Here is a 243,059-nt window from a genome sequence, read left to right as displayed (position 1 = left end):
CTAATTTGCATATTTGATGAATTTTTGTAATTAGGATTATATGTCTAGAAATACTGTAGCAAATTTGATGAAACTTAGTACAGATCTTTGGCACACCGTCTCATATCAGTTTACAAAGACACTTAGCAATGTCATGCGAATTAATTGCTAATTTGCATATTTAGTGAACTTTCCTAATTAGTGGGCTATCTCCAGAACCACTGAATCAAACTTGATGAAACATGGTACAGATTTTGATCTCTCAGTACTGTAATACTGTGTGAAGACATTGAGCAGTATCATTGCTAATTTATTTGATGAATTTTTGTAATTAGTCTAATATGTCTAGAAATGCAGAATGAAATTTGATGAAACGTGGCACAAATGTTCATCTTTTTTTGGTGATGAAGTAGTATCATGTCAATTATCTGCTGTTTTGCATATTTAATGGATTTCGTAATTAGGCTGATATGTCAAGAAATTATTCATCAAATTTTATGAAACTTGGTGCAGATTTTGAGCACACATTGCTTTAACATTTGAATGGAAACATTTATCAGTGTCGTTCAAATTAATTTCTACATTGCATATTTAATGAACTTTCCTAATTAGTGGACTATGTCCAGAAATACTGCACCAAATTGGATGAAACTTAAAATAGATGTTGATCTCTTAGTACTGTAATACTTTGCAAAAACATTATGTAGTATCATTTGAGTTGATTGCTAATTTGTATATTTGACGAACTTTCATAATTAGTACGCTATGTCTAGAAATGATGTATCAAATTTGATGAAACTAGGTACAGATGTTGATCTTCCAGTAGTGATATGGCATGCAAAGATATGTAGTTGTATCATGTCATTTAACTGCTGATTTTCACATTTAATGAATGTTCGTAATTAGGCTGATATGGTAAGAAATGGTTCATCAAATTTCCTGAAACTTGGTACATATGTTGAACTCACATTGCTTTAACATTGAACAGGGCGTGAAATTAACGTTTTCCTTGGTAGTCCACTTGGGCTACCATTTTCTGTAGTTGGTAGCCCAGTAACAATGGCTGGTAGCCCATGCATAGTTTTGTTTAGGGTTATTGTTTTTCATTAACCAGACAAGATAAAAACAAGTTTTTCAAGATTCTGCCCATGAAGTGAATTTTCTAATCATTTGATGAGAATACTTGCACACCTAATCCAAAGGAAACAGGTACAAAGCACACCCCCCCCCCCCAAAAAAAATGTCTCGGGTCCGTGACATGCAGCAAAAGTGATGCGGTGACGCGGGTTTCTTTTACTTTTTCTTTTTCTGTTTTTCAATTCCTAACTATGCTGGTTTGGCACTATTGATGCAACGGTTTTTGTCTTTTATCACTGGCTGCATAATACTTCCGTTTTTCTTTTTAGCATTTTTGGACATGCAAACAGGGATATCAAGGATAGCTGTACTGATGAGCATGTAACCCAAAAAGCCATGACGCGCAGGTTCTGACACTGCATGAAAACCCGATAATTCAGATAAATTCACATTAATGAGTTGCCTGTATTATTGTATAATACACGTGAATTCACATGAATCCACATGAATACAGGCTTGCTGAATACAAAAAATGGATTCTTGACTGTATTCATCTGTATATGCACTCTTTAGTTAAAATACAGGCAATAATCCATGTTAATACAGTAAGTATTATAGGGTTTTTATGCAGTGTGAAATGACATACGCGATGACCAGAAACGATTTTTTTTGCCTAATTGACAACACACTCAAAAGTTGGTTACCTATTGACAACTCGTTTCACTCAGAGTTGTACGCAAATTTTGACAGTCGTCATGACAACGACCACGACCTTCTCCAGCACGACTGGACATACTGTAGCAGGGCTTACAGTAACCCATTGGCTTTCTGTAGGGAGGAGACATATTCAAGTTGTCTGTGATTGATACATTATGATGTGCGTTTTCATTGGCCATTATTTCCTGTGCCTGTCATCAAAGTACATCAGTTGAGATACTGAAACTTGGTTGCAAAGTTTCACTGCACTGTTGTCTTTGTAATGTGTATAGCAAAGTCAAAGTCTGGCCGTACTCATGTTACTGTGTCAAACTCGGTTCGACTGCAATAGGTCGTTCCAAAGTGACGGACCCGACATGGCACGCCATGCACTGACTTAATTTTATCCCGGTCTTTGGTAGTCCGTGTGGGCAACCATTTCATGGATTTTGGTAGCCCTAGGCAAAAGTTGGTAGTCTGTGGACGCGGGACTACCGCTAATTTCAAGCCCTATTGAATAAAGACACTGTGCAGTGCCATGTTAATTCATTTTTTATTTATATTATGTAATGAACTTCCTAATTAGAGTGATATGTCCAGAAACACCTCATCAAATTTGATGAAACTTTGTATAGATGTTGATCTCACGGTGCTGTAATACAATTCATTGACTCTTGGCGGTATAGTTTATGTAATGTGGAACATTTGATAATCCGTCAGTGTTATGATAAAATGCAAAAATGTTTGGTAATATTCTGTTGATTAATTACTAATTGACTTACCTTTTGTAATTAGGATGGCAGCCCACATTGGTTTTACGTTTTCGCTGACTTGTTGTGTATGTATTCTTAACAATACATGCACAACAGAGAATATGTTTTTCCGAACAATGTATTTTTACGACTTATTATTCAAGAGACAACCGACATATTTCATATCAATCAGAGACGATCTAGTTTAGAGTCCCCTTTCAAGTCCCCAAGTCCTTTGAAATTCACCTCCCAACATATCCTTAATGTTTACATATCCCCCCGTCAACTCTCCCGCGCCTCATCCCTTCCAGGGGTGTTTGTGAATACAGCTCCATGTTATTATTGATCGGCTGCTTTCAGATACTACGAGGGGATGGGCAGGGGAAATCATGGATGGTCCATCATTTAATATGACCATTCTCATTTCCAATTTGTAAAATATAACCCTCCCTCCCCTATCAAAAATTGAACTTAAAATGTGTATGTGACCTCCCAACGCCTATGTTAATCCAATGACTACATCCCTTCGTTGTTCTTTGGACTTTCACTTTGTTTTCATATTTATGATACACATGTTTACCTCTCAACCAAAATGGTACCACGGTTTAATTAACCCGTATGAAAGACACGCTACCGGTTTGTTTATATGTGTGTGGATTTCCAGTGTTTCGCAAAGGGGTGGTGTTGAACAAATTCCAATATCACATTTGTTATTCCTTTACATTAATTTCGAATCTGCCTACTCGAGTACAAATATCGTTTGGAAAACTGTCAATAGTTTAACCAACTTACTAGGGAATGACAGTTTTTGGTGAAATTCCATTTCAAATTTGTTGAACACATATGCACTTCTACCCAACCTAATCTAATCAAGTAAATTTATATCAATAATCAAGTATATAAAACTGGACAGATATTGTACGCTTTTACACGACTGGCTCGATGAGCCTAGCTGAAAGACGTATCATATATCTATTATACCGGAACGAGAGAAACAATAGAGATATGTCAGACCGTTGAGGACTCAGGTTTTTAAAATGTGAACTTTCCCAAGGGTAGATTTGTAAAAAAATTACTTTGTCCGAAATCTCCCTCATCATAACTGAGAGCTCGGTTATTCAAATATAATCCTTGATTATCGTTCAAACAAACACTACACAATTGAAATGCCAATGCCTGGATTAGTCTTATCTACATTTCTGCAGATGATTGATCCAGACGTCTTTACATTTACAGTTTTAAAAAAGGATTGATCAACTCGTCGAGAATATCGTTTGCTTCAACTTCTCTGGTCTCTGCCAGAATGCCTGAATAATATTACAGAGGCACGTATCTTGATTACATCTGAATGATTTTTCATATTATATATGTAGCACCGATTTTTTTTCATCGAAGGCCATCACAGCGAGGTTCGGTACTGACATACGTAGGAGTTGTTGAGTTTGCGAAAAATGTTTCTGTAAATAATTTCATGACTGCTTCTACAGTACTAATATGACGTCATGATAACGATCCAAAAATGCAAAATATTCATCAGTACCTTCATAGGCAAGGTCTTTATTATTACCTTTTCATAACAATTATACAAATGTTGAGTGGCCATAAAGGTGACAACGTACGTTTATTTGCCCAAGCACCTTCAAGCCCCCCTAAAAACAGTGTGTAGTAAGCAGATTGTTTTGGGCGACTCTCAGGCTAAATATGTGTTTTGCAACACAGTTCATCTGACATTCTCAGTAAAAAATCGATAAATTCCTTAGCTATGATTTATCTCGATCGCAGGCGAAACCTCTTTGACCACTTGACAATCCAGCGCTTGCTGAACCCCTTGCCAACTATTTGTCCTAGTCTGAGCTTTATATTGGATATGCATAGTCCAGTGTTTTGTTTCATTAAAACTTGCAGAAACTCTTTTGCACTGAACCTTGACCTTCACTACCAGAAAGCAGCCACAGAGTCTGAATTAGATTTTTAATGTATATCAGACGCCCTTCCATTTCAAAGACTCTCCATGAAGTGTGTCTTCTAACTTTAAAACTTAGCCCCCCCCCCCAAAAAAAAAAAAAAATAAATTGTGCTGTTCCGATAACACGGTTTTCAAAAATAAGGTAGGTAGGTCAGCAGGTTTTTTTACAAAATATCTTTATTTTTGAATATGCACTTTTCAGGGTTCAGGGCGATCAAACACTGGCCACAACATTTCCAGAAAAGCATATCATACATACAAAAAGAATAACAGCATAAAAGACGTCCTCGTTCAAGCAAAAATGAAATACCAGGTAAAAAACATGTGATTTTACGGTTTTTCTTTCTTTTTTTACTTCCGTGTTTACGTAGCTCTAAAACGTTTTGGGTCGGCAGGCAAATGATAGGGTAGGTCGTGTTATCGGAACAGCACAATTTTTTTCTCTTTGGCCTTAGCGTTCTGGGATTTTCCCATTATATTGGAAAGCTCTAGATATCTTTCTCCTGATCCGAGTGCTCTGGAATTATTTACCCTAATACACACACATGTACTGCTTGGACTCGTAAGCAATGAATTAACGATAACGAGTTTTGTTATTAAAGATTTATACGTATACTTGCAGTATTTATCGATTTTCAGATCTACATACAGAGCATAATGTCAACGAATATGGCGATATATTTCGTAATGTAGGAATGACACTAAAATGTATACTTTTGAGAGTTCACAGCCTTACTTAGGAAGTCAATCCATGGATAATATTTCCTCAAATTTTTCAAGTCCCCCCCCCCCCGTCCAATTGTACTATCATCAGACGTTTTTTTTGTTGTGGCGGGACAGTTGATACATGGCACTGGGTCAGTAGATTTTTTTCATCGTGTTCCTGCTTGCATACTTACGTTGTCATGAAAGGGGATGGTTGACAAATATACCGCTTGTAGTTCCGTAATGATCTATTTATGTTTTGCAACACTAAGTGTGTATCGACTGATAGCTGTCTGGTGATGACATTTAATCATTAGTAAGAAAATATTAACATAGACCCTGAGGGACCATGGTTTGCTCTCTGTGATCTTATGAAAAGTTGGCCAGTGTATATGCTAGCCTATACACATGAGAACTTGGTAACTTAACGGTTGCATACATTAAAGGCTTGCCTGTACACGCAATTTAGTATTCAATAGATGTTAAATCTCCTAATGAATATTTATCAGAAATGTGGTATTTCTCACTTCAACACTCATGCTTCCAGACACATACATAATCTTGTCTTGCTCTTGCTTGTTCACACAAATCAGGTGACATAGATTGCACGGGGTTCAAGACTAGCCAACAGCATTTCTTCAAATAAATGTTCTGGCACCGATTTGTTATTTCAAGTTAACCTGTGACACTGGTGTGTATAATTGTGCAACATAATTCACTTTGATAGTGCTTGATAAATCACCGCCACTTGGAAATTGCAGTGCAGCCCGCGAGGGGCGAAGTGAAGTACAATTGGCTTGCTTTACTGACGATAGGACCAGGACGTATATCCAGTGGATGCGTAGACATAATAATTGCTACATTCAATATTGTTTCCTGATTAATGCAAATAACATGAAAAATATTTAAATTTATGTAGATTACTAAAATCCTAGCTAATCTAGTATCTGCCGCCCCACCCCCTGGCAATTTGGTCAGGCATAGCTATTAATCACGGGTCCAATTGACTAGAAAGCTTCAAAAAGACGTCACTGAGTTAAATTGTAATTATTAATACTTGCTTAGCAACTATATAAAAGATACAAATACATATATTTGTGTACAGTAAACGAATCATTATTTTGATTCTTGAGGGTCTAATTGTGCCCAGTACTGCCATCCTGCTTCTTAATTCGTATGTGCACGGTTAGTATTATATGACGCCCACGACTGTTTGAGCAGATACTCTCTTTGTAGGTAAGTCTTGAACTTGACATCATTCATGCGCATCGATGATTTCATTACCATGGCAAATGCGAGATTTTACGATCCTAAAATCGGATTAGCTATTTTGTAAATAATTCCAAACTCATTTGCTGAGCACAATATATCGAATCTTTGTCTGAATTTAACAGAGCTAGGGGCAACATCAACTGTCTTTATCGCAGAGTGTTAGGAACTCCGTTCGTTTTGACTATGCAAAATACCGAATTTCCTCAAATAGTAACGTTTTCCAAATTATGACATTGGTTAACATCCAGAAAACACGTTTAACGCCTGCTACTGCCTTTGCTGGAGTATATTCATGTTATCTTAAATTGTGCATAACCTCCATATTTGACTGGTTTTTGCTTAAAAATCTTAATAACGAAGCAAGATCATCAATCTAAGATATATAAAAAAGTTCTGACGAAGAACCCGCAAAATATTACATTTATGTTTTACTTTATTGATAATCTACCCAATTGATCATTTGGTAAATTTTCACATGAAATGATGCCATAAAACGTGTCATGAGCGCAAAAATTGCGCCAATAGCGATTTTGATGCGCATTTACTTTTAAAGATTGTCAACGTCAAGATAATACACCTGTCCTAATTATTCTGCAGAAAGGTTGTAACGTTAAACAGGAAGATGTTTTGTTTGGACTACTGGTGCCAAAAACATGTTATTCTTCTCTCCTTTGGTATGAAGAATGCTTAAACCTCACTGTTATACGGGCGGTTCTTCTTAAAATTCGCACCGATGCCGTGCATAGAGTCGGGGGCTCCCACAGCGTATCCACTGAGAACTCGTTGGCTTGGTTAAGGTATCCTCCCGTCGTCAAGATGATATTTACAGCCTGTCAGCCTCTACAATGACTTTAATCAGCGAAGATTAATAGCCTTCCGTAAACCAGTAATACTATACCCAGTTCTAAAATAATAATCTGTGTGACCCAGTCTTCTCCCATAACGTCGAAGAGTGAGGACGTATTGTTTGATGGTTTTAAGTCTCATGAAAGATATCTAGGTTTTACAAGGTTGTCGAAGTCGTTACGGTATTTTGGTATACATTGCCCAGACGAGGTTTGCTTAAATGGTAGATGAGGAGCCTATTTTGAACCTTACCAGACAAAAGTTATGATAATTCCCATGATAATGCATTAATTGTGCTTGTTAGACCCCATGGACACCGTCCGGGGGACTTATAGCTATGGTTATGTCCGTCCGTCCATCCGTCCGTCCGTTCACGCAGACATCTCAGAGATGCAAGGAGTGATTTCATTCAAACTTGGTACAAGGAGTACTTCATATGTCATACAGATGCACGTCGATTTGTTTTGTGATACAATCCAAAATGGCCGCCAGGCAGCCATTTTATTACGATTTTTTCAAGTACAGAGCCATAACTCAGACATGTTTCAACCGATTTTATTCAAAGTTGGTACAAGGACATTGACCTATGTCATAGATATGCACGTTGATTTGTTTTGTGATACAATCCAATATGGCCGCCAGGCGGCCATTTTATTTCATTTTTTATGTACAGAGCCATAACTCAGACAGGTTTCAACCGATTTTATTCAAAGTTGGTACAAGGACATTGACCGATGTCATAGATATGCACGTCGATTTTTTTTTTGTGATACGATCCAATATGGCCGCCAGGCGGCCATTTTATTACAATTTTTTCATGTACAGAGCCATAACTCAGGCATATCTCAACCGATTTTATTCAAAGTTGGTACAAGGACATTGACCTATTTCATACATATGTACGTCGATTTGTTTTGTGATACGATCCAATATGGCCGCCAGGCAGCCATTTTATTACGATGTTTTCATGTACAGAGCCATAATACTCAGACATGTATCAAGCGAATTTATTCAAAGTTGGTACAAGGAGATTGACCTATATCATACATATGCTCGTCAATTTGTTTCACGTCATGTAGCAGTAACATGTCAATTATTGAAGTTTCGTAAGTAGGCTGATATGTCAAGAAATACTGCATCAAATTCATGAAACTTTGTACAGATGTTAAGCTCACATTGCTTTAACATTGAAAAAGACGTTTATCAGTGTCATTTTAATTAATTTGTAATTGCATAAGTAATGAACTTTCCTATGATATAGCCACAAATTAATACAACGTCAAATTTGATGAAACTCGATACAGATGTTGATCTCATAGAGTTGTAAATACTGCATCAAACTTTATGAAATATGGTACCAGTGATAGTCTGTTAAGTGTTAGGTTTGTATGCAAAAATGTTTTGCAACATTCTATTGATTAATTCCTAGTTGACTTATTTTATGAACTTTAGGATGGTGGCCAACATTGGTTTTTATGTTTTCATCACCATGGAACTCATTCTTGGCCATTGAGCGCCATCTGTATCAAGGCATTTTTATCACAGACCTAATAATGAAGAGGACTCTATCCTCTCCGAGGACATGTAATCAAAGTACCCATTAATAAGTGGGGACTGTGTCATCAACGATGACTTTTTCGATGTATTTCAGGCAAACAGAATATTCTACGTTGCTGCTGTTCATCAAAAATAGCAGAGACGTCGTGCTGTGACTCCTTGCCAGACACTTGGCATATCTAAGGTCGAGTATACACCATTCTGATTCAGTTTATAAGAGGTATTTACACACAGACGACTACTTGTGGCAGCCTTTTGGGATTTACAGCAGTTTCTGCACACTTCTGTAAACTTGGTGAGTTCTTATAACCTTTGTGTACACGCACATACACGAGCGGTCTTAGTCCAAGATAGCCATATTTTTCTGAGTTTAGATTTAACATTGCATTCGTTTGTAATCTATGTGTTGGTTTGTTCGCAACTTGTAAAAACTTAACTTTCATTAATTTTTGATGGACAAATAAATTGATTGTTAAGCGTAGGCCTCAGAATGCATAATGTTATTTTCGATGGACTATATTAATTTGTCAAAGTGTGCGCTAACGACGATTTGTCTTTCAGTGTACGTGGGTTGCTCATATTCTTGTACGTGCAGTTCTCTATGAAGTTCTTTATGAGAGATAATACTAAAAATATATTTTCTTGGTTACATGCAATCCTTGATAAATCTTACAACACCTAAATGTCTTTCTTAATCAGACCAACCAACGTATGTTGGATTTTTGTTTGAAGTTTTACAAGAGTCCCTATCTCACGATATTCCGATACCCAATGAAGAATGCATGTGCGGTCATGATTTTTGACGACAGATACGGTTATAAGCGTCATTTCTCTTTCTTTGAAATCTTGAGGAAGTTGTTCGGCCATGGTTTGCTGACGTTAAAATTTAGTGCAAACATATAGACGTAAGATGTACCGCCTTTTTATTTGTCTTGAATTGTGGCACAGTCAGTTTGCGACCGTACTACTTCAATGTTGCCCTATTTTGCAAAACATTTACAAATACTGCGTGATCACTTTGCTGTTAAAGGGGAATTTATCAAAGTTTGATAGTTGCATGTACGTTATTTAGACCTCAAACTTGACCCGGTGTTTTCAATTGAACTAGATTTCCACGCATTCTGATGAAATTTTTATTGTTTTCATATCTTGCTATTAAGTTGTAGAACTTCATGGCGTCCTCACTGCTGATCTGTTGTTCGAGCCCTTTGCGACAAATGCATGTGGTCATATTTTCAATGTAACTTTGGGGTATGGGGTAAGTTTTGGTCATATTTCATGTAAACTATGCAAGATATTGCATGTTACAATGCATTTCAACGATTAGTAAATTATCTTTCTAATGATACCTAACAATAGAGGTTATATTCAAAAACAAGCTCAGCAGATGACTTGAGGAAGACAGGTTTAATAAATATGCATGCAAATCTGCAACGCTGTGATTTTGCGGTACCATTCAAAATATGACTGTTACAGCTGTAGAGTCCCAGTATTTTTTCTGTTAAAAGTCTATTTCATATTTCTGACATGTCCCTGTACCAAATTAAACAGATTTAATAGCAAAAATTGGTAGAATTTGGTTTTAGCTATGACTGCAATTTTCAATGTAAACTTAGGGGTATGGGGTAAGTTTTTGTCATATATCATGTAAACTATGCATGATATTGCATATTACAATAGGTCATTTTAAAGATTAGTTTATTATCCTTCTAATGATACCTAACAAATAAGGTTATATTCAAAAACAAGCTCAGCAGATGATTTATAGGAAGACAGGTTTAACAAAAATGTATGCAAATCTGCAAAACTGTGATTTTGCGGTACCCTAAAAAATTTCTATTTTAGCTGTAGAGTCCCGGTATTTTTTCTGTTAAACGTCTATTTCACATTTATGACATTCCCTGTATCAAATAAAACAGATGTTATACAAAGCATTGCACTTTTTATTATGCCTAGCTAAAAAATTGGTAGAATTTGAGATTTGCTGTAATTTGCAATGTTAAATTTTGGGGTATGGGGTAAGTTTTGGTCATATTTCACCAAAACTGTAGAATATATTGCATAGTACAATATGTCATCTAAAAGAAGAGAATAAATTCCCTTTCGAATGATACCAAACAAGTGAGGTTACGTTACAAAACGTTCAGCACATGACTTACACAAAGACAGATTTGACGAAAATGCATTTGGGTTTGAAAATCGTGATTTGCGGTACCCTTCGAAACATGACCATAACAGCTATTGCGTCCCTATATTTTTTCTGTTAAAATTCCATTTCGTATTCTAGGGACTCCAAGGCTTCTGAAAAATACAGGTTTGTTATCCTGTAGGGGGTGCACGTAGACCCCCTCTAGCCCACGGCCTACTTTTATCATCTTTTTCAATTCCAGCATCGTTTTATCTTCCAAAACCAGCCCGTACGGCAAGTCGATTTTTTTCACTGGCGTAGGGGATTCAATGCTTTCATCATTAGATCGCCGGTCATTTGCAGTTCCAGCTCAGGTGTAGTTAATCTTGTACGGTAATTATATTCAGCCATATTCATAGTCTGTGAGCTGATTAAGCTGCTGTATTTCTTCTTTTTTATTGATATGTTTATTATACTATATCTGTTTTAATGCGGATCAAAAAATTAACATACATATTTTAACGTACGATGTATGAAATTGAATATTCAAAGAACAAGTCACGTTAAACCAAATATTTGCGCTTCAGCTCACAATAAAAGTTAATTTCTTATCACTACTGTGGATGCAAATGAATACTTTAAATTGCGAGTAGTGTATTTATGTATCTTTAATTTTCAATTAAAAATAATTAAATGTAATATTAATTTACCCACTTTCATTTACAATAATTTAAAAATTCAGTGTTAATTTGAAACTCGGTATTTTATCATATTTTTATCACACACTTTACATGAATCGCACCAAGGAGAATTTAGATTAATTTGGCACTCTACCCATCATAAATATACAATGAAAAGAATGCAACTTTGTTTCTTGAGTGATTTATTAGCCAGTATCGAAAACTTGATTTCATCAAAATTACAACCACATTCCATTCCCAAAACTGAAATGGCCCTTGTTAAATATTTTGGTGAAAACGTTTTCCTTCAAAATATCATCATCAGTAACTTTTGTTTTCACATTATCTGAACACCGTTATCAAAAACAGTCATATTTCTTCTAGCCGACTTCAGATTAATTTGGATTACCTGTCTTTTATGTTTTAGAGAAGATTATTAAGGACTTTATGATAATAGCGAAAACAGTAATCTCGGCAAATATATCAATCCCCACTAAGCCCCATAGCTGTGCGTACAGTGGCACATTTGCAGCAAGGGAGCTTTCATTATTTATCGCCTGGGAGGCGGATGAATGGCCTTGAAAAGCCAAATCGACCGGACCTCTGGTATATTGATCATACTTAGTTATAGTTACTTGATTGGTGTTATGAACATGGGATTCTTATCAATTCAGTTTTATATCTCTATCTGTCTATCTGTCTCCGTCGTCTGTCTCTGTCTCTGTCTCTGTCTGTCTGTCTGTCTGTCTGTCTGTCTCTCTCTCTCTCTCTCTCTCTCTCTCTCTCTCTCTCTCTCTCTCTCTCTCTCTCTCTCTCTCTCTCTCTCTCTCTCTCTCTCTCACCAGATCAAGTGACAATGGGGGAATGCAACAGCAAAGCAGCAGAGAAATGGAAAAAGCAACACGATGAGTACAAACTATACAAGCTGGTAAAGATCGAAGGTGGAGGAGAGTGTTGTTAGATGCTTATCAAGAAGGGGGCAAGTGTCTGAGTGAGGAAGTTGTCAAAGAAAAATTGAAAGAATATCTTTACTCACCTAGAGATGGAAAAGCAGAAGAAATAGAGGTACTCGTAAATTATATGAATCATTTTATATTGTGTACCGGATCATTAAAACTAATTTTACATGCAGCTGCTTTGATAACACAGTTTCTGCTATGCCTTTGACTTCTGATGGTGTATTAGGCCTGTGGGGAGGAATACAAAGAAAAGCGTATCTAGTTCTTGATGACAAAATGCAGCCAGTAATGAGACCAAGGGAAAATGGCCTTATTGGAAGCAATGTTTCTGTACTTCGTGGCAGCCATTAGTCTTATCATATTATTAGGGGAACAGAAAGGTGGGTAAGTAGTTAAGGTGCAGTATGGATTACTTTTTTTGCTTGGGCTTATCACTCTGCTGGGGCTTGTATTGATTACTCTGTGCAAGGGCTTGTATAATCCACAAGTCAAGTAGGTCATGACCCCTATAATAGCCCCTGACTCAATTAAAATAGATATATCGAGGTTATTCAGCCCTCTAATGTTCCCTTTACATATCACATGGGATATTTTGATAGCAATGTGCTTTTTCTGATCGGTCAGTTGGTTAATAAAGGCAAAATTGATAGTAATATAAGTTGTAAGAGGGTAATCTGAGGGGCCATTTTGCTCAGGAAGTCACCAGCACAACAATATCTCAATGATGCACAACTATGCCTACTCCAGCACTGTCACCACTGCTATGCAGTGAAGGCCTTATTAATGCTGAATGGCCTTACTGTTTCAACATAAAGACAAACACCAAAGTCTGGACATTGCCATCACTCTGTGGAGACAAAGAAGGGAGAGTGGAGCTTGCTGATATTCCAGGAAGGAAGAGCCCGGACTTGCTAGAGCTTTTTAGAAAGTGGCCTTGCCTGTTCATGAATATGTTTAACTGCCCCTCCCTCCCAGCCTCCTGGGTGAAAAACAGACATAATCGTGAAAATGTTAGATTATATAATCTTGGTTTAACAACTTCATTTGTACACCAACATCAAGGCTAACGCAATAAGAAGTTATAGCTTGTAATGAATCTCACTACTAATTCAACGTGTCAAAAGTCAATATCATGAATGTCCAAATCAACAACTGTCAGTTTTTTTTATGAAACCGTTGACAAAAAAGTCAATAAAAGTCAAGTCCTCGGTAAACTACTTCATAATGTTTGACATGACCTATCCCTACGGTGCAACAGATAGTAGAGGACATATTGTCCACACACTGATGACAGGGGTCCCAGAAGTCTTTGTCTGTTGCAGATCCAGTCTTGTTCAGGAATGCCTTGACATGTGACCTGCCGGGTAGACGTTTGTACGAATCGAAGTATTCACCCTGGTTGCTACCAGCAAAGTAGAAACCACCCTGTGTTTCCCTGTTGGGTACTATGGTTCACATTGGCCACAAAGGCAGTAAGTCATTTTTGCTGTTGTTGTCCCGTTTGAACAGAGTTCCATTCTGCAACACTTTTGCAGTTTTTGTAGTTTATTTCTGTCATTATAGCATATCGCGTTATAGCACATCGATATTATTGATGCAGACGACACTTCTCACCAGTTGAAGGTGATGGGATATGTTGACGGCCCCGGGACATCATCCCCACTTATTTCCTGTCCCAACAGGCATACACACGTGAATGACGTTGATATAAACATTCTCATCAGGGTATTTTTTCATAGGACTGCGCCACCCTTTCAATTTCACCCGACATTCTGTTAACTGTTATTTCTTGACAACAGGTAAAAGGGGAGAGGGAACCGATCTGATATGTTGGATACGCTCAAGGGGTGAACTTTGTGTGACAGTGGCAATATTAGGCTAATGATTATTTGAAAGGCGAGCTACCATTTTGTATTAAATTCTTTGGTATTTATGGGGACGAGAGAATTTGACGAACATTGGGTTTATTAAACATTTGAGGGGAAATGAGGAATATTTGAGTTCAGCGGACCTGTTAATGCATTGAAATCTTGAGTGATAACATTATCATCACCTCATGCAATATGGCTATCACCACTATTAAAACTCTAAATATCATTATTATGATAAATATCACCACTACTATTATGACTATGGAAGCAGTGGCCGACTGGTTTTGTGTGAGGCCTATCAGCTAGGCGATGTTGCCGTGAGTGTGTGGAGGTTCGAATCCCGTTTGGGTTATAGTAAAAAAATTATAATCAGTATTATGAGAACTGTAGCTAAAACTATTATGAGTACTATGACTGTCACATCTGTATGATTTCTATCCTTCTACTGGTACCCCTTTAGAGGGCCGAGCATTTTAAGTAATATACGGTTGAACACGTCTGTTTGACCATTCCCTGAGGTGGTATGGTTTCGTTCTTGACTTCTGAACTTCTGTTATTTTCAAAGTTGGTGGATGACCTTAAACTCAAAGTTTGTTCCTTGGTCTGGACGTAACTGGGCTTGAAACCCAAAATACGCTATGAAGCTGTTGAACAGATGTTTCCGTGTTGTCTGTGCAGTCTAGTTCTGAGTTTGAATTGCAAGAGCGTAGCATGTAAAATGATCATGGGTCACTAGGATGTTAGAGATCCCTCCTTTTAATTAATCTAGTGTAAGATAGTCCATGCATACTAACTATCGACTGACTGATCTGTATGTTTACAGCAGGGGCAACTGATCTTGCACCTTGGGCATCTTTCTCTTGACAGATCTTTCACATGTGCCACGTAAGGCCAGAAGAAGTGAGATCTCGCCAAATTAGGTGTTATGTACTAACCAAGGTGATAGTTCATCATTGTCAGGGGAGTACTACTTAATACACAACATGTTGCCATCGCCTGTCACACAACTTCTGTACGAAATACCACTCTTGACAACAGAGTCACTGCCATTCATGGATTATATATTATTGCCTGAATACATGGGTTTATGTGCCCAAGGGCAGGTGACAATTTGCCCGACTACAGGAGTAAAAATAAACCCATGTATCCAGGCAATAATATTTTATTACATGCCTCGTCACAGTTAATGCTATATGCATGTACATGCAGGGCATTTTCAAACAATTTTACCATTATCGATCAGTATCAAACAAATTTTAACGCGAGTCAAAATAGCTGTGCGCGTATTGATTTACATCTAGCATTAAGCGTCTATTTTGACGTCGAAAACGTCGAAGGGTTTCACTGAACCGGGTACCCATGGAAACAGGTCAGTACATCGTTCACCGGCCCGCTAACTTCCCAGATGTTCCCATTTAAATCAATGAACTGATTTGCACTCACATCGAGGCATGTAATAAATATCGCTGAACCTCTGCACTCTGAGTCTTCCATTTAACTCTGGTAGGAAGTTTTCCACTCTCCTTAAGTGTCCCTTTGCTGTGCAGCCTTCCATTCATCATTTGTCAGTGTTGGTAAAAATTCACTCCCTGTCAGCATTGGGGGCTATCTATGGTATCTGGCACTACTGTATTTGAACAACCAACCATCTCTACCAAAGAGGTGCTGCAGTAAAATAAGACTGACACAAAGCCTCTACAGATTCACTACAGATCCGAGGATTTTTTTCAAAAAAAGTGTCTAAACTTGGCCCACAAGTGTTCCATTTTATGATCTTTGTACAAATTACAATTTACGTATTAGTTTAAAAGCTACGATGTTTACTATTATTCATATTCAGGAGCACATAAACGCACCATTATTGCATATTTGTGGTCGGTCACATGGTTCAGGTCGACCAATTAAAATACAACGGACAGGGCATGGTAATATAAAACAGGTTAAGGGGCTTTTGTCAGTGACTACCTTAAGAGCGTTTCCATACAGGTAATCATGGAATTTGTCAGTTACTGCCCACTTAAAGCTAGAAACCCAAGCTTGAGAGCTCGGTAAATTCTTTCATTTGGGGACAAATCTCTGCTTACATTTTCGACAACTCTTTTCGTTCTATACTGTTCCTGGTATTAAGCAGCACCTAACCCTTTCAGAATATAGCATCTGTGTTGAGTTCAAATGAATACCATAGTCAGCATGATGAACTAATGGTGGGTTAGATAGCTTTTGAATGGTGTCATTGAAAGCTGCCTCGATTGGTTTTTCCACGCAAATTCAGGCAGAGATGAAGATTTGTTTTTCTTCGGCCTTAACGCTTATTTGAGAGGCCAGCAGTCAAATAATTTAATGGCTTACTTATGTTTGATGAGAATCTGTGGTAGTAACCGCCAAAAACCAAAACGGACTTGACCTGGTGGATATTCCTATAAACAGGCCTGGCATTTTGAGCACTTCAATCTTGTCTGGGACAGTCTATACACAACACGATTGAACTAATTTAGGATAATTGGATTTTCATATTTTGCAAATTTCTCAAAAGTGTTAGGTGCCATATAGCTGAATGTTGCAATATCGCAAATTACTCATAAAAACAAATGTGTAATATAAAAAGAAAAGCAGATGAGATAAAATTTGTAGATTAAATCGACATTACTTCACCATCCAATTATCCCAAATTAGTTCCAATCATGTTACACCATTTCCTGATACTACGTGCCCAAGTTGGCACTAGGATGCTTTCACCTTCAGCCCATACTCTTGGAGACGATTAAAGACTGCCTAAAGCCGCTGAAGGTGTTCTTCAAAATGGGATGAGAATGCGATGACATCGTCCAGATACACAAGGTATATCTTCAAGTTATAATTTCCCGTGCACCTTTCCATAAGCCTCTGAAACGTACTTTGGACATTCTGGTCAACCAAAAGGGCATATGGTTACACTCATAGAATCTGAAAGGCGATGTAAAGGCTGTCTTTGGTCTATATAATCCTCATCCGCGATGCCAATTTGCCTATAGGCTCTTTTTGAATCGATTGTAACAAACCACTTTGCCCCTCTCTCAGGTGAGGCTAAAAATTGTGCGTTCCGATAATTTGGTTTTCAAAAATAGGGTAGGTATGTCGGCAAGAATTTTTTTTCCAAAATATTTTTATTTTTAAATATGTGTTTTTTAGGGGTTCAGGGCGGTCAAACACCGGCCAAAACATTTCCAGAAAATAAATATATATAGGGATATGTTGTTGGTTAACATGGTATCCAGCTCGAAATTTTTCAAAGACATATCATTCCATAGTGTTTACTTTCACTAAGTAATGGGTCTTTTGAGGACCACCATCAAGAAGACTTACTTATGCTGTACATGCCCTTGCACAGAGTGATCTATACGAGCACCAGCACGGAGATGTCTGTGGCTGTATAAGCCCAAGCACAAATTGGTCTATATAAGCCCTAAGACAGAGTGGTCTATATAAGCCCAAGCACAGAGTGATCTCTATAAGCCCAAGCAAAAGTGATCCATACTATCCCTGCACTACTAGGATATTAACATTGTTATCAGCATGCAGGGAAATTTCGTTCACTTATTGAGTGCACACTAGATCACCATTTGTATGCGCCATATGATAAGTTTGTTTATTTCATTTGAAGAGTTGTTCGATGTGGTGCCCTGTTAATGAAAAACAGCGTGCGGTAATGGCGTACTGTTATTTCGACATTGGGACCAGTCTGCGATTTTGTTGTACGCAGGGCCGACGTGTTATCATAAGATTAAGCACTGCGTATGATTCAAGTCAAACACATTCAATAGACACTTACAAACCTCTTGTATTGTGTAATAAAATAAATAAAGATACAAATACATCCCTTATAAACCAAAAGGGTGTGAACTTAATACATTATCATATTAGTGGAGAAATAGGCACATTAGACGACCTAAGATGCAATGATGCTAAAATCTGATCAGTTATGGCCATTTCCAAATGAATATAATATATTTGAATTCGACCATAAGACAAATGTATGGAGAGATACTGATAAGTAGACAGACACTTCCACAGACAGGGGTAGGACACTGGCAGCCGTGTCACAACACTTGATATTTAAGTGAAAAACTGAGGGAAAATATCGAATTATCACTGGGCCATTGCTGAGTAGCAAATTAAAGTATCTTGCCACACAATAATTCATGGGAGGTGAACATTTTAGATCGTATCAGAAATTGGAGATCAGGTGACAGGCCACAGAATCAGACTGCAGTCAATATCCTCATGCACAAACTAGCAATACGTATTTTTCTCTACATAGCCCTACAAGAACTGTAAAGACTTTGTTAAGGAAAATGAAAAGCACAAAGCATGCTGGAATATAAAAAGGGATATGCGTGGTGGAGTTGGAGAAACTATTTTACATATCTGTTATCTTAAAAACACAGATGAACACAAAGAGATTGCTAAACGTATATTAGAATATTATCCAAATCTGGTTTGGATATCTATGAAGAGGAGGAGTACTATGGTAAGAGAGATAACATTTCTTCGAGTGTAGCCTGTATAGGATACCCTGAAGATATACGGCTCCTAGTATACAACCCTGAATTCACTTAAGATCCCCTACAGCCAGGGATAGCCAGTTTCAGATAAAAAACTGCCATATTGCCCTTCTCTATTTAAATTTGCAATTTGGTACCTAGAGCTTCGTACATTGTGGGGTAGATTGTAAAGATGATTGATACATACCGACGAAAATCTTTGCGTCTGAGAGAAGTTGATCTTCCTCCAAAACTATGGAGTAACATTATTCCTGTATATGTATGTGACTAAATGTAAAAAAAAATAGAATATCCGATTAAGGAAACATCCTTAAAGATAGTATGCTCAAAAGTGAAAGACTTAAACTTTTTCTCAAACATTCCACGATGATGCCTTTAACAGTTCTCTCACCAAACCAAGCATAAAAATAAGGGGTCGCAGTGCAAAGTTTTGTACCAGAGAAACAAATTTGCCAAATTTACCGATCTTTGGAATTCAAATGACCGTTATCCCTGCGTTAACCCTATAGGGAAAATAGAACTTACGATTTTCGAAAAACCAAGCCGGTGAATCTCTTTCTTACTCCAAGAGCTCTAAAATTTGTCCAAACAAGAGGTATAGATCAGGAAAGAATTGTAAAAATGTGAGAGTAGGAATATCTGCCCCCGAAGCGCATTCTACCTTAAATGTTAAGTAATCACTTGATATGTTTACAGGGATGTTATAAAGTCCCGAACATTCGTTATAAGTAAACTCACATCTTTTGTTGTCGCAGGTGAAAGCTGTTTGCACTTGGCAATCGTGAACAATGATCTTGAGTCTGTAAAAATGCTTGTTGAGAAAAAGGCGCTCCTTAACCAGAGAGCAAGAGGTAGATTTTTCAAACGCGAAATTCGAAGGGGCAGATTGTTTGCAAAACATGCAGGTTACATTGGCCATGCTTATTATGGTGAATACCCTCTTCATTTTGCTGCTTCGGTCGGCAACATTGAAATCTACGACTACCTTGTCGATCTCGATCCTGATGGAAGTGAACAAGGATATGTTAATCAAATGACCAAGATTCTTACGGTAATACCGCCCTTCACATGGCAGTCATTCATGACAAATTGGTGAGTGTAATAACTGTAGATGGCTGAGATATGATTGCTTGTTGCAACCCTCTATATCATGTCTGATGATACTCCGTGATTCTTACTTAATCTAACGGCTTTATAACATCTGCATCTCATACCTTATGAAAAAAGTGTTTTCTCAACAGATTGACATAGCAATTCATCTTCATCGACATCGGAGAAAGTCATACGGGTGGTGAAACAGATCCAAAGACTTTCTGACTTGGGTAGTTTTGTCTTTGAAAAAAGTTTTGATCAGTGTTTGAGTGTGGTGTGTAGTTAGGGGTTTTCATACAGAAGAATAGGCGCAACAATACTATTACATCTTTAATGATTTTCTGTAGGACATGTATAAGAATATTACCCGTCACAAAACTGTAATTTCCGATCGACTTACCGAAAACTATGATGGCCTGACCGTAATGGGACTTGCCGGTGAAGAGGGGCGCAGTAAAATCTTCGAAGTCATGCTAGACGATAGCAGTGACACGGCGTGGGAGTTTGGTCCAGTGAAGTGTGTTACTTACCCCCTGAAAGGAGTAGACAGCATTCAAGAAGATGGAAGACTTGGTAAGCATATCCTCTACATTCAAGTTCATATCACAATCGGTCGCGATATTTGCGACTGGCGGTTTACCGCGGATAACCATAATCTTATGATGCAAGATGTCAAGTCAAAAGATGTAATATATTTAAAGCCGCAATTTTCAATGCAGGTTCTCGCATTAGTGGAGTCCTCCTCCCAGTCAAACATTTGGCCAGTACGATGTTTAAACTGATCTCAACCTTTCAGGGCCTTTTGTTAAGTCTGCAAACAGAGTTTATATAAGCGTTTGGTTGACGGTCGGTTCAAATCGCCAACGGTCATTGATCCCCACCACCAACGCTCGAATTTCCTGAAAAATCATCTTCCAGTCGCGTTAGAATTTGAATATAACCACAGAGTTGGATCGGCAGCAGCTTTGCGCTGACCGCTTGGCAGTCTGTCTGCATTTTTGCGGCCGAAAAACTAAAAGGTGGCATTTCCTGGAGTGTGTGCCCGCGTGTTGCCTGTTTGGTTTCCACTTACATAGTGAACGCCGCCATAGCCTCGTACCCTTTTAAAGGGAGGCTCCGCCTTTAAAGTTATACAACTGTTTTGAATCAGTAGCCTGTAGATTGGATTGTATTAAAGGGGTATGGACTTGTGTTGGTTCGATTTTTACCTTAATCGCTGGTATTTTAGATATTATTGAGGTTTTATGTAAACATTCTGATACTATTGTAGTCTTTTGATGTTTTAATACCCACTTCTATCGGGACAGATTTTAACTCAGCCTTGTGGAGGACTGTCTTTGGTGGCGAAGATGGACATCTAGATTTATTGGAGAATGGTGTGATCTATCTGTTGCTAAAGGAGAAGTGGAAAGAATATGCTAAGGTACATGTGGATAAACAATTAACGACTTAGACAGAGTGCTTATGAACTTCATCGATTTATATCGACATGGTCGACCTATAATGTTTTCGTTACGAATTTGATGTCATTTAGCTGAATGAATAGATACGTGTTTAGTCAGTCAACGTACCATCACTCGCGATCTAAAGGGCATGCGCCTCAGCATTGGGGGACGTATGCGCCTCGGCAGGGGAGAGATATTCGGACTCTCAAACTTTGCACGGTAGCCCTCGATTTTTATTCTTGATTTTGAAAGGGAAAGGTTGAAAGATTACCTGTGGAAAATTTGAGCAAAACTTTAGGTCTTTCACTTTCTAGGCACATACCGTGGGATTCATTTTAAAGCACTTGGTGTGAAAAAAATATTCACCGTCTTACTTTTTCGAAAATCAAAAGTTTTATTTTTCTCCATAGATTAACACGGGTAAACCCTTGGTAATTTGCTACTCTAGTACCAAAATTTGCACGGTAGCCCTCGATTTTTATTCTTGATTTTGAAAGGGAAAGGTTGAAAGATTACCTGTGGAAAATTTGAGCAAAACTTTAAGTCTTTCACTTTCTAGGCGCATAGTACCATAAATTTAAATTAGTCCCAAGTTTTCGTTATGGAACTTGAAATATTTCCTTTTCAAAGGAGAGAATAAATATTCGGGTCACCGTGCAGATTTGGTAAAGATTTGAGGGTCCAAACTTCTTCCCGGAGACGCATTTTACTTTGATAAGGGAGGGCTTGATTACAGAAGGCTGTCTTTAAGTTATGCACTGCAATTGCGAGTAAATCGTTATCAAGTAACAATTAAAATTGCGTTCGTTTATGTTCAATTACAGCAAAAATTAAGAAACCATTTCATCCTGGCACTTTTCTATCTCACTATGTTAAGTATAGCGGTGTATCTACGACCCGAGGGAGACCTATTGAGTGGGACTACTGTTACAGACATAGTAGGTGATATATTTAGTTCGCAAAAACTTGCTCCATAAAAAGAAATTGCTAAACAGAATTACTAACGACCGAACGGGGAGCTCTTGTTATAAAGGCGACGTTACTTCACTTTTACTTTTAGTACCGATGCTATCATTGATTAATTTCAAGAATGCTTGCAGTGCATGTTGTCCTTGCATCTGTGATGTCAAGTTTATGAACACATTCATGTACCACACAGGTCCGATATATTGCCGAAGTGATCGTGCTTATCTTCTCGACGTTATACTTGGTGTTTGAATGCATCAATATCGCGGCCTTGAAATGCAGATACTTGAGATTGCAGGTTCGTAGTTGTAATTGATTTCGCCATTTTAACAGCAATACCAATAGTGAAATATATAATTACACTTAATATCCGCAGACAGTATGACTCAATCATTTCAGAGGTTCTTCACTCATAAAGTGTGTTTCTCCAATTATAAAACAATGGTAGCTTGTTCATGTTTCTGGCGAGTAACGAAGACTGCTTGTGAAACTTCATTGACATTCATCAAAATGTTTAAAATGAATCCCACTTAGATGATTCAGCAGACACCCGAAGGAGACCTGTTGAGTGGTACTACTGTTACAGACATGCGGGGTGATAATTTAGTTTGCAAAATCGATTGAAAGCATTTAGAATTGGTAACAATCAAATGGGAGATCCCCTTTATTTATCGGCTTGTCACTTCATTACTCGCACAAAATAAAGTATAGTCAGCTTTCGTAACACAGGATGTTAAACACAAAGTTTAGCAAAGAATGTTTTCATTTTTTTAGCAATGAACCTTAATTTGTATATTGCAGCTATACATACCCGCAAAATCAAATTCTGGTATCCTGTATGCTTTTACTCCTCTGTTTGCCGTTCAGACTTGTATCACTGCGTTCTGCGGAGGATATTTTGACTACACTAGCTGTCCCCATGGCTTGGAGCTATTTGTTGTTTTTCTTCAGGTGAGTCGTCGTGCAAGTTGCTTGTTTGACACGTCACATAATTTATAGAATCTTTCTTATTTAAAATGTAAGTATTTCAGAAAGACATTTCCTGGCATTTTAGTGTAGGAATGTGGATGACAAGAGAACATTTCGGACTTAATGAATATATGTACGCGTAAGCAATTATCCGGGTACTTTAAGTACACGAAAATATTTAAAAACTGCTGTAAGGCATTGGACACCAAATTATCGGTTTAACACCATCTCAGAGAGCAGAAAGTTATGAAGATGATGGTAGCCTCCGTGTTATCTGAATAATTAATCCAGAAACATGACATCACCATGGTTTACATTCACCTTTCACAATATACCTTGAACTTTTCGTACATTACAGTTTCACCATTTATTTCATCGACATTATTCTGCGTGATTCATGGCACTGGAACATAGGTATTAGTTTTATTTGCATTACAGTGGAATGGAAGAACTCGGGCATTTGTCACCATTATCTACAAGATGACTCTTGGCGATCTCCTTCCATTTAGTTTAATATGGATCGTATTAATCTCTATCCTCTGTTCTGGTATGTACCTGTCACTTCGTCTTCATTGACATTTAGGGCTAACTAATTCTTTGAAGTTTCCTATGCATGTTATCCCTGTGTTACAATTATGTTATGGCAATTCAAACACAGCTGACCGTGAGTGCAAAGGTTCCGAAGCAAGTAAATGACAGTAATAACATTCTTCGAACAAGTTTACATTATCTTTGAAATCTCATGGATAGCAAATCTTCGGTACGTATATGTTTCATACTTCAGAAATATACAAACGATGTTCTTCTTTCTTATATGTAGTGTTCTATTACCCGTACAAGAACATGGAGGGGATTGAATCATTTGGTACAGTGTACGGCAGCTGGATGTATCTTTTCCACATGACCTTCGATGAATTTGAAGTAAGTATGCCTTTTGTCAAAACATTGAATATTTGGAATGCAGTGCTTCTTTTCACGCGAAATCAGCAATCGATCGCTGATTTCCGTAACCATACACAGTGACATCGTGCCTGGTAATCCATATTGCAACTGGTGTTCTATACCATCATGAAGGAAAAGTCCCGAAAATTTCCACTTCCTCGACCAATATCGATCTCTGTCCCAAAAATCTCCCAAAAGGGCCATAGTCTTTTTCCAGATGTCATGGCAAGTGCTAATTCCCATCTGGTATTCAGATCTGTATTTTTAAACTAAGAAAATGTGAAGAGACAATATATGTTAAATGTTATTTTCTGCACAAAAATATCCTGCAAAAAATCTAAAGCTATCCGGAAAGAATGTCACGAAAAATGAACGCGTTTGCTCTGCCCCAATTAAAATTGAAAATGAGATTTCACTTTTTTCCTTCCACTGTTAAGATTTTGCCTCTGTTAATCGCGAAATAATTTTACGTGCCTAAGACAAGGACGCTTCTATTTACAGATTTTGTCTCGGTTAACCGCGAACTAATTTTAATTGTCCAAGACGAGGACTTTTTTACATACATTGACATGAGAAGCTGTTTTTAGCTATAGGATTTCCCTAATTAGCACAAATATACGTTGTAGATTGTATTTGTAGATGTTCTTTAAGAAGGATTACTCTATATAGTATGAAGCCCATGATATCTCATAAACTTGAAGACGTCTCTAAAAATGCATTAATTCTCCATTCAGCCCTAAAAATTCAGAAGAAGTGTCCAGCTGCATGTATTCTCATTGGTCTCTATGTTCAACAATTACTTTCCTTCCTTTTTTATCTCAGATCCTGATCAGTGGAGAGGTGAGTATCGACTCTGTTTGACTCCAGTGGTAAGCATTTTGCCAGTATGGCGCAGCATGCAGCAACTTCCTGTGTTAATAAACTATTTGACACGGAAGCAAGCAATGAGACCGACGCTGCTGAAAAATAATTTCCTGAAAAGCGTTTGACAACATTTGAGACAACCGGAAGTAAAAATCAAAAGTGGGTGTTGTTCATGTAGAAAATGGGAAAGTACAGTGTCAAGACCAATGACAATGTAAGGTCATAAACAATACAAAGTCTGTTCGCAAACTTTATCCTTTATTGAACCATTAGTCAGCTTGTCTGGATTTTTTTATGAAATTTATAGGATGACGAGATAGAATTGAGCAGATTACCAGTTTTGACCAAGATTCTCTTTGTTATCTTCATGGTGTTGATTCCGATTTTACTCATGAATATGTTAATTGGTAAGTTAGAACTATATAAGTCTGTAAATTAGAGACACGTCTACTGGTTTCATTGGCCACTATTTCAATAATTTGTCTTAATCTGCTACATGTAGCTCATAAATGTATTTATTATTTTAATCGGAAACATATACATTGTTTAGTTTAAAACGTTCATTGGTACGGTTCGTAAGAAATTTGGAAGTACTGGCATTACGCAAACTAGAGATATCAATTGTCTAAATTGAAAGGCTGCCAACACTGTCAGGTGTAATTATCAGCTATTAAAGCAGTATTTCCAGTCGATCACAGAGAAATCAACTCTGCAAAAGTTGAAACACTGTCTTGCAGAAGGTCAAATGTAGTTAAAATTACTACACCTGAACGCAAGTGATAGTCTTGAGCAGTTTGCAAGCTGTGCGTTCTTGGTGGTGTTGTTTTAACTGTGTCTGACCTTCTGTTAGACAATATGTTATGTCTGACCTTCAACTTTTGCAGAATTGATTCCTTTGTAGTCGACTCACATTACCGCTTAGCTGATAGTTACGCCTGACACAGGCGACATGGACGTGAATAGTCTAAAAATATCATATTATCTTCGTAATTATTAAAAATAAGAAGATATCACATTTTCAGACTATTCACGTCCATTTCACCTGTGCGCCTGACAGTGTTGACAAACACTTCAATTTAGACAATATTGCCAATGGGTCAACGCGCAACACTGTAAGTTTTAATTTAAATTGCTATGTCGGCTGTGTGATAATTAAGTTTGGCGTTGGAGACTTGTGGGTATGAACAACAGGCATAAGATAAGTGTTGTGCCAGGAACTTTGTAGTCGACTCACCAGATTTCAAACAACTCGATTGGTCAGCCAGAAATGTCCTATTGTCATTAAATGCTTGGAAATAAATAGCAGGTCAAAATAGTTTGGTAAATCAATAGGGAAATAATATGTCGTATCGCCTTATGATTAAATCACTGCACTTTCTATTTATGGATTTATGTATTCTGAACATTGAGTAAAGCCTGTTGCATTAAAAATAATAACTGGGCATTAAAAGCAATTGGATTTAACAACTACTGCAATGGAGCAGGTGTAAATGAAATATCCTTAGTTAAGGTGAGTGCATCTCGGTGGCAGCTATTCGGATTCTTAAATTTTCACAGTGCTGTTGCAATCGACCACTTCTGTGGGTTTTCTTTGTAGCTCTTTGACGAATTAAAGTATACATCCTCTTCTTTTCATGTAAAATCGAAGTGTTCGTCTCCATAGAGTTAACACTGTAATCGAATTTCAAATATAAGTAATTCAGAACAATGTGAACAAGCCATAAGCTCCATCATAGTCACAAGTTCTAAAGTGACATGTGGATGTAACAAAACACAGACAGCACAGCACAGGTAGACAAAAAATTAGGGTAAATTTAAGGTATTTGTTCCATAGTATTAACATTCGTCCTCCTAACAAGTACGCATTTATTTGTTTATATGAACACAGCTAAGATGGCACAAACTTACCAAACCATCGAACACAGGGCCTGGAGGGAATGGCTTCGACAGGTGAGTGAAATAGACAGAACTTGGTACCATGGGCAAAAACTACAAATCAGAGTACATTCTCTGTAACGTTACTTCTCTGAATTTTGTCGGTTTTCTACACATTTTTGCCAAGATATTCTTTGAGGGTCCTCCAGCGTATAGAAAAATGTCAAGCATGACCGAGTTTCCCATTTTGCGGATAATTACCGATCTGAAAAAGGTCGAAATAGTAGAACAAAAGAATGAAGAATATGAATATCTTATCTTCCCAGAAAATCGTGTATTCTCCTTGCCTTATGATGTATTTGTTCAAAGATAAGTCTCTAAACATATTTCACTTTGCATCGTGGCATACAAGGTGACAGATGACTCCCTAAAGTGATGGTGCTGAGAATGATGTGTGTTGTCGAAATTTGCATCGAAACATTTGAAAATGTCAGAGCAGTGTTACCACATAGTGTAGAAAATCGACGTATTTCGGTGTGATAATTACCTTGTAAGTTCAACCGACGTTGAATGATGCATAGCCCAAATTACATAATGCATTTACATCTTAACAGTGGGCGCGAATAATAATGGTTCTGGAGCATTCCACTAGCAAAGCGGACCTGCAGAAATATCGTAAGGCCTATGCCGTACCAGGAGTCAAACCAAACTACTGGCCCAAAGGGACCAGGTAAAAACGAATTCACGAACTGAACATCTAATTACGGCTTATATATATATATATAATATATATATATATATAATATATATATATATATATATATATATATATATATATATATATATATATATATATATATATATATATATATATATATATATATATATATACTCATACATACAATGGTGTGCGTTCACCCATTGGCAATAGACAAACTAGCTAAATATATTGTCTAAATATACAGATGTCTAAATATGTTTCAACACTGTCAGGCATAACTATCAGCTAAGTGGCAACGTGAGTCGATCATTAAGGAATCAAATCTGCAAAATTTGAAACATTATATATATATATATATAATATAATATATATATAATATATTATATATATATATATATATATGTAATAAACAAATTACTTCAAGTACAAGGTAATGAAATCTAGTTACTTAAGTTTCATGCATCCTGCAATCCTCAGACATAAGTGAAATAAGCCAAGAATCATTTCACTACTATCTGAGGATTGCAGGTTGCATGAAACTTCAGTAACACATTTCATTCCTTTGAACTTGAAGTAATTTGTGTATATATATATATATATATATATATATATATATATATATATATATATATATATATATATATATATATATATAATATTATCGTTTCAGCATGACGTCAAGGACATTAAATACGAACCAACCTTCAGTCGATAACACCTCAGACACCCATGCTAAGGTTAGCGAATACTGCGACTCCTGATGATTTTAAAACCAAATTTTAGGGTACAGACACAGAGGCTGCTGGGCGACTCGTCCAGACGAACTAGACTCTCCCTTCAAAACTGGATGTAGGTATTTTTCACAAATGTTCTAGTCGCTTGTGACTTGCTCATCGATCTAATGATGAATAATTAAGAGGAATAATTGCAATAATTTCAATGCAATTAGTGAAACTCTGACTCTGTATACGAAAGCAATATTTGGCAGTGCTCCTTATTTCGAATGATCGCAAGTGCCCTCTTTCATGTGGATCTTTCTATATTGATGCCGTATACAAAATTTTTTAAAGCCATTTAGGGGAAACATTTACGAAAGCCTTGGAGCCATATGATACGTTGATTTTATAATCCAGTGTTGTTTAATTCAGGTGCAATTATCTGTGTTCTCATTCAGCTTTGACACCGACTAGGCTTCATGTCAACTCTATTAAACTTCCTACAGTATGAACTATAGTATCAAGTATTGTCTTCAATTTGTATTGTAAATGCATCTATCGGAAAGCATGTCGACTTGTTCATGTCGTATGAATACAAGAATATTTTACCTTGTCATAACAGGTGGTACCGAAAGCCACCAAAAACAACTGATAGAGCAGAAAAGACAACGTGCCGGGAGTGAAAAGGAAACTGTGGTAAAGTGGCGTCACTATTTGCCGGGATCTGCTTTACCGCATACAGCGAACACAAAGAATTCAGAGGAGCAACAAAGTAATGAAGCCAAAGCATCCTAACTCCAAACAGTACGTCTTCTTTAGTCATCCTGACACCTATGTCGAAGGAACAGTTCATTTAATACAGGGAGAGAAAGTGTTGTCGCATTATTTGCACAGTTTAATACTCAAAAGTGCAAACGGGCAGTGTCACTATGACTGCATACCGGCGGTGACAGAGATAGCTCTGACCCTTAAGAGTTTGGGTCATATGACTCTCATGACAGTGACGCATACTCACATGCTTTTATTTGATTGAATGTTTCAACCTTCCAGTCAATTTGCAAAACTGTTTCATATATGTCTTGTACTTTTGAAAACTAAAAAAATTTATAGGTCGCTGTAGCCATGAATTCACAATTTGCAGACTCTCTCGTGATCGCCGTTTAGTGTGCTTTTAAGCAGGTATCATTCACCTGGCTAAAAATGGATACACTCAAGTCGCTTAGACTGATAAATCCAAACAGTTTACTGATCCATTTAAAAATGAATTAGCTTAAGAATTTGCCTAGCAATATGACTCTTCAAACTGATGATAACACGTAATATCGAACATTCGCGAGCAGAACTGCGCAATATATAATATTTTTCCGTGTGTTCATCCCTAATAAATATGTGGCTATATGATAAGTTTTGGAGACTGGACAAGGAAATTTTTTGATCATACATATAGGGGACTTGAAATTTTTTAGGGTATTGAGGGGATCTGGGAAATAAAGATTTCGATCACGATTCCTCCAGCCCTTCCCCTGACCATTATTTTTGAAAGCATCCTTAGGATTTTAAAATTCTCGACAGTGCCCAGATGCATGTCTGTTTTAATGATATCTCTTTTAAATGTAATATAGAAATGGAGAAATAAAGTCACAGGTTTAATCAGGGCAGCTAAACGTGATTTTTACAATGGTATGTTGAATAATTGCTCAAACGATTTTGGAAAGTTTTCAAACATCTCGTTCCACGCTCACAATCACAGAATCCTACATTTCTTATCAGAGAAGGTAATGAAATTTCTGACAATAAAGACATTGCTGACACTTTTAACAACTTTTTCACAAATGTAGCTTCAGAATACATAAAACAAGCAAACAACAACGATGACTTTCTCAACAAATTGACAAATTTTATAACAAAACACCTTCCGGATGATGCAAAATTCAATATACCATTGCTAAAAGACTCAGACATTTTGAAATATCTTATGAATTTAAATTGTAACAAATCCACTGGTTTAGACGGCATCAGTTCAAGATTTTTGAAAATTGCCGCAGGTCAAATCACACCGAGTCTCACAGCTCTTTTTAATTATGTAATCACAACAAGTACTTTTCCAAGTCAATGGAAGTCCGCTAAAGTAATCCTCTGTTCAAAAAGGGTATCAAAGATAACATCTCAAACTACAGACCTATTTCAGTCCTTCCTGTTCTGTCAAAATTGTTAGAAGACATGTACATAGTCATTTTTACAATTTTCTTTCATTTCACAATTTACTGTCGGAAAAACAATCCGTTTTCGTACGTTTCACTCTTGTCAAACAGCTTTGACTAACATTACCAACTCATGGTACCAGGCAATCGATAGTGGAAATCTAATTGGTGTTTTACTCGTTGATTTTAGAAAGCCTTTGACCTAGTTCACCATGGTACTTTACTTAAGAAACTCAGACTTTATGGTTGTTCAGAGCAGACAATGGGCTTTTTCACTTCATACCTCGCAAACAGAACTCAGTCGGTGTCCTTTAAGGTAATATGCACCTCGAAAGTGAAAGACTTAAACTTTTGCTCTAACTTTCCTCAAGGAAGCTTTCAATCATTCTCTTTCAAAATCAAGAATAAAAATAGGGGGTCACCGTGCAAATTTTTGGTACTAGAGAAACAAATAACCCAAGATTTACCGATATTGGAATTCAAAATGGCCGCCATCCCTGTGTTAACTCTATGGCGAAAAATAAAAATTTTCGAATTTCAAAAAACTTAGCCGGTGAAGTTTTCTTTCACCAAGTACATGTGGTATATCAGAAGAGAACTCTAAAAGTTTGAGAGTCCGAATGTCTGTCCCCGAGGTGCGTTCTACCTTAATGGAACCCTGAGTGATTCTCTTCCCGTCAGTACAGGTGTACCGCAGGGATCTATTTTAGGGCCCCTGTTGTTCCTACTTTTTATAAATGACCTCCCTCTGGCTTCTGAAAATTCTGATATGTATATGTATGCTGATGACACAGCAGCTCAGGTGATCAGTCCCAAAATTAACGAAATTGAAACCAAGCTGAGCAGAGATATGAATCTGATCACACGCTGGTGCGATCAAAATAGCATGTGTGTTAATTCACAGAAAACTAAGGTTATTGTCATCGGTACAACGCAGAAAAAAGCCAGAACGAAAAATCACATCAATGTTATGTGTGGCAATGATCAGCTCGATGTGTAACCCATGAAAAATTGTTGGGTGTAACCATTGACGACACCCTAAATGGGGAAAAGCAAGTAAATTCAGTTTGTAGTAAGGTAGCCTTTAAATTGCTGCATCTAAAACGTATTCGTCCCTTTTTAACTCAGAGAGCTAAGATGATATTTTACAATTGTTTTATATTACCCCATTTTGACTATTGTTCTAACATATGGGGTCATTGTTCCCTTTTACTTCGTGTTGAAAGACTACAGAAAGCTGTAGCCAGAGTACTTTTAGACTCAGATTTTAGCACTCCTAGTCGTAATTTATTCGACGTTTTAAACTGGTTACCATTTAGAGAAAGGATTGTTTTTAATAAATCAGTCTTGATGTACAAAGTCCAAAATAATTTGCTCCTAATTATTTGAATGTTTTTAGAAGTGTCCAGAACGTCCACAGTCGTAGTACAAGATCTGTAGACAGAAATGAATTATATATTCCAAGACACAGAACTCAAATTTTTAAGAGGAGTTTTACGTATAGCGGTGTCAAAATATGGAATAGTTTACCAGCAGATGTCAAATTTTGCTCTACTCTTCTCTCTTTAAAACGAAATGTAAGTCTCATCTTTTGGCAAAATGTAGTTTTAAGCCATTTTTGGCGTTTTTTATATTTTGTCGTCTGTTTCTTGCTGTCTTAATGTTTTGTTTTTCTCTGTTCCGTTTTTTATATTCTTTAATGTACATATTGTATATTTCTTGCGTCTCGACACTGTGTGAGAAGAGCCTTCGGCTCGACAGTCTATCGAGTTTAAATAAAGTCTAATAATAATAATAATATTTTTCTACGCTGTGTAGTTTTAAAACTATTTTATCCAGTCATTTAACAGTTCTGCTTTTAAATACGTGTATGTTTTTTTTCAATTTAATGTATCGTGCTACTTTTATGGTTGTCTTGTATATTTGTCTTGTGTTTGTGTGACTTTTTGTTTCGCAGATCTGTTAGTGGGTGCCTGTTGATCTGTGTATCAAATAAAATAAAATAAAATAAAAAAAATAAAACTTGAATTGGCTAAACAAAAGGGGTAAGGAGGTTTTGTAAAATACTCATTAGTAACATTACAATGATACCAACTATGATTCGTTGGGTATACATCATGACAAACTACATCCAATGGCAAGCAATCACATTTACATGATGAGAAATTGTTTTGTGCTGAAATTTTTCTAATGCCTCTAAATCCTATTGAGCAATGGTACTCTAAATTTGGAGGTACATGTAAACCCGAAGGTGGCACTCACAGAGAAGGCTGTGTACCCGTACTTGTTCCACAAAATTTCTCAACACCCCTTATCTGGAATTTTCCGACAAAAAAGACACCTTTTTGATGAAAAAATATTGGAGCAAAATAAAATCTGGGAGTGGGTGAGATAATTGCAAATACAGTAACAACCACGTTGATGTTGTACAGAGCAACGAGCTTGCCGTGACATATCAATGTAATCTATTATTATTGTTGTCTCAACAACCTACCCATATTACAATCTGGTGCAACATGATAATTTTGGGGAAAGATGACGTCCTTATTTTATTTCTTAATTTCATGTAGCTTTGACATGGAAAAAGAGGTATTTTATAATGCTTTCACGGATCATCTTTTGCAAAAAATACCGTCAATGACAATTGCTCACATTGGATTAGACGAATCAGGCCAAGTGAATTGATCTAAATGTACGTATGATATTCAATAGCTTCTACGGGCCTTATCTTGTAATAGTCATAATGTGAAGTGCATTTGAACAGATTTGATGCAGTCCATAAAGTAATAAAGTATTAACGGATAGTGAGTAATGGTTGACAAATATATATATAAATATATATATATATACCGGTATATATATATATATATATATATATATATATATATATATATATATACATATATATATATTGAGTAATGGTTGACAAATATATATATATATATATATATATATATATATATATATATATATATATATATATATATAATACCATGATTTTGGGAACATGCATTTCCCTGAGAGTATTACCAGCACGATCAAATACTATAAATTCATTTTCATGTCAACTGCATGTTCCTGCTTTCATACATAATAAACAGAGACGAATATTATGAAATAATGAAAATGATAAACCTGGAGGTCTAGGCCCCTTTCTAAATTTTGTTTAGTATAATCATAATATTCTATTGTATATTCTAAATTGTGAATTTCTGAATTACAGTAAGTAGATATTTAAGCAAAAAAGCACATCCAGCGATGGTATACCACGAGATTTTGACCAGTTCACGACATATATGCACGAGTGATAGCAAGTGCATATATGAAGTGAACTGGTCAAAATCGAGTGGTATACCGTCACTGGGTGTGATTTATTGCTATTATATCATAACAGTATATTGAAATTCTGGCGTGGAACATCATAAAAGGATTTTGCTCAAGCTGAGAGCTCGCGTGTATGCTAGCCGTGGTATATCACCAATATACCACGGTTCTTTTCGCGTCTCAACCAATCAGATCACTGCATTTGCGCCATCAATATACCGATATGATAAAATACTTGTTTGAGAATATTAGGAAATATATTCATGTATTACGTCACTATAAGTGCAGTGTCTTACTATAGATACTCAGATAGCATTCCTTCTAAGCTTTCAGCTTTGAGGCACCACTTCCTATCACTGTTTATTTTACCAACCAGAGATTCAATCTGCTGAGACAATGTGTTAAAGTCATCATGTGCCTTTCTCCTGATTTGTGGACCTTTCCTGCCAAAACTGCTTTCTTTACAGAAAAACTGCCCCTTCCCGAATCAGAGACTTTTCCACCCTCAACAATGACACTTCACATCACTGGACTCTATGCACTATCTCTCATCCAAGTGTTATGCTTCACTGAATGTAGATACTATTAGCTTAGTAATAAAGTAGTCATCTATACTATTAGGCGACTGTGTCTTCTGACGGCTTCTCAGACCTGGCCACAAACATAGTGAACTCTACAATGTCAAAGAAAGGTATTCAAGGGTATGTTTATATTTGTATGTCTGTGACATAATTTCATATGGTATCACATCAATTGATATCAGTTGAATTCTCTTTTTATTAGATTTCTATTGTCTAATTACATGACGGCTGTTCCTAGTATCAATATGTATCTATGATCCGTATGGGTTCTTCCTATACAATATATACTTTATAGGCCAAAAGCTTTTAAATGGACCTTTACAAAGATAGCAAACAAACAAACTACATTTCAGAAGGTAAATGAAACTTTCGACTGTATATGCATTTTAACACCTGTGCCACCTCTAAACTAAGACTAAGCATGATGTGTAGAAACATGTTGATTCATGAGACTTGTGTTACCAGCAACTACTGCATAAAGCAGAACATACTCACACAAAGTGTTTTTGAACATATTTAATCTTGACAGAATACAATTCATAAATAGCCCTAGGCTTGTAATTGCCTGTTCTGGAATGTCACATCACATAGACTTCGGAAAATGTCATCAAAATGTAGATACCAGCAACTTTTCACATTTGTAACTCTCAATCTTCAAAACTTTAAGATATTTTTATAAACATAGCAAAGACATGTAATATAAGATCATGAAGTACCTTGCTTTATTCCCCTTTTATAATTTTGTTTATTTTTGTGTCACACAATACATTTAAATCACAGCGAAGCTGTTCATAGACGGTGGAAGTCCACTGCATTGTCTACAAGCTGGTCAGGGAAGGTTGTGACCATCAAATCTTGGGAGAGGCCATGATCTCAACTTGAAATTACTAATGAGAAGTTGTGAATTGTCCTTCCTGCTTTAATGAAAATCATATGACTTGAAACTGTAAATAATGAGGACCTCTGGCAAAACGTTTGTACATTCCACCAACTTTGGAAAAAATATGCAAATTCTTGTCATTTGAATGATGTGCATGTTATCATTCTGAGCACTAGGCCCACATCCCAAGACCTTGTGGTGGTAGTGAATTAAATGAATCTTGATGAGTACTGATTACTCATATGGATGGAGTGTTCAGACTCCCTGACTGAAAATATAAATAGATTGACATTTATAAAATAGTTTTCTGTATAATATGTTCAGACAGTTATCCCAGTGATCCAAGGAGATTGCTGAAAATCATATACTGGATGGAACTGTAATTCTTTATTCAACTTTATTTTACAGTAACAATGGCATATCACAGTACTTATTGACAATCAGCAAAACAAATGTATTTTAAAAAAACATTTAGAAAAAATAATCTTATATTTCATTGAATGGGACAGGTTTTAAGTTAAAACACAATTATGTAATATATTCTTCATCATTAAAATCATGCATCTTGAAAATTTAATTTAGTATTTTCTTCTTCCATCCTGAAAATCACATATCTGGATTACTGGACTAAGTAGACGCTGGGTACAACATTGTTCTCACTGGGCTTTGCTTTTTCTCATCCCTGCATCGTACTTGGCCTGGGCAGCACTGAGGTTGTTGGCAGCTTGGACAATCATGCAGAAGGGTATGATGATCCAGAATCCATTGAGGCAAACGAAGTAGAACCAGAAGTAGAGGGGATGCCACTTTTCGTTGTGGATAAAACCATCAAAATATTCTGTGTAAAAGTATAATGTGCATCCTAAGGGAGAGAGATGGGGAAAAAAGAAATAAACTGTATTAGACATTATTGTATGCTTAGCTGGAATCTAGCAATCTGATTGGCTGGAGCCGGGGTTTATATTCTCAACAAGAAGACCTGTGCGCTGCGTAACATTTTTGAGCTTACACAAATTTCTAACTCCAGCTTGAGAGCTAAATGTGCTACGATCAATATTAAACAAGTCTACATCTAGAGAATGATTTTGATTGTTAAATTTTAGTCTGGTGTAGCTCAATGAACCCACAAATGAAGAGTTTATATAAGCAGCGACAGTGATGTAACAACAATATAATTTTTTAAAGTTCTTTTCAAGGTATTTTTTCTAGTAAAATTCTTCCAGTTTGATGTGTAATTGCGATATCAATGTGTTGCGTTACTGTGTTGTATGGAATAAACTGTGCATGCGCACACTTCTGACATGTCCTATTTAGAGTTTGTATTGAGGCTGGGATCCTGAATCCTCATTCCAACTTTGGTCCTAAATAATGACATTGTCCACCTGTATTTAACTTTAGCATACTATAATGAGGTTATGAACGGTGGACTCTGGTATTTGGTTGCGGATAAGACCTCTGGGTGAAAATTAGCATATTTTGGTGGAATAATCACCTTGCTCAGTGAGGTGACCATGCTCAGTGATTATTTCAGCCAAATATGCTAATTTTAACCCCAGAGGTCTTATATCTGCAACCAAATACCCTCACTTGCTGTTTATAACCTCTAAATACAAAGACAATTGCATGTGTTGATATTGTCTATCTTTGATACAAGAAGCGCCCTGTGAACCACTGATACTGTTATATACACTTTATGAGAAATAGTGTATGTTAATATGGTGTATGCATGTATGGTTATATTCAAAACATTTTGCATTACCTACAAAAGTCATCCATATGCTTAAAGAAGTGTACAGTTCCAGGATAAGCACTGGGGCCTTCCGGAAATACAAATTCTCTGCAAGCGACTGAGCTTGCAACTGGTTTTAAAATAATGCACAGTGAACCTGTATATTAAGGACACCTTCAGGAATGGAAAAAGTGTCCTTAATATAGAGGTGTCCTTGATAGACAGGTGAAATTCTATTTAAAGTGTAACTTTTGGTTTGATAAATCTGTATTTAATAAAGAGGTGTCCTTAATAGACAGGTGAAATTCTATTCAAAGTGTAACTTTTGGTTTGATAAATCTGTCCTTAATAAAGAGGTGTCCTGATTTTAGAGGTGTCCGTAAGAACAGGTTTCACTGTACATATTTTCTGAAAGCCTTGGTAATCATTATAATACTGTGTGAGTTCATCATGGAAGCATCAACATTGAAGTAGCAATGTGACATGTGAATTAGCAAATAGACATTTACAAATTTGTCAGATCAAGTGTTGACACTGATGAAGGACAAGTGATTTGCTCAAAACATGTCGGTTTGTGTTTGCTAATTCACAGTGGAAGAAGAGAACTTTTCTGTGCTTTTGGTAATCACTGTTTACATAAGAATGTGACAGTCCCTTCATTAAACGATTGGAAAACGCTATTATTGAAAGGAGTGAATAGCCTATACTGCTGTTGCGATGCTCATTATAGGACGCTCGCTTGTTGATGATGTCACAGGCATCAGCACTTCCTGCTAAAATCAAGTGTAAGAATTTTGTTTATGGGCAGATTTGAGTTTAATATCTCTGATCAGATCCTCTGCATACTTCTAATTCTAAGCTTATTCACTTTAAAGTAAACTGGAGCCTTCCTGGTAGAAATTTGCACCAACAATTGACAACAAAATGAACTTGAAAAGTGTGTCTTATATCTCTTTATGGTGTTAGACTAGGGATCCATCACCTGGCAGAAAACTGTCACATCATGGAAAATGTTCTTGAGCCTCATGCAAAAAATGCAGACACGCTTTGCAAGATTGATACAAAAGCTTCTGATTGTCCAAATTTCAACTGGAAAGACTGTAGCATCTTTATGTAGCTGGAAGTAAAAACCAAATTTGAGAGGTAATTTTAGTGAACGCAAAGACTTACCATAGAGCTGACCTGTTGACACTAACATCTGTACAATATACCTATAGGGTTTCTTGTACAGGAATGCATATACAACCAGAAAACAGCCTGGACCTTCCAATACTGCTGTTATAGTTTCCATGCACACAGTAAAGTTATCAGAACTGTTGACAAAGTGACACAACGGTTATTGTCATATATCAAGGAGGTTCACATTCATCTCTATTGGAAGTGTGTAGAGGGATGCATATCCTATTCACATTAATATCATAACAGTATGTATGGACATGCCATGCTAACACTAGATGCTACAGCTTATGTTTTTCTACACTGGATCAAATAGATCCAAAGATCAAAAAAAGAAATATACATTAAATATTGAGAGTGTCTTCATTTTGCATTTGTTCATAAAAATGCAAAACAGCTAAATCTGTAAATGTTGGTTGAATGTCTAGAATCAGGGATCTCCCCACCCCCAGAGCAGTGCCGGACGATATGAATATTCATGACTAATTAATATTCATAAGTTAATAAATATTCATGAAACCTCTGAACTTTTCCTGTCTTTACTCATCCATACAGACAACATTCAAACAACACACATAAACCATAATTGAATACAATAACACTTTATTTAAGCAAGTTACTTCTATTTTTATTATAAATTCACTGCTGAAGATATGATTGTTGGAATGACAGAAGTTGGAAATGTACATTTTACAGGAATTTATACATGAAAAGTAAATTACATGTTTGTGTGGTGATATAAAATATGGGGAAAAAAGAGTTGCAAAAGACTTTTACAAGTAAGAAATTCATTAAAAAATCCAGATGAAGATCACTAGAAGTTTCAAATTATAAATATAGAAATTCAGTTGCCTGTCTACCTGTTATCTGTTGTCCAGCTTACAATGACCTTGACTGACTGACCTGAGATACTATGGATTCTATAAATAGGAAATGTTACAGTTTTTTCGCTTTGAGTGGACGGCATCAAATTACAAAGTCGCGTGTAAAAAACAACAACTGTCTATCAAACGGCACTAATCTGAGTGTATTTCGATTTTCTCTCCGGCGTGGGGAGATCCCTGTAGAATATCATAAAATTATATTTGTGATTGCAAAATTCACTTCTCATCTATAGAAATAGAACTGACGTGTGATAGAGGTATGATATCTAGAACTTGAGTTAAGTTGAAGTGATACAATTACTAATACTATTGTCTGATGCAAGATTCCTGTGATAAAATGCCCTGATAAACAAGTCATCGTTGATGACACAGTCCCCACTTGTTAATGGGAACTTTGATTACAAATCCTCAGAGAGGATAGAGTCCTCTTCATTAATTAGGTCTGTGATAAAAATACTTTGATACAGATGGCGCTCAATGGCCAAGAATGAGTTCCATGGTGATGAAAACATAAAACCAATGTAGGCCACCATCCTAAAGTTCATTAAATGAGTCAACTAGGAATTAATCATCAGGATGTTGCAAAACATTTTTGCATCCTATCATAACACTGATAGATTATCACTGGTACCATATTTTATAAAGTTTGATGCAGTGCTTCTGGACATTCACCCTAAAACAAAAGTTCATCATGTAAATGCAAATTGGCAATTAATTTGATTTATTGGATCGTATCACAAAACAAATGGACTTGCATATGTATGACATATGTCAATGTCCTTGTACCAACTTTGAATAAAATTGGTTGAGATATGCCTGAGTTATGCCTTCGTACATAAAAAATCGTAACAAAATGGCCGCACGGCAGCCATATTGGATCGTATCACAAAAGCAATTGACGTGCATATCTATGACATTGGTCAATGTCCTTGTACCAACTTTGAATGAAATCGGTTGAAACATGTCTGAGTAAGGTCTCTGTACATGAAAAAATCGTAATAAAATGGCCGCCTGGCAGCCATATTGGATCGTATCAGAAAACAAATCGACGTGCATATGTATGACATAGGTCGATGTCCTTGTACCAACTTTGTATAAAATCAGTTGAGATATGCCCGAGTTACGGCTTTGTACATGAAAAAATCGTAACAAAATGGCCGCACGGCAGCCATATTGGATAGTATCACAAAACAAATTGACGTGCATATCTATGACATTGGTCAATGTCCTTGTACCAACTTTGAATAAAATCGGTTGAAACATGTCTGAGTTTAATGGCTCCGTACATGAAAAAATCGTAATAAAATGGCCGCCTGGCGGCCATATTGGATCGTATCACAAAACAAATCAACGTGCATATGTATGACATAGGTCAATGTCCTTGTACCAACTTTGAATAAAATGGGTTGAAACATGTCTGAGTTATGGCTCTGTACATAAAAAAATCGCGTCAATGACACTGTAGCTCCCATCCTGGACTATTTAGTGTTTGTTCTCTGGTCAGATATTTGAACATGTGTGAAAGGGATAAAGTGCATGAAGTGAAAATACTTACAGTACATTTACCAATGATTTTGACGATGAGATACAGCTGGATATTGATACACTACCTAATTAGGTTTGTCAGTTTGCTCGCGAATTTACCCTTTTAGTGGTCAACTTTTACAACTTTGCGCCAACATCAGACAGACTTAAACAGCAGGTGACGCAGCAAGATGTCTGTAAACTAATTTACTATGTAGTATGTTTATATCTTTACAGCAGCTATCAGTTTCAATGGTGACACACACAGAGACTGGTTGCCAAGTTTTACAAGCAGTTCAAATCACGGAGAGGTGGTAAAAGAACGACGTTACTGCAAATTTAGACTCAGAGGACAGTGTTCTTTGTAGTTGAATATCAATAAAGTTCATGACTTCAAACAAAATCTAAAACTAACAACACAAATCGATCTGAAAGAATCAGAACATTTGAGTAGCGATAGCAATGTCTGGAAGTCAGGGCTTTGAGTCAGCAACTTTCTAGTCTAATAAAACTCAGACAACGAGATGTTCTGGTATTGCCAGCCATGGTGGGGCTTTGTATACATACGCTGACACGTAATTAGCAGCTATCAGTTTCACTGGCGTAATGATCTGTACATTTGTACAAACAGACGTTGAACCAGACAAAAAACGCATCACATCACACATCACTCTATTATTTTTGAAGTCGTGAACTTTATTGATATTCAACTACAAAGAACACTGTCCTCTGAGTCTAAATTTGCAGTAACATCATTCTTTTACCACCTCTCCGTGAATTTGAACTGCTTGTAAAACTTGGCAACCAGTCTCTGTGTGTCACCATTGAAACTGATAGCTGCTGTAAAGATATAAACATACTACATAGTAAATTAGTTTACAGACATCTTGCTGCGTCACCTGCTGTTTTAGTCTGTCTGATGTTGGCGCAAAGCTGTAAAAGTTGACCACTAAAAGGGTAAATTCGCGAGCAAACTGACAAACCTAATTAGGTAGTGTATCAATATCCAGCTGTATCTATCGTCAAAATCATTGGTAAATGTACTGTAAATGTAATGTACTGGAGACAGTGAAATATGTTTAATGTATTTATTCAGAATATAAAATGGAAAAAATACAGAATTAGATATATCGAATACTGTGATACAACCATTAACTCAACAAGTCATTTACAATGACATAGTCGCCACTTGTAATAGGAGTATTAGTCTTGATGGGCAGGAAAATGTGGTCATTAAGAAGTATCACTGGAGTGTATATGTTGAGATCTATGGGCACATAGGTCTATGTCGTTGTTCCCAATTTGAAATACATGAGGCATGTCTAAGTTATGGTTCTAAATCGGGAAAAAAGATCAGACCTCTGGCAGTATTGGCCAGCCAAGAAATACATATGCGCATTATAAATGAGGTACAAGATGTGACATCTTAAGGTCTAATATCCTATCAAAATTGGAGGTATAGAACTTGCGGTTACTGAGATATGCATATACATGTATAATCAAGGTCAAAGGTCATCGAGGTCACATGACATTTTGAAAAATATTATATTGCTAATTAATCCCTATATGCAAAAAAATCAGATCTCTAACTCTATTAGCTGCCCAGAATTAGTGTACATAATTAATGAGGTAAAGCCTGTGTTGTCATAAGGTCTCCCATCCTACTAAATACAAAGGACATAGCACTTGTGGTTACTTATTTATTGACATAAACATATATTTTAGGTAAAAGGTCATCGAGGTCACATGACATTTGGTCAAAAAATTTCTCTCCTATAGTTATCCCTATATACCAAAAATCAAACATCCAGCTCTATTGGCTTGCTCAGAATGAGATATGTGCATAATTATTGAGGTACAGTATGTGGTGTCATAAGGTGTCCAACCATACCAAATATGAAGGGTGTAGCACTTGTGGTTACTGAGTTATGGAAAAATATGTATATTTGAGGTCAAAGGTCACCGAGGTCACGTGACATTTTGTCAAAAAATTTGTATTGCTAAGTTATCCCTATATACCAAAAATCAGACCTCTAGCTCTATTGGCTCGCTCAAAATTAGATATGCACATAATTAATGAGGTACAATATGTGGCGTCATAAGGTGTCCCATCATACCATACATGAAGGCTGTAGCACTTGTAGTTACTGAGTTATAGACAAATACGTATATTTGAGGTCAAAGGTCATCAAGGTCACATTTTGTCAAAATATTCGAGATATCTACGTGAACGGATGGACTCACGGATGGACGACCCAATCTATAAGCCCACTGGACTTCATCCATGGGGACTAAAAATTGTGTCACTGCATCCTTTTTGCAATATGAATACGATGAGAAACTAAATTTTTATTTTTCGTGGCCTTATACATGGAAGTCTATGGAGATCTGCACATTTTGTCAAAATATCCGAGATATCTGCGTGAACGGATGGACTCACGGATGGATGACCCAATCTATAAGCCCACTGGACTTCATCCATGGGGACTAAAAATTGTGTCACTGCATCCTTTTTGCAATATGAATACGATGAGAAACTAAATTTTTATTTTTCGTGGCCTTAAACATGGAAGTCTATGGAGATCTGCCTTATACATGTGAGTCTATGGACGTGTAAACTAAAAATATGCAAATTTCACCACGATTTGCCCAAATTTGGGAAAGGTCACTCCTATGCACTTCCATACCAAGTTTCAAATCAATCGGACTTGTGGTTTCAGAGAAGAAGATTTTTTGACCAAAAATGGGAGAAAATTACAAAAAAATTCATGAAAAATAGCAAGTCCAAGATACTGACCCAAGATGTGCACAATCATTTCATGTCAGCCCAAAGTACTTACATGCTAATTTTTCATGTAATCTGCTCAGTGGTTATTGAGTTTTTCCAATTTTGACTGTTTTTACATTTTTTCACTTAATTTGCATATTTTTGGCAATGACAACTTCATTTGAACAAAATCTCATCTACAGCCCATCATCCATGTACACACCAAATATCAAGATGAAATGTCCAGCGGTTTTGGAGTTTTTGATGTTGACGGACAGACATACAGACATACATACATACAGACATTTCCCTAGCCTATAAGAATAGCTTCCATTGCCATATATACATATGGCTATGGGAGCTAAAAAACAAGGAACAAAGTGTAAATAAAAGCTGCAAGCAGAGTTGGCAGAGCCAAGCATTTTGTAAAAACTAATATGGGTGCCAGGGATTTGAGTGAAATTTTAGCACAATCAATTTTTTTTGTTCTGGAATTTAAGATTTTTAAGAGATTAAATTGCTATTATTGGAAAATCAAATTTTGAAGTCATGTGTGCTGTATAAAACTTTCACACTGCCCAGACCTGTAAGTCATTGGGAGAAGCCCTGTTGGGTTTTGTGAAAAGTAAATCTGGTAACTTGTTAAATATCAAGAATTTGGTTCACCATCTCTCATCGCCTCTAAACACTCTGCTACGTTTTAGATGTGGGCTGGCAAACAATAGAAAGAAGAATAAGATTTTTGATTTTTCAAATAAACGTTCATTACTAAAAATAGTCTCCTGTACAGACAAGTACATATCAAAACAATTCAAATTTTGAGACAAAAAGCAAAAATGAAATCTGACAAATGTTTTATAGCAAATGATGGTCAATTACTGAAAACACTAAACAAAATTGGACTGTAAAAAATCAGCAAAAACTGCAAAATGGCTATGATACTGATGCTGGAGCGAGACGGAGAGAACTGGTGAAAAGGCAAACAGGTAGCTATATCACTTGCAACATGGGGAAGGAAACCAATTAAATCTGAAAAAAAGCACAATTTTGTTAATGACAAAAGGCAAGATGCGAGGTGCATGAAAAATCTCCACTGAATAGGAGAAAGCGAAACAAAACATCCGAAACAAGAAAAAGTGACAGAAAATTGCGAGGAAATAGGACAGGAACACCTTACATCTTGCAGGAAAAAAAAAAAAAAAAAAAAAAAAAAAAAAAAAAGCCACCTAACCGCCAATGAGAAGGGTTATATTGAGAAAACTTTTCGTTGGCATGTACATGCTTACGAAGAATCCTCCCAACTGACCACCCCTTCCATTCCGTGAGGAGTACGGTGCCCAGGACGAGATAGGATATGGCAAAAGGGAAAGTGTGCTTAGAGGTGAAAGCATTTTCTTTACAACAAAATTGAATCAATAGTAAAAGTTCCATCAATGTCTACAGAAGCAATGACGTTATTAATACACCAAATGTTTTTGAAAGCACTTATGTTTGAATTGAGCGTGAAGTAATTATAATCTTCTAAAATGCGAGCACAAACTCGCCTTTTAAAACAGAAACAAGCATATTACTGATTGAGGGATCATGACCATTAATTGCATTTCGTCTTGTTACATGAATTGCAATTTTAGCTGTCGTAAAAAGGAAATTTAAAAGCGCAAAAGTATTCTTGTCCATGTATGATTTATCAAAGGGTGGGCCTAAAACAAACCACCAGAATAAAATCTTGCATTCCTGACCAAGAAAAAGGTGACAGAGTTTACGAAGGAGAATGAACAAGGGAGAAAGACGAGGGCATTCTAAAAATATGTGTAAAAGGTCATCTCTGGCACTACAGAAAATACAATCTGAGGATGAGCTATAGCCAGAATGGAACATAAACGAGCCAGTTGCGTACGCACCGTGGAGAAGACGCCATTGAAGATCTCCTTCTTTTTTGGGAATTGGACTGAGATAACAAGAAGTGAAAAAAGGTTTGATATTTTCCGTAAGTGAAAGCAGATCTCTCCAAACTGTATCTTGACGTTTATTGTTCCTATGAAAATTTGTCATAATCAAGAATTTATATATGCTACCCTTTTCAAATTTATACAAGGGACAATTCAAAATAATATGGTCATCAGTGCCTTTACAAATAAGTTCGAAAGAGTACGAAGGACGATGACAAGAATGAACGTCATCCAAATCAACTTCCTCTTCAAAATAACTGTGGATTTTGTTTTTCCAATCACAGGGAATAGAGTCGACCAACGTCTTGACAGTATTTGTTAAAATTCTATCCGAATGAATAGAAACAATGTTTTTTAAATGGCTTGGGGAGCGCCAAGATTTTTGGAAAGGGTCAAAAAGATCTCCAACTTTTGTAATGCCAGCATTGATAAAGTGATTAACAAGAGTACTATCAAGAGGGTTTGTAAAACTAACACAATCGTTGAAAAAAAGGGCTTCATGGAAGATATCTTTGATTGAAAGGGGTCCACCTTTTCTCAGGAAAATACATGACTTCCAGACTCTCAAAAGTTCAAGATAAAAATTAGGAAGATAATCTGGAACAGACTGATAATTCACTGTAAAAAGTTGAGAGGTGTACTTGAGATTACCAACATTCCGAAAATAAAAATCAGCAAACAAAAATGAAGGATGATCCAGACCTGAATACAAGTATCTTTGAAGATAATTTAATCTGAAAGCTTTCACACGTGAAGAGAGATCGATGAGATTTTGCCCTCCTAACTTCAATGGAGCAAAAATTGTACGACTTGGCAACCAATGTTTTCCTTGCCAGAAGAAATCAAGAAATTTGTGCTGAATTTCATCAATGATAAAAGCAGGAGGACAGAGGCAAATTAAACGGTGAAAGAGTTTAGTAGCAGCAAGTTGATTAATAACGATAACACGGCCTTGGAATGACATAGCAGGAGCATATCTATTCCACCAAGATAACTTATTGTCAATCTTTGTAACACACTCACTCCAGTTTTTTGAAAAATACTCGTTACTGTTACCTAAATAAGTACCAAGGACTTTGAGACCTATACTATTCCAAAGAATTTCAAGCGGATGATCAGCACGCCCACGCCATGAGCCAACCCAAAGACCTTGGGACTTACGATAGTTAATTTTTGCATTACTGGCATGCTCATAGACAGAAAACCAATATTTAAACCTCAAAAAATCAGTATCACAAGTTACAAGAGTATTACGTCATCAGCATAAGCTGAAAGTTTACATTTACGATCACTTGAATTTGGAATCATAACACCTTGAATACTGTCGTCTTGTCTTATTCTGTGTAAAAGAGGTTGAATTACAATTGCAGAAAACTGAAAAGATAAGGCTCGAACAAAGTTGCCTTATACCATGTGAAAACTGAACTGGAGCAGTAAGGGAACTGTTAACACGAACAAGACTATCAGTTTGAGTATACAGAAGTTTAATAAAATTGATGAAATTTTCACCAAACCCGAACGCATGCAGAGTTTGAAAAAGATAATGATGACTGACACGATCAAAAGCTTTTTCCTGATCTAAAGAAAGAATACCAAGAGGAAGATTCATGTCATTATGAAAATGAATGCAATCCCTAATTAAATGAATATTGTCAAAAATCTGTCTGCCTGGAACAGTATAACTTTGATCTACATGAATGATATCTTGCAAAACCTGCTTTAAGCGAAGCGATAAAGCTTTAGTGAAAATTTTATAATCAGAGCAAAGCAAACTGATAGGTCTCCAGTTCTTAAGAAGGGAGTTATCACCTTGTTTAGGAAGGAGTGTGATAACAGCTCTACGACAGGACGTTGGAAGAAGGCCATTGGAAATTGACTTTTGAAAAACCTGGTGAAAATCTTTCCCCAGAAGAGACCAGAATTTTTTATAAAATTCACAAGGAATGCCATCAACACCAGGTGTTTTACCATTCGCAATGTTCTTGAGTGCAAAGGTGTACTCGTCAAGACTAATGGGTTCATCAAGTTGAGTAACTTTGTCAGCAGGTAATTGAGGGAGATCATGAAGCAAAGTATTTTGTGCTTCGGGCGAAACAGGCTCAGCAGTAAACAGGTTTTGATAAAACTGACGAGTAAGTTGACGAATTTCTCTCTGATTTTCAGTTATTGTATGATCTTCACGTTGGAGATGAGTAATTGATTTACGACAGCCTTTGTATTTTTCAAGAGAAAAGAAAAACTGTGAATTAGTATCAGAATCATTGAGCTGTTGAAAACGAGAACGAATAACTGCACCTCTGGTGTCAAGTTTCTGAAAACTGTCTAACAGGTCTTTTTGCTGATGATATCTTGTTTCCAGAGAAGGCTGAGTATGAATCAATGTTTCCAAAGTACGAATTTCCTCAATAAGCTTTTGTTTTGAACGTTTAAAGTGATGAACTCGTTCAGCGCTGTACTGCTGACTCAATTCTTTAATCTTTTGTTTTCCTATATCCCACCAAGACTGAAGAGAAGAAAACCTATCTTTCTCATTACGCCAACGTTCCCATAATTCCTAAATTAAAGTACAGTATACTGGTATTGAGACACCAAACTGGATTTTTGTTGACACTCGAATTCATAGTTAAAACAAGAGAAACAAGAGAGTGATCAGATAAATCAGTAGGAGCTAGAATCAATAGACACGGATTTTATTTTCGAAGTCAATCTCTTGTTGATGAAAGAAAGTATCAATGCGACATTTTTGCTCTCCTCTCTGCCACGTAAAATTTGAGCCTGCTTATGAAAATAACGCCAGGCATCAGAAAGCTTACAGCGATGAACAAGAGAAGAAAAAAAACTGCGAAGACTTTAAATGTGGTTCAATATGAGACGACCTATCTAAATCAGGAACAAGAGTACAATTAAAGTCGCCCCCTATGACAATATTTTCATTATCAAGATCAAAATCAAGGAGAAATTTACGAAGACTTTCAAAGAAAATACAACGATCATCTCCACTTGAAGGAGCATAAATATTAAGCAAATGAAAGGAAGTGTCATCCATTTTAATATGCAAATGAAGTAGACGACCCTGGACGACACTTTTTACAGAAACAACATCAATATTTTTGTTTCGTGGAAACAGCACTGCAACCCCAGCAGAATTACTAGTACCATGTGAGAAATAAATAGGCGCGCGCCAAACTACTTGCCACTGCGCCTGATTAGCCACTGTAGAATGGGTTTCTTGTAAAAAATAAAAATCAGCAAAATGATTGGACTTCAACGAAGACAAAATGTTATACCGTTTCAAAGAATCACGGCAACCATTTACGTTCCAAGAAATGAAACTTGCCATCACTAGACAAGCAAAAACAAGAACGATTTTACTTCCCATGTTTCGTAATAGCCAAGCTTTTACATTGTCTAACATGTTGTTGTAACTTTGCCACAAGTTTATGGATACGAACTTTTTGTTGACTAGTGACAATATCTGACCTGCGTAAGTTAGCAAATGACTTTATGAGAACCTTAAAATCTGAGCAGTAATCTTTACATTTTTCTATCATATTTTTAGAGCCTTTAATGTCTTCTAAAAACTCAAGCAAATTAGACGGCTTGATTTGTAGCTTTTCTTGAAATTCTGATAAGTCAGACATTTCAGACGCAACAGACTCATTGTCATGATCAGACATTTCGCTGAGAACATCAAAGGAGTTTGATGTTTTCACTCCTGACCAAATAAGCTGATTTTGAGAAGCTTTTCTTGGAGACTGTGACTGAGAAATAAACAAATCCTGAGACTCATTAACATTGATATCTGAAAAAGGAGTCTCGGGAAACTCAAGTGATTGAGACTCAATAAGTGAAGATGATGACGAAGAAGGGGGGTCGAATGATAAAACGGGAGTAGAGGGGAGCGGAGAATACGAAGGCAAAGCAGGGGTTCGTACCCTGTCTTCATCGGCATGGACGTTAACATTTTTGTCTTTCTTTTGAGCGTCAGTGGGTTGACTGTTTTTACTGGTGAGAGGTCTTTGATCAACAGAATTTTCATCAACAGATGTGACTTTGTGAGCGGACTCTGATTGTGCCTCATTGTTTTCGACAAAGCGAGTTGACGTTGAGGCGTTACTTGAAGTTGAGGTGTTAATTTCTGTAGTATTGATATGCTGATTGACACCTTCATTTGCATTTGCTTCACTTTCGACAACATCCATTAAACCTGAGTTTTCATCCACACCATTATTGTCTTTTTGAACATTTTCAGTGTCATTATCGTTGTTTTCTGAAGATCTATAGTTTGGACAACGTTTACGGATATGACCTTTTAGTCCACAATGAAAACAACGCAGTTCATCAATAGAAACGTAAACGGAATAAAAACGATCATCATATTTGATTTGAATTACACCACTGATGTTCTCATTGTGTAACAAAACATGAACTTGTCGTCTAAACGACTTCACATGCTTCAGCGAAGCATTTTTACAACCAAGAGGGATTGTTCTTTTGTGTCCAACAACTCTACCAAGTTTCCATAAATATTACCCCAAAACTTCATCAGGAATGAAAGGCGGAATATTTGACAGAATTAATTTTGAGGCCAGTTTAACCATGTGTTCCACATCGACTAATTCATCAAACAAAGCAAACTTGGACTCAACAATACTTTCAACATTACCGAGTGTTGCTAAGAACACAACCACGGACTTATTCATTCTAGATGCAGCAATAACATTTTCACTTCCGACTTTCTTTGCAATCTCTTCAACATAGCTTTCAACAGGGACACCTTCAATATTAGTACACCTGACAGCATGCTTGCGTGTCAGATTCTGAAATGGCTTGTCCTCCTGGGCGGCCATATTGCCGACCACGGGTTAACAAATGACAAAAAAATAAAATCGAAGGAAATCCACCTAATCGAAGATGAAACCGGACCGGAGACAAGACCCAAAAGAACTAAACACTACTCACAACATAAACTGATGACAATTGACGAAGGATGGCACTTCTCACAGGTAGAAAAACAAAACAAGTAGGAGCCCTTCTTCTGTACGTCTATCCAATATGGCGGAAGAAGAAGAATAAGAAAGAAAGAAAGAATAAGACTTTCTCAAAACTAATAGGGGGCTAGCGTATGGGCTTTGATGTGTAACTATTGAAAGTACAATAATACTCACTGTAAGGATATGTATGCACTATTATATAAAATAAATGAACTTGTCTTCAAATGCATCAACAATGATTGTAATAGTGACTATTTGAATTTGAATTGGTGTTTGTGTCTTATAGAAAATATTTGAATGTTTTCATGCTTATGTAGATTCTATGCTCTTAATGGTAATGATGGTATTGGTGGTGTTAGCCTTGAAATTAATTTCTCGGCCATCACAAAATGCTGCTACTTCTTGTTGTAGTTGGGATTCGGTGTTATTGAAAGGGTCGATTTTGAGTTTTCTTAATAGGATCTTTGCTTGTTTGGGTATATCTTGTAGGTGGTTGAGGACATGTCATTCTCCAGTGAGAGATTAAGAATTACACCTTTTCGTGATGATGGGCCTTGCCGCTGTTTGCAAAATGTGCATCTGAAATGAGAAGAGATATTAAAAACAGTTAGTTAAAGTTACAATTACATGTGGATGTTGGGTGGACTTAATTATCAAATATGAAGTGGGTGTGGGTAAATATTCAGAGTAATTTAGCAGGAAATGTATGGTGGGATATGTTTGTTATACCAAAACAACCAAAATGCAGGTTTGATAAAGGTAAATTATGGTCACACACGTTTTATAATTCAAAGTGCAGGTTTCCTCCAGTATGAATTACAACTAAAAATGTGGCTATAAACTATTTGCTGATTGACATTTTTTCATTACTAGTACACACTTAGGGAAAATACTATACTTTGTCAGAACAAGAACAACCATCTTTTCACAAAAAGTTTGGAGAATGAAACACGGTCCCTCGGGGACCGTAAATGAAACAATAAACTAAACTTGTTCACACCAAACTTGACAATGAAAGAATTTACCAACAACAGCTACGTAACCCCCCCCCAAAAAAAACACCCACAAATATGAGCTAAAAACGAATTTCGAACCCTCCATTACATTATTACAGACCCACAAGTCATGTACCTTTCATTGCATGAACTGATGCCACAAACTGGTGCTACAATACCCGGGTACCGGGTACAATACACGTACCGGTACGTGCGAGCTAGGTGGTACCGATCGACTACACACGACTGACTTGTGCCGATATTCAACGACGCGACATCGACACATAAACACTTCGTCCTAATCATATGCACTCTATTTATATAGCGCAGACGCGAGCATCGAAACTTGAAAACCGAAGTGGCGAAAGAGTACCTTGATTAATCGCAATAAAGGCAACAATATTTTTTTATCTAGACAAAGTAGAAAAACAAGAGAAAAACACTGGTTCGTTTTAGTCGTTCGCCGACCGGTAGCTCATTGACCCGCTAAAACTACATGTACTTCCGGATTTACTGCAGCTATTCTCGCGAGAGTTTTGACGTCACACGTGTACATAAGCACATGTATAAATGCATTTTACACAGGCTAGGCAGTCTTGATCTCTCAAGAATTATAACTGACTTTGCTTTCATCAGGACAATGCCGACCGCCCGTCGCAGCAGCGAAATTGAATCGTCGTGTTCTTAGTTGCTGGTCTCGGCCAGTATACTCAATCGAAAATTGAAAAGTTTAGGAGGATTCAAGCTGCGAAACATCAGTTAAAAAATCTACTAAAATATAATCGAGATATTCGTGATACCAGGCTGATTGTAGAGGTAATGTTGCGCGGATGACAGCACCGTGCGTAAACACTGTAAACCTTACGCAGAAAATGAAAATCACACCGGCCCTTTCAAAAGCGACTTTACTGATGACAATCACACAGAATCAGTCAGACATCAAAATGAAAATGGTCGACATGCGGATTGGACGTAATCTCAAAATAACCTCACAACAAGTAATCCGCCCCGTCATTTCGGGACATTTACTGATGAAAATCACGCTACTTCAAAAGCGAGTTTAGGGACTGGACATAAATTACAGGGGGGGGGGGGTGGGCCGGTGTTTTTCGAAAAACCGCTGCGTAAAAAATAGTGACCCTTCAAAAGTTCATGCACAAAAATTAGTGACCCTTCCCCTTATCCGTGCATGAAAATAAGTGACCCTCCCCTGTTACTCAATACCCCCCAAAAAAACCCGCAATGTGTTAAAGACCCCCGCAATGTGTTAAAGACCCCCTTCTGACTTGCTATACTTTTTAAGTCGCCCTCCCGAAAGGAAGGCAAAATGTGGCCGATATAACGCGTTGTCCAAAGAAATATCAAATCATATGTGTGTGATAATTCATGTAAATGTACTTTGCTTGAAGTGGCAGGTAAAAAGTGCATGCCTGTACAAAAAATGTAATTTTTAGATTTTATCGATAATGTTGATTCACTATACATGTAGTCGACTATAAGAAAACTACGAACGTGTATTTTCCAGTATAAAACTAGCTATATCTGTTCATATACAGATGTTTAATAACTGATATAGATATACTTGATTAGCATGGGTTGTTTACAAGTGCACATGTGAACAAGATATTTGATTTTGGAATTTCTGTCAAAATGTTGATCCACTATACATGGGAGTCTATGACAAAACTATACATGGGAGTCTATGACAACACTGTCAAAAAATTTTCAGAATTAAAAATTTGCACTATTTGTGCATATATGGACCCTCAATAATTGACATAATTGTGCTTGATTAGAAGAGGGTGGTAAAATGTGCATCTGTGTACAATAACTTTGTTTTTGGAATTTCACATAAAATGTTGATCCACTATACATGGGAGTCTATGACAAAACTGTAAAAAAAAATTTTCAGAATTAAAAATATGCACTATTTGTGTATATATGACCCTGAATAATTGACATAATTGTGCTTGATTAGAAGAGGGTGGTAACACGTGCATCTGTGTACAATAACTTTGTTTTTGGAATTTCACATGAAATGTGGATCCGTTATACATTGTAGTCTATGAAGAAACTATGAATAATTTTTTTAAATACAAAACTTGGCAAATCTGTGTATTTATGTATGCTTGATTATTGATATTTATGTTCTTGATTAGACTAAAGTGGTTACAAGTCCATGTGTGTGTTAGAAATTTGATTTTGGAATTTCACCGAAATGTTGATTCACTATACATGGCAGTCTACGGTGAAACCCTATGAATAATTTTTTTCCAAGACAAAAATAGGTAAATCTGTGCATTTATGTACACTGAATTATTGGTACTAATGTTCATGATAGACTAGAGTGGTTTCAAGTCAATGGTTGTGCAAGAAATTGATTTTGGCATATCACTTAAATGTCGATTCACTATACATGGCAGTCTATGATGAAACTATGAATAATTTTTTTCCAATACAAAAATAGGTAAATCTGTGTATTTATGTACACTTGATTATTGGTATTAATGTTCATGATTAGACTAGAGTAGTTTCAAGTGAATGGGTGGCAAGAAATTTGATTTGGAATTTCACTGAAATGTCGATTCACTATACATGGCAGTCTATGATGAAACTATGAATAATTTTTTTCCAATACAAAACTTGGTAAACCTGTGCATTTATGTACACCTAATTATTAGTATTAATGTTCATGATTAGACTAGAGTAGTTTCAAGTCAATGGGTGTGCAAGAAATTTGATTTTGGAATTTCACTGAAATGTCGATTCACTATACATGGCAGTCTATGATGAAACTATGAATAATTTTTTTCCAATACAAAACTTGGTAAACCTGTGCATTTACGTACACCTAATTATTAGTATTAACATTCATGATTAGACTAGAGTGGTTTCAAGTCAATGGTTGTGCAAGAAATTTGATTTTGGAATTTCACCAAAATGTTGATTCACTATACATTGTAGGCTATGAGGAAACTACAAATAACTCATAGGTTATCTGATCCTAAATTGTTATTCAAAAGTTGTTCGACCTGAAGCTTCCAGTTGTTATTGATGACACTATGCACTATTCTGAACAGTTTGTATTCTGTCAATGTCCTCAAAAAATTAAAAAATGTACATACAGCGACATGAACGTTTGACACCGACCTATACCCAATGTATTGTCAATGGAGAATGATGTCAAATAAGTAATCTCCCAAATTGTTATTGAAAGAGTTATTATAGGGGACAGTTATGCACAATAGTGTTGAATAAGTAGAAATCATAACAACTTAAATCAATGTGGCTGCTTGGATCATCAATACATTATTATTATACCTGAAATTTGCGCCCGAAGGGCGCGCCGAAAATGGTAATGGCAGAAAATGAAAGTGCCAGGAGGTATTTTTTCTTTTTTCAGTATTCCATAACGTGCACATGCAATTTCAGCTTTGATGCATGAAAAAAGGTGACCCTCCCCCATAGGCTTGCACAAAATTTTATGACCCTTCAAAAATGTTGCGCGAAAAATGGCGACCACCCCCAAAAAAACACCGGCCCAACCCCCCTGTAATTTGTGTCCAGTCCCTTACAGACGATAGACGTATAGTACCACAAACGCCTCCCAACTGAACAGACAGACATTCAAGCTACTCGCTAGGGCTTATAACAGACGTCAGTCTGACATCAATAATCGACATGCCGTTTTGACTTAAATCAAATTCAAATTCACATCAAAATACATGCTACACAGTTCACTAGATGTAACCTCACAACAAATACATCTGAAAACAGCTATTAATAGACATACAGATTAGCTTACCTCCTCAATCGTAAAGTATGCGCCAGCGGCAGGAAAAAATCCGGATTCCTCACAGTCGACTTTAACACTCGTCTCGTCGTCGTTCACTTTGTTTTAGACAATGGTGCATACGCTGGCAAATTGGCTATTACATTAATTGTTACTATCCCCTCCTTACATGTATCGTTTCACCATGCAACAATAGGGTCCTACACTATCATCGTAACAGCAATTACGCAATAGAACATAGGCTGAACTTGCATAAGCAACAATGACGCAGTTAAAAATAAATTGATCAAGAAAATTGACTTTCAAAATTTAAACTTTACCCACAAATAGTTAACAAAGAGCAATCCCACTGGCAAAAGAGGTATAACAATTCTAAACCTTTTATTATTCAACATGTATTTTTGAAGAGCACAGTTGTTCAACCACAAATGAAAAAAATCTTAAAAATACAAAAATTAAAGATATCCCTGTAAAACTTCACATTTTTGTAAACGATTGGTGCTACCTACCTATGCACAAAATATCAACACATTCTGCCTGCTGGTTCCTGAGTTGCAGCAGCTCAATGGATTTTCACATTTTTGTACCTCATTTGCATATTTTTGATCCAAACATTTTGATTTGAACAAATTCACATCTCCAACCTAGGATGCCCCTTTGTACCAAATATGAAGACGGTAGGTATTGCGGTTTTCGTGTTTTTGATAAGGACGGACATACATACATACATACATACGTACATACATACATACATACAGACAACCATTTTCCCACCTTATACGAATAGCTCCCATTTGCATATATGCTAATATGGGAGCTAAAAATCATAACAAAATTGCCGCATAGCAGCCATATTGGATCGTATCACGAAACAAATCAATGTGCATATGTATGACATAGGTCAATGTCCTTGTACCAACTTTGAATAAAATCGGTTGAAACATTTCTGAGTTATGGCTCTGTACATGAAAAAATCGTAATAAAATGGCCGCCTGGCGGCCATATTGGATCGTATCACAAATCAAATTGATGTGCATATGTATGACATATGAAGTAATCCTTGTACCAAGTTTGAATGAAATCACTCCACGCATCTCTGAGATATCTGCGTGAACGGACGGACGGACAGACGGACAGACAGCACACACGGACATGACCAAACCTAGAAGTCCCCCCGGACGGTGTCCGTGGGGACTAATAACAGACAGACAAACTGATGTGCATTCGAAGGATCACATGTAATGAATGCAATCAAATATTCACAATTTGAGACTTACATGATGTAGCGGGAGTCTCCATTCCCATATTCTTTCCCTGTTGATGTAAAGTAAAAGTGTTGTTCTTTATTCAAAGAACTAAGTTAGAAAATTAGTGTGAACTGAGAAACGTTCGAACTGCAATTAATTCTTACTACAAAAGTGGCAAAAGCCAATGTGCTCTTACCACAGAGAGTGTCACTAGCATCCTTGCTACTGAGTACTGTATCTTTGGGTTACATCAGTTTATGATATTGAATGCATAACTGAGAAGACCTATAGGCTATGACAGTCAACAAGCGTGCTATTGATACCGGCATGGTCCTCTAACCGGCTATTGTAACCCTATTCGGGATCTCTATGGCACTATGACTGGGGGAATGAGTAAGCGGTGTGACCTTTATACTTTTCCATAAGAAGCGCAAAACTTCATGCCACTTGTCTCAATAGCATGGCTTGCGATTCTTGCGAAATACTAAAGTAAACGTGCTGTATTCGATAAGACCCCTTCCCTCATGCGGAAAATAATTTTCAATTTCAAATACGACCGCCAGCGTTAATCGAAATATCATGTAGCAGCATGGAAAAGGTTAGTGATGGGGCAGAAGGAAATCTATCCTAGATTAACAAGTGACTGAATGAAAAATACTCACAAAGTTGGGATAAAAGGTGTTGATCACCGGCTAGAACACTGTGGTATGCCCCAAAGTAACCCTCGATGATAATATGAATGAATCCACACAAGGTGAACCAGCATAAATGAATACGTTGAGGGACCGACCGCTTTGGCTTGGTTCCTCTCCCACTGAGTAGCCAGGTTACCACGAGAATTACTGCAAACGACCCAAAGACACTTACGAGCAACTGTGCCTGGGTTTTAGTGTTGGCAACATAGTGGGGGATGTCTAAGTTTCGAGGGTAGTATGGGTGCGATACGCTGCCGTTGTCCACCATGATGATAAATCGCTCGTGCTATGCTGTCGAACTCTGTAACTTTCTTTGTCGTGCACAAACGTTGGAAGATAAAGACTTGGCGGCGGGATCGACATCGACCGGTACACAAAATATTGCACTTACGTCCGGGAGAAAGTCAAAAGGTCTTTGCTCTGTTGCTGTCAGCAGACTACGGATTTGGGTCGGAGGTCAATAGTCTGCCCGCATACGGCACGGTGATTGGCTGATTCGACTCGAACCAGAGCAAGGCAAGGAATAAATATGAGGGATGGCTCAACGTTCGATTCTCATTCACTGAACTTTTTAATACAATTAGTTAAGAATTAGATCGGGCTGTCTATCGGATATTGTGTCCACAATATAACTAAAATTATAAATTCCTGTTATCTCGAAGTGTGCGCGTATTTTAGAAGATTTTAGTATAAAGCTTGATTTGCAGACGTGCACACAACAAATTCTCCGAACAGTACCTCCCCGGCCCTCGGTGGTATGCTCTGACAAAGACAGTGACACTTGGTGACCTCAAGTATCCCATAGTTCCGTGTCCAAAATGGTCGGCGGTGTACAGGGAGAAAAGGAGAAAAGATGACTTCATCGTAATAAATGAGAAGTAATCTCACCCCCTTTCAACTCAAAGGTGACGGGATAGATCATTTTCACAATGAATCGAGGCTGGCTTGAATTGGAAAGTGACCCAGGTAAGGAAACACATACACGCTTTGGATCAACATGCATCGCATTTGTTGTATGGTAACTCTCCGTGGCCGGCGTCCAGCAAATAGTATGCCGACCGTCTGCTTCGAATGTTCTGCAGTCTCCGCTCAGAGATTGTAGCGCCACGTTTGAATTATCCACGACGCACTGCTGGTACACCGCGCTTCAAACTCTGTGTGAAGATTGGCTGGTGTTGTCAGATATCCGCTACGAATGGTCCTCGCGTTTCAAGTTCAACTGGTACATTATAATAAGAGATCTTCCTACCTCCATGCTCGAACACAAATAAATGCTGTACAGAGAGCCAGGTTTGACGGCATTGGACTCTTTGCACCTAAACAACCTCGTACCAAAACCTCTTCGCCCAAAGAGTCATGTCACCCCAAAACCATTTCACCCCTAAAACAACGCCATTTCGCCCCAAAGTATCGCCTACCGGTAAAACAGTATGTTTAACCTCTTGACTTTTATTCTTTCTCAGGGTTATTCACTCTGCTGGTTGAAAACTTTGGTAAGTACAGAGCCTCCATTTGAAAATGCAGATTAAAGCCCCACTAGCTGTCACTCTTGAAATTTGTTGACCTCAAAATATCTTCCTATTCTTTCCTGGTTTTCTCTGAATTCTACCCTCTGAAGGGATATGGTCTTTAACTGCGTTAGGAAACCATTCCTTTGTGAAACATTCGACAAGTAAATTTAAATTTTAATGGGCGTTTTTATCCCACCATTTTAAAAAATTGGTAATATTACAAAGGAAACAGAACATACAATGTCACAGTTGAAAGCATTCACCCCTATGCATTACATTTGACTACTCTATGCAGTTTATGTGAAGATTTCAGTGCAGATATGCTTTTATGCATGGGACTGCGACTCAATGTTTAGGCAAACATTTAATCGCAGTGTAATTATCGACTTGTTACTGTGTGATGCTACATGTAACTGTAATTTCAGTATCATCAAGAGTGACTTTTTCAGAAAATCTGTGAAGAAGCAAAATTGCATATTATACAGTCCAAGCAGGTAGTTAATAATAGTGTATACACTCACCAAACTTAGTACATTCTCACAAACTTCTTTCAGCTTGACAGTAAAATCATAAAAATAATGCTAAAAGATACAGCTAGTGTGGCTTTATTGCCAGCACTGATTATCTACAGCTATAAAATTTGTCCAAGAACTGTCAAAAATAGTTTGCCATTGTTTGCTGAATGCACTCGGCATCCATATCATGAGGCAGTGCTGGTCTGTGCATGCATACATCATTTGACGAATGCACGTTGGCCATCCGATATTGGTGAACTAAAAGCTGTTTGTATGCGAATTCATACTCAAGATTGCACATTGGTATATGTGACAAATTCCTTTAACCTACTTTGTTACAATAATCACTTATTCAAGATTGCACATTGGTATATGTGACAAATTCCTTGAACCTACTTTGTTACAATACTCACTCATAAGACTTGTTCGGGGCATGAAATATTCCAAAATAATCCATTTTAAATCTTGCTGCTTATTGTGGACATGTGTTTTACATATATATATAATTTCAGTACACTTTATTTTGACCCAAAGATGACAATAATTAGAGTTGTTTGTACAGGTTGTAGCTGTTGTCATTAACAGAGTATGAATTCTTTGTCACCTGGCCAAAATATAATATGTTATAACATGTGTATTATGGAGTACAAAATTTCATACATGAGTGGCATTTTCCCCCTTTTTTAAATATTGATTAATATTATCAGGATCAATATTTATTTATGGTTTATGATCATCAGGTGTAAAGGGAGTGCAGGTGGAAGAGGTTTATGATCTGCAGAAACCAATTGAGGGCCCAGTGTATGGCTTCATATTTCTCTTTAAATGGATTGAAGAGAGACGCTCCAGACGGAAAGTACAGCCTTTGACAGATGAAACATTTGTGGATGATGAGTCTGTGGTTAATGATATGTTTTTTGCTCAGCAGGTAGAGTGTACTACAATGTTGTACAATTTTTTGAATTGCATATAATATTTCTAATCGAAGAGTATATAAAAGGAAATGCTCAGATCATTTCAGTGATGTCCGCTCTGTAACCATCAAATTAAGAATTCTTATTGAAAAAATTGGGTCAGATGTATTGTCAGCTGAACAAAGAGACTAAATTTTTTCAATGTTAATTTTAGTTGGTAAGGATATTTGAATTCTCAAAATACTTGATTGGATACACGGTGTTCTCCACAGCTTGAAAATACAGAAGGGTGGCCACAATGTACAGTAAAACCTGTATAATGAACCATTCAGGGACTAAGAAAATTGTTAGTTGTAGAGAGGTGTTTGGTTTATAGAGGTCCTTTTAACATAGAGTTCAATAGGAATGGAACTGGGAAAAAGGTTCAGTTTAGACAGGTTTCCAGTTGAGGCAGGGTTCTGTTTTGACAGGTTTCACATACATCACAGTCCCTCTATCCACCGGTCTGGAAACGCCTATTGTAAAAGGTGTCAATCACCTAGACTGCACAGCCGAACCGCGATACGAGGGCCAGTCACGTGATAATGCGTAGCTTGGGTTTGTCCTGCATGCCACAGTCCCCGATCGTGTGTACGCTTTTCTCGAATTTTTGCTGTTTTTGGCTCTATATTAAGTGTTCTCTGCGTCTATCTACGACACGAAGACAGAAATTATCATATCCTGAAACCGATGTGTGTTTTTCGTGATCCTTATCCCATCGTAAATTATGATAGTGTGCGATAATTTTCTGGGGTTGACCGCTGCGAGTGTGTTGACGTACGTAGCACAAGCAACGGCTGGAATCACACCGGAAAATTTGTGGTCCCTTTCTCTTGCAATGCTAGTAGTCAGTGTCTCCAAATATTATCTAAATATGTTTTCTGTGTAATATTCTGTGAAATCATGTCTGTTAACTGAACAGAATAGGTAAGACAACTGCAGAAATGCATGTAGATTTTAGTTGTGTGGTCGCACATTTTCCCATGCAGAGTCAGTCAATATGGCGAACTCTCGATACGTACGCCCGCTCAGGCACAGCTGGAAACACACCGGAAAATTTGTCGTCCCTTTCTCTTGCAATGCTATAGTCAGTGCCTCCAAATATGATCTTAATATGTTTTAGGTGTAATATTCTGTGAAATTATGTCTGTTAACTGAGCAGAATAGGAACGACAACTGCTGAGAAATGCACGTAGATTTTATTCGCATATTTTCCCATGTAGCGTCAATATGGCGAACTCTCGATACGTACGCTCGCGCTCAGGCACAGTAAATACCTTTTACAAAATACTATCATGTCAACACAATAACAAGTTTGGTAATGAACTACTCAGCTGTCGATGTTAATATTCAGCTGATTTTGCCTGTCTTCTTGATTTCGGGCAATTGTCCATGACACTTGCGAACAGTGCGTGGCCATTTTGTTTTTCGATCGTGATCATAATGCAACCATAATGTGTGGTCCCTTTCAAGCTTTATCTAGAGGGGCAACGTTACCCATTTAATGAAAAAATAAATTGTTTAGTGTTTCTAAAGGGAACAAGTTGTAATGTTTTGTGATATTCTGAAAACAACAACCCACAAACGTCATGTTTTTGAACGATCACATTGCGGCTGTCATAGGATCGTGGGGTAGCGACATCGATATAACGGCCAGTTGAACATTGTCAGTGTCCTTTGTTTAAGGTGTGAATCGTGTGTTTGTTCATATCATGGAGTGTCACCACAGGCCACCCAATAAGTATTACCATGGAGGTAGTAGTGAGTTTTCTCTGTCATTTTCTCTTCTTTCTTTATGCTCTGAATGATCGGAATAAATAAAATAAATGGTTTATATAACCTAACCTAGCCTAACCTAACCTGTGACTCTTTATTTATTTTACACTCCATTACAAGGACGTATATCTCTCATACACACATGCTGTAATTAATTAGTCAACACAACTAATTATGCTAATCCGTGGACTTATCAGAGGTTGGTCAACATCGGAAAGATACCATTCCTATCTTTCGCGATGTTGACCAACCCGTAAAATCCCTGATAAGTCCACGGATTAGCATAATTAGTTGTGTTGACTAATTAATTACAGCATGTGTGTATGAGAGATATATATCCTTGTAATGGAGTGTAAAATAAATAAAGAGTCACAGAGGCTAGGTTAGGTTATATAAACCATTTATTTTTTTTATTCCGATCATTCATAGCATGAAGAAAGAAGAGAAAATGACAGAGAAAACTCAGTAATACTTATTGGGTGGCCTGTGGTGTCACAAAGAAACCAGCCACGTTCCAGACCGGTGGATAGAGGGACTGTGCATACATGTACATGTATTCTTTTGTTGTGAAAATGCAGTTTTCTATATTGGTATTACATGTAACATACTCTTTATAAATAGAATACTCAAAATACAGAGGTTTGCAGTGTTTCCGCTGCCGTTCGCCAATTAGGCAATTGGCGAATGGAATGTCCATTTGGCGAATTTTTTTGAAGGCCAGTTCGCCAGCCTGGCGAATCCAAATTCCTAATGCGGAAGTGTAGAGTCATTGCCACTGTTTTCCCTCTTGGCCTAAGGGGTTTAAAAATGGGTGGCATTGCGCACGCTCTGTTGACTTTTAAACAATAGTCTAGGGGGTTTAAGCTGAACGTAGCTAAAACGTTTTTAATGACCGGCCATGATTGATTTGAATAGCACGCATGGTGCATTGACGGCTCGCTTACATAATGACCTCTTACGGACAGAAAAGCAGCCGACACTGATCAAACTTCAATAGGGCCAGCTGAATGCAACCCGATAGCCAGAGACCCTGAATTGCTACCAGTAAACTCTCAGTCACTGGCGAGCTCCACTGCCTGTACAAGTGAGAGCGGCAAGAAACACTAGAAAACGTGACCAAGGGCAGTGTTGAGAAGAAACGTAAATTACAGGAGGAATGGTTTGTCGAATTCCCTTGGTTGATTTTTGAGAAAGACAAACAAATGTTTTTCTGTAAAGTGTGCCAATCAGCAGGGCAGAACAATATTTTGACATCTGGTGGGTCATATGAAGTTTTTAAAAAAGACAACTTCACCAAACATGAACGCACTGCAGGGCACAGACTGGCGAGTAAACTGTAAAGCCCCCAAGCAAAAAATGTCGACAGATTAATGAGGATTGCAATTGTAGGCCCTGATATTAAGGTAGAGCAATTTGACTTTCAAAACAGAGCTTTCACTGTTTGGTCAAATATGAAAGACAGAAGAATATTTTGTTCTGGTGTACTTTGTAAACTAAATGAACATGAATCATCAAGTATACCTTTCAGAGAAGGCTGAATGCTTTTAGAGAGATCATGGATTGTGAAAGTGAATCACTGGCTCTAGATCTGTCCAAGAAGAAGAAAGTATCTTGATCTGTCAGTGTGGGGACAGTGTTCAACTATGTGTTGATACAGTATCTTGACGAACGAGAAATAAAACGTTGTTCACATGACTGTGTTAAAAATATGTGTGTGTGTACAATGTGTATGTCGTTTTCTTTGAAATATACCACTGTGTTCTCCCAGAGCATTAAAAACATTAAAAACTCATTACCATAACAATTACATGTATTGTTATGCAAATTAGCCACTTTATGATTTTTCCCTGGGGAAAACTCAATTGGTCACGCTCATACTGAAACATTTTGGTTGCAAAATGGTGGCTAATCAGTTTTGATGCTAATTAGCCAGTATGGCTAACAGAAAAAATTAGCCAGAGGAAACACTGGGGTTGGCCCAACCCTTAAATCACCTTGTGGAGAACCCTGATATGCTAATTAATTGAAAGTATTTTTACTTGTTACCAGTGTTGATGATATGATAATATACACACCTTTCATCATGAAGAAAATAACTTGTGTACTCTAAGGAAACTGTAATTGTATTCACAACTTGACCTCTCTTGATTTTCCAATATTCCTATTTTTTTTTCTATGGTTACAGAGGGAATACAGTGACAGACTTTGTTTGAAGATGATATTTGCTACAAAAAGCTAGATTTTCTCAACAGGTTATCAGTGTTTCACATGCTAAATGGCAAATGTTTCTATCTTTCATCAGCTGATACCCAATTCATGTGCCACTCATGCCCTGCTCAGTATCCTCCTGAACTGTCCAAGTATTGCACTGGGGTCAACTCTGACTAAACTGAAAAATTTCACCAAGAACTTCAGCCCAGAGGTAAGCTACCTTTACTCCATCCTTGAGGAAATAAGATAGCTGCTATGCTAGTCCAGACAAGCTTTCACATGTACAATATATACTACTGCTGCTCTCACATGTAACTGATTTTAGTACTAACTGCTAAAGGCTTGATACTTTAAGGATAATAAAAAAGGATTGATAGCACAAAAGAAAAGGTTTTTGAAGCACACAATGTCATGCATATTCTAGGTATTCCAATGTAGTCCAAGACATCAGCATTGTATTTCATAAATCACATTTCCCTAATTTTTGTTCAACATCATGGTTAAACTCATGGCATCCCAATACATGTATATGAGCAGATCAAGTTCAAAACTATTGTTAGTTATTTTAAAATTTTTCAAATATAAACATCCATACTCTCATTGTTTTGACTCATTGAATGACTGAGCTCCATAATCAAATTGAACTCCAACAGAACTTATTAAAATAGGTTTTTCAGTATTGGGCATACTATCAGCTGAGTTCAGTCTGATAATGTTAACTTTTAACCCATCTAGACAAAAAGAGAGAATTTTTCCCTCTTTTTCATATAGTAGTTCCCATCATTTAAATGTTCTCTGCACTAGATCACAGAAAGCAAAGTTTTAGAACTGTTATTAGTTCCAGAGACCAGCTCTGGAACTGTTAGTTTTTGCTCACTTTCCTTCTTTCTTTCTTTCTTTCTTTCTTTCTTTCTTTCTTTCTCTATTTCCGGTATTACTATCATAGAACATGCTACACACAAATTTTACCTTAATTACCCAGAATGCATTGCGACACGCCTATGACGTCATCGCTCAGCTCGGACGGGTTTTACGGGCATTTCTTGTGTGTTTATTTACTAGTTCCAGAGACCAGCTCTGGAACTGTTAGTTTTTGCTCACTTTCCTTCTTTCTTCTTTCTTTCTTTCTTGCTTTCTTTCTTTCTTTCTTTCTCTATTTCCGGTATTACTATCATAGAACATGCTATACACAAATTTTACCCCAATTACCCAGAATGCATTGCGACACGCTTATGACGTCATCGCTCAACTCGGACGGTTTTACGGGCATTTCTTGTGTGTTTATTTATTTATTTTTTATTCTGCATTGCTCGACTATCATATTGCGTTCAGCTATTATAATTCTAGCTTTTTTTCGCTTTGTTTTTTGTTGCTTTTTGATTTTATTTTTCTCTAAATACTCGCCGTACGTGGCGCTATACTGTTTCGCCCGAATGTAACAATGGCGGCGCTATACTGTTTCGCCCGAATGTAACAATGGCGGCACATAAGATGGCTTCGCTCGCATAGAGAGAGATAATTAAGCTTTCCCTAAATTTACAAGCGCGGCTGGGTACATTGTGTACCTAGGCGAGGTGGGTGTGCTCGAAAACGAAGGTCAATGCAAAATTTGGATTCAAAATCGGCTGTTTTGGCGGAGAAACTGCCCGCCGTATTTCTGAGGAGCCACCAGCGGTTTTTCCCCGGTTTTTCCTATATCAGTCTGCGAGGCCGTTAACCTGTTAACACACAGGCCGGTAACACACAGCCGTCACCGCACCGGCGCCGGCATGCGTTGGCTGCACGTTAAAGCAGCTCAACTTTCCAAGATCAAACGGTCAGTATCTCGTGAAAACAGCGACATTGCAATGAAAATTGTTTTAGTCTGTGCTTTTAATCAAATGAAAATGCATGTGGCCTCGGTTTTCAATTTCAACGGCCTAGGTCCGATGTTTCCTCTCGTCTGATCATCGTCGTAAACCACGCACCTCTTTACGGCAACAACTCAGCGCTACCCGTCAAGCGATTGATTTTTGCGTAGATCAGCGGAGCGAAAATTATTGCTCTGGCTCGCGAGAATGTCGTCTGATATACATTTCCGTGCGTTGTCGCCCCCGTATGTATCTGTTTCGTTTTTACCGTGCATGTAGGCATTTGTAATCTGTGGACTGCCTTGCTTTCAGTTGTATATCATTGTGTTTACTGCTAGCAGCCCTATAGGTACGTGCTTGAATATTAAAATCCAAAGCACTCTTTCATTCTGCACCTATCTTTGTCACACATTCTCTTGTTTCTTCCGCTGCTCTGGTCTCTGGAACTTCGCTTTTGCTTGCAAATGCTTTCTAGTTGTCTTTTATTTTGTCCCTAAATGAAACTAACAAAAATTTTAGAAAATATTACAACACGCATTATCACTATCTTGATAATTTTTTTTTCCCAATGTACAATTATACTTTTCCAATAAATTATACAATCATCTAATATCTGGTAGCAGTTCTTGAGAAATGATGTCATTCCCTTCTGTTCCCCTCAACTTCTTTTTTTTTTTTGAAATTCCAGAATAAAGGTTATGCAATAGGTAGTTTGGCAGAGTTGGCAAGGGCTCACAACAGCCATGCCAAACCAGAACCAAGGCACATCCAGGAGAAACAAATGGGAATATCAACAGTGAGAACAATGGAAACTTTCCACTTTGTCAGCTATGTGCCAATCAATGGAAGACTGTTTGAGTTAGATGGACTGAAACCCTACCCAATAGATCATGGTGAGTGCATTTGCTTTCAGCTATCCACAAATAATAGATGGCGTACAGAGTCTTTGGTAACAATTTCAAATCATTGTTATAGGCCTAGGCAATTTAGTCTCAAATGCCAACGTGATTTAAGAAAAATAAAAAATGTAAATACCTTTATCATAGCAGACATGATAGTAAACGTATTGTCAAATTTTTGCACAGTTGTCACAGAAGGGTCCAAGAAAAAAGTAAGCACAGTACAGAGGTATTTCTGTAGAGGAGTTTTTGTAGTACATGTAATACGGTATGGCAAGGTGTTTATTAATAGTAAATATAGGAAAAGATCTCTCAGTGACACAGAAACACACATGCATGCATACATGTGAAACCAGGAGGAAAAAATTCTTCTGATACCTTGTTATCCTGGAAGTTCTATACAAGATATATTGAAATAGTGATAGAGAACATTTCTTCAGCTCTCCTGAAAAAAAAAAGGCTACCAGACAACACCATAGTGGTCACAATAATTCCACTGTCAACGACAGATTAGATTAGCTGGTTCCACAAATGCTGGTTCCATAAAATGTAAACTTCAGATTATATAGTACAGTGTTCATGATTGATTATGCAAAGATATTTCATAACATAGAAAAGTAAAGGAAACTACTACTTTGTTGCAAACAATCTTGAAATGGCCCATTCCATTTCCAGTGCTTCACTCGATGTTAAAATACAAGTAGTACTGGTAGTTGACTTCATTGAGGTCTCCTGGTTCAAAAGTCACGAGAACAAAAGGTGAATCATTTTATTGCCGTAATGCTGTGAAAGCAGCAATCACATAATGCATGCTGTTATGTTTTTTCATCTGCCGATATGTATAGGTCCCTGGGGAGAACAGGAAGAATGGACTGACAAATTTCGGAGGGTAATCAGAGAGAGGCTAGATATGGGAGGGTAAGGACCCAGTTTTGAAGTATTATCATCCATTTCATGCCTGTTTGTGAAACCATATGAATCAGTGCTCCTCTGTAATATAATTGTGTGCAACTATCAGTGAAGGTTCTTCAAACTTATACTGTTTTAAAGCTTGCTGCATTTCAGTACAATGCAATTGACAACCATTATCTAAAGATATTTCCATGAAATAAGAAATAGAATTCAAAAATTGTGATTGTTGTTGTATTTGTACGGTGTGATATATATACCAAAATAATTTAGCATCTGCAGAAACAAGAAATACACCGCGGGAAATTCTATCAGTGTCTGTATACTTCTAGAAAGTTCTTTAAATGTCCTTGTTAATAAAATTGAGTCATGGAATGTTGTGGAAAATTGATAAGCTATTTTGCAAATTACCAAGTGATCTGTCATGATATCATTACAATGATATGTAAAATATGACTTGAAAAATTGTATTTTGGAACACTTTAAGTCCTTAAAAATTGTTGGAATGTCCTGTAAATCTTGAAAAGAGGTTGAATGTGTTAAAACAGACAATCTCAATTGGTTGTAAAACCACTTGAGCATGAATTTCACTTTTTGTTGGTATGTACTTTTTACAACGACCTTAGAAAAAAGTATATTCCCCAATTCTACCACTGCCACCCAAACATGGAGAAATTTGTACAATTGTTGAACACAAACAAGACAGAAATTACCCGGAATATCTGTAAATTTCTATTTTATGCTTTCAAATCACGTAATGATGCTCAACTCTGTAACATAACACACCTTTGACTGTAAATGTATTTTTGTTCTGACTTAAGGCACATAGGGCCGGTGGCCTATAGTGCAAAATAAAGATTATTATGATTATTGTTATTAAAAAAAGACAATCTATGTTTTTTTTTGTAACAGTTGTGACATAAGATTTAATCTGATGGCTGTAGTAGCTGACAGAAGACAAGGCTATGAGCAAAAACTCAAAATATTGAAGTCCAATGAACACATACTTATGGAAGCACTACAGCAGGTAGGTTGTATGAAGTGAGTGGTTTTGAAAGTGATAATTTCCAAACATGTACAGACCATACACTTTATTGTAACTGTATTGGTTATGTTCTATTTGTGTATTTAAACACCATTTCAACAACAGTGTTATATCCTGCAAATTATTGGATTTCATCGCATACCAATAAAATGCCAGTATAGCAAAACTTGCAAGTTTAGTGACAAGAGACAATACTGCATGGTAAATACCCAAATTTGACATTTATTTTCTTCTTCAGAACATTTCAATTAGTAAATAAAATCCATGAATCTGTTTGATTTGCTTCATTGGAAGGAAACCATAATTATCGTATTTTCTTCCAGTTAACAATACTGAATTGCCAAAAAAAATTGATTTAAAGTCATCCAATTCTATGACCATCATATTTTTTTACTAAAACTTAAACATTTTAGAAAGACCAGTATCTGAGCTTTCTAAAACTATAAGGTATATGGCATTTCAAGCCAGTTTACTTCATCAAGGAAAGAAAGTTGTACCCTGTACCCCTAGCTTTTGCATACTCCATATGATACATACAATTCAATATTGACTCCAGAGAAGTAGTGTATTGTTAAATATCTAATGTTAAAACTTATTTTCTTGTTCAATATGTAGGAATGAGCCAGCCAGCCCAGAGAGGTAGTGCATCCCAAAATATCCAATGTTAACATCTATTTTCTTGTTCAGCAGATCCTAAAGAACAAAAAAATACCCATGTAGTAGGTTTATGGGGGTGCGTGGTGGGCCCCTCCAGCTCGCGGACTGGAATATCTGTCCTCTTCATCCCCATTCCCTTTTAGACAGGTCCACTTCACCACTTTGTGTCTGTCACATTTTATGAAGTGCACCCTCAGCTGTCTGATTAATGAAATCTTTCGTTTTTCATGTTTTAATCTGTAGCTTGTCAAGTACACCAAGCCATCCCTTCCCCTGGTTCAGAAACCCCCGGTAGCAACTAGAGAACCTGTTGTCACCCGATCAAAGTTCCAGGCCACAGCCAAGGTTTCCAGGCCTGTTAAGAAGGAGAGAGAATTTATACCGAAAGTCAGAAACGGAGCGAACAAGTTTGGAAATAATAAGACCAACAGTAAAATAATCTCCAGCTATAGGTATACGATTTTGTTTTCAATCGATGAGTTTGGTACAGGTTTCTCAGTCATGTCAATGAATTTGAAAGGGGAGAAGTTTAAGAGATAAGTCACGTGAAGATGCAAATTGCCGTGATTAATATACATACAATTGTACATCAGAAATAGCTTAAATTAAATGTGATTACTAGAAGAAACATTTTGAATGCAGTGTACCTGGCATGTAAGGATTTCTTATTATACTGATAAATTATGAATCTGGTCAAACTGCATAAAATATACAAACAGTTCTCCAAAGGAGCGTGCTTGCAAGACTTATATTATGCTAATTTTACACTACTACATGCAACTTTACATGTCCTTTGCAATAACAAATATAGAATTGATATCACTTTTTTTAACAAATTCACTACAGACCTCCACCTGCACTTGACACCCACAACTATGCCAAGTCACCACTGTCAGAACATGATGAGACTTCAACAGAGGACAGTACACTCTCTGATGAAGAAAATGAGGAGGTGGAAGAAGATGAGGATGACAGCGAGACAGACACTGATGAAGAGGTTGAAGACAACCAGCAACTGTCTGAGATCCAGCCACCTGCTCCTCAGTTCAATCAGCATGCGTCAGTTCAACTTACCACGGCAGAGATTGCCAGACACTTGAGACTGTCACAAATGGCAAGCGAAACTCTCATTCAGGTTAGTGTGGATGTTGCATCAGCAGAGCCAGGCTTGCTCAAGGAGGACTTCTCAAATCTGGACTATTTCCTCTCCAGAGGCCACCTCCTGCCGGAAATCAAACTCATACCAAACTCTGGGAGTAGCAGCAGTTGGTCGCCTTTGACGGTGCAGACTGTGTTTGCCAATAAGTGCTCGTCACTACCTTCACCGAGTGGTGAAAGCACAGACACTGCCTCTGAAGCAGGCAGTGCCTTTAATTCGCCAGCCAGGTCGACTTCTCCAGGACCAAATAGTCCCAGTCAGATTGTCGCTCAGTTCAGAGAGTGGAAAACCCTCCTATCAGCCGAGACAGATGAATCCGGCTGGAACAAGGAACTGGAAGTTAGCAGTCAAGAGGTTGTTGAGGTCCCGGAAGAGAAAGAGCAAGAAACAGAACAAGTAGTTGAATCTTTAACAGAAACAAATGAAAATAAAGATAATGTTAGCAAAAATACAGAAGAGACTGAAAGTAGCGTAGATGTGGAAGATAACAAACCATCTGCCCAGGTGGCAGACACAGCACCAAGTCAGCAAAGCGACTGTCCAAACAGGCAGTTAGTGTTTGAAGATGGCCCGACAGATATGTTCTCACTTAGCACCATACCTGAGATGGATGAAACAGAGTCCAAGGACAATGAAGACAGTGTGGAGGATATGGATTGTGAGAGTGAAGAACAATCGCCTAACTGCCAGCGAACATTTCACCCAAAGGTAATCTACATGTATATATCTCAACTACATTTTGCATTTCTGTGACTTGGTGGTTAGCTTCTTATGATTCTATCAGGGATATCCTGTGATATAGCAGAATTATTGCTGAGAAAATTTTAATCTGAAATGGCATAGACATCTACTGAAGAGGTACGTACATGTACAGAGACAGAAAGAGGGCAGACTCTACAGTGCTTTTATGTAAAACATGCTAATCCAAGAATCAAGTGTTCTGATGTAATCAAGGTACATTTCCATTCAGAGTTTAGACATGATGTGATGTGTTATGATATCATCAGGATATTGACCCAAAGTGGTCTGTTGAGTGCTCATCTTCCAACGATAACCCTACAACTCCACTTCTTTTTACTATCAGTGTGAATTTCTTCACTATGGTGCAAAAATTACATGGTAGATCTTCAGCCTCTCTTGTCACTTTCCTGATAGAGCATTATTGAACATGACAATAGGAACGTCTACCAACACATATTACCCTCTAAATATAACTTAAATTTGGAGCAGTTTTGTTGTGGCACATACTATAATCTTGTCATAGAAATCGCTGTTTTCCAGAAATGCACTGATGGTTCAGCAAGAGTGTTTGTTCTACCATCAGCCATCAAGACATTCTTCTTTGACATCTAGACATCTGTTTGTTTTGTTTTTGTTTTATGTCATGTCTATTAGAACAGTAATGCTGAGTATTAGTAGAGTGCCGGTGTCATTGGTCTTCATTTTCCAATCAGATTTCTAATGATTTACTGTGCCACTAGAATTCCAGTAAAACTAGATTTTCACTGAAGGCTTATCATAATTCTTTTGGTCTACATCATTATGAACCTACTGATCACGTCTCATCAGTGCTGTACCTACTGCTGTATCTACCTGTATTTCATTTGAAATATGAAGTTCTTTTTGTGAAACTGCTTTTATCATTCAACAGAAGGGTTGGTTCTGTGGGACTGTTTGTATAAACTTAACATTGTTATGCAAATGCAAATGAATACAAAGTGGATCCTGATGGAGTATGATTGATGTGATGAGACAATATCAAATGTAATTCACAGTGCATACACACAAGTTGTTATACTCACATCCTTGGCTCCAAAAGCATGCCTGAACAGAAATATGTAATCAAATCCTATTTCTATGTCATGGAAGTGTTTTACTTTAATTTTTACAATCATGCATTCCATGATTAAAGACTGTAGTACATATGTCACATTATCTGTTGTCTTTTACAGGACGTAGTTGTCCTCCTCAAGAACCTTCAGAGTGAAATACAAGTTTGTGAGCAAAGATTATGTGATGAGACTGAAAAAAGAAAGAAATATCATGTAAGTATTGAGGGCGCTGTTCTGAAGTTGAAATGTCTGGCTTTACGGTGTTGAGCTTCTCAGAAGGCGTTTTCTGTTTCCAAAGCAATCTGTTGTATTTCTTATCACTCTATGTTGCTACATCATCCTTAAATAGTGAAAAGTTCTCATGTCAACCACAAAAACTTATGATAAGGATGATGTGTACATTATATGGAAGCTTGCATTTTCAGAAGCAGTTTTAGTCTAATAGTGAATCAAAATATGTATGTGTTATATGCCAATGAGCTTTTAGGAAAACTTGTGTGTAATAACATAATCATAACAATAAGATAAATGATGAAAATGCCAAAACATTACAATTGACATTTGCAACCATTTGACCTTCGAAATTTTCCTGGCTGCATCACCTAATCATTTTCCTCCCCTGTTGTATTCCAGGTGGATGACTGCCGTAGAACTCACAATTATGATCCTTTCATCTCAACATTTCTGTCAATACTCGCTGAACAAGATCTGCTTGCTGGTCTTGTCGATCAACACATGGTGATAAGACGTAGACAGGGCTACAGTCTCGGCAGACTGCTCAAAACTTCCAAACCAGACAAAAGGAGGCGATCTCGACCATCTCTGAAAAAGAAGACAAAAAAGTGATTTGCCGTAACCAGTATCCTGAAATACATGGCTTCATTTTTTATAGAGGCTAGGGTTTAGAATTGTGGAAAATGGAAAAGTGAACTATTTTTCAAACCAGTCATTTGATCCACTTAGTATCTCATAGGGTGAATGAGACCAAGTCTAATCACCATTGAACAACATGACTCAGCTGAATTTCAGTGTTCCTGTTACACTATGTAAAGTGCTTCAGAAATTGTGAGATGGCATTTACAAATAGAAATCTGTAAGGACTAGTATGGACTGAAGTATGTCACAAGACTTTCTATAATGTCATCTTTGATTTTTCTGAGGTGTGTATAAAGGGGCCAGTTCTGCTGTATTTCTTTATGGAATTATGGACAAGAGTATCTCTTCAAATGTCTATGGTGGAATTTATGTGTAATTGAGTTAGTAAAGCTGCAGGTTTGATAAGCAAATAAAACATAACTTAACACTGCGAAAATGTTAAGTAATTCATCATCATAGAGTCTTATTACACAAAGAAACATCAATTCAGGTTAAAGAGATGCACACAATGAGTATTATAAGTTGATGTCTCAGTACGGATTGGAAAGTCTTCTGTTAAAACTGTTGTGTTGTGCATTCCATGCATTTGCTGCTTGTATACCTGGATTGTCCCTTTTGAAGTGAAGAGATGCAAATGTACACCAGGTCCTGTGTTTTGTCTATATGATTATAAACTCTTCTCGCAAGAAATTTGAACAAGCACTGAAATGAAAATGCTGACTCCGCACATTATCTGCATTTGTGTGTATAATTTGTTTATTCAATGGTCATTTAAGCCATGTTAAGCCATTTATCCATGCTCTGTACAAAGCTTTAAAAAAACCCCGAAACTTCAAAGTAGGTAAAAGCCACTGAGTATGAATATAGCAAAAGTACAAGCAAGTAAGATAACAGACCCTAATAAAAGGATCTATGGTAAAATAGAACATGCCTATGAAGAATAATATACTTTACACATTTTGGAAACAATATCATCATCGTTTTTTCGTCATATTTTAAAACTTACAACATGATAAAATCCAAAGCCTGCAGAGAACAATGGCAATATGGAGCTAGGAGTATAGCTATGTGACAGTCAAGCCCCAGCTAGGTTTGACTTGATCTACCTCTGCCAATAAGGGCAGAGGTAGGTCAAAATTTAGAATCTATTGTAGAAAGAAACTTTGCACTTGTTGAAAATCTTGGACTATTTATATTCCTGCTACCTCTCACAGAAAATCCACATGTAGTTGTTGTGTACAATGTAGGTGTCTGCTCGGCACTTTGAATCATTACTCTGAAAGTACAGTGCGTTTCACCAAGGACTGCAACTCAGCGTATGAGACGGACACATTTCACATACAAAACAAATGATTGGCTTGGGTATCACAACACATTTCAAAGCTACCAACCCATTGATTTAATTACAGTAAACCAGCATGGGGCAGCCCCTCTGTCTGGAGTGAGAGATACACTTGATCTACAATGTAACTGTTTTTACGATTTCAACTAAGAGTTGAAGAGCTGAAGGTTTTCTCAACAGAAACGTCTGCTTTCAAAATAAAACGTTAATATGAAACTTTAACTTGCAAAGAATGAAGTAAACTTCGTTTCTTGTGTTGACAACGTACATTTGAGGTTCATGTCAGATCTCAAATCGACATTGTTTTCAGGCCGCATTTCATTTCAGGCCCTGTGTATTTCGTTTCATTTCCAAGATGTATGTTACTGGTTAATCTGTAGGAACCCATGTCTAGGTACTAGACTATCAAACATGGATGTGAGGAGATTAGTGTCATTATCAAAATAGTTAATCGTGAATGAATATTCAAATGATAGCAGTATCACAACCAAAGTTTGTGACAGCTACCTTGAAAACCTTTCAAAATTGTACAGTGGTGGAGCTGAGATGCTTGTAATGGTTCAGCAATTTGCAGGTACTTCATTCAGTTACAGACTCAGTTTTATGTGTCTGGATCGCAGTCTTGTCGCATTTTCACAGTGTTATCTATGATCAAGATTGGTAACATTCATCATTAGAGTCAGAAATCTATCACATCCTGGCATAATATATGTTGCACCAGTTTCACTGCAATGGAAGGTAAACGTGAGACTGTAACAGCAATATTAGTAATAAACATGTACAATACGGATGTGCATGTACAAACTTTGAATTTTAACACACATGTATCAGTGGTATTCTGTTCATTGGTTTCCAACAACAACAAATCTTCATAACCATGTTGGAAATCTTATAATATGTCAGTTCAGAGGTCAAAAGCCACACCCTCAAAAGTTTCATGGTGTTTCATGTATTTCATGAAGTAACATGAAATCCCTGATATTACATAAAAAATGATGATTTGCATGTAGCTCCAGAAAATCAGAGTATTTCAGCTACGTACAATGATCAGACATGTTTTTACTGAATTTCTGCAGTCATTCGGCAGTTGTTCAGGGAAGGATAATTCAGTTTCATCACAGAAAGTTGCACAATTTTTCCCCCGGATAATAGTTTGTCATTTTATGATAATAAAACTTAAGTTTATATAATTTGTTGGTGTACTTGCATTTTAATTTTCAAAATACTGGTACTTTATAGAACCAAGGTCGGACACAAATAAAATCATGCTAGAGGCAGAAACTTTGCATATATGGTTACAGTACATCATTGTTCATAACCTTTTCACCGTACTACCATCATAAGACTTTGGTATAATATTCAATCCTTTACCTTCAACAGGGTAGATGGTACATGACAGTTTTTTTCCCACAAATTTGAACACTTCACAAAGTTTTTTATGCCTTTATCAAAGCAAGTACCATGATTTTTTAAAGGGAAAAAATGGTAAACAATCATGCAGCCATATGTTGTTATAGATGCTTTGCAGAGCAATTATAGTGACCAATAAAGACTTCACTTGAAGACACGTGCACACTGGTGATAGAATTGAATATAAACATTGGGTGAATGCAAGCAACGATGAAGTAGCTCGAAACAACTGTTATGTGTTACTTAGCGATAATGGCATTTTTTACAGTGCTATGCAGGAACCAAGGCCTGGGTCTGACCTCTGACCCCTACAAAGGCACTTATTACCATAGGAAACAATACTAGTGTTGTTTTATAAATCAATGCTCAATGTAATTTGACATGTATTTCTTCATACTATACAATAGGATAAGATTTGATGGGTACCACATGTTGTGTCTCATTTCGCTCAAAGCTTTTTGTATCTGTGCAGTCTTTTCCTGGTCATGGCAGACAACACTGTGCTGCAAAATCATTCAGTAGGCATGATAGCATGATTTCCACATGATCAATTGGGCATAGATATAACAAGAAAAATAATTTATTATATCTGTAACCAGAGCAAGCTGTGTCTTTTTGTCAGTCTCTTTAGTGTACATGATTAGATGGTTTTTAGGATTGTCATGAAAGTGCATAATAGCACTGATCGCAAATGACGTCACGTTCTCTCATCAATATGCATAAATAAATATTGTCTGCATTTTCCGCATGAACGACGAAAATAAAACCTGCTAGCGTTACAATGGTTACTAAAAGTCACGCTAGTTCATGGTATTTTATGGCTCAGACTACCGGTACAAGCTGCAACAACAGCCGCGCATGCAACAACAAAGTTTTTCCGAATTTTAGGCAGCGTTGTCCGAAAGTCGTGCGCGTGCAGCTAGCTATATTAGTAACTAGCCCTGCGTACAGGTCTGTGTGTTACCGGCGTGATACGGCCTCCACCACAGCCCTGCAATTGCTATCGAGATGACTGGCGACAATGCGGTCCAGATCTGGACCGCAACGAAAAGCTGTCTTATTAGTAACAAACCTGAAATCGCGATCAACGCTATTCTATGGATTTTTGAATCTCGGAGTTTGAGTTAAAAACATGTGAAAATTCTTGCCATCATTGTCAGTTTTATATAGTTTGAAGACTATCTAGTATCTAGTGTCTTGAAAATCCACAAAACTTTGCGCTAGACTACTGGTCTGTATGACTGAAGAAATGTATGTTTGTTGTAGAACTGTGAAGCCTCTCTAAATTAAATTGAACTTTGCTTCTCTTATAAATCTAATTCTGAGAGATTAATAACTGTAGTAAGGGATTATATATGACTCCCACCCTGAGTACACAGGTAGCAATTACAAACTGTAGTTATGTGAGAATTTCAAAACAGGAAAAGGACATTTGATTTATTTTGTGGTACATATTTCCATCCGAAAAAAACCCCAGAGTACTTTAGAAAAAAACTTATGGTTTATATTTGATGTGCTGATACCGTGATACATCTTAAATATGTCTGAAAATATAGCATGTAAAATGAAAATGTTCGGTTGCAAACTGCAAGCTTAAAACTTTAAATCAAACGCTCAAGGCGCTGAAAATGATGGAGACAATGATTGCAAGTAAGTGAACAGTGAAAACGATGCAAACACCCCCTCATTGGTGTGCGGTTGATCCCTCTGTAGTGGCGTGATCGACCCTGTTCGCACCGTATACAATGTAAATGAAATAAGAATAAAATAGAATAGAATAGAATGACATTTGTTTCATATTTAAGTGTTTTCAACTTTAATTATATTTTACAGAAGCGAAACGTGTTTACTTTGTCCTCTGCACCATATACCCCGTTTATTGAAATGGTCTGTCCCCAGCGTCCTTAGATACGCATTATGCGTATTGACCCGTCCCAGATCGTCTTCCAGAACGAGGTTAGGTTACTAACGATTAGCGGCGCATGCTCAAAAACTCATCATACCAGCTTCAAATGTTTTCATCGACTGATTGTGTGTGACATTGAATAGCGGTGAGCCGAAGGCAGTAGCAATGGGCAACGGGGTAACTTCGTAATTATTTACCGTTTTATGTACAACGAGGTAAGTGACTGTTTTCCTCGCTATCGTCATAATAGGTGTGATGTTAACCGCGATCTCTGTATTTCTGTTGAATGTGATATATAGGCGATCGTACGAGTAAAATTCGTCGTTTCCTCCCCACGTTATCCAATCCAGTGCCAGTGGTGGCGATGGTCCTCGGTGTTCATGGTTTCACCGTCCGGAGGAATGCTATAGAGCTTGATCTTGGATCGATACACGGGTTGTAATCAGGGATCGGCCCTAGTAATCGACGACAATATTTTAAATATCTGGATTCGTGCAAGTGAAAGGTTTTCAGGGGATCTGTACTCTTACTAACCCTCTAAAGTACCTCTTCATGGGCCCCCGTTGTCTGGCTGTACCTGCAATGCCAAACAAATGAACAAAACTTTGGTTAGCTTTAAAAATGCATGGACCACTCTTTCTGTTTACAAGTATTGCCCGTTCCGTCCAGGTGGCACGGATCGATGTCTTCCCAGTTTTATTCCTGTCACGGTATGAACAGCAGTATGAAATATCGGATCAAACCCTTGGTCACACCACGAATGTCCATAATCACACTGTCGCCCTTATAACTAAAATGACTGAACAAATATTTATTGTCCGAAATGGAAATCTTCTTGTAATTCTTTGTCTTTTGGTCCCCTAGTCAGACCAGTACTCCAGACAAGATGATCAAGCTCGATGACTTCTACCATGTGGGTGGCAGTGACAAGATCAAGAGTATGGAGGAGGAGCTCTCCAAGGAGTTATCAGACCTGAAATTAGACATTGAGGAAAATGAAATGCTGGCAGGGGCTCCAAGAGTTGCAAGGTATAATGTCATCTATTACTGATTCCAACTGGGACGTTCAAGTGTTTTCTGTCTTGTTTTCTTCCTATTACTTGTGCATATGGTTAAGTTTTATTGAGCATATCTCTGCTTCATCACTTATTGTTTTTATCCTTTGTTTATTCTCAAAATACCATGATACAGCCATTTTGTTTGTTCTACAGTTTGTCTTGATAATGTGTGTTTAGTGTATAAACATGTAAACATATGTCTGAGTGGTGAAGTATAACTTCTGCACTACTGATTTTCTGGCTTCCTTTTGTCATATCTATAATAACACGATTGGAACTAATTTGGTATAATTGGATCTTCATATTTTTAAAATTTCTCAAAAATGTTAGGTGCCTTACAGTTGAAAGTTGCAATATTACAAATTACTTATAAAAGCAAGTGTGTAACGTAAAAAGAAAAGCAGATGAGGTTACGTTTGTAGATGAAATTGACATTACTTCACCATCCAATTATCCCAAATTAGTTCCAATCCTGTTTAATAAAGATCTATGGCAAAAAGCATGAACTTAACTCTATTTGAAATCACATGTATAGTTCTGGAATTGATCAGATATAGGAAGAAATGTACAAATGCGGATCATCAACATAGATCATTAGATGTTGTTACATGAATATAAATAACAATTATTTTAAGTCAAATAGTTACATAGATTTAATATTCTGTGTAAATGTAAAATGGTACAAACTCAATTGAATGTGTGACTAATTCTAAAGTATTATTGTCACCAGCTCACTCTCACTGCCAAGGGATATTGAGCATTTCAGACAAGAAAGAAAACATGTAATCGAACGAGGATTTCAGGTGAGGATTCACATCTCTCTTTTTTTCTAATATTTAGTTCTACGTACCAGTATAATAAGAGCAGTTGAAATGTAAAAAAGCCAGCTTTCAATAAGGCTTTACCTTGGTGATTGGCACCAGTTGGAAATGTGTTAAAATGTGTATTAATAATACCATATATGATGATTAAAGTTTTATTTTGAAAAGTGTTTAAACCAAAGCTCTGTAACATACAACACTGGTCATTTTCTTCCTTAATTATTAAGGAAGAAAATGACCAGTGTTGTATACCAAGTAGCACCATTGAATTTGTTTATCAGTGATCAGATATGAAAGGTCACAAGGTTGTTGCCATTAGGGAGCCTCTAGTCAGAGATTACAAAGTACGTGTGTCTGTAGACAAGGAGTGTGATTGTGGATCATTAGTGTTGCTTTAATCCAGATTCAAGTAGAACTCATCTGGTATCCAGACAATGAATGCCAGTGATAACATCCCAGGATTGGGAATGCCGTATAGCCTTATGTCCATGTCACATGCATCCAATTTGAGGCACAGAGTCATGTTCACACCTTTGCCATCGTCAGGTGTATGAAGCCCATCCCATTGTCATACAAGCAGACGTTCTCACAGAGGAAGCAGAAAATTGCATGAAAGAAGAGTACACTGAGAAGAGCCTGCCTCTGATACTGCACCAGGTAAATATAATGATGCAATTGATGATATTATTGTTTACATCACAGAGAGATTAGCATCAACATATTGTCTGTATGTGTACAGTATATGTGCATTGTGAACTACATGTACATTGAAGGCTTCGCACAGCTTTAGTGGTCATATTGAAATTTGACTGACATAGCAGTCAGAAAATTGTTATAACTATATTAGTTTAAAATGAACATGCTGCTGCATGTTTAACAGTGTCGTAAACAACTTGAGAGTCCACAATCTTGTCTGATCACATAGTTGTGTACTCTGCTGCTTAATCAACTGTTTACAGTAAGCAAAAGACACAAGGTGAAACAGATTCTTGGTGGTCACAAGGAATGTACTCTGCCTGACAAAAATTTGAATTGAGTTTGATGGAAAAATTACAGAAACCACTTTAAAGTCTAAAGTTACATTGCCTGCGTGTTTATCACCATAAACATGTGAAAGTAAACAATATTGCCAATATTTTTTTCTGCCTGTTATTCCAGTTTTTCTGTGATCGTATCCAGCAACTTGTACAATGTAAACACATGCACATGTTACGATGGAAACGGTTTTGTTCACACACCAGCACTCTGGAAGCTGTCTATCCCATGTATCAGAAACGATTAGCGTAAGTTGTTTTTAAATCGCAATCTACATCTTTCTTGCTATTGTGTAAATTTCGGAAAATATTCCTGTCACGTCCAAAGCAAATATTGATGTTGTCCTGTGGCATGCATTACTGATTATGTAATGGCTAGTGAGAGTGGTGTATAGCATTTATAGTAATGTTACCAGGAGTGAATTGTTATTTACTCTTAGGCCGAACAAAAAAATTGTGCTGTTCCGATAACCCGACCTACCCTATTTTTTACCTGCCGACCCTAAACTTTTTAGAGCTACGTAAACACGGAAGTAAAGAAAAAAAAAGAAAAAACCCATAAAATCATGCATTTGTTACTTGGAATTTCACTTTTACTTGAACGAGGATGTCTTGTATGTTTTCCCTTTTATATGTGTGATACATTTTTCTAGAAATGTTTTGGCCAGTGTTTGACCACCCTGAACACCTGATGCATATTTAAACATAAAAATATTTGGAAAAAAAAAATTTCAGTCGACCTACCTACCCTATTTTTGAAAACCATGTTATCGGAACAGCACAATTTATCTTTTTTAGCCGTAGTTGATTACTTGAATGAAAGTGGTGGATTTGTGTCTCATTTAAATACTATTACATATAAGGATAAAGCGAACGATTAGTTGCCTCCTAGGCAACATCATCTACTTGTAAGATATGACACTTTGACAGTCAAATAAAACTGAGACAAGTTTTATAACTCATACATGAGGAAATGTATTGAACAGAAAACTGCTAGATTTTAAAAGAATTTGAATTTGTTTATCCCATACACTGGCAGTGTTTCATAGAAAATTGTCATGTTTACTAGTAGTGTCAACTTTTTTACCAAGAACCAGTCTTGTTTACCACTAAACTGCTTACATTTTATCAAAGAAGCCATTTGTGTATAGTAAACTTGTCATTGTTGAAAAGAACATGTCTTCATTTCTGGTGTGACATGGAATTTGAAAAGTAAATGTAAACCGGATAGTGCAATGCAATGATGAAAAGACAGAGAAGCTAGCATAGCGAAGTTCAACTGTAATAGTTTCAATCTTTTGAAATGGTCAGCTCTTATACAGTTGATTAGACTGTGGTACAAGTCTGTGAATAAAACTATTTTTTGAAGTTACAGTAATTTTGAGTCTTGATGTAGTATAGTCATCATGACTATTTTTGTGAATGGGATGTAGTAAAGTTACAGGGATGTAGTGGAGTTACATGTATCATAAGGTGATGCCAACCGAAAGTTACCTAAATATCGTGTTCACCCCAAACATGCACAGATGTTACACTTTTGTACAATTCAGTGAAGACTGCCTACTGTACAATCATATTGCAGTCTTCCAGGTCAAAGTGATTCACATAAAAAGTAACAGTAATGTATAATTAATCAATTATTTTATTTTCAAATTTGCAACTTCAAATCATCAACTTCAACCAAATCTGAATCTCGATTGAAAGTTATTATTGCTATACAAGAAAAATACGTCTGTTGTGTTTTGTTTGTTTAAATGTCTCGGAAAGTTGATATGTTACATTGTTAATCTAGGCTTTTTAGGTTAGCACTACTATTAATATCTACAAATTATACTTTTCCAAATTTAGAAACCACTTATTCTGATTTTTGAAAATAAAAATGCTTGAGAAATTTAAGGAGGACAGATGGTCTCCTGCCTCAAGGGTATATAGTCCTTTGTTTGGGCTATTGGTTACATTGCCTGTCTCACGTAGTTTTAACTCTAAATTTTGGGGTTTACGTACAAATGACCTTGTAGGCAAATATCTGTTGAAAAAATAGAACAATTTTTATCATCGAATGGCACATTGATATACATGTACTTGAATCACTGTTATGTGGTTTATTGAATTTTCATACGTAATATTGTAAAAACAATATTTCCCATTAAAACATGTAATTTGATCATTTTTAAATCCCAAAGTTGTCAAGTTGAAAATAGTTCTGGTTCACTTTCAATCAAATGATGACTATGCGGCCCGCAACATCATTGACAAGTTACCATTGAATCCTATGGAGTGGGCAATGTTCATTATGTCCGACATAAAACATATAGTACAAGCATGTTTTTGTATACTCTACACACATATAAATATGTTTGTTAATCTATCTATTTCAATTTTCAGCTTAATAATGTCAGAGTACAATGATGCCATTGCAAGAGCCAAGCGTCTTGCTGTTGCCAAAGACGATCTGTACTCCTCAAAACAGGCCATTGCTGCAGGTTTGGTTACCTTAGCAGATATACAAATTTACACCAGGTGGCTCACGTGCCACCTTCACTCCATCAAAAAAATCCATTCTTACCTCAAGGTGAGTTCTTGAAAGCTCTGGATTGTTCTGTGCTAATGCTATTCTCATAAAATAAAATTTAAAGGTTACAGTCCATCCATTGTCTGGCAGATTAAAAGCCAAGAAAGTAATTCCACTGATTATAGATTGCAATAGTGCGGTTGGTTAATTTACTATTAACTGTATTTCTGAAATGAGTTTTACTGAACAATGCAGGTACATAATAATGGCTTCAAATTCCCATTGTTCTTAATCGGATCATTTAGAAAACCATCCTCTTTTAATTGGTGTCTTTGCTGTGAGATTTTGTGAGATTGACCTTAATGCACTGTGCTTGTATGGATTAATGTTTTACATGCAACTTGACTTGCAGTTTTAAATCCATATAAGGAGGCAGGGGTGTGTGTTTTCTTTGCTCAATAATCTCATTGCCTGCCAATATTCATCAAACTGTCAAGTTTGATTTCATTTTCCACGACAGACTTTAGAGTTATTCAAAATATCTGAATAGCAATTTACTGGGCTATTGTTGGCTTTTCTCATTCATGACAAAGCATGATTCACGTGTGCCCATGATGCATGTGTCTATAGACACAATTAAACCATAAAAGAGGTCCTTCCTTAGTGAATACAGTTCGCACGTTCATGCTATACTGAATGCTTCAATAGTCATTTTGTACAACAGATAGAGTACAGAACCACTGCTGCAGAGCATTCATGTCTTATATTTAATTAATTCCAGAAATCTGAAGCTTCCCAGAGAACACTCCTGTCACACAGTTTATAGCAATTAGAGCTCACCTAGCTACTTTCATAGCTAAATCAAAATAAATACGTGGTATTATACTATTGTGACACTAGGGTCAAAGCAACTTTGGTAGAATTTTAGTTAATTTGAAGCAATGCTAACTATGGCACTCAGATATTCATATAATCATTCAGAAGATGGTTTGAAATCTGATCATATTTTGTACTAAATTCCAAAGTAACATGCCATTTTAGAATATTGTTTGGTTTTGATGGCTTACTACATTTTATATCAATAGTAGTGTCAGCAGAGGTTACCCTATACTCATATTCCCATCGATAAATTTCAAAACACTTTGAGTTCTAGATTATGAATATTCTGAAAAATTTGCTTGTACTGGCATGTATCTGTAAATCTTCACAGTCTGTGAATAGTGTATACCAAATATTGCATGACAATAAATACTTTAGCTCCATCTTTAAAGAATGGCAACAATTTTGCATTGTCTCAAAGTCAAAAACTTGTTCTTGTTACCTACCCATATTTCACATAATGCATAGTTTTACAGTAAATGTTGTAACTATCTAATTGTATTCATATTTGTAAGTGTGTTTGAACTACATGTCTACCAAAACTTAAAATTTCCTAGACTCATCATTTTTAATTACTAAGGTCATTTTGACACAGATTAATTTTGAAACAAATCATTCATGTACCAAAAAACACTTGAACACTCATTTTTTTAATCACTGAAGGTCCTGGAGTGGGTATCAGTGAGTCACAAACATGAAATTGTGCCAACTCCAACAAGCCAAATCACTGAAGAAGTCAGCAAAGCTGAAATGCCCGACTCCAGCCGAAGTGCTTACACAGCCAGGAGTGAACACAGGAAATCAAGTCTGGGGGATGCTTTCTTCAGGAGAACCAGTTTGGCCTCCCGTCCTGGGTCAGCAGCATCAGGGCCGACAGCACCGCTTTCTGCATCTGTCAATCTTATCAGCACACACACGGTGCCTGCTAATGTCAGTGGCAGTATACTGGCAGCCTCAGGTAAAGTTCAGAATCAGCTTTCACTTGGAATCCAACCACATTCTGAACTATGCATAGGCACTGTGCCCAGGCTATCATTTCCAGCCAAACATTTATACATGTAGTTTCTGTCTAGAATTCAGATAGGGATCATGCTGCATGGCCAAGCATAGGCAACTGTACACATTCTTTTTGAAGGAACATTGATGACTTTCGCACACCTCTGTGTATTGCGTCTACAAATTATCTGGGTTAAAAAAAACCAGAACTTGAACTTGTAATACTGCTTATGTTTATACAGCTTATGTTTATAATGCTTTTTGGGACAATACTGAGTACACATTTGTGTCATCAGCTATGTTCCGGCAGCTTCAGCATTCTAAATTACGTCTTCACCTACTCACTACTCATAATATATGATACATGTACTTGCCTTTTCCCCTTGCTTCATGTATATATAGGTATATTTCAACGTCCATACACATACCATGTCACTCCAGCCGATGTTATTCTTGAGTTTTCTACTCAGCAGATCAAGTCATCAGAAAACTCCAAGCTTACAAAGAAAATGCTTTCTCTGTATACTTTCAGGTGGTGGACTGGTCTCAAATGAAGCTACCCAGGGAATCCCTACCCATGTCACAGATTTAGAGAGTTTAAAACCCGTGCTAGAGTTTCTTATGGCTTGCTATGGAATTCAAATGGTAAGTTTCTTGCTCAGCAATGTGCAGTGCACCGGTGCATTTTCGCATTTTGCAACAAGTTCAAGTGAACCATCATTCACACTAGTAAATAATGCAAACTTAAAATAAAGATTATTACTGCTAATGATTTGTCAAACTGTTTCAAAAATCAACAGCCTTGCAGAAAAAGAAAGTTTTCTCTCACTAAATGAATATCAGAGCTTGTGTTTTTGTTATGGTTATATCAAACAACAGCAACTCTGCAGAAAAAGAAAATTTTGATTCACATTTGTATTGTTAATGTAGGTTTTTAACCAGAAAGTCTCCTTTTTGTTTCAATTTAGGATATCAATCAAATCTCTACTTCTGCCAATGAAATGGAACTGGTCGCCAATGTGAATAGGAAATTCAGGGCAGCCTTTGCTAAGCAGGAACAGCAGAGAACATTTCCAACCTATGACAAAATTGAGGTAACTTATTACAGTGACGTTGTATCATGCAACATTTTAATCTGGATTGTCATTTTCAGTCATTCTCTCCATTACACTGTTGTGCAAATTCCCCTGCAGAGATCTGGCTTTGTCAATGAAAGAAAAGTGTTCTCTCAAAATTCAGGGGTCAAAAGTTCTAAAAGAACAATCACCTTCAAGTTGTTTTTTCGTGTCCTTTGGTCTTGTGTTGTTGTTCAAAACAAAGTGATTATTCAATACTTTATTATTGTATGGATTCAGTTGATGTGTTCTTCCAGGAATGCAGATATTTTGTTCCCACAATTGATGAACTGAATTCTTATGTGGTATCACAGAAAGCTATGCTACTCAGCTTTGCATTGATGCAACAGATACTTTGGCAAGTGTAGTGTGCAATATTTTATCATATACCTCAGGTGTACTTGTCATTGTTCCACAGAGTACGGTACTTCTGAAAGGGGTAGTCTTTGATCCCTGGTTCTTGCATTAGTCCCTGTTGACATTGAGTGTTTACATGGTGTTAACCCTTTGTTTTCCATTGAAATTTTTATCGAGGTGGTCAATTTGGTTGTAGATAAGCCAATATCATCTACCCCTTTCAATATGTCATTTCCCTGCCATTCAAGTTACTTCTACTTGGCTTACCTGGCAGATTACAGCAACTTTTTAAGCGAGGGGAATTCTAATGTGGAACAGTGCATCACCAGTTTGTTATCAAATGAATTGCACAGATATGATAATGGTATAAATGTGTACCGTATGATTTCAGCTTGGTATGGAGACCTGGGGAGCTGACAGTCCTGCACAAGCTCTGAAAAAGGAATCCAACTGGCTGCCATTCATCAAAGTCAAGTAAGTTTACAATGACTTGTCTCTTTCACTATCAGGTATTTTCTCAATATTCTAATATCAGCTGAAGCCTGTGATGAATATTAAATCATGGTAACTTTAATTAGTTCATCCACAGTGTAGTGTGCGTCGGTCCAGTCCCATGGTTGAATACATGTTAAATGGTGTTTGAACCAAATAGAATGACTTAATGGATTTTAATCAGAATTGTAATGATTAAAAGGGCTGCAGTCAATGTTACATAATTTAGAGTCATCTGATTCAATTTGGAAAGAGAGTAATTTCACTGAGATCCTGATCTTTGCTTTTTTGAAGCATTCGACTATGTAGAAACAAGTTTGATATCATGAATTCAGACCAGCCTCTGAATAGTTTACAATATTACACCATTTATGGACAATTTGATGGCATATACATGTATGGTTAAAGAAATAAAAATATGCCCTTTGATCCACTGCAGACCAGAAGCAGATCCACATCAGGTGAAGATGTTAACTAACCTCAGACAGAGGGGAAACATAGATGAACTTCTGAAAGCCCAGTCAAGATTTCTCACAGTCACCGACTCAAGTGTGAGTATCAGCTTCAACTTCACTTTACCCACAATTCAGACAAGGAATTCAGGTCATAAGATAAGACGCTTGAGTCTTCTTCTCTCTGAAATTGACTGACATTCAGTTACAACTTTCAGTCAAGATTGCCTTCCGATATGGCATGACGCAGTGAAATACTATAAAAATGTTTTTATTGACTTTCCTTTGGAGAGAAGTCAGTGTCAGCTCTCAAAAAACACATATTTTCTTTCTCCTTGTACTTGCACATGAATGTACACCATCCCTGAAAGCATGGAAAGGTGCATGGAAAGGTGCAGAATGACTCCATTCATTTGTATCCAACAGATGTACCGTATACTGATAGCCCTGTTTATGATACTTTGATTTACAGAAGGTACAGGATGCGTTGAAGGACCATGCAGTGGCAGTCCGAGATCCTCCTGTTGCACAGCCTATTTCAGTGACATCATATAGGTCATCATCAAATACCAATGCCATCTGGCGGAAGATTTACTTAAACAGTAACCTGTATAGTGGGTAGGTATAGACCATGTGTGAAATTTAATGTGTTAAAGGTAGAATGGGCCTTGGGAACATGTATTCAAACTCTCAAACTTTCACAATACTGTTTTGGTCTATCACTTTATATATATTGGTGTTCAATTTGAAGCTCATGGAGAAAATAAAGTTTTCGGTAGCTTCTTTCTGAAAAATCAACTTAATTTTACCCCATTGAGTTAATGCAGGGGTAGCAGCCATTTTGAATTTCAAGTATTGGAAATATTGTCAATGAGTAATTTGTTTCTCCGGTAGCAAATTTTGCATGGTAACCCTTGAATTTTATTCATGATTTCAAACAGGAATGAGTGAAAGTTTCCTTATATCTTATACAAAAGGTTTTAGGAACAGTATAATTCTTTCATTTTCAAGCTCTGTACTGCCACCGTTGCTTTACAAACTTTACAGGAGTGCACACAGCTAGTACATTGATTGGGAAAAAACATTACTATCTGAGTTGTGAACTGTTTGAAAGACACTTCAATCAATACGTCAGTTTTGAAGACATTTACAGGCATAGTGCATATGCCGTACGTAGTACTTGCACTGTGAAAAGAAGACTTATAAACATGTTCAACTGCTAGCATTGTTTTCTAACAACACTTTCAACAACCTTATCATCAGAACATATTGCAGCAAATCAAGCTTACTGTACTCTCCCCAAAGAGTCAGCGTGAGCAAATGAAGTAAAGCTCTGTGATTGAATAAACTCAACAATAGTTAGATTTTACACGTATGTGTGTGCAGGTGCAGTGTGTAAATTGCTGTGTTGTTACAGGTTAATGTACACATTGTTTTGTTGTATAAGTATTGTGTCTCCTCCCCTGGTATCATAGATATGCAATTGAAATGACAATGTCACATTGTAAAAACAAACCCAGTGATGTAATTTCAGGTACATGTAACTTATTTTAGCTGTCAGGAGTTGCTTTGTATCAATATTTTAAAATTTAATGTTCTTCCTCATCCATTACTTTCCACTTCAGGACAACAAAAGAGGAAGACATGACCATTGTTGAATTTGACGAAAAAGACGTGGACAGTGTCAACTACTCTGGACGCTTGGGCAGTGCAGGAGGACGGAAGAGACGCGACAGTGATGAGTACAACTATTTCAATGCCATGCAGATGTTAGGTCTTGATGACGACGACGAGGGACATCAAGACCCAACCATGATACAGGGTGGATACCTGTCATTTCTCAATCTCAGGCATCTCAGGATACGAGATCTACAGAGAACGGTGAGTGTACATGTACAGCAGACTGAGATCAATCACACCATTGCATCTTTCTCTCCATTTCTGTAATAAAGCAGGTGTTAACACATCTGTGTTTGTTAAAGAATAGTAGGATTATGCACAGAATCAATAATTGGTGCAGGGACGTACTTCTCATTGAAGCTTATTGTATACTCACCATCTTTGATATGATGTAAAACAGGAGTGGCAATGCTTTTGGTTTTATTGCTTTGCAGGAAATCCAACTTCATTATTAAAGAAACTTGTATGTTTTCCTGTCGGTATTTTCCATAATCTTTTCATAAAGACAGTTGCACCAAATAACTATGAAAGATGTGTAACTGTTAGCCTTCAATTAGTCATTAAATTTGAAACAACGAAAGAACAACAGTTCCCTATATGTATGCTCAATCAAATTATTTTCAACAGTTTGATACAGAAAGTTTGATGACTTGTATTTCCTCTGTTCTTTCTGTATTCATAGAAGAATCAGTAGTAAGTTTCTGTCAATGCTTTTGATATTTTTGCCATTCTTAAAAAGTCCGTGTTTGAAATTTCACAATAGTGCACGTGCACTCAGACAACATAAACAGTATTGACAGTGTGTTTTACCTGAAAGTCTAGTTCACTTATGAAATTTGGCCATTTTTATTTTTGTTATAACAACAACTGATGAACTCAAGTGTCTTTGCTTGCTTGGAATATATTTGTCGATTTCATCGGTTGTTGTTTCTTTTCACCTTTTTTGTCTCCAGTGTCTGAGTATTCTAAATTACTTCCGATCAGTTGAAAGAACCCTGACTATCAATGATGGTGGATTGTCTCTGGAAAATGGACACCAGAAGAAGACAAGGTGCGACTGACACAGGAATTTAAGCTTAAATCTTAGCATCTCACACACATTCTTTCCAGGATAACTCATGGCAGGGACTTCCAGGATATGAACTCTATAACAGAGCAACAATTTATCATTGATACTAAAGTTCATTTCGTGAAACTAATTTTGTGTACTGGACAAGCTGGAGTGTATCACAAACAATACTGAGACAAACTACCGGTAGAATTTGTTGTTGTAAATGCGGCCTTTTCAAGAACTACCTAGATATACAATCTAATATTCATCAACATTTACGTCCACAAGGTACATGTAATATCATCAGTCCAATTATTAAATTTCACAAATTCCAACCGTTCAACTTTACCTACATAGATTCAACTAGAAAAGTGTGATCATTATTGTCTGTAAATTGTCTTTTTTGCAATCTACAGTCAGAACCATCGAGTCGGTGTCCGTGAAGGTGGTCAGGACGGCGGTGGTGGTCTGGGATCCCATCATTATCTTCATTACACACCGGCTGATTACAAGTAAGTCATGTAATCCCTGCCTTCAAATGAACAAGATACATGTGTGTGCATGAGGCAAATGTGGTTATGAAGAGTTGGCTCTCCTTGTGTGTCCTTACAGTCTGTCTGGATATTTCAGCAGGTATTCATATATTGGGTCAGTGTGCTTCATAAGATGTCTGTCTTATTTTACAAATCCAACTGTTGAAATGTGTATTTGCAGTACCATGCTTACACCTTGCCTCTCTTTCTTTCTTTCTTTCTTTCTCACAGAATCAGTGAGGCAGAATTCATGGAATTTTCAGAAGTTGAAAACCATGATGATTTCTACACACTTGAAGATGGCAGGGTTCATGTCCAAGATCAGAGAGGATATTACATCATCTATGATGCTGCAATGAAAGACCTTGAGTGAGTGACACAGTCGTGACCGAACAGTGGTTAAGAATTTTTAATGCACACAAACATGTAACATCATTCATTCATATACCTTCCACTGAGATGAGAAGCAGCCATCATCTTTTATCATTGATATTGAGGTCAATCTGTATCATTTGTCAGTATAAGAATTATAAAATAATATAAAATCAGGATTTTGCATTGAAGAAATTTCTTTTATGAAAGGGCGTGTATTGTTGCCTGCACACGCAACCTCTGTGAAACATAATGTCTATCCATACATACAAGGTGTGTAAAACATACATTTCCTGTGTGTTAATTTCTTCAATTCATCTTGTTCTTTGAAAACTTCTGTTGGCTGCTAAAACATACAAAACTGCTGTGTGCTGCATTTTGAATTTCTTATATTGTAAATTTCAGAGAGAACTCATAGTCAGCGCTTGTGGAATGTGCATATTATATAAAACTTTCATTTGACATGATCATTCCATACGTGACATTTTTTTCTTGCAGGAATTTGGAGAAAGATCTATTGCTCATTGCCACACATTTCATCGAGAAAGACAAAGACCACAGATCGGTCGGGTCAGCTAGTACCAGACGCTCAGACTCTGCCAGAAAGAGACAGGTGTGTGTTCATATAGAGAATAAATTAGATCATCAGAACTAGCTGCTCTGTTAATCATAGCTTTGCTGCTATTGTTAGTGCCAATTTTTCAAGGGTGAATGATTGTAAACATGTACTCACACCTTGAAGCCCTTTCATGCCAACACTTTTCAAATAAGGTTTCTTATAATGATGATGAAAATCTGAATAATTGATACCAATGTCTGTCATATAAATATTAGATTTCCTTGATCGAGAAAACCCCAACTTAATGTACAAAGGGAAGGGGTACCTGACATCGTCATTCAATTGTACACAGCATCACTTATGAATAATTGATAATCAAAAGAACAAATTAATCTCTTTGTTATTGATGTGTTTGGAGAGCGAGTCATAACTGATGACTGTTTGCACTTGTAAAGTATGCACATGTCAAATTAATGATCCATATAACGTATTGCAATGATCTGTGGAGCATTACAATGTGGTCCAGTTCATGATAACAGCTGAGTTCCCACTGTTTAAGTTACGGATGGCCTCCCACCCGAATGAAATGAATTCAAGAAAAGGCAGTACTTTCTTCTGATGTACATGTACAGCTGAAGGAATCATAGTTACAAAATGTCCAAGATATTCATTTGAATATACCTGAAATTGAAACTTATCAGTGAAATATCCTGGGGTTTTTTGTCATTTTGACAGAGTCAAGCAGCAGGAGATGTTGACATGCCAGTCTATGGTCACCAGCAAGTAGACAGGTTTGCTGTGTTGATGGACCTGTGGACCAGTGAAGCTGATTACCTGGAGAACAAACGACAGGTGAGTGGGGTGGCTCAAGTGAGCTGTATCTGTCAACCTGTATCCATAGAAACCTGAGAATTAAATTAGATTTTAATAATTCATGACGTGTCAATGAGAGGGTGAAATTACATTCCTCTGTGTTGTAAAAATTACTGCAGCATACACATTTTAGTTTTATGATGATAGACTAGCATGCTTAATTATGCTTCTATAATAGCTAGGCCATAAAGTCAGAACAAAGTAATATTCTTTTTTCTTAGTCAAAGATAGGTCAATTCAAAGAAAAAGCCAGAAACCTTTAGACTTGAGCTCTATTTGCATATGTTTAATTGTTCTAAAATCACTAGTTTAATTGCACATATTGAGTGTGTGCTTTGTATATGAATTCACTTTCTTCAGTATATGTATAAAAATAATCCTTTATTCTTCCAAAAAAACATGACACATGAGAAAATGTTCTCACTTCTTATTTTTATAATTTTTCTATGAAAACATGCAACAAAAATCTTCATGTTCATAGTTGCATGTTCACGAAAGGTAACTGCCACTACACCTGATTCTACAGTATGAACCAGGTGCAGTGTTATTGACATGCATATTACATGACATTTTTTGGCCTTGACAGTTGCTGGATTGTTACCTGGAGGCCTATCACAATGTATTTGACATGCAAGAGAAAAGACAACTAGCCCAGGTCATTACCAACACCATGTACCAAAGGCCACGGTTTGACTTTGATGCCAGCTATTTTGTGAAGACCTACCGTGCAGAGTGTATCTGTCTGCGACTCCACAGCAGCCTCATCAAGTCCATACTTGACAAACAGGTGTGCATTTTCTCTTATTGTTTTTTTGTGTTTTTTAGATTCTTTGAATAATCCTCTGCACTACATATCTCTCTCTCTCTCTCTCTCTCTCTCTCTCTCTCTCTCTCTCTCTCTCTCTCTCTATATATATATATATATACATATATATATATACACTATATATGTGAACTGAAAAACTTGTTGACAATTAAAATACTATCCATCATTGGTGGTACACATGCCTGAGCAGCAATATTGTGTTGCACACTGTATTTCAGTATAAAGCAGTAGTAATGAACATGGCATACTTTATGACAGGTTTGTTGGTGCATAAAGCTGCTCATTTCTAAAACAAATAACCAGTTCTTTCAAAATCTTCTTTCTTCAATTGTCTATTTGTTGGGCAGCCCTCAGATTATTATTTTACCATTTCCAAAAACTTACAGTATGTTGTGGTTGTGCTGAGTGTGGTATTATTTTCACACATAGCGATTCTACTTCCACCTCCCATTCTTGTAATTTATGTTTGCCTGGGTTATCTGTTGTTGTTATAGGACACATTGAAATGAAGTCTGTAGCTTTGCACACATGTCACACAAACAATAAATTTTGCATCCTTCTAGTGGTGGAGACATCAGTGAAAGAGATAGACATCTCATCATACTTTTCTCACTTCCACTTTCAATTTGTGGTTCAGTGTTGTTTTGTCATGAAATGGCTATAGCATTCCTCTCCTTATATTTTGCCTTTTACCTCATCTTCTGTCAGCTACATATTTTACATCAGTATTTCTCCCTGTTGCAGATTGCTGAGCAGAGGGAATACATACAGAAAATGACAAGGGAGGGGGACAGTGACTTTGGTCTTCCACATGAGATTGTTCCAAAACAATTAGTGGCTTTGAACCTCAGCAGGTAAGTGTGAAATTTGAAGTGTTCATGATGGAAAATATCACTCCCAGTTATTTTGCATCCTCTTCTGTAAGCTTTCAAATTTTGATCAAGAAGGTGTGCATTGTGTTCAAAGGCATGTTAAAAGCACTTTCCCTACAAACCAAGTGCGTGCTGTGAATGAATTGATAATTAGACACCATCCATGGTCCTCGGAACTTAGTTCTCCCACAATTCGCACAAACAAGTTACTCTGCATGTTACAACTGAAATTTGTGTTTTCCCAATTTTTTTCCTGCCTGCATTGGTATGTTTTGTTTGTTTATTTGTTTGTTTACAACAGGCCAGCTTTGAAGCATGTTTACATGTTGGAATTTCACCCGTCTCTAGCAATGGGAAGTAGGCTGCCAGTGTGTCTAAAGAGGGCCTATTTTGTAAGTCAAACAATATTGATATATACAGATGCTAATGAGTGTTGGATCCATCTCAGATTGAAGTAACAAATTACTCAATAGGCCTTCAGTCCAGCTTACATGTATGTCCACAGATGACCTTGCACATGTAATCATAAACGTTCTGCATTTTTGTGCATGAAAGAATTTGTGTGATCCTTTTAGAAGTAAAAAGCACTTTCCAAGTCTATATGCCCTTACTTTCTTGTAACTTTACGATGTTTAATTCTTGAAATTTTGATGGATTTTGAGGAATGTTCTGACTTCTGACAGTTTTGATGTGAAAAAATGTTGGTTTTTTTGTTTGATAGGGCAACTGGGCAATCTAAGCATACATTCATTAAAGATTGAAAAATTTAGATCATTTTGCCAAAGTACTGTGATGTTTATGAGATTTATGATCTGGTGTAACTTTCAGAAAGAAAAAATTGCAAATCTTTACATTGCTACATGTACAGTGACTACAGTGAGGATACACAATTGTAACTTTCCTTTTGAATAGAGGACATACTCATAATGTATCTTTGTTTTGTTGCTTTTTTCGTCGCAGGACCTGGTGCATACACACCAGCCAAGGTCAGTCACAGAAGCTGTTAGCATGGAGAAGAAATTATTGGAAGTGTCTTTGTCACAGTGGGAGAAGTTAGATCGTCCCGGGAATAGCTACTCATCACAGGTGCAAAAAGATGTAAGTCATCACTTGTACAGTTCTTCTTGTAAGATGCAAGTACCAGTCCTTGCAAATCTGAACTCATTCATCTGTGCATTACAGCATTTTGAGTTTCTTGGCTGACGTATAATTTCACAGCAACATATTTCTGTGTTTAGAAACTATAAACATTTGTTGTATGCTGTACTATGCATAGTTTAGCTGTTTGACTTGAAGGGCAGTACCTCAAGGGCAGTCCTCAAGTAACAGATTTTCTGGTCCAGCTTTTAGATGTTACAAATTTCTCATTTGATTTAAAAGCAAAAGAAATATTAAGGTTATTTTGTGCCTGTCAAGGTTTCCATCATCAGTCAGCAAATATTCATGGTTTCACTTTTTATCGTAGATGGGTTATGTTTCAGGAAGCATGATAACAATTCTATGATAAAATTTTTCAATGTCACAGCATAGAATCTATTGTATTGATTATAACATACGGTATGCACATACATGTAGATATTATCCTTTAACTATTACATGTATGTAATACAGTGAGCCCCATGTTTCATACATAATCTCCTCTCACAAATCATTAACAAATCTTTTTAAAATAAAATTTCCTCTGTTGCAACAGGTCTTTCAAGATGTCTTTGCAGAAGATCCATTGTTCATATGTGAGATTGGTTCATCTCTTTTCAAAACCAAAGACATGGCGGCTGGCAAGCGCAGCAAGAAGGAAAAACAAGCTGACCTTCTGGCCATTTGGACGCGCCTCCTGGAGACCATCACTATACGACACAGACTCATAGACGCAGCATGGGAAACTGAGATACTTTCAAAGCTCTACAAGAAACATGCCTTTGAGATGGGCTTTGACGAGTATCATCTATTTCTACGCTATGTCCAGTTTGAGTTTGCCTCGTTTAAGGATAAAGCTGACCAGCCTCCACCAGTCTTCATCACAGCACTGCTGGAAGATGATAGCAGTGTGGATAGGTAGGATTGAAAGTAACACTCATTTTTCTTAACCCTTTCATCCGTGCTTTTGTGTACATGGGTCAGGCCACTCCATTGAAAACAACATGATTGTACCAAAAGCGTGGTAATGAAAGGGTTAAGTGTTGTCTTTGCTTTAATAAGGTAGACTTAAACAACATGTAATATTTAAAAAGCTGTTTTTTCCAAACCAATATAGGCATCATTAAAGTTTTGACTCCCGGCGCTCCCCTCCTTGCATAGCCAAAAGAAATTGAAATTCTGCAATTACGCTAGTACTAGATTGTCGTGAACAACTTTCCTCTACTGTGGTAGTATAGTGGGATTAGGATTGGATTGGATGGAGTGTGATTTGATTTTATCAAATAACATACCGATATATCTCACATCATTTCCAAGACAATCGGAATAACATCAAGAGATACATAGAATGGGCTCCACACCAGGCATTGGATTAATGACATGCATGATCTGTTAACTTTGAAGTTATTTTGATCCAATCTGAGGGATGAGATATTTTTAGGTTTTATTACACCTTTTGAATTTTTTCTATGTCTTTATTTTCCATTGAAACTATCACAATTTGCAAATGTTACAAACTGTAGGGATTTTGGCATTCCTTTCATGTCTAATGCACCCTGTTTCAGGTATGTTCCATCAACATTATTGTTAGCCATTCAAGAAATTGATGAAAAGCATGTGGGCATGTTCACATTCAGAAACAGAGATGGCTTTGTCAAGGTAAGAACTAAAGCAAGACTGATAACTTGCTACTCAGTGTGTTTATATACGCGTACTATGAGAAAGTAAAGGACAAGCAGCCCCTGAGGGAAGCACATCGACCAATGTCATTTGTTTGTGGAAATTCATCATTTGTTGTCCATTTGGCTCATTTAATACTCTGTGTAAACAAATCTATTTTGCTTTTGATTGCATTGCTCATTGGTTCAATTATGTCAAATTACAACAACTGTAAACCAATGCATGGTACAATATGATGTACACCTTTCTCCATCTTGCCCACTGGATGTAAATGTATTTATAGAGATATGAAAACGACTGAAATATTTGACTGTCTGTTTTACTTCATGATTAAATATTAACGATCCCTAATTTTGTTGAATTAATTTGACCAGTACATGTAGTAAACGCTATATTCTTAAGGTAGAACGTACTTTGGGAACAGATATTTGGATGCTCAAATTTTTCCAATACTTTTCTAGTCTACCACTTGTTAGGGCTCATTTGAAAAGTCTTGGAATAAGTTTCACCATCTTATATTTTTGAAAATTTAAAAATTTTTGTCTTCTCCATGGAGTTGATACTGGGATGGCAACAATCTTGAATATCAAATATCGGTAAATCCTTGGTACTTTGTTTCTGTAGTACCAAAATTTGTGCCATGATACCCATTTTTATTCTTGATTTTTTGAAGTGAATGGTTGGAAGTTTCCTTGAATGTTTGAGAAAAGTTACAAGTCTTTCACTTTTGAGATGCATACATGTGGTACCTTAAAAGGGTATCAGTCCTATGTTTAATCTACCTGTCTGTAAAAGACAGCAAAACAACAATCTTTGAAATATTAGTTACACAAATTTAAACGAACACTATCATATGTTTGCTTGCAGATGATTGAGGGTTCAGGATTAGAAAATTTACGCATTGCACTACAGTGTCAAGTTGTTCATAAAAATGCCTTGTTGAGTGCTGTACAGCAAGCCAGTGTGTGTTCATATTTCCAAGAAGTGTCTCCTGCTGTTGACAATGGAATGAGGTCAGTGTCTATCAAGTGTCGTACATCTAGACATCATGAGGATAAATAAGTGCATATGTGTGTAGCTGTGGTTTCTCATGTGAAAGATACATGTACAATTGAAAGTAGTGTCTGATGTTCAATTCAACTAAGACCATGCCATTGAACATCCAGTTTGCCAAATTAACAAGTGCCACACTATTGTGTGGTCTTTTATCCGTTACCAGTTTCTTGTGTCTAAAGGCATTCTGTTCACACACACTCAACATCACTGTACAACCAAATCTGTAAATTAATTGTTTACTGTCCATATATGATTTTTGCATGAACAACATGTAGGTCATTATCGTTCTCAATTTTTGTACATAACAGCGGTCGCAAGTCCCCATCAGATGCCCGCAGTGAGAAGAGCTCCATGACAGCTTTGACAACCACTGGGCCACAAACTACCAACATTCAAAGCATGGCATCATCAGTGGTGTTTGCATCCAAGCTGAAAACAGGCATGGAAAGGCAGAAGAGGTCACCAGAGTCTTTTGTATCTCTGCAACTGGAAAAGGTACCGTCAGCATGCATTGTACTATTAGTTCAGCAGGATGCAATGTAACCTGAGAACTTTGATGTCTATACTGTACATGTACCTCGCCAATATGTGCCCACACTTTTACACCTGTTCATGTATAGTTGGTCAAGATCACTTCTTGTCATGTGAGTGACTAGCGTGATGTCTAATTCATTGATCTATCAGATTAAACTACAGCACGTACATCAGCAAATTGTACATGCAGTATCTGTATCTGGCCTTCAATGTGACATGGTTGTACAGTTTTTAAGTGTAGGAACAAGGATACCGTACTTCTAAAAACTATCTAATTTTACTTTTTTTTTCCTTTTTCATTACTTTTATATTTTCATAGGTTCCTTCAAGAGATATCATATTAAATGAATTTCTTAAGAAAAAACAGTCCATGGGTACTCTGATGAAGAGCATTGAAGAAGTTGAAAAGCTCAAAAGGTATTGATTGATGTGTTGGTCACTTATATGTCCTCACTTGCTTGTTATTCACATGCTATCATCAAAGCAAATCAATTTCCCTTTATTTTGTATTCTATATCAATACAGTATTTCAGCTATCTTATCTTGTATGATGAGAGGTTATGAACACCAGATGACAAGATACTCAGACTCAAAACTACATGTAGTTGCATGAGAAGAACCTTTCATGGTGCACTATATTTTTACAATCATTACCGATCAAAACTTTCTTCTGCTTTAAATCTCCCTCAAGCCTCAAGTTCAGTTGTGCTTGGTTGTCGTAAGGAGTGGAGAGACGCAGCCATTTTGTTTCTTTACACTGAGAGTTGCCATGTCAACCATTGTCGCATGCACAACATCACTGCCATGCCACACGTTCATTACCTTAGGAGGTGTGCACCATGCTGTGTGAACAGTAGAATGTTTGCTAGAGCTTGTCCAAAAAAATTAGAAGAACTTGAATGAAATAACCATGGGATGACACGACAAGATTCAACATTACGGTATTATTCCTTGTTCCTCAAAAGTCTTCAAATTTTTATGCCGGCAACATCGCATCATAGTCAGAGAGTGGCAGCCATTTTTGGTAGTTTACTTGGTTTACAATCAAAATGAAAATGAAGTTTGGGAACTCTCAAAATTGATGTTTATTGCTCATATCTCAACGTTTACTGTAAAATATCACGACTGATATTTTATGGTAAATGTCACCAGTGATATTGGTATGGGTATATAATAATGATCTTTTTTTGTTATTATTTGTTCACAGGTCTTTGATAGACAAATTTTGTCATCATTACCAGCGACGCATGTCCCAGTATTCCCTGCGAGGGCAGATCATTGCCTATCTGAACAGCACCATGGCATTACTGGAGGAATTTCCAACAACCAAACAGACACATTTCATCATTGGAAGGCCCGGTGAAAAGAAAACAGAAGAGGATGACAAGAAGGGATTACTCACCGATCCAAGGTATAAATTTGACTGACTAGAATTGGCAAATCAACTATCTTGTAACAGTGAAAGAATCATCACATCGAAAGTCACTTATGACACGACAAATCACTTAAGGGTATGTCTTTGTGTTTATTACCACATGAATCGTTTCAATATAATGATGAAAATTGTTGTTGTGTTTTTATTTAGAATTCTTCATAAAAGACCAAGGCGGATACTCTCACAAGACGGCTCCATGTTGTTGAATCTTTGGTTTCTACCGCACCACTCTGAGGTGTTGATCATGTTCAAGACACTGGACAACGATACGTGCATCCGAGCATTGAGATTGACGTTACAGCTGGTTGCGGCTCTGCATGACATATTACATTACCTCTGTTCATATTCCAGACTTGGAAGTTCCAATGCAAGGTGTGTGTCGTCTGTAAATTTTTTGCTTGAAATTCGTTTTCAAATGCAATGTTGGCAATAAGTGACCAGAATCCATACTGAAATGTCAGTGTTGATTTCCTTCGACAATATCAAGCAAAGTCTGTTTTCCAAAATGAATGGCAAGTGATAATATTGGTCTGGAATATGTCTTTTGGTTGTCAGTTCCTGATGATTCAAAAAGCCCAGCCAGAATTCTCAGAGCCTTCCATCATGTAGCATGCAATTTATGGTTACCAATGTGATTGTGTGCCATACATGTTCCCCAAAACATACCTATATGACCGCATGACAATGAACGCAGATAATTGTTGCCATTTACAAAGTGACTGATGGTAATTAACTACTATGTTCTTAACTACAGTATCAGTAACCCAGAGAGATAGTTGCATTTTATGATTGATTGTCACCAGTCGTATGGAGAAGGGAACAATTTATTATAAAATGTCTTTCCCTATTGGAGAGACTAAAACCTTAATGATGGAGACCAGAAATGAAGAGAAAAGATTTCACGACTATCTTTCAAGCAGATGTCAAACAAAAAGGCAAATAAAAACTTAAGTAAAGGTATGTGCAGTCCAAACAGACAAACAGTACCGGTACTCACTTGATGCTTCCTTAAATGTTTATTTTTCTCTGAATTGTCAGGCTTGGATCAAAGAGAATGGAGACAGCAGACTGGGGTGGTACTGAAGGTATCTCAGCTGAGCTTAGAGGAATACAAAAACAAATTGACAATTTAGACAATCCAACAAATCCACAGGAGGTGAGTTGAACAGTTCGGTCATTCAAATCATTTTCAATGTCATTGCGTTGGTCTTTCTGTGAAATTATCAATTACGGCATTACCATTCCCCGTGATTTACTGTGCACAGAGCCAACAAGGTCATATGAACCATGATAAATTATAACCACTAATATTGTCACGGACAGTTCAGTACAGTATTATACCTCCATGCAGGTGACACGATAACCAGTGTCTCATTGCCCTACTCATGCCCTGTTCAACTATCAGCAGCTTTTGGCAGCATTATGGGCTGTACCGGTACATCCATATATTCATGTAAATGCAAACAGTCATTTTGGCATAATATTCAACACATACACATATACAAGCATGTTGGTAAGTTCTAATTGCTTGAAATACCATTAACACTGTCAGGAACATGAGGTTTGTTGAAAGCAGGTTGGTGTGTATTGAGCAGGTGCCAAAGACTGAGAAGGAATAACTTTACATGAATGAGGGCGCTCTACCAGTTAGGAAAGATAGTGAATATGTATCATGTTGATGAGAGCCAGTCACAGTCACTTGGTTGACAGAGGAAAGATAGAGCCACATGTACAGTGTACATTTAGGTACCAGTGACTGAGTCAGTACTAGAATATTAGTTTGCTGCATAACCAGATGGCCAGGAAAGCTTGGTAACTGCAGCTCTTAGCTAGTGAAGAAAAAAGGTAAACTGTAGTTAAAAAGACAAAAGTTTTAGTTATATTCAGCAATGCACAAAAATATCCGTTGAGAACCTTTATTAGCCATTATATTACCATGCCCTGTCTGTCGCATTTTGATTGGTCGAGCTGAACCACGTGACTTACCACAAATACACAGTAATGGTTTGTTTACAGGCCCGTGAATATGAATAATAAGATTAACAACTCAAAGTATCGTAACTTTACAGCTCAAAAGTAAATCATTATCAATCACAAAATAAAATGGAGAATTTGTAGGTCAAGTTGAGATACTTTTTTTCTGAAAACATCTCCGGATTTGCCAATTTTTTACAGCGCGCGTGATAGTGCGTCGCGTATTGCTCAGTTTCGGGGCCCAGTTGTCCTTCGCTCCCGAAATTTTCGGAAATTTTCACGGTTTTCTTGTGTTCGCTGATAATATAATGGAAATAACAGACTCCGCTCTGACCATTAACGTTACGTTAATGGTCAGCGCGTCACCCGTTATTTCTATAGTAACCTTTAAATCCTGGATAAGTCCATATTTGATTTTATTTTATTTTATACTCCCAATTCGACAAACATCTAATGCTGAATTTTATACTTATATCTGTTAGTGCAAAAGTGTATGTAATAAACGTTATTTGAGTATGAAAATTTACTGATAATGAATCATTATCAGTGGCGAACTCTCATTAGCCTATAGACACACACTTTTGACAGCGTAACATAGTTTAGAAATGTCTTTGATATGATTGGACTAATCATCAACTTTTGATGATTTAAAATTGTTTAATATGTCTATTGGAAGTTCACATTTGTTTCCCTGATGCTTACATGTAATTTTCTTCTCTTCTCATTTAATAACAACTTTGTCTCTGCAACATCTTCATAGGTTGCTGATTTCCTAACACTGCGACGTGACGTCATGTTTCTGGAATTCGACACATCTGTCCGCCATGCCATGTGTGACACGTTCCTTTCAACCAATAATGTGTCAGCTTTCAGAAGCATCACAGACAACATGCACACTGCCCTCACCAGTCTCAGCAATGCCCAAGTACCATCAGTATATGCAATCTCTATGCCCATACCTGAACCTTTTGAAGCAAGAGATTTCCCAGCTCAGCAGCTCACACCATGGAGGGCATTCATCAGCAGGTGAGTATTGGTTTGTATGTAAATGAGACGTTTACAGGGAGTGGCACTGCCTGCATGAAAGCTTGGAGAAAAATAATTATAAGGTTACATATTACTTGAAGTAACATAATGTTATTAATTTACTAATGTACAGTTATGTGAATGTATGCAAATCCAATGACATATTATCAATTGGAAAATTGACAGATCTTGCAGCATTTACTCTATAGGACCATCCAAATCCTGTGCAATTCACTTGGAACTTGCACAGAGATGCAATTGTTTTGGTTAAGTTTATAATTGCTGTAATAATGACATATTGGCTTGAGAATCCATTTAATTTTGGCTGGAGTATCCATCCCTCTGCCCTTGTACTTTGGTCAACAGTAAGTGAGGCTACCCACAATTCCCCTTGATTTGTTCACTCAGACATTTTTTGCTAAGGGCTTTTTCAATTTTATCAGTTTCTTAATAATTTTAACTTATAATTTAAGTTCAGGATTATTTGTTAAAACTATGTTCCAAAATTATTGATTATGTTTAAAATTCAAGAGTAAATTGAATGAAAAGTCGATGTTTGGAGGTGCTAAAAATTGCACACTTGTCAAGGTAAAGTTATCAGCAACTAAGATGGTCTTATCATACCACCTGTCAGACATGCAAATTTCCTTTGTTACGAACATTAAAAAACATCAATACCCTTTCTTTTGCCAACACAGATGCAACTTATTCCCTTAGTTTCCTTGAAAATATTGTGTATGACTGTCAAAAATCGATGTCTACAAAATTACAAAATTGCTATCTCCTCCGCGGAAAAGGGATTTATCTTCTCATTATTCACAGTGAGAAATCAGAAAATTATGATTATCAGAACTATATTGCCAGAATTTTGAAATATTGACCGAGTTGTTCTGTGTACAGAAGAAATTTGCTTCAGTTCAGTGAGTGATCTCCGTGTGTACAGATGATGGAGAATTGTGGGTAGCCTCACTTACTGTGTGGTCCAGCTGCTCTATGGAAGAGCATACAGTAAACCAAAGCATGTCTCAGTGAAAAAAGGTTGATGTTATGGTCAAAATTTGTGTCTACAGGAGAGGTCCATTCCCCACTCAATTCTGGGACTTCCGTCAGATAGAATACAACATGCAGCTGTGTCTGGCTGGTCTCCGAGACGTCGATCGACACGTTGCCAATGGTGAAATCCTTGGTGTGTCACTTCAGATGGAGGACGTACTGCAGACGTGCCAGCCTGATGAACTGTATACCAACATGGATGTGGAAAGTGATGATGAAAACGGTGAGAAGGGTACTGCCAAGGGAGGCACAACACCCAGAGCAGAAGAACAGCAACCAGTTGAGGAAAAGGAAAAAGAAGTCAGTCATCAACGTAAGTGACACTTTGGAAAACTGAATCATTTTCACTCGCGTTTGTTTGTGTTTTATTGTAGTCTACTATGCGGTATTCCCATCAGTAAATAAATTGCAGATATAATTTCAGTATTGATGCAACTACAATCAGATAAAGTTCAGCTTGTAAATTTTTTGTGAGTGTCACTGTCCAGTGAAAATGTCATCAGCATCCATGCCATTGTGTTTTGATTAATACAGATACATGTACAAATAAATCTATTCATCTGCAATGTAGAGAGTCAGGGTCAGTTATTGTGAGACAAAACCATATCTACATATACACATGATGATGAACATATCTTTTTTTGTTTCTTTCATACATGTCCTTTTTAAGAGTTTCTGTATGAGAAAGCGTACAAATGATGATCAGTGTACCCTGTTTTGCCACCTTCCTGATGTGCTCAGCATGAGGCCATGTAGTTGAAACCAGTGGCTGGCAGAAGTGATCAAATCAAACCCATAATATATGATATTTACTGTCTGTCTAAAATTCGCCAATATAATTGTTTGTACAAGGCTGATGTGATAGTAATGTCAGTTTGAACCATGACAACAACTAATGATGTGTGTACAATGTCTGGTCAGAAAATCAGTAGCTTAGTATGTGATTGTATTACACTGAAACTTAATCAGAAAAGTCTCACTGAGTTATTTGACTTTTCTGATGGTCTTACTGTGCAGCTGCAACAAAGAAGCCAATATCTAGGAGTAAAGAACCCATCAAGGCTTACGGACTCCTCAAGAAGTTCCTTATCTTGTGGAAGATCCTTGAAGTATTCAAAAAGGAGTGGGCAAGAAGGAAGATCCAGGATGAAGATGTATCAACAGCGTCGGCTTTCAGGAAGTACTGGTAAGACGACCAAATGATTGGGATATGTCCTAACTGTGATGATGTCAGTGTCTCAGCTTGTTTGACAAAAGCTTTGATTTCAAGTTTCACAGACAAACATGTTTTTGTTTCCACGTTTAATATTTCAACACTTTCACGTTCCCAGTATGTTATGGAATTTTCAAAGCAGAAATCAGTGACACCTACTTTAGCTTGTACTTCCACACACAGTGTGTTCTGTTCTCAGTGACTTGCCATCAGTACCAGTGGAAGCTTCTAAGATTGATTATTGAACAGTACTTTGGAATTTAAATATCATTCGTTCAAATTACATGTATGTATTGATCTGTGATAGTGTCACTTATTCATATTCTCTGAGTCCATCAACATAAAATTTGACAATGAACAAACCATCATACTTGTTTGGCCATTTGAAAACATTTGTGCAGATAAATTTACAGATAACTTTTCTTCATGTTCAATACGATTGTGCCAAAATCTTTGAACCAGAGTATCAGACTTTAAAAACAATTACAGTATTTCAGTCTTAACATGTATATGTTTGTACAGTGCATCTTATAGAGTGTGCATCTTTTCCCTCACAGCAAAGTGTACAAAACTGAGATACTTTATCCAGTGGTGAAGAGCATAGCAAGGAAATATGGCCAGGTAATGATGTGGAGATTTTTTTTGATATCAGAGAAGTACCACCATCTTTCAATAATGTACATGTATTCGTCAAAGTGATAATTTGTCATTGGTGACTTAAGCTCTAATTACTAGTAAACCTGTGTTTATAGAATAAATATGACGGATACATTTGAAAGAAAAGACATTTTGTGATAATGTGAATGCAAAAGCAGGTTGAATTTTTATCTCTCTTTCAATATTTATCATGATGTTAATGTGAAGAGAAAATAAACCTTGTAAAGCTGTGATGATTTGTCTCCCCCATCCCCCAAACTCCCACCCCACTTTTTCATATAATCCCCATAATCTCCAATGAGCTTGAATCTATTGAAATTCAAACTGAAAGCAAGACTTGTGTCAGGTGTTGAGAATCTAATGGGAGATGAGAATATATACCAGTTTGATAGTATTTTTAAACCCCACTCCTTGTTTGATGTTGACACCATGCAGGGTGAGATTTATGAAGGCATGATCCGTGAAGATGAGCCAGTGCCAGCTCCAAAAGGAGCATCAGAAATGGAGATTCGTGCCAAGCAGCTTATCAGACTGTTAGACCATCTGGAAGCATTCATGATCCTGGAATTACGCAAGAAGATTGCCAAGGAGCACACATTGGTTGTTTCAGAGAGAGGTAGAGAGGAAGGCAATCTACCAACTGATCTGTGGAAGAAACCAGTGAGTTGCGGAGTCATGTCCTTGCACCATCAAATTTCAGTCAAATAAAGACAGTCAAAGAAATTAAATAATTGCTGGTTTTTATTTTGCTTTTAAGTAGTAGTACACTGCTACTAAGCAAATGAGAATTGACAATCATGAATGTAAGAGAATCACTCTCAATATGTAATGCACCCGAAGTTTGTGTCAGAAATTCCTATCAAAACTTTGAGGGATTAAAAGATAGCAATGTTAGAGCAATTTTGTTGATCAAATAGATTTTAGACCATTGAACATATCAATAAATATTCATCAGATGTTCCAGTCCATGTTTCAAAGGTAAACAACGAATAATTGTGATTAATTGTAATAAAACCAGGGTATCTGACATGTTATGTTTTTTTAATTTTACAGGTTATAAATGAGAGAATGACCATTGCTAAACCTCACATAGCGGAAGACTTCAGTCGAATGTTGATGTCAGAAGCCACACAGAGTGGCGATGATATCATTATCAAGAGGGTGAGTAAAAATGCCCGGAAATGAGTTTGTCACTGAAATAGTCAACTGTTTGCATTAACTGTAGCAGAGAAATGTCATATATGATACTGTGCCATCCATAGTGAGACAAATGAGCAATACACAATCTCATTAATCAGGTTTGAGAAGTCAACTGCAATACCACTGAGAGCAAAGAATGAGCAATTATACCATTTCATTACAAAAACCAAAAGACACTATTCTATGTGATTGAGAGACAAAGAAAGTTTCAGAGATGAACAAACATTCACACTTTTTGATGGTCAAAAATGCTTCTTAATACTGTCTTTATGAAACATGAACTCATGGAATACTTCATCACAAGTTACATAGCAAGTGGGTTATTTTACTGACCTTTTTGGAAATGCACAGAAAGGTTCAAATTATTGCTTTCTGTAATCAATAGAAAGTAGACTTGCTTTAGCCCCACATCATTCAGTACTTCAAATTGAGCCAATGTTCAACTCAATTCCTTTTTGCACCCACAAATTGTAACTCCTGAGGAAGAAATTAACAAATCTTAAGGTACCAGCTATTGCCTAATACAAAAAATTATGCATGTACTGTCTACATGTATGTGATAGATATATCCTATGGCTGTCTGTTACCTTAACCCTTTGAGCACCAAAGTCAATTTTTGTCACCCTTATAAAATATACATGTACCTTAGTCAATTTTTGTCACAATTTTGCCAAAATTTTGCTAAAAAACTATGGCCAATGAAATGTTGATTTCATTTGGTCCAAAATAATTCCAAAAATTACAGAAAAGTTCATAAAAAATGGGTAAAATGTTGCACTAAAATTTTGGTGGGAAAAAATACAGCTCTCAAGGGTTAATAAAAGTACTTTATCCACTATAGTGATTTCGGAATACTAAAAGAAGTTTATTCTGTCTACCTCCCATCACAGGAAGCACTGAACAAATCTTTGTCCATGCTGGCAAACTTGGTGATGCAGAGAGAGAGGAGCAACTACGAATCATACTCCATGTATTACGAAAATCTTTTACGACATCATCACCAGTTACTCTATCAGAGGGAGCAGGTTGGTGATTGCTAAGCTGTGCTATCTCTACAGTCTGTAGCTTTTTGTACTTTTAATTCTTGCTATGTTGAAGCAAGCAAGATTCACTAACAAATCTAACTGTTTACCAAAATGACTATGGTACATACATATGTTTTCAGTGCATCATCAGTACCCAGAGATTTCAGGGGATTTATATGTTTAGAGAGATTCATAGATCAACTATAAAGTGTTACAGAAAAATTTTAAAAGTTTGCTATCCAAGAAATGTCCCACATTACCTCACTTTTGCCACAAGTAGAATGAATACTGGTGACCTTCATCCTCATTCTAGACATGTTATATTCACCTGTTTTTGTTTTTTTTTTTGTTTTTAGCTACTATAGACTTTAGTCTATAGAAGCTATTGGGATGGGTATCCGTCCGGCGTCCGTCGTCAGTCTGTATGTATGTATGTATGTATGTATGTATGTATGTATGTCCGTTTGTGAGGCGTCCGTCCACTCAAATATCTTGAGAACCGCAGTACTTACTGATTTGATATTTATTGTGTAGATGAAAAATATGATTTTGAGAAACTAGTTTTTTTAATTTTTTGATATAATTGAAAATAGGCAAATTAATGCCAAAAAAGGCGTTTTTGGTAAAAAATCTTTTTCATAACCGCTGGTCAGACAGCTTTGTTATTTGGTATACAGGTCCCTAGGGGTAACCCAACTTAGATTTGTTCAAGTTGTGATGAAATATGCAAATCTGTATTTTTAAGGAATTTTTTTGTCATTTTTGGTCAAAATTTGACTTACATTGTATGTAATTCTTGTACTGTATAAACCCTATCAATTCACCCAGAAAAAAATAATTAATATGATTTTGAATAATTGAATTAATTAGGGAATCATCAAAGCCAAAATAATTTTATTGTAGAATTATCAGAAAGTTCAACTTTTTTTGACAGTTCATAGTGAAATGCTTACCATCGTGGAGGATTAAAACATGTGAAGGCAACTTTCCTGAATCCCAACTTTGACATATTCTGAACTGTCATTTATTTTGCCCTGTATGTTTAATATCTAAAAGAAATTGCTCAAAATAGTCAATAGAGATAGAGATAGAGAAAGTTCTAATTTCTATTTATGGTTGACTTTGTAAGGATAAAATAAAATAAAATTACTCTTTGAGGAAAAAAATAGAGTGGTCAATTAAAAGAGTGGTCAAAGTGATAGGGTTTTTATGGTAAAGCTAGGCTGTAAGATTACTCATGTGCTATTTATAGCACTTATGCAATCTGTGTAAACAGTGCAATTAAAGTTACATGATTCCTTATAATGCTTTTGATGACCTTGAACTTCTTAAGTTTCAAACATTTGTCTCTTCAGTGTACTTTCTCTGAGTATGTACAGTCTCAACTTATTCAACAAAACTTACTTACAATGTTAATTTGAAAGTTAAAATGTGCTTGGTTAATAGGATGAAAATACTGATACTTAATTTTGTATCCATGTCTATAGTAGCTTCAGGGACTTTGGCCCTATGTTTGTTTTTGTTTTTTTTCGGGGGGGGGGGGGGGGGGGGGGGGGGGGGGGAGGTTGCATAAACAGCAGTTACAGGATGACCCAGCAACTGATGCACCTTTCAAACGCCCTCTAGTGTGACAAGTGTACAACATAATTAAATGCAAAATGATCAGTTTATCACAAGAAATAACCTTGATTTGCAGTTGATAGTTTTCACAACTTGATAAAGGAGGCTTTCTTGTCCTGGTATGATCTGAGATAAGCATGTTCATGCAGAAAATGATCAGGCAGTTAGCCTGAAACCGACTCTCATACTATCATAGTGCAGTGGTGAATAAGCCTCCATCATCAACCATGCTTCCATGTTCTATGCATACATGGCATTCAATCCCACTCAATCAAGTCAATAATCTATTAACCGATTTGAAAAGCAAGAGTCACAAAGTTGCCGCATTGAACATTCTTGAAATAAAACTTCTGTAATCAGTGTGATAAAGAGTAGAGGCATGTAATTCATTTGCTATGAAAAAGTCAAGGGAAACTCTTCCTTTCATGCATATTTGGTATAAGGTCTGATGTCATTATGAATTATTTATAGCAACCCAAACCCCACACTGTTCACAACACTAGGTCATTGCATTCACCCCCACTATCTACACAACACTCTGCTAGGGTATGTTGCTCCAATTAACTGTTTTTATACTTACCGTATATGCCCACAGACTTGGGTCAAGTCTTCCCTTATTCCAAGTTGCTGTCACGGCCATTTAATTTAAAATTGCTTCAAGTTGTATATTCATTGACTGTCATATTAATACTGTCACTCTGAGATCCCATAGATAATAAAGTCCTTTTTCATCAATTCTAATTCAACATTCCCAACAGGAAATCAAGAAATTACAAGATACCAGTAAAGATACTGGTGCATCAGGACTTGTGGAGGTGCAATGCCAGCTGGCTGACCGAAGCCACGAACTCATCCTCGGTGAGTGGTTCATTCTATTTGGATAAATTTATGGATGAAAATTCTTGCCATTATTCTTTGGTGTTCCAAGGCTGTATTGCCAACCTGTATGCATATTAATGATAAATAAATATTGAAAAAGGATATTCTTGATGAGATTTCAGAGAAGGCAAATTGTTGCTGCAGATTTTAGAAAGTCAATACAGACGTTCAACATAGACTGTCAAAGTGACTTCTCTCAGTGCTCATTGAGAATGATAGGTGTATTGCATCAAAATGTATGCACCTTCTACTAGAGAGCTAAAATATGTTGTTTTAGAAGTCAGGAGAAGTAAGGGTGAATTTCATTGTGAGAAGAAGATTTGACATACTGATATGTATGTACGTGTATGTATGTATGTACCGGTATGTATGTATGTATGTAAGTATGTACAGGTATGTATGTATGTATGTACACATGAAATCTACTAGGGTTTTTTGTTTGGTTGTTTTGTAAATTTATTTTGCTAACATGTATATATTTACAAGGAAACATACACTGGATAATTCATTCATTTAACAAGTAAGACTCTGAAAGATACTTTTGATATGCTACTCACAAAAACATCGCATTTACTTACTGTTTTTTTATATCAATCCCCGCATACAGAGATCACAGCATTGCGAGCCAAGATAGCTGAAATGAGAGAGCTAGCACTCACCATGGAAACTGATATTAGAGAGAGAGTCAAAGAGGAATACAGGGACCTTGTTCAGAATCTTTTCTCAGCTGCATTTACATTAAAAACAAGATTTGATGAATTCAGGTAAGAGGTGTTGAACTTTGGAACTCATAACATGGTGTAAATAGTTATAACATTCTGACCTTTAAAATCTTCAGCAAAACAGTTATTTAGTCTTTTAAAGTAAACCATATGCAAATACATTAATCATGTGATACCATGACAGCGAAAATCCCCCTTGAGTTGGTTGTTGAATCAGCCATTTTGATAGCTGTATTGAACAGTTGACCTGAAATCAGTTTGCAAGATTTATTACTCAACTTGTCTCTCTTTTTCATAAATTAACCCATTAAATTACAGTTCAAATTTTTACGCAAGTATCCAAAAATACATTTTCAACAGCATGAGGACAAATGAATTACATGTACACATTTCTTATACCAATAAATGTAGAAGTCACAGCAACACCTATCATCTTGACACAGTGACAAAAGTCAATAGTGCCAAACTTCATATGTTCATGTCGTGTCTTTTTTTGTTTTTTAATAATAAGTTTATTCAGATACTATAGGCCAACGGCCTCAAAGTATTCCATATCAGGTATCAAACAAATGTACAGGACGCTCTCTCAGGAAATGGCGAGAGAGAAAAAAAATAAAGTAACAATAGCTATACAAAAGCAGCTGTTATTACATCGTTGCTGGTGTCTCAGAACGCTTCTTCATACCGAAGAAGACAAATTTCGCTAGACTGCGTAAAACAGTTGTACTCTGAGTCTGCATGAGCAAACTAAATTTTTTGTCTGACGGATTTAAGTAGAAATATTTTGGAATGTATTTTGTTCTTAAATCTTGATAAAGAGGACAAATTATACAGAAGTGGAATTCATCTTCAATTGATTTTAAAATACAGTAAGCACAGGTTCTTTCTGCACGTTCGTTACGTAAATTCCTATCTTCCTCAATGCGTAAGGAATGCATAGATACTCGAAAGCCACACTAGGCCTCTCTGTACCGGTCATTTTCAATACAAGATAAATACATCTCTTCCTTAAAAGAATATTTGAAAGTACGGTAGCAGTCCAGTTTGGGTAAAAGATGTTAATTTGAGCTCAAATTCTGAGAGTCAATATCTCGTCGTGTCTTTTTGATCGCCAGTCCAGTATTGCTACTGGCAAAATCTCTAACTACACATCGTGTTTGTCTCTTCTAGGAACCAGCTGTATGATGATATGTTCAACAGTATTGGTGACGTTAGAAGGGAGGCAGTCATGACTATGAGCAAACTCAAATCAAAACAAGGAGGGATGGAAGGTTGGTCAATTAATAACATCCTCAGTGTTTCTGTTCCCGGTGAAACTTTGCCATCTGAAACTGTTAAAACAGACTACAGTCCATTCAAGTCATGAGATTCTCTCATTTGTCTGCACTTCCTTCTTTTGGCTTCAAAATAATGTTGTGTTTTCCAATAATGTCAAAAGGTCAATTTAATCGTCAAATATATAATATGTTGAACTCTGATATCACCCTAGTGAGCATAATGAAGTCATTAATTCACAGTGGATGCAGAACTTGGGAAAAACTTTTTCAACATCTTCTAACTTTTTATCTTAAATTTATTGGTTATTCCATCTAGCATTTCAGATCTGTTCCTGGTGAAACTTTACCACCTGACACTGTAAAAACAGACTACAGTCCATTCAAGTCATGAGATTCTCTCGTTTTTCTGCGCTTCCTTCTTTTGGCTTCAAAATAATGTTGTTTTTTTCCAATAATGTCAAAAGGTCAATTTGATTGTCAAATATATAGGTTGATCCTTCATCTTACTCTAGTGAGCATACTTAAGTCATTAATTCAGAATGGAATGTAGAACCTGGGAAGAACTTATTCAACAGTTACTAACTTTTTATCTAAAATTTATTGCTTATTCCATCAAAACTCTCATATTTTTTTGATATTTTTTGTTTGACGATGTTTTTGTTACAGACAGAACCCTGGTTAAATTTACTGGTGTTACCCAGTCATATTAGCTAGCAGGGTACCTCTCAGTACATCAACGCAATCATATTAAGAAAGAAATGGTGCCTTGGTTAATAAAGCATTTTAACATGTGTTCCTGGACCTTTCAAGCTTAACACTGTTTTATTGCTAGGTGTCAGTGAACATTTACCACATTTTCCCTGTATATGGATCAAACTACATTACTAGAAATGATCCAGCACACCCGTGCACACATCCTCCCATAGAGTTCCAACTGTGATGTAGAAAACAGTAATGCAACAGCATTTTTGTGAAGATTCTAAAGCAACCTGCGATTGCAAAAATGCTAACAAGAAAGTCATAGGTTTTCCAGAGCTATTTACACTGTGAAGGAAATAGTGATTCATGATACCAAGAACATCAAATGCAAGCACCTACAGTCCTACATTAATTTTGTTGCGTGTAATTTTTTTTCATTGCAGAAGAAGATGCCTTACAGAGGAATCTTAGGAAGAATGAAGAACTTAGTAGAATTACTCATGACAACAACCAACTCAACAGACTGGTGTTGAAAATGAAAATGATGAACAATTGGAAACGTACACACCTTCGAGAGTTTTATGAGTCAGAGGTGAGTCTGTAAAAGACCAACAAATGAACTTTGACATTTGACCGCTGGTGCTATTGTGTCCACAAAATAAAAATGCACACCACGACTGAGGATTGATTGCTTTCTTTTGTGCCCCATGATGCCACTAAGTTGAATGTACTTTGGGGACAGATATCCAGACTCTCAAACTTTCACAATGCTACTTTTGGTCTACCATTTGAAGGGGTTCATTTTGAAGCTCATTGAGTAGGTTAAGCTTTCAACGGCTTATTTTTGTGAAAATCGAAATTTTTTTATTTTCCCAAAGACATGGCGGCCATTTTGAATGTCAGTAAATCTTAGGTAATTTGTCTCTCTAGTGCCAATGTTGCACAGTGACCCCTGATTTTTATTCTTGATATGAAATAGAATGGTCAAAAGTTTCTCTGAGACAAGTTTGAGTTTTGTCTTTCAGTTTTGAGGCACATACTACCTTAAGACCAGACTTGGCAAGCTATGTCATTCAAAATTACAAAAATTCTCTGCAGCTCAACCATGCACTTTTCATGAACAAAATCTACTCATATCTTAATTTCAATGTATATTAAAAATTATTTATAGCTCCACCCAGATGTTTCCCAGTGTAAGCTTCTCATCACTTACATATATGCTTGGAACCTACTAGCTGGTATAACATCACCCACATTCACCCCAGAAAATCCAAGTTCCATTCTCGGTCTGTTCAAAAGTAGCCATAGGGTAACTGACCTTAATTGTACCCAACTACTGTTACCTTTACTCAATGAGACATTACATACATGTCTTTCATCTCTGCTATACTTAGTTTAAGGGGCAGGGGAAGGTCATCAACTCCTCACAAATCTTAACTGCAATCAAAGACCTTGAAAAGACATATTACGGTACATGCACTTTTCTAAAAGCTCAAATGACCTGTGTTTTCATTGCTTAAATAATCTTTAGCAAAAGACATTATGAAAATATTTCAACATGATTATGTTAACTTTTCGTTTTTCTTTTTCATGATAGGTTTTCAGGCTTCAACAAGAGGCAGACAGATGTAAAAAAGAGAGCCTGGAAATCCAGATGATGGCCGAGGAGGATGTCATCTTACTTCGGCAGGAGCTGTTGGCCATGAAGAAAGCCCTCGCAAATTCAGAGAAGGCAAGGGAATTAATCCAGAAGCAACAAGAGAAAGAGGTAAGATCAGTGAGGTAGTTGATTGAAAAAAAATCAAATTTGGATGTGTCTTCGTAGAAAGTCAATATACCGGCAGAAGACATGTATTAAGTGAACAGAATATCAGTGAAGATTTAAATGTCACGCACAGAATTAGACCATGCATATTCTCCTGTTAAAATGAGTCTTAAAACACATTATACACTTTACAGAATGAGTATATTCATTTAGAAAACAGATAGGCAATTAAGATTACGGCTTCCCACAGTGCTTTATTTCAGTCAGGACGATACACAGGTTAAAAGATGTGCCAGGGTTTCCAAGCTATTTAGCACAGGACTTCACTGTTGTAAATTGGGGAACCGCCAACATTTTATTTATGATACCTAAAAACTAAGTATATGTACCTTAGTTGCCTTATCCTGACAGAACCACTGAGCACATGCATTTGTTGTACATTGGTATTTTTCAGTCACGACAGAAGAAAGAACTAGAGCACAAAGTTGAGCAGGCTGCTCGTAGTGCTAAGCAGTTAGAACATGCAAGGGCTTCTAATCTAGAAAAACTGGTGAGTATAAAATTTAGTTGTCTATATTGGGTCTCTTAGCTGTGCAGTGATGACATTTGTTGTTCGGGATCCTGATTTTTATGTTTTCTGTTGCAACATTAAAGGGACAAAATCGCTTTCCTTTGCCAAAGTTTTTGTCAATTTTTTTAATTTCAGAAGGGTTTCCATTTCAATATGTAGAATCTTTTGTTTGTTATACATGTTACCCTGACTACACACAAAATAACTAGTGCACTACAATTCAGTTTCAAGTTTACAGAAGAGCTGCTGTGTGAACCAGTCAGATTCACCACAATTTTCACTTGCAGATGGAACGACTTGAAGACAAGGATGTCCGTCTCAAGACGCTGAGCAGCGAACAAGAGAAGAACATGAAGATGAACCAGATCATGCAGAATAAAGTCAGGAAGGACATGGGACAGATGAAAAAACAACTGTCCCATGAAAGGTCCATGAAATTGGATGCTTTCCAGCGAATCGATGAGCTACAGACACAAGTGTACGACTATGAAGTTGACTACCAGCTACCATCCAGACCCCATACAGCTGGCAGTAAGTAAAGCCTTATCTTTCAACTAAACTAAGTCTGTGACAAACATTCTCAACACTCTATCATGCACACCCCTACTTTTGCGTCATCAAGTTTGACAATGGCACAGTAAAAGTTTGTTTCAAAATGTTGTGTTTGAACAGTTATATTTAAATGGCTGTGCGAAGACAATCAAAATTTTTCATTTCTTTTTTGTCGATCAACCTATCTGACAACTCATTCACACATATTTGAGAATAGGTGGATGTGTGTGAGCTTGGCAGCATGTTTTTGGGGAAAGAAATTTACATGCAATTACTTTTGTGCTACAATCAGAGACAGTATTACCTGCCTGGTATATTTGATGTGAATCAAAATATATCTTGCATTTCTCATTGCTGTGTCATACATTCACACATCAATGGTCCAGCTTAGCATTGATTTCAACAGGATTGCCCTGATGAGATGACCACAATCCACCCTGCATTTATCCTACATGTGTTTGAATGTAGCCCTCATGTTCATATTTCATAATTCTCATCTGTCCGGATTTTTCCCTGAATGCCATCCCAGTCAACTTTTTTAGTGTTAGATTTCCACGTAAGTATGCCGAGAGAGGATAACCAAACATATTTTTTTTCTTTCTTTTGTTTTAATTTTTCTTATCATTTTTATTTCTTTTTTGTTTTGAAACAACTCTCTACATGAAGTGTTTTATCTGCCTTTTTGGTTTTCTCACAGATCCTAACTACATTCACCCATATACTGATCTCTACTGTATTTCTTTGTCCACACATTGAGTGATTTTGGTTTGTAGCTACACTGTAAGAGTGCAGTGACATTAATTTCCTAAATCAGATTTTCTAACAACAATATACAAAAAAGAGAACCGAGTTTAACCCTCTCACTCCAGTATCCATCGAAATAGTCACAACCCCATTATGGTACATAACTGGCTTCACGTAAATCGTAGGTAACGTGTGACATCATGCTAATTTTCTCATGGTACATGTATGCCTTGTCGATGATGTTAAGCTATTAATGCTGATTTCCACGTACATTCATACCTCCTCCCCCATTGTAGCAGTGCAAAGGTCATGGGCCTACTTTGAAATGTACATGTACCTCATTACAATTACTTTTCTCCTCAGCTGTGAGAACTACCAGGACAACAAAGTCCAGCCGTCCAAGTACAGGGTTTTGGCCACCAGCCATTGGTTTCCCACCGAATTATAATCGATCTTTGACCCCTGACCCATGGCCTAAAGAAGGAGACAGTGACAGGGTAACCCAGAGACCAAAAACTGTAAGTGGAATAATTAAATTTTTTTATGGTTCACCTGTGAGGGCAGCCATCACATCCATAGTGTGATTGATTGTTATTATTTTGGATTAAGTTGTATATACATTTTTAGATGAAGCCACTCAGTTACTTATGTATACATTTATTGTTTGCAAGATTTACTTAACAAGTGTTATTAATCTTACCTTAGTAACTGTCATGCCTTATTAAGTCACATGGACTTTTCAATTCTTTTCTGTATGTACAGTTCAAATAGATGTATACATGGTAAAATATATACTGTAATACATTTGGAGGTAAAAATCTATAAATTGATATTTACAGTGCGTTTCACCTAGGTACCACAACTCAGCGTATGAGACAGACACATTTCACCTACAACACAAACAATTAGTTTGGGTATCACGACACATTTCAAAGTCACCGACTCCTTGATTAATTACAGTAAACCAGCATGTGGCAGCCGCAGTCTAGACTGAGAGATACACTTGATCTACAATGTAACTGTTTTTACAATTTCAGCTAAGAGTTGAAGAGCTGAAACTTTAACCTTGAAAGAAATGAAATACACAGGGCCCGAACAAGATGTCGACTTCGAGATCTGACATGAACCTCAAATGTCAGTTGTCAATACAAGAAACGAAGTTTATTTCATTCATTTCAAGTTAAAGTTTCATATTAACATTTTATTTCGAGAGCAGATGTTTCTGTTGAGAAAACCTTCAGTTCTTCGACTCTTAGCTGAATTCATAAAAACAGTTAGATTGTAGATCAAGTGTATCTCTCAGTCTAGACAGAGGGGCTGCTCCATGCTGGTTTACTGTAATTAATCAATGAGTTGGTAGCTTTGAAATATGTTGTGATACCCGAGCTAATCATTTGTTTTGTACATGAAATGTGTCCGTCTCATACACTGAGTTGCATTACCTAAGGTGAAACGCACTGTATATTCTTATGAAAGCCTCGGTGACAATTTCAAATGATTGCATTGCTTCGGCATTTTTAGCTCCCATAGCCATATGTATATATGGCAATGGAAGCTATTCTTTTAGGCTAGGGAAATGTCTGTATGTATGTATGTCTGTATGTCTGTATGTCTGTCCTTCAACATCAAAAACTCCAAAACCGCTGTACATTTCATCTTGATATTTGGTGTGTACATGGCTGATGGGCTGTAGATGAGATTTTGTTCAAATGAAGTTGTCATTGCCAAAAATATGCAAATTAAGTGAAAAAATGTAAAAACAGTCAAAATTGAAAAAACTCAATAACCACTGAGCAGATTACATGAAATATTAGCATGTAAGTACTTTGGGCTGACATGAAATGATTGTGCACATCTTGGGTCAGTATCTTGGACTTGCTATTTTTCATGAATTTTTTTGTAATTTTCTCCCATTTTTGGTCAAAAAATCTTCTTCTCTGAAACCACAAGTCTGATTGATTTGAAACTTGGTATGGAAGTGCATAGGAGTGACCTTTCCCAAATTTGGGCAAATCGTGGTGAAATTTGCATATTTTTAGTTTACACGTCCATAGACTGCCATGTATAAGGCAGATCTCCATAGACTCCCATGTATAAGGCCACGAAAAATAAAAATTTAGTTTCTCATCGTATTCATATTGCAAAAAGGATGCAGTGACACAATTTTTAGTCCCCACGGATGAAGTCCAATGGGCTTATAGATTGGGTCATGTCCGTCTGTTTGTCCATCCGTGAGTCCATCCGTTCACGCAGATATCTCGGATATTTTGACAAAATGTCATGTGACCTTGATGACCTTTGATCTCAAATATACATATTTGTCCATAACTCAGTAACCACAAGTGCTACCACCCTTCATATATGGTATGATGGGACACCTTATGACGCCACATATTGTACCTCATTAATTATGCGCATATCTAATTTTGAGCGAGCCAATAGAGCTAGAGGTCTGATTTTTGGTATATAGGGATAACTTAGCAAAACAATTTTTTTGACAAAATGTTACGTGACCTCGGTGACCTTTGACCTCAAATATACATATTTGTCCATAACTCAGTAACCACAAGTGCTACAGCCTTCATGTATGGTATGATGGGACACCTTATGACGCCACATATTGTACCTCATTAATTATGCGCATATCTAATTTTGAGCGAGCCAATAGAGCTAGAGGTCTGATTTTTGGTATATAGGGATAACTTAGCAAAACAATTTTTTTGACAAAATGTTACGTGATCTCGGTGACCTTTGACCTCAAATATACATATTTGTCCATAACTCAGTAACCACAAGTGCTACAGCCTTCATGTATGGTATGATGGGACACCTTATGACGCCACATATTGTACCTCATTAATTATGCGCATATCTAATTTTGAGCGAGCCAATAGAGCTAGAGGTCTGATTTTTGGTATATAGGGATAACTTAGCAATACCATTTTTTTGACAAAATGTCACGTGACCTCGGTGACCTTTGACCTCAAATATACATATTTGTCCATAACTCAGTAACCACAAGTGCTACACCCTTCATGTATGGTATGATGGGACACCTTATGACGCCACATATTGTACCTCATTAATTATGTGCATATCTAATTTTGAGCGAGCCAATAGAGCTAGAGGTCTGATTTTTGGTATATAGGGATAACTTAGGAATACAATTTTTTGACAAAATGTCACGTGACCTCGGTGACCTTTGACCTCATAAATACATATTTGTCTATAACTCAGTAACCACAAGGCTACAACCTTCATATATGGTATGATGGGACACCTTATGACGCCACATATTGTACCTCATTAATTATGTGCATATCTAATTTTGAGCGAGCCAATAGAGCTAGAGGTCTGATTTTTGGTATATGGGGATAACTTAGCAATACAATTTTTTTGACAAAATGTCACGTGACCTCGGTGACCTTTGACCTCAAATATACATATTTGTCCATAACTCAGTAACCACAAGTGCTACAACCTTCATGTTTGGTATGATTGGACACCTTATGACACCACATACTGTACCTCAATAATTATGCACATTTCTCATTCTGAGCAAGCCAATAGAGCTGGATGTCTGATTTTTGGTATATAGGGATGAGTATAGGAGAGAAATTTTTTGACCAAATGTCACGTGACCTCGATGACCTTTTACCTAAAATATATGTTTATGTCAATAAATAAGTAACCACAAGTGCTATGTCCTTTGTATTTAGTAGGATGGGAGACCTTATGACAACACACGCTTTACCTCATTAATTATGTACACATCTAATTCTGGGCAAGCGAATAGAGCTAGAGATCTGATTTTTGGCATATAGGGATTAATTAGCAATATAATTTTTTTTTTTCAAAATGTCATGTGACCTCGATGACCTTTGACCTTGATTATACATATATATGCATATCTCAGTAACCACAAGTTCTATACCCTCCAATTTTGATAGGATACAAGACCTTAAGATGTCACATCTTGTTCCTCATTTATAATGCGCATATGTATTTCTTGGCTGGCCAATACTGCTAGAGGTCTGATCTTTTTTCCCGATTTAGAACCATAACTTAGACATGCCTCATGTGTTTCAAATTGGGAAAAACAACATAGACCTATGTGCCCATAGATCTCAACATATTCACTCCAGTGATACTTCTTAATGACCACATTTTCCTGCCCCCACCAAGACTAATACTCCTATTACAAGTGGGGACTATGTCATTGTAAATGACTTGTTGAGTTAATGGTTGTATCACAGTATTCGATATATCTAATTCTGTATTTTTTCCATTTTATATTCTGAATAAAAACATTAAACATATTTCACTGTCTCCAGTACATTACATTTAAGTATTTTCACTTCATGCACTTTATCCCTTTCACACATTTTCAAATATCTGACCAGAGAACAAACACTAAATAGTCCAGGATGGGAGCTACAGTGTCATTGACGCTATTTTTCTCTTGGGGCTTTCCGCAGGTGAATGGCCGCCTTAGGAGTCAAATCACAGAACAGCTAGTCCATGACATGGAACCACACCAACACGAGACCATAATGCAACTACTGGCTCTAGAGAAGACCAAGACACAAAAAGTGGGACAGAAATAAAATTTTCGTCTCACTTAAAGACAATCCTATCTCCAGAGAGCAGAGAGTGCCTTCAACAAATATTGCCAAAATATCATCCGCTCTCTATAATTTATCAATAACAATGATTATCCTTTGAGTGCTGTAATTTTTCCGCCAAAATTTTAATTCAACATTTTGCTAGTTTCTATGAAGTTTTCTGTGTTTTTTTGTAATTTCTGACCAAATGGGCACCACATTTCATTTGCTACAGTTTTATATCAAAATTTGGCAATAATCTGAAAAAAAAATGACATGGGTATATTTTATGAAGGCGACTTAAACTGACTTTTGTGCTCAAAGGGTTGATATGAGGAAAAATACGTAGAGAATACCTTGCGTAATATTGTCTGCAGTGCTCAGCCAAATATTCATAGACTTCAAGCAGATATACTCACAAAGCAACATCAAGTGAAATTTCATCACCCTTTTGGAATGATCTTGTCATTACCATACACATCTCAATATTCATACAGCACTTTGTCTGCAGGCAATGCTGTCTGTGTGACAGATTAATTCAGCCATAAGTCCTCTAACCAGATGATCGGAATTCAGGCAGTGTAAACCACATAACTTTTGATGTCTTCAGGAACAGAATTTAGTCTTGTGAAGTCAGCAATAATCATAGTTTCTGAATGTATGAACATCTTAGCTCTGTGTTTGCTACCTATTATATTTTAGTCAGTTAAAACAACAAGAAGCAATTACTATTTTCATTTTGTAACAGTTTTGAGATGAGTTTTATTTGAGGTGAGCATTTTGAAGGAAAATACCAATATAGTCAACAGTTTCTGCTCAAAGAGAGGAGTAAAGGATATGATTTCTGAAATTCTAGCCGAGTACCAGACGTTTTTATTTTTTTTTAAGTCAAGGTTTTGCATCATTGATATGATGCCAGCCACAAATACACCTTTTTTCATGTTGGTAAGTCTTACAAATACAAATCTCTTGCCAAAGCCTATCAATATTATTTCTCTTCAGTCCAATTTTTCTGTCCTTTGTTCTTTCAGTGATTGCTGATTTCCTTGCTCTCATGTTTCACACTGACAGGCTACACATCTGAATTGTTCCGCTATCTGACATGTCATAAAGTATTCAAAAAAGCAACAATCATGACGCTTTTAAAGTTTTTGATGTTATTGAAATGAGGAATTAAGAAGTGCAAGAATGAAAAGATATTGATCATAACTATAAAAATTGTCTAGTAAGCAGTTATTTTTTGCAATGAGCAGATCTTCCTATCGATGATGGTACAAAAGAATATGAAGTCAGTGTGCCTATTGGTTAATTGATGAATGTATATATAGATTGTAAAGTGTGATAGAACTAATGTATTTATTTTTTGGTTTTGAAAAGTGATACTCTGGAGGCCATAGGCTGTATGAAATACAAGTTTGTCATCAGAGAATTCTACATTGTGAAAATTGAATACCATAGGGCTTTGCATGTATCGAAAAAAAGATTCCTGTGTAAAATTAAAAAATGTTTTATCAGTTTTTATTACATTTCATAAAACGCCCATCCTGACATCAACTTAGTACTATTTATAAAAAGTTCCTCAACACAACAAGGTGTGTGTAGTTTCGTGATAAGAAAAATTTGCCAAAAGTTTCTTGAGGAGAAAAACACATCTTTTAAAAGAGTGTCTTGAAATGCAAAGTTTCAGGATTGACTTTCATTTTACCAATTTGTTTTCACAAGTTTCACAAAGGTCATGGGAATCGTGAGAAAACAAGCAACTTCACACATTTTTTGTCAATTTGTCAATACAGGTAGCTAGTTGCAAAGTTGTCAAATAACCTGAAATTGTGAACGCCGAAGTGCAAAACTTAATTATGTGCAAAATTATGCTAACAAATGTATATTTCATGAATATGTACATGTATGTAATTAGTGAACTTTGGTAAAATGAGCTAATTTTTCAGTAAATAGGCTACTTAATATAAGGTATAAACTTTAAAGAATTTTTAAGAAATGTATCTTCTTAGGCTTTATATAAATTTCAGTTTGGAACATTTGACAGAGCTTCTTTTCTTTTAAAAAAATGCAGTTTTGCAGAAATTGTGAGATGCTAAACTTGTCAGTGTGCAGTTTTTAGAACAAACTGTAGGGATCTAGATCAACAGTGATCAGATGACACGCAAAATATATTCAGTCTTTCCAGATGAAAAAGTAGTCGTTGAGCATTGTGTAAATATTTCAAAGGGGTTTGTTTACCTCTAATTGAATTAAATTTATCACGATATAGACTATGTCTCACAAAAACCAGTGTACATGTAATTCTAAGTTTGCCAAACAAAGTAGTCAGTTCACAACATTACATTGTGGGCTTTTAAAAAACTAGCATAAATTAAATAGCACTTGAACCATGGAATTCACAATGTGGCTTCCAAAGATAGAGATAGATCTTGTAATGTTAAAAAGAAAACTCAATACTGACAAACAGTTTCATGTACGCAGAATAAATTCTGTCATTTTGTTACCCTGATACTGAAATTAGACTCAGGCTTATCAACATTTGATTTCAAAAGATTTGGCTGCACATGAAACTCCATCCATTCACCATTTCTCACACAGCAAAATCATCTGAAGTAAAGCAGTTTTGTGAATTGGCTTTAAAATGTAGAAAGTTCTCATAATTTTAACAAGGACTTTTTCTTTCAAACCACAGGCTTTAATTTGAATTTCTCTCAAATATATATTTCTCCGATGCTAAATGTTCATCCTTACAAGAATTTGCATAGATATGTAGGCAAGATTCCCTTGTTATTGCTTTTCAAAATTATGTCAGTCGGTAAATCTGTATTTTTGTATTTCAAGAAACCATTGCCTTGTACATATATAAATTAAAAAAATACCAACTTTAAAAAGTATTAACCACTCTCTTGTTTCAGTTTATTTTCAGTCATAAAATCGTGTCATTGTGAGGCTATTGAGTATTACAAATGTGCCACAAAGAGCATTGGTACAGCTTTATGCCCACTCGTCCTGCTGTATCTTACTTTCATGACTGGAGCATTGGATGGATCAAGTTGTGGCTATTTTCATACAATGTAAATACAGTTTATCCTCGTTATTTCCAGTGTCAGTATGGAGTACGATCTAGGACACTCTGACAACCTGTACAACTAAACGTACAGAGCGTGACAGAAATTCTTGCTGTCATCTAGTGGGTCCCTAGCCCCGTAACGTCCAAAAATGAAAACTCAGAGGTACCCAGGATGCTGTGGTTTGGGTACTCGGATATGGCCAATGCAACGGAATTGACATTCTGAACTAATATGGTGTCCAACCCATGCCAAAATTACTACTTTCTATTTTACCCTACTTTTGAATTCCATTTTACAACTCAACATTCTATATATTAGAATAGTACTACAGAAAGTCGCAAGAAATGTTTAGTTGTAAAGTTGAATTCAGAATAGAAAGTTGAGTTAACTCGATTGGAACTAATTTGGGATAATTGGATGGTTAAGTAGTGTCGATTTAATCTGCAAATGTAATCTCATCTGCTTTTCTTTTTAAGTTACACACTTGTTTTAATAAGTAATTTGCAATATTGCAACATTCAGCTTATAGGGCACCTAACACTTGAGAAATGTGGAAAATTTGAAAATCCAATTATCCCAAATTAGTTCCAACCGTGTTAGTTGTAAAATTGAATTCAAAATAATGTTGAGTTGTAGAATCGAAATCCGAATAGAATGTTGAGTTGTAAAATTGAATTCAGAATGGAATGTTGAGTTATAAAATTGAATTCAGAACAGTAAAATTGGAAGTAGTAATTTTGGCGTTGATGGACACCACAAAACATGTTTCCTGGTCATGAAGGCTATTAGCCTGAGGGGCCATGCGTTACCAGATACCGTTTCTGATAACACAAGGCAATGAAGGATAATAAATGGGTGCTACTGCCCAAATAGAGATCAGATTATAGGTGGTATAGAACCTCAGGGGGTACTCCCATAGGAAAGGTGTACGGGTATGTGCCGCCCGAATGGGTCACTTTTTCAAGAAAAAATGGCTAAACACCGTCAATTTTCCATCTGAAAATCCCTAAACATGGGTCAATAACAAAGCAAATGTCAGTTAATGTCCCTTGCTTCAGGAAAACCTTCATATGCAACAGAATGAAGGTGGAAATTCCCCAAATTTGTCGAGCAAATCCCTAACAAATGGTCACATTTTTGGGGCAGATGCTTTCAACTCGAGGGGGGCTCACACATGACCCCCCCCCCATATGAAAATATCAAGAGTATCCCCCCCCCCCTTCCCGCATTAAGAACACACGACATGCTCATATTGTTCTATGTGTTTGTCTTACAGTAAATGTGCTTTGATGTAAAGCCTATAAGCACTGAAACAAAACATTATGAGAAGTTTGCTGGGCGATGCTCCTTAGCATACCGTATAAAGTCCTGTTTGCACTTTGAATCTTTGTTGTCAATGAGTTCAAGTTCCTATACGCTGTTGAAATAGAGAATCTTGCTGTTTTAGTCGTAGGCTCGTCTCTCATCCCTGGCGCTCATCTTGATCTAGCCACAAACTATTGTTTCGGAGCAGCAGACGACACTAAGCATATGGTCACGTGACCAGGCACTTTTCCCCAGGGAAAATAGTCTTTGCAAAAATACCCTCTGACGTCACTTTTTCGAAGCAGTAGGAACTAGTTGTTTTTTTTTCGTCACGTGAAGTGTTCTGGCTTTGATCGCCATTACAGATTTGTTACTAAATATAGCTGCACGCGCGCGACATCGGACAACGCCACCTTAAATTCGGACAATTTTGTTGTCGGATGCGCGGCTGTTGTTATAGAAATAACGGGCGACGCGCTGACCATTAACGTTTATTTGTGGGCAAGGGCGAGAGGAAAGCCAAAAATTAACGGGCGAGGCTTGCCGAGCCTGTTAATTTGGCTTTCCTCGAGCCCGCGCCCACAAATAAACGTTAATGGTCAGAGCGGAGTCTGTTATTTCCATTATATTATCAGCGAACCCAAGAAAACTATCAAAATTTCCGAAAATTTCAGGAGCGAACAACAACTGGGCCCCAGAAACTGAGCAATACGCGACGCACTGTCACGCGCGCTGTAAAAAATTGGCAAATCCGGAGATGTTTTCGGAAAAAAGTATCTCACTGAACCATAAATTCATACGAATTAGTGTGACTTTTGGTAGCTATTGTAACACTAGCAGGTTATATTTTCAACGTTTATGCGGAAAATGCGGACAAATATTTATTAATGCATATTATTGATAGAGAAAAATGACGTCATTTGTGATCATCGCTCGGAATGAGCATGTGGCGTGTCAGTGCACGCACCGCGCAGCTCTTCAGTCCATAAAGAAACCCAATTGATCTCAACGGTAGCTGTATATTATATAGTATATACAAATGATATCACACTGAACAGTATACCTGTGATGACACCACTGTAATGTTTCATGGTTTAGATGGTATAACTCGTTGAATAACAGATTGATGATGTGAGTAATATTGACTTTGAGGTGTCACAGTTTGCAAAAGATGTACAAACTTCCACAAAACTTCACAATGCAATTTTACCATTATCCCATAAGTCCGTTGATGTCAGTGTTTCCGGTGGTTTACCTGGGTCTTTTCCTGTGTGAAGTGGTGCTTTTTATGATTCATGTACATTTTTGTCAATGAACAAAAACATTTTCACGTGGTCACCTGGTACTTATTTCAAAATTGTAATTAAGTGAAAACAAAGTGAACGCCTATTGCCTATATGCAAGTCCTCGAGAAAACCATAGACCCTCAACCTTTATCCTTACAAAAGTACAGGAACGGCAAAATACTTTCCTCTTGTAAAAATGTCATTTTATTTTCTTGAATGAGTGAATTAATGAATGAATGAATGAATGAATGAATGAATGAATGGAATAAAAATTACAATTCTTTATTCAGAAGCAGATTTTGTAGAGAACTTATGTCCTTGTATATAGCCTAGCGGATCTTTAATCGTTTCATTTATATATAAGTTAATATAACAATTTTGATATCTGCTTTTTTTAATAAAACTTACAAAATTGAAAGATGTGTAATTTATGGCTTTAGTAGAATCTACATTGTGCTTGTAACGTTGAGGTATTGTGGCTTGTGAAAAGGAACGGCATTGCATAGGTATGGTGAATAACATTCCCTGAAAGATCTTTACTGTTGATTTATACGTGCAATTTCCAGGTGTGTTTCGATTGACACGATTGGAACCAATTTGGGATAATTGGATTTTCATATTTTTCAAATTTCTCAAAAGTATTAGGTGCCGTATAGCTGATTGTTGCAATATTGCAAATTACTCATAAAAACAATTGTGTAATGTAAAAAGAAAAGTAGATGAGATTACATTTGTAGATGAAATCGACATTACTTCACCATCCAATTATCCCAAAATAGTTCCAATCACGTTGATTGGAAAATTCGGTTTAGATTTTAATAATAAGCGGAATTACACTTTACACGTGGGGCAGAAAAAATATGTGAATCTCCAATAAAAAGTCTACTATATTGGACAACTACTTTATAAAGAGCATGGTATAGCATAGGTGGTTTGCATAGTTTTCATCACTGCATTCTGATTGAAAGGCAAGAAAGTGGCAATTCCAAAATGTCACCCACTGTTCAAAATTTTGAGAAAAGGAAGCGGTACCCCCGTTGCATGCTGTATGTACATGCATACCGGAGATAATTCGTACAAATGAACTGACTGAACACTTTAACTAAATCTCAGAGGAGGAATGTGATTATTGTCCTAAGACTTACTCAGATTTGGATACTCGATGCACTGAAATTTAAATCAAAGGCGCAAGGACGATGAGATATATCTCTGTGTATAAGGAGTTGATTTGATAATTCTACCCATGGAAATAGCCACTTTACAACAATGTGACATGGGTGACAGTTTTGACAAGAACATTTACAGTGGGTTTCACTTTGGTGCCACAACTCTCTGTGTGTGAGATAGTAACAGTGTATGTACAATATAAACGATTAGCTTTGGTGTTATGACACATTTTAAGGTAAATGACTCCTTGATTAGTTACAGTAAATTAGCTTAGGGCAACTCTGTTTGGATCGATAGCTGAGCATTTGATTGCACTTGTTCTTCATGAATGTAGCTGCCTTTTAGTGACAATTACAGTTGAAAGCTAGGAGATATTTTCTCAGCTAAAGCTGTCTCACAAACAGAGTTGTGGCACCTACTTGCAACTCATCGTGACAGTTTTAACTTCATTAAAATATTATACATTCTCAACAAAGATAACAGAGCTCGAGATTGCGACACTCAAATGGGAAAGTTCAATGCTACAAGAACCTGTTCCAGCGGATGTCAAGACGTTGTTTCTGAGAGTATACCAACGTGTATATGCAACGTGTCTGCCGGGTTTTGCGTATTTCTGTAGAGGCTGCCATTTTGAGTGGCGCACCTTTTGATTACTTTAGTTATCTTATTCAAATTGATCAAATTGTTCGATAAAGATAGTTTGAAATCAAAAAAAAGGTTATGTAAAAATGCTGACCGAAGTTTGACTACAGAACATTTTTTCTAATATTGGCAACGAAGGTACAACTAAATAGTTTTCGACTGGCAAATCAAATATGGCCGCCATGAACAGGTAGGTACACAAAAGTGAGAAAAGATTGAAATAATCACATTTTCAAAGACAATATGGCTCAACAATTGAATAAAACATCTATTGTAGTTGTTTTGGTGTGCAAAACGATACACCTAAAGGGGTTTTAAGGCTAATAAATAAATAAACAAAACGTATATTTCCTACGGTTAAAATTGGTAAGGGGTTTTGCTTACTTTCAGACTGAACTCTCTCATTATGAACGCTAAGGCTGGCTTTTTTTTTTCGGAAAGATGAATTAGCTTTTGATCGTTGCAAACCATTTAGTTTTGAAGGCGTTGAAGGCGAACATTTTGGATTATAAGAAGTGCACACATTTTTGTCAAATCTGATATGCAGGTCTTTTGTCCATGTAAAAGGTCACCTTGCTTTGATGTCTTCTTTTTAATTGTTTCCGAATTCACAGTCATATTTATTGCGTTTTTTGTCATTACTTCACTTAATAATTGAGAGAATATAATCGATCATTACATTGCCAACAGTAATGAACAAAGGTACACGATACAGTGAATGTCCATCATGGAAGCAGTGGACGATTCAAATGAGTAAGTTTTCTTCTTCCACTTTGAATTGAGAAACAGATGTCATCTTCCACTTTGAATTAAGAAACAGATATCAAATCAAACCAAAATGAAGTACGATTGATACTTATTTAAACATTCCTCTGGGTCATAACCAGCAACAGAGGGTAGCAAGCAACTACAAGTTGATATCCTACATCAAAGGCACCAGCTAAAGAAACAGAGGTACATACACTCAGTGAGAAAGAAAAGCAACAACACAACTAACAATATATTGGTCCGAGTAAACAAACATGGAAAGCAACAGACCCTTTAAAGAACTTTTGAGAGCACAACCACACAAAGACCAATCAGCTATCTTGTTACACTTGGCAGAAAGCGAACATTGAATATCGGGACTGACTTCCAGGTCAGTTAACATCATCAACATGGAATAACAATAATTTGAAAACATGGCCACATACCACCAACCTACAATAATGTGATGAAAGAGAGCGAACAGTTATTAGTAAATATTCATATGTAACACTTTCTCGGAGAAAAAGTTTATAGTGAATTTTAATTTGTCATTTTTCACAACTCTAGTTATTTAACACCACATCTCCAGTTATGTATATTCCTATACAGTTGGGTTTCTCTATCAGATCAGGTATGGACATCAAAGATGAATAAGTGATTTGCTCGAAGTATGTCTGTTATCTAAATTTCAAACAGAAGAAGAGAATATGCGCATTGGGATTAGTCTATAAGAATGTATAACCACAGGAAAGACATCGTAATAGGATTTTCCTGCATTATAATTCGTTTCGCATTATCTTGGTTCAGGCGATGAATAAGTTTCAAAATGTAAGTAGGACTGATTTTCTTCTATATCTTACTATCTCCATTCACCAGCGATGAAAACATGCTGTCGTCAATTTGAAGTAAATTGGTCGGTGTGTCGTATTCCATGATTTTACCATCACTCAATACCATCACCATATCGGAGTCCAAAATAGTTGATATACGGTGCTAAGAGTAACAGATAGAAGAGTAAAACAAGTCGGTGAAGGTGTCGGATGACAGTTCTGTGTCCTTTATGATAGAGAACTTTGAAATACAGGTCGTGTGGACCTAAAATGGGGCCATCTTAACAAGAATCCCGGTTATTATTTTATGGTAAATGAGAAATTTTGCGGAGTGTAAGATCTGAATGACAAGCTAAAGGGAAGCGTTAGGAGAGCAGTAATCATTCTCTTATTGTGCAAATTAAAGGTATCGAACTAAGTTTAGGCACTGCTTCGTTTGTGCTGTCGAAATTACAACACGGAAGGTGGGCAAATCCAATGTGAGTGGTAAAGAAACCAATTGTTTGCTGTAGAAATATACCTTTGTTAAAAACTGCAAAAACTGTGAAAAATATACATTGAGAGGTGAAGCTTTCTTAGAGATGCTAGTAGTTTGGATTCGTAAAGAGACTTACAGCTATTGTTATGACGGTTCTATCTTCGAATGCCGTAGCAACCACATTCTGCAACACGGCGTCCTGTTCATGATGCAAGATAAAATGAAAACAAATCGGTTACTTTTGAGACACGTCGGATGATACTTCAGTCATAGTAATGTAATCAAATATATAGTAATTATGCATTTGCATTACCAGAACGGAAAGGATGAGTGAAAAATTGTTTGTAAATACAGAAGTCAAAAGTCGTTCCGTTTGTTTGTTCCCCGCAATGCGAATGTAGCATGATCGCGAATTGATCTGGCAGTATCACGTACTGGGTCAGATTCATTCAAAAATATAATATCCGTATTCTATGGAATTCCTTTCCTGCTGTGCGTACTGAATCACTGTAACAACCATTCCAATCGCAAACAAGAACGACAGTGTCAGGTACTCATCGATAGACAAGAATACTTTAGCTCGGCTATATCAAGAAGACACCTCTACAACTGTGATAATTGACAGTGGGGCAGGATACGTTTGATATGTCAGGTACACTCGAAGGCTTGCAGATGTTATTAGGTGCATAAAGATACTGCATACACTACATACCGTTTGTATATCAATAGATGCTGTTGCCTCGTCCATGAGCAAGATTCGTGCTTTTCTCAAGAAGGCTCTCGCTAGACAAAACAGCTGTCTCTGGCCAACGCTGAAGTTTTCCCCGCCTTCTGTTACCACCGAATCTGTGCAGAAATCAATGAAGAGTTAATGACGAGACAAAGAAACTTATTGATGCAGGATGGGAGTCTTGAAAAGCGTCATTAGGGTAGAATGCGCCTCAGACAGATATTCGAGCTCCGATACTATCAAAATAAGGTTTTGGTCTACCACTTGGGGGAGGGGGTCATTTTAAAGCTCTTTGATTCTTGACGTATTAACCAGACAAAATGGTGTGCACATTATCAAACCCCATACATTAACTTTAACCACTTTATGCAGACGTTAGTTAGAGCCTTACCTAACTTCATGTCAAGCTCCGAGACCAGTGTTTTTAATTGAGCAATCTCTAACGCTTCCCACAATTCTTCGTCGCTTCGTGTAGTTTCCGGATCCAAGTTAAACCTTGGAGTAATATATATTTATTTGTTACATGACAATATTAAAGAAGAATACTTAACGACATCTCCACTTACATTACCTAATAATATTCTTCTCTTCGCTTAGGCATTCAAAGGCAATTTTTTCCATATTGTGCACTGTCGAAGATATCAAACATTTTGTGTGTATATATTTCCAACGTGGAACTTGAAGTGCCTTATTTTAAAACCGCGCGTCTACTTCAAACTGTATATTCAAAGTGTCTGTTTCACTCGCAGTGTAGATTTGCATCTCCAGAGTGTATATTACCCTCGTTAAAATCTTTCTTTTTTCATTAATTTATTTCTCTTTCGCCTGAGAGTCATAACTGTCTTTCGTCAAGTGAGCCATTGTCTGTTCAATCTTAGCTGTAACCGTATGTCAATTCCATGGTCTATTTTAAAATGGTTCCTCAACGTATCTTTCTCTCCTGTCATTTTCCTTCAACAGTTAATTCTATTAGGCCAACTCACCAACAATACCACTGAACCAGGTTCTTGGAGGAGACGTACATTAGCAAGATTGTAAATTGTGATGTGAAATTTAGGCTAATATTTTGCCAGCTCTTCTCAGATTGAATTACCAATAAAGTAAGCTGCCTTGCCGTAACGGTTGCCATCGTAAGACAGTACACAGGATGGCATGATGCCTACGATTCTTACCTGATGGTCCCTTGAAATAGTACCGGGTCTTGCGGTATGATAGCAAGCCGACTACGAAGAGTAAGTAGGCCAACGTGTGATATATCAACGTCGTCGATGACAATACGTCCTTTCAGTTAAGAGAAAATGGCCATTAATATTTGAACCACCAATATCACTTTTTTATCGTTTGGAGTAAAAGTGTCATGGTATAAAAGGTAAACCACATTGCATGATGTTATGCGCTGGGAAGGAACCAATATACCCTGCTTGTAAGGATAACAAGTAGCCTACAATCACCTGTTATCTAACCGGACGTATCACCGAAGATCAGATGCCCACGTAAGGTGTACTTCAGAAAGCTGTCAGACACGGCCTATCAATCAGAAAAATGATATTTACATAATTCATTTCATTTAAACGTAGACATCATTCTATTCTCGCGATAAATACTATACCTGCCTTGTTTCGTCAGTAGATATTCCAATCGTAAATCACGCGAGATGTTATTCCAGGCAGAAAAATTTAAAAATATCGTTGAATTGAACTATTACCTTTAAAGGTATCAATCATTCGAAACAACGCTAATGTGAGCGAGGATTTTCCACTACCGGTGCGTCCACAAATGCCAATCTGTAAAGATAGATTAAAAGTATAGATTGGAAGCTAGTCGAGCGATGGTATTTTAAAAATATCTGAAAATATTACCATGCTTTGCGACAAAACTGCGTATGGACATTCTTTAGAATTTCTTACCAAAACATTTGTTCACCCTTAATTTTTTCATCAGAATTAATAACTGTCAAAAAAGGCGACCACATCGATTTCAAAACATTGGTAAAGTTATCAAAAAGATTAAAAGGAAAAATACTCAAAAAGTTGAAAAATCGAGGAATAAAGAGATCGTTGAACTCTGCAAATTTTCAACCATAGGTGTATTCACAAACTCAAGTAACTTCAGTTCATTTAAAAAAAAACGGCCTAAAGTTGAGCCAGGATTTGTGTAACAAGAGGTGCATTTTCAAGGAGAACATACGTTTACGATGACTACCGCATATTGAATTGCAATTGATATTTACAAGGACGGGACATTTCACCTATTAACAAATTCGTGGTGAAAAAACATGGTTAGACATGGGTTAAAAGACGTTCACACATAACTTCAAGTTGAATTTGGAGTCATATCTTGCAAAGTGGACTTTGAGGGTTGTATGTGAGAAAAGATTTGAGTTACGAAAATGAAGATGGCAAGTGGTATAAACAAAAGCTGCATCGTGACGTTGACCGTTCCGATACTATTCTTGAGCATTATCAGTTATATTTTGTCTCCTCAAATATTCCATACGTAATATGTACACCAATCATAAAAGCATATCAAATGACTGTAACTTTCCCTGTCTGAAAACTAAATTTGCCAAACTAACCTTCTGTCCTGATTTGAAGTGAAGCGTCACATCTTGTAGAACTGAGTCCAGTCCTTGGGCGTAGCGTACATACACGCCTTCAAATTGAATATCGCCTTGATTAGGCCAGTCAGTGGACGGGTCATATATGCCTTAAACAAAGTCAAATGATATACACTATCACTTTCACATACCTTGCTGTCTCATATATATATATATATATATATATATATATATATATATATATATATATATATATATATATATATATATATATATATATATATATATATATATATATATATAATTATACAGATGTCCTCTTGGGAAATTACACTGCTCGATGCTAAAGCAGAGCGTTATAAATAATAACACGAAATTACTTCAATTACAAAGTAATGATATCTGTTAAATGAGTTTCGCGCATCCTGCAATCTTCAGACGGAAGAAGTGAATATATACATAAGAAACAAACTATATACACTTAAGATCACTTCGGGCTTTGGGTGTCAAAGTTCGATCCGACACTATGATTATAATATATACAATATTTAAATTTGATCAAGTCATTTCATTGTTCTAAGATCATGCTGTTAATGTGAAGTGTTTGCGCAAGTAGCACATTTATCTCGGAAAGAACAAAGTTCTCAATTACCTCGGTACTCTTCGATGGGAATGTGTGTGTAATGCATTACTCGCTCCAGAGCATTCATCTGCAGTTCACAATCGGTAGTCTGTCTCACCATCCAGTTCATGTATGAAGCCATCTGCAATGCAATTACATAAATCCACAATTCTGTGCCTTACAATTCAACGATGCAGGTATAAGTATTGAATTAAAGGAACCGAAATTTTCGCTCTCGTCCTGTCTCAAAACAAAAATCACCTAGTGGTATGTTGCAACCAGTTGATCAAGGAAGAAATTCTCTGTACAAGAAGTAGTTTTTGTCTGGGTTATTTATACCTTTGATGCCTAAACCTGTATTATGAAGGGGTAATTTCGTATTCGTTAGCAGAAAGCCAGGCCTGAAGAGGAAAATGACAACGTACCATCGGCAGTTAAGGTCAACGTTGAGATAGGATGTGCCTAACTTATGGCAAAGCTATGTTTCTATAAGACCATTTGAATACATGATGAGATGTTAACATGACCATATGGTGTCGATTGTTAACCGTCATTTAATCATTCCTCGCACTGCTAATTTTGTTCTCATGCACACAGAATTTCTACTGGCTTCAGTGCTCAAGATTGAGTGTGTCAATGCCAAGGGAGTTTGTAAACGGTTATCATCTAAACAACATTGGTTTTGTTTGATACAGACAGACTACAGACATGAATTCTGTTGTCAGAGACTTGGCTTAATTTTCTGTTCGTGGCAATGGGAGCATTTTGTCACAACACATTTGACGAATGGTATATCACACCAATATAATTATACAACATGACTATTGTTCGTTTCTGTGACGTCAATAATGAGTGCCAATGATAAGTTTCATTTCGTCATAATAGTAATTGAGTTACTTCCTTACGTTAAGTGCGTATGTCAATGACAATCCGACGTAACTTGGCTGTAAAGAGCCGACGGCCACGGTAATGAGGCAGGCTAAACCGACGAACAATACAATCAAGGCACCGATAAAGTCCTGAGGAGACAAAAACATAACATGCAATCAATTAACAATATCTACAATGAATAGAAAGGTATACAAAGTGATGTGTGGTTAATTGCACCATAGACTGTTCTATTCACTGTAAAACTGTTTCTAGTTCTCTGCACCAAATTTATCACAATTGTACTTGAGTCTATGTCAGAGACAAACAAACATAGCCGTAAAGACAGACTCTTAAAAAAAAAAACCATTATTTGGTCACATCGACAGCTTGTAACAAAATCAAGTTTTGTGTGCCGTGTAATACGTAATCAGTACCTACCAATCGCACTCCTAACCACCTGTTCATCGTTTCTAAATACAGATACGCTGCATTATTAGTACTGATTGTTTCTTTTATTCGCCGACGAAACGGATTCTCTACCCTGAAACGAGGAAAGTAATATTGTTCTCATATATAATTTGCATTGATTTGCTGCGGCTTGTAAGTCCATACAAAATAAACTACTCAGCACTCAGTCTGGTAATATATAATGATCGGTTTCTCAACACAGTAACTCATTTTGAATTCATCCGTTGTTTAAATTGACACGAAAGAGTGTGTTTTATTCGCAAAAAGAATAATGGAACGGTGGGCCCTGGCCCATTCGCGTTTAGCAATGACCTGATGAAAGTGCTTGACAAGGCAACTATGCTAAGAGTGACTGTGATAGAGTCATATAATCGCAATCATACCAATCCATAATCCAAAGACAGTAGGTCGGAATTCGCAAGACAATAGTTGTAAACATAGACACAAAACAGCACAGAACAGACAGTAAATAGACGGTACACAAACAAAGTCATAATCATGAAAGAAAGATATATGGACCTCTGGCCAGAAGACCAAGAAGTGATGTCAGGTGTTTCGAAAATAGTAAGCGCATCCTGCCCTGGCACCCGCCATATATCAATTTATATGTCAGATGGGTAGTGGTCATTTAAGTAAACAGAAGATTCACAGGCATCTTGTTTATTCACTATCTCTGCTCAATTGTGAAGCAAAAAACAAGAATTATATTAATAATTATGTCATGTATTCTAGCCAATGCGTCGCCAGCCACGGTAAAATAGTAAAATAGTACCAGTGCTACAACGGTCTCTTAAACAGACAAAGAAGGTTGATGCCGCAACAAAGAGAAATTAGACATATTTCTATATACACGGAGATAATTCAACAGATATCCTAAACCTGTTAAAATTTTGTTTTTAGAACTGTCTGTTAAGAGAACTTGATTCAAGCTTCGCTATAGAGTTACTAAGTTTTCCTTTCTCTCTGCCTAATGAGTCGTACATCATGCTCGGTCGCGGGCGCTCTAGTTTCTGTACATGTTGGATAGCTGGAGGTCGCTCAATTTTCAAAATCATCTTTGCCTTTTTTCGTGCTCCCATTGCGTACCTCGCCAGAACAAGTATGTTTGTACAATGCAACATCAATATCCCATCCGCAAGCGGGAATACACTCGATTTTGGTAAAAGTGCTCCAACCAAGTCTATATAGTATGGCAATCGCCTTGCGTCCTGCGCTGTATTTAACCCAAGTTCTTGAACACAAGCCTTTGGACACCTGGATTATTGGCTTATTTGCAGATTATTCTTCGATTATTCCTAATGTATATTTGCTATACATCAATCCTTAGAGACTGTCTGAGCTTTCACAACCAGAACAACAGATAAATCCTTTTATCTGTAATGTGTTACCACCCCCCCCCCCCCCGGAGAGAGGGGAAAGGGTACTCTAACATTTCCATACGGGAATGTGCCATTTCCGTGGAAAACATGTATCAAATGTATATTCCAAAAACGGCCAATTGTTAGAAATTTCCTTGACAAATTTTAAAATTTTAGCGTTATTCTGTTGCGTGTGAAGATGTTCCTTTTAGCATATGGTTAATTTCTATGCTATCGACGTATTCAATTATATTTCAGATGGACTATGCTTAAGGATCTTTCTGTGGGAGTACCCTTCCCCAGGATGTTATTGACAGGGAAAGTGTATCACAACGCTATTATACTAGTACAGCGATTTCTCTCTTACCTGTAAGCTCTTACAGTTGACAGCCCTCCCAGTGTTTCCGAAAAATGGGCGAATATTGGTGATTTTGAGATGCTATTCAACCTCTGCAACTCTCTGAAACAAAAGGGACAGGTTTTCTTACTTTCATCATCGGGACCGGAAAATTTTCCTAAGATCTTAGAAATACTTTTCTTACGGAAATCAAAAAAAAAGGTTTCAAAAAAATATCACAAAGGCGTTCGTACAGTTTTACCCATTATCGGCTATTACACAATCTATTATTCATTTTGTAAGGGAAAGTATACATTATACGCTTAGGCTGGCGTAACATATACACTGTACATATCCTATGGGTTTATCTTTACTGTTTTATTTAAAACGAACTTACTTTGGCATCTCTATTACAAATATTACCAGGGTGAATATCGTATGTGTTGAGTCCACTGACTGGCAGATGTATAATGTTTCCATGTGTTCTACGTTCGGTTGAGATATAGTTGTGTGACTGCTATGAAACTGTGGTAAACCAAAAACTGAATATCTCTTACCTCGATGTTGTGATGAAGTATCTTTGTATGAAATAATACCCCAGGATGATGGGTATTATGACGACTATGTATATGGGTGTTACGATTGTGTTGACCACGATAGCAGCTATGACTTGAATGTACGACTCAATGACGAGGTATACGGCTTGCCATAATTTCTGTGATTGGTGAGGAAAAAACACAAGTCCATGTAAGTTGGTGTGAGAAAGGTGGCAGGCTATCAGTGGGTAGTGGATTAGGAGTGTCAGCTTATTATAGTAACATGAATGTAGAAAATGCAAGGAAAACGCTGTCGTCACAAGCCATTTTCTTGAAACTGTCACAATAGACTAGGAAGTCACTACGGTTGATTTCAAGATAGAATGGACTCAGACCATTAAATGGCTAACGACCAAAGAACAGCGGCATGTTAATTTTTCTTATTGCATATAATGCAGATTGAGGTGTAAAGACATAATAAACAAACAAAACATCCGGAAATATGATGTTTCAAACGTAATCTTTAAGCTATATCGGTCACAAATTCAAAAGCATGATTATACTACTCAGATTTTACTACCTTATCACCACAAATTTCAACCTCCATGTAAATGGTTAATTGGCGCCGATTACTAAATTGTTCCCTTAATTTGGCTTTCAAATGTACGAATATAAAAGTGGGATACTGAGCAAGTATACTCAAGATAAAATTACCAAAATCCCTAGTCTGTCTACAGCGTTATGCAAGTTGGACAGCAATGTGCAACAGTCTTTAGGTACAAGAGTAAGTATCGTTGAAATCTACAATCTTGAAACGAAAGTCAAGTAAATGTTTGCTGTAGTTCATACCTGATCAATAATTTGCGTGTCACTCGCCAGTCTGTTGAGAATTCGACCAATCGGCGTTGTGTCAAAGAATCTCATTGGCGCGTGAATGATGTGACGTATCAAAGCTAAGTGTATACGCTTGGCGGCCTTGATGGCGAAGGTGATATAGCATGTTGCAACTGTCCCTAGTAAGATCATTGTTGTGCAAGACAATATAGCATAGACTGACAAGTAGTACTTAGTGTCTTCATCTATTTCTTCCTGCGAGAGAACAATATCCGAAACTTACAAAAAGGATAAAGACATTACCAGCATGTTCCATGTTCCATGGATGACAGAGGAGTCAACAGCAAATCATTTAACAAACAACCTTTGCAGAGTACAGATAAGTAACTATGAGTTATCAGTAAGCATACTTCAATTTTTGGTGACTTCTTTCAAGTGAACCATTTTATCAAAATGACAATAAATCCTAACAGTATCGCCTTCAGACAGGTGGTTGGATCGTGGTAATGTTCATTTACATTTTTTCCTAAAGTAAACGACTGTGTTCGGAAAGCTTCATATTTGATGACAGAGATGTGCATCTATAAAGTCAGATACAACGGTGAAGGATCGAATTATGCACAAGAATTGACTACTAGATCATACCTCGGTCATACCCGTAATGTTAGCGCCAGCCTCGGACCATTGTGACAGCCAAAAATTAGTGACAGCCATGCAGGTAACACCAAGGGCCAACAGTAACACCGAGAGGAAAAACAACGGCACCTTGATGGCGTTCACAAAGGAGTAGTAAACTCGCAACGAAATCGAACCCCGCTCTCGCTCTTCTTCCTCAATGATGGTAACTCCCGCTGAAACGACACCGCCCGCATGACATGAAAAAAGGAGACATTAACGGAAATGGCGGAAATTCAAAGTTAATTTATGAAGAAAGATGAGACACTAGTGCCAATACACTACAGTATGAAGTCTTGTACTTTCTGTACTGAAGTATAGAATGCGTTGTAAATCACCTCTACGACATTATGACTAGCGCAGTTCATCCTAGTTGAGGTTGAATCATGTTCCTTCTCTCTTTATTTATCTTCTTATTGTTGTTTATTTATTTATTTATTTATTTATTTTGTATTAGTTTTGAAAAACTTTTGGGTTTGATTCTTACACAAAATTATATCATGCATGCGTTATTCCTGTTCTTGACTACTGTTCATCAGTCTGGGGCTTTGGAAAGCATGATTAATGTGATGTAGTCCAAAACCGTGCCTTGAGATTTTATTTGGGAGTTCATAGGTTTACACCAACTCATGCAATTACAGGTGATACTGATTGGAACTCGTGTAGAAATCGCAGACTTGTTAATATGGTTCGTTATTGGAATAGACTTCTTGCCATGGATAAACAAAGACTTACAAGAAGGGTCTTCTTGTGGGACTTTACCCTAAATGATTACAATAATTGGTCAAATGAGATATGTAAGATTTTTGATATTTTAAATTTAAATTTAGATGTGGAAAACCTATTGTACATTGACATTTCCATGGTTACGAGAAAGTTGGTGTCAATTTTTGAATCTGATTGGCTAGAAAATGCTAGTCAAAACAGGCTAAGTTACGTACCTATATTTTATTTAAATCTCATTATGGAGCAGAAAGCTTTGTTACATTGAATCTGTCACGTCGACAGCGGTCGTTGACGGCACAAATTCGTGCCGGTGTATTGCCTCTTAGGATCGAAAGTGGAAGATTTCGTCACGAGAGTGTAGATAGAAGGCTTTGTGAATTTTGTCAGAGTAATTCTATTGAAAACGAGACTCACTTTCTATTGTATTGTGCATTTTATGATGATTTAAGGTCAACTTATATGAAATGTCTTACAGAAGTTCAAGTTAGTTATATTTCAGACACAGAAAAGTTAAAGCTAATATTTCAACAATATAATGTTAGAAACACAGCAAAATATATTGAAAAAGTATTTCTTCGAAGAAAAGAAAGTTTGTATAGGCTCACTTAGTGTAATTTTTACCTTTGCTATTGTGTATTGTACACCCTTTTTCCCTCTGTTTTTGTTTTCAAAGTGACATATAAGTCCATTTGGCTGGGAGGTTTCCTTATTCACATTGCTACGTTTGTTGTAAAGAATATGTAATTTTGACCTCATGTCAATATAATAAACTAACTAACTTACTATTTATTTATTTATTTATTTACTAATAAACAAACAATTTACCCGAATGACAGGTATAAAGGTATAATTTAATTAATAAGAAAAACAAATATAAAACCTATCACAAATATAAAAAATGTAAAATCCGATTACGACATTTACAAATCAAACAAATGTTGACATTGTTAAGATATCATAAGTGTACTCGTTGAAAGTATCAACAATTTTGTGACTTGATGGTAGCAAAAATTATAAAATGTATGATTGTGCAAATTTTGGTTTTAAGAACTGTGCAAAGCTAAACAATTAGGGAATATGAAAAGATTAATCTGACGAAGTACATCAGTTTGACAAGATATCTGACATGTGCTTTGATATATGTGGTCCGCAAAGAAATGTCGTAACCATGACATTGGTGTACCATGATTTCACATTACCTTCATTCCGTTTCTCACCGCCTTCCCCAACGACTGAGATCTGTTTCTTCAGATTCTCTCGCTCTTGTTCAGCTGTTTCAGCTTCCCCATCACTGCCCTCTGATTCGCTGATCAGGTTCGCGGTTTCTTTCCATTCTCGGTAGAGATCCGGATCTAGTTTGGCTATCTCGCCTATGTCTCCCTGTCTGTAGACTTTACCGTTGTCCATGACAATGATCTTAGGAAATGAAGTGTGGCATTGTTAACTGTGGATTTGCGCATTGGTAGACGTTTGTGTCAGCATTTATCGACTGTTTTAATTCCCTTTAATATTTCCATTTCAGACTTTATTGCAGTATGGCTTGTTTTATTTTATCTCATTATTATTGTCACTGAATAAAATCCATTTACATTTGCACGAACCTAAAATGCACGGGCAGACCAAACAAGCCTGTGCCAAATCACATTCATTCATTCACTAACATACCTTTTCAGCTTCCTGAAGATACTGCAATTGATGCGTGACCAAGATAACTGTACGCTGATTTTCAAGCAGGAAATTCTGTATTCCTTCTTCAAAGACCTGCTTGCCAACGTGCACGTCAAGTGCCGACAAAGGGTCGTCCTAACAATGACAAAACACGAGCAACAAAGCGAGTTAGTAAATGTAGACACAAATTAAAGTGCGCCAGATAAAATCCTAAGGAAGTGAACAGACGGGGTCAAAACAGAGTATCAAAAAGTTCTACAGGATGACATACATCATTAGGAACCACATCATCTAAGACTTGACACGTGACACAGCAATATACATTTGTGCACACTATATTAAGTTGTATTGTCTGTAATCAGCTAATCTATCAATCATGACGCACCATCAACGGTCTAAATTAATATGAATGTGCAGTCTTTGGAGATACACTATAAGTAAGTAGCGGCATGTTTTTAGAAATTTGTATACAGTAAAATAAAACTTACCAAAATAACTATGTCAGTTTGACTGTACATTGCCCTAGCTACACTCACTCGTTGTTTCTGTCCTCCACTCAAATTGATACCTTTTTCACCTATCTCAGTCATATCGCCCCCTGGTAAGATTTCAATATCTGGTTCCAAAGCACAGGCGGACAAAACACGCTGATATCTGAAATTTAGAGGTTTTAGTTAAACTAACATGACTGTATCAAATGAGGTTTAATTATGTGCTTCACTAGCCGAACTCATTACCGGATTCTCTAACTTTGATTTTGAGAAAATCTAGTCATATTAAGTAAGAAGTATCTTGCTTTTCTATTAGGTAAAACAAAAGATTAAAAACTTAAATTTTGTCGTTGGAAATATTTACACAGATAGATCTGTTCGGCATGGCATTTCGTTTGCACGATTCGAAACTGTTATGAAAATAAAGATTGCTTAAAGATTATGTTATGTTTGTGCACATGTCATGCATTACCTTTTTGGGTCATACATTTCGCCAAAGACGATGTTGTCTCGCAAAGTTGCATTCCGCAGCCACGCTTTCTGGGCACAGTAGGATATTCTACCGTGGTCGCTAAAAGAAAGAGAGAGAGAGAGAGAGAGAGAGAGAGAGAGAGAGAGAGAGAGAGAGAGAGAGAGAGAGAGAACATCGTCACATGTCTACGTAATATCGCTGTCAAACAGTTCCATCAATTCAATTGATATGACAGTGTTGACAACACCTCGATTTAGACAATATGTCTAGTTGGTCTTATTATGCCAACGGGTCAACGCAAACCACTTTAAAGGAGAGCCAAAGTGTGGTTTCGGCCACGAAAATGGTAGTGTGTTAGAATTCAAAATTTACATCAGACGATATTGATGAATTCCAGACTAACTTTTTCTGTTTGGTTGTGTTTTGCTTGATATCCGTCTGTATTTTGTCAATAGTTTTTCTCTTATGAAGAAAATTGTTACTCATAGTTTTACGTACTTTATGTTAGACATACCTATTGTAATTAACCGAACCAGAAATGTTCGTCATTTCGCCGAGCATCGCAGAGACCAGAGAAGACTTACCACTGCCGACAAGACCGACGATCATCGTCAACTTTCCTGTCGTAAGTGAACATGTAAATATCGACCAAGTAACTTTAGGTAAACAGCCGCAATGTCGCATTATATGAATAAATTTAAGATATCGAATGAAACACCAACTGTATCAAAATATTCTAAAATTTCTGAAATCACGAAACCTTTTACAATGTAGCATTTACTGCAGTATATACATATTTGTTCATGCAATCCTAGTTTATAATACCTGTGCGTCACTACGAGAGGTAGGCATTTTACGGGTAAATATTCAATGGTACCTTTGTTACGAATATTGTACCATGAAATCACTGCCTATAGAATAATGTGATTCTCTTCGAGAGATTACCTTTTGGCATGCGCAGATTAATGTCACTAATGGTCGGTTTTGTACTTTCAGGGTCCCATGTGAAGTTCCCTTCGTGTACCTTAATGCACAAATAAGGAGGAAAAATAGTTTAACAAGGCGCAATTCTGCCAATCGTGGTCTCCTACTATAATTCTACTCCACGGCCGTATCAGACCATGCCCCTTGGCTGCCTACCGATCATTTACCGATTGCTGCAAAGTCGGGAGATTTGAAGTCATACAAAAACGAGAAGGTAAAGACACCAGCATTTTCAAGTAACTAGCACTTTTCTATTACAAAATGAATTCAAATCAATGCAATTGATATTTCAATAATCGAAAACACACCATGACAATGCTCAAAAGAAGACGCAGCACGAAGTATGCCCTTAGGCCAAGAAAAATAAAAAAGTTTGTTTCTCATCCTCAAGCGCGTCAATTTAGACCCGCCTCGTCAATCTTTTCTCTGCTCGTGAGGAAATAATATGAAAAAAAATCGCAAAAATACGCGACGATAGTGCATAATACAGTGCTCTTTAACACAGAACTGTAAACAAAATAATTGACACTAACACTCCATTCAGAACTGTACACATATGTCACTGTTATATTAAGCAGTCAAAACTGTGCATTGCTAAAAGTCAAACCACAGAACTGTTGCTATATAAAAATAAAAATAAAAGCAACACTGTTGTGCATTTATCTCTGCGTAAATTTTTATGTTGTTTTCATGTTTTTTGCACGTTCTTGTTGATTGAAGAATAACAAAATTTTGTGAAGAAAAAACCCGCGTCACCACATCATTTTCGCAATATGTCTTGGATGAGAAACAATATTTTTTATTTTTCTTGGTCTTATCGTGGTTATTGGTGATTTTTATTGCTGTGAATGATACGCATGATACGATACACACATTTTCATCTACGGTTTGAAACACAATATTTGTGGTCAAGAAAAGTCATTTCATAACGATAAGTTCCGTTTAATTGTTAAACGAGCACAGCCTTATAAAAAAGGCCGTGTCCGTTAAAAGCTTAAAATTTTATGACAAAAACATTCATGAGTCTCATTGCTCACCTCGATAGCGTTGTTGTCATCGTCAACTGTTTGAATTTTGGCCTCGTCAACGTTGGTTTCCTCGTCAAAGGTACCGTACATATTGGACCCGCTGGTTAACAACCGTGTAGTGTCTTTTCCTTCGCTGGTTAGTAGAGACTGCTTCAGGGTCATATATCCAGATGGTAACCTGCTAGGTTTTGACTTCACATAAACTTCTGGTATCTAAAAAAGATTTTTGAGGTAAGGTAGTACACGCCTCGATATTGAAAGAATTCAACTTTTGCTCCAAACTTCCTCAAGGAAAGATTCCACGATTTTCTTGACAAAAGCAAGAATACAAATGTGGGTCACAGTGCAAATTTTGGTGCTAAGGAAACGAAATAATCTATGGTTTTCCCGACACTTAAAATTGAAAATGAACGCCATTCCTGTATTAACTCTATAGCAGGAAAGATTAATTTTCGATATCGAAAATAAGCGGATGCAAACTATTAAGTTACTCCTTGAGTTTCAAAATGAGTCACAAAAAGCTGTTAAGCAATAAAGCATTGTGAACTTGACAGTCTGACCATCTTTGCCAGGAGCATGCTTCTTACAGAAGTTTACGATTTTTCAAGCTATAAGCGTCAATGTCATACCTGTATGCTCAATCAAATTGCAATTTACCTGGTGCAAGTCGAGGGACTCGCTGCCATGACCGTTGTCTTCATTCTCCGTTGTTAGACGGTCCCCTTGGATTTCTTTCCTTTCGATTTCGCGCGCACAGAAGAATTTGCGAAGCCTTTGGGTACTGACGTATCCGTTGACTGTGTGACTCACAACCACCGGCACCATGAACAGGGGTATCACTAATGTGTTGAAGAGAGCCAAAGAGGCGAAGGCCACTTCCGGCGTCAGTGGCGTTGGGCTGATTACCGAGTACACTGCGAATGACTGCGAATAGGAAGGAACTAATTTGCATGTGGAATTACAGTGATGTGTCTGGCTCCAGAAATTCACTTTTTTATCGGCCATGCAAGAACGGCTAGGTCAACCAGCTGGTAATGCTTAAATACTATGTGCACAATATTCGAGTTCTATCCTCAAGTGAAGGAATCAGAGAGGGGTCCTGAGCATGATCTTCAAACTGCACACAGAACAATACCTTTTATCCGAGAAAATCTGCATACGGTTACGTATTTTTAGGTAGATATAAAAAAAATCAAGTATCTGGTCTCGAAAATTATTAACTTTAAATACCGACGTGGCGGTAACACACGACTTGTATAACATCTCAAAGATGCTGATGTACTTACAACTAGAGTTACAGTAACCGGTGCCGCATCAGTCAAGAACCCTAGGTCGGAAAACAAATTAAAGTATGAAAACACTTTATACGTGAAGATTGTGATAAGTCACATGAGTATTTCATTTGGTTAGTCTGGCTTGATAGAAAATGAAATCGCCGAGTTCAAAAGGTTGTGTACAGTTGGTTAAGAGTTCAATTGCTAACACATGCAGTCAATATAAATTTGAAATTTTGTCTCTTTTTCATATTCCCCCATACATTTCCCAGTGATGGCTTCTCGCTAAGTCTAACAACAATTGCGCTGTACCAAAAAACTGATGTCAAGAGGACCAGGCAAAGTTATTGAACTTCTTCTTTATTCAAGTTTCAGATGCTTACCGTTCTTTTAACGATTTCCTGACAGCAGATTTTGTTTAGTGTACATACGACAACTGTAAGATTTACTGTATGCGTACGGTAAAAATATTCCCCATCTCAATCACTCAGCAAGAATAGCAAGAAACTCTAGTGCGTGACCGTGGTTTGCGACAGGGGTTAAAACGTCAAGCTACGTACATGTCGCTGCAAGATAAAGACCATTTTTCATAAGTTTCGTGACTTCTTGACTTCGGACGACTTCGATGGCAGAACAGAAAAGCTCTTCCCATCCATACAGCTTCAACAGCTTTATACCCTGTAGTAATTCGTTGGATTTCTTCAGCCTTTCGTCAGTCAATAACTGTACACATAATAAAAAAAAACAGCATGTATTTATTTATCTTCTTTGCATCGACTTGATTGATGCTTTCAACAATAAGACGCTTTAATTTGCCTGACTCATCGACTAGCCTTTAATGTATAATTATCGGCCTTTAAATTCATTTAGATCGGAGATTATCTTATCTATATCTGTATAATTATATCTTCTTGCAATGATTTCGTCGGGCGAAGGAGACTCATTTTTTCAAGAAAACTTCAATAAATCATCATGTGTAAACTATCTTACAGTGCGTATGATTAGTTTCATAGCTGAATACAAATGAAACGTCATCATTTTGTAAAATCACATCAAAACACCCGGATGGAGTTTTGCGGTTCAAGGCTGCAAACGGAGTAGGAAACATGGAGTAACACTACTGTATCTTGTATTTTTACCATGACATTCTTCTGTACTTTGGACATCGCAGCGCCGACTCTGAATTGTATTGGTGTCATAATGAGAAGGACGGCGGCTCCACACAATGCAGCTACACCGAGCTCAACGTACAACAGAATGAGAATCAACAATGCCTGCAAAGACAATAGTATTGACAAAAATGTTATCAGCAGTTTCAGAAGATTTTCAATCCAACTTCCCAAGTTATTCCGTTTGAATATGATTATATATAATAGCATTATTGGACGGGCATCCTATTACAATGTATTGTGTTTGTCTTTAGTCTGTACGTGAGCTATGCTGACGGCTATGTTTAGATAAAGCCTCGAGAGAACTCGGATACAGTTCAGCTTTGCTCAAAGCATGTTACCGACCCTTTTACAATCAAAATCTTTCAAGCTGCAGAACCTCATTAGCCAAGGAGTCGTTTATAAACACTTTACGAACATTTTTTCTTTAACTTTATCATACAAGCTATATCGTTAATACAACGATTTAACAGTTCAGCCATAAAAAACATCCGTCAGTGTGAAAGACTTTCATTCTGCTAAATTATTTACAATGACCGAACATAACACGTTATAGTAGAGGGATATATCCTTCTCATGGATAGTTGATCACGTGTCTGCCACGTGACTCGCATAAATTATTAATGGCCCATTGAGCCTGCCTTACATTTTTATCCTAGGCTGCTTCTACAGTTATTTACACAGTTGCAGTGTAAGAAAGTGGTGATTTTGGTCAAGTTTATCATCACCTACACAATCAAAAGTAAACTCTCTCACCATTACAACAATTCTTTGCCATACATAGACCTTGGCCGTGACATGAGATCTTACAGACTCGGGATAGCTCAAAAGTTAGTAAGGCAAGGATTCTCAGAAAGTAGATTAGTGAAATCATTTAAGAAGTTGTATGGTCGATACGGAGATGTTGTATCAAAATATGACCTGTCTATTTCTCGAATGATGAGTGACAGCATACCAAATTTTGACTCACAAAAGTAATTTGGTGAATTCACCAAATAACAATGGATTTGTCGCTTTGGGTCAATCTTGACGGGTGCAGCTAGCTGGCAGGGTACGCTTGCCCATTCCGGACACCTAGTACCACCACTATTTCGTGGTTCAAGATGACTAATATTGCCTTTGTCATTTTCGATATATTCGTTTGACCTGGTAAATTTCATAGTTTTCTTGAATGATAATGATTATTTGACCTGATTTGACCTGATTTGATGTCTATTAATATCATTATTATCTGAAGGTTATGAGTTGGAGACTATAGTCTTGTCTGCATATATATATTATATATATATAATATATATATATATATATTAATATGTATATATTATACCATTGTATGTAGTATGTACGTATATAAGTATGTTTGTGTGTGTGTATGTGTGTACAATATTTTCATAGCCGTTGAAATTCTAGTGCACGGTAACGTCAAAAAGTAGTGTAGAATTTATTTCGTTTACAAAACCTGTATGGGCGCAGTCCATACAAAATGTATGAACTGAAACATCCACATGACAGAGAAAGCGTCCGTTGACATATGGTTTGTGATCTGTCCCATCGTCATTTCTCCTCCAGAAATGGTGAACATCGGTAAACGCAAAGATTTCTCATAAACGTAAGCCTGGAAAAGGATCCAAAACAGAGTGTTGTTGAGCCACCATGCGAGTCGTTGCCTGCTATAACAACGTAAAATAATTGCTCGGAATTTGCAACAATCTCGGGTATGTTGTGGAGACATGTAGTAACCTTGTTCTGTGGTTCTGCGATCTGAAACATTCTTTTACACTTTACATCAAGCGTTAATCTAAAACCAGCTTATTTTCAAGAGAAAAATTCCAAATTGCTGAGTTTCAACTAATTGTAAGGATAACTTTACAAGTAAAGACGACGGCGTTGACAATCTCAAGTTTGAATTCACGATTTCCAACTTTTTAAAAAAATGCGAAAGCGATATTACTTTGAAGACCAAAAATACTCCAGTTGTAAAAATAAAAACCTTACTGGTATAGTACTTCCTGTGATGAAGATATTATCGGAGAGATTAGTGGTGGTTATTTTTAAACTTCTGTGGCATGTACTCGTACGATGTACGGTTTCTCAACTGTTGGTAGCCGTGCACGATGTCGCTGTAGCATTGGCAACAACAGTTCTGGTCAAGAACATGGGAATCGTTTTTTGTTGACCCTGCTGTTGCCATCTGTCAATTAGAATCTACATCTGAATTCTCTGTTGTGCTAAACATAAGTAATGTGGCAACGATATCAAGATTACCTGGATTGCGGTTCTAACGTGGATGCTTTCGACGACTGTCTTGTAAAAATGATACTGGTAGGTCAGTACAAACATGGCAGTTGTTACAAACATCAGGAAGACCAATACAAAGCCGTTGCTTATGAACTCGCTGAACGTGATGTAAGGAGTTGTCTGCCGGTATAAGAAAGTTTGAAAATATGTTAATAAGAGGACTTGTCTGTTTCCTCTTTTTTGACACTTGTTTGTTCGTTTTGATTTATTAATGGTCCCTCAATCGAGCACGAAAGGATCTTGATTCGCAATGACGATATATGTCTCCTGTTATTCACTTGCTTTATGTCCGTCTTTGCTTAACATAGTTGCCAAATTTCTTGCTTCATTCCTATCGTAGGATGAGATCTTTTGAAACATCTTCTTGCTGTATATTTCATTTTTGATTTGTTGCTTCCGAATACATTCGTTTGGCACAGGCCGATATTCGGTAACTGTGGCAAAAGTGTCGCAAACTACAATTCATTCACGGTTACGCCAGAATAAAAAAATAAATTGTTCCCTGGAATCGCTTCTACTTAGGGACAGTCTCAAATTGTAGTATAAGTTCAAGAAACGATATTCCTTCGTTTAGAAGAAAACCCCTCCCCCAAAACGAAAGTTCAAAAGTGCGAAATGTTGATGTCTGCCTGAGAGTACAATGTAGCATTTTGCTATAGCTACTGAAGAATATGTATCCCCTGACCACTTTACATCGTCAAGTAATATAATCGACGATAGCATGACACGAACGAGTTGGAAACAGTTACAGCAAAATTTGTTGTTACGACAGTGAAGTTCTTGACAAGTATATTTTTACGCACAATGTAAAGGAAACTTAGGATCAAAAAATAAAAGAGCGAAAGTGAAGTGAACGAATTGAATGTAGATCAACGCCCCCCCCCCCCGTAAACGAACGAATTTCGCTTTTTGAACTTATGAGACAATCTGAGACGGTTCCTTAGCCGATTCTGAATTTTTTCAGAGCGTATTACAGTATTGTAGACCATACATTGCATAAAACGTGTCGGGACAGTGGTGAAGAGGTCAAAACAAGAGAGCAAAGTAAAATTAAAAGCCAAAATGTTGATGCCACCTTGAGGACGTTAATAAGACAACACTTCTATTCTTTTACTTTTAGAACCATTTTGTTGTACATATTTTTACAGTTTTTTTTCTTCTGAGAGCATGTGGAAATGCTCATAATTTGTTCTGTAAATACTATCTGTACATGTAATGCCTTTATTACTATGGATACAGTTTGTAAAATCTATACTTGACGTCATCAGTAACAATCCAACCAGTGATAGAATTTGTTGCTTCGTAAACAAATTAAAAAAATTAATTGCTCAACGCCTCTGGAGCTTTGCCAAACAAATCCTAGGAACAATATCTTTATGTCTGGCCTAAGCGTCGCATTTTACTTATATTGAAGCGTTCTTGGAAGTCAGAATGTGCACCAAACTCGTATTTATGGCATTTCTCCAGCTATGGCATACATGATCAAGGGTTGAATCATTCTGAACGTAATTTCATTTGTACCTCCCTCTCTTTCTCTCTCTCTCTCTCTCTCTCTCTCTCTCTCTCTCTCTCTCTCTCTCTCTCTCTCTCTCTCTCTCTCTCTCTCTCTCTCTCTCTCTCTCTCTGAATAAAGTGACTTACGAAAACTGGCTTCGCTAAAGTAGTGTCACTGTAGTAGAAGTTTGAGGCATAGGCAACTACTCCGCCAACAGCGATAGGGGGAACCAGTTGAAATAGGTCCGATATAAACTTCAACAAGCCCGCAATGGCCATCTGCTTGCCGTATGCACGACCATACGTTCTCCATAGCGAGGGTGTAGCGTTCTTTTTCTTGGCTCTAACCTGCGAATGATATTTAAAAACTTCGACGCATTAGAAGTCTGAAAGGGATAGTTTACAAAGCAATAGAAATATATCATACGCACTTGGAACGATTTCGTGCGCACGAGAGTCTATTTTATTGGAATAGAAAAGTATTATGCTTACAAAATACTTTCTCTTGCCAACGAGACACATTTTACCATTTCCTTATCAAAATGTCACTTACGGGATTTCACACTAAAAGTCAGTGGTGAGAAGTGTTTATTAAAGTACGACTTGAGAACTGAGAAATAAAAATATAACATTTATTCTAGCATGATACCGACTATAAGTCGGAGAGATGGCAATAGCCTGCATGAAAGAAATACATCACATTGACAAGTATCTTGCAAATAATTTCTTGAACAAGCTAATAAACTAGATTAAGATGATATCGTCTATAATAAATACGCAAAACAGATGAAAGGCGCAATGTAAAATTGCGAACGTTCTCAAGTTAAGCAAAGGCTTACCATGCACTATTGTTACAGGCTTTCTATTAACTTTAAATACATTTTAAATATCATAGCATTAAAAACCTGAACGAAGCATGAACCCGTCAACAAATTTAAACCATGATATTTATACGCCCCAAGCTCATCGGATGGCATTTATGTAATATGGTAGTGTTTCGTGTTTGATAAGCTGAATAATCTATATAATATATATGTGTATATATATATATATATATATATATATATATATATATATATATATATATATATATTCATACACGCTAAATAAGTGCGTTATAAATAATAACAAAAATTACTTCAAATACAAACTAATAATATATTTAACTTAAGTTTCATACATCTTTCAATCATCAGATGCAGGATGCATGAAACTCAAGTAACAGATATCATATATATATATATATATATATATATATATATATATATATATATATATATATATATATATATATATATATATATATATATATATATACATGTAAGCTACAACATACGCATTCTTCCTCATAAGCGTTTTTAAATTCCTGGTACTGAAAGTCAACCGCGTGTTCTTCGGGAAGGGCGCCAATGTCTTCCATCTCCAGCGGCTGTTTGTAGCAAGTCGTGGTAACCATGACAACCAGATGAACAAGACACGCGAGAGTAGATTGACGTAACGATGGTGATATACCATGTTCTTCCTTCGTAAATCAAAGGGATAGTCCGGTTCCTCATACTTGAAACCGAACAGCTAAAAGAGAAAAAAATGATCTTTTCGCCTTTTTTCATAATTACATATATCTTCGTTGATAATAATGCCTTTTGATAAATTACTTGTTAGTTACCAATGTCTCAATTGGTAATTTTTCTTAATGTAAGTAATCGGAACACAGTTACAACAGAGTGATGAAGCTGAAGAGCGTTTTTGTTTTGCTTCTTAAATGATTGTAAAACAGGAAACTGCAATCGGTGCTTTTGTTAACATACGTTATCGCGACTTTTAACCTCGTTGTACCGTATCCAAAACGTACAGAATCGTCATTCAGATGACCCTCACTTGACCTTGCACAGCCATACGATTGGAGCACATGCATCATATTCAGTGAAAAGCTGCGACCGTTACAAATCGAAGTTAAAGCTGAGGTTTCAAGTTTCACTTCAGATTTATAGTCCGTAAATTACTGCGAAATCATATTAGACTGTTGTGATTTAGAACAAAAATCTGACATTTAAAAAAATACTGGATATAGATTCACAGGAGATAAAGATTCCGATATTGTGTCTCCGTAGCCTTGACTTTATCATTTACTACAACTCGAGTACACAAGAAATAGCTTACTGAGGACCTCTAGTGACTTTTATCCCGGAAGCTACACTGATTTTATGAAGGTTAAATGTCCTTGACATATTGCCACCCGAAGGTCGTCGGCTTTTTAAAAGTACGATGTGTCAGAAAGCAAGACGTGATGCTAAGCCTCTATATACGTCCGATAAATGGATAAATAAACACGGACTCCTATGCCCGATAAAGCAGCCGGTGTTTCTACGGTAAGAAAAAGAGGGCCTTGACCTTTGTTGGCAAACAAATGATGACGTATGTGCATGCTCACTGATGGTGGCAGGCTGTACAAAGTTTGTCTACTTTTTAGAGAACATCGACGGAATGCAAATGAACTTAATTTATGGCACCTTGGTTCAAACACAAGAAGGTTTCATACTCATTCGGCCCCGGGGTCAAACGTAAAATATTTATGGCGCACCAAAATGACTTTTGACTTGTCGGGTCAGATACAATCAAAGTGGTTTAAACGGACCAAATTACATTGCCCTCGATGACCGAAATATCAATGCATATTGTAATGAATTGAGTGACTGAACTTGTGCAATATTGAAGACCTTTAGTAGATTTGGCGACTGATTGATTGGAATACCTGTGAGCAGCGATCTTAATTGCCCGATGATTATGGACGATCGGGGCATTGAAATTGTACACCTACCTTACAACGGATAAGATTGAGTTCAATGATGCTGTAAACAAGGTACATGATGAGACATGCGACGGTCGTGTACCATCGGAAAACATCGGCTGCCAGCTGTTGGTGGGCTAGGTTGACTAGGACTAAAATTTGCACTAAACTTGCAAAGATCCAGTAAAGCAGTAGCAGCCAGGCTAAACGAGGTCGATTCCAGTACTCTAAATAGTGGTAGTAAACCAGAAATACTAGCCCATTGACGAAGGCCAGGGACGGTGGAACGTAAAGGTGTGGTTGAGTCATGTCGTTCCGGCTAACGTCCGACAATATACCTTCACCAAGGGAGCAGAGCAGGACAAACAGCAGGGGGAAGGCTAAAATCCATCGAGCGTTGTGTCCCGGGAAGGGGATAAGAGTCTTGCAGTGATAGCGCCGCAATCTGGCACAGCACAAGCCCCAAATTATTAGGCCGGCGATGAACAGTATGAGAAAGACCCATTGCACTATGGCGTTGACGAAATCAACGTAGCAGGGATTGTACAAAGTGTACTGCAAGCTCCATTCGAAATCCTCGAAATCCGTAGTATTCTTGCCACACCACCACTGAAACGAGGACCGTTGTGCCATGGCACAACCCGAAGAACGAAGACGCCGCCTTCATACAGTATCGACATATGATTTTTATGACACCAATAATTGTAAGATTGATTTAAAATTTAACTCGGTGCGTCAGTGAACCAATGATGCGAGGGTCACCGCACACACCGCGATAACCTTTCAACTAGGACAGTGAGACAATTCACACCCTAACATTATGTGACGATGGAAACGCAAAATGACCCCGTCCCATTTTACAGCATCTAGAATGACCAGATTTCCGTTGAAACAGAAACGGTAAACTTTCACTGTTCTTAATGATTTCAATGCTGTTCGAAATTCAAAGTACCCCCTCAAGTGAAAATTTGTTGCCCCATAACGTTCGTTTTGTCGTCCTTTTAAGATACAAAATGTGTACCTTTTTATGCCAAGGTAATAATAAAATATTGCCCTGATTGTGATCATGAGTTTTGAGGCCTTCTTTCAGACATGTAAATATGTCCCGACTAGGTCCCATTCCAGTGCCTGTAAAGATTTAAAAAGTAGGCTACGTGGTTATTGGAAAGTGCTCAGTTCGAGATTCAAACATCCAGTTGCACCCTTGGGAACATCGCAGGCTTAGCTGGGTAACGGGTATTTGGGTATTCTTACACCCTTATCCAACTTTCATCACATTGCGAATGCTGTGCCTAAAGTTGTTCGATATTGAAAAGATGTAATTCAATTAACATCTAATATTGGGAGAATGCGGGAAGCTCTTTATGCACAACATATACTTTTGTTGACAAGTCATGATAAGTTTGGCACATCATTGTAAAGAACAACATGGGCACAGGATATCCAATGCACTCAGGCTATGTTGACAATCTGAATTGTGTATTCAATATATTTTCAGGCGTAAGGATGAGAAACTGTAGTATAAGCAAAACAAATGAATAATGCTACTTAATGTTTCAAATTGAAACAAAGATGGGGATTAAAATGTGAATCAAATCGAGCATTCATAAAATGAAATATATTGAATTCAGATTTTATGAAAATTTCGTGACCAATGGGTGCTCAAAAAATGAAAGATGTTATGAAAATAAGCCCAAAGGGCGCGCTGACATTGAAAGATATTTAAAAAATGGTGTGCCCGAAAGGCAGCCCGAAAAGTAACGACATTGCATGCCCGTGGGGAGCGCTGCAAATTTTAAGTAAAGACTTAAAGTAGCTGTCCGTGCATTGTTTTCCATCTCATATCCGCGGGCAAACATTTTTCATTTTTTTTGACGTCCTTGGCTGGATTTTGTAAAAGACTACCTCTCGTACTCTTTTTTCACCGAAGTCTTCCAAGCCCGCCAGAATATCAAATAGTCCACAATGAATGTACTATACAGTCATATCATGTTAGTGAAAAGTTAAGAAATAAAGATCTCTAACATGTCTCTTACTTTAGACTTATGATGTTTTGGTCGATACACACAGAAAAGGATATATAAATGTGTACAACAGTTACAAAGGTTGTGTCTCCTTCACAGGGGGACGTGCGAGTTACATGTCATTTATGTAGCATAATTGCTTGCAACTAAAAATGCTGTGTCATCAACTGCTTGGCTAAACAACACCTAAATGGACAATGGAAAATCTCGACTGTCCACTTCTGTAGTAATTTAGTAGATGTCAGAACGTATTGAGCACAAGCCTACAGTCGATAGATCATTCTCAGGATTCTATAGAATTGGAAAAATAAACTGACCGAGACGACCTGTGAAATTTGATCATAGGCAGTATAGGCTTCTACTCGCTGTGATTTTAATAACATCGAATTATTTATTAAAGGTTGTGAAGAATGAAATGCACTGGTAACTTGCGTAAAACAAAGACTTTTTAAATCTCAATATAGCTCACATAAATAGCGCTCATTTTACACATACCTAACGTGCTTCTGTACCAAGTAATACAAAGGTACGATCAAGCCCGTTTATTTTCTGCTGTTCCCTATTTCACAACCCGGTGAGGTGTTTTTTCGACCACTAGCTAATAATTTAAAGCGAGTCAAATAACGAAGTTATTTATAAATGGCTGAGCAGAGTTCAATCGCAGCATTTATATAGGGCTTACAAGCAGCAGCATTAAGCAATATCTCAAAAACTATGTCTCTGATAAAATCGAAGATTTACGATTTATATCGTCGTTGCCCAGGTCTGGGCTTGTCACAGTACATGTGTACTGAGATATAACCTGAATTACGACACTTAAGAAACAGTGTCCACAACGGCGGGACTTTGCCAAGCACACATTTGGTCCAAAGTCTACATTGTCTCATTACCGTAGAATGCCACCTCAGTTCATTCGAGAAAATATCGCCAGAAAGTCACTTTTCACTGAAAATTTCTGAAGGCCAGTTGGATCTTTAATCTGGTTTCGTGTTTGAAGACACATAAGGTGCTCTACTTGTACAAGAAAATTCGACCATTATAACAAGGTTATCAAGGTCAGATACAAATTGACACTTGTCGGGGGCTGCCGAAGCTCCCTCTATGGCCGTTCTTTGTATGTTAAAGTTTTCAAGTGCGAAAATTAACGTAGAAAGAAATAATAGTGACTTACGAAATTTCTTGAATAACTATAAACAGGGTTTGTTTTTGATCACCGTTACTGTACGGGATGGTTATTTGAATAGATTCTAGAATTGGAGAACTCACTAATGGGATTAAATGACTCTAGTTAGGCCGCGTTCAAAAAAAGTGGTGAGGGGGGGGGGCTGGAGGAATTCAGGGGGGATTCGAAAATTTTTGGGGTAGTCGAGGGGGGACTTGAAAGTTTTGCTCTGCCTATAGGGGGACCTGAAAATATTTTGACTCCCAACATTTTGATGTCGTCCAATGGTTCTAATGTTAGTAATAATTAAACAAAATCTAGAACTGTTTTGTCATATTTTACGTCTTTAGTCTCGAAAAATGTATGAATGCCATTAAATTTTCATAGAACAAGTTGGCCTTGTAATGGGGTAGGAGCTACAACTGTTGATAATTTGTTCAATATTTCTATGCAATGTATCAAACACAGTTTCTTGGTGTCTTTCTGCAGCATGCTGCTGAAAAACACAATATTCAGTTGGTCAACAAAGCCCGTTTGTCTAAATATTGGTGATAATTGAATGATGCAAATGCACGGTACACGTAGGCTGTGTTGGCAAGATGAATACTGGATAGCTCAACATTCTGTAGGGAGTAGAAACAGAACACAATTGTATAAACTGAACAAAAATATTGTCAAAATGAAAAGTTAATACAACTACTGCCCTGCTAATACATACAGTACATGGCAGTAACAGTGATACTTGTAGCTCTGACTCTGATGTAGTTTAAGAAGAGTTTCGGTCATAGGACACTCAACAGTGAAACATACATCTTATACTTGTACACAAGATCCAGCCAGACAGCAACACATAGAAGACTAGGGGACTAACAGTTACCATGAATTTTTGAATTCTGGCATATGAGAACAATCAAATATTAGAAAAAAAAGATTGGGTCACCATACTTGATCTTATACAAATGTACGATGAAAAGCCAGTTTTTCTAAAATCACTTAAAATCAATATATAAAACCATTCATTTCAAGTTCATGCAGTGAATGAAATTTTCACATCTCGTTGTACCAATAACACAAAAGTAAAACTCTGAACAGTAAAGACTGTAATTTAAATGGAAAAATGTGTGATTAAATGGAATGTCTTATTTGTTATCAAATTTGCCATTATTACACCCAAAATTTCTGAGATTAAAACATTAATTTCATGGAATATTTTAACCTTCCAGTATTGTCAATTTTGTAAAACATTTTATAAGTGGCATCTAAGTTGTATATGCCTTGTACTTTTGAAAAAAAAATTCGGTAGGTCACTGTGCTCATTTTTTCACAATTTGGTTAAACGTAGCTAGGAATACACAATTTTCATACTCTCTCATGATTGTCATTTTGTGTGCTTTTCAGCTGGTGCCATTGAACTGGCCAGAGTTGGATAAACTCAAATCGGCTTGGACTGAGAAATCCAAAAAGTTCACTGATGCATTTAAAAATGAATCAATTTAAGAACTTGCCCTAGGTATATGGCTCTACAACCTGCTGATAAGAGGTAGTGTTGAACATTTGCGTGCAGAACGACACATTAAATGGTTTTTTTTTACTCTGCGTGCATTCCTAATAAATATGCGGCTATATGGTAATTTGAGGGGGACTTGAAAATTTTTGAGGGTATTGAGGGGGGGACTTGAAAATTTTTGAGGGTATTGAGGGGGGATCTGAAAAAAAATAAGATTTCAATCGCGATTCCTCCAGCCGCCCCTCCCTCACCATTTTTTTTTGAACGCGGCCTTAGAGTCCGACCGCCCTTAAGCATGCCGCACACGAGAGAAATTAGCTGAGCAAAATTTCATCCAAGGCTGTTTGCTCAGCTTGAAGGCCGCTGTACGCATTAGAAAGATAGGCCAATCTGGGCGGTCATTTTGGACTGTCTTGTGATCTCCACGCGCGCGCTTGCGTCAAAAAGATGTGAGGAAAATGACTTTGTCCGGCGCACACGGTGAGGAATTTGCCTCGCGAGGCAAAAAATATCAAACACGTTGGATATTTTGCTCAACGCCTCGCGAGGACTAAAACTCACGAAAAATCGACAGCACACGAGGGTAAACTAGCTGAGCAAACAGCCTCGAATGAAATTTTGCTCAGCTAATTTCTCTCGTGTGCGGTAGGCTTTTGTTATTTTTTGCCTCGCGAGGCAAATTCCACACAGTGCGCGCCGGAGAAAGTGATTTTGCTCACGTCCTTTTCACTAAAGTCCATAGCATTGAAAATGCAGTCGCTCGCGGTTCTATACACACGGCGAATGCCGGCAAAATACATCACAAAAGACATATATTGGCCTATCTTTCTATAAAAGTGTACAGTAGTACACTAGTAATTTCTCTCGTGTGCGACAGGCTTTATAGTGAAAAATTCTAATATCTTAAGACAACAATGCCGAAAAAATGTGAGAAGAAGTAACCAGCTTTGTTTGGAATGGTAAACATTACATAATGGACGTGATTGGTCAATACGGAAGCGTATAATTGGCGTGGAATGATGAAAGTTGATTGGCTCATTTACTCAAGTGTCTGAATCCGCACAGCATGTCCAAGTGTTTGCATACGCGTAGGTATGCGTGACAATCGGACACAATGCAGACAGACAGGCAGAAATTATTACATGTGTCGCGTAAGCGTAGTCAAAATACAAAATGCATCATTACATTTACTGAAATTCACTTCTTCATCATAAACGATCGATTGGTAGATTGGTAATTTATGACATTGTTGAAGGAGCGTCAATGGTGTCACGTGAGACACGCTACACAATAATAACTGATATGGTCACCCTTTCACCATACTGTAATATAGGCCTGTGTCTGATCCCATGTGTCCTGTAGCAATAATCAAAAATGAAATACACAGCCTCAACATGATAAGATTCCGTCTTACGATAGTAGAATTGAAGCTTAACTCGTTAGAAATTTGGCGACCAGGTTAAACACAGACACTCATAAAACAAGTGAATAATAGGAGATATAAAAAGTCATTTTGAACCAAGACATCAATAATCAAAACGAACAAACAGATTTTAAACAGAGAAAGCAGACAAATCTTTACATATTTTCAACCTTTCTTACGTCGATAGACAACTCCCTACATCACGTCCAGCGGGTTCATAAGCCACGGCATTGTATTGGTTTTCCTGATGCTTGTACGTACTTTTATGTTTGTACTGACCTACCCAGCATCGATGTCAAGATTACCTGTACATCGATGCTACACCTCTTATTTTAAAACAACAGAGAATTCGGATGATGCAGGTTCTAATTGACAGATAGCTATAGCAGTGTCAACATAAGTACGATTGCAATGCCGTTGATAGGAACTGTTGTTGCCACCGCGACAACGACACTATGCACTGTTACAAAATGCCACAGAAGTTCGAGAGTAAACAACACATAGTCCGTGGGCTAGAGGGAGTCTACGTGCACCCCCCACAGGATAACAAATCTGTATTTTTCAGAAGCCTTGGGATCCCTAGAATACGAAATGGAATTTTAACAGAAAAAAATATAGGGATGGAATAGCTGTTATGGTCATGTTTTGAAGGGTACCGCAAAATCACGATTTTCCAAGCCAAATGCATTTTCGTCAAATCTGTCTTCTTGTAAGTCATGTGCTGAGCTCATTTTGTAACATAACCTCACTTGTTTGGTATCATTAGAAAGGGAATTTATTCTTCTTTAAGATGACATATTGTACTAAGCAATATCTTCTACAGTTTTTGACCAAAACTTACCCCATACCCCAAAATTTAACATTGCAAATTACAGTAAATCTCAAATTCTACCAATTCTTTAGCTTGGCATAATAAAAAATGCAATGCTTTGTCTGAAATCTGTTTTATTTGATACAGGAACATGTCAGAAATATGAATTGGTTTTTAACAGAAAAAATATTGGGAATCTACAGCTGTAACAGTCATATTTTGAAGGGTACCGCAAAATCACAGTGTTGCAGATTTGCATACATTTTTGTTAAATTTGTCTTCTTATAAGTTATCTGCTGAGCTTGTTTTTGAATATAACCTGTTTTGTTAGGTATCAATAGTAAGATAATTCACTAATCTTTGAAATGACATATTGTAACATGCAACATCTTCTATAGTTTTCATGATATATAACCAAAACTTACCCCATACCCCAAAGTTTACATTGAAAATTTCAGTCAAAGCTAAAATCAAATTCTACAATTTTTTTAACTTGACACAAAAACTCTGGCCGTTTCTGCTATTAAATTTGTTTTATTTGGTACAGGAACATGTCAGAAATATGAAATAGACTTTTAACAGAAAAAATATTGGGAATCTACAGCTGTAACAGTCATATTTTGAAGGGTACCGCAAAATAACAGTGTTGCAGATTTGCATGCATTTTTTTAAAATCTGTCTCTTTTTAAGTCATCTGTTGAGCTTGTTTTTGAATATAACCTGGCTTGTTAGATATCATTAGCAAGATAATTTACTAATCTTCATAATGACATATTGTAACATGTAATATCTTGCATAGTTTTCAAGAAATATGACCAAAACTTACCCCATACCCCAAAATTTACATTGAAAATTTCAGTCATAGCTAAAATCAAATTCTACCATTTTCTTTACCCAGACACATAAAATCAGGCATTTATTTGTATGAAATCTATTTCATTCGGTAATGGCTCATGTCAAAAATATAAAATAGACTTTTAACAGAAAAAAGATTGGAATTCTGTAGTTGTAACAGTCAGATTTTGAAGGGTACAGCAAAATCTCAGTATTCCTGACTTGCGTGCATTTTTGTTGAATGTATCGTCTTGTAAGTCATCTGCTGAGCTTCTTATAGAATATAATGTAAGTTGTTAGGTATCATTAGTAAGATTATATACTAGTCTTTAAAATGACATATTGTAACAAGCAATATCTTGTACAGATTTTTATGAAATATGACCAAAACTTACCCAATACCCCAAAATTTACATTGAAAACTACTGTCATAGCTAATGTCAAATTTAAGCAATTTTTTTACGCAGATATATAAAATTAGGCAATTTTTTGTACGAAATCTGTTTTATTTTGTACTTGGCCATATCATAAATATGAAATGAACTTTTAACAGAAAAAATATTGGGATTCTATAGCTGTCAGCTGTATTTTTAAGGGTACAGCAAAATCTCAGTATTCCTGATTCGCATCCGTTTTTGATAAATCTGTCATCTTATAAGTAGTCTACTAAGCTTGTTATTGATTATAACCGGGTTTGTTTAGTATCATTGGAAAGGTAATTAACTGGTATTTACAATGAAATATTGTAACAGGCAATATCTTGTATAGTTTTCATGGAAATGACCAAAACGTACCCCATACCCCAAGGTTTATATTGAAAGTACTGTCATACATAACGTGATCAATTTCCGTGAATCTTTAGCTAGACATGATAAAAATAGCTCTGTTTCGGTATTAAATCTGTTGTATATGGTACTGGGTCATGTCAGAAATGTGAAATAGACTTTTAACAGAAAAAAATATTTGGACTGTATAGTTGTAACAGCCATATTTTGAAGGGAAATGCAAAATCGCAGAACCGCAAACTGGCACCTTTTTTGTTAAATTCTTCTTCTTGTAAGTAATCTGCTGAACTTATTTTGTGACACAACCTGGCTTGTGAGGTATCATTAGTAGGGCAATTTATTCTTCTTTAAGATGACATATTGTAATATACAATGTCATTCATAGTTTTCCTGGAATATGGTCAAACTTTACCCCATACCCAAAAAGTTCAAATCGCAAATTACGGCTCATCTTAAATTCTACCATTTTTTGCTGCACATAATACAAAAGGCAATTCTTATTTAAAATCTGATTTATTTGTTACAAAAGTATGTTACAAGTATAAAATTAACTTTTAACGGGAAGATGATAAAATTTAGTGGCCACTTGGATCATTTTTGGAGGGGGAACCCATATATTGCAAATGTATGTGTTTCGGCAAATTTGCCCTGATACCTGGGTACCCTTCCAAATATGATCCAAAAGGCTACAAAATCATATTATGTTCCTGTTAAAAGTTAATTTCCTGTTAAAAGTTAATTTCCTTTTTGTAACATACTTTTTTAACAAAACACAGATTTCATAGATTGCATACAAGCATTGCCTTTTGTATACTAAGTTAATAAATTGTAAAAAATGATAGAGTTTCAGATTTGCAGTAAGTTGCTGTGTAAACCTTGGGGTATGGGGTAAGATTTGGTCCTATTTCATGAAACCTAAACAAGACATTGCATATTTAAAATATGTCATTTTAAAGACTAGTGAATTACCTTTCTATTGATACCTAACAAGCCAGGTTATGTCAAAAATCAAGCTCATCAGATGACTTATAAGACGACAGATTTAACAAAACAGCAAGCGAGTTTTCATTACTGTGATTTTGCGAGACCCTTCAAAATATGACTGTTACAGCTGTAGAGTCCCAATATATTTTCTGTTAAAAGTCTATTTCATATTTCTGACATTCCCCAGTACCAAATAAAGAAATTTTATATAAAGTATTGGCTTATTTGTTATGTCTAGCGAGAAAATTGGTAGAATTTGACGATAGCTACGAAAGTAATTTTCGATATAAACTTTGTCGTATTGGGTAAGTTTTCGTCATATTCCATGAAAACTATATAAGATGTGGCATATAACAATATGTCATTTTAAAAAATAGTAAATTAGCTTTTCAATGGTATAAAATAAACATGGTTATATTATATAGAAGCGCAGCAGATGACCTACAATGGGACAAAGTTAACAAAAACACATATGAGTCCGCACTGCTGTGGTTTTGCAGTACTCCACAGAATATGCCTGTTACAGCCATAGAATCCAAATATTCTTTCTGTAACAAGTCTATTTCATAATTCTGACATGACCCTGTACCTTATAAAACAGAATTAATAGCAAAAATGGGCAGCTTTTATATGTCTACATAAAAAAATGGTAGAATTTGGTTTTAGCTATGACTGAAATTTTCAATGTAAACTTTGGGGTATGGGGTAAGTTTTGGTTATATATCATGAAAACTATAGAAGATATTGCATGTTACAATATGTCATTCTAAAGATTAGTGAATTATCTTTCTAATGATATCTAACAAGCCAGGTTATATTCAAAAACAAGCTCAGCAGATAACTTATAAGAAGACAAATTTAACAAAAATGCATGCAAATCTGCAACACTGTTATTTTGCGGTACCCTTCAAAATATGACTGTTACAGCTGTAGATTCCCAATATTTTTTCTGTTAAAAGTCTATTTCATATTTCTGACATGTCCTTGTACCAGATAAAACAGATTTAATAGCAAAACCAGGCAGATTTTATGTCTACGTAAAAAAATTGTAGAATTTGGTTTTAGCTATGACTGAAATTTCCAATGTAAACTTTGGGGTATGGGGTAAGTTTTGGTTATATATCATGAAAACTATAGAAGATATTGCATGTTACAATATGTCATTTCAAAGATTAGATAACTTATAAGAAGACAAATTTAACAAAAATGCATGCAAATCTGCAACACTGTGATTTTGCGGTACCCTTCAAAATATGACTGTTACAGCTGTAGATTCCCAATATTTTTTCTGTTAAAAACCAATTCATATTTCTGACATGTTCCTGTATCAAATAAAACAGATTTCAGACAAAGCATTGCATTTTTTATTATGCCTAGCTAAAAAATTGGTAGAATTTGAGATTTACTGTAATTTGCAATGTTAAATTTTGGGGTAAGGGATAAGTTTTGGTTATATTTGACAAAAACTGTAGAAGATATTGCTTAGTACAATATGTCATCTTAAAGAAGAATAAATTCCCTTTCTAATGATACCAAACAAGTGAGGTTATGTTACAAAATGAGCTCAGCACATGACTTACAAGAAGACAGATTTGACGAAAATGCATTTGGCTTGGAAAATCGTGATTTTGCGGTACCCTTCAAAACATGACCATAACAGCTATTCCATCCCTATATTTTTTCTGTTAAAATTCCATTTCGTATTCTAGGGATCCCAAGGCTTCTGAAAAATACAGGTTTGTTATCCTGTGGGGGGGGGGTGCACGTAGACCCCCTCTAGCCCACGGACTAACATAGTTAACATCACAACTCAGTTGCCGACAATGTTAAACTCATTCCTTCAATAATCTCTATTCCTGTGGAGGAAATTGTATTTCTTCAAATCTGCCTTTAAATTTGTTTTGTCCTCACTCACCGTAGCATGGGGTGTCGTTGTGATGTTTTTATTTTCGATCGTTGTCAGTTTGGCAGTCGATGCCCGACATACAAGGGGTTTTAGATGATATGACGCCAAATCAATACAGTGATAAGATTTTGTTCACTGGTGTCGTTGCCTTCAGGCATCAAGTTATTTAGCCATTTTCTTAAGTATACCGAGGAAGTATCGTCCACCAACAACTGTTTTCTCGTCTACTGTCATCGTCATGTTTTGCTGGAAATATCTGGCTGCCTCCTATCAGAAACACCAACTATATTCAAGCTTGAGAACCGATCTGATGATTTATTGTGTCTATTGAAATGAGTCAAAATGCTGTTAAGTAGAACATTGGGTTACATTTTGCAGGTTGCAGTGATCAGAAAAGAACTAGCAGCACTCCTGACCTGTGTAAAGTACAGTGTAGATGCATCCAATATAAGATGTAATGCAGGCAATCTTCGCCAGACAACGACTTTGTTAACCATGTTACTCCTCCGAAGACAGTCGGTTTTATTTGTGTTTAGAATGGACGAAGATTTATATTTACTGTGCTTTGCCTATATAAGTCTCATTTCGCATGTTTATTTTATGTTTTGATACAAATGTGCATTCACATGAACCAAGAAGCCATTATCTTCAAGAATAAAGTCAGTCAATTTGTTTTACAATTGTTAGTCGTATACATTCAGTAATTACATTTACGTCACTGTCTCTTTTACGTAGCACCATGAATTCGGTAGAAGTGCGCCCCCAGCGCCTGTTTTTGCTCTGTCATTTGACTCAATTGAGTCATACGATCGAATTTCAAGCGTTGGTGGAGAGACCGCTAAATCTACTGGGTTACTCGGTGAATTCCTCCTGGTATTTTACAACAGGTCACTGAATGGTTTGATTTTTCGTCTCGTTTCCAATTTCAATAACTTGATGTATTTAAGCATGCATGGCACCATTGTCTATGTTCGTCAAAATCCATCAATCCAAATTATAAAAGCTGATAAGTAATAGAGTGCAACAAAGAGTTTATACCCCTGAAGCCTGGAATCTTGTAAATTCAAATCTGCAGTCCTTGCTAAGATGAAATGCAGCGCAGTCTTTCCGTAATCGGGCGTCAAGTTTCTGGACAATCACCTTTGGTCTGGCTGTAGTTATCTGTCGCTGAGCCAATGCGTCGTGTTTTAAAGTTACAACACGTCTACTTCAGCATACCGTATATGTCTAAAGCGGTCATTCATTGACTTGACCTTGTTTGAGTGTGATGACCGAGTATGCAGTTGCCTCGCTTTACATGGCTGGTTTTCTCATGCATGATGGGAGATATGTTTTTGTTTTGTTTTGTTTGTTTTGTTTTGTTTTTTTACTTCACATCAGAGAAAACAAAGTCTTGGAATAAGTACAACTGTATGAGCATTCCTAGGATGAACATTGAAGAACAACTTGATTGCTGTCATCACGCATATTTTAAAAACAAATTGTTCAGTAGGACCGTAACTTCTGTAAGATAAGTCAGAGGGTAACGACAATGACAGGAGCGCTGCTATTGCCTTTAGGCTTACTGGTCAGGCTTGCACTGAACACCCGGGTCTTTGAAAACTCTGTACGTTTTAAACAAAATTAAATATCTTATTACGATGATTAGTACATACAATTGAGTTTTTGTATTTTAATTATATATTCCGTGCACAAAGATGTGTTACTTTTTAAAGATCTAAGAAATGGGATGTTCTGTTCAAGGTTTCACAGATGTCTAATGCCATCCTTTCTCATCGCTTGTGGAATTTTTTTGTATCGTATTTTGTTTTTCTTCTAGAGTGATGAGACATGGGAAACCTCTTAAACGTATTGTTTCATGTTAAGATAATGATTTTGTCGTCACCTTATCCAAATTAAGATCAAATGAGCTTTTTGCTACACGCCAATCTTCAGGATCTCTTTCCTTATCAAATGTGACTCTAGTGTCACTTCTTAATACTTTGTATGGATGAAAATTTTACAGATGTAAACTTTAACAAAGTTTCTCAACGGAAAACTATTTATTCTTTCAGTAATTCTAGGTCAGAAAATGAGATATGTCAATCAAAGAGATACCAAGCACCTCTACAGGCGACGATAATATCTGTACATGATAAGTAAACGCACCAGACGGCGTGTTCCCATTCATGATAATTTGAGTCAAACGTAGTCTATTGAAGGGACAATAGCTGTTTTTATAACGGTTTCATAATTTTGTTTCAAAAAAACTAGCCCATTTTATGAGTCTCGTGAAAGTATGTTTCGTTACAAAGATTTACCATGCAAACATGAACGATGTCCAATATCACTGTGACAAAGGATTGAATTTGATCAGAATTAACCTAACCACACACCTAACAGACCAGTGAGTGCAAACAATAACATATAGAACATCCTGAGAACATTGAACAGGAGGCATTTTGACGTGATTTTTTGAGTAGAAAAAGAAAGTAACCATCTTTTTTCAAAAGTACCGAAAAATACATTAGACGTTTTATCTAGCGGAGCTTTATAAAGCTGAGCGAGGTGTGGTTGCCCATGGAGTGACAAACAGACATTTTGAGACAGATATATCGAAGGACAGAATGTGACAAAGGCTGACCAGATTGCTGAAGAATGGAACTCGACATAGTGTCACGTTAAGTTTGAATTTCCCAAATATGTTTTATAGATGTATAATGTCGCAACGTTGTAAGAGACTAACATACTGGCTGGCCAAAAAGACATCGAGGGGGCGAAATCGGAATATCTGTCTGCGAGTAACACGGTAACATCGGATCAAATACTAACGGGATGTTTTATTCTTAACTAGAAACTTCTAGGCTTTATTGACGTCATCCAGCAGAAATTGTTGAGAACGAAATACTTAACTGAAGCCATTTCCCTTCGATCACAAGTTTCCTTATCAACCGAATACTTCTAGCTATCAAAGAATTTATCTATACATGTATGCAGGTCACAGTACGGAGACAGGCTATTGTGAAATTCGCCTCGTATGAAATGTTAGGTTAAATTGAGATCCTGCTTGGGTCGTTCTAACCTCTGTGCACACGACGAGACTCGAAGCGGAGAGAGGGCAATCAATTAGCTTACGTGTCATGAATACCGAGTGCATTACAAAGTCTTAAAATTAGTGTGAACCATTTAACATCTGGCAGGAACCTTTGGAAGAGGGCTTATAAACGGTGAAGTGTTTTGGGAGGGACATATATGATGGTGATATTCCGATATATCTTTAATTCAGGGGAAAACATTTTCCATCATTTAGTTTTTTTCCCAAATATTCCCAAAGCTATCACAATTTTGAGGAAAGACTTTGAAGGAAACGATCACTCGACATAAAACCACAGCAAGTTTAGCAAACATTGAAGAAGTTGAAGTAATTTTAACTTTGGCAGTAGTTTGATAAAATCGAAATTGTGTATTCTCGTGAAATTATATCCTCTTTCTTTGTTTTTGCATGGAATTATTTTTACACTCTTTCTGTTGCCTCATCGCGTCGGTAAAGGCAGCTTTTCGGAAAAATAACCAATTCTGCTGTCTTTAGACGTTGATATGGAGAAAGCTTGTCAAAGCGACAACAAACATCACTTATTTACACAGCTGAAACAGATGACATCTTTTCTCTCACCTCGCATTTTTAGTTACTATGTCACGGTGACCTGAGAGAAGCATAGTTGTGATCACTAAAGCTACCAGAAACACAAACGGTGAAGAGGGCGAGCGCATTCGTGAAAATTTGTTTCCATGATCGCTGTCAGCAACAATCACTCCTATTTGAAGGTTTCGATGTAGCAAGAAACATACCTTTATGATTACCGCTATACTGAACTTCAAAGTGTGACCGACCAGAAGCTAGATATTTTGAAAATTTCAAAGGGTACGAGTTGTGTGCATTTCAAAGTCGGAAATCAAAGAAGTTGTTTCCATCCTCTTTCGGATGAGGCTGAGCGAACTTGAAAATTGCACAAATTTAGTGGAATAATGACTTTTAGGGAAGCTTACCCTGTCTTTAGATCGGTAAGCCACTATATCAAAGCCATATCTGCTGTTAAAAGGTATACTATCACCTGTTCCAATTTTGCCACAGTTACCATAGAAAGAGAAAATCTAACCAATCACAAGTGTTAAGGGAGTGGCCGCTTTTTAAAAAACAGCGCCCTCACATGGGCATTTTGAATACCAAGGAACGCTCCTTTGACCATGTATGGGCATATTTAGATCAGGTGACTGTATACCTTTAAATATCGTTCGATTTAGCAATAACACGTCAGCAATGAATCACAACCTTATCTGATAATACCAATTTACATATAAAGGTGACTATCGGAGACTCACGTTCTCTCTAAAGTACAAATTGAATTGTCGGTTCTTTCGGTAGTCACAGCTGCTCATTCTACCGTTTACCATGTTGAGAGTTGTCGTCTTATCACTGTCTCTGCTCTCCTGCGTGGCAGCAACTGACTACGAAGGGTAAGTAAATGCGATGGTCATATGCTGTCACCTAACATAAGAATGTTACTCTCTTTAAATATCGTGACGGGGCCACGTTTAAACTTTATATAAGCCTTCCATACATTTGAGGAACAAAATTGGCAGTGGATGGGTAAAACATGTTTTGTGGAATGACTTAAGAAAAAGCTAAATTTGTATTCCTGTACAGAGGAAGCCAGAGAGATAATATTGGCATTGCCTGATTGGACTTATAAACCATCGGCGCTCCATGGTCAGGAACTTGATGTGTATGATATCCAAAGATGGAAACATCCTTGTTCCTTCTTGTAGAGATCATAAAGAAAGGAATTCAACTTATCACTAACGTTTACCGAAGTGTTTTTAACGGGTCACTGCCTTCACAACAAAGAGATCAAATTTTATGGAAACAAAACATCCGCGAAAACTGTTTAAGGTAGAATACTAATTGGGGACAGGAGTTTTTACAATCCCTTGTGGGGGCTCATTTTAAAGTACCTGAAGTAAGAAAAAATTCACCCGTGTAGTTTTTCAAAATTCGAAAACTGTATTTGTTCCAATAAAGTTAACAAGGGGGTGATGACCATTTTGAATTTCAGGTAAGTCGTTTCACTGGCTGGTAAGAGTATATATGGTTGAAAGGTTTCATTGAGGAAATTTTGAACAGAAGTTTAAGTCTTTCACTTTCAAGGCGCACACTACAACACTGTTTTTTTGAGAGTAACTTATTTTCATGTACGAGCGAGACGGTCATCTCACTGTTGTCGCGTAGAACACCTTGAAGTTATTATACGTTATACATGGCACAGTTTTATGTACACTCACTTTCAGATACCAAGTCCTTCGTATGACTTTACTAAGCGAGGAACAGGAGGAAGCTCTGTTACCCTTACTTGAAGATGAAGAGGTGAGTTGTCGTCTAATTCAGAAAACACCACAATGACGACGCTGCTTATCAAAGTATTTGGAATAATGTTACATGAGCTCAAGTGGTATTAAAGACAACGATTGCGTACAGATAAAAATGTAGATATCTTTCAGGTGACTACCACACTGACGCAATTAAAGTTCGGAGGGCCGCAAAGTGCCATTCTCACAACAGTGTATACTTATTTTCTGTATTTCAAATCTTAGGTCAAAGATTTTAAATCAAAGTTGGCCTAACAGTTAATAATCAAGATGATGAAACCATTCGAAAAGTGAAAATTGGACCTCTTACCGTTTTCTTTTTTGGAGATGCAAATTGGTTTATTTGTTGGCCGAAATGTGCCACGGATTACCCATGCATGCTTCCATGCATGCATGAAAAGTATATGGCTAATGTTTTATTCCGTTTCTAGTGTTATTCTTCATTCTTCTTAACTCTCGTCAATATAAACTACTTTAACTACCCTACATCCTGCAGCTCGATTTCTGGAAGTTCCCAACGGATTTAATGGTGCCCCCGAATCGAGTGAAATCCATCAAAGAATATCTGTACGCCTCCAAAATCCCCCACAACATTTGGATTGCAGATGTGCAGTCGAGGATAGATGCACAGTTCAGCGGCAAACCACGAACTGATGAATTTGACTACAGCGTCTACCATACTGTCGATGAGGTGAGAAAAATAAACAAACAAATGTTTGTGTGTATGCATGAGTGTTGGTGTATTATCTGTTTTGTATGAAAAATGTTCGATGAAACGACGTAGGCTTGAATCCAGCATATCGAATTTTGTGGAAAGTCTTATATACATTCTAAGGTAATTTTCACCTCGAAAGTGAAAGACTTATATGCTTTGCTCAAACATCCCTTATTTAATCTTTCAGCCATTCTCTTTCCAAATTAACAATCAAAATTAGGGATCACTGTGCAAAGATTGGTAAGAGAGAAACAAGTTACCTAAAATTTACCGATTTTTGAAATTCACGATGCCAAAATCACCTTGTTAACTCTATGGGTAATTTTCGATTCTCGAAAACAATAAGAAAATTTTCCTTACTCCAAATCTTTAAAATTAGTCTCCACAAGTAACAGAGCAAAACTATTTTTAAAAAATGAAAGTCCGCATATCTGTCCCCAGGCGCATTCTGTCACGAAGTAGAGTCACGCAGAGTTATCAAATGAAGGAAAACGTGCGGATATCTCCATGGTGCAGAGTTGAATAATATGTTTATTTCATCACTCTGTGACCTAGCGGCCGTGACGCGCAACTCAGTACCAGCTATGGAGTGAAAGTAAAAGTAGCAGTTAAAATTGATGGTTATTTTTAAACAGTGAAATATCCACGATACTTGGCTTTGTTGGGACGGATTCCGCTAGGTTACAATAGCGCGACTTTGAACATGCCACATCACTCAACATTATCCCTGTGAGGTGTGCGACAAATTCTATTGTTTCAGACTCTTACACAGTTACAATATAATTTGGCCTATCACTTGCGTGGGGGAAGCTTATTTTGAAGCTTATGAGCTTAAAAATTTTTCATCGGCATGAGTTTTATGAACATAGATAACCTTATTCCCCCGCCGGTACTGATAAAACAGGGATGGCGGCCATTTTGAATTTCAAATATTGGTTAATATTGAGTAATTTGTTTCTCTAGTACCAAAATTTGCACGGTGACTACCGATTTTTATTTTTGACTTTCAAAGAGAATGGTTGAAAGTTTGCTTGAGGAAATTTTATTCAAAAGATTATATCTTTTATTATCGAGGCGCAAATTAAACAGTAAACTTTCAGGGACAAATTTGACGGTTATGCTATCGGAAAATATGTCTGGAATTGAATTATTGTCAACGCTAGTAAGATAATCGTGGAATCCAACCTGCACTATCTTGCGTCGTGTTTATCTGAAAGAATCTAAAAGGATGTTAAAATAAATTCAGGCAGGAAATGTTAAAGTTACATGAATACATTTAATTAGTGGACATAGCGTGCATCTTTAATACAGCTCCTGTTCTCAGACTCAAGACTAGCCGATATATTGTATGACCTCACTTGCACATATAAACTCAATGCAAATATCTTCCTTTGCCTCAACCCTGTTCCCGACGTCATATCTTATGCAAATTGATAGCTGTCCAAGTCCTGCAACAGAGGACAGTCCCTTGTGTCAGTGTATGCTTTTGCTTGCGACCCCCCCCCCCCTTACACCAATGAGAGACAGAAAAGGCACAAGGGACGATAGTCTGGCAAAAAAATGGCAGGAGCAATTTCATTTGATTTTTGCTAGCCTGTATTAATGTAAGAGAGTACTTGTTTTCAAGACGTGCACAACATAAAAGAGCGAAAATGTTTTTAAACTTTAGTTTTGGGTCGCTTTTGGTTCAATATTGGTTCATTATGATATTCCATTCAGCAGCAATATTTTTTGCAAGTCCCCCTCCCGTTTAGTTTCAGAGTATTTCCAAGTATTTCCAAATATACTCTCAAGTTTTCCAACTTACCATTAAAATCTCTTTTCTTCTGAGGTATTTTTAAGTCAGCTTAACGATTTTGTGAGAAGTATGCTTGTGCAATTAATATAACTACTGTGGCTTTCAGATCTACGAGTGGGTTGATTCGATGGTTGCCACCTACCCCACACTTGCTTCTTCGGAGTCAATCGGTATGTCTTATGAAGACAATGACTTAGTCGTTTTGAAGGTGAAGTAAACCCTCTCCTTAAAAGAACTTAAACCACACGTCACATCCAAAACACGCTTATCTGTTGAAAAGTAAGCAGTCGACATTTTTACACTAATTGCTAAAACCAGTCACAATCCATTGATTGCGTTTCGATGACTGACTGTTCATTCTAGTGTTTGTTCACTGTGTATGGTAGGGTTTTGCATGTGCTCAAAAGTTGAGCAAAATCTCAATGCAGGCAAAAGGTGATAATTCGACAATTACTACCACTATATGTTTGACATCTTTAAGTAAATCGTTTTCCTCGTTTGCGTTCATATGCCAAAGGCAGTATTCTGCCACAACCTTGCTGACAGATGTAACACATTAAATCTTTGTTTACCTTCGTTCATTTCTAACGCGATGTAGAAGTTATGCTAATGATTTACATTTGTGATAGCGACGAAAACCAGAGGACAAAATTATAGCAGACAAATTCTGTGCTCATCAGAATTTTGACGGCAGAATGTAATACTTTGAAAAGGTAGCAACACTTAAATGTAAAATTATAGTCATTTCCATGCAATCATGTGTCAAGGAAAATTCCTTGTTATGATTTATATTGATTATATTGATCTTGTCAAAGATGGTTTGATAACACCAAAGATGAAGAAGAGGAATGTAATAATGATGATGATGATTTGACGATTCACAGCAATGTTTCGTAACATTTGAACTTCCAGTTCATCAAAAAATAAAATCGCGGGTTACATTTAATGAAAGATACTGAACTAAAGCTGTCGTTATCTTTGCCTCTTTGCTTGTTTGTTCTTTTTTGTTTGTCACAATCTCTTTATTAACTCTTCACAGATGGGTGTAAACACTGGTAAGCCGAAGAGAAATGTCTGGTTCAAATCTTTGCTCCACGCTCGTGAGTGGGTATCAGGCGCTGCGTGTATGTACATAGCAAATCGGGTATGTGTGTGTTCTTCCTTCAACCTCTTTCACGCAGAGAGGTCACTTCTTCACTTCCTGGTGCTTACACTATATGACTGATAGTTTGAGTAAAGATGGAACCAAAAGAATGATGATATAACTTCATTATAAAATTAGCACTAATGTTATTAAGTTGGACGACAACAACAACAACAACAACAACAACAACAACAACAACAACAACAATAATAATAATAATAATAATAATAATAATAATAATAATAATAATAATAATATTTTTTCTGTAGCTTATGTCGGAGTACTCTTCAAATGAGAATATTCAATTTCTTTTGGAGACTTACGATTTCTATTACATGCCAGTCGTGAATCCAGATGGTTATAATGCCTCTTGGCACGGCGTAAGTATTTATTATTTTTATCTGGCTGTATTCCGCAATTTTCACTGTGGTGAATGAATTAGAATTATGAACATACTGATGACGTAATCCGGATAATTTTCGGCCAGGACCGACAAATTAAGCAAGAGGTTTCAAATAGGTGATAGGCTTTGCATTTACCGGGATACCGAGAAAAATGACGTATTGTTGACAATTCCTTTCAGGAGCGCCTGTGGCGTAAGACTAGATCGGCACTTAATGGATCCAGCTGTATTGGAGTAGACGGCAACAGAAATTTTGATTTCAACTGGGGCCGTAAGTTTTATGTACAAGTGTTAGATAACATTCCCTGGGGTTCTTCGCCGCCGAAATAAAGAAATGAATGAAATGATAAAAATATATGTACATGCACACATGCTATGTATGTATGTATGTATGTATGTATGTATGTATGTATGTATGTATGTATGTATGTATGTATGTATGTATTTATGTATGTGCGTGCGTGCGTGCGTGCGTGCGTGCGTGCGTGCGTAGTGTCTATGTGCCTTAATGGCTGTCTGTCTGGCTTACATTGTGTCTATATGTCTGTCTATCTAACTATCTACTATAATTGTTCAAGTCAGTCGGTAACAGTCAGTCGGATGAATGAATAGTCCTTTGGCTTGCAGGTTTGCAGGCTTGAAGTTGCACAAAGTCCGAAGTATAAATCCAGCGTTGGCAGTGAAGGTCTTTAAACGTCTTGACAATTACTACTGCTGGAGTTTCCAAAGACTTGAAGTAACACACAAGAGACACAATCCCAAATGTCTGATCATGACTGCAAGCTGTGCACGTCCATATTTATACACGTGTGCTTACATAAGAGCATATAAGAACAATCTAGAACTTTTATTGACATACTAATTACTGTTCTAAAATTATCTCTCTTGCACAACTCAGTAAATTTCCAGAACATTACAAACATGACTAATTGAATTCAAGGTTGTGAGGTCATTAAGGGCAGTGACCTTGAGATATTCTAGACTAATTGAACTCAGGTCATGATGAGTGTGGGGAAAATGACCATCATAACAGTATGTATGTATGTATGTATGTATGTATGTATGTATGTATGTATGTATGTATGTATGTATGTATGTATGTATGTATGTATGTATGTATGTATGTATGTATGTGTGTGTGTGTGTGTGTGTGTGTGTGTGTGTGTGTGTGTGTGTGTGTGTATGTATGTATGTATGTATGTATGTATGTATGTATGTATGTATGTATGTATGTGTGTGTGTGTGTGTGTGTATGTATGTTGTGTGTTGTATGTATGTGTGTATGTATGTATGTATGTATGTATGTATGTATGTATGTATGTATGTATGTATGTATGTATGTATGTACGGACTGACGGGTGGATGGATGGATGGATGGAAGGATGGATGGTTGGATGGATGGATGGATGGATGGATGGGTCGGTGGGTGGGTGGATTGGTCGGTGGATTGACTGATGGCTAGATTGCTGGATGAATGGATGGATGGAAGGACGGATGTAAGCTTGATTATATGCATGGATTAGACTTACTTGTTTACTTACCTAATTACGTAACTTTCTTAACTTTCATTGACTAATTCATATATCTCCTGTTTTTGTGGGGTTTTGCTCGGTTATGCTAAAACATTTAATTTTTTCATTCATAATATGTAGAAAGTGGAGCCAGTCCTCTTCCCTGTACTTCAACTTACAGAGGACCCGAGGCCTTGTCCGAGCCTGAAACAGCTGCTGTAGCTGAATTTTTCCGCTCTCGTCCTGACATTGTGTTTGACATCTTTCTCGATTACCACTCTTACTCTCAAATGATGCTTTCGCCATGGGGATACACTGATGAACTTCCTAGCGATTTTGCCGCTATGGTAAGATCACATAAGATTAGTTCATGAAATGCTTCGATCTTTGCGACAGGCACAACTCAAAGAAAGCTCTCTCAAAGCCATAACCAAACGCCACACAGAGATTGAAGCGCGATGTGGATAATTCTATCCAAGCTAGAGGGTCTCCTAGTCGTTGACCACGCGCCCCCACCTACTGCTAAAACTCTCTAGCTATATTATAATTATTCACGCCACACTACAATCTCTGTGCAGAGATTGAGCCATAACCTGACGGATTGAGTACATAGAGTGATCACTTTTATGTTGAGCTAAGAATTTTTTTCCGAATTTGTAAATGGAAATGGTCGGCATTCGAGCATACTAGTATGGGAGATGTGAGTCCCACTTTAGATTTGCACTCAGTGACTCTACAGAGTCCATATCAACATCGTACAAAACAAAAGTCTTTCTCAGGACTGATGAAATATGACTTCAATTTTTTACTGAACCAACAAGGAAAAATAGTTTCAATTTTGAAGACCTTGTCGGGCGTCATTCTGCTAACGTGCATGTGCACTTGTCATAGTGGTCAAAGTCTGAGAATGACCGTAGAGATAAAGCTAGGGAGCTTAAAATCCGGTCAGGTAAAGGTGCGAAGATGTACAGTTAAAAAGTTTTTTGCAGTCATTATGTGCTGTACATTTCAAAAAGACAAAATCTGTGAAGAACATTTAATGATTATCTAGCTTAGTAAAATATACTTCGTAAAATTGTGTCTCTTCACGATGTTGAAACGAGGGGCTTGTCATCTCACTTTTCCCGACAGTGTAAGTCGACAAATTTGTTTTGGCTGCACAATGTAAGACGAATCTCAAGGTTTGCCATCCTGGACCTTTGGCATTCACCTTGCAGAAAAGAATAAAAACGTGACACCACTAATTTATTGTTATATTTACATCCACCATTTTAAGGATGAAGCCATGAAGGTATCAACTGAAGCTATCGCTGCGGTGCACAACATGACCTATATTTACGGCGCCAGTGGTCCAACTCTGTGTAAGTCTGTTTTTTTCATCAATACTTTCTCATTTTACTGAGACATAGAACGTATCAGTTATTATAGTGTGTTGTTTTCCATTGACTGTATAAGTCGTGTCACATTGCTATGCTGCTAAAGACACTGATTTTTATTTACCTATTTTGCTATAAGGACGACATCAATATTAAACTGTTGTTCTATCGAGATTTGGCAAAAATACTCATAATTATGCTGTTTATAATCTCTATTGGTATCTTTGGATTTATTTTATCAGTTGATATGCTATGTATTATAATTTTTTTACGGTCGATAAAAACTCCGAAAAAGCTTCTTCGATTTATTATTTTGCACTGCAGGTCCGAGTTTGGGATGGCTGTTTTCAAATTTACGTTAAACGTACGTAACATGTTCGAAATTTAGAACAAGTTTGGCTATCTGTTCATTTTAAAATTATCGGTACATTGTCCTTCTACTTAGTGCAGTGTGATTTAATAGACCGCTAGAGGTCGGTAATGTTGATGCCGGAGAAGGCATATGCATCTCTTTCGTTACTACATATACACACGGGAGTTGTATCGCAAAGTTGTAAGAAAGAGCACGGCCATAGATAGCTAGCTAGATAATTCGATAGACAGACACACAGATAGATAGTTAGATAGAGAGATAGATATATAGCTAGATAGATTGAGAGATATATAGACAGAGACATACATAGATACACACATAGAGACATACATATATACATACATACACATACACCACATACATACATACATACATACATACATACATACATACATACATACATACATACATACATACATACATACATACATACATACATACATACATACATACACACACACACACATACATACATACATACATACATACATACATACATACATACATACATACATACATACTATTGGAAGAAATCATCAAAAATTATAGCTACCCTTAAATTTTGACTGTGACGACTTAGCAAAATTTAAATATGCAAAACCAAAACCAGACGAGTTGGTGTAAATTACTTCAAATCAGTGACACTTTGCCGCCAGGTGAAATACATAATCGATATTCGAAACAGTCAACTTAATTTTGACTCTCGCAATTTTCTTTCTAATGTTGAGGGAGGATTGATATATAGGACATGGCAAGATCAGGCAATGTCATGTGCCCGGATTGCAAAGAATGAAATCTACCAAGATAACGTTAAGAATTTGTGGTGTGTCGTTACATTACTAGATGAAAACTGAGCTGCCATATCAATGTGCGATTCTACTGTTAAGTGTTTTCCACAAAAACTGTCATGTTCAGAACACTGATATATTAAATATTGTATGGGAGTACATTTTTGGAAAATGATGATTTACTCTGTGTGATGGCACAAGTGGACACCATGAAAGAGTACTAGATGTATCTGTTTGAATGCTACTGATTCCATCGTTTTCACCGTTACCATGGTGAATTTGGAAAACCGACAGTTGTTGCAGACTGATGTCATATTTTGGAGAATGGTGTTCAATGAATATCTTTAAATTCAGCATTCGGCAAAAATAAATAATTTAACTCTTGAAAGAAAGCATTCAAAATTCACATTATTCGAAGAAGGTAAATACAGTAACTGTAAATCCGTTTCATGTTCAAACATCAAGGTTCATGTGTGACACTTTTCATGTACAACAAACGAATTTCATTCACCTACCCCTAAAAATAAATTTCCTCCATCGCAGGGGTCTTACAGAAAAATAATTGCACGGCCCCAACATATGTGTGGGTATGTGTGAAAATAGAAGCTTGCAAAGCGTATCCGATGTAGTGTATACTTGACAAGATGTAATATCTTTACCACTCTCTTCATTGTACCAAGCATGTTTCTTCACGGAGAACCATCTGAAATGAAACAGTACTCGAGATAACGCTTGTTATTCCAGTTTTACGCTCTCAAGCTACCGTCAGACAGAAATCCATTTGCCTTGAGCTTTCCTCTGTACATAGGCATGGTTGTATTTGTGGTGGGCTGTAGGGTTTTGGTTTTGTTCGTTTTTGGTCGTCTTCGAAGAAATAACTCATAATCGAGCATTAATGGTGATAAATCAAAGCTGTTACTAAAGTATTTGTTTCCGAATACCAGAATGCTGACTTGAAAACTATACTTATCAATCGTTGAACGTCCAACCTTTCTAGTGGTAAAAACACGAATGTCAGTAAACAAATGAAAATTAAAAGAGGACTTTGGAGCAATCTTATTTTCTTGTGATCGCTTGAATGAGAGAAACTCGACCTACAGACATCCAATACACTTGACGGTGGTAGTTTTAACCCAAAACAGTTCTACGATTCTCCATCGAGCACAAATACCCTAGAAACACCGAGTTGGGTAATGAATAATGGGTGCTCGTGTGCGCGTAACTAGAGTTGCTGATATTTGTACAGCTTAAAGTATATATATATGTATGTGTGTGTGTGTGTGTGTTTATGTTGTGTGTCTGTCTATCAGTGCATGTGGGTTTGATAAATCATCTGTCACAGTGACTGTAAATCAGCTGATGTACTCGAAAGTTCAGTTGTTTGATAGGCTGATGTGATGTATTTAAGTAGGCGCAAACAATATAAGATAGGATATCAGATTAAAAAGTACAACTTTGTTGCCGACAAAATTTAGTACAGACCAGTGACGCTATACCTATCGAACGATGCAGATCGTTCGTGTTTTCAATTTAAAATGGAACCAAAGATGAGCAACCCGAACTGCAGAATAGGCTAGAAACTCGGGAATTTCATTTTTGCAATTTGCAAGTTCTGTAGTGGCTGATAATAATTGACTGGCATATTCCTAAAAATTGAAAATATTTTTAAACTGATCATAATCACTTCGAGGAAATATGATGGCAAGAAAAACTGAGAGAACAGACAAGAAAAGTCGACCGATATTCCTACATGCCATGTCAATATATTTACATAAGTTTTGTCTCAGTGTAGGTTGCAGAGGGTAGAAATTTGAGAAGGTACTGTCATGTTGAAGTTATGTTACTCTCTGAACATTCCTGTAACGTCAGTTTAACGTCAGTTTAATTTTATTTTTCCAGACACTACCAGTGGAACAACCGTAGACTGGGCCTATGGGGATCAAAATATCGTACACTCCTACACATATGAACTCCGCGACGAAGGACAGTATGGCTTCGTTCTTCCCGAGGATCAGATTATTCCAACGGCGGAAGAGAACTATGCAGGATTTGTTGCCCTGTGCATGCACGTTGCTAATCCTTAGACTCTGAAGTCAAGACAACGATCAAGTCATGATGGAAAACTCATTTTGTGATCAAATGGGTATTTTAAGAGGTCATAGTTTGTCGGTCTTGATCTTGAAACTTTATTTAGACGAATATTTCTCTAGAGTTTCAAAGTTTCATTGATGAGCCCTGTTACAGAAGTATTTTTTCATCTGAGATGGAAATAAAGGGCAATTTAAAAAGAAAGGACCTCAACTTACTTATCAACCCAAAACGACGTTGTAACTGAAAATTACTAAATCAGGGAGACGTTGTTTTGAGACTTTATATACCATTTTACCATTTCATATTTGTCCGTACGTCCAGACAGTAAGGTTAATATATTTACCAAAAGTGGGGCGTCAGTAGACTTTCCTATTGAAAAGCTAGTGAATTGCATCCTGCAAATTATATGACTAACTTTCCGCCCTGTTGATCTGATTTTGATGTTAATACCCATATACGTAACAACTATACCTTCGAATTTGTGAAGTGTTCTCAGTGTCGCAGATTTCTAGAAGTGCTGACAATTAGCATCATGTTCTCGAAATGAAGTTTATGAGCGAAAGTAATCTTAAGTTTCAAATCTGTATGATACAACATTTCGAAAGGACTGAAATATTTCAAAAATCCCTGTTTCCCATGAGAGCAATCAGAAGATACGTATCTGCGATAGTTCTAGAATCATTATAGATTGAGCGTTGAAATAATGCAATTCTCCACGCTGGCATGTATGACGACAAGCTCCAAATTGCAAGTGTGGCTGTGTTTGTTACTGATGTCATTAAATCGGGACTCGCTGTTATTCGAAGATAAGGGAGCCGTCATTATTTATGGCCTGGGGGTCGGAGGAATCTAAGGGGGGTCACTCAAAAAACGAAGACCACAAGGGGGGTTGCTCAAAAGTGGAGAACAAGAAAGGGGGGAGGGCTACTCAATTTTGTTGATATGTACTGAAGCATTTAGTGAAGTTATGAATTAATACAACAATAATAGTAGCAATATGTATGCTTGAGATAATGTATGTTCATACCCGGTATATGTATACACACACCCACACACACATATAATGTGTATATATATATATATATATATATATATATATATATATATATATATATATATATATATATATATATATATATATATATATATCATAATACAGGTGGTTTCAAGTAGAAACTAAATCTCATTACACTATGTGTTTCACGTTATTGTGATCTTCAGACGAAAATGATCAGCTATTCGACGTGGCAAGCCTCAAGTTAAGTGAACTGGAATATAAGTTTGTGAATACTGTCTCAGATTTCTGTCCCTTTTAGCATTTTATACGAAACAAATCTGAAAAAAATACTCCCAAAGTGCCACCAAATAACACCATTTTAATCTCTATTTTCAAAAGCTCAAACGCCAGGAGAGGAGACACCCCCCTCCTGACCTCCCCCCGCGGGCCGCTTGTGGTCTTCGCCCTCTAGTAAAAAAAACTACGGAGAACACTACATGTCATCAGACCCTGTCACAGCAATGGAAACTCTTTGCAAGACAGACCTATACCACAGGGTTTAATCAGGGTCTGTACAGGGCCTGTCGCAGCAATAATCCATTTTACTGTATAGGTTGGCAGGGCAGGGGGTTACTCAAAATTTTGGGGTTTCTAAAGCAATTCCTCCGACCTCCCTAGGCCGTATATAATGACGGCTCCCTAAGCCGACGTAACAAATCTATTCCACGCCGTGAGATCTTCGGAAAGATCGCCGAAACATGTAAATCGTGTCTTGTCTCTACCAATGCTTTCATCACAGTCGTTATGTCATCGACATCGACAATGGAGACGCATACAGGTAGAGTGATAACAATGTCCCCGGTTTTTGTGACAGTAAAACTTTATCAATCCCCACCAGGTAAATTTTAAAAGAGTATGACAGCTATTGCGATATTGTCATAGTGTCACGGGCCACGTCATGGTTAATTATACTTTATCACACTCCTTAACCGCTAAACTTGGTAAAACGTAAAGTATTTCCACATATAATCCTCAAATTTTTGGTTATTTCCGGATATTAGATTTTCGAGAGAAAACTGAAGATAAATTAATATAAGAACAATATCAACGTTCTTGATATAAACCACCGTGTGTGTGTGTGTGTGTGTGTGTGTGTGTGTGTGTGTGTGTGTGTTTCTGTTCTTCCCACAATATATGACATCACACAACAGTAATAGGGAGATTTCCGTATTTCGAAACTCCTGACGTCGGCAGTAGGGCTTTTGTCGTTTTGCCGTTTTTTTTTCGGCGTTATTGCATAGATGAAAATGGAGTTGGTTCTGAAGAGTGTCGGACGGAATTGGGTAACTATAAACGTACATGTTTCTTAATTTGGTAAAAATTGATGGCGTTCGCAGTCGTCTGCTATTAGGAGCTAGAAGTACAAGTGCCAGTTCGTCAACAGAGCGGGTAAATCGCAAAGTAAGAATAAAAGGAAAACCAGACCAAGGCCGAAAAATATAATAATGTATCCAGTAAAAATTGAGGAATGTCTCAGCGAATAGTAAGAATCGAATCTATTAAAATTTATGATCAAAGCTGTGAATTTTTTAGCATTGACAAAGCATTGAACTGACGTTGAACTTAGGAAGGATGTTATTTCAAGTAGGTATAGAAAGGGAGTTTACTTGCGCCACTTACAGTGACACGCGTGGGTCTGTCGCGTTCAAGTTGTCTACTCGACTCTAGCTGTGGCCTTACCATGGATTTGAGACGAAGTACATTCACATAATGTATAACACAAGTGATAGCTGGGGCCAGTATCAGGTGAATTTTTTGTTTAATGTACAGTTTATTGTTGTTGTTCGATTCCACTCATAGTTTCGGCAAATTCCATGTATAAGGCCTTCTCCTCAATTTCCAACAGTTTTATTTACTGAGAACACGATCCAGCGATAGTCATACTGCGTCGTATTATACGCTAATTGATTTTCACCAGTGTACTTACAGCTAACATTGCACAAATAATCGACAAAAATAATGTGATGTACACTTTTATAATGGCGTTATTCATATCTTTTTACTGAAGTCAAGATTTAACATATTCTGAAACAGCGTGAACAAACTTACGATTTCGTCGGACAGTGTTTGATCGTGCATTACAGTACTAGATCATCGTCCTGTCACTATCCTCGCTGGTATCAGCTATATCCATTGAAATTTTGCGAGAATATCTGCGAAAGATCCTTTGGAAATATCACCGGAGCACTCTGACTGGGAGTGTGCATCCATGACCCGAATCAGCTGGAACCGAAAAATACAATTAAGGTCCACATTACATTGCAAGGAAAAATCGAAGACTATTTCTCCAAAAATAGCTGTATCCCTCCTCGCCTAGCAGATATACAGTTCTGTAATAATGGGGAACTCTCGAGCTCGTCTTCAATGACGTCATACTACTTCAGAATACTGGGAAATAACACACACACAAAACACATACGTATATATATATATATATATATATATATATATATATAATATATATATATATATATATATATATATATATATATATATATATAATTAGGGGTTATTACACGAAGTTTGGGCGATACCGCGTCGTATTCGAATGATGTGTCCGTATTTTGACGAGTTGCGCAGCAACGAATCAAAATACGGACACATCACGAGAATACGACACGGTATCGCCCTAACTTCGTGTAGGCCTAATAACCCCTTTATCATACATGCATGCTTTGGTTATGACTGCTTTCCTACAGACGCTCCGAAATTAGAAACGAAATCAACTTGAAATCGACCTTGCTTCCTCCAGGCTGTACTTATAAAAAGTTGGTTGCCAAGGAGTGATGTGGGGGGAGGTTCTTTAATATCGGACGTCACTGAGAAGACAGCTGGACTCGGAATAGTTAACAATAAACACGTAACTATTTATTGAAAACACTGGAGAGAGGATCCTGAACTCCTCACGTTACATGGAAATTCGAAGAGCAACAACAACGTGGAAAGCCTCGCTTGCATTTCCCAAAACGGCGGGAAAGGCAACACAGAACATTGTATCAAAGTTACAATAAACATGAACGTCATTGGGTAATTTTCCAAAGTCATGCGTGGAAACAAATCCTGGTTTTCGATGACGTTCGCACTGTGATGTCAAACAAGTTTACGATCCTATTTTAACACCAAGCTATAGCAAGCAAATTATGCAGCTTATGAAAACACTACAAAATCACTCAACAATTTCAAACTTTCACGACATTCTCCGGCCGGCCAAAATTAATATCGACTGAAAGTCATATTTATAGGCAGGAATAGCGATATGATATCCCAAAAGTCTGTCCGTGGGAAAGGTGTCGAAAAACACACTGAAACATTCAGTGAAAAAAGTCTTCACATTGTTCAGTATCGTGAAATACACAAATAATCCAAATTTGTCACAAGTCTTTCATATAGTCCTGGATTAGTCGACGCGCGGCTATAGCAGTCTTCCGTTTAGGTCGGGCATCCGTTGTGTGATTGTCCGGCAGCGTTGGAACATCAGATCCTGGCAACTGGTCAGTACTTTCCAGGCAATCAAGCGACTGTACTTCAAGGGGGTAAAGTTTCTGAATCGGTCGATTAGTTTTACCCGACGACCTCTTAATTTCGGCCGATCTTACCAGACCATCTTTCCCGTAGATGAGTTTAAGAACTTTCGCCATCTTCCATTTCATTCGCTAGTCTACATCATTATGTACGAGGACTATATCACCAATCTGAATGTAATTAGTCTTAATTCCAGTAGCAGTTAGTCGATGTCGTTCTCTGAGCGCGGTGAGATACTCTGTGGACCATCTTTTCCAAAAGTTAGACTGCAGATGAGAAAGATGTCGATACCTTTCATTCAAAGCGTTATGATTTCCATACGACGGGTCGTTGCGTTCCTCATCATCCACAGATATGTAAGGTAGAGTCGTTAACGGTCGACCGTGGAGTAGATGCGACGGCGTCAATGCGATTGGATCATCCTCGTTTGTAGACACGTAAGTCAGGGGTCTATCATTCAACGTGGCTTCGATTTCGGTGAGTAGAGTGCGTAGCTCATCAAAAGTGACAAAAGCGCGACCCAATACCTTCTTTATTGTGGTTTTCGTGAGACCAATTAAACGTTCCCAAAACCCACCGTGCCAAGGTGCGCGTTTTGGTATGAAGGTCCAGGTAACTCGATGTTCGGCAAGTAAGTCCTTCACTTCTTGAGAATTCATCAAATCATGAAGTTCGTCAGCAGCAGAAAGGTAAGTTGACGCATTGTCCGACAACATCTTAGAAGGCAAAGATCGTCGTGCTGCAAAGCGTCGAAATGCCATCATGAAGGAGCGAGTAGTAAGGTCTGGTACCAGCTCAAGATGTACAGCACGCGATACCGCACATGTAAACAGGCATACGTATGATTTCGTTTCTTCATTGTTCGTGGATTTGACGAATAGAGGGCTGGTGAAATCAACTCCAGTTACCGCGAATGGTGGGACCATGTTGATACGATAGTCCGGTAATGGTGCAGTTAATGGCTTTTGATAGGGTTTACCATCTACCCGTCGGCATGTCACACATTTCCGTATGATAGAGTTCACTGCACGCCGTATTTGTGGTATCCAATAGCGCTGACGGAGTGACGTGATGATTGTTTGGGCACCACTGTGTTTGAGTCGAACGTGATCATGCCGAATGATCAAATTAGTGAAAGGATGGCCATTAGGCAGTAGGATGGGGAACTTGGTAGCAAATTCAATCGGTGCGTTATGTATTCGTCCCCCGCAGTGAAGAATTCCATCGTCATCGATGAACAGTTTGAGTTGTTTCACCAATGGTCCATACTTTCTGTTGTTTCCGCGAAGTGAAGTTATGGTGTCGTCAAAACGGTCATTCTGAATTTGCTTGATCCACTCAGTTTCGGACTGATTTATCTCATCTGCTGTAACTTGTTCACGCGGTACATTGTCTTTGTGTTTCAATATTGACACAAAACGACGAACAAGCGCAGTAACTCGCAAAAGTTTGTTCAGAGAACTGTAGTTCGATGGGTCAATAGCGTGTTGAATTCCGACGGGAATTTCAATTTGAGCGACAACTTCAGGTGGCGACTTTATCAGCGGATTGTCACGTGTCAATTCAGTGCCCGAGCTGTCCTGATGAATCATGTCATAATCCTTGATAGCAGGTTGAGTAGAGCGAATGTCCGCAGGTGGGAGACTAGCCACGTGATAAGCAGAGGTTTCGTCTAGGTTGAGTTCTGAAGTCTCTTCAACTTTGGTTGTCATGGCATCCGAGCTTGTGTTACTTTGTTCTTCGCACGATAGAGTGTCGAACAGTTCCCAGTTTGGCCGATTGTCTCTGTCCGATAGCCATACTGGTCCATTCCACCAGAGTGTAGAATTACTCAACTCTCGTGAAGTAATTCCGCGAGTGAGAAGGTCAGCCGGGTTGTATGCTGTAGGGCAGTATTTCCTTCGCTCTGTTTGCCGTGAAGACAGGCAGCCTTTTCTTACTGTTTATCCATCGTAGGACGATCTGCGAATCGGACCAAAGCACGCGCTCTGTGAAGTTGTACTTGGATGATAATGCGTTGTGTACAAACTTACTCAGTCGAGTGGCGACAACAGCAGCCATGAGCTTTAATTTGGGCAAAGTTAAAGTTTTGTTATTGATTGGTGCCACACGTGTTTTAAGCCATAACAATTGCTGTTTTGTCGTTTTTCTTGAGGTAAACGACGGCTCCGTAGGCTTTCTTTGAAGCGTCAGCGAAGACGTGTAGCTCGCAATTGTTATCATCGACGTTGTCAGTCTTTCCATCAAAATATCGACGGTTGATTGTAGTACGGGTGCTCTGGTTGAGGTCGTCAGCGATTGAGTACCATGCCTTTGACATAGTTTCGTTTAGAGGTTCATCCCAGTGTATGTCTGACTTCCAAAGGTCCTGAATGAGTAGTTTCGCTTTGACATGTACTGGCGATAATAATCCCAACGGATCATACAACGACGCAGTATGACTGACAACTTCTCTTTTAGTAGTTAACAGGTCTGGTGACGTATTGTTGATGTCTTTGTACGTGAGCGTGTCCTTCTCAGAGTCCCATTGCATACCGAGAGTACCGACGCATGGCGTTGACTTTAATTTGTTATCTTTCTCAGAGAGTTTACGAACAGCGTCACTGTTTGATGACCAGGAGCGTAAGTTGAAACCACTAGAGTCCATCAGTTTATTGGATTCTTCGTAATATTGAACGGCTTCACATTCAGTAGGGCATCCACTGATTACGAGGCGCCAAATGTAAAAAAATAATTTACACAATCGAGCTTTTATTAGAGATAGAAAAGGTGGAAAATGTATATATAGAGAGGAATTATATATATATATATATATATATATATATATATATATATATATATATATTATATATATATATATATAATTGTGTGTGTGTGTGTGTGTGTGTGTGTGTGCGCGTGTGTATACACACTCATATGTATTACCCCTATTTGTAACAATCAACCCTATTTGTAACAAAATTTAATTTTCAAAAAAACTTTGCCATATATGTTGAAATATTAATAAAATATGCATATTTGTATGTTTGAGGGCAATTTTCTTTTTTTTCCTTGTCAAAACTCATTTTTCCGAAACTGCTTTTGTTACAAATTGGGTTGATTGTTATAAATAGGGGTGACACGTATCACCCCTATTTGTAACAATCAACCCTATTTGTAACAAAACCTAAATTTCAAAGAAACTTGGCCGTATTTGATGAAATCTTGATAAAAATATACATATAAGTATGTTCGGGGGCAATTTTCTTTGTTTTCCTTGTTGAAACTCATTTGTACGAAAATGCTCCTGAGATTAAATTTCGTTGTGCAGGTTCCTAGGGATAAGAGCCCTACTCGTAAGATATAATCAAGTCGTGCATGTACATGCCAAAGGTTTGTTTCGGGGCAATTTTCACCATTTTCGGTCAAAAATGTTAAAAATCTTGTTTTCTGACAGAAATCATACTAAACCTATATGGGGTTAACTTTTGTTACAAATTGGGTTGATTGTTACAAATAGGGTTGACGTGTCAACCCTATTTGTAACAATCAACCCTATTTGTAACAAAATTTAACCAACTTGAAACAAAATCTAATTTTCAACAAAACTTGGCCGTATTTGATGAAATCTTGATGAAATGTACATATTAGTATGTTTTGGGGCAATTTTTATTTTTTCCTTGTCGAAACTCATTTTTTCCGAAAATGCTCGTTAGATTAACTTTCGTTGTGCAGGTTGCCTAGTATAAGAGGCCTACTCGTAAGATATAATCAAGTTGTGCAGATAGGTTTGTTTTGGGGCAAATTTCCTCAATTTCGGTCAAAAATGTTAAAAATCTTGTTTTCTGACAGAAATCATACTAAACCTATATTGGGTTAACTTTTGTTACAAATTGGGTTGATTGTTACAAATAGGGTTGACGTGTCAACCCTATTTGTAACAAAATTTATACCAACTTGAAACAAAACCTAATTTTCTAAAAAACTTGGCCGTATTTGATGAAATCTTGATGAAATATACATATTAGTATGTTTTGGGGCAATTTTTATTTTTTCCTTGTCGAAACTTATTTTTTCCGAAAATGCTCGTTAGATTAACTTTCGTTCTGCAGGTTGCCTAGTATAAGAGGCCTATTCGTAAGATATAATCGAGTTGTGCAGATACATGCCAAAGGTTTTTTAGGGGCAATTTTCCCACATTTCGGTCGAAAATGTTAAAAATCTTGTTTTCTGACAGAAATCATACTAAACCTATATTGGGTTAACTTTTGTTACAAATTGGGTTGATTGTTACAAATAGGGTTGACGTGCAACCCTATTTGTAACAATCAACCCTATTTGTAAGAAACAACCCTATTTGTAACAAAATTTAATAATTTTGTAACAAAACCTTATTTTCAAAAAACTTGACCGTATTTGATGAAATCTTGATGAAATATGCGTATTTAGGTCTATATTTTGGGGAAATATGTCGTTTTTGATAAAAATATGTTTTCTAAAATTCCGAGGTGGTTTGTTTTGAAATTTGGTATACAGGTTTCTGGAGATAATTCTTTCAAGACGTATTGAATTGTGCTGATCTATGCACGACTCTTTTTTGGCAATTTCGCCATTTTTGCTAAAAAAGCAGGTCAAAAATCTTCTTCTTAGAATCTACTCGTCCAATTGCTTTGACATTTTGTATGAAGGTTCCTTGTGGTGACGTTTTACCTAATTTTCAAATAATTCATCACAGATACGGCCTTGGCATTTGTTTGGAATCATTTGAACCCTCAATGCCGCTGCTTTAATTTATACACTTGTTTTTATTGTAGGCTCTTGTTGGTTGTTTCGGCAAAAGGGTTTTAATTGCTTCCCACTTATCAAGTTCTTCCAAATATTTTGACGGGCTTTCTTTTTTATCCTTTGTTTTGATATGTGTTGAGCCTAAATGTTGTTGTGAAGATCAAGTCATTTTATGTTGTGAATGTTTGATTGTTTGTTTTTCTATTTCCTTTTTTGAGTATGGATTCTGTTTGGTTTATGTTGCCGTGCATATTGTGTCTATCAATTTGCTTGTGAAGAATTCTTCCTTTTTCTTGAAATCGATTGGATATTGCATGTAGGCGAGTATTTAAGAATTTCGCCTTTGATGGGTCCCTTAAAGGTTGTTTTTGGGTGATCCTCTGAGCAGGCATTGGAACGTTCCGGTTGGTTTTGCATTTGTTTTAATATCAAGAATGATTTCTTAGTTTTGCTTTGAGCCCTGAAATATTTCAACGTCGGAATATGTTGTTTTTTTAGGTATTTCTCAACTGTAAATTTAAATGTTGAATGCATTTCCAGTGTCAGTAGTGTCATGAAGTCTACCACCATTTTAATATCCAAATTGAATATTCGTCAGTTTGTATAACCTGCTGTAGGGAGATTTTCACTGACAATTAACTGGAGACAGAGACACAAGGGTAATTTCCCACTCGATGTTGCTGCCGAGCGCTGATGGATAAGTAACCCTATGACCTTTGATGAAGGGATGAGTCAAGTGCATGGCATATTTCGTATCATAAACCTCAAGAGGTAGACTATCATAAACGATGTTATTTTCTGCATCGGCCGCACCACTTTTTAGATTCGGAGATTTTCGTTCTGAATACTCTTCAGAATCACGTTTCATCTCTACTTTTTATGTTCATAGGGATCACGATAACATCCAATAAAATTATGATTACTCACTTCAAGAAGTATCTGTCCCTCGAATTCCAAAACAATGCACTTGATTATATTTTTTGTGATATGCTAAACTACTCGGTTATTTGGGTGACCGATACTATAAGGTCAAATACCAGATCGAAGGTATCTGGAACATAAACGACTCCACTATCTAGCTTTGGACACCATATGTGTAGTGTCTCACCTATCTGTGCCTGGCTTGGATTATGAGTAACTACATGATGGGTCCTTTCTGCCTTAATTCCATGTGGTTTTCGGCTGCTGAAGCTTGATAAAATTATCGATTTTACGGCATTGCCATTGCTGTACGGCATTATTATTGAGGTAATATTGAGAAAAATACGACTGAAGGAGGAAAATATTGAACTCAAGGCCGACGTGATTGAAAGTTTTTAAAATTTAAAGTTTATGATGATTTAAGTTACTATGAAGCATCCTTTACAGAGGCCGACCAAAGTCTCGGTGGCCTGCAGATGGATAGGATAGGCAAAAGAAAAAAGTTGTCCTGTTCCGATAACCCGACCTACCCTATTTTTTTGCCTGCGACCCAAAACTTTTTAGCGCAACGTAAACACGGAAGTAACAAAAAGACAGAAAACCCCCGTAAAATCACGTGTTCGTCACCTGATATTTGATTTTTGCTTGGGACGTCGACGTCTTTTATGTATTTAGTCCTTTAATATGTATGATACGCTTTTTCTGGAAATGTTGTGGTAAGTATTAGATCGCCCTGGACCCCTGAAAAGTGCATATTTAAAAGAAAATATAGGGGAAAAAAACCAGCCGGCCTACCTGCCCTGTTTTGAAACCATGTTATTGGAAGAGCAAATTTTTTTTTTTTGGTTTTACGAATTACAAATAGCGTTAACTTTTGATAGAAATAGGGTTAGTATGACTTCTGTCAGTAAAGAAGATTTGTTTTGCATTTTTGACCAAAATTAGTGACTGATGCCGCCCACCAAATTTTGGCATGTATCTGAAAAACATGATTACCTGTTAGATGGAGGCCTTTATCCCTAAAAACCTGCGAGCCGAAAATTTTATCTAATGAGTAGTTAAATGAGTTTCGACATGGAAAAAACAAAGAAAATTGCCCCCGAAAATACTAATATGTATATTTCATCAAGATTTCATCAAATACGGCCGAGTTTTTTTGAAAATTAGCTTTTGTCACAAATTGGTTAAACTTTGTTACAAATAGGGTTGATTGTTACAAATAGGGTTGATTGTTACAAATAGGGTTGACACGTCAACCCTATTTGTAACAATCAACCCAATTTGTAACAAAATTTAACCCAATATAGGTTTGTATGATTTCGGTCAGAAAACAAGATTTTTAACATTTTTGATCGAAATTGATGAAAATTGCCCTGAAACAAACTTTTGGCATGTATCTGCATGACTTGATTATATTTCATGAGTAGGCCTCTTATCCCTAGCAACCTGCACAAAGAAAGTTTATCTACTGAGTAGTTTAAGAAAAAATGAGTTTCGACAAGGAAAAGACAAAGAAAATTGCCCCCGAACATACTAATATGTATATTTCATCAAGATTTCATCAAATACGGCCAAGTTTTTTTGAAAATTAGCTTTTCTCACAAATTGGTTAAACTTTGTTACAAATAGGGTTGATTGTTTCAAATAGGCTTCATTGTTACAAATAGGGTTGACACGTCAACCCTATTTGTAACAATCAACCCTATTTGTAACAAACTTTAACCCCATATAGGTTTAGTAAGATTTCGTTCAGAAAACAAGATTTTAAACATTTTTGACCGAAATTGGTGAAAATTGGCCCGAAACAAACTTCTGGCATATATCTGCACGACTTGATTATATCTTACGGGTAGGTCTCTTATCCCTAGGAACCTGCACAACAACATTTAATCTAACGAGCATTTTCGGAAAAAAATGAGTTTCGACATGGAAAAAAATAAAAATTGCCCCAAACATATAAGTATGTATATTTCATCAAGATTTCATCAAATACGGCTTTCATCAAGATTTCATCAAATACGGCCAAGTTTCTTTGAAAATTAGGTTTTGTTACAAATTGGTTAAACTTTGTTACAAATAGGGTTGATTGTTACAAATAGGGTTGACACGTCTGTATTACCCCTATTTGTAACAATCAACCCTATTTGTAACAAAATTTAATTTTCAAAAAAACTTTGCCATATATGTTGAAATATTAATGAAATATGCATATTTGTATGTTTGAGGGCAATTTTCTTTTTTTTTCCTTGTCAAAACTCATTTTTCCGAAACTGCTTTTGTTACAAATTGGGTTGATTGTTACAAATAGGGGTGACATATGTCAACCCTATTTGTAACAATCAACCCTATTTGTAACAAAACCTAAATTTCAAAGAAACTTGGCCGTATTTGATGAAATCTTGATGAAATATACATATAAGTATGTTCGGCGGCAATTTTCTTTGTTTTCCTTGTTGAAACTCATCATTTGTACGAAAATGCTCGTGGGATTAAATTTCGTTGTGCAGGTTCCTAGGGATAAGAGCCCTACTCGTAAGATATAATCAAGTCGTGCAGATACATGCCAAAGGTTTGTTTCGGGGCAATTTTCACCATTTTCGGTCAAAAATGTTAAAAATCTTGTTTTCTGAACGAAATCATACTAAACCTATATTGGGTTAACTTTTGTTACAAATTGGGTTGATTGTTACAAATAGGGTTGACGTGTCAACCCTATTTGTAACAATCAACCCTATTTGTAACAAAATTTATACCAACTTGAAACAAAACCTAATTTTCTAAAAAACTTGGCCGTATTTGATGAAATATTGATGAAATATACATATTAGTATGTTTTGGGGCAATTTTTATTTTTTCCTTGTCGAAACTCATTTTTTCCGAGAATGCTCGTTAGATTAACTTTCGTTGTGCAGGTTGCCTAGTATAAGAGGCCTATTCGTAAGATATAATCAAGTTGTGCAGATAGGTTTGTTTCGGGGCAATTGTCCCCAATTTCGGTCAAAAATGTTAAAAATCTTGTTTTCTGACAGAAATCATACTAAACCTATATTGGGTTAACTTTTGTTACAAATTGGGTTGATTGTTACAAATAGGGTTGACGTGTCAACCCTATCTGTAATAACAACCCTATTTGTAACAATCAACCCTTTTTGTAACAAAATTTATACCAACTTGAAACGAAACCTAATTTTCTAAAAAACTTGGCCGTATTTGATGAAATCTTGATGAAATATACATATTAGTATGTTTTGGGGTAATTTATATTTTTCCCTTGTCGAAACTTATTTTTTTCCGAAAATGCTCGTTAGATTAACTTTCGTTCTGCAGGTTCCCTTTATAAGAGGCCTACTCGTAACATATTATCGAGTTGTGCAGATACATGCCAAAGGTTTTTTCGGGGCAATTTTCCCCGATTTCGGTCAAAAATGTTACAAATCTTGTTTTCTGACCGAAATCATACTAAACCTATATTGGGTTAACTTTTGTTACAAATTGGGTTGATTGTAACAATTAACCCTATTTGTAACAAAATTTAACCAACTTGAAAGAAAACCTAATTTTCTACAAAACTTGGCCGTATTTGATGAAATCTTGATGAAATGTACATATTAGTATGTTTTGGGGCAATTTTCATTTTTTCCTTGTCGAAACTCATTTTTTCCGAAAATACTCGTTAGGCCAGAGGAAAAAAAAAATCTTGTTCATCGGATTTTTGGACCAAGTTCCAGTAGCGGCGAGCGAAATCTTTTTTTTTTATTTTTTTTAGGCCGAAGGTAAACGCGGTTCTCTGGCATTTTTTCACAGATGCAGACAAGGCAAGATAATTGTTTCCCTTTTTACCAGAAATATCTCAGACAAGAAACACTGATACTGGTAACTGAATTCAAGACTATATTTTCCAACAATAACATAGTGTTTGCACAACATATTCTGAGTATTTCAACATTCTCTCAGAATAAAACTGAAATGTACAGCAAATCACTGAAATCCAACAATTCGGTATTGTCCTTTAATATTGTCCTGGTGGGACCTAGCATCTGAGTTTTTTCATTTTACTTTGGCCCCATGTTTTGACCTCTTTACCACTGTCTCTACACAGTTTACACAATGGTCTAACAACACTGTACTGTGATCGGAGTGAAGTTATATAGTCATCATTCAGATCGTACTTTAACATCGACGCAACCATGTGTTTTGTCATTGCCGTAATTGTTTATACTTTCGATGCAATTTTCATTCAATCGGATGCACCGTCCATCTGCTGTCACGATCTTGTTGAACAAATTGCCGAACGTAATATCAGGACAAACACTGAATAGCGTCTTTAGAACTAACTGTTGGCCATCACATCGAATGTTGGCGATCAAATTAATACTCATGATGTGACATATTCAGACGTCACAACAACGTGTTGGCGGTCAACTAAGTCCGTACAAACACGTAGGAAGTCTCATTAAAATCCCGTACCCGCAAAAACCCGACAAAGTGTAGGGCGCCACCAGCGGCAGTACTAAACATATTTGTAATGCGGAAGTAAGAATTTGCCGCGATTAAAAAAAAAAAAAAAAATTCCAAATATGCCAAAGTAGAAGCGGCGATTCCGATGAACAATTTATTTTTTCTTCCTGGCCTTAGATTAACTTTCGTTGTGCAGGTTGCCTAGTATAAGAGGCCTACTCGTAAGATATAATCGAGTTGTGCAGATAGGTTTGTTTCGGGGCAATTTTCACCAATTTCGGTCAAAAATGTTAAAAATCTTGTTTTCTGACAGAAATCATACTAAACCTATATTGGGTTAACTTTTGTTACAAATTGGGTTGATTGTTACAAATAGGGTTGACGTGTCAACCCTATTTGTAACAATCAACCCTATTTGTAACAAAATTTATACCAACTTGAAACAAAACCTAATTTTCTAAAAAACTTGGCCGTATTTGATGAAATCTTGATGAAATATACATATTAGTATGTTTTGGGGCAATTTTTATTTTTTCCTTGTCGAAACTCATTTTTTCCGAAAATGCTCGTTAGATTAACTTTCGTTGTGCAGGTTGCCTAGTATAAGAGGCCTATTCGTAAGATATAATCAAGTTGTGCAGATAGGTTTGTTTCGGGGCAATTGTCCCCAATTTCGGTCAAAAATGTTAAAAATCTTGTTTTCTGACAGAAATCATACTAAACCTATATTGGGTTAACTTTTGTTACAAATTGGGTTGATTGTAACAATCAACCCTATTTGTAACAAAATTTAACCAACTTGAAAGAAAACCTAATTTTCTACAAAACTTGGCCGTATTTGATGAAATCTTGATGAAATGTACATATTAGTATGTTTTGGGGCAATTTTCATTTTTCCTTGTTGAAACTCATTTTTTCCGAAAATACTCGTTAGGCCAGAGGAAAAAAAAAATCTTGTTCATCGGATTTTTTGGACCAAGTTCCAGTAGCGGCGAGCGAAATCTTTTTTTTTTATTTTTTTTAGGCCGAAGGTAAACGCGGTTCTCTGGCATTTTTTCACAGATGCAGACAAGGCAAGATAATTGTTTCCCTTTTTACCAGAAATATCTCAGACAAGAAACACTGATACTGGTAACTGAATTCAAGACTATATTTTCCAACAATAACATAGTGTTTGCACAACATATTCTGAGTATTTCAACATTCTCTCAGAATAAAACTGAAATGTACAGCAAATCACTGAAATCCAACAATTCGGTATTGTCCTTTAATATTGTCCTGGTGGGACCTAGCATCTGAGTTTTTTCATTTTACTTTGGCCCCATGTTTTGACCTCTTTACCACTGTCTGCACTGTCTCTACACAGTTTACACAATGGTCTAACAACACTGTACTGTGATCGGAGTGAAGTTATATAGTCATTCATTCAGATCGTACTTAACATCGACGCAACCATGTGTTTTGTCATTGCCGTAATTGTTTATACTTTCGATGCAATTTTCATTCAATCGGATGCACCGTCCATCTGCTGTCACGATCTTGTTGAACAAATCGCCGAACGTAATATCAGGACAAACACTGAATAGCGTCTTTAGAACTAACTGTTGGCCATCACATCGCATGTTGGCGATCAAATTAATACTCATGATGTGACATATTCAGACGTCACAACAACGTGTTGGCGGTCAACTAAGTCCGTACAAACACGTAGGAAGTCTCATTAAAATCCCGTGCCCGCGAAAACCCGACAAAGTGTAGGGCGCCACCAGCGGCAGTACTAAACATATTTGTAATGCGGAAGTAAGAATTTGCCGCGATCAAAAAAAAAAAAAAAATTCCAAATATGCCAAAGTAGAAGCCGCGATTCCGATGAACAATTTATTTTTTCTTCCTGGCCTTAGATTAACTTTCGTTGTGCAGGTTGCCTAGTATAAGAGGCCTATTCGTAAGATATAATCAAGTTGTGCAGATAGGTTTGTTTCGGGGCAATTGTCCCCAATTTCGGTCAAAAATGTTAAAAATCTTGTTTTCTGACAGAAATCCTACTAAACCTATATTGGGTTAACTTTTGTTACAAATTGGGTTGATTGTTACAAATAGGGTTGACGTGTCAACCCTATTTGTAACAATCAACCCTATTTGTAACAATCAACCCTATTTGTAACAATCAACCCTATTTGTAACAAAATTTATACCAACTTGAAACGAAACCTAATTTTCTAAAAAACTTAGCCGTATTTGATGAAATCTTGATGAAATATACATATTAGTATGTTTTGGGGCAATTTTTATTTTTCCCTTGTCAAAACTTATTTTTTCAGAAATTCTCGTTAGATTAACTTTCGTTGTGCAGGTTGCCTAGTATAAGAGGCCTACTCGTAAGATATAATCGAGTTGTGCAGATAGGTTTGTTTCGGGGCAATTTTCACCAATTTCGGTCAAAAATGTTAAAAATCTTGTTATTTGACCGAAATCATACTAAACCTATATTGGGTAAACTTTTGTTACAAATTGGGTTGATTGTAATAATCAACCTTATTTGTAACAAAATTTAACCAACTTGAAACAAAACCTAATTTTCTACAAAACTTGGCCGTATTTGATGAAATCTTGATGAAATGTACATATTAGTATGTTTTGGGGCAATTTTTATTTTTTCCTTGTCGAAACTCATTTTTTCCGAAAATAATCGTTAGATTAACTTTCGTTGTGCAGGTTGCCTAGTATAAGAGGCCTACTCGTAAGATATAATCGAGTTGTGCAGATAGGTTTGTTTTGGGGCAAATTTCCTCAATTTCGGTCAAAAATGTTAAAAATCTTGTTTTCTGACCGAAATCATACTAAACCTATATTGGGTTAACTTTTGTTACAAATGGGGTTGATTGTTAAAAAATATGATCATTTCTAATCCTCGTAAACACAATAAACACAACCGTTGTAAGGGACTGGTCAGTTTTTTCGGCCCGAGGTGGATTATTTTTTGCCGTCGTCAAAAAGTGGCTGAACCCCCCATTCCAACTTTCGAAAACAGGGTGACCCCACATTCCAACTTTCGAAAACAGGGTGACCCCCTGTGTGAAACAAAGGTAAAAGAAAAGGTGGAATATAAATTGAATAATTCAGTATATATATATATATATATATATATATATATTATATATATATATATATATTATATTTATATATATATATATATATATATTTATATATTTATATATATATATATATATATATATATATATATATATATATATATATATATATATATATATATATATATATATATATATATATATATATATATATATATATATATATATATATAGAAGAAACTTGGGTTGAAACACACTACCACACCTGGTTTTTAGGTTCCAAACGTATTTATTATACCTTAAACACAACGTTTCGCTCTAAGGGACGGACCATTAGATCTTGGGAGGGGGGGTGGTCAAAAACAGAAAAAAAAAATTTCAGAGCAGAAAGTTAGGAAAAAAAAATTTTCAAACTAGTTTGCAAAATAAAAAAAAATAAATAGAGACAAAGGCATAAAAAAAAAATCTGCAAAAGTCTTTAAAATTTTGAATTTTTTTTAGATTTTACCAACAGAAAGCAACTTTCTGTATTTTTTAGTACATCCTCCTGGCACATTTTTATTTTAATTTATACATTTAGAGTGACTGTATCCCTTATACTGGAAGTTGTACTTATCTTATCTTTTCAGGACTTTTGTATTCTGATCACTTGAAAATTATGAAATTATAGAGCCTGTTTTCTACTTGTTTCCTGCGTTCAAACCAAGCAGGTACACTAGGTAAAACATTGAAACTATGGTATGGTTGTCAAGACAGAAAGTTGTATTTGCCTTTTAAGATCAAGGTAAACAGATGCAGGCCACGTCAGTTTCATTTTTTTCACAGCATTTTATTGCAATGATGAATGCAAGAATGGGTGAACAAGTAGAAACACGTCAATAATGATAAAACAACATATCAAGTCATTATGTATTATTTTGCTTTTAAAAAGGCATTTTCAATTCTTTTTTCTCAAAAAACAGCCTCAAAAAACAACAGCAACACATGTTTTAACATTCAACAATACACTACGTAGAATGCCATCTATCCAACAAATCCCAACACAAAAACACACAAAAGGGTTGAACTTTGAAAGTTTCTCGATAGCAAATACTGAATAAATCTGCATGAATAATCGTTTTTGTGTAGCAAATTTCAAAGAAATTTGACAACCCCTTTCAGAGAATACAGATTTTTTGACCATGAATGGCATAAATTGCCCTAAAAAGACAAATATCGAAATTTCAACACATCTATACACATCCAATCAATTTGGACATGCTGCTACAGAGAAATAGATGTTTTGATCAAAAAAGGGCAACAATTGCTCTAAAACACAAATATGCAAATTTAACTATATTATTTAGCTTATTTTAGCTTCTCAGCTTGTCAAAATCAATTGTAAATCATGAGATATGCATGATGTTTGGTGGGGTGAATGTAGGCATTTCACCACGCAGTAGAAAGGGAAGCCAGGAAACCAAAATAGTCAATTTTCAAAACTATAGGAAGCTACTGAGGAGCAAGAAGACCATGTTTCAGAGGAAGATGTGTAATCCAAAAAAATGCTCCCCAAGTGCCACCAAATAACACCATTTTTATCTCTATTTTTCAAAAGCTCCAACGGCAGGAGGGGGACACCCCCTCCTGACCATCCCCCCCCCCGCAAAAATACTCCCCAGGTGCCACCAAATAACACCATTTTAATCTCTATTTTTCAAAAGCTCCAACGGCAGGAGGGGACCCCCCTCCTGACCATCCCTCCCCCCCCCCCGCAAAAATACTCCCCAAGTGCCACCAAATAACACATTTTAATATCTTTTTTTCAAAAGCTCTAACGGCAGGAGGGGGACACCCACTCCTTACCTCCCCCCGCAAAAATACTCCCCAAGTGCCACCAAATAACACCATTTCAATCTCTATTTTTCAAAAGCTCCAACGGCAGGAGGGGGACACCCCCTCCTGACCTCCCCCGCAAAAATACTCCCCAGGTGCCACCAAATAACACCATTTTAATCTCTATTTTTCAAAAGCTCCAACAGCAGCAGGGGGACACCCCTCTCCTGACTCCTCCCCCCCCCCCCCGTGACGGCTTGCGTGGCCGCTTGTGGTGCTTGGCACCACATCTTTGCCCTCTTTATCTTCAGACAGCGACGAACTAAAAAAAAATTATAAATCTGAAAATTTACCCTGAAAAAAAAAATTTGCACAGCTAATCTCAATTGGAAAAAAAAAATTTCAGAAATTTACAATAGTAAAAAAAAAATTTTCACAATTTCATTGTGACCACCCCCCCTCCCAAGATCTAATGGTCCATCCCTAAATTTAGAGCTTCTTCAGGTGTTTTCTACAATAAAAAGTACGAACATGAAAATTACAATGGTTGAATTGTGTAGGAAAACGAGCAATGTAGAGTTATAAGTCTGTGAAAATCTGGAAATGTACATGAATGACAGGAGAGACTAAAAAATTACAATGGTTGAATTGTATAGAAAAACGAGCAATGTGGAGTTACAAGTATCTGAAAATCTGTAAATGTACATAAATGAAAGGAGAGAGACTAACCTCGAGGTTGTGAGTACGGTCAAAACTGTCTGGACCTACGCCGAGAGCTGGAAATTGGCGCGCTGAAGTCCAGGGGGGGGGGGGGGGGTACTTTAAATACTCCAAAGCTCGTATGTGGGGGCGCTGTCAAATGCTATGTAAATTTTGGGCGAATGTTTAGGCCAGCTGGAGACAGTGTGTCAAGTTTTTTGATCCATTGTGATTCTAAATGTTTGCGTAGTTTGTCATCCTGTTTATTGACTTGGATGATGCCAATTATTGAAACATCACTGATACTGTGTTGATCAGAATTAAAATGTATGGCGACCGGGGTATCTTTTTTATGACGCACTGAGGAGAGGTGGTTATTGAAACGAAGTCTGAGAGATGTTTTAGTTTCCCCGACATATTGTTTATGGCAGCGTTGGCATGTGAGGAGGTATACGACGTTTTTGCTGTTGCAGCTGATGGCATTTCTGATTGTGTATGTTTTCTTGTTGACTGTGCTTTGGAACTGTGATGTATTAAGGGTATATTTGCAAATGTTGCAACCCCTCGTAGATTGACATTTGGTGAAACCGGGGCTGGATTCACCGGCGTTGTTAATATTCGAGCGGACAAGGAGGTCTTTGAGGTTAACATTGCGTCGGTATGAAATCCAATATATTGAACGGGATTACCCTCTCAACCTCGTCAAAGAACAAATAAATAGAGCGAAATCAATCCCTAGGCCGGCTCTCCTTCAGTACAAAAACAAACAGGGAGACTGTCGAATCCCACTAGTCTCGACATATAATCCCCGTCACCCTAACTTGAAATTCATCATGTCCTCGAACCTCCCAACACTCCATAAGTCATCAAGATGTAAAGAAGCCATCCCTAACATGCCAATTATATCATACCGACGCAATGTTAACCTCAAAGACCTCCTTGTGTGTGTGTGTGTGTGTGTGTGTGTGTGTGTGTGTGTGACAGTGCTCTAAATATATGTCTTATTATTATTAAAGAAACGTGCCCAAAGGGCGCGCCAAAAAATGCTACTCAATGCTGAAATTTGTGGCTGTCACAATGCATTTTAAGCAAGTATGAGCCCTTGTTGAACTTATAAAACACGCTGACCCCCCCCCCCCCCGAATTAGGCATTCCAAAAACATGGTGACCCCATCACCAAAGTCAAAAACAGGGTGACCGCCCCCCCCCATGAATCCACCGCCCCCTGGCTGAACAACTGACCAGTCCCTTAGCTACATGCTCGCGTGTACCTCCACGCTCCTTGTGTCGACTGCCCCGAGGAAAGTCCAAGACCAAGAATTGCTGTCTTTTTACTCAAATTTATCTTCAGCCATCATTGTGCATGGGTTTATTGCACCAAGATTTCAGTATTAATTTTTTGTCTTTATTCTCGTAACTGCGTAGACCGCGAAAGTTCATTGCACAGATGATGACGGACTGCAGCGGTCTCAGTGAACGATCGTTGTATGGTTAACGCCGTTGTACGGTTGACGAGTAGCCCTGCGTACAGGTCTGTGTGTTCCGGGCATTATACGGCCTCCACCACAGCCGTATAACGCCGGGAACACACAGACTTGTACACAGGGCTGCAGGGCTAGGCTATGAGCAGCCCAGATCAGTGGTGATCTCACCTGATAGCAATACCACGATCATTGTTGTGGCTAGCTTACTAGATCAAAATAAACCGGAAAGTTCAAATGCACTTGAATAGCACAAGTGCCAGCACTAGTATGCGTGCCTATTAGCTTTCGTCTTGCCAGGGTCTAGCCGCGTACGATACCGGGCAGAGTTCAATCACGCTTTCTGAGCACAAGCATCACTAGGTATTACACTTAATCCAAGACGAGTTTGTATGTAAAATATTCCCACCGAGTCTGTGTATAAAACTTCCCAGCTAGCTGTATGAAAAATTTCCCCACCGAGTCTGTGTATAAAACTTCCCAGCTAGCTGTATGTAAAATTTTCTCACCCAGTCTGTGTATAAAACTTCCCAGCTAGCTGTATGTAAAATTTTCCCACCCAGTCTGTGTATAAAACTTCCCAGCTAGCTGTATGTAAAATTTTCCCACCCAGTCTGTGTATAAAACTTCCCAGCTAGCTGTATGTAAAATTTTCCCACCCAGTCTGTGTATAAAACTTCCCAGCGTGCTGTATGTAAAATTTACCCACCGAGTCTGTGTATAAAACTTCCCAGCGTGCTGTGTCTTCAGAACGAGTTTGTATGTAAAATTTTCCCATCGAGTCTTTGTATAAAACCTCTCAGCTATACCTCTCTTCAGAACGAGTGTGGAAGTCACTATCATATTTCGAAAACGGGGGTGTATATATATATAAATTTCCGAGTCCCATCTATGTGAAAATAAATTTCCGAATCCCATCTATGTGAAAACGTTAACGACACTGTATATAAAGTTTTGCAGCTGGTATTACGTGTATATAAAATTTTACAGCTGTATGTATGCAAAGTGAAAACGAGGTTGAATGTAAATGTTTTCGAGACATAAGGCCAAAAAAAAAAAAGAAATGTTTCTGGTCAGCGCGCGCGTCACTTGAACAACAGCGCGTTACCCTTTTTTTTCCTGGTTTGTGGCCGGCGGCTCCCCGTACGCTTTGATTCTCCCCGTTACGCTTTCAAATAGTCCCGCCATCCTTTAGTTCACACGCTCTGCATAGCTAACGGCTGATGCATGCATTGTCTACTCATTAGCGCTCATTGCAGCTTTCAACCTGGTGGAAGGTGTGAAGTATGGTATGCATCAGATAAGTTTTCCGTAAGTGTTGAGAGGAACGTTAAAACAATAGAAGAATCGGCTAGGTTGTTCATAAATTTTCATTCCAGAACGACGATTACGACCAACAAAGACCTTTAATACTCAGTATACATCGCGGACAAGTGTTCACAGAGGTAGGCGGTGTAGCACTAGCAGGGCCTTTGATCACATTCCCATGCTTTGATCAACGAAATGGATCGCAAAAGAAACAAGAGTTAACTGGTGAGGTTGATTATGATTGCAACGATGAGTTTTGTCCTAGTACGATCACGATCGCGATCGAGTACACATTGCATAAATTTCAATATGGCGGCAGCATTGTTGGTCGACGGGTTTATAACGTGTTGACATTGATACTGGCGTTGCGTGTGGTGCCACTCTGACACGTCCTCTGAAAGATTTTACACCTGATTTTCGAGGGATTCTAGTCGTACTTAGTTCATGTCTTGTGATCATCTTGGTGGTATTTTTAAAATCAAGAATCGAACGACGATGTCCAGTGGCAGTAGAAGTTAGGAGGGGGGGGGGGGGGGGGCCTGGTTGAAATCTATCCCCGTGATGAAAAATTATTCGTGGTGTTTGTCGTTCAAAAATGATATAAAACTCAATTACATTTGAATTGTGTAAAGCTTAAACTTGTGAATTTTCCTCTTTGTTGGCAAGTTTTGACAATTTATTAGCAATATATGTATTAATGAAACTCAAATCAGACGAACCATTTCTTGCTCTCAAAGTTTCAATCTGAATCTTCTGTTTTAATTGCAATTGTAATTACAATACTGTGATGACTTATTCAAGTAAAGAGTTTCCATGATGTTCAAACTGCACACTTGTGTGTTACCATTGCATTTTGTTGTGAGTGTACATGTATGTGTGGATGCATGTGCAAGCTTACATCCATATGCAAATATAAATTAATGATATGCAAATGATTATGCAAATTAGCCGCTACGCTTTGACGCTTTAACTCACCCTCCTCCCTCCCTTGAGGAGGAGAAAAAAGAAAAAAAAATCCGCGTCGCCGCACCATTTTTTTAAAAAGGCCTGACCAGAAACATTTCTTTTTTTTTTTGCCTAACCTTACAGTTGAAAAAAATGTACATTCAACCTCGTTTTCAACTGTATGTCGAAAGCGAGGTTGAATGTAAATATTTTCGAGACAAGCTACAGTTGAAAAAATGTTCATTCAACCTCGTTTTCAACTGTATGTCGAAAGCGAGGTTGAATGTAAATGTATTCGAGACAAGCTTTAATAGGGTTGAAAAAATTACATTCAACCTCGTTTTCACTGTATGTCGAAAGCGAGGCTGAATGTAAATTTATCCAAGTCCAGGCTCTATGTATTTATGTAATGTATATATGTATGTATGTATGTATGTATGTATGTATGTATGTATGTATGTATGTATGTATATATGTGTGTATGTATGTATGTATGTATGTATGTATGTATGTATGTATGTATGTATGTATGTATGTATGTATTCTACATGTATAAATGAATACCCTATATGCGTATATATATATATATATATATATATATATATATATATATATATATATGTAGCATACACGTATATGTATGCATACATATGTATGACCAATGTATATGTGTGTTTGTATGTCTATATATATATATATATATATATATATATATATATATATATATATATATATATATATATATATATTTAAATTCCTCTCTATATACATATCCTCAGTAGCTGTTCTATCTCTAAAATAAGGCTGATTGTGTAAATTAATTTTTTTACATTTGGCGCCTCGTAAATGGTCACGATAGTTCCATTGTCTGATGAGACTGGTATCTTGGCGGTTTTCAACAATACTGCACCTGTCGGAGTACAACTGCCTGACGAGAAATGTACCTGAGTATTTTCACTAATAAACTTTGAAGTTTGGCTTCCGCTATCAGTTTGAGTTTCGTTCAGTTTGACGGTTGTCCTTGCTGGGAGTTGATCCATTTTCGTCATGGTTACTTGATTTATGGCGAGGAACAAATTCACTTTGATGTAGCGAGGTGTGATGTCTACGTTTACACAGTCTGCATGAGAATTTTGAAGCACAATGTCCGACAGTATGTTTTCCCAGACAGTTATAGCAAAGTTTATTTCGACGTACGATCTCCATGCGGGACTTCGCATCTGATACCACTGTGCAGTCAGTTGGCGGATGAGATCCACTGAAGTAAATACACGGGCGTTGTCTAGGTGTGCGTACAGGTCTCTGTCCTTTAGTCGTAGAATTAGAGTGAAAAGTGGCGATGGTTGCCGGTTTGTGCGGCATATCATTATTATTATCAGTGTTATTGTTACCAACAGATCGGACTTTTATTTCGCATAAGATGGCTTTCCGGAGGGCTGGTAGATCCCAGGCATCATCTCCGCGTGTTCTTGCGAGTATTCGTTGTATTTCAGACGGTAGTTTCTCCAGTATCATGGGTATCAGTAGTTTACCATAAGAGGCTTCGTTTTCTCCCAGAGCGTGTAGACCGCGTACATGGGATTCAAGCGTATCGTAGAAGTGGCGCAGACTTGATACATTTGCCGTTGGAGTGAGCAGTTCCCACAGGGATTTCATGTGAGCGCTGATAATCGTTTGCGGTTGGCCATATCTTTCCTTGAGAAGTGTCATAGCGTTGGTATAGTTTGCGTCAGTTAGATCAAGTCCTTCAATTGTACGCGCTGCTTGGGGTATACAAAACGAAGACCGAAGATCGAAGACCGAACACCGAAGATCGAAGACCGAAGACCCCTGACTTTGGATTAAAGCACGATGCACTCTAACCGGCAAGGACGGATCGAACGTTATAGTATTTAGTACGCAGTAATTACGCTGTTTCAGACATAATACACGCCAATTACCATCGCATCGGAGTCAAACTGAAACACTCGCCTGCGCGACTTGATAACGATGGCGGCTAACATTTCAAACACAATACACGAAGTTCAACCGAATTAAGCCAATACGGCGAAATATGGCCCTTAAATACCGGAGATATCACAGTTCTTTGATTTGTACTTTTGACTTGACAGATACGGCAAGCCGCTAGTATTGGTTTCGGATTGTAATTCTCAAATAGGCAACTATTTTAAGTTTTAATGTTTCATATAGCCATTTTTGATATAGTTGTGGATGAATAACTCTCTCCTTGACCAACTGAAACAATACCGACGAAATATGGACGATTTTTACGAGAGATATGCCAGGGTCTTCGTTTTGTACATTTGCACTTGAAAAACGCCCAAAATTAGTAGGTTTTTCTTAAATTACTCCAAAAATATACGTCCAAATTTTGTTTTGGCACGGAATTGACTTCCTTCCACTATTCGTCACAAAATAAACCAATACCGACAATGAATGATCCTTAAATACCGGAGATATCAAGGGTCTTCGTTTTGTACTGTTTGACCTTACAGATACGGTAAGCCGATGGCATTCGTTTCTGATTCCGATTCTCAAATAAACGTAACTATTTTAGGTTTTAATGTTTCATATGGCCATTCTTGATATAGTTGTGGAATAACTCTCTCCTTGACCAATTGAAATAATCCCGACGAAAAATGGACAATTTTTACGAGAGATATGCCAGGGTCTGCCAGGTCTTCGTTTTGTACATTTGGACTTGAAAAACGCCCAAAATTAGTAGGTTTTTCTTAAATTACTCCAAAAATATACGTCCAAATTTTGTTTTTGGTACGGAATTGACTTCCTCCCACTATTCGTCACAAAATAAACCAATACCGACAATGAAGTGCCCTTAAATACCGGAGATATCAAGGGTCTTCGTTTTGTACTTTTGACTTTGACAGACTCGGATACGGTACTTGCCGCTGGCATTAGTTTCGGATTCCGATTTTCAAATAAATGCAACTATTTTAGGTTTTAATGTTTCATATGGCCATTTTTGCTATAGTTGTGGATGAATAACTCTCTCCTTGACCAAATGAAATAATCCCGACGAAAATTGACGATTTTTACGAGAGATATGCCAGGGTCTTCGTTTTGTACATTTGGACTTGAAAAACGCCCAAAATTAGTAGGTTTTTCTTAAATTACTCCAAAAATATACGTCCAAATTTTGTTTTTGGTACGGAATTGACTTCCTCCCACTATTCGTCACAAAATAAACCAATACCGACAATGAAGGAGTCCTTAAATACCGGAGATATCAAGGGTCTTCGTTTTGTACTTTTGACTTTGACAGATACGGTAAGCCGCTGGCGTTCGTTCGGATTCCGATTCTTAAATAAACGCAACGATTTCGGTTTTAATGTTTCATATGGCCATTTTTGATATAGTTGTGGATGAATAACTCTCTCCTTGACCAATTGAAATAATCCCGACGAAGTAATGGACGATTATTACGAAAGATATGCCAGGGTCTTCGTTTTGTACATTTGGACTTGAAAACCGCCCAAAATAGTAGTATTTTTTAAATTACTCCAAAAATATACGTGTAAATTTTGTTTTTGGTACGGAATTGACTTCCTCCCACTATTCTTCACAAAATAAACCAATACCGACAATGAATGTCCTTAAATACCGGAGATATCAAGGGTCTTCGTTTTGTACTTTTGACTTTGACAGACTCGGATACGGTACTAGCCGCTGGCATTAGTGTCGGCTTCTGATTCTCAAATAAATGCAACTATTTTAGGTTTTAATGTTTCATATGGCCATTTTTGATATAGTTGTGGATGAATAAATCTCTCTTTGACCAATTGAAATAATCTCGACGAAAAATGGACGATTTTGCCAGGGTCCTCGTTTTGTACATTTGGACTTGAAAACGCCCAAAATTAGTAGGTTTTCTTTGAAATTACTCCAAAAATATACGTCCAAATTTTGTTTTTGGCACGGAATTGACTTCCTCCCACTATTCGTCACAAAATAAACCAATACCGACAATGAAGGGTCCTTAAATACCGGAGATATCAAGGGTCTTCGTTTTGTACTTTTGACTTTGACAGATACGGTAAGCCGCTGGCGTTCGTTCGGATTCCGATTCTTAAATAAACGCAACGATTTTAGGTTTTAATGTTTCATATGGCCATTTTTGATATAGTTGTGGATGAATAACTCTCTCTTTGACCAATTGAAATAATCCCGACGAAATATGGACGATTATTACGAAAGATATGCCAGGTCTTCGTTTTGTACATTTGGACTTGAAAACGCCCAAAATTAGTAGGTTTTTTGAAATTACTCCAAAAATATACGTCCAAATTTTGTTTTTGGTACGGAATTGACTTCCTCCCACTATTCTTCACAAAATAAACCAATACCGACTATGAATGGTGCCTTAAATACCGGAGATATCAAGGGTCTTCGTTTTGTACTTTTGACTTTGACAGACTCGGATACGGTACTAGCCGCTGGCATTAGTGTCGGCTTCTGATTCTCAAATAAATGCAACTATTTTAGGTTTTAATGTTTCATATGGCCATTTTTGATATAGTTGTGGATGAATAACTCTCTCCTTGACCAAATGAAATAATCCCGACGAAAAATGGACGATTTTTACGAGAGATATGCCAGGGTCTTCGTTTTGTACATTTGGACTTGAAAAACGCCCAAAATTAGTAGGTTTTTCTTAAATTACTCCAAAAATATACGTCCAAATTTTGTTTTTGGTACGGAATTGACTTCCTCCCACTATTCGTCACAAATTAAACCAATACCGACAATGAAGGGTCCTTAAATACCGGAGATATCAAGGGTCTTCGTTTTGTACTTTTGACTTTGACAGATACGGTAAGCCGCTGGCGTTCGTTCGGATTCCGATTCTTAAATAAACGCAACGATTTTCGGTTTTAATGTTTCATATGGCCATTTTTGATATAGTTGTGGATGAATAACTCTCTCTTTGACCAATTGAAATAATCCCGACGAAGTATGGACGATTATTACGAAAGATATGCCAGGGTCTTCGTTTTGTACATTTGGACTTGAAAACCGCCCAAAATTAGTAGGTATTTTTGAAATTACTCCAAAAATATACGTGTAAATTTTGTTTTTGGTACGGAATTGACTTCCTCCCACTATTCTTCACAAAATAAACCAATACCGACTATGAATGGTCCTTAAATACCGGAGATATCAAGGGTCTTCGTTTTGTACTTTTGACTTGACAGACTCGGATACGGTACTAGCCGCTGGCATTAGTGTCGGCTTCCGATTCTCAAATAAATGCAACTATTTTAGGTTTTAATGTTCATATGGCCATTTTTGATATAGTTGTGGATGAATAAATCTCTCCTTGACCAAATGAAATAATCCCGACGAAAATGGACGATTTTACGAGAGATATGCCAGGGTCTTCGTTTTGTACATTTGGACTTGAAAACCGCCCAAAATTAGTAGGTTTTTCTTAAATTACTCCAAAAATATACGTCCAAATTTTGTTTTTGGCACGGAATTGACTTCCTCCCACTATTCCGTACAAAATAAACCAATACCGACAATGAAGGGTCCTTAAATACCGGAGATATCAAGGGTCTTCGTTTTGTACTTTTGACTTTGACAGATACGGTAAGCGCTGGCGTTCGTTCGGATTCCGATTCTTAAATAAACGCAACATTTTAGGTTTTAATGTTTCATATGGCCATTTTTGATATAGTTGTGGATGAATAACTCTCTCTTTGACCAATTGAAATAATCCCGACGAAGTATGGACGATTATTACGAAAGATATGCCAGGGTCTTCGTTTTGTACATTTGGACTTGAAAACGCCCAAAATTAGTAGGTATTTTTGAAATTACTCCAAAAATATACGTGTAAATTTTGTTTTTGGCACGGAATTGACTTCCTCCCACTATTCTTCACAAAATAAACCAATACCGACTATGAATGGTCCTTAAATACCGGAGATATCAAGGGTCTTCGTTTTGTACTTTTGACTTTGACAGACTCGGATACGGTACTAGCCGCTGGCATTAGTGTCGGCTTCTGATTCTCAAATAAATGCAACTATTTTAGGTTTTAATGTTTCATATGGCCATTTTTGATATAGTTGTGGATGAATAACTCTCTCCTTGACCAAATGAAATAATCCCGACGAAAAATGGACGATTTTTACGAAAGATATGCCAGGGTCTTCGTTTTGTACATTTGGACTTGAAAAACCGCCCAAAATTAGAAGGTTTTTCTTAAATTACTCCAAAAATATACGTCCAAATTTTGTTTTTGGCACGGAATTGACTTCCTCCCACTATTCCGTACAAAATAAACCAATACCGACAATGAAGGGTCCTTAAATACCGGAGATATCAAGGGTCTTCGTTTTGTACTTTTGACTTTGACAGATACGGTAAGCCGCTGGCGTTCGTTCGGATTCCGATTCTTAAATAAACGCAACGATTTTAGGTTTTAATGTTTCATATGGCCATTTTTGATATAGTTGTGGATGAATAACTCTCTCTTTGACCAATTGAAATAATCCCGACGAAATATGGACGATTATTACGAAAGATATGCCAGGGTCTTCGTTTTGTACATTTGGACTTGAAAACCGCCCAAAATTAGTAGGTTTTTCTTAAATTACTCCAAAAATATACGTCCAAATTTTGTTTTTGGCACGGAATTGACTTCCTCCCACTATTCTTCACAAAATAAACCAATACCGACAATGAAGGGTCCTTAAATATCGGAGATATCAAGGGTCTTCGTTTGTACTTTTGACGTTGACAGGTACGAAAGCATGATCTAGCGTTGATTACAGATTACGAATCTAAAATTCACTGAATTATATTTGTTTTATTTGTTGTGAGGCATTTTTACTACATTTATAATAATAAATGCATAAATGAATATCGAAGAGTTAAATAAATTATTTATTTATATTAATTAACATACATACATACATACATACATACATACATACATACATACATACATACATACATACATACATACATACATACATACATACATACATACATACATACATACATGTATACATACATGATCGGTATTATGTTACGAAGAAAACAATTGCTTAGAACAATTACAGCGAGGGTCATCGGTTTATGATACTGTTGAAACATTTTACACAAGGTACATGTGAACATGTTGCTTAATAAGTAATAGCATGGGTAGTACGACAGACCCGAACTTGGTGATGTGCATTTTAATAGCCATCCTGACATCGCCGTATAAGTAACTGTGATTCTCCTTATCGCTTACAACAAATGCCAATTTGATGCGTGTTGAGACTGAGTAAAATAGTACGTTTTACATTGAAGTGCGAAACAATATACCTTTATCTGTGAGATGATTATCTATGTTCAATATTGAAGCTTACAAACACTTGCTTAGTCACTGAACTTCTCATTTGTAGCACTACAACCGTTATGAACGATCGTCCGGGTCTTGCACAGCGCCTGAAACATTTAGCACCAAAACAAGTGTCTGGATATCAAATTTTTGGTAACCCAACTGTCCCCAAAAAAATCGTCAGCCCAAAAATTTGTCACTTTCAAATTTCAGAGCAAATTTTACTAAATTTTATGTAATTTCAGCGTTGTATATCTTGTATGGGGTTTTACACACAAAATAAAATCAAACACGATTGGAACTAATTTGTAATAATTGGATGGTGAAGTAATGTCTATTTGATCTGTAAATGTAAGCTCATCTACTTTTTAGCTACGCTGTCAGCGACGCGGAGTTTATCAAATTGGTTGATTTTCCGTCGTCGTCCGTCATCCGTCAACAATTGCCTTCTCCACGGAAACCGCAAGTCCGATTGCTTTGAAATTTTATATGCAACTCACTTGGGGTTACTTCACTTAAGTTTGTTCAAATCGTAGTGAAATTTGCGTATTTGTATTTTAGGGGCATTTTTTCCTGTTTTTGGTAAAACAATCTTCTTCTCTGAAACCACTTGTCCGATTGCTTTGCAATTTGATATGCAGTTTACTTAGGGTGACTTCAGTCAGATTTGTTCAAATCGTGGTGAAATTTGCATATTTGTATTTTAAGGCAACTTTTGTCGTTTTTGGTAAAAAATATTTAAAAATCTTCTTCTTCAAAACTACCTGTCAGTTAGCTTTGCTATTTCCCTACGGATGATCTACTTCAGATTTGTTCAAATTGTGCAAAAATATTCAAATTTGCATTTTAAGGCAATTTTGCCATTTTAGGTAAAAAATTGTGTTTCTCAAAAGTACTGGTTTGATAGCTTTGAAATTTGGTATAGGGGTTCCTACAGATCAACTAATTTCTGATGAAATCTGTAATTTTGTATTTTTCATGCCAATTTTGCCATTTTTGGTCAAAGATTTGTTTCTCAAAAACTGCAAAGATTTGTTTCTCAAAAACTGCAAGTCGATATCTTTGATATTTGGTATACAGTTTCCAAGGGGCTATTGTAATATATGATATATTGAAATTATGGTGAAATCTGCAATGTTTATTTTTGGGGCAATCTTTACCATTTTTGGTCAGAAAATTTTATTCTCAAGAAACTACTCGTCAGATAGCTTTGGTTGACATGTTCTTAGGGATGATCTGATGAGATATATTCAAATTATGATGAAATTGTGTATTTTTGCAGCTATTCTAGCCACTTTTTCCGGCTCCTGAATTGAGTTATCAAAGATTTCCACCTTCTTCATCAACATGTGTCAAAAATAGTTATTCTCTACATAAACACAGCGTAGCTATATCTTCCGTTAGGTTGCTTGTCTTTTTAAGTGACAAATGCATTTGTTTTTATGAGTAATTTGTAATATTGCATCATTCCGCTGTAGGGCACGTACAATTTTTGAGAAATTTGAAAAATATGAAAATCCCATTATCTCAAATTAGTTCCAATCGTGTTATCAACAAAACAATCGTCGTCCTACCTAACCAAATTTTCGGAGACATGTTACAAGAAACACATAGTTGTTTAGGTCACGTACTTGGCAATAACAATACAAAAAACGAATTTGTGTAACCACTCAAGCCATTTCAATATATCCACAATACCATGTTAAAGTAAACATTAGTCAATTTTGATGCATGAAACAAATTCCAGTACGACCATTCGATTTATCCACTATGTGCTACTTAAAGAGGCACTCCCACTTGGTAACATTTTTAAAACGTATTTTTAATGCCAACGGTCGATATTTGACGTGGCGGCTGCGCGCGGATCGCAAGATATCGATAAAAACATGTCCTCAAAAAAGTAAAAGTTTGAATTCCGGTGGCCCACCTCAATTCAGCTTCCGAACATCGAACGTTCGGCACTGGGGCCATTGTCAACTAAGCTATGGAGTACGAGTCTACGCTGACGCTGCTGTATGCCACAGTACCACTCGCGTCGGTGATCGGTCATGCCCATGGGGGAAAGCCGAGTCTTACTGACTCGGAGAAAAGACGGAAAACAAAAGTTTGCTGATTCCGCCAGAATTCGCATAGGTGACTAGCACATACGTGCGGTTGATACATAGCGGCCGCCGCGTGGTATGCACGCATACCGCGCGCGGCGGCCGCTATGTATCGAACCACGCGTAACTGTGTGGCAGACGACAAAATGTAGTCAACAGAGGCGGCTAACTAATATTTTACAGGTAAAAACTGATATCTATGTGGTATTGGTAAAAATATAATAGAACTGACCGAGAATAATGAAAAAGACAAAAACTAAGGAGAAGTTTAAAAAAACCTGGCATATCTCTCGTAAAAATCGTCAATATTTCGTCGGGATTATTTCAATTGGTCAAGGAGAGAGTTATTCATCCACAACTATATCAAAAATGGCCATATGAAACATTAAACCTAAAATCGTTGCGCCTATTTGAGAATTACAATCCGAAACCAATGCTAGCGGCTTACCGTATCTGTCAAAGTCAAAAGTACAAAACGAAGACCCTTTATATCTCCGGTATTTATTGACCATATTTCGTCGGTATTGGTTTAATTTGTGAAGAATAGTGGGAGGAAGTCAATCCCGTGCCAAAAACAAATTTGGACGTATATTTTGGAGTAATGTCAAAAATCTACTAATTTTGGGCGGTTTTCAAGTCCAAATGTACAAAACGAAGACCCTGGCATATCTCTCGTAAAAATCGTCCATTTTTCGTTAGGATTATTTCATTTGGTCAAGGAGAGAGTTATTCATCCACAACTATATCAAAATGGCCATATGAAACATTAAAGCCTAAAATAGTTGCATTATTTCAAAATCGGAATCCGAAACCAATGCCAGCGGCTAGTACCGTATCCGAGTCTGTCAAAGTCAAAAGTACAAAACGAAGACCCTTGATATCACCGGTATTTAAGGGCACTTCATTGTCGGTATTGGTTTATTTTGTTACGAATAGTGGGAGGAGTCAATTCCGTGCCAAAAACAAAATTTGGACGTATATTTTGGAGTAATTTAAGAAAAACCTACTAATTTTGGGCGGTTTTCAAGTCCAAATGTACAAAACGGAGACCCTGGCATATCTTTTGTAATAATCGTCCATATTTCGTCGGGATTGTTTCAATTGGTCAAGGTGAGATTTATTCATCCACAACTATATAAAAATCGAAATATTGAACATTAAATCCTCAAAAAATTGCGTTTATTTGAGAATCGGAATCCGAAACGAATACTAGCGATTAGCCGTATATGTCAAAGTCAAAAGTACAAAACGAAGACCCTTGATATCTCCGGTATTTAAGGGCACTTCATTGTCGGTATTGGTTTATTTTGTGACGAATAGTGGGAGGAAGTCAATTCCGTGCCAAAAACAAAATTGGACGTATATTTTTGGAGTAATTTAAAAACCTACTAATTTTTGGCGTTTTTCAAGTCCAAATGTACAAAACGAAGACCCTGGCATATCTCTCGTAAAAATCGTCCATTTTTCGTCGGGATTATTTCAATTGGTCAAGGAGAGAGTTATTCATCCGCAACTATATCAAAAGTGGCCATATGAAACATTAAAACCTAAAATAGTTGCATTTATTTGAGAATCGGAATCCGAAACGAATGCCATCGGCTTACCGTATCTGTAAGGTCAAACAGTACAAAACGAAGACCCTTGATATCTTCGGTAAGGATCATTCATTGTCGGTATTGGTTTATTTGTGACGAATAGTGGGAGGAAGTCAATTCCGTGCCAAAAACAAAATTTGGACGTATATTTTTGGAGTAATTTAAGAAAAACCTACTAATTTTGGCGTTTTTCAAGTCCAAATGTACAAAACGAAGACCCTGGCATATCTTTCGTAATAATCGTCCATATTTCGTCGGGATTATTTCAATTGGTCAAGGTGAGAGTTATTCATCCACAATTATATCAAAAATGGCTATATGAAACATTAAAACTTAAAATAGTTGCGCCTATTTGAGAATTACAATCCGAAACCAATACTAGCGGCTTGCCGTATCTGTCAAAGTCAAAAGTACAAATCAAAGAACTGTGATATCTCCGGTATTTAAGGGCCATATTTCGCCGTATTGGCTTAATTTCGGTTGAACTTCGTGTATTGTGTTTGAAATGTTAGCCGCCATCGTTATCAAGTCGCGCAGGCGAGTGTTTCAGTTTGACTCCGATGTGATGGTAACTTGGCGTGTATTATGTCTGAAACAGCGTAATTACTGCGTACTAAATACTATAACTTTCGATCCGTCCTTGCCGGTTAGAGTGCATCGTGCCTTTAATCCAAATTCAGGGGTCTTCGGTCTTCGGTCTTCGGTGTTCGGTCTTCGATCTTCGGTCTTCGTTTTGTATACCCCCCGCGCTGCTTCGTCTGTCAAAAGACTTCGTAGATATGTGAACTTCTGGATATATTTGAAAGTGACTTATCATCGTGGATAGAGGCGTTAAATGTGTCGATGAAACTCATCCATTTCAGAGTATTTCCTGCAAATGTTTGAAGCTCGAGTTTAGGTAGCTGGATCGTTTTTCGTGGAGAGATGACTGGTGTAGATACAGCTGTAGGGTTAGCAGTGTTAATTTCTGCAGCGGCTCTTCGTAACGTGGCGGGGTCGTGGGATTCGATGAATTGGCCGATCAATTCTTTTCTTTCCGATATTGCTATTTCGTAATCGCCAGAGTCCTCGAGATCTTTGTCCGTTTCTGGGTTAGGAGTATTGTTCAATATGAGTTCATCGATAGCTGTAAGTCGTTCATACCTGACTTGGACGAGCTTGTATGTCGCTTTGATAGTACAGTACACTGTAAAAATAACGGACGCTAGACGCGTCTTTACGCGTTCAAAATGTACATGTCGGTGTTCAAATTTGAACGGATAGTGTTCATATTGTTAACACTAGTGTTCATAAAATTAACAATGATGTTCTAAACCTGAACACTATGTGTTAACAACGATCTCCTTCAAGTGTTCAAAAACTCAGCATCACAGAAATTTTACAATACTGTGAAACAATTAACAGTCTTTTGTGTTTTTTTTCTTTACAATGGCTATATTAAATCTACTATTGCTTCACTGTCCGGCAAACGTACACGGATTTTGGTGTAACGAATTTCACACTAAGTGAAAAATATTTCCGACCTACAATTGCTGAAAGCATGTTTTCTCTAAAAAAGGAAGTGTACAAAATAATTTTACACGTTTATTACGGGTTGAAAGTTTAAAAATTAGAAAATAAAATCAGAAAACCACCATGAACGTTTTAATTTTAACATCGGCGTGCAAGAGGCGTTCTATTTCTAAACGCTTGGTGTCCAAGTTTGGTGTCTTTTCCTATCCCATGATGCATCAAAACGGAAGTTGCGACATTTTTCTTGTAAGCGCACCCTGAAGTCGTGATCGTGGGGAAGCAAGACCAGAAAGGGTAAGTTTCCTCTCCAAAATAGTAAAAGGTTTTAGATTTTGAAGCATCTGTATTATCGTCCTTTGAAATTAATAGTATTGTGCCTTGAAATAGCTTAACTACGTGAAGAAACCTTTTTTCTTTCAGTGGCTGCTATACCAACAACTAGCTGTGACTACGCAGTGGTACTTTTGGCCATGGCCTATCGATCGATCTCACTCGGGTCAAGGGTCATCGCAACACAACTGTAGCGATAACCCTTGACCTTAGTGCGATCGATACGCCTTGCATAGTACCGCTTAGTCTGGTTCCCTGACCCCATTTCCCCGGTAGAGGGCGTGGGGAAATATCGGGTCAGTACCGGGTAGCCATCTTGAACCGAATTTGTTCAAGATGGCGGAGGTTAGTCACCTGACAGAACATGCTACAGCAAATATGGCTGCTTCTATGAAAACGCCGGTCAAAATTCGACTGGATCAGAATTATGTTCGAACACTGGTATCCGAACCAAAACATTGGCACACGAGACGGGAAACATAAACTGAAAGGATTAATCCAGAAGTACGGGAAACAGAGGTGATTGAAGGCTGGCTGTGATATGATATCGCAGCAGTACCCATGGCGTGTATCGAACGCGCTGAGGTCATTGAGGTCATCGCCGACTGTGGCGTGACCCCGATGACCAGATCACGTTCGATACACGCCACAAGTACTGCTGCGATATCACAGCTAATTGAAAGCAAACTTTGTTGGAACTGTGAACGACGATTGATTTCGATGGATAGAATGGTGTCCGAATTTCGTGAAAAATGCCAGGCATCATGTCGACGTTCTAAAAGTATCAAGCGGTGTGCTAAATCACAGTGGCTAAATCATGGAGGTAAAAAGTCTTTCTTTCTACCTCCACGGCTTTGTGGTACAAACAAGAAGTTGGTGAAAAGTGAGCTTGAAAGTGCGAAACCAAAGAAACATGAGTAAAAGTTACAAGTGTTACTTTCATCCAATCACAGCTTGTTTTATTTTTACCCAATAGCGTCCATGTTTACATTAGCCGGTACCTGACCCTATATTTCCCACGCCCTCTACCGGGGAAATGGGTCAGGGAACCAGACTAAGTACCGCTGCGTAATTACAGCTAACACATGTCTTTTAGTAAACACAATCGCATGTAAAACATCAGTTAAACATCGTAGAGTATACAATGTATTGTTTCAGCATATGAGAGTTTGGCTTTTTTATTTTAATCAGTTGATGACAAGAAGAAGCAAATATTTTGTAACAGTATTGAAGAGAGGTACTGTATATGAAAGTCTCCCCTTTTCCTTAACCTAATCAGCCCCTTGCCTTTCATTTAAAGTCTCATCTCGCCATATTACCTATTGTTGCATTTTTTCAGGATGTAAAAAGTTGGATTTAACTGAAAATCGAAGAGTTGTTATAGAAGCTGGTGGTACAGATAATGAACAAGATAAGTGTACAGGTAGCTGTCTGGAAACAAGCTTGAGAACCTCAGTTCATCTATAATGTAGATATAAACTTCGAAGGGTCAGTAACTGAATTTTGATAAATTTCTGTATTTTTGTTCGAAATTAATCTAAGCTTTGGTAGCACGCTATAATCAACTAAATGTTGCCGGAGAATAAGCTTTCACAGACGTGTAGTCTCCCTTATTTAAATTAAAGCTGAAAGCGACAGACCATTCAGAGTAAAAATGTCCACTCTGAATTACTGATTTTTCTGAAATTTTCACTCTGAATTTTCTGTCACTTTCTGCTTCAATTTTTCATCCCCCCTTGCATCTGATGAAGGAGACTTCACGTCTTTGAAAGCTTATGCCCTTGTAACATTTAGTTGATCATAGCCTGCTACCAAACCGTAGATTATTTTGTATTGTAGCTCAACACGTCTCTTGTACTTAGCAACTGGTTTTTAGCTTTGCTGTCAGCTAAATAGGTGGATGTGTAGCATTGTTCTCAAATTTGTACACCCAACGGTTTTTCTTCAAAGCAGCCTGTACGAATCCTTTAATATTTGAATTACAGGTCCCAAGGGATTACCCTAATAAGATATGTTCAAATTATGATGAAATATGCAAATTTATATTTTTGAGGCTAATTTGGCTATTTTGTGGCAAAAATCTTCTTCTCTTTAACTGACATCTTCAATATTTGGTAAACATGTCCCTCAAAATGAACTTAGTCAAATTTGTGCTAGTTGTGATTAAATATTCAAATTTTTACATTTCATGGCAATTTTTGTCATTTTTGGTCAAAAAGTCTTCAAAAAGTCTTTTTCAAAACTGTTAATCGAACAGCTTTGATATTTAGGACATAGATATCTACTGATAGTCTTTTTCAGATTGTTCAAATTATGCAGAAATTTGCAACTTTGTATTTTTAGGACATTAAGGACATTTCAGACATTTTTAAGACATTAGGGATTACAAAACTGTGATATATTCAAGTTATGATGAAATGTACAGTTTTTTTCATTTTAAGGGTGATTTTTACCATTTTTGGTAAAAAGAAATTTGTATAAAAATTAATAGCAGGGTACACCTGAATTTTAAAGGTCTTTACGAATATGTTTTAAATTTCTGAAGAGTATATTTTTGAAATGTCACCCATTTATTTTAGGGTTGATCTAAAGATATTACAAACAAACAAACCTTTTTGTTTATGAAGGACTTTGTTGGACAAAGAAATAGGTTTTACCCTTCCAAGGACCCACTTTCCCCACTTTCTGCATGTTGTGCCTTACTGTGACACTTTGACAACTTGACATGTTGTGTTTACTTTAGTGTGGACAACTATATACCATGTGCACCAGAGAAGCCTTGACTAACTTCTTTTTTCTTCAAAATTTACAATTGTCTATAAAAGAGGAAATGTCTTTAAGAAACCATCTTACAAAAATGGAGTATGCATTTCATACATATACGTCTTTTCAAGACAATAAGTATGCCAAATTTTGAGCTTTTTCAGATGATTTTTGTACGTTTTAAACAAGTATGAACATAAAACGTAATCCACAATATGGTGATTTTTATTGCTTATGTTTTTGATAGGAAGGTGTTAACACTGTTGGTTTTTTACTCTGACAAACTTTACATACAAAGTTGCAATGTTTATTTGCCCATTTTACAGTAAATTATTGTATTATTGTATTAATTATTGTAAATTATTTACTCTAGAAATGTTTCGTGTATTTTTAGAATAAAATAATTTTACTGAATATCAATGGTCTGTAATGTTATTTCAAGGCTTGAACAGCCCCTGAACGCCCAAAATTAAAGGTGTTCAACAAGTGCGCATCATGTGTTCTCGCCTTTAACACACTTATCGTTGAACGGCGTCCATGCGTTCAAAAAGTGTTACAGCCCTTTGAACGCGTAAAAGCGTTCAATTTTTTGAACACATTTCCTGTGCAACGTGTGTTCAGATACGGCACACCATGGTGTTCAATATAATGTCTTATAAACACGTAGCGTTCAAAATCTATACACGTGTGTTCAAAAATTGAACGTTGGTGAACACGTAGTGTTAAATTTCTGAACGTCTAGAGGCGTTCAAAAAGTGTTACAAAAAGGCTTTTAATTGGTGTTCTATCCTTGAACACTTTACTTTACAGTGTAGGCTTTTGACTTGTCAGCTTCCGCGTTGTATTGATTGATTTCGGTCTCAGCTTTGTTGAACACCTTAGTGAGTAGTGATCGGCAAACCGTTCTTCGTTTCTTGAGTTCAGGAAGAGCATCTTTAGAACTTGAAGGTCCAGCGTCGGTCCGACATCGCGATATCCTGGTCTCGGCACCAAAAATTGTGGGGGGGGGGGGGGGGGGGGAGGTTCTTTAATATCGGACGTCACTGAGAAGACAGCTGGACTCGGAATAGTTATTAATTTATTGAAAACACTGGAGAGAGAGCTCCTGAACTCCTCACGTTAGGGATGGACCATTAGACCTTGGGAGGGGGGGTGGTCACAATGAAATTGTGAAATTTTTTTTTTTACTATTGTAAATTTCTGAAATTTTTTTTTCCAATTGAGATTAGCTGTGCAAATTTTTTTTTCAGAGTAAATTTTCAGATTTATAATTTTTTTTTAGTTCGTCGCTGTCTGAAGATAAAGAGGGCAAAGATGTGGTGCCAAGCACCACAAGCGGCCACGCAAGCAGTCACGGAGGGGGGGGGGAGGTCAAGAGAGAGGTGTCCCCCTGCTGCTGTTGGAGTTTTTGAAAAATAGAGATTAAAATGGTGTTATTTGGTGGCACTTGGGGAGTATTTTTGCGGGGGGTGGTCAGGAGGGGGTGTCCCCCTCGTCGTCTGAACATAAAGAGGGCAAAGATGTGGTGCCAAGCACCACAAGCGGCCACACAAGCGGTCACGGAGGGGGGGTCAGGAGAGGGGTGTCCCCCTGCTGCTGTTGGAGTTTTTGAAAAATAGAGATTAAAATGGTGTTATTTGTGGCACTTGGGGAGTATTTTTGGGGGTGGTCAGGAGGGGGCCGTTGGAGCTTTTGAAAAAGAGATTAAAATGGTGTTATTTGGTGGCACTTTGGGAGTATTTTTGCGGGGGGGAGGTCAGGAGGGGCCGTTGGAGCTTTTGAAAAAGAGATAAAAATGGTGTTATTTGGTGGCACTTTGGGAGTATTTTTGCGGGGGGAGGTCAGAAGGGGGGTGTCCCCCTCCTGCCGTTGAAGCTTTTGAAAAGTAGAGATTAAAATGGTGTTATTTGGTGGCACTTGGGGTGTATTTTTGCGGGGGGTGGTCAGGATGGGGTGTCCCCTCCTGCCGTTGGAGCTTTTGAAAAATAGAGATTAAAATGGTGTTATTTGGTGGCACTTGGGGAATATTTTTGCGGGGGGGGTCAGGAGGGGGTGTCCCCTCCTGCCGTTGGAGCTTTTGAAAAATAGAGATTAAATGGTGTTATTTGGTGGCACTTGGGGAGTATTTTTGCGGGGGGAGGTCAGGAGGGGGTGTCCCCCTCCTGCTTTTGGAGCTTTTGAAAAATAGAGATAAAAATGGTGTTATTGGTGGCACTTTGGGAGCATTTTTTCGGATTACACATCTTCCTCTGAAACATGGTCTTCTTGCTCCTCAGTAGCTTCCTATAGTTTTGAAAATTGACTATTTTGGTTTCCTGGCTTTCCTTTCTACTGCGTGGTGAAATGCCTACATTCACCTCACCAAACATCATGCATATCTCATGATTTACAATTGATTTTGACAAGCTGAGAAGCTAAAATAAGCTAAATAATATAGTTAAATTTGCATATTTGTGTTTTTAGAGCAATTGTTGCCCTTTTTGATCAAAACATCTATTTCTCTGTAGCAGCATGTCCAAATTGATTGGATGTGTATAGATGTGTTGAAATTTCAATATTGTCTTTTTAGGGCAATTTATGCCATTCATGGTCAAAAAATCTGTATTCTCTGAAAGGGCTTGTCCAATTTCTTTGAAATTTGCTACACAAAAACGATTATTCATGCAGAGTTATTCAGTATTTGCTATTGATAAACTTTCAAAGTTCAACCCTTTTGTGTTGTTTTTGTGTTGGGATTTGTTGGATAGATGGCATTCTACGTAGTGTATTGTTGAATGTTAAAACATATGTTGCTTGTTTTTTGAGGCTGTTTTTTGAGAAAAAAGAATTGAAAATGCCTTTTTAAAAGCAAAATAATACATAATGACTTGATATGTTGTTTTATCATTATTGACGTGTTTCTACTTGTTCACCCATTCTTGCATTCATCATTGCAATAAAATGCTGGGAAAAAAATGAAACTGATGTGGCCTGCATCTGTTTACCTTGATCTTATTTAAAAGGCAAATACAACTTTCTGTCTTGACAGCCATACCATAGTTTCAATGTTTTACCTAGTGTACCTGCTTGGTTTGTACGCAGGAAACAAGTAGAAAACAGGCTCTATAATTTCATAATTTTCATGTGATCAGAATACAAAAGTCCTGAAAAGATAAGATAATCGCAAATTCTAGTATAAGGGATACAGTCACTCTAAATGTATAAATTAAAATTAAAAATGTGCCGGGAGGATGTACTAAAAAATACAGAAAGTTGCTTTCTGTCGGTAAAATCTTAAAAAATTCAAAATTTTAAAGACTTTTGCAGATTTTTTTTTACGCCTTTGTCTTCTTATTTATTTTTTTTTATTTTGCAAATTAGTTTGAAGATTTTTTTTTTTTAAACTTTCTGCTCTGAAATTTTTTTTTCTGTTTTTGACCACCCCCCTTCCCAAGATCTAATGGTCCGTCCCTTACATGGAAATTCGAAGAGCAACAAAAACGTGGAAAGCCTCGCTTTCATTTCCCAAAACGGCGGGAAAGGCAACACAGAACATTGTATCAAAGTTACAATAAACATGAACGTCATTGGCTAATTTTCCACAGTCATGCGTGGAAACAAATCCTGGTTTTCGATGACGTTCGCACTGTGATGTCAAACAAGTTTAGGATCCTATTTTAACACCAAGCTATAGCAAGCAAAATATGCAGCTAATGAAAACACTACAAAATCACTCAACAATTTCAAACTTTCACGACAAGTGATGATAACCATATCACTTCATGATATTATTCCGCTGTCGGGCCATTCCACTTCAAAGCAGGGTTTATGGTGCACTTTTAAAGCGAACAATTTCAATATTACGATGTCGACACAGGTTTTCACAATTTGAAGAATATGTATTTTTAGTATAAAATGACGTTGGATGTAAAACATAGACTGGAGTGTGTAAAATGGGTGTGTTTTCGTGTTTTGATACATTACCTCATCCCTGCGTGAAAGTTATGAGGCCGACAAAATCGTGTGCGTCAAAATACTCGCGCCACGCCAGCGTTCGATTTCGAAATCGATCGAGTATGAACAGCTGAGTGCATGGAGCAAGCAGCTCTGCGACATCTATGAATGCACAGTGGATATATACCCGTACCTGTCCAGTCACTTTATCTCGAAGAATTATACATGTCCTCAGACGTCAAATATGCCGAATATACCTTCTTAGTAAGCGGATTAGGGAAAACATGAAGTGAGTACACTGTAAGCTGTAGCGTCGTAACTCGTTTGTGATTTTGTTGCTGTACGAATAAAACATTTCCGTCGTCTGCTCGTATATTTTCGTTCCTGGCTTGCCTTAATAGAACTAAACTTCCTTTAACAACCTAAGCGAAAGTTTGACTTTCCCTAGATCTTACATTGTATCTGATCACAAACGCTTTTCTAGACTTGAACAAAGCGAGTGGCCCGGACGGTATCTCCGCCTGCATCATTAAACACTGTACCGATGTTCTTGTTGTTCCCCTCCAAATTTTATTCCAAAAATCCATTTGTCTTGGTCAGTTTCCTTCTCAGTTTAAACAGGCCAATGTTGTCCCCGTGTTTAAATCTGGTGGTCAATCAGCAGTTGAAAATTACCGCCCAATCTCCTTGTTGCCTCTTTTTGCTAAGATCTTCGAGGCAGTTATTGTTCCTCATATCTATCAACATATTAAACCAAATATTTCCATGGACCAGCACGGATTTGTTAAAAACAGATCCACTACAACTAACTTAGTGGATTATACAGATTTCATCTCTGTTTCACTGAACAATAAACAACAGGTAGATTCAATTTACACGGACTTTAGCAAGGCTTTTGACAGTGTCTGTCACACACTTCTCCTGTACAAAGCCACCAAATTCGGTATATGTGGTAATCTGCACAGTTGGCTGGCTTGTTATCTCCATCTTAGACGACAGAGGGTAGTGTTTGGTAGTTGCTCGTCAAAGTGGTTGCCCCAGGGTTCACTCTTGGGGCCACTACTTTTTGTTATGTTTATTAACGATATTTCACTGTTAGATATTTCTGCAAAGCTCAGCTTGTATGCCGACGATGCCAAGATCTATCGCACCATCACATCCCTCGCTGACTGTGTCATGTTACAGCAAGATCTTGACAAATTTGCACAATGGTGTAACAACTGGAAACTGTCACCTAATATCAGTAAATGTAAATTTATCAGTTTTACACTTAAGAAAAGAATCATTTCCTCTCTTGATTACTCCATCAATGGTACCCCTCTTCAACGGGTCTCTGTTGTCAAGGATTTGGGCATTTACCTTACTTCCAACCTTAATTATTCTTTTCACATCAATAACATTGTTTCTAGAGCCTTCAAATCTCTTGGTTTTATTAAGTCTCTGCCAGCCATTCAATGACATTTCAGCAATTATTTCTCTGTATTTTACTGTTTATGTAAGATCTATTCTAGAGTATGGCTCTGTTGTGTGGTCACCCCACCAGAAGGGCCGGTCAGAAAAAATCGAGAGAGTACAAATTAAATTTGTGAAATACATTTGTCGCAAACTCAATGTTCACTGCAGTAAATCCAGCTACCCATTTTATTGCAGAATTCTGAACATTCCTAAGTTACACAATAGAAGACTAACCCTTGACATGTGCTTTTTGTACAAAATAATTCATTCACATTATGATGCTCCAGATATTCTAAATCAAATCTGCTTTTATGCCCCCAGTAGAAATTTACGCAGGAAACCCCTTTTTAAACCAGACTTGTGTTCTGTTAATTGCAGAAAATTCTCGACAGTGCCCAGATGCATGTCTGTTTTTAATGATATCTCTTTTAAATGTAATATAGATATTTTTTCTACGCTGTGTAGTTTTAAAACTATTTTATCCAGTCATTTTAACAGTTCTCCTTTTTGATTCGTGTATGTTTTTTTTTTCAATTTAATGTATCGTGCTACTTTTATGGTTGTCTTGTACATTTGTCTTGTGATTGTGTGACTTTTTGTTTCGCAGATCTGTTAGTGGGTTTGCCCGTTGATCTGTGTATCAAATAAAATAAAAATAAAATAAAATAAAATAAAAAACCCGCACCGCAGCGGTGCCGCCAGACACGATCATGACCTGTGAATCTCACTGACAGGTGCAAATCGGAAATATTATGTGCACCTTGAACCTTGTCTGTCGCGAGTATTTTCAGTGCGGTTGGATTTTTGTGGCTCATTTAAGGCTGTAAACGATGTAATTCACCGCCCAGATACTTAAGCTCATCAACAGAAAACTTGTCGTAAAGCGGTTCTATCATGATGCACGGTCAACCGATATCTTACACGTAATCTTCAGCAGCGTAGACGACATGAAAACACTGCACCGCCACGGGGCCGGCCGGCCGTGAACAATGACAGGTTTCGGTAAGTGATACAAATTTTCAATACGTTTTGTATGTTTTTGGTTTTGGTACAACTGTACTTGTGCCAAAGTGCAATTCCCATAAAGTCACTGCAAACAACAGAATTTTGACCATAATCATGACGTTTCGGATTGTCATTTGTCTTATTCGCTCAGCTGTTTTATATGTACATATACCAACGAAGGTCATGCATACCAGCGAAGGTCACGCGTACGCGTCGCTGTAAGTAGTTCGGTTACAGTGAAAATATAATTCGTATTTTCACTAGTTAAAATATGGGTTCATATCAGTACCGTCTGAACAATAGAAGAATGGCAATACAGCCATAGCATGTATGATAAATATATATATTGCAGTTTTTTATCTATGGTAGTAAATCGGAAGATGTACCTGGCCAAGACGTTTCGCCCAGGCTTTGCTGGACTGCCTCAGTAGGCCGTGTCCATTTCATTACTCTGCTGTCCTGGCATGTGATGTCACATTGTCTTCGGTTGATACCATTATTGCAATGGGTGTTTAGTTTTTTATCCAGAATGTTTCTCGTGTTAGTCTATATGACTTTTTGTTCCATGTTTTTTTTAAGTCCAATTATTTTGAAGTAAGCTATTTGGTGATTTGGTGAATTGAAATGAACTGGTACCGGATCCTGTTTGTTTTTTGCGTGTATTGTAGATAGGTGATTTTGCATGCGAGTGTATATATATATATATATATATATATATATATATATATATATATATATATATATATATATATATATATATTAAAACAATAACCTGCATTATTTTACCTCTATACAAAATTGCTTTAACGGACGCAACGATGAAAACATTTTGAAAACAAGTGCTGAAACTTTAAAGCGCAGTGGTCGTCGCGCTGCGCGTGCGTGATTTTTTGTTGATAAACATAAATTTTTGTAAACATAAGTCTTCTCAACTTCAATAGGAGTGAGATGGGAGCAGTCCCCCACTTTGTTAAGCATTTGTAAGACTCAACATCATGCAATAGTAAAATATTAAGATCGGAAACGAACTTCAGTGGTGTATTTCTATCTATAAACTCGTGTAGAGCTACGAACATTGAGACACTACACTCAGCACATTACAGCAAAAAACAGGATGGTTGGACAGTCTCATATACATTACGTTCATTTTTTTGTATGTGGCACACAAGTTTTGTAGATAACATTGTAGATAAAAAGAACCGACTCATTTGAGTGTCTGGATAGAACACACAAGGGAATTGCTAAAGCTACTGCAGTGAACTGCAATAAAACTGCTTACACTAATTAGTTTCAGCTGTAGCCAGCTGGCAGATTGGCGTGTAGTGTGTTATAACTGGGCAGTTTCTGTTTCATCGTGGCCACTTTAGTGTTGACCAAGGTCAAAACATTTTGCTTGTCCAAAGGCAAAACTAGCTCTGTCTGGGTTTGTAAATGAGAATTTACGATTGGCATCCTGTGTTCAAGATTAAGATACAATGTAACATTACCATGCACTGGTCCATGTTCAAATCTTGTTTATTTCAACTTCCCCAGACAAACTGTCTGCATGGGACATACAATGTTGTCTACTTTGCCAGCTGGCTACAGCTGAAACTAATTAGTGTGAACAGTTTTATTGCAGTTCACTGCAGTAGCTTAGTAATCTAGCAATACCCTTGTGCGTTCTATCCAGACACTCAAATGAGTCGGTTCTTTTTATCTACAATGTTATCTAGAAAACTTGTGTGCCACGTACAAAAAGTAAACGTAATGTATATGAGACTGTCCAACCATCCTGTTTTTTGCTGTATGTCGCTGAGTTTACTGCACGAAGACACAGTGAACAAAAATCTTTGATCGCGCGCGATCACGCTGGTTGTACACAATGCTCTGTACAGTACAGTGAAAATACATAACTAAAATGATCAACATTGTCTATATATGTAGCCCAGCAACAAGCACAATGCCTAACACAAAATTACACTAAAGACCATGATCGGCAAGCCAGAGCAGTACACGTGAGATGTTGTTGGGAGACGGTCACCGCGTACACTGCAAATTCTTCTGGCTTGAAATATAACCACTTGGTTTGTAGGTGGCTTGCGGGGTGAACCAGTTTGTATATGTTTGAAATATTTTGGTTTGCCCGAAATCCACTAAGGTTTTTATGGTTTGAAGTCACGCCACCACACAGAGTATGGATGGCGTGTATTCATACCAATGCATTGGTGGCTTATTATCAAGCCCGTCATGGTATAAATTTAAGCCGAATGGCTTCTTTTTAAGCCAGTGACAATATAATTCATCGGTTTAAATTTGAGCCACTGGCATCGTTGGTTTGTTTATATACCGACAAATTCATTGGCTCATCTTTAAGCCAACCACAAGTGGCAACTTTGTGGGCATGGTTTGAGTTTAAACCATTCAACTTTAAGAAATTAATCGGTCTGTTTTCAAGCCATTGTCATCTCAGTCACTGGTTAATTTCTAAACCAGAATGTTTGACATCACGTCACGATTTGACAGGCCTTTCACACGATAGGGAGGACCATGCGCATTCAGTGCAACAGATTGATTAGCTTTAATTTTGGGCGATACAATTTTGTGAAGTTTTCAATTGAACAAAAGACATGGACTTGCTTGAAGTCTGTGGGCACATAAATATCAAAACAAATTGAAGGAATTAATTGACAATAAAAAACGTTGATCTCAAATGACGTCATTTTTCTTTCATTAGGCCTAACATGCAAAAATAAATGTAGGGCCTATACGTCGGATTGTCAACATTTCCCAAGACAACGACGAAAGTAAAAACCACAATAATTAATGGCTCAGACTTAAGCTACCACAACCGTGAGTCACGCATCCAACAACAAACTTTGGCCGAATGCGCGCGTGCTGTAGTAACAAATTGAAATCGCGATCAATGCTATTCTCTGTAGGCTCGGATTGTAGGCATATCCTTAAAGCCCTGTAGCTGTAACTCTTCAAATTTGTTGATCTGAAAAGGCTTTCTATTTTCTCTGTTTTTCTTTAAATTCTACAGATTTAAAGGATATAGTCTTTTACCACTGAAAACTTGGACAAGTAAATTTAAATTTTGACAGTTATTTTGATTTCCCGCCATTTTTAAAAATTGGTAATATTACATAGAAAACATAGCATATGGTATCCCAGTGGCAAACATTCAGCACTATATGCATTATATTGAACTACTCTGTTGTTTCTGTGAAGATTCCAATGCATATATGCACTGCGTACTGTGTTTTTGCTTTATCTGCATGAGGGCGCCATTTTTTGTTTGGGCAAACATTTATTATTTATCTTGCTCAAAATTGCACATGTAGTCCCAGTGGACAGTTTATTCTACCTGTATAAACACCCCTCAATGAGTACATTCCCATGAACTTGTTATAGTTTGGAAGTAAAATTACAAAAAATAATGCTAAAGATACAGCTATAGGGCCTTAATTTTTGCCAGGCCACAGCCTTGATCCTGGGATAAGTCCGACGCATTTTATTAATAAGGACATGTTTGAAATGGATGTTCTATGCCCTGAATGCGCCAAAAATATACACAAGCCATAGCAAACGCAACTGATATTGAGACGGTCGTTCAAATTACCAAAACAGCGTACAAGGAGGAAGTCCTTAACCTTTGACCGTCGTTTCACCCTTTGTAACATTACACTTAAAATAGTTCAATTTTACACAATGATTCACCAAGCCAATGTTTAAACTTCGGTATAGATATTATATCTCCGTGACACATGTAAGAATTATAGTACTTGTTGGTTAATCGTAATCTTAAAGGGACCGCTGGCTACTGGAATCCCCATCCCTTCACTTTAGTCAGTTGCGTATTAATACTGCTGTGCTGGGCGCGAAAATTCTGAATTCCACTGGCCTTCGCACCATAGCCGAGCATGCCTGAGGCGTTATTGACGATCGTATCAGCGCTTACGATTCCGTACTCCGGCACAAGTCGACAGTAATGGCTCCGTCAGCGATGAAGAATTACTTCGCAAGCAAGAACTGGTTATGTACCTCAACGATAGCTATTCGCCACCACATATACACGGGTCATGATGCAAGTTGCAACCGACGTCTTGGAATGCATGCCACAAATCAACGTAAGCTTGTTTTTGCATATTCCGTAGAAGATTGCAAAGTCATTGATTTAAACCGGGCTTGTTTTTTCCTCAAAGCATATCGGTTAGCGTTGAACCATTTTAAGTAACATACATGCGTTTGAGTATTGTTGGAAAAACTGAAAATTTCTTTGACATACCGCTACACCATCATGACCATGGACGGGTGCACCAGCGAAAATTGATAGCACTGCTCATCAATGATCATTGCCAAGGATGTAACAAATTAGCCTTCAATTTCATTTCATCTGGCTGAACTGATGTGTGTTTGTCCATTTTGTATGTTATCGTGTTTGTATGGCTTTTCACCACGGCGAATGAATGTGTTTCCCCGAAATCGTCCGTGCACGGTGAATAATCAAATGCGTTTCCACTGTGTCAGCTGGTCAGCGACGAGGAGCTTTTCTAAGAGTAGCCTGAGTACAGGTCTGTGTGTTCCCGGCGTTATATATACGGCCTCCACCACTAGCTAGCCGTGCAACGGTCTATGGAGATAACTGGGGTTGTTGCGGCGAGACTCAAAATGGCGATCCCCGTGGGTAAACAACTTGTCGAGTACGTTATGGTTCAGAAAACGAGCGGTTTGGATGTTAGAAGTTAATCGCATCTTTCCTTGGGTCGGTAAGGAGGTAAAGGTAGGCTGGGAAAGGATTTTGCCCCGATAGAGCTGAATTTTGGCCAAGCAGACCGCGTTTTCGTTGCGGTCCTCATCCGGACCGCAGAGACCCCAGTTATCTCCATAGACCGTTGCAGGGCTGTGGCGGAGGCCGTGTAACTGTAAGTTACACTGTACGCCAGGGTTATTCTGAGAGGTGGATCATGGTGTACGTCGTCCGTAGTCCGCTGTACATTTAATAACCCCTTGCCATTGTCCATCCTGAACGGAAAGATGGCAATCATTTAAAATTTGTCATCCATCAGTTCACAGGAAAATTGCATTTAATAACCCTTTGTCATTATTGTGTATAGGACGGAGACACCAACAAATAGCTGCAACAAGAGCTATCGCCACAGTAAAGAGATGCCCATTTTACCAGAAAATGTGAGTAAAACTGCACATTTGTTTCACGCTACCTTTCTGTGTGATTTTCAGGCAAACTGACTTGCCACAGCTTATTTGCAGATATCCTCATGCCATTCTTTCAATAACAAACATAGACTGTTTCATGGATGATATTTCTTGTTTATGTTGATAATAACCTCAAACTGGCAACTTAGATGATTTAATACAGACATATACCTCACAAATCCTTTGGCCAAAAAGATGTAATGGTTGAGTCTGTTATTCAAGGCAAATTTATATTTCCACAGCATGATTTGAACTTAGGTCCTTCAACATTGCTTACACGAATTTTGTGAGCCATGTTGTCACTCACGACAAGTAAATATTAAAGTGATTCATTTGCAGCAAATAACTTCCTGTACAAATGTGACTTTTGACTTCCACTTAACGGTAATAGATAATTATTTGTTTCTTTTTCAACAGATTGTCCAGGACATAATATACTAGATACAGAAAATGCCTTCAGCTCCACAAATTAACAATGGATTCTCTGAGTACAATGTGTAAGCAGAATGAAGACTGCCCTCAGATATGGAATTCAAAGAACGGATATATAAAGGTGATCAAGTATCGTTATGTGCAGTGATAATAATTAAATCAGGCATGAATGTTCCTCATATTTCCGCATATTACACTAACACTTTGGGTTTTGTTTAAATTTCAGCTGTTATTACAATGTACACATCTGTGACATATTATCTTTGTCGTGGTCACACAACAGACAGACATGTTTAAACTTTTTATTGTTATAATCAATCATAAAAGGGGAGCCACTTGCTTGCACCTAGTTTATGATATTGAATCTTAGTCTGTTGTATCAAAACATAATTTGCCATTTCCCTTATTTTTAAACAGGCATCAAACATTTTTGGTTCCCAAGAGTGTCTTTGGTGGAAAAACTGCAGTTGGAAAAATGGTAACAATTGTGATGTAAGTATTGCTTGTTGAAAAAATTGTTACTGTGATTCAGTACAAACTAGTCAAGGCACATAATGTGCCTTGACTAGTTTGCTCTGACATTAGCTGTAAGTTTTAGCAATTTTCAATCTTCATTGTTGTGTGTACAAACTGCAGTTTTGATAGCTATATAACAGTCTCTTGAATACCAGTGTTCTGCTTGACAATGTACTGTGTACATGCTTAACAACCATTGTTATTGTTGACAAATGAATTCTATTCCAGACTGAAATTAGATTTTTAACAATAACCATGCTATACACATATGAACTGGATTGATAATGTATGTTAGACATTCATCATGCCTTAAGAAGTAGAACAAGAAACTGCAGTATATACACACAACAAAACTACTTGGAAATTGCCAATGGCTACAGCTGATGGAGTTTTCATCATGCTGGATTTATAATTTCTGTCTGATTCAGTACAACAAAATCCGTGTAACCCTACACTGGAAATCTCTCACAGCCCTGTTACATTCTGAGGGCTGGTTCAGGGATGTGCACATACCTGTACCAGCTCTGAGAATTACAGAGACTACCAGCTATTAAAATAATATCCTCAGTATAGTATAGTCAGAAAAATAAGTAGCACAGCTGTATTTCACATCCATGTACCTAGTGTGTTACAGTCCTGTACAATAGTTTTGCAAATAGTACATGTAACATGGGTTTGAAAAAATGAGCTTGAAAATTTGCTTCGAAATCAACTGTAGAAGCAATACAGTTCTGTAATAGGGAAATTCCAACATAACTGGTACATGAATGTCTGCATAGGCACAATTGCATTGTGTGTTAACAATAAGGCTGGTACAGGGAGGTAAGCTTTTATATGACCAGGGTAAAAAGGGGCTGAAAATTTCAACAGGGCAAGCTGGTATGTGGATGTGTTCATCACTGTGCCTCAAATGCTGAAACAGGTCCTAGTACAGGGAGGTGAACAACTCTTCTGGTACATGCATATAGTGCTAGGCACGTCACATACCTACAGCACACATTCCTATATCAGGGATGTGTATAAAATTACCCCTGCTAGTGTTGTCAGTACATGGGTGGTACACAGAGTGCTCGTCAAAGCTGTGCTAGGATGTTGTACAAGGACATGGCCATGTCAAATCTGCATTTGTCAATTTGTTTCAAGATAATTAGATATTATTCCCTAATATTTTTCTTCGTTCAGCGAAGGAAAATACAAGTGACGTAATGACCGTGTCACCACGAGTCGAAGACAAGTGGTGACACGGTCATTACGTCATGAGTATTTTCACTATGATGGCTGTTGCATAGCCAGAGTGATAAAATGCCTTCTCAAAGTCTTTCCAACTTCTTTGCAAGTCTCAAAGCACATTGCACAGTGACTCTAATATATCTTGCCTTGTAATATATTCATTTTGATATCCTGGATTTGAAATTCATTATCATGACAGTCAAACCATAGTTTTACACATTTTTGCCAGTGCAGTGATTCAGCAAGGCCTATGACAATGACAATAACTTGTAAGAGCTATCTTTTTCATGCTAAGAGACTTTACCCTGAGTAGTCATATCAGATTATTGGTGCAACAAGAAAGACTTGATAATAGTGTACCTGCAGTCAAATATGTGTTTAAGAACATGACTCTAATTTAGAATGCTACCAATGAACATTCCAATATTGTACAAATTCCCTAAATATACCAGTAGATAGGCCTTGCCCTCATTGTACTAGTAGCTTGGCACTGAGTGTTTTACCATGATCTAATCTTGTGCCTCAAATTTTAAATGTTTACATCTTTTATATTCCAGGATACTGGAAAACTCTGAGGAAGAGATGCAAAGCAGCAGCCCTGTCTAGGTATGCTCGTCTATGAAGGAGCAAGCAGTTTGTGTTGTTTCTTGAAGGTGTACTATTCTGCAGCATGGAAAGAGACAATAATCGCAATCATACCAATCCATAATCCAATAACACTAGGCCAAAATTTGTAAGACAATAGTTGTAAACATAGACACAAAACAGCACAGAACAGACAGTAAATAGACGGTACACAAACAAAGTCAAATTCATGAAAGAAAGATATATAGACCTCTGGCCAAATGTTATGTTACAATGTTATGCTGGGTTTGCTCAGTTATCTAGGGTTTCAAAGTTTAATTACATCAGATGTCTGAAAGGAACTTGTCAATTTGAAGAGTACTTCTGGCTTGACAAAGCTGGGATGTGAACTAAATGTGCTGACAATTATGAGTGGTCTGTAATGCACAGGGGATTTCTGGTGAAACAGCTAGCAATTTTGCATCAGATGCATGAGGTAAACTTTATAACATCAAGGCGTTCATAAGAATATCATTTTCAGTGAGTATACCCTTGTAAGTATTAGATTTAATTATGTTGCAACAATTGCTGTTTCATTTCTTGTAAATTGCAATAAATGTTAATGTGAAATTAATTTTGATGATTGTTGTTTTTTTAATGTAGCTTGCATGCAGGATTTCTAACTATTTCAGCTGTTGTTTGTGTTTCAGATATTTTACAGTCCTGCTTTGTGTAGCTCCATCACATAGAGGACCCAATAGGCCATTCCATGGGATGATAATCCTCCTCTGTGTCTACAAAATTTGAAGACATCCAATTTGAATTTGAAGGATGGTCAGAAATAATTATCCCTCCCCTCCCACCCCCCCACCCCGGCAATATGGCTAATATTGAACTGGTTTGTCAGCAAGCCATACAAAAGCCCTAGAGTGGCATGTCTGCAAGCCAGCTTGTAATGGCTTGTTGGTAAACCAGAGGAATCCGTATAGTGGCTTGCTTGTAAACCAGAATTAGTCAGAAATTGGTTTGTTGGTAAGCCACATTGCAGTAATATTGGCTTATCTTCAAACCAGATGGAACCAGAATTGGCTTACTGTTGAGCCAGAGATGTGTGGTATTGGTTTACAAATAAGCCGCTGTTCAGCATTATCTGGTATATGGGCAAGCCACAGTATCTTAAACATGGCTTGCTAGCAAGCCTAGTTCATATAAGAGTGCATTGCCTGTAAACCATTGTCCAGTACTAATGGCTTACTGGCAAGCTGAAGTGATCTTTGCTTGGCGTGTATATATACCGTATCAAAAACAAAACTGGCATGCACAGAAACCAGACTTGGCATGCCAGAAAGCCAAATATAAGCCAAAATTCACAACTCGAAACAATCCGTTTACTGACAAACAAGCCGGTTTATTTTTGGCTTGAATTTAGCTGGCCGGCAAACCAGAAAAATTTGCAGTGTAGACGTACAACGGATATACTGATATAGAGAATCCGGTCCCACAACGTACCGCCCGCTACGACTAGGCCCACAACCAACTGTGATCACCATGTCTTACTTCTAGTATTACGTGGTAAGAAATATTAAAATGACAGGAAACAATAAACAAAACGAGCGGTTTTCCGCGGCATTTGGCAGGGAAATTGCACGGCTACACTGTGCATAGACGTATCGCGAGATCCTGTGCCCCGGTCCTGTGCACGGTCATGGCAGTGATCCAACCGCTAGCTGGTGTAGGCCTACCGGTGCTGGGCAAACTTTGTTGTTGTACCTCCTGATTGCCGGGTAGGTCTGAATCCTCTTTCAAGTGAGATACCCCCCACATAACAAGAAGACCTATGAAAGGTCCTTCGCTTGACTTGATACCTGTAGGCTGTACTCGGAATTCTCGTTTGCACCCCCAACGGGGGTAAACTTTGTAGTTGAGTTGGATTCTCCACAGCCGAGTGTAGCGCGTCATATACCCGGTTTGACCAAAGGGTCCTCAGGCTCCGATGATGATGATGTTGTTGTTTTTATTATTGTTGTTGTTGTTGTTGATAGTATTTGCAGAAAAGAACAAAGTATGCGCTGCGAAATTCAATACAGCCTAACTATACATGTGCGTTGCAAATTCAATACAGCCTAACTATACATGTGCGTTGTTGCCTAACTATACATGTGCGTTGCAAATTCAATACAGCCTAACATTACCCAAGGGTTGTCACTTCATTGCCACACACTTTTTTTCAATCGCCAAAAATGCACCTAGCAAGCATCGAAATCGGTAAAATTCGACGTAGGGTCAAAGCACATTAGTCCTTCTCAATCATACTCAGACATTTTACTTCTTGCCGATGAAAAGTCGACAAATCGGCAGGTTTTTCAATGCATCTAGTCGTCTCTTGATTCCAGATTTAAAAGGCCCGCGAAAGATCTAGTCACGTGGGCGCATTTCAAATCGAACCAATAGCAGAGCTGGATGGGCCCAGCGTGAAAACCCGGCAGTAACGTAAGTTTCTTATGTCTTTTGAAGACTATGGGTGACACTGTCTGCGTTCGTCTGCGTATGAAATTCTGGTAACTTTAACAGTTCCAGTTCACCCATAGCAAGAGAACGTTCTTTCCAAAGACGTGAGAAACTTACGTTACTGCCGGGTTTTCACGTCGGGCCCATTCGTTCAGTACGTGCTCTGCTATTGGTTCAATTGAAATGCGCCCACTTGACTAGATCTTTCGCGGGGCCTTTTAAATCTGGAATCAAGAGACGACTAGATGCATTGAAAAACCTGCCGATTTGTCGACTTTTCATCGGCAAGAAGTAAAAATGTCTGAGTATGATTGAGAAGGACTAATGTGCTTTGACCCTACGTCGAATTTTACCGATTTCGATGCTTGCTAGGTGCATTTTTGGCGATTGAAAAAAAGTGTGTGGCAATGAAGTGACAACCCTTGGGTAATGTTAGGCTGTATTGAATTTGCAACGCACATGTATAGTTAGGCAACAACGCACATGTATAGTTAGGCTGTATTGAATTTGCAACGCACATGTATAGTTAGGCACAACGCACATGTATAGTTAGGCTGTATTGAATTTGCAACGCACATGTAGGCTGTATTGAATTTGCAACGCACATGTATAGTTAGGCAACAACGCACATGTATAGTTGGCTGTATTGAATTTGCAACGCACATGTATAGTTAGGCAACAACGCACATGTATAGTTAGGCTGTATTGAATTTGCAAGGCACATGTAAGCTGTATTGAATTTGCAACGCATAGTTTAGTTAGGCTGCAACGCACATGTATAGTTAGGCTGTATTGAATTTCGCAGCGCATACTTTGTTCTTTTCTGCAAATACTATCAACCAACAAGAACAACAACAATAATAAAAACAACAACATCATCATCATCGGAGCCTGAGGACCCTTGGTTTGACACGGACGTTCATACAGACCACGGAACGGAACAGATGCAGAGATGCTTCTTGCTGCAGGCGGGCATTGCTCTGCGAGCTGTAGATTTCTGTAGTTTGGGTTGTTGTCTTTGTACTCCTGTCGGGCCTCTTGAAATGAAAGCTCTCGTCCTTGCTAGCGATGTCGAAAACTAGAGCCCGGTCGTTGATAGTCTGTTGGCGTATAGCTTACTTTGCGTACGTCTAGCTCTATGGCTCGAGCGATAACAGTAGCCGAGCCCCATTCAACCGATTCAAGAAAGTCATGAGCAAATGTGATCTCAATTCTAGCGTGCAATCATTGTTCAATATCAGCAGATATTTAACTTAGATTAATTGACCTTTTATTGCGTGTTACATTTGGATAGTTGATATGCTTGTGACAGATCAGCCGCCATTTTAACAAGCGGCAATATCGCAAACATTACAATCAACCCGTAACATGTGCGGCGTTCTTGGATTTGTTTACAACAGAGGGGGACCCCCTCAGGAGGATGCGCAGCGCGACGACCACTGCGCTTTAATCCCGTATAAGAATGCAAATTCCGCCACACAATATTTGGTTGACAGGAAATGTACCGTTAACAACCACTACTCAACATTTGCCAAGTTTACGCAAGCCACATCTGTTATTACTCGCAAACTTATGTATTACATTTATCTCCTGTAAAATTGGATATTCACAAAATATGCAAATTTTCAGACATCAATAAGTAGGCTGCACGTGCCCTTCCTGTGAACAACTCATTTCGCTGCCACTACTCAATATGTTGAGATTAGTGTTGTTGTCGATTTGCTTGGCAACCTGCCTGGAGGCCAAAAGCTATGAAGGGTGAGTTGAGATGGCCTAGGCTGTCACACTGTAGATTTAATTTGACACGAAGGTAACACATCTGGAAGAATGCTTGTTTGGAGCATTTCACTAGTATATCAACAATATGTCAGCGGTTGTAATGATTACCGCTAAATGTGCTTCAAGGAGGTAGGTTTAGAAAATTGGGGCATTCATATGTTGATAGATTTAATAATCAAATCGTACCATTTCTGGTAAAATTTTGGAAACACAATATCCTTTGCAATTTTAATTCTCATCTTCATCTTCTTATCAGTTCTCAGTTCTTTGGAACAATCGCATAAATGAGAAGAATAGAAACCCAAGTAGATACATGTCAGCAAAGTGTCTGATATGTTTACTTAAAAGGGAATGATTGACTTAATCCGAGAGAGAAACGTTAGTTAGCTAGCAAAATTAAACATTTGATTTTCTGAAAACAACATTACATAAGGATTTAAGTTGGAGATGTTTTGACAAACTAAAGAGCGTAGTGTTGGTGCAATCAATCTTCGCGAAAATCGTTGAGAAAAAATATTGAGAAAAAATACTGTCTTCGAATGAACTTGACTTAATCTTCAGAATTTAAATAAGATACGTTCTAATTTTTGTCACTTCCGTTCCAAGGATAAATTATGTGACTTGCAGTTAAATAGGTCGGTTTAAGTCTTAGAAAGCTGCATACTAATGTACTAGTTATTATTTGCACTTTGAAATACTACAAAAATTAATATGGGACACTTTTCACTCTTCGAATTTGTTAATGATGTCATTGCGCAAAAATCCAATATTCGAATCATCATGGTATAAATACATGACACTATATGCTGTTTTATGATGTGCATGTATATTGTTGCTTTGGCTGCTGAATAAATAACCCTGCATTTGCAAATTATATTTGCTGTGACCAACCCGTCTATCGTCAGTCTCAGGGCCATTGGTCAGAAATGTGTTCGTGTAAATCTCGGGAACAAACTTTACTAGTTTAATGATTATTTCGAATCTTCTTTTAGGTACCAAGTCCTGCGTATGGCGCCAGTCACTGAGAGGGACTTGAAAGCTCTTCAAACCTTGCAAGAAATGCCAGAAGTGAGTACATGTCACATTCAGAGAGCACAATTCGAAACGAATCGCCAGATTATTTGTTCGGAAAAGAATCGTACAACAATATTGTCAGCATCGTGTAATGCGTCTAATGGTTCCCTGCTCAAAGAGCGCCGATCTTTATAGTCATGCGAGAACTCATGATTTCGATGTACTTCTGGATTAGGGAATGAGCATTATTAACGGCAGGGGGCGACGGAAGACTCAGCGTTTTTTTTCGTGCCAGCCTTCCCTCCCCCACAACGTTTGCCAACATTTTCAGACCCCCCACCTCCTCTGTTGGCAAGAAGAAGTTTTGTGCCCCCACTTCCGCCAACATTAAAATGTAGAGCCGACCGGCATGTTTATGTGTGTATACATATGTATGTTTTATGCACCGATGTATGTATGTAAGCTTACCACATAGACACACGACGGAAGCTTATAAAACTAGACACGCATAGATGAAAATAGGCACTATATATATCTCATTTGAAACATAAATCTACTTATAAGAATACGTTCACTTAAAGCGCATTTGTGTACAAGAAATTTGATCACGAAATTTTACCTAAAAGTGTCATTTCACACATGTGGAAGTCTATGGTGCAAACTATAAACAATGTTTTTTCCATACAAAACTACATATATATATATATATATATATATATATATATATATATATATATATATATATATATATATATATATATATATATCTGTGCATTTATACATGTTTGACAATTGATATTAATGTACTTCATTAGCATATGGTGATTAAGAGGGCATTGGTGTACAAGATATTTAATTTTGAATTTCACCAAGAAGTGTCACTTCACTATACACGGTTGTTTATGGCGCAAACTATAAACCATTTTTTTCATAGAAAACTGGCAATATCTGTGCATGTATTCGACGATTGATATGAATGTACTTCACTAGCATATGGTAATTAGAAATGTATATGTGATCAAGATATTTAAATTTGGAATTTCACCCAAAAGTGTCATTTCACTCTACATAGTTTTTTGTCCATGGGAACAAACTACGATGTTTCCAATACAAATCTAGTTAGATCTTGGCTTTTATATAACTGATATGAATGTACTTCACTAAGACGGGCATTATATTCTAGAAATTTGATATTTTAATTTGACGTAACAGCATCATTTCACTTTACACTGTAGTCTATTGCACCATCACTTTGCTTCGCTACGTGCATGTTTGACAGCTGTCTTCAACTTAATCCTCCAGTATTTTGTTACAAAGACGAGATTGAAATTTCATAAAAGGCTATCCATAAACTCTGAAAAACATCAATTAAACTAGCTATATGCGTTAAAATTGATTTATTTGACTGGACGTCTTTTTCCCAGCCCATTCTCTAGCTTGTTAGTACCCCCATGATATAGTTCACTGTTGCTTTCATTTCTCGTTAGCACATTTTGACAGTCAGCATTGTAATATTCATAAGCTATTGAGACACAGTCATTTCATTGGATAACCTCAGAAAACTGGTTTATGAAAGAAATGTTCCCTGCCCTGTATGTTCAGAGTGATTACAGGTATGATTTACAATGAGTGAACAGTAGGAGGCCCCT

At 37.1% G+C, this 243,059-nt stretch overlaps 7 protein-coding genes, 1 long non-coding RNA gene and 1 pseudogene across 12 annotated transcripts; 6 read left to right on the top strand and 3 right to left on the bottom strand.

Moving 5' to 3' along the window:
- The first annotated feature begins 19,287 nt into the window (after positions 1 to 19,287).
- LOC139134431 (transient receptor potential cation channel subfamily V member 3-like) lies at positions 19,288 to 27,323 on the top strand. Its single transcript, XM_070701291.1, has 11 exons — positions 19,288 to 20,121; positions 20,469 to 20,694; positions 21,429 to 21,544; positions 22,391 to 22,504; positions 22,726 to 22,830; positions 23,334 to 23,483; positions 23,940 to 24,048; positions 24,322 to 24,422; positions 25,266 to 25,283; positions 25,615 to 25,714; positions 27,196 to 27,323. Exons 1-11 carry the CDS (start codon positions 20,098 to 20,100, stop codon positions 27,321 to 27,323), a joined length of 1,191 nt encoding a protein of 396 aa, XP_070557392.1. The 5' UTR covers positions 19,288 to 20,097.
- Positions 27,324 to 35,970: 8,647 nt separating this feature from the next.
- Positions 35,971 to 57,810, bottom strand: LOC139135440 (3-beta-hydroxysteroid-Delta(8),Delta(7)-isomerase-like). Its single transcript, XM_070702821.1, has 4 exons — positions 57,326 to 57,810; positions 56,694 to 56,730; positions 38,505 to 38,647; positions 35,971 to 36,467 (listed from the first exon to the last, which is right to left on the bottom strand). The coding sequence occupies exons 1-4, from the start codon at positions 57,624 to 57,626 to the stop codon at positions 36,262 to 36,264; spliced, it is 687 nt and encodes a 228-aa protein (XP_070558922.1). The 5' UTR covers positions 57,627 to 57,810; the 3' UTR covers positions 35,971 to 36,261.
- A 344-nt stretch (positions 57,811 to 58,154) lies between these two features.
- Positions 58,155 to 73,993, top strand: LOC139135439 (ubiquitin carboxyl-terminal hydrolase BAP1-like). Of its 2 annotated transcripts, XM_070702819.1 has the most exons (11): positions 58,155 to 58,324; positions 58,822 to 58,851; positions 60,125 to 60,312; positions 64,416 to 64,535; positions 66,863 to 67,067; positions 67,919 to 67,991; positions 68,895 to 69,009; positions 69,928 to 70,136; positions 70,531 to 71,551; positions 72,796 to 72,888; positions 73,309 to 73,993. In XM_070702819.1, the coding sequence occupies exons 1-11, from the start codon at positions 58,288 to 58,290 to the stop codon at positions 73,519 to 73,521; spliced, it is 2,304 nt and encodes a 767-aa protein (XP_070558920.1). In that variant the 5' UTR covers positions 58,155 to 58,287; the 3' UTR covers positions 73,522 to 73,993. The 2 variants fall into 2 exon arrangements, with proteins under 2 accessions (XP_070558920.1, XP_070558921.1); XM_070702820.1 differs by lacking the exons at positions 58,155 to 58,324; positions 58,822 to 58,851; positions 60,125 to 60,312 and adding an exon at positions 63,146 to 63,272.
- A 4,276-nt stretch (positions 73,994 to 78,269) lies between these two features.
- LOC139135437 (uncharacterized) lies at positions 78,270 to 125,012 on the top strand. 4 transcript variants are annotated; one of them, XM_070702815.1, is made up of 47 exons: positions 78,270 to 78,424; positions 79,078 to 79,238; positions 79,998 to 80,070; positions 80,635 to 80,745; positions 81,247 to 81,371; positions 83,508 to 83,694; positions 85,177 to 85,471; positions 86,042 to 86,154; positions 86,478 to 86,603; positions 87,373 to 87,455; positions 87,913 to 88,024; positions 88,398 to 88,543; positions 89,551 to 89,806; positions 90,559 to 90,656; positions 91,073 to 91,168; positions 91,421 to 91,558; positions 92,060 to 92,174; positions 92,856 to 92,972; positions 93,580 to 93,780; positions 94,564 to 94,673; positions 94,993 to 95,083; positions 95,652 to 95,789; positions 96,385 to 96,746; positions 97,394 to 97,487; positions 98,376 to 98,521; positions 98,873 to 99,059; positions 99,418 to 99,515; positions 100,306 to 100,509; positions 100,684 to 100,905; positions 101,572 to 101,689; positions 103,268 to 103,533; positions 104,604 to 104,899; positions 105,604 to 105,772; positions 106,357 to 106,420; positions 106,892 to 107,116; positions 107,510 to 107,617; positions 108,547 to 108,681; positions 111,060 to 111,159; positions 111,788 to 111,944; positions 113,073 to 113,173; positions 114,322 to 114,470; positions 115,476 to 115,646; positions 116,098 to 116,193; positions 116,502 to 116,745; positions 117,296 to 117,322; positions 117,874 to 118,028; positions 121,989 to 125,012. In XM_070702815.1, exons 1-47 carry the CDS (start codon positions 78,413 to 78,415, stop codon positions 122,115 to 122,117), a joined length of 6,927 nt encoding a protein of 2,308 aa, XP_070558916.1. In that variant the 5' UTR covers positions 78,270 to 78,412; the 3' UTR covers positions 122,118 to 125,012. The 4 variants fall into 4 exon arrangements, with proteins under 4 accessions (XP_070558916.1, XP_070558917.1, XP_070558918.1 ...); XM_070702817.1 differs by having other exon boundaries at positions 78,291 to 78,424; positions 79,074 to 79,238; XM_070702816.1 differs by lacking the exon at positions 117,296 to 117,322.
- A 2,945-nt stretch (positions 125,013 to 127,957) lies between these two features.
- On the bottom strand, positions 127,958 to 155,770 carry LOC139135436 (ATP-binding cassette sub-family C member 9-like). The gene is made up of 30 exons (XM_070702814.1): positions 155,050 to 155,770; positions 153,568 to 153,803; positions 152,379 to 152,579; positions 150,705 to 150,857; positions 149,899 to 150,054; positions 148,410 to 148,544; positions 147,831 to 147,993; positions 147,283 to 147,323; positions 146,654 to 146,920; positions 146,006 to 146,209; positions 144,930 to 145,008; positions 144,499 to 144,604; positions 143,985 to 144,083; positions 143,510 to 143,675; positions 143,019 to 143,156; positions 142,553 to 142,769; positions 140,598 to 140,803; positions 139,968 to 140,207; positions 139,140 to 139,297; positions 138,613 to 138,705; positions 136,858 to 136,960; positions 136,455 to 136,568; positions 135,580 to 135,691; positions 134,946 to 135,076; positions 134,076 to 134,154; positions 133,543 to 133,651; positions 132,762 to 132,865; positions 132,353 to 132,486; positions 131,777 to 131,839; positions 127,958 to 131,325 (listed from the first exon to the last, which is right to left on the bottom strand). The coding sequence occupies exons 2-30, from the start codon at positions 153,685 to 153,687 to the stop codon at positions 131,182 to 131,184; spliced, it is 4,035 nt and encodes a 1,344-aa protein (XP_070558915.1). The 5' UTR covers positions 153,688 to 153,803; positions 155,050 to 155,770; the 3' UTR covers positions 127,958 to 131,181.
- Positions 155,771 to 170,791: 15,021 nt separating this feature from the next.
- LOC139135435 (carboxypeptidase B-like) lies at positions 170,792 to 182,258 on the top strand. The gene is made up of 10 exons (XM_070702813.1): positions 170,792 to 170,949; positions 171,781 to 171,856; positions 172,355 to 172,549; positions 174,478 to 174,579; positions 175,411 to 175,515; positions 175,785 to 175,895; positions 176,099 to 176,189; positions 177,571 to 177,776; positions 178,706 to 178,790; positions 181,866 to 182,258. The coding sequence occupies exons 1-10, from the start codon at positions 170,885 to 170,887 to the stop codon at positions 182,048 to 182,050; spliced, it is 1,221 nt and encodes a 406-aa protein (XP_070558914.1). The 5' UTR covers positions 170,792 to 170,884; the 3' UTR covers positions 182,051 to 182,258.
- Positions 182,259 to 186,767: 4,509 nt separating this feature from the next.
- Positions 186,768 to 188,348, bottom strand: LOC139134429 (uncharacterized). The gene has a single exon (XM_070701290.1). It carries the CDS (start codon positions 188,346 to 188,348, stop codon positions 186,768 to 186,770), a length of 1,581 nt encoding a protein of 526 aa, XP_070557391.1.
- Positions 188,349 to 232,146: 43,798 nt separating this feature from the next.
- LOC139135433 (uncharacterized) lies at positions 232,147 to 236,743 on the top strand. The gene is made up of 4 exons (XR_011552993.1): positions 232,147 to 232,280; positions 233,268 to 233,340; positions 233,785 to 234,291; positions 236,103 to 236,743. It is a non-coding gene; the product is annotated as an uncharacterized lncRNA (long non-coding RNA).
- Positions 236,744 to 241,404: 4,661 nt separating this feature from the next.
- LOC139134428 (carboxypeptidase B-like) overlaps positions 241,405 to 243,059 on the top strand; it is a 16,203-nt pseudogene continuing 14,548 nt past the window's right edge.

Source organism: Ptychodera flava, chromosome 6 (assembly GCF_041260155.1).
Source record: "Ptychodera flava strain L36383 chromosome 6, AS_Pfla_20210202, whole genome shotgun sequence".
NCBI lineage: Eukaryota > Metazoa > Hemichordata > Enteropneusta > Ptychoderidae > Ptychodera > Ptychodera flava.
The sequence above is the reverse complement of the archived record's forward strand: the minus strand, read 5'-3'. Positions and strand labels throughout refer to the sequence as shown.

Coding starts and splice junctions, on each gene's coding strand:
- LOC139135435 (XM_070702813.1), top strand. CDS start 170,885: ATGTTGAGAGTTGTCGTCTTATCACTGTCTCTGCTCTCCTGCGTGGCA. Junction 172,550..174,477: donor TCTACCATACTGTCGATGAG/GTGAGAAAAATA, acceptor TGTGGCTTTCAG/ATCTACGAGTGGGTTGATTC. Junction 176,190..177,570: donor TTTTGATTTCAACTGGGGCC/GTAAGTTTTATG, acceptor CATAATATGTAG/AAAGTGGAGCCAGTCCTCTT.
- LOC139134429 (XM_070701290.1), bottom strand. CDS start 188,348: ATGACAACCAAAGTTGAAGAGACTTCAGAACTCAACCTAGACGAAACC.
- LOC139135439 (XM_070702819.1), top strand. CDS start 58,288: ATGAATCGAGGCTGGCTTGAATTGGAAAGTGACCCAG. Junction 67,992..68,894: donor GAGAGGCTAGATATGGGAGG/GTAAGGACCCAG, acceptor TTTTTGTAACAG/TTGTGACATAAGATTTAATC. Junction 70,137..70,530: donor AAAATAATCTCCAGCTATAG/GTATACGATTTT, acceptor AATTCACTACAG/ACCTCCACCTGCACTTGACA.
- LOC139135436 (XM_070702814.1), bottom strand. CDS start 153,687: ATGGTTACCACGACTTGCTACAAACAGCCGCTGGAGATGGAAGACATT. Junction 140,804..142,552: donor CGGTGAGAAACGGAATGAAG/GTAATGTGAAAT, acceptor GTGTCGTTTCAG/CGGGAGTTACCATCATTGAG. Junction 136,961..138,612: donor TCAACTGTAAGAGCTTACAG/GTAAGAGAGAAA, acceptor TCCTCGTTTCAG/GGTAGAGAATCCGTTTCGTC.
- LOC139134431 (XM_070701291.1), top strand. CDS start 20,098: ATGGCAGTCATTCATGACAAATTG. Junction 20,695..21,428: donor TCAAGAAGATGGAAGACTTG/GTAAGCATATCC, acceptor CTATCGGGACAG/ATTTTAACTCAGCCTTGTGG. Junction 24,049..24,321: donor AATCTCTATCCTCTGTTCTG/GTATGTACCTGT, acceptor TCTTATATGTAG/TGTTCTATTACCCGTACAAG.
- LOC139135440 (XM_070702821.1), bottom strand. CDS start 57,626: ATGGTGGACAACGGCAGCGTATCGCACCCATACTACCCTCGAAACTTA. Junction 38,648..56,693: donor GGAGACTCCCGCTACATCAT/GTAAGTCTCAAA, acceptor CTTTGTCAACAG/TTCTGATAACTTTACTGTGT. Junction 36,468..38,504: donor GTCAACAGGTCAGCTCTATG/GTAAGTCTTTGC, acceptor TCTCTCCCTTAG/GATGCACATTATACTTTTAC.
- LOC139135437 (XM_070702815.1), top strand. Junction 92,973..93,579: donor ACCTGGAGAACAAACGACAG/GTGAGTGGGGTG, acceptor TGGCCTTGACAG/TTGCTGGATTGTTACCTGGA. Junction 117,323..117,873: donor TTTTAGTGTTAGATTTCCAC/GTAAGTATGCCG, acceptor TTTTCTCCTCAG/CTGTGAGAACTACCAGGACA.